The sequence below is a fragment of the Nyctereutes procyonoides genome, unplaced genomic scaffold (genome assembly GCF_905146905.1).
Source record: "Nyctereutes procyonoides isolate TBG_1078 unplaced genomic scaffold, NYPRO_anot_genome, whole genome shotgun sequence".
NCBI lineage: Eukaryota > Metazoa > Chordata > Mammalia > Carnivora > Canidae > Nyctereutes > Nyctereutes procyonoides.
Genome location: NW_026575036.1, coordinates 17,794,562 through 18,082,919, shown reverse-complemented (window position 1 = coordinate 18,082,919; position 288,358 = coordinate 17,794,562). Strand labels below are relative to the sequence as shown.

The window sequence follows — 288,358 nt, the reverse complement described above, 5'->3', positions numbered from 1 at the left end:
TGGAGCCCATCATTTGGTTTGAGATTCTCTATCTGTCCCCCTTCCCCCGCTGTGTCTCAATGTGTTTGTGTGTGCATGTGTGTGTGCACTCTCTCAAATAAATTAATTAATTTAAAATTTTTTGAAATGCCCTCTACCTCAGAAAAGTGGTCACAAAACTTGGAAATATATATATTTTTTTGAGTTGACAAGATATATTTTAGTCAATATCATTATTTGCACTATCAGCCTGTTCTAGGTTAGAATTTTCCATGTACACCATCCTTCCTTCCCCAGTTTTCCAAGTGTAATGGATTCATTCAGTAATTTAACTGTATCTAAAACTTCTCATGACATACATGATGCTTTAATTCTGTTTGTCCACATTGAAGCTAAAATAAATATTTCTGTTCTTCTGTGCCACCAAAACTCAGACCTTGCTGTTGAGAGTCACAATAGAAGTGATTAATAAAGGTTACCTTAAACTGTCATGATCACAGCTAAAGTCCAAATGTTAGTCACTGATATTTACTAATCTGCTCTACTGGGCCTTGGGAGGCTTAAGTCTGGCCTCAAAAACTCTCCCACTTAACAAATTATATTATTAAGCAAAAGGTAATATGACAATTCTCAAACTTTTTGCTTCATCTTTCAGAATTAGAGATCAAAAAGCTGGTTCTAGCTTTTTAAAAAAGGAAACATACACACACACACAAATACATATAGAATAAGAATTTTAAATAATCTTTTTTGTATAACAGTTTAATGACTGGAATGTTTGTTTCTCAATGTGATCCTTCCAATATGTGAGTTCAACAGAATTCATAAAGCAATGGAACAGTATGCTTGGCTGCTATGTCAGTAAGGCCTATTGAATCAACGAAAACTTCTTTTAGGTGGGAAGATATCCTTTCTATTCTGGCTTTCATGATCCTGAGCTCTGCTTACTAAATATTTATTCTTTTAGTTAAAAAATATTTCTTGATATCTGTGTGTCAAGCATTATATTAAGTTCTATTTTTGTAGTATTTGTCAAATAAATTAGGTCAATAAAAAAGAGAATACAACTTTGCAATTTTTACTTTGCTTTTAATGTTAAGGGACTGTAATAAACAGATAAAGGAATGCCATATTCCTATTTTTTCTATCTCCTTATTTACCTTATAAGTCTAGACTGTTATTCCTTGCACACAAGAATGGAATCCATTAATTAATGTAAATCCAATAATACAAAGTAGAACAAAAGATGAAAAAAGTAGAATATCCCAATAGAATAAAAGATTTAAAAAGTAGTCATTTCAGCAAATGGCAAAGGAATAGCTGCTTTACACGTCAAGGCCTCCATTCTGGTTTTCAGTATTTCATATTTAAGACCTCAAACCAAATATCACTTTTTTTAAAAAAATATTTTATTTATTTATTTGAGAGAGAGAGAGAACACAAGTTGTGGCAGGGGAGGTGGGGCGAGGAGAGGGAGAAGCAGACTCCTTGCTGAACAGGGAGCTCAACATCAGGCTTGATCTCAGGACTCTGAGATCATGACCTAAGCTGAAGGCAGACACTTAATTCACTGAGCCACCTGGGCACCCCCCAAATATCACTTTTAAGTAAAAATTAAAGAATAGCTTCTCATCAGTTGTTTTCTAGCTTTCCTAAAAAGAGAATATACATAAGTGGGCATTAGATAACACATGTGGAAGAACTGTCTGACATCACCAGATGATTGTGCCATAGTTTTCCCATCTTTGTTTATATATACAGTATAATTTGAAGGAAAGAGGAAGCCTGTATCAATTGAGGTTCTTAGATACAAACAACAAAAAACTCATTCTAATTAATTTAAAGAGCGAGAAACAGATTAACAGATACTAGAAAGACCACAGAATTTCTATGATAGTCAGAGAGTCAAATTTGTAGCCAATGCAGCCAGAAACCAAGCCCGAATCACATTATAGAACCCCTTCAACAAAGATCTCATTGCTCTCCTGGACACAGACCTCCCAGCTCACATCACTGATCTTGAACTCTACACATCAAAGACTCTACCACTTTTCCCTTGAAAACCATATCTTCACCAACATCTCTGCAACATCTTCACCAAAAAATGTATTTGATATGGTGTCTGCATCTCACATTGCTCTCTTCCACCTGGAAGTCTCACCTGGGTGCATGTGAACAGCAGACCTGAGTTTACTTAACTATGGCTTAGATGTTTACACTGGGGGAGGATGTCAAAAGATGATGAATATCAAGTATGAGAAATATGTCATATGTATCTCTTCATGGCCTGTCATAGATCTGCTCATTCTTTTGTGTTAAAGATTCTTCTGGCCAGTATCAGGTCCTCTTTCAAATGCAAATACCCACTGAAGTGGCAACAGTTAGTCATGTAAGACATAGTGTATTTTTTTCCAGATTCCTTTGCTCCAATAAGAAGTTCTGGACTAACCTAAAAAGTATTATGCTTAGTGAAATAGACAGATAAATATAAATGCCATATGATTTCACTTATATGTAGAATCCAAAAAAAATTAATGAATAAACAGACAAAAAGAGAAACAAACCATAAATATAGAGAACAAGCTGATGGTTGCTAAGGGGATGGGCAAAATGGGTGAAGGAGAGTGGCAGATATAGGCTTCCAGTTATGGAATAAGTCATGAGGATAAAAGTCTCAGCATAGGGAATGCAGTCTATGGCGTTGTAGTGCAATTGCATTGTGACAGATGGTGGCTACATTATGATAAGCATAGCAAAACATATACACTCGTCAAATCACTATGCTGTACACCTGAAACTAATGTAACATTGTATGTTGACAATATGTCAACATAAAAAGTAAAAAAAAAAGTTGAAAATTAAAAAAAAATAAGTTCTGGACTATATTGAAGCAGAGAACATCTAAGAAAAGTTGCAGACCCAAGAATTGGTGCAGAATCAATAAGTAGGATAAATTTTGACTTACCTAATTGTTTAGAATCATGGATTCTAGAAGGTCAAAGAAAGCACTAAAATCTCTTCACCATATTATTTGGAAATGTATCAATATATGTGAATATTCAGTTGTTATAAAATGTTCCTCTAGTGACTTATACAGATTAATACCACTTTTACACCAAAGAACAAGTAATTGGTTTCTGGTTTAGGTACAGATCTAAAGAAGATCTATAAGATTTTTTTTAAGATTTTATTTACTTACTGATGAGAAACAGAGACAGAGAGAGAAAGAGAGGCGCAGAGACATAGGCAGAGGGAGAAGCAGGATCCACGGAAGGAGCCTGATGTGAGATTCGATCCCAGGTCTCCAGGATCATACCCCAGGAAGAAGGCAGGTGCCAAACCGCTGAGCCACCCAGGGATCCCAGATCTGTAAGATCTTGAAGAACTCCTTAAGTTACACTAATTATGTTGTTACAAACTTTAAAAGTAACTATAAAAATTCTATTCACTACAATTATAGAAGCAGAATCTTCATTTATTTCAGGAAACTGCTGAATGGAGCTCTGAGCCCAGAATTGCTGAGGATTGCCACAAAATAAATTGGATTGTTTGATGCTCTCATCTCCCTTTAAGCATGCTTAAATCTTAGATATTTCCCTTTTATCCACCTAAATATCCAGTACTTATTTGCAGATATCAACACCACAATCAAAAAATACATTTTAGGAGATCTAGTCTATGTACTTACACTATGACAGTAATTTTTAAGCTGTTTCAACCAAATCCTTATAGAAAGAATATTTACCTCATGTCCCAATAAGTACTTATATGACTGAAATTAAAGTACCATGAAACAATACCTTTCCTTACTAGGAGGAGTTAACTCAGACATTTTCTATTCTTTCCCATTTCATTTATTTTATATTCAAGCCAAGATCCAGCATATTGATTTCACAGATATAGCTTTAAAAGCATTGGCTTCCTATGGTGTAAATGTGTAGCAAAATTACTAGAAGAAGACATAGGGCATAAGCTCCTTGAGATGCATTTTGGCAGTAATTTTTTTTCAATTTGACATCAAAAACAAAAGCAACAAAAGCAAAAATAGACAAGTGGGACTCTATCAAACTAAAAAGCTTCTGCACAGCATTGGAAATAACAAAATGAAAAGCAACCTACCAAATGGAAGAAAATGTTTACAAACTATGTCTCATAAGGAATTAATATTCAAAATACATAAAGAAATCATACAATTAGAAGCAAGCTGATTTTAAAAATGGGCAGATGATCTAACTAGACATTTTCCCAAAGAAGACTTACAGATAGCCAACAGGTACGTGAAATGATGCTAAACATCATTAATTATGAGGGAAATGCAAATCAAAACTACAATGAGATCATCTCATAACTACTTGACTGGCAATAGAAAAAGACAAGAAATACAGCCTGGTGACTAGAGTTAATAATGCTACTTTGCATATGTGAAAGCTGCTAAGAGAGTAGATGTTAAAATTTCTCATCATTAGAAAAAAATATGTAACTATATATGGTAGCAGAGGTTAACTAACTTATTATGGTTATCATTTCACAAAATAAAATCATTATGTTGTATACTTGAAAGCAATATAATTTTATATGTAAATTATACCTTAATATAAAAACAACATTTAATAAAAAAAATAAAATAAAATAATTTTTTTAGAAGACAAGACATAACCATCAGTGAGGGTGTATTAGTGAGAGTGTGGAGAAAAAGAAATCCTTGTGCATTATTCGTTGTAAATGGGGATAGCCTACATGGAAAGAATCCAATATGGTGGTTCCTCAAAAATGAAAAATAATACACATTTTCAAAAATTACATATTAGACCAGATGGACCTTAATAGATATATGCAGAACATTTTACCCCCAAATTGCAGAAAACACATTATTTTCAAGTACACATGGAACATTTCTCTAGGATAGATCACATCTTAGGCCACAAAACTAGAAATCAAGTAGAAGAAGAAAAATGGGAAAAACACAAATACACAAAAACTAAAAATTTTACTAAACCACAGTGGATCAATGAAGAAACCAAAGAAGTGATCAAAAAACACTTTGAAATACTTGTAAATGGAATGACAACTTTCCAAGACTATGAGATGCAGCAAAAGCAATTCTAAGAGGGAATTTCATAGTGATAAAGGCCTATCTCAAAAAACAAGAAACGTCCCAAATAAACAACCTAACTTTATATCTAAATAAATTAAAAGAAGAACAAACATAGCCCAAAGTTACTAGTCTGTGGGGTCAGTGACACAGAACCTTCCATAGCAAATGGACTGTCTTAGGTAGGGTTTAGATTTCAGAACAAATAGTACATTTGCTGACATTTGAAATGTGATTAATTGACTATTGAAGGAGTCCTACAAGGTAAAAGGAATTTGAGAAAAAAAAGAAGTCACAAATCCTTAATGAGCAACTGAAATAGTGCTCAGTAGCTGAGGAACTGTCAATAAACCAGAGCTCATTGCAGGTATTGGAGTGGAGAAGGTGTGAGCTGCCTCTATGATTGCATTTAGAAGATCATGTTGGGGTGCTTGGGTGCCTCAGTTGGTTAACCATCTGTCTTCAGCTCAGGTCGTGATCTCAGGGTCCTGGGATGGAGTCTCCTCACACCCAGCTCCCTGCTCAACAGAGAGTCTGTTTCTCCCTCTCCCTCTGCCACTAACCCCCCACCCCCTGCCACCTGCTCATGCTTGTTCTCTCTCTCTTAAAGAAATAAACAAAATCTTAAAAAAAAAAAAGAAAAAGAAAGAAAGAAGGAAAGAAAAAGAAAGAAAGAAAAGAAGAGAAGAGGAGAGGAGAGGAGAGGAGAGGAGAGGAGAGGGAAGAGAAGAGAAGAGAAGAGAAGAGAAGAGAAGAGAAGAGAAGAGAAGAGAAAGAAGAGAAGAGAAGAGAAGAGAAGAGAAGAGAAGAGAAGAGAAGAGAAGAGAAAGAAAGAAAGAAAGAAAGAAAGAAAGAAAGAAAGAAAGAAAGAAAGAAAAGCTCATATCTATTCTAGCACCAGCTGGTCTTACACCTCCTTCCTACTCTTCCAATTCCTTTCCTTGCTGAGTTCCAGTGTGTTCCTTTTCAATGTTCAGGCCCAGATAATCTTAATGGATGGTGTCAGCTTTGTTTGTAAACTGGAAGCTGATCATTGTCCCAAATAAATATCCCATAATGTATTGGGGCATACCAATGAGTATCTCATTACTTTCATATATAAGATCAGCATCTCCTTTAAGCTTTGTAATTTCCTATAATCTTGGCCTATAACAGAAAAGAGATATTTTCTTTTGAGGCAGAGATGAAGAAAGGGAACTGAGTTAGGGAAAGGGCAAGGAAACATGAATCACAGAAGAGAATATTGGCCTTAATGTATAGCATTAACAGCATTATCGTTGTATGGGAGGGATTTGGAGCACATTCATTCATTTCTTATTTATTCATTCACTTACTGATTCAGTATTTATTAAATACCCATAACGAATCAGGCAATTAGTCACTGGGAAGTCAAAGTTAAATACTTCATAGTCATTGCCTATAAGGAGCTCACAGTCTAAAAGATGTACATGAATATTTTTAGTAATATCTAAACTTAGAAGTGGGAAGAAATGGAATAATAGATTAATGGATTTCAGTGTAAAGCTCAAGTTGTGATTGAAGAAGTAGCATAACTGGCCAGAGAAGAGGCTGCATGTTGTAACATGTTGTCATGCCTGTTGGGTGCCTTGGACCCTGGAGAACATAGGATTGTATCCTGGCATTACTTTTGGGTTATGCTTATCACATGTGCTTAGAGATTTAGCACTTAATGGCACATCATTGACAGGTCACTGAACCAAGTGCTGCTAAGTAAGAATAACTTTGCCTTGACTTCATGAAGTTTATATCGAAATCCGTTGGTCATTGGAGCACCCAAAGAAGAGGAGAAAAAGAGATCTATTTAATGTTTAGCTAATGAGTGAGAAGTAAAGTTGATACAAGAGCTTTTAAGACAAGTTATCAGAATGAATTTGGCTCAGTTGAGTTTATTCCAAAAGGCACTTATGAAGGCCAAGAAGAAAAGCTGCATAAAAAGCAGAGTTAAGAGGCAACTATCTTATGTAAGCAGCTAATTTATCTTAAGTTTCTTGGTAGTTCCTCTGGAGAAGTTGTACCATCTTGTTTGAAAACAGAGTATACAGGATGCCTGGGTGGCTCAACGGTTGGGCGTCTGCCTTCAATTCAGGGCGTGATCCCGGAGTCCCTGGATCAAGTCCCACATCAGGCTCCCTGCATGGAGCCTGCTTCTCCCTCTGCCCATGTCTCTACCTCTCCCTCTCTGTGTCTCTCCTGAATAAATAAATAAAATCTTAAAAAAAAAAAGTATGCAATGGTTAGTCAGTGTCGGAAAGGATGACAATGACAAATCAAAGGAAAATGTAATGGTTAAAATTACATTGCAAAATTACGATAAGAAACAGATTATCCAGGGGAGGTCATGCTAGCAAAACCTAGATATTGGGAAAAGCAACAACAAACAAACCGAAACCTGGCATCTGTGAAGTTTGTGACTAAGTACAAAAACAAAATGAAGTTTTAGGAATTTCAATTAAATTCTTTGCTTTTCTTTGATGATGATCCCACACTTAGTTTAATGATAATCCAGATATCGCCAGCTATCTCGAAGTGTGTTGTGAAATTTTGTAAGCAAAATAAACTTACTAAGATAAATAATTAGGTAGAGGAAAATATACTTGACTAGAACTCATGTGATCTGAATTCTATTTTAGTTTGCCAATAACTAGTGTGAATTTGAGAAAAAGAATTCTTTCTGACTCTCAATTTCTTCACTTCTAAGTTATAGAATTTGACTGGTTTATGCAGTACCATCTAATTGTCTTTTTGCACACCTTGGGCCCCATATTTGTATGGGGCTGGGTGGGAAGTGGTGTTAGTGATTTGGAAATCAGAGTTTTGTAACTCTCCAAAACTGGGGACTCATTATTACATGCTAAAGAACCTCACACTTTCTTTGGGAAGAATGAGAATGAAAAATTATCTTGCAGCTGGGAGGATCCACAGAGCACACAACTAAGCATAAGCAAAAGGAAAATTAATACTTAACTGAAGGCTTGAGTCTGATAGTGAAGACAGGGTATGGGCCAAAGAAACCCATAATGGGAGTGTTTCCTGCTTATCTTATTATTTATTGAGAATCTCTTTTTAAATTTAATTTTATTATTTAATTATTTCATTTTTCCTTTCACACTAATATTTGGCTCAAGAAAGTGCCATAATATTCCTTTTCTGGGATTTTGCAATCTCTAAAGTCCTGTTGCTGATTGCTTTAATTTAGTCTTGGCAGAAGCAGGTAACATACCCCTGCTTTTACATGATTTACAGCTGAACAAAGCCTTTTGTTTTCTCCTGCTTAGTTCTTCATAGGAAAGAACAATTGTTTTTTTGTGTTTTGTTTTTAATTTGAAGAAATCATTCTGGGCTACGGTCAACACCCATCCCAGGCATGTAGAGTCAAGTGTTTTGGCCAGTCAAAAGGTGACTTTTGGGTCGGGTATTAACCATGGAGAAACATTCAGATATTTTGCCTATTGGATTTTAAAAGATTTATTTGTGAAATACTTAACTACAGGACATTGTGACCTTAAAAAGTGTGCAAATGTTTAGGTTGCCATCACTTCAAGTGGTTGCTCCCAACACAACCAAGGTGTGGCATTTGTACCACACAGGTCCTATCTTGCTGATTATTTATGGTAATTACACAGGAGGTGAATGAATACACAGTGCAAGCTGGAAAAATAAAGAGAGATTGTGATTTGAGGGGAGGGGAAGAGAGAAGTGGAGATAGGAAGGGACAGTGAATAAAAAGGGTGTGGTGTATATTCTGGTTCTGAAGCCTTACTATCTGTCAACCATGCAGTAGATATAAAGTTCTCCATAGCATTAAAACTGCTAGAAATCCCATTTAAGCTTTTGTTCCTAACTGTTGCTTTTGAAATATATCCTCTTAAATATACATGAGAATAGTAAAATAACTATTTTCCAATTTAAAGCAAAATAAATGAATTTGCCATCTCTCTTATCTGAATTTTTATGTGCTTATCAGAAACACTGTTGTTTGCATAAAACCATTAGTTGATATTTCCAAAATTTTTATTTATTATTCTTCTGCTATGCTGCTGAGTAGTTCTTTCCATATGCATCTGAAAAATCTAAAACATACATTTCCAAACAGTTTCTTGTTAGAGGATTTCAGAACTTTTCATTTATAATATTTTGATTAAAAAAAACCCTGGAGAATATTTCATATTCTGGGTTCTTCTTATGATTCATACTGGTATCCACACTTTAGCTTTAGTATACATTACATATTTAGTGTGTATGTTAATATATATACTGAATAAATAATATATAATTAAAATATATTATTGTAATATATAAAGTAATTACATTTAAAATATATAAACTATTATATAACTATATAAAAATAATACTAAATATGTACTAAATATATTACATATTTAGTCTATATTTGTTAAACTGTCAAAGCTTCAGTTTTCTCAGCAGTAAAATAGGATTTGAATACTTCCTAAAGATTACAGAAAGGATGAAATGTGATAATTAGACAAACAACTAGCACAAACTCTGACAGTGGTAGTTAATGAATGAATGTACATGATTAGCCTGACACAGTTACATCTTCATGACATTTATTATTAGATAGATATCAGATGGTCCAAAGGATAATTTATAGATACGAATCCAGAGATCTTGAGAGTTGTTCAAAATTCTCCATCTATTCACATAACATTTCCTGTGGTCAAGAAAGGCTTCTCTGTATGTGTGGGTTGTCAGATAAGTAGGATGAGTTTGAGCTAGGCAGCTTAGAGAAGGAGGTCAAGAATAAACAAGGGTTGGGGGCGCCTGAGTGGCTCAGCTGGTTAAGCGTCTGCCTTTGGCTCAGGTCATGATCCTGGAGTGCTGAGATCCTGGGATCAGCCCCTGTGTGGAGCTCTCTTCTCAGCCAGGAACCTGCTTCTCCTTCTCCTTTTGCCACCCACTCCCCCAGGCCTCAACACTCAGGAGCACATGCGTTCTCGCTCTCCTACCTCTCTCTCTCTCAAATATATAAAATCGTAAAAAAAGCAAAAATAAAAATAAAGAAGGGAATAGGGATTGGGTCAAGGAGAGGAAATGAAGCTATGCAAAGATTTGCAGAGGCTCCTAAACTTGGTTACATATTGGAATCATCTATGGAGCTTTAAGAACATAAATCCTAGGGTGGCCCGGTGGCGCAGTGGTTTAGTGCTGCCTGCAGCCTGGGGCGTGATCCTGGAGACCCTGGATCGAGTCCCACATCAGGCTCTCTGTATGGTGCCTGCTTCTCCCTCTGCCTGTGTCTCTGCCTCTCTCTCTCTGTCTCTATGAATAAATAAATAAAATCTTAAAAAAAAAAAAAAAGAACATAAATCCTAGCCCTGGGTCTCACCCCCAGGAGTTCTGATTTCATTTGTCTGGGGCAACCAGGCTGGTAGTATTTTTTTTTAAAAGCTCTCCAGATTATTTTAATGTGCAGTCAAGGTTCAGAACCACTGCTCTAGAGGCAAGAAATCAGGGAGCTGCAAGAAAATAGAAATGGAAATAAAGAGGATAGAGAGGCTAAGATGGAAGAAGTGGGCAATTCATAAAATGCCTAATCCACTTGGAATACTATCCTCTGCTGAGCTATGCTAAGGACTTCAGGCTCTATACTGAAGAGAGACTAGTTTGCAAGGAAAGGTTTTGCTCTCACTGGCTGCAGGGTCAAGAACTGACTCTAGTAAGACTAGAGGCAGGAGAGAAGTCTGATGAGTTAGAGTTTCCAGTTGTGCAGGCTACAGAAGATGGTAGCCTACATCAGAGCAGTGGCAATGGATTGGAGAGGCCTTAACAGAAGTTGGTGACTGGTTGGAAAGCAGGGTGAGATGCTATTGACTAAGGTAAGCCAGAACAAGTGGAAGTCTGTGAGAGGAAAGTAGATTCAGTATTGGAAATGCTGATTTGACATGTCCAAAGGATGTCTAGATGGGAGATGTTGGTAAGCAGTTGGACATATAGTTCTGGAAGGGTGGGGGCAAGTGTTTTGGATACTGAAAGCAAGGATCTGGTACTCAGGTCGCACACAGACTTCATTGTCCTCCTTTCTTTCTTTTTTTTTTTTTTAAAGATTTATTTTTATTTATTTATGATAGACATAGAGAGAGAGAGAGAGAGGAGAGAGACAGAGAGGCAGAGACACAGGCAGAGGAAGAAGCAGGCTCTATGCCGGGAGCCGGACGTGGGACTTGATCCTAGGACTCTAGGATCACGCCCTGGGCCAAAGGCAGGCGCAAAACCGCTGAGCCACCCAAGGATCCCCCCGCCTTTTTTTTTTTTTTTTCTTTCTCATTGTCCTCCTTTCATTGCAGCTCCATGGGGCTGGCCCCACTAGACCTGAACTTCAGGGCCTGTCACATAAATGATCTTTTAATTTAGCATAAAATGTCAGTAAAACACTAATGTAAAGGGGGAAAAGAGAGGAGGACAACTTATTACAGAGAGCTACTTTGTCACAACTCTTCCTGTGGAGATGGTAAGACACTATGTAAGCACCTGAAAGGCAAAATCAAATAGGAAATGGGCTCTACATCCACCTCAGCTGTTGATTCTCACAGCCATGTTTTTTCCTATCTGACCCTGGCCTCTTGGTTCAAACCTAATAGGACCAAATGTGACACCAGACTCCACAGTATCTGATACTCTCTGGAGAATGTAAACACATTCCAGAGAGATGTATTAATCACAGAGCTCTAGAAGGAAAGTCAAAGGATTCTTGCTACGGAATTGCTTTGTTTCCTCCATTCCTGCTGATGATTGTTTGACTTTTCCTTGGATTCTATAAAACAGGTTTTATTGATAGTCCCAGCATTATGTTCCATAATTTCTTGTAAATAAATTGGAAATATTTTAAATGTTAATTAACATAATGCAGCCATTACAAAATTGGGAGGCCCTCTAACTTATCCTTTAATACTGTCTTGTGGGACGCCTGGGTGGCTCAGTGGTTGAGCATCTGCATTCGGCTCAGGTCATGATCCCGGGGTGCTGGAATCGAGTCCCGCATCCGGCTTCTCACAGGAGCCTGCTTCTCCCTCTGCCTGTGTCTCTGCCTCTCTCTGTGTCTCTCATGAATAAATAAATAAAATATTTAAAAAATACTATCTTGTAAGATTATTCATTATATGAAAAAAAAACCACTGGGAGACAACATAGATATTATCATCCCACGTGAAGAAAAAAAACATCTGTGCAGGTATGCATAAAATCTGAAATCTGAGCCATAGCCAAATTTTAATAGTAGTTACTTCTTTTGGATTTGAAATTGTACAGAAAGTACAATAGCTTTTTACTTTTTTATTTTTTATTTTTTTATTTATTATTTATGATAGTCAGAGAGAGAGAGAGAGAGAGAGAGAGAGAGGCAGAGACACAGGCAGAGGGAGAAGCAGACTCCATGCACCGGGAGCCCGACGTGGGATTCGATCCCAAGTCTCCAGGATCGTGCCCTGGGCCAAAGGCAGGCGCTAAACCGCTACGCCACCCAGGGATCCCACTTTTTACTTTTTTAATTAAAAAAAAAACTTTTCTTTTTTGTTAACCTAGCTTGAGTTGGTTCTTCTAACATGTAACCAAAAGAGTCTTCAGACAGCTGTGGAAGTCGTGAAGATACAAAACTTCAAGAAGCTTAATATTCATCAGCTCTATGGTGAGATTTGGAGAGGAGCAGGGCATTAAGTTGGAAGGACATTAATAATTAGAAAGGATATTAATTAGGAAGGATAGTCAGGCTCCAGATCATGGCAGGTCTGATATATATCCAAGTTCACTACCTTATAAACAACAACCTCAGGTTCTATGAATAATTGAGTGTGAACCACCCTTCTTGCTGTACAAGTATCTGTAGATAAAGTCTCTAAACCTTTCCAATTTATAATAGCATGAGAGATTGTTTTGAATATTTGAAGCATTTTCAGTTGAAATGTTGGAACCGATTCTGGATTTTAGTGGTAGTAGGAAAATGTTTGTGCTAACTTGTCCTTAATAAATGCTTCAGTATCAACTTCTAAATCTACAAGCACCTCCATCAATCTTTTATTTGACATGACAGCTAGAAAAGAATGACAGCAAATGCAGCAAAGATATTTAAAATATCTGGCCACTTAAAGAATAAAAATATGCCATCTAGTTTATGCACACCTGAGGGAATAAAAAAGTGATATTATTTTTGTTTAAGTATGTTTACCATAATCTACTGCCAACATTTTTCAAGTAACAATTTCTCCTTATCACTAAAAGGTAACACTGTAGCTTGTACACTAAGAAATCTGTACACTCACGTCTAGATTTCATGAATCTATGAATAATCACTCAATTGTAGCATTTTAAGTATGATTTGATATTTGCAAAGATGTAGGCACATTCAATGAACTGTGACAGTGATTTTTAGCCTATTTTTATTGCAAAATACAACATGTTGAGGAGAATTTATAGAAAAAATGCAGATGTTACCACTGCACAGGTTAGGAAATAGAACAGTGCTGGCAGCCTGGAAGCCTGCCCATGTATGCCTTCAAGGCGTATTCTCCTTCCTTAACCTTTGACATAACCATTATTATGATTTTATGATAATAACTCCCTTAATTTTTGTTGTAGCTTTTCACCAACTATGCATCCCTTTTCCTGAACTTTATATAAATAGATGTATACTAATAGTTTCCTTCTGTATCTCATTACAAGGCTTACCCAAACTTATATAAATCTGTAATTTGTTCCTTTTCATTAAGGAGTGGTATTCCAGTATAAGAACATACTACTTTTTTGTTATTGTTATTCTATTTTTGATGGACAAAAAAAGTGTAAAGCCTCTTTAAGACCTAAGGTAGATATAATTTGGTGTGAACTTAATAATTATATCAAAAAATTTATTTGAAATTATATTTTTATAAAATAAGTATCTCTAGGGAAACATTGCTCAGTAGAGCTTTCTGGATAATGGAAATGGCTCAAAAATCACTATCTTTTTCTTTTAGTTTTCCCTTTTAAAATTTATTACCCTGAAAAAAATAAAATAAAATAAAATAAAATAAAATAATAAAATAAAATAAAATAAAATAAAATAAAATTTGTTATTCTGGGCAGCCCCAGTGGCTCAGGAGTTTAGTGCTGCCTTCAGCCCAGGTCATGATCCTGGAGACCCAGGATCGAGTCCCACATCAGGCTCCCTGCATGGAACCTGCTTCTCCCTCTGCCTGTGTCTCTGCCTCTCTCTGTGTGTCTCTCATGACTAAATAAATAAAATCTTTTTTAAAAAAATAAAAAAATTGTTATTCTATGAGATATTTTATAAAGTTTTCCTGCCTTTGGAAAGAAACTCCTTTCATCACTTTCCACACATTAAAATGAAAGGCAGGAAGAATCTCTCACAAAATAATTCATTTGAGGATACTGTTAGGCCTGATGCTTTTCACAGGAATTCTTGAAACAGCAAAGCATTTACACCTCATGTGAGAGCAATAACTGCTGAGCACACTCCCTGCATGCTTTGTCTCTGTTTGGCTGTCATTACAGCTGTACAACAGGTGCACAGACTTTCTTCCTTTTTAAAAATAATTGCCAATAGCCTTCCCACCCCCATCCATTCAGTAGGTGGTCCCGAGCCTTAAACAAAACTAAGCAGCAAGGAAATGATCTTGTCATTGAATTCTGCCCATTAGGAATGGTCACTTTCCAGAATTAATTCAGCAAAAACAATTACCATTTTCTATCATTGCAGAGTTGAAGCACATGATCTGCTGCTTGGCAAAAGGAAGTGAACAAATACTTAAAACTTAGAAAGTAATTGTGTGATGTACTACCAAGAGCATTAATCAAACACTTGAGTAAACTTAGCAGCAATAGCTTAGCAACATATTTATGGATATGTCTCCTTAGGCAAGGAAAACAAAAGCAAAAATAAACTATTGGGACCACACCAAAATAGAAAGCCAGCAAAGGAAATTATCCACAAAACAAAAAGGTAACCAACTGAGGCAGAAAATATTGCAAATGATATATTTGATAGAGACTAAATCCAAAAATATATAAAGAACTTTTACAACTCAACACCAAAAAAATCAAACAATCTGATTTAAAAATGGGCAGAGGACCTAAATAGACTTTTTTTTCTGAAGAAGACATACAGATGGCTAAAAAACATGAAAAGATGCTTAGCCAAAAAAAAAAGATGCTTAGCATAACTAATCATCAGGAAAACAAAAATCAAAACCATAATGAGATATCATCTTACACAGTCAGAATGGCTATTATAAAATAGATAAGAAATAATGAATATTGGCAAGAATATGGGAAAAAAGGAACCTGGTGCACTATTGGTGGGAATATAAATTGGTGCAATCACTGTGGAAAACAGTTTGATTCCTCAAAAAGTTAAAAACAGAAATGCCATTATCATCCAGTAATTCCACTACTGCGTATTTACCCAAAGAAAAGGAAAACACTAATTCAAAAAGATAATTGCACCCATATGTTTATTACAGCATTATTTACAAAGCAAAGATATGGAAGCAACCCAAGTGTCCACTGATAAGTGAGTGGATAACAAAGATGTGGTATATATACATATTCCATATATATAATGGAATATTACCCATAAGAAATGAGATATTGCCATTTGCCTCAACATGGATGGACCTAGAGGGTATTATGGTAAGTAAAATAAATCAAAGACAAAAGCCATATGATTTCACTTTTTTGTGCTATCTGAAATACAAAATAAATGAAGAACAGACTCTTAAATAAGGAGAACAAACTAATGATAGGAGGTGGGTGGGGGGATGAGCAGAATAGGTGAAGGGGATTAGGAGGTACTGGCTTCCAGTTATAAAATAAATAAGTTGCAAAGTAAAGCATAGGGAATATAGTCAATACTATAATGTTAGGCAGTGTGTCCATGGTCCTGTGGATCTCTCTTGCTTCAACAGTGTTTGGACTGAACAGACCCAGGGACATCCCTTCTATCACCCTCCAACTACCCTCCAACTTTTTTCCCAACCTTTTCCCCAGGCAAACTTCAGAGCTATGTTCTTGGCCACTCTGCCTCTGGGACCAGCCAGCACTCTGTTTTGAGGGTAGTTCCTTATTACTGATTAAGTTCCTATTACTGAATAAGTTCCTTATTACTGATTAAGTTCCTATTACTGAATAAGTTCCTTATTACTGATTACTCATGAGCTCCCCTATTCATCAGAATTATTCCCCTGAGGTGGAAGACACCATCGACCTTCTGGTCAACATGCATCTGCTGACCTCCTACACCTACCTTTCTTTGGGCTTCTATTTCTACCAGACTATGTGGCTCTCGAGGTAGTGGGGGCATTTTTTTCCAGGAGTTGGCTGAAGAGTTGGCTCAAGGCTAGCCGAATGTCTCTTGAAAATGTAAAACCAGCGCTGCAGCTGTGCCATCTTCCAAGATGTGCAGAAGTCTCCCAAGATGAGTGGGGTAAAACCCTGGATGCCATGGAAGCAACCATGGTCCTGGAAAAGAACCTGAATCAGGCCCTTTTGGATATGCATGGCCTGGGTTCTATCCCACAGACCTCTACCTCTGAGATTTCTTGGAAAGCCACTTCCCAAATGAGGAGGTGAAACTCATCAAGTAGATGGGCTACCACCTGACCTCTGCAGGTTGGCTGGTCTCCAGGTGGGGCTGGATGAGCATCTCTTCCCAAGGCTAACCCTCAAGCACCACTAGGAGCCTCTAAAGCCCCACAGCTTTTGAGGGGACCCTCTGGCATCCCCTTGGTGCCAGGGCTTGTACCTAAGCCACTCTCCGCAGCCACTAGGCAGCTTTTTAACCACCCCGGAGACTTCTCCTAAGCCATGGAGCAAATGGAAATGATAAAGCTTTTTGCAGCAAAAAATATTGTAATATTATAATATTATATGGTAACTGCACTTATTATGGTGAGCATTATGTATAGAATTGTTGAATCACTATTACACCTGAAACTAATATAGCATTGTATGTCAGCCATACTTCAATAATTTTTAAAAAGCGAGCAATAGAATATGTTTGCCTACCTAAAAATGTTAAATTCTATATTAATATAAGATGCAAATATCATAATAAGTTAGTCTATTTTTGTTATGTAAGAAGGAATTTTAAAATCAATTTATAAAAACACTAAATAATAAATGATAACAAATCCCAAATTAGTTAATCTATTTAGTAAACAAATACATCCTTTCAAATGATCACTTCTCTACTTAAATTAATAAAAATCTTGAGTAATGCTTGGCTTGAAACAGGTGGCCAGGCCAAAAGTTGTACAAAAAAAAAGTATGGTACATGTACCAAAGGAATGGAAGTTAGAGTGTTGGGTGTACAAAGCAATTAATATAATAAAATTTGGGAGTAATATAAAATTTAGATCAATTACTTTATTTATTAGTCCCAACTTAGATAGAAAATGTGACTGGGAAAAACGGAGTTACTGGCTAATATGTGATTTTCAAAACTTTGTGCCTCTACTAATGTGAGTAGCTAAAATATTTCCTATAACTTTAAAATTATGTCTCATCAGAAGGAATTTCATAAGATTGATAGCATAAATGGAAATTTAAATTCAAACTCCAAGTTCTTTTGACATGAAGATACAAAGTATGAAACAAGTAAAAAAAAAAATCACAGCATATAAAAGTAAGCATTTTTAATTCATAGGAAAAAAAATGAATGTTTTATATTTAGGTATCTAGTGAATCTTACAACCTGTGCTTCAATTCTACTGAGATAATTTGGAAGTCATTCTCAATGAGCTGGCCAATTCCACTTGTAGAGGATGAATAGAACCATCTCAGCTCTGATTAACTGAGCACAGCAATTTCCAAAACAGGAAACAATCTGCCCGGGACATATCAACAAAGCAATTTCCTTTTCTGAATGCATGTAGTTGTATTGAATTGGGAAACATTTCTGAACATGGTTTACTAGTTAGAAAACCATGCTCTTGGGTAATGTTTTCACAGTTTGCCAGCATAGATGAGAACAAAGCATGAGCTGTAAAGAATTCTATTTCAACTTAATGTTTTCTCTCACCCTCAATATTTATGAATAATCAAGAATACTGTTTATGGTACAACTTATCTTGAATTTCATCACAAAGAATAAATAGCCACAAGAATTCTGCAGGTTTGTTATGAAATACAAACTAATATTATGAACTGAAATTAATATATCGGAATAGGTGATTCAAAACCTCCAAATTGCTAAGCATAAACTCTGTGATTTTTCAGTTACATTCCTCTTTTTATTCCAAAATTGTAGATACACACTAGAATGTTCGAAAGATTCTGTTAAGCAAAGGGGCTCATCAGGCTGAAGATCTGAGGTAGTAAATAATGATGGTTCAGCCGTACAACCTATGGTTTATTTTTCTATTTATGTCTTCCGTTTTTAAAATAACATACTTAATAAATTAGCTCTTACAGAGATGGAACATATTTTTAATTATTGAAGAGTGCAAATTCAAAATGTCATAAAATGGTATGTTTACCCTCTTTATAAGCAGTCTATACATTAGGATTAAATTTTCCAATAATTCAAAATTTACCTCAGCAGTATCTTTTATGTATACACCCTCAAGACACATTCCAGGTAACAGTTATATATTTATTATATATGTTATACTTGATAATTTTGAGAAACTTTTCTTTATTCAAATGTCTATCACTCTGATTAATAGCATTCAACTTCTAAAACACTTAAGTTAATAATTTCAGAGATCGATTTATAAGGTTAATTCATTCTGGGCTTTGGCACAAAACTGATTATTAAAGCAAAGCATGAAAATATTTTTTAATAAAAGGATATATTTTCTCTTTCAGCCTCCATGGGGAAACAAAAAAATAAAACACTGTGTACTGAAGAATATGGAAGTATTTTCATTTATGTGCCAAGGAGCAATATATTAGCATTTGGGCCACATTGCTTATTACACTAATGACCTGGAAAAATAGACTAACTTATCTAATAAGACTAAGTTGGATAAATATTGGCCAGTTATTTGTAAGCAAGAAGCCCACACCAAAAATATTCAATGGTTAAGCAATATAGACAAAGCACTATTGCTATAAAAAAGCTGGGAGTAAGCACAATTGTGAATTAGGTTGACTTGCTCTTCTTAAGTAATGTGCCAGGCTTTCCCTTTCTGCAGTTAAGATCAATGGGGAATTGTCTGTGAGTGTGCGGATGCATCATATCACAGTACAGGAAGGTGCTCTTGTCTCTGGGCAGATTCTCACTAAGGTATTGTTGAAACTCCACAGAAGAGAAAATGAGTCAATGGAAGTGTTCTTTCAGTATCACAAAGAGCTGGTAATCTAGCTTATTGGCTTCCACATCCAGATTTGTCATTGATTTGCTCTATGATAAAACACTTAACCCTTGGCTCAGCAGTCTAAAATAAAAGAAGCTTTGCTGGGAGAACAGCAGCAGGTTTAATTAATCTTCTTAAGGAGCTCTAAATCCCTGGCTCTGTGGCTATGAGAAAAGTACATAATTAAGGGTTCTGGTCTTCTTTTTTTTTTTTTTTAAGATTTTATTTATTTATTCATTCATGAGAGAGAGAGAGGCGGCGACAGAAGCAGACCCCATACAGGGAGCCTGACGCTGGCACTAAACCCTGAGCCACCCAGGGATCCCAGGTTCTGATTGTCTAGATAAGGAAAGCACTAAGCTGGAAAATCTTATACTGAGCACATGCCAGAAATGTGGTAACTAGGGGTTACAAACAAAAATTGAAAAGGAAGATAAACTAGTCTAGGAAGTTATACTGAGAAATTATTACCACCTAGTGATCAGCATTAGCTTTGGTCATTTGAAATCCGAGGATCTGGAAGTACATGAAGAATTAGAAGGTGAAAGTGACTTGTTTGAAGGGTAGTAATGTAAGTAGTATCATTTATTCAGATCCTATGTTTTAGGCTATCTCTCGAGGCAGTTTATATATATTACTCTATCCAGTCATCACACCACCATTGAAAGCTAGGAATTACTGGGATGCCTGAGCAGTTCAGTGCTTGAGCGGCTGCCTTTGGCTCAGGGTGTGGTCCTGAGGTCCTGGGATCAAGTCCCTTGGGCTCCCTGCATGGAGCCTGCTTCTCCCTATGTCTCTGCCTCTCTCTCTCAGTCTGTGTCTCTAGATTTTTTTCCTAAGTGAAGAATCCTAGAGAATATCAGAAGAAAGGGCCCAGTTTCCCCACAGCAGGAAAAGACATGCGACCCTTACAAATTCCATGTCATGACAGTGACATGAAAAATATTGGACTCTATATGAACAATTTTGAGAAAAAAACATAGTAACTCATTTAATAGCTAATGCTGCACAAACTGTTTAAGAAGAATGAAATTATATTTGCCCTGGAAAAGGATGAAGTTGTTAGTTTACTGCACAATAAAACAGTTACCTGGGATGTTTTAGAAGTGTGTAGGATATTTGTTAATGTCCATATGTTTTACATCTAAGTTTTACTTTAAAATGTAGGTCTTGGGATCCCTGGGTGGCGCAGCGGTTTAGCGCTTGCCTTTGGCCCAGGGCGCGATCCTGGAGACCCGGGATCGAATCCCACGTCGGGCTCCCGGTGCATGGAGCCTGCTTCTCCCTCTGCCTGTGTCTCTGCCTCTCTCTCTCATTCTATGTAACTATCATAAATAAATAAATAAATAAAAAAGTTTTAAAAAATAAAATGTAGGTCTTGGGGAGCCTCACTGACTCGGTTGGTAGAGCATGTGACTTTTGATCTCAGGGTTGTGATTTTGAGCCTCACATGTAGGCTGTAGAGATTTCTTAAAAAAAAAAAAAAATCTGAGGCACCTGGGTGACTCAGTCAGTTAAGCATCTACCTTTAGCTCCGATCATGATCCCAGGGCCCTGGGATCAAGCCCTGTGTTGGGCTCTCTGCCCCATGGGGAGTCTGCTTCTCCTTCCCGTTCTGCTTGCAGCTCATCCTGCTTGTTCTCTCTCTCTGTCAAATAAATGAATAATTTTTTTTTTAACAAACCTTAAGAAAAAATAGGATATGGGTCTTAAGATATATTACCAAAATGAGTAACTGACATTTCACTGTGTGGCTCTAACTTAACTTAGTTTTACTATATTGAAAAATTTAAATGTAGTAGATTTTTACCAAGTGACAAATCTTCTGGAAGAGAGAAATTCTAAATATTTTGTTCATATATTTTACAAAACTAAATAGATACTATATCATTGAGAACATAAATACGAAATTGAAGAACTTTCTGGCATGAGAACAATTGCTTGGAAAATATATCCTTAATCATACTACCAAAGGAACAGAGGAGTGCTCATAAAATGAAATTACTTATTTTTACATTAAATAACTAGGAACAGGAGCATTGTGGTGGCTCAGTTAATAAGCATCAGACTTGTGATTTTGGCTCAGGTCATGATCTCAGGGTCATGAGATCATGCCCCATCCATTCAGTGGGGAGGCTGCTTGAGATTCAATTGCTGCCCATCCCCCTACTCAAGTGCATATGCTCTCTCTCAGAAATAAATAAATCTTTAAAAATAATAATAATAATAACTAGGAATCAGTGTGAGATAGTGAAAAAGAGACCTAGGTTTTAATTCTAGTTCTTCCACCAATTATATCTTCGTAAGTTTTAAAAATAAGTGGGTTGGATTTGGTGATCTCAAATGTTCTGTACAGATTGCTCTATATGTCTAAATTTCCTAAGAGCTGTATGAGTAACTTACAAAATATTTTCTCAAGCACGGGAGATCATAACCACTTGAGTCACTGAAATGTTCACTGGACAAGCTCCTCATGGAGGTACCATATAAGAAGATCCTTCCTTGGCTTGGTATATACAGAATGATGTAATGTTTTAATAGGCCTCACCTTGTCTGGTGGAATTACTTTATCAGTTGACTTCTGGGCTGACAGTACTGAGAGAAATACTCAAAGTGGCCTGTACGTGAGATTTAAAATCCTTCTATTATGCTGCATGAGAAATTTAGAAAAACCAACATTCCAATGTATTCCAAATGAAAAATATCACTATCTATCCCCACTTCTCTGGTGCTTACTATGGCAAGGTGTGTGCTGTGTAAAACATGCAGTCACACAGATAAAGGTTTATTTAGCAAGAAATTCCCAATCAGTGAGGAGGAAGCCCTACTGATCTTATGATTTTTATTATCATCATGTATTTACACAGTGAGTTCCTTTAAGGAAGGTTTCTTGAAACTTCTTCCAAGTAATATGGAAAGGTTGGCATTTAGCCATGGTTGAAGAATCACCAAAGTCTTCTATGTGGGTGGGGGGAATTGCCTTGCTACAGAGACAACGGGAATATTCCCTCAATGTAATAATAGGGGGAAATAAATTAAATAAACTTCGTGTTTCTCTGGCATTTTCTCCTCTATTTCTGGTCATCTCTTTCTTTACCTCTGTTGCTTTTATTTTTTATCTTTATTTTTTATGTAAGCTCTGTGCCAATGTGAGGCTTAAATTCACAACCCCAGATCAAGAGTTGCATGCTTTACCAACTGAGCCAGCCAAGTGCTCCACCTGTGTTGTTTTTAAAACCAAGAAATATATGAAAGGAGAATCAGACCACAAACATTCAATTATCCTTATTAGTTTTCACTCAAATTTCACTTTTCTCACTTTAAAGTTATAAGCCAATCCTCCTCCTCCTTTGAAATTTGAGCATTTGATTTTTAGTTTAGAACTACAGATGAGACTGGGGCACCTGGGTGGCTCAGTTGGTTAAGTGTCAGACCCCTGAAATCCCTGGTTTCACCTCAAGTCATGATCTCAGGGTCATGAGATGGAGCCTCAGACAGCCTGCACTCAGCAGAGAGTCTGCTTGAGATTCTCTTTCCCTCTCCCTCTGCCCCTCCCCTCCTTGTTCTCTCTCTCCCTCAAATACATAAATGAATCTTTTTTTTATTTTATTTATTTATTCATGAGAGACACAGGGAGAGAGAGAGGCAGAGGCACAGGCAGAGGGAGAGAGAGAAGCAGGCTCCATGCAGGGAGCCCGATGAAGGACTCGATCCGGGACTCCAGGATCACGCCTTGGGCCGAAGGTGGCGCTAAACTGCTGAGCCACCTGGGCTGCCCTATATAAATAAATCTTTAAAAAAAAAAAAAGAAATATAAATCAGGCAATCACTATTTATGATTCATAGGATGAGAGTATTGTATATTGCTTCTTACCTACTCCACCTCCAGTCAGGAAAAGTAAAAGAGTATTTTTTTTTACATTTCTCTCTGTAGATCATAAGTATGGCTCAGTTCATCAAACATGTATCAAACACTATGCTAGACACTGGGAGCACAAAGCTTAAAAAAGAATGATCCTTGCTGTCATAGAGCTTATAGTTAAATAGAAATATAACTATGGTAGTAGTAATAGTAAGGACAATGCCTAACATTTATTGAATGATTCCTGTGGTGCCAAGCAGCACTAGACTAAGTTTTAGATAAGTCATCTCATTTAATTACCATTTAATTAATTTAATTTTATTATTTTATAGAAGAGTAAATTGAACATCCAGGGAAGTTTAGTAATTTGTCCATTCTTGCAATGAATGACAAAGCTTTGAAACTGGTCTGTCAACTCTAGAACCTCATATTCTTAATCAGAACTTTAAAGTCTTCAAAGAGTATATCTAAAAAGAAAGGCAAGAGAGGTGATGACATCTCACAGAAGTATCTTGCAGTAATCTATGACTCTGGAGATGTCCTATTAATGCCATAGAAGAGGCAATACAAGTAAGATAGAGGTGGTCAATGAATTCTAGGCCTTCATACAGAATCAGACCAAGGGCAGCCCCAGTGGTGCAGCGGTTTGGCGCCGCTTGCAGCCTGGGGTGTGATCCTGGGGTCCCAGGATCGAGTCCCACATCAGGCTCCCTGCATGGAGCCTGCTTCTCCCTCTGCCTGTGTCTCTGCCTCTTTCTCTCTGTGTCTATGAATAAATAAATAAAATCTTTTAAAAAAAAAGAATCAGACCAAGCTTTGATAAAAAAATAAAATATGTAGGGGCACCTTGGTGGCTCAATGGTTGAGCATCTGCCTTTGGCTTAGGCCATGATCCTGGGGTCCGGGAATGAAGTCCCACATTAGGCTCCCTGCAGGGAGGCTCCTTCTCCCTCTCCCTATGTCTCTGGCTCTGTGTGTCTAACGTGCATAAATAAATAAAAATATTTAAAATAAAATAAAATATGCAGGAGGCCTGGGTGGCTCAGTGGTTGAGCACCTGCCTTTGGCTCAGGGCATGATCCCGGGGTCCTGGGATCAAGTCCCACATCCGGCTCCCTGCAGAGAGCCTGCTTCTCTCCCTCTGCCTATGTCTCTGCCCCTCTGTGTCTCTCATGAATGAATAAATAAAATATTTAAAAAATAAAATAAAATATTATTTCCTTTCATTTCATTCTATAATTCAGGTATTTACAGAGCCCTGAGTGGAATTCTGGGACAGGGAATGCTATCTCTCTCTCAAATAAATAAATAAAATATTTTTAAAAATTTCCTAGAGGTTAAAACTAAGAAAAGTAACTTCTATCTGCTGCAAGACTTTCAAGGTATATCCAGACTCTATTCAGAAAAATGTACTTTGTAGAAAGTTTGACAGTGAAAAACGGTATTTTTTGAGATGAGACACTAATAGGCCTGATAATTCAAGCAAGGATATTGAGAATTAAGGACCAAAAACAAAAACAGAAAAAAAGATTTATGGAAAAGTATTTTATTATTGTTCCCAACAGAGTATATACATGTTTCCTTTTTATCATAATCCCAAGTTCGTGAATGTTTTATAAAGACTAGTTAAGAAAATTGAATTTTAACTGTGCAAGTTCATTTGAGTAGTATTTAATGTTTAGTCTGAACACAATTTTCTTTCGTTTTTAAAGATTTTTAAAAATTTATTTGAGAGAGAGAACACACATAAGTGTGCATGCAAGCTAGGGGAGGGCAGAGGGAAAGGGAAAAGTAGATTCCCTGCTGAGCAGGGAGCCCAATAGATGGCTCCACCTGGGGCTCCACATTGGGCTCGATTCCAGGACACCATGATCATGACCTGAGTCAAAATTTGATGCTGGGGAGCTCCACATTGGGCTCGATTCCAGGACACCATGATCATGACCTGAGTCAAAATTTGATGGCTCAGCGGTTTAGTGCTGCCTTTGGCCCAGGGCCCGATTCTGGAGTCCCGGATCGAGTCCGGGTTGGGCTGCCTGCATGGAGCCTGCTTCTCCCTCTGCCTCTCTCTCTCTCTCTCTCTCTCTGTGTGTGTGTGTGTGTGTGTGTGTCTCTCAGGAATAAATAAATAAAATCTTAAAAAAAAAAATCTGATGCTCTATCGAGTGAGCCACCCAGGAGCCCCTGCTTTTTTTTTTTTTTATTACATCCATAAACATGACTAACAGATGAACTCTGGAATGTACAAAAAGAACAGATTTTTAAAATCAATGAATAATGAGGTATAGTTAAGAGGCTGAATTTTCTTAAATGACCCAATTAGAACATAAACATTCCAATACATTATTCTTTTTCACATGATCTCTGGATAGCATCAAGCTCAGTTACTTGATGTATTGAGGCTACTGCTACAAATAATTGTAGAAATGCTCATTTTGGGAATAGCCATCCAATTCTAAATTGCATTTTTAAAAATTGACTATTTGTGAAACTTCACCCCTTTTGAAGTGTTTTTTTTTTTTTTTTAATATTTATTTATTCGTGAGAGACACACACAAAGAGGCAGAGACATAGGCAGAAGGAGAAGCAGACTCCCTACAGGGAGCCTGATGTGGGACTTGATCCTCGGACCAGGATCACAGCCTCAGCACAAAGCAGAGAGTCTCAACCACTGAGCTACCCAGGCGTCCCTAAGTTGGTTTAATTTTTTATTTTATTTTATTTATTTATTCGAGAGAGAAAAAGAGAGAGGCAGAGACACAGGCAGAGGGAGAAGCAAGCTCCATGCCTGACATGGGACTCGATCCTGGGATTCCAGGATCAGGCGGCCCTGGGGTGAAGGCATTGCCAAACCGCTGAGCCACCTGGGCTGCCCAAGTTGGTTTAATTTTTGAAGTAAAGCTAAACTCATTGAGCCACATCTTATCAACAGGGATTGATAAAATCAATCAATATAAACTATGTCTCTAAAGTAATAAGACTAATTCTGATAGAAGTCTTACTGAAAGTGGAGGAGTGATGATAGAATAGGCATGTTGCACAATCATTTGCTTGGTTAATACTAAGTGGGTGATCACCTAGATTACTAACTGATGGTGGAAGAGATTTGAGTAACTTGTTCGTGGTGAACTCAGCAGAACAAATAGTAGAATCCATAGTTGAGCTTTTATTTGAGGACATGCTCACCTAGGTGGAGCAATCACTGCTTGTCTGAACTGGACTAACCAAAATGGTAAGTTTTAAGATGGCACAAAGAGCAAAGAGAAGAATAGGGGATTATAGTGGCCAAGGGAAATGTTTTGTGTATTTTTAGATTAAATGAATAATGCAAGATTTCATTTTTACTGAGAAGTTTGAGACCAAAAGCTTTTGTTAAAATCAAAGTAGATAATTCACTCAATTGTATTGAATGATAAAGAGAAAGAGGATGACACTTATTCTTCCTTTACACCTTTGTTATTACATTCAGATTCACACAATAAGTCATTAAAACAGTTGTTCACAAGCATCATTCAAATACTCCTCCACTGTCTTCCCTTTTGAAAGGGCATTTCTACTCGAACTATTGCTTGTAATATCCTTTTACAAAAAGAACTTTTCAGAAACATATATAGATACATTTGCAGTCATTAACTTAAAATACATGTTTGAAACACATTTGGGATAATAATACCTTATATTGGCATAGCACTTTGAAGTTTTCAAATTATTTCCCTATTTCTGTGGCATAGAAGCAGGAAAGATGTATCAGTTAAGGGTCTCCAAAAAAACAGGCTAGTAGGGGATAGATTGGATAGATAGATAGATGATAGATAGATAGATAGATAGATAGATAGATAGATAGATAGATATAGGTAGATTTATGTTAAAAATTGGCATACATGGGCATTCCCTGGTGGCTTAGCAGTTTAGCGCAGCCTTCAGCCCAGGGCATGATCCTGGAGACCCAGGATAGAGTCCCCACATCGGGCTCCTTGCATGGAGCCTGCTTCTCCCTCTGCCTGTGTCTCTGCCCCTCTCTCTCTCTCTCTCTGTGTGACTATCATAAATAAATAAAAATTTAAATAAATAAATTAAAAATCTTAAAAAAATTGGCATACACAATTATGGAGGATGGCAGGACACCTGGGTGGCTCAGAGGTTGAGCGTCTCCCTTTGGCTCAGGGCATGATCCTGGTCCTGGGATCGAGTCCCGCATCGGGCTCCCTGTGAGGAGCCTACTTCTCCCTTTGTTTATGTCTTTGCCTCTCTCTGTGTGCCTCCTGAATAAATAAATAAAATATTTTTTAAAAAAATTATGGGGGATGGCAACCTTAAAATCTGTAGGGCAAGCTGGCCCTTTCATTCTTTTTTTATGACTGAATAATGGAATATATATATACCACCTCTTCTTTATCCATTTATTTATTAATGGACAGTTGGGCTGCTTCTTTATCTTGGCTATTGTCAATAACGCTGCTAAAAGCATGGGGTCCAGACATTCTTTCAAATTAGTATTTTTATATTCTTTGAGCAAACAACCAGTAGTGCAATTGCTGTATCATAGAGTAGTTCTATTTTAAATTTTTTGAGGAATTTTCCAGAGTGTTTTCCAGAGTGGCTGCAGCGGTTTGTATTCCCACCAACAGTGCAAGAGGGTTCCTTTTTCTCCACATCTCACCAATGCTTGCTATGTCTTGTGTTGTTGATTTTAGCCATTCTGACATGTGTGAAGTGATATCTCCTGTAGTTTTGATTTGCATTTCCCCGATGAAGAGTGGTGTCGAGTGTCTATGTGTTCGTTGGCCATCTGTATGTCGTCTTTGGAAAAATGTCTATTCACGTCTTCTGACCATTTTTTAATTTGGAGTATTTGCTTTTAGGGTGTTGAGTTGTGTAAGTTCTTTATATATTTTGGATATTAACCCATTATTGAAAAGCATTTGAAAATATCTTCTCCCATTCAGTAGGTTGTCTTTTATTTTTGTTGATTATTTCCTTCACTGTGCAAAAGCTTTTTATTTTGATATAGTACCAAAAGTTTATTTTTGCTTTTATTTCCCTTGCCTTAGGAAACATATAAAGAAAAATGTTGCTGTAGCCAATTTCAGAGATTACTGCCTGTGCTCTCCTCTAGGATTTTTATGGTTTCAGGTCTTACAGTAAGATCTTTACCTATTTTAAATTTAATTTTTGTGTATGGTGTGAGGAAGTGGTCCAGTTCTATTCTTTTGCATGTAGCTGTGCTTCTTTTCCCAGCACCATTTGTGGAAGAATGTGTCTTTTTCCTATTACATACTCTTACCTCTTTTGATAAAGATAAATTGACAATATAATTGTGGGTTTGTTTCTGGGCTTTCTATCCTATTCCATTGGTGTATGTGTCTATTTGTGTGCCATCAAGTATAATCTTCTTTATGTAAAGTAAACTGCTTATAAATGTTAATCACATCTACAAAATACACTCTTGGGTTTTTTCTCGTTTGTCATGTGAAGAAACCACAGCTCAAGTAAAGTTAAGCAACCAAAGTAGGTCTCTAACCTAAGAATTGACAGATGCCAGATTAGAATTCATATTTTGCTCCCCAGGTTAGGGTTCCACCAATTCCACTCTATCACTTCTCTTTTGAATGTTTTCAATAGGGCTCATAGCTCTTCGTATTTAACAGGGAAATAATTTCCTCAATCGCAATGACTTAAAAAAATGTTTCATGATTACTTAGCTAGCATAAACATTTTCTTGATTGGAAAGATCATTTTCTTGGCTGTGTCATTTACTTTTATTTAGTCATTTCACTTGAGCTATGTGATTCCAAAAAATCCAGTAGAATCTACAGTTTTACTTGTCACATGGAGAATTAACTTGATGATGATAGCGTCCAGGTATATTACCAGGCAAGCTATCCCATGGAACAGAAAGGTTTATTGACAAAATAAAGAAGTTCAAATTATAGTTTATTAAATCATTTCAAGATATCAGTATAAAACCATAAAAAAGGATCCCTGGGTGGCGCAGCGGTTTAGTGCCTGCCTTTGGCCCAGGGCGCGATCCTGGAGACCCGGGATCGAATCCCACGTCGGGCTCCCGGTGCATGGAGCCTGCTTCTCCCTCTACCTATGTCTCTGCCTCTCTCTCTCTCTCTCTCTCTCTGTGACTATCATAAATAAAAAATTAAAAAAAAATAAAACCATAAAAAAAGAGATTGATTAGGTTAACACATGTAGAAAAGGTTACGAGTGAGAATACCATAATATCTGAATCCCTTATGCAAAGCTCATATGTCCTGTGTCTCTCTGTGGTATTAGGTCTCCTGGCTTACAATGTGATTATAAGAACCATAGTTACAATTTGAACAAGGTGCTCACAGATGGGCAATGATACACATTTGTCTATTAAAAAACTCAGACCAGGGATCCCTGGGTGGCGCAGCGGTTTGGCGCCTGCCTTTGGCCCAGGGCGCGAACCTGGAGACCTGGGATTGAGTCCCACGTCGGGCTCCCGGTGCATGGAGCCTGCTTCTCCCTCTGCCTATGTCTTTGCCTCTCTCTCTCTCTCTCTCTGTATGACCATCATAAATAAATAAATAAACAAAAAAAATAAATAAAAAAGAAAAGGGAAATGTACTTCTTAAAAAAAAATAAAACAATAAAAAAATAAAAATAAAAAAACTCAGACAAATTTGCTTGTGGAGCCACTATGGGGTTTTTTTGTGTTTTTTTTTTAGATTGAGAAGAGAACACTTGAGACCTGAATGGAATTATAATGTGTGTTATTATTTTCCAGGGATCATCATGATAAGGAATTGGTCTTTATGCTTCTGTCTTTAAATATCATTTTTTCTCCATCACAATTTCTATTAATTTTATCTATCTTTGGTGTATGTTAAAGATTAGTAATTTATTCTTGATATTTCATATATGTTGTAAGTTTACCTATGTTTTACATGCTACTTGTTTACTCATGTATACTTATATCCTGTGGACTTAAATCATATATTATAAATTGATAGCTTACTTATTATCTATGCTTTATACTTTTATGAGTTTTACTGCCATTTCTTTACATGCCTTTTTTCCAAATATTGAATATTCTCAAATAGTTTGCATATTACAATATTGGAAGAAATAATCACAAATTTTATAAACCTCCAAACCATTAATCTTTTATTTTTAAGATTTTATTTATTCTTGAGACACAGAGATAGAGGCAGAGACATAGGCAGAGGGAGAAGCAGGCTTCTTGCAGGGAGCCCGATGTGGGAATCCATCCCTGGACCAGGATCATGCCCTGAGCAGAAGGCAGATGCTCAACCACTGAGCCACTCAGGCATCCCAATAATCTTTTTTATTAAGATTTTATTTATTTATTTATTCATGAGAGGCACAGAGAGAGAGAGAGAGGCAGTGACACAGGCAGAGAGAGAAGCAGGCTCCATGCAGGGAGCCGGATGTGGGACTTGATCCAGGGACTCCAGGATCATGCCCTGTGCCAAAGGCAGGCGATCAATCACAGAGCCACTCATGTGTCCCCCCCCCCTTTTTTTAAAGATCCAAAATCTTAATAATAATAGAGATCTTAGTAAAAAGTTGCTATGAGACTTTTTTTTTTAAGATTTCATTTATTTATTTGACAGGGAGATAGAGAGAGCCAGACAGCACAACCAGAGGGAACGGCAGATGAAGGAGAAGCAGGGAGCCCAATACAGGGCTGATGTGGGCCTCAGGGTCCTGGGATCATGACCTGAGCCAGAGGCAGATGCTTAACCAACTGAGCCACCCAGGCGCCCCTAGAGCTTTAATATTCTTAGAGCTTTAATATTCTTAGAGCGTTAATGTTCTTATAACAACAATAAAATGGTAATTATGTGAGGTAAAGGATGTGCTGACTAATCTTATTGTGGTAAATATTTTGAAATATATACAAGCATCAAATCATCACATTGTAAACCTTAAACTTACACAATGTCATATGTCAGTTATATCTCAGTGAAGCTATGAGAAAAAGAATAAATTATAAATTATAACTCCATTATATAATTTTGCCAATCCCAGGTCTCCAGGATCAGGCCCTGGGCTGAAGGCGGTGCTAAACCGCTGAGCCACCTAGGCTGCCCTCTGGTATCCATTCTGAAAATGTTTTTCACTATTTAGTTCTTAGTTGTATATTTTTATTCACAGTTTCCTTATAGTTTCATTTGTTTTTCTGCCATGAAATTTTTATAACTATGCCTTTAGTATACTTATTTAGTTTTAAAAGCAAACTTCTGAAAAATAATATCACGAACTTCCTATGCAACCCAAAATGTCATTATTAACAAAATTCAAACTATGCATTTTTGTAAGAATAATTGCAGGAGTTTGGGTAATGATCAAGAATGCAGACAATGGCTTACTTTAATTATTCTTGTCACAGCTGTTGCAGATATGGCTTGGAACAGAAAGCAAGAAAGAAAGTTAGCAGACTTCTGCTAACAGGTTAAATGAATTGAACCTCAAATTGTTGGCACTTCTGTTCATTTCTGAAAAGACTCTCTGTTTAATCTCCTGCCTGAACACATTGAAACTCTCCTTTTGTTGTAGATGACATGTATTCAGGTGTCACTCAGAGTTGGGAAACACCCCTTTTTACTGGTGCCTGGGAACTTTTAGGGCTTCTGGACTGAACAAAAGGGTTCTCTCTAAATACAAAGGCTCAAATGTCTGTTGTTACTTCTCAGCCCCTCAGGAAGCAACTGCTAATCATTCTACCAATGATTAAAACAGCAACAGCAACATGAACAAGAACAAACCACTGAACTTTGTTGGTAAAATGGCAAGAGTCATACAGAATTTGTTATGCTTAAAACCATATTGGCTTTAATTGGTAAAGGGATGTGATTTTAAGCTTTGTGTTAAAAAAAAAAATTATTTAGGGCAGCCTAGGTGGCTCAGTGGTTTAGTGCCGCCTTCAGCCCAGGGCCTGATCCTGGGGTCCTGGAATCGAGTCCCACATTGGGCTCCGTGCAATGGAGCTTGCTTCTCCCTCTGCCTGTGTCTCTGCCTCTCTCTGTGTCTCTCATGAATAAATAAATAAAATCTTTTTAAAAAATTATTTAGACTGTCTTGAAAATTGTGAAGTTGAATATGAATTTGAAAGTGTTATTCAATAATAATTTATTCACTAGACTTATGTACATGACACTATTCTAGGCAATAGTTCAGTTTTCAAAGAATTGTGTGCAGTGGTTTTTATAATTTAGTCAAAAATGTCAGATTCTCCAAAATTTGAAGAATAGGAAAAAGTCCTTAGAGAAAATTAAGAAAAAAGAGGAAAAATGATTTGCTAAAGTTCATAAGACAAAAGAGTAGTAGATTCAACTACAAAAGCATCTTAAGCCTCTGTACAACAAAAGGTCCATAAGGAAATCCAAAAGAAAATAACAATATAAGAAAAACATTACAACATATATAACTGAGAAAAAGCAAAAATTCTTACATACAAAGGGTTCTGGAAATTCAATAAAGACAAATAATTCACTAGAAAAATGGGGAAAGGTTATAAAGGAACAGTTTATATAAAAGGAAATACCATACGAAAGATGGTCAACCTCAAACATAAAGAAAGGGAAAATAAAATAGTTTTTACTTATCAGATGGATAAAGCTAAAAATTTTAGTCATAACTTGTGTATGGAAGACATTCTCAAACACTACTAGAGGACAACATATATATATATATATATATAAACAGCATCACTGAAGATAATTTGTTAGTATATCTCAAAATTTCAAATATAAACACTCTTTAACCCAACACTCACAATTAGAAATATACAGTGTGGGTAAATTAACACATGTATATAAGGATATAGTCTCAGAATGTTTGCTGGTACTATAATAGCAAAAAGCTGTAAAAATCTAAATGTCCATCAATGGAGGACCTCTTATTTACCTACATAAAATAAGATACCATGCTGCTATAAAGTAATATATAGTATAGATAGATAGATAGATAGATAGATAGATAGATAGATGTGTGTGTGTGTGTGTGAGAGAGAGAGAGAGAGAGAGACAGAGGGAGGTAGAAATGTGGAAAGATGTCCAAGAATTAATAAGAAAAAGCAAGTTGAGGAATCATGGGTATAATATGATTACATTTGTGTATAAAAAAAGGTGAGACAGGGGTGCCTGGGTGGGCATCTGCCTTGGACTCGGGTCATGATCCCGGGATCCTGGGATTGAACCCCACATTGAACTCCCTGCTCAGCAGAAGCCTGCTTCTACTTCTCTTTCTGCTGCTCCCCGTGCTGTGCTCTCTCTCTGGCTCTCCCTCTCTCAAATAAATAAATTAATTTTTTTTAAGATAGAGACAAAAGTATGAACAACAACAAAACATTGAATTATAGAATTTCCACAAAATTAAGAAAGTTTATATTTCAAAGGACGTCATAAAGAAAGTGAAAAGACAACCCATTGAATAGGAGAAAATATGTGCAAATCATATACACCACAAGGCACTTATACTGAGAATATATAAGGAGCTTTTCCAATTCAACAGTAAAAAGACAAATAACCCAATTAAAAATGGGCAAAAGATCTAAACAGACATTTTTCCAAAAAAGATACACAAATGGTTAATAAGTACATAAAACAATGTTCAGCATCATTAGTCATTAGGGAAATGCAAATCAAAATCATGATGAGATTTCTTTTTACCCCTATTAGAATGGCTAAAATAGAAGGCATACAAATATTAGTGAGGATGTGGAGAATTAGAACCCTCATACACTGTTGACTAGGTTGTAAAATCATGCAGTACTTGGAAAACAGTGTTTCCTCAAAATGTTAAACAGAGTTTGCCATATGCTCCAGCAATTCCACTCTTACATATTTACTCAAGAGAATTGAAAGCAGATGTTCACCCAAAATCTTGTACATGAATGTTCGTAGCAGCATTGTTCATAATGCAGGAAAAAGTGGAAACTTAAATGTCTATTAACTGATGAATGGATAAACAAAATATGGTATAGCCATGCAATGGAATACTACCTAGCTACAGAGAGATGGAACATGTGGCACCTGAGTGGTTCAGTCAGTTAAGTGTCTGCCTTTGGTGCCTGTCATGATCTCTGGGTTCCAGGATTGAGCCCTGCACTGGGCTCCCTGCTCAGCAGGGAGTCTGCTTTCCCTTCTCTGTCTGCCTCTGCCCCTGCCCCTCCCTCTGCTTGTGCTCTCTTTCTTGCTCTTAAATAAATAAATAAATGCATTTTTTAAAAAAGAAATATGTAACATGATGTACATGCTACACCAAGGATGACACTTATAAACATCATACTGAATAAAATAAGCCAGATATGAGTAGCCATATGTTGCATGATCCCACTTATATGAAATGTCTAGAACAGACAAATTCAGAGACACAGAAAGTAGTTTGGTGGTTGCCAGGGCAAGCAGGAAATGGGGAGTAACTAATAATATGAGGGTATGCTTTTGAGGTGATGAAATGTTCTCAAATTAGATAGCTATAGTGACTTTACAACCTTGTGAATTATACTAAAATCCACTGAATAGAAAGGCTGAACATTTAAAATATTTGAATCATATCTCAACAAAGTTATTATTTTTAAAAGGTAAAGGGATAGATATTTGTGTACAGTTGACCCTTGAACAATGCCACGTTTAGGGACACTGATCCCTGAGATTATATAATCTTTGTATAATTTTTGACTACCCCAAAACTTAACTACAAATAGGCCTACTGTTGACTGGAAACCATACTGATTACATAAATAGTTAATTAATGCATATCCTATTTGTTTTATATATATATTATATACTGTATTCTTACAATAAAGTAAGCTAAAGAAAAGAAAAAGTTAAGAAAATAATAAGTACATTTACAGTATGGTGCTGTATTTATTAGAAAAATCTTCAGGTAAGTGGATCTGCACAGTTTAAACCCATGTATTAAAGTGTCACTATAGGGCAGCCCAGGTGCCTCAGAGGTTTGGTGCAGTCTTCAGCCCAGGACTTGATCCTGGAGACCTGGGATCGAATGTCATGTTGGGCTCCCTGCATGGAGCCAGCTTCTCCCTCTGGCTGTGTCTCTGCCTCTCTCTCTGTGTCTCTCATGAATAAATAAAAATTAAAAAATCTTAAAAAAAATAGTGTCACTACATAATCTGAATTAGTATACTGAACTTGGTAAAATGCAAGTGGGAAACATCTTTACTTGTTCTCCCCACTGGGCTTCAAACAAGCTCTGCAAACTCTTCCTTTTTTGAACAATATCTCAGGCAGATCCCCTTAACTTTTCCCTGCCACTTTCATAAATGAACAAAAAGCCTCATTTGTAGTGAACAGAGACTACAATCTGATATCAAGAATTTAATTTATCCAGTTCAAAGCTTGTTCACTCTCCCTTCACTCTTCTAACTTGTTTTTCTACCCTTTTATCCCTTCTACTACCTCTAGCCTGCTTTCATGGTGCAGTTGTCCTCTAGCAGACATTCAGATGCTGGCTCTTCTCTCTTGGGCTGCTTTTGTGGGCTCTCTGGACACCTCTCTCCATCCTTACTTCCCAGACAGAGCCCCCACTTACACTATGCTCTCTCAGGCAGGCCCTGGTTTCTCAGATCTTACCTACCTACATACCCTTCCTTACCCTGGGTGTCTGAAGCAGTACAATCCTTTCAAGGATCAGCCTAACTACCTTCTCTGGAACACAAGTAGATCACAGAAAACCAATTTCTTTGAATCCTTCTCTTTCCCTCTAAGGTTGTATTCCCTTCCCTCCACTAAAACAGGTAATTGTGAATTTTGTGCTGTTTTGTTTTGTTTTACATTTATTCATAGTTTTTGCCATATATATTGCCGAATATACATATATTACTATATGATATGTCCCTTAGCTGGGCCTGCTTTAGAACTTAATGTGAATTGAGTTATACTCCAGATCCTAGAGACAAATTGCCTGGTTTCAAATCAGGCCCCTCCCCATTGTGTGATCTTGGGCAGTGACTTAATCTTTTTATACATCAGTTTCGTATCTGTAAACTGAAGATAATAATAGAAGTTACACCATTGGATTGTTTAAAGGATTAAGTAAGTGAATAATTGTAAGGTACCTGGTCTGACATTAGTAATTGTTTAAAAATGTTTATATATGTATTCTTCTATAGCTTCTATAATGTTTTATTTAACATGTTTTTTTTTTTTTTTTTTTTTTTTTTAAATTTTTATTTTATTTTATTTATTTTTTGATAGTCACAGAGAGAGAGAGAGAGAGGCAGAGACACAGGCAGAGGGAGAAGCAGGCTCCATGCACCGGGAGCCCGACGTGGGATTCGATCCCGGGTCTCCAGGATCGCGCCCTGGGCCAAAGGCAGGCGCCAAACCGCTGCGCCACCCAGGGATCCCTATTTAACATGTTTTTAACCTTTATGAATTATATCCAAGATTGTGGTTCATTTGTTAATTTCCCTATAACATTCTACTGTACCATGATTTTTTAAAAAGATTTTATTTATTTATTCATGAGAGACAGAGAGAGACAGAGACAGGTAGAGACAGAGAGAGGTAGAGACACAGAGGGAGAAGCAGGCTCCATGCAGGGAGCCCGGTGTGAGACACGATCCCGGGACTCCAGGATCATGCCCTGGGCCGAAGGCAGGCACTCAACTGCTGAGCCACCCAGGGATCCCCACTCTTGATGTTTTTTAAATTTTTATTTTATTTAAATTCTATTAATTGGGGCACCTGTGTATCCCTATAACCTATTTAACCCATTGCCCCACCAACCTCCCTTCTGGGAACCACGTTTGTTCTCTACGGTTAAGAGTCTGTTTCTTGGTTTGTCCCTCTTTCTCTCTTTCTCTCTTTTCCTCTTTGTTTGGTTTCTTAAATTTCACATATGATGAAATCATACAGTATCTGTCTTCCTCTGACTGACTTATTTCACTTAGCATTATACTCTCTAGCTCCATTCATTTTCTTGCAAATTGCAAGATTTCATTTTTTTTTACGGCTGGATAATATTTCAATATATATATATATATATATATATATATATATATATATATACCACCTCTTTATCCATTCATCAATAGATGTACACTTGGGCTGCTTCCATATCTCCACTATTGTCAATAATGCTGCTGTAAACATAGGGGTGCATGTATCCCTTTGAAGTAGCGTTTTTGTATTCTTTGGATAAATAACCAGGAGTACTATTGCTGGATCACAGAATACTTCTATTTTTAACTTTTTTGAGGAACATCCATACTTTTTTCCACAGTGGCTGAACCAGTTTGCATTTTCACCAACAGTGCAAGAAGGTTCCTTTTTCTCCACACCCTCACCAACACTTGTTTCTTGTGTTGTTGATTTTAGCAATTTTAAGAGGTGTGAGGTGATATCTTCTGGGGGTTGTGATTAGTATTTCCCTGATGGTAAGTGATGATGAACATCTTTTCATTTACCTCTTGGCCATCTGTATGTCTTCTCTGGAGAAACGTCTGTTCATGTATTCTGTCCATTTTTAATTGGAGTATTTGTTTTTCGAGTGTTGAGTTGTAGAAGTTCTGTATATATTTTGGATACTAACCCTTTATTGGATATTCAATTTGCACATATTTTCTCCCATTTTGTAGGTTGCCTTTTAATTTTGTTGATTGTTTCTTTGCTGTAAAGAAGCTTTTTATTTTGATGTAGTCCCAATAGTTTTTGCTTTTGTTTTCCTCACCTCAAGAGAAATATCTAGAAAAAAGTTGCCATGGCCAATGTCAAAGAGGTTACTGCCTGTGTTCTCTTCTAGGGTTTTTTTTTTTTTTTATAGTTTCAGGTCTTACATTTAGGTCCTTAATCCATTTCAAATCTATTTTTGTGTATTGTGTAAGAAAGGGGTCCAGTTGCATTTTCCCCAACACCACTTGCTGAAGAGACTGTCCTTTTCCCAGCAGATATTTTTTCTTGTTTGTCAAAGACTAATTGACCATATAATCATCAGTTTAATTCTGGGTTCTCTATTCTGTTCTGTGTCTATTTTTGTGTCAGTACAATACTGTTTTGATTACTACAGCTTTGTAACATAATTTGAAGTCTGGAATTGTGATACCTCCAGCTTTGCCTTTTTTCTTTTTTTTCAAGATTGTTTTGGGTACTTGGGGTCTATTGTGGTTCATAACAAAATTAAGAAATGTTTGTTCTAGTTCTATAAAAAATGCTGTTGGTATTTTGATAGGGATTTCATTAAATCTGTAGATTGCTTTGGGTAATAGAGACATTTGAACAATATTTGTTCTTCTAATCCATGAGCATGGAATGTCTTTGCATTTCTTTGTGTCATTTTCTATTTCTTTCACCAATGTTTTATAGTTTTCAGAGACAAGTCTTTCACCTCTTTGGTTAGGTTTATTCCTAGGTATCTTATGGTTTTTGGCACAATTGTAAATGGGATTATTTTCTTAATTTCTCTTTCTGCTGCTTCATTATTGGTGTAAAGAAATGCAACAGATTTCTGCTTGCTGATTTTGTATCCTATGATCATACCGCATTAGTCAGTTCTAGCAGTTTTTGGTGGAGTCTTTAGGGTTTTCTATCTATAACATCATGTCATCTGTAAATAGTGAAATTTTTACTTCTTTGCCAATTTGGATGTCTTTTATTTCTTTTTGTTGTCTGGCCCTTTATCTTTTTTGATTAGAGTTTTTCAGTTGTATTAATCATTAAAATTTTGTACCTAGATGGCTCAGCAAATGGAGTATGTTACTCTTGATCTTGGGATTGTGATTTTGAGCCCCACATTGGGTGTAGAGATTACTTAAAAATAAAGTCTTAGGGCAGCCCAGGTGGCTCAGCGGTTTGGCGCTGAGGTGTGATCCTGGAGCCTGGGGATCAAGTCCCACATTGGGCTCCCTGCATGGAGCCTGCTTCTCCCTCTCCCTCTGTCTTCTCTGCCTCTCTCTGTGTGTCTCTCATGAATGAATAAATTAAGTCTTAAAAAAAAATTAAAAAATAAAATCTTAAAAAAAAATCACACGAAATTTGTCTTTGTTGATACTGTTTTCTATTTTCATTTGTGGGCTTTTTACTATATTCTTCCTTTTACCTTAACTTTATTGTATCATTCTTTTTCTAATTTGTTAAATTAGAAATGCATATTAAATTGGTTTTGAAAAATTCATTTTTAAATTTTCTTATAAGCAATTTTTATATTATTCTTCTCTTTTAATGATACTCTTTCCAAATTTTCATTAGAAGTTTTTTTTTTTTTCAGGGTCACCTGGATGGCTCAGCGATTGAGCATCTGCTTTGGCTTCAGATGTGATCCCGGCATCCTGGGATCAAGTTCCACATCAGGCTCCTTGCATGAAGCCTGCTTCTCCCTCTGCCAGTGTCTCTGCCTCTCTCTGTGTCTCTCATGAATAAATAAATAAAATCTTTAAAAAAAAAAGATTTTTAAAAAATTTCTAAAAGTTTGGTATTACTTAAATTATAATTTTGTTATTTTTTTAAAAAAAATATTTATTTTTTCATGATAGACACAAAGAGAGGCAGAGAGATAGGCAAAGGGAGAAGCAGGGTCCCTGCAGGGAGCCCAATGTGGGGACTTGATCTCCCTGTGCTCTATTTGTGTTATTCTTTTGGATATGTTTTGCAGGTCTATCCATCTTTTTTCAGCTAGGTATAACTTACTATTTGATCTATCCACTGAGTTTTCAATTTTAATTGTAAATATATTTCTAGAATTTTTGTATTGTTCTATTTCAAATCTCATTACCCCGATTCAATAGTCTTTTTCCCTGTGTCTGATTTTTATTTGTTTCCTTCTTTAAAAAAAAAAAAGATTTTATTTATTTACTCATGAGAGACACACACACACAGAGGCAGAGACACAGGCAGAGGGAGAAGCAGGCTCCATGCAGGGAGCCCAATGTGGGACTTGATCCCAGGTCTCCAGGATCAGGCCCTGGACTGAAGGCAGGTGCTAAACCACTGAGCCACCCAGGGATCCCCTCTGTTTGTTATTTCTTGAAGTATATCAAACATAGTTATTTTGTATTCTGTTTCTGATAATTCTGTAACTATAATCATTGCATATCTGGTTCTCTTTAAATTGTTGGCTTGGAGAATTATGGACCATATAGGCTCGAAGCCTATGATTAGGATATTTGAGGTGAGATATATATATTTTTTTCTTCTATCCAGATCCAAAGACAAAACATGCACATATGATCACAATTTCACATTGCGTGCTGTGGTTCTTCCTAGTTTATTTAGTGAGAGTATCACTCTTTCCAGATTTTACTTTCAGGCAGAGGTTACTCTTACCTGATATTTCATTGTTCTCAGGCCCCAGATTTTGCCTCTTATTCCTGGTATAGATGAGTTACTAAAACTCAGGTCTATCCACACTAAACACAGATAGTCTTAGGGCAAAGACCACCTCTATTTTATGCCCACGGATTCAATTCAAACTTTATTGTTTCTGGCATCAGTTCAACAATGCATTTAAATTTTTTTCATTTTAAATGCAGGGTTTGTTTTTTTTTTAAGAAAAGACTTAAGTTTTTTGGAGGAGCTTTAGTTTCACAGCAAAATCAAGGTACAGATTTCCCATATACCTTTTACACGCACACCAGCCTTTTTTAGTATCAACATCCCACACCGGAATGGTGCATTTGTTACAATTGAGGAACCTACAGTGACACAATATAATTACCCATATTCCATAATATACATTAGTGTCCACTCTTGATATTGTACATTCTAAGAGTTTGGACAAATTCATAGTTACATGTATCTACAAATTTATAGTTACATGTATCTAAATAGTTAATACTATTTTCAGTGTCCTAAAAATACTCTGCTCTTCCTATTCGTCCCTAACTCTCCCCCAACTCCTAGACAGTCTGACCTTTTAAAAAAGTTTTTGGAAAAAGGTTTTATTTATTTATTCATGAGAGACACAGAGAGTGGCAGAGACATAGGCAGAGGGAGAAGCAGGCTCCCTGCAGGGAGCCCCTTGTGGGACTTGATCCTATGATGGCAGGGTCAAAATCCAAGCCAAAGGCAGACACTCAACTACTGAGCCACGGAGACATCACTACAAACTCTGATCTTTATTGCCTCCATAGTTTTGCCTTTTCCAGAATGTCATATAGTCATAAATGTCTACTATGTAGCCTTTTTAGTTTGGCTTCTTTTACTTAGTAACATTCATTTAAGTTTCATCCATGTCTTTTCATGGTTTGATACCTCATTTCTTTTTAGCACTCAATAATATTCCACTGTCTGAATTTACACTATTTATCCATTCACCTAAAGACATCTTTTTTTTTAATATTTTATTTATTTATTCATGATAGACACAGAGAGAGAGAGAGGCAGAGACAGAGGCAGAGGGAGAAACAGGGTCCATGCAGGGAGCCTGACGTGGGACTTGATCCAGGGTCTCCAGGATCACATCCTGGGCTGCAGGCGGCGCTAAACCGCTGTGCCACCGGGGCTGCCCTACTTAAAGACATCTTGGTGAGTTCCAAGTTTTGGCTATTATGAATATAGTTGCCATAAACATCTATATGCAGATTTTTGTGTGCACATAAGTTTTCAACTTCTTTAGGTAAATACCAAGCAGCACGATTGCTGGATCATATGGGTAAGGGTAGCTTCAGTTTTAAAAAAACTACCAGACTATCTTCCTAAGTCGCTATACCATTTTGGATTCCTACCAGCAATGAATGAGAGTTCCTGTTGCTCCACATCCTTGTCAGCATTTGGTGTTGTCAGTGTTCTGATTTTGAGCCATTCTAATAGATGTGTAGTGGTATCTCATTCTTATCATCAGCATTTTCCTGATGACATATGATGTAGATCATCCTTTCACATGCTTATTTGGCACTGTACACTGTACCTTCTTTGGTGAGCTTTCTGTTAAGGTCTTTGACTATTTTTTAATTGGGTTGTTTATTTTCTTATTGTTCTTATTCTAAGAGTTCTTTGTATATTTTGGATAACAGTCCTTTATCAGGTGTGTCTTTTTTTTTTTTTTTTAAATTTTTTATTTATTTATGATAGTCAGAGAGAGAGAGAGAGAGAGAGAGAGAGAGAGAGAGAGAAGCAGGCTGCATGCACCGGGAGCCCGATATGGGATTCGATCCCGGGTCTCCAGGATCGCGCCCTGGGCCAAAGGCAGGCGCCAAACCGCTGCGCCACCCAGGGATCCCTATCAGGTGTGTCTTTTGTAAATGTTTGTGCCTGATCTATGGCTTGTTTTCTCATTTTCTTTTTTTTTTTCCATTTAAAAAAATTATTTAAATTCAATCAATTAACATACAATGTATTATTGATTTCAGTAGAGGTCAGTTATTCATCAGTCTTATATAATGCCCAGTGCTCATTACATCACACACCCTCCTCATTGCACATCATCCAGTTACCCCCAACCCCTCACCCACTTCCCCTCCAGCCATCCTGCTATTTGTTTCCTTTGGTTGAGTCTCTTATGGTTTGTCTCCTTCTCTGATTTCTTCTTGTGTAGACTTTTAGACACATTTTGTTAAATAATATAACATTAAATGAAGTGATAATAATAGTATGTGATTTTCACATACAAAGTCCGTGGGAAATTTAAAGATCTTGGCAATAGTTCTGTTTATCAAACATGCCAAATAGTATTAAACAACACTGACAAAAAGGGGCACCACTGTCATACGCATATTTTTAACGGAATGACATTACAGTTTTAATTTTATTTTTAAGATTTTATTGATTTATTCATGAGAGACACACACAAAGAGGCACAGACACAGGCAGAGGGAGAATCAGGCTCCCTGAAAGGAGCCTCATGCAGGACTCGATTCCAGGACCCTAGGATAACAATCTGAGCTGAAGGTAGATGCTCAACCACTGAGCCACCCAGGTGCTCCAAAATCAGAATTTTTATTTATTTGTATTATATTTTTAAAGATTTTATGTACTCATTCATGAGAGACAGAGAGAGAGAGAGAGAGGCAGAAACATAGGCAGAGGGAGAAGCAGGCTCCATGCAGGGAACCCAATGTGGAACTTGATCCCGGGACTCCAGGATCATGCCCTGAGCCGAAGGCAGATGCTCAACTACTGAGCCACCCAGGCATCCCAATATTAGAGTTTTTAGAAGGATTTTGCTGTTTATTCAGTTGTTTGATAAATTATTATTATTACATTTAATTTATAAAATGGTCTCCCTTAAGACAATTTTACTTAGAGTCTATTTTAGATCTTTCTGCAGAATCTTACCAAATGCCCTTTTATCTATTTAAATTACTATATGATTTCTTTCCATTACTGTATTGATATAATGAACTATCCTGGCAGATATCCTGATATTAAACTATATTTGCATTACTCAAAATATCCTTATTTGTTCATACAGTGTTTTATATTGATATACTGATGAGTTTTACTTGGTCATTTACTTAGAGAATCTTACCTTCTATATTAATAGGTGAAATCTGCCTATAGGTTTATAGATCTTTACCAGTTTCTGTAGTAAGAGTCTGCTCAGTTTATGAAATGAATTCGAGGAGTTTCAGATTTAGTTAACATCACAAGTATCTGATCTTTCAAGAATTGGTAGACAGTTGTAAAACCATTTTGTCTTGGTGTTTAATTTTAAATTTTACATCTTTAATTACTTTTCCAACCTCTTCTAAGAAAATTTCAGTTTCTACTTCTTGAATCAGTTTGAATATCTTTCTTCTGGATTTTCAAATTCCACACCATTGAATTGGATATAATATGACTTTAATTCTTGTCATCTCTGGGGATCCCTGGGTGGCGCAGCGGTTTAGCGCCTGCCTTTGGCCCAGGGCGCGATCCTGGAGACCCGGGATCGAATCCCACGTCGGGCTCCCGGTGCATGGAGCCTGCTTCTCCCTCTTCCTGTGTCTCTGCCTCTCTCTCTCTCTCTCTGTGACTATCATAAATAAATAAAAATTAAACAAAAAAAAATTCTTGTCATCTCTGCTATAAATATTTCTCATTGTTCCTAATATTTTTATTTTTAATATATGCTTCACTCTTTTTTTGATAAACTCACAAGGGCTTTTAAAATTTTTCTTTAATTGAAAAAATATTTTTCTTTAATTTTAGTCACTTTTTCCCCAAAAGTTTTTGCCTTTAGTTTTTTATTTTTTTTACATTTGTTTTTATTTAACTTTGATTTGCCAACATGTAGTATAACACCGATGCTCATCCCATCAAGTGCTCTCCTCAGTGCCTGTTACCCAGTTACCCCATCCCCCCACCCACCTCCCCTTCCACAACCCTTTGTTTCCCAGAGTTAGGAGTCTCTTATGGTTTGTCTCCCTTCCAATTTTTCCCCACTCAGTTCCCCTCCTTTCCCTTATAATCCCTTTCACTGTTTCTTATATTTCATGAATGAGTGAAGTCATATGATGATTGTCCTTCTCTGATTGACTTACTTCACTTAGTATAATATCCTCCAATTCCATCCACATCAAAGCAAATGGTGGGTATTCATCATTTCTGATGATTAAGTAATATTCCATTGTATGTATGTATGTGTATATATATATATATATATATATATACATATATATTTATACATCTTGTTTATCCATTCATCTGTCAAAGGACATCGTGGCTCCTTCCACAGTTTGGCTATTGTGGACATTGCTGCTATGAACTCTGGGGTGCTAGTATTGGCTAGTATCTTGGTGAGAATTTTTGAATCCATGCTCATCAGGTATGTTGATCTATAATTCTCCTTTTTGGTGGAGTCGTTGTCTGGGTTTGGAATCAAGGTAATGCTGGCCTCATAAAACGAGTTTGGAAGTATTCCCTCCCTTTCTATCCTTCAAAACAGCTTTAGTAGAATAGGTATTATTTCTTCTTTAAATGTTTGATAGAATTCCCCTGGGAAGCCATCTGGCTGTGGACTTTTCTGTCTTGGGAGGTTTATGATGACTGCTTCAATTTCCTCCCTGGTTATTGGCTTGTTCAGGTTTTCTATTTCTTCCTGTTCCAGTTTTGGTGATTTGTGGTTTTCCAGAAATGCACCCATTTCTACCAGATTTCCTAATTTGTTGGCATATAGCTGCCCACAATATGCTTTTAAAATCGTTTGTATTTCCTTGGTATTGGTTGTGATCTCTTCTCTTTCATTCATGATTTTATTAATTTGAGTCTGTTCTCTTTTCTTTTTAATAAGGCTGGCTAGGGGTTCACTGAACCTCTAGTATACCATACTGCCAGAAGCAAAAATCCTCCTTACTGGATTTTTCTAGGTAACACTTGCCTCTCTTTACACCAATTGCAGTGGGCAGCAGTCAACTTCTCCCATTTCTGTCACCAAGCTCTACTCTTGTCTTGTAACACTTGTTCAGCAGGTTTTTGTAGCTCAGTAAGTATCTAGATAGGCAGGTGGGGAGGAAAGGGAAAAAGACTATTGCATATATATCCTTTTCCTAGTAGATACCCCTCTTCTCAATAAGTACACTTCTTGATGCACCTCTTATGTGTCTTGCTACAAGAGAAAAGTATACACTGTAATAATTCTCTTAAAATAAATCCTCACTTTCCAATTTCTCTAGCCTTTTCATATATAGGCTGGAAATAGGAGATGGCTGTAGAACTACCTAAACATTATCTACATAGCTCATCTCTTTTGACCACTTTTATTTTTCACCTGTGATTCTCAACTTTTGGGCCTTACCAGAAGCCAGAAGACCTTTAAGGGTAAAATGTATATGAAATTACACAGTAGTATGAGTATATCACACATTTCTGAAAGGCTAACTACAAAATGGATAATTGTGGCTATCTTTCTGGAAATAAGAATAATGAGTTGGTAAGGAAGGACTATTGTTTTCCATTATATCTTTTTACATTGTTTATCTTTTACTTTTTTATCACAAGCATCTTTCAAGTTTATTATTTAAACTGTCTTGAAAAATACTTGATTTGGGGGACAGGGTGCCTGGGTGGTTCAGTCAGTTAATGTCCAACTCTAGTTTCTGCTCAGGTCATGATCTTGTGGTTGTGAAATTGAGCCCTGTGTTGGGCTCTGTGCTCAGCACAGTCTGCTTCAGATTTTCTCTCCCTTGCCCTCTGGCTCTCTCTCTCTCCCAAATAAATAATAAATAAAATCTAAAAAAAAAAAAAAAAAAAAAAAGAAAGAAAAAGAAAAGAAATACTTGATTTTTAAAAATTAATATTTATAAAGAAATGATTCAATTTTATTGAGAATTGTGAGAAGTGAAAAGAGACTTTTTATGTATGTTTTGTTTATAAAAGTCCACTTATCAGTTATTGTCCATTTACTTATGTGTTAAGGACTGGGTAATGTACAGATAAATAAATCCCACAAAGGCAACCCATAATCTAGTAGGGGAAATAGAATTGTACATAAATAATTTAAGGGAGTCAACTAATGCATTGAAAATTGGAAAAATTTGGATCCCTGGGTGGCTCAGCAGTTTAGCACCTGCCTTTGCCCCAGGATGTGGTTCTGCAGTCCAGGGATCGAGTCCCCACTGGACTCCCTGCATGGAACCTACTTCTCCCTCTGCCTGTGTCTCTGCCTCTCTCTCTCTCTCTCTCTCTCTCTCTCTCTCTCTCTCTGTGTGTGTGTGTGTGTCTTTCTATTCTGTTCATAATTTTACTCAGTGATCTCCACATCAGTAATTTCATTCAGCTATATATTATTTCTCTTTGTGATATTAAATGACCTTTACTTTTGTTCTTTATAATTTCCCAGTAGTTCAGTGCTTCTTGTAGCTGATTTTATTGATTTCTTAGCCAAGATGTGACATAAATATTTGCTTTAAGGGACGCCTGGATGGCTCAGTGGTTGAGGGTCTGCCTTCACCTTAGGGTGTGATCCCAGAGTCCTGGGATAGAGTCCGCATCAGCCTCCCTACAGGGAGTCTGCTTCTCCCTCTGTCTATGTCTCTGCCTCTCTCTGTGTGTGTCTCTCATGAATAAATAAATAAAATCTTTTTTGTTTTTAAAAAAGGCAACTTTATGGAGGCGTCTGGGTGGCACAATTAGTTAAGCTTCTGACTCTTGGTTTCTGCTCAGGTTGTGATCTCAGAGTTAGGAGATTGAGCCTGCATTAGGCCCTGCACTCAGTGTGGAATCTGCTTGAGATTCTCACTTTCCCTCTGCCCCTTTTGCTCATATTCTCTCTCTCTTTCTCAAATAAATAAATCTTTTTTTTTTTTAAAGCAACTTTATGGAAAAGGCAAAAGTATGGAGACAGTTTAAAAAGATCAGTATTTGGGATCCCTGGGTGACTCAGTGGTTGAGTGCCTGCCTTTGGCCCAGGTTATGATGCTGGAGTCCCGGGATTGAGTTCCATGCCAGGCTCCCTGCACGGAGTCTGCTCCTCCCTCTGTCTGTGTCTCTGCCTCTCTCTTTGTGGCTCTCGTGAATGAATAAATAAAATCTAAAAAATATATATATATATATCAGTATTTGCCTGGGTTGGGAGAAGAAAGGAGGGATAAATAGGTGAAGAAGGGGATTTTTAGGCCCTGAATGATACTGTCATGTGGATCCAAGTCACTGTACATTTATCAGAACCAAGAATGTACAATACAAAGTGATCTCTAATGTGAACTCTGGACTTTAGTAATAATGTATCAATATTGGCTCATTGATTGTAACAAATATAACACACTAATGCAAGATATTAACAATAAGGGAAGCTGAGGAGGGTGCAGAAGGTATATGGAAACTCTATACTTTCCACTCAATTTTTCTGTAACATAAAACTGTTCAAAAATACAATCAATTAATTAAAAAAATAAAATGTAACTTTGATTTTAAGTTGCCCTTGAGGTATTGCTTACTGATTCACCTTTAGATACAAATGCTTAAATTTAATAATAGAAAGCATCAACGTTGCCTTTTTCTGTGCAAACCTAGATTTTTTTTTTTTTAGATTTTATTTTTAACCACAGAGGCTGCCAATCTCTTTTGAAAATGTGACAAAGTTTATAACAACTTTTGCAGTGTTATCTAGATGTAAATGGACAACTCGAGCACTACAATTTAGTTTTCATATATTCGGCCTCAAAAGTCCTATTCTCAGATTTGAATTTTGATTGCTAGTGCAACCATCACACTCAGGTTCATTTGTTCCAGTATGTAAAAATTCCATTCCAAAAGAGAGTACTTTGGAAGATGTCATTTTTACTTTTTCTCTCATAAAGCCTGTTTATTTTTTTAAAACCATTTTATTTATTTATTCATGAGAGACGCAGAGAGAGAGAAGCAGAGACATAGGCAGAGGGAAAAGTAGGCTCCCTATGGGGAGCCCAATGCAGGGCTTATCCCTGAACCCTCTGATCACGCCCTGAACCAAAGGCAGAAACTCAACCACTGAGCCACCCAGGCATCTCCATAAAGCCTGTTTAAAACACATTTCTTCTAAAAAAAAACCAAACCAAAACAAAACAAAACAAAAAAAAAAACAACTTTTCTGACACTACAATTTACCAGAATCACTACCTCACTTTCTGAATAGGGCTCACTCTTCACTTATTTCTGACTTTCCTTTGCAGCTAGAAATAATAGCACAAAACACTTATAGGAATGCTTGATTTATTGTGCTTCACAGATTTGTTTACAAGTTGAAACTCTGGGGCAATCCTGCCTCGAACAAGACAAATAGTGCCATTTTCCACAGCTTTTGCTCACTTCATGTCTTTGTCACATTTTGGTAATTCTAAATTACCAAACTTGTAATTTGGTAATTTGTAAACTTTTTTATTATTATAAAATTTATATTGTATATTATAGGTTGTAAACTTTTATATTATTATACTTGTTTTTTTATTATACTTATTATGGTGATCTATGATCAGTGATATCTGATGTTACTATTTTAATTGTTTTAGGATGCCAAAACCTGCACCCATATAAGACAGCAAACTTATTTTTTTTTAAAGATTTTATTTATTTATTCATGAGAGACGGAGAAGAGGCAGAGACACAGGCAGAGGAAGAAGCAGGCTCTCTGCAGGAGCCCGATGCAGGACTTGAACCCCAACCCTGGGATCAGGCCCTGAGTCAAAGGCAGATGCTTAACCACTAAGCCACCCAGGCATCCCGACAGCAAACTTAATAAATGTGTGTGTTCTGACTGTTCTATATTCCCTGAGACACAACAATTGAAATTAGGACAATTAATAAGTCCATATGGCTTTGCCATATTCAAGTGAAAGAAAGAGTCACACATCTCTCACTTGAAATCAACAGCTAGAAATGAATAAGCTCAGTGAAGAAAGCATGTTGAAAACCAAGACAGGCTGAAAGCCAGGCCTCTTGAACAATTAGCCACGCTGTGAATGCAAAGGAAAAGTTCTTTAAGAAAATTAAAAGTGCTACCCCAATGAACACGAGAATGATAAGAAGTGAAAAAGCCTTATTGCTGATATGGGAAAGTTTGAGTGGTCTGGATACAATATCAAACCAGCTACGGCATCTCCCTCAGTCAAAGCCTAATCCACAGCAAGGCTTTGACTTTTCAATTATATGAAGGCTGAGAGTTAAGAAGCTGCAGAAGAGGGGTGCCTGGGTTGCTGAATTGGTTAAGTGACCAATTCTGGATTTCAGCTCAGGACATGATCTCAGGGTCTTGGGATGGAGCCCTGTGTTGGGTTCTATGCAGAGTCTACATGTCCCTCTCTCTTTGTTCCTCCTCCTGCTCTCTCTCTAATACTTAATAATAATAATAATAATAATAATAAGCTGCAGAAGAAAAGTTGGAAGCTAGCAGAGGTTGGTTCAGGAACCTTAAGGAAAGAAGCCATGTCTTTAATATAAAAATGTGGGCACCTGGGTGGTTCAGTGGTTGAGCGTCTGTCTTTTACCTCAGGTCATGATCCCTGAGTCCTAGGATAGAGTACCACATCAGGCTCCTGCAGGGAGCCTGTTACTCCCTCTGCCTATGTCTCTGCCTCTCTCTGTGTCTCTCATGAATAAATAAACAAAATATTTTTTAAAAGATTTTATTTATTCATGAGAGACAGAGAGAGAGAGAGAGAGAGAGAGAGAGAGATTGACAGAGACACAGGCAGAGGGAAAAGCAGGCTCCATGCAGGGAGCCTGACGTGGGACTCGATCCCAGGACTCCAGGATCATGCCCTGGGCCGAAGGCAGACGCTAAACCGCTGAGCCATCCAGGGATCCCCTAAACAAAATCTTAAAAACAAAACAAAACAAAACAAAAAAACATACAAATGCAAGGTGAAGCAGCAAAGCAGCAAGTACTGATTGAGACAAGACCCTTCACCAGCAAAATGATTATGTATGACTCACTGAAAGCTCAGATGGTGGTTAGCATTTTCTAGCAATAAAGTGGGTTTTGTTTTTGTTTTTGTTTTTTTTTAAGAGCTTATATACTTTTAATTAATGGTTCATGGTATTTTATTTTGTTTTTACAGATCCTGAAAAACTGAATATTGATATATCATGATCACCATCTAATACTATTTTGATTTTAACAAAAATACAGGAAGATACAAAAATAGAGGGATGTGGATTCTTATTGTTTCTTCTTTAGTTTTGCTATACTGTACAAACTTCCAAAAATAATCTTATGTATGCATTTGGTCACAGGTGTGTTGATATCCTCTTCATTTCTTGGTAGAGTGACAGAAGTATTCCTGGCACTTTCATTCTTTTAGATAGTTCACACTATCAGGTTGTTCCTAATCCCACCAAACAGAAGTTGGCCATGAATATAGGACATATCGGTGGCTCAGTAGGTTAGGTGTCTAACTTTTGGCTCAGGTCATGATCTCAGGATCCTCTCTTTCTCTGTAATAAACAAATCTGAGCAGGTTACTTGCCTTCCCTATGATTCATTTTCTCATCAGTAACCCGAGTCTGGGAAAGTGGGCCATCTCTTCACAAATCCCCTAAAGTGTTTTAAAATTAAGGTATGTTCATTGTTTTTTACGCATAATGCTATTGCACATTTAACAGAGTACTGCATAGTGTAAACACGACTTTTATACGTTCTAGCAAACAAAAAAATTCACTTGCTACTGCAATATCTGCTTTATTGCAGTGGTCTGGAGCTGAATGCACAATAACTCCGAGGTATGTCTGTGTGCTAAGCATTTTACTTACATTAATCTTCAAGATAAGTAGATAGGTAGTATGATTTCTATTGTACTAAAACTGAAGGAAGCCAGGATTATAAGTCAGGTCTGGTCTGACATTATCAGCCTTTTGCTTTTAGGGACTTTACCATAATTTTGGTTTTGGCTTATACTGTTTTAATGTGAACCCCCTTATATGTTGCTGCACTATTTTATAAATTTAAATTCTTGTCTATGTGCATGTTGTAAAAGGAAATGGTAACTCTGAAGAAAAAGCATTGTGAATCTTTCTTCTCTCCAGTGAATTCTTAGTTCTGTAATTAGTCCTCAACAAATATTGATGACCAGCTCTAAAACCAATTTTTTTAAACTACAGAGCTCATCAAATTCAGAAAGACTACTAATTTTTCACTGAAATATTTATATTCAGTAAATGTAAAAACTCAAGCACCAGGAAGAGGTGCTTCCTTAAACTATAAAAATTTAGTAAAATGATGAGGCTATCTTACAGTGTTTTCTACTTGCAAAGTGTTTTTAATATTTTTTTATATTATCTCTTTTAATTCTCACAACATGCCTACATAGAAAGTTACATAGATACCTTAAAGATGAATATTTCGGGACTCAGAAAAATGAAGAGACTGGTTTATACTTAGTACTAATTAGTGGATTCAGACTCCAACCCAAGTGTTCTTAGATTCCAGACCCAGACTACTCAAGACTCAACAGTTTGTATATCTGTGTGCTCATTTAAAATTTTTCAGTACAGCCAAACTGCCATCCAGAGAGGTTGCTACCAATTTATAGGTAATATAGTGTTAATGGTCGAAAGTGATGATTTGGAAGTCACTAACTGTGGAACCTTGGTATAAATCACTAGACTATGCTGTCCCTCAGTTTAACTGTAAAACATGAATGACAATATAGCAGCTATTCGTGGGGTTATTGTGAGGATTAAGTGAGTTAACACATGTAAAGGACTGAGAAGAGTACTTGGTACATTGCAAAACGTATATAAGAGCACCAAACTGTTGTTGGCAATTGAGATTCTATCAGGATGTCATTATTATTGTTAACAACCTAATGGGTATAAAATGCTATTGACTCACTGTTTTTGAAATTATTCAATTTATTTCAACAAAAAAATCTAGTAATTGTTTTATTTTACATTTTCATAATTACCAGTAAGGTTGAGTATCTTCTTGTTTTTGCTTTTGTTTCTTTGTATTATCTGTTCTGTGAATGATCAGTTCATACACTTTGCTCATTTTTTAAAACCTGTTTTACGTTTTCATATTGATTTGTGTTTATAATACATTCTGTATACTAATCCTTTGTCATAGATACAGCAGTATTTTTCTTTAGTTGTTACTTATCTTTTAATTTTGATCAAGGTGTCTTTTTGGTTGCAGTTTTAAAATTTCATGTATGTAAGTTTGTTAAGTTTTTCCTTCATGGTTTTCATGTCATATATTTTTATATTTTCTTCAATATTTATACAGTTTTGGGTTATTTATTTATTGATTCATGAGAGACACAGAGAGAGAGAGAGAGAGAGAGAGAGAGAGAGAGAGAGAGAGAGAGGCAGAGACACAAGCAGAGGGAGAAGCAGGCTCCATGCAAGGAGCCCAACACGGGACTCGATCCCAGGTCTCCAGGACCACACCCTGGGCTGAAGATGGCGCTAAACCGCTGAGCCACCCGGGCTGCCCACAGTTTTGGTTTTTATGTGTGTTTTTAATACCCTAAGAATTCATTTTTGTGAATGGGGTGAGGGGCTGTCCCCCTCCCATCCCCTCAAATGGTTAGGCATCTCCACATGAATGATCTGGAATTTGATCATCTGTCTAGGCTTGAGCACTTGCATTCTCCATCCCTCCAAATCTAATCCCTTACTTCTGTAGTCACTTCTTTAAAAAATTAGGGTGGATAACCTGATCAACTCTTTCTTGGTTTACATATGGAAGTTGACCTTGATGATGGTTGTGGATATCTGAGTACCACTGAAAGGCAGCTTGGGATGGGAGGGTGATGATGAAGTAGGCAAGCAGGTCTTAAAGGTCATTGTCTTAGCTTTGCTGCCATAACAAAATATCATGGAGTAGGAGGTTTACACAACAGAAGTTAATTTCTCACAGTTCTGGAAGCTGCAAAGTCCGAGATCAAGGTGCTGGCAAATTTGAGTGCCTGATGAGAACTCTTTTGCTGGCTTGTAGTTGGCTGCCTTCTTGCTGTATGCTCATGTGGTTTCTTTGTGCACACTGGGGGAGAGAGAGCAAGCTCTCTGGTGTCTTCTTTATTTTTGTTTTTTTAAATAGGCTGCATGCCCAGCAAAGGAGCCCAATGTGGGGCTTGAACTCATGACCCTGAGATCAAGACCCAGTTGAGATCAAGAGTAAAATGCTTAACTGACTGAGCCACTCAGGCACCCCTGGTGTAGGACACTGATACCATCCTGAGAGGCCCACCCTCATGACATCATCTAAACCTAATTATATTCTGAAGTCCCCATCTCCAAATGCTATCATACGGGGGCTAGGACTTCAACATACGAATTTCGGGGTACGGTGGGATATAAACTTTCAATCCATAACCATCACTCTTACAGGGCAGTAGGTCACCTGTTGGTCATACCTTTCTAGCTCAGATAGCCTTCAGGGCTAGGTTGACTTCAAAGGAGGGAATGAATGACCTCTTTACACTTCAGAGCAACTTCATGCAGACTGCAGATGCTGCTATCATCTGCACCCTGAGTTTAGTCCATAAGAAAGTAGAAGCTGTGCTATTTCTGTGTGCCCACAGGAGTTGGCCCAGTGTAGACAGCATCACCTTAGTGGATTTGGGATTGCCACTTGGCTCCACTTTCTAGCAAGAATGGCATATTTCATAGTGCTCATTATGGTTGGGATATTAAGGAGCATCACCGCCATTATCATTCAAAGTTACCAACTGGATTCTTCTCTCAATGTCTATCTCCTCCAGCATCTGATTCATGCTGAGTATCACACTCTGGGGACACAGTAGGGGTCTCATGCACTGGTCTGGGCACTGCCATCCTAGACTTGCCTCCACCTCAGGCATGGAGTCCCACAGGGAGGTGAGGGGCCCTAGCCTGTAAAGATACTACATTTTAAAATTACTCCACCCACCAGTAAAAACAAAACAAACTAATTTGGTATTTAGATTCATTAAGAAATTAAAATAATTAGAAAATATTATTATTGATGTATGATGTTGCTAAATGAAAGCATCACATATGCATTAATAAGGAGTACAAGGGATCCCTGGGTGGCGCAGCGGTTTGGCGCCTGCCTTTGGCCCAGGGCGCGATCCTGGAGACCCGGGATCGAATCCCACATCGGGCTCCCGGTGCATGGAGCCTGCTTCTCCCTCTGCCTGTGTCTCTGCCTCTCTCTCTCTCATTCTATGTGACTATCATAAATAAATAAAAATTAAAAAAATTAAAAAAAATAAAAAAAAAATAAGGAGTACAAGGAGTATAAGAGCAACACAAAATAGTAACACATTATGGTTCACATGGTATCACTCTTTTTTGCGTAAACTCATAAAATTTTATTTATATTTAGATTTTGCCTCTAAATCTAAACTCTCAGGTCAGAATATGATAGGTATCTGGTGTGGTGAAACTTTCAAACTCTTTTTTGTATGTTGTGCTAAATTGTTTCCTAAATTTAAACATAGCAGGATCAAAATAAAACCCATGGGCATATATACATATCCAGCACATGCAGTAAAAGCTACCAGAGGGGAAGTGGGTTGGAGGATGGGTGAAATAGTTGATAGAGATTAAGAGGACACTTATAATGATGAGCACTGAATAATATATAGAATTGTTGAATCACTGTATTATACACCTGAAACTGATATAAGACTCAATTAACAATACTGGCATTAAAATTAAAAATTCTTGTCTCAATAAAAAATGAAGACATGGATTTGATAAAGAATGAAGTTCATGAATATGATTGAGGTGAAGGCGAATTTGTACAGAAGGTTTAAACTGGCATGAGGGTAAAGAAATACTGAAAAGGACACAAATTTCAGGTATGGAGATGGCAAATAGGGTATCTTAGAGCACAGTTATCAACTATTCTTTGATTTTAACTTGGAAACCACACTATTCTGTGGAATTCAAGTTGATAAAGTAGTAAAAAATGGATTGTTTTCGAAAATTTTTTTAGAAAAATGCATGTGTATATAGCTCAGGACACTATTAATATTTTGATCTTATACATTTGCTAAGCAGGTTTTTTGTTTTAACCAAACACTCAGATAAATATTTCCAAAATACACTTAACCAACTGAGCTACCCAGGTGCCTCATAACTTATTTTTAATAGAATATGTCCCATATGTAATTTTCTATGGTCTACAATATATGAGATAATAGTAACACAGTGACTTTTTGCCCTGTCAGGAATGTATGAGGAAAGACAAGCATTGCCTTTTTTCCCCTCATTCTTTTTCTCCTTCTCTTTCTTCCTTTTCTAATGGCTTATAACCCATAGGAAAAAAATAAATATCCATGAGTCCATGCCTATATAAATAAATAATGGAAAAACATAAATAAATGGGGGAAAGAGGACAGCTGCTCCTTCTAGTAGAACTCCAGGCAATAAAAATAGAAGGAAAGATGGAAACAGAAAATCACTATTAGGTAAAGTTCCTAGTAATTACTGTAGATAAGAATCATTGACAGATGCTAAAATTAGTGGATGTAAGTATAAGAAAAAAAATATGAGCATATTGTTAACATATCTTCCCGTATTTATTGATTACAAAGGCAAAAATATTTTTACAGTGAAGAAATCCAGCAGATGCCACCTTAACCACATGATCAAAGTCAACAATCACTGGTGCTGTAGACTGAATTGTTTCCCACAAATTCATATGTTGAACCCTAAGCCCCAATGTGATTATATTTGGAGACAGAATCTTTACTGAAATAATTAAGATTTTTAAAAATATTTTATTTATTTATTCATGGAAGACACAGAGAGAGAGGCAGAGACACAGGCAGAGAGAGAAGCAGGCTCCATGCAGGAACCTGACGTGGGCCTTGATCCCGGGTTTCCAGGATCACATCCTGGGCTGAAGGCGGCGCTAACCCACTGAGCCACGAGGGCTGCCATGAAATAAGATTAAATGAAGTTCTAAGAGTAGGGCCTTGATCTGATAGAATTAGTGTCATTAGTGTCATTTTTTTTTAAAGATTTTATTTATTTTATTCATGGGAGACACAGAGAGGCAGAGACATAGGCAGAGGGAGAAGGAGGCTCCCTGAGGGGAGCCCAATGCAGGACTCATTCCTCGTACCCCAGGATCAAGACCTGAGCCAAAGCAGATGCTCAACCACTGAGCCACCCAGGTACCTGGACTAGTGTCCTTATAAGAAGAGATACCAGAGAGTTTACTCTTTATACAGCACAAAAGCAGCTATCTGTAAGCTAGGAAGAATCCTTACTAGAAACTGATCCTGCCAGAATTTATCTAGGACTTCTAGCCTCAAAAACCATTAAAAAAAAAATCTGCTTTTAAGCTACCAAGTCTATGGTATTTTGTTATGGCAGCTGATGAATACATCTGGTGATAAGACATATTGGCATTATGTACCTCCTGATAGGGCATACTGTGAAGGCCACAACATCACTTCTCTTGGTATTATTAAAAGAAAAATGCATAAACTCAATCAAGTCTTGAGAAAATATCACATATAACCAAAATGAGGAACATTCTACAAAAGAGATGGCCAGTACTCTTCAAAGGTGTCAAGGTCTTGAAAAAGAAATAATCACAGATGGGCATCAAGGAGGGCATACGATGAGATGAGCACTGGGTATTATATGTTGGCAAATTGAATTTATATAAAATTTTTAAAAAATCACAGATTGAGGAAGACTAAGAGGACATGGCAGCTAAATCCCATGTGTATCCTGGATTGGACCCCCTGAAACAGAACGAGGATGTTAAGTGAACTAATGTTAATATTCTGGTTTGATAATTCTGGTATATTTATATGGGTTGTTATATTAGGGGAGCTAAGCATATGGGAACTCTTTACTTTTGCCACTTTTTGTAAGTCTAAAATGATTAAAAAAAAAAAAAAAAGATAGGGTAGCCTGGGTGGCTCAGTGTTTTAGCACCACTTTCAGCCCAGGGTGTGATCCTGGAGACCCAGGATTGAGTCCCACGTCAGGCTCCCTGCATGGAGCCTGCTTCTCTCTCTGCCTGTGTCTCTGGCTCTCTCTCTCTGTGTCTCTCATGAATAAATAAATATTTTTTTTTAAAAAGAAAGAATGGAGATAAGGTAACGAAAGTAGTTTAAATTTTTTAAAATTTTTATTTATTTATGAAAGTCACAGAGAGAGAGAGAGAGAGAGAGAGAGAGAGAGAGAGAGAGAGGGGCACAGAGACATAGGCAGAGGGAGAAGCAGGCTCCATGCACCGGGAGCCCGATGTGGGACTCGATCCTGGGTCTCCAGGATCGTGCCCTGGGCCAAAGGCAGGCGCCAAACCGCTGCGCCACCCAGGGATCCCCAACGAAAGTAGTTTAAATATGGTGTCATTTAGGCACTAAAACACTTGCTGACCTGATGTAATGACTTACAAGTGGAAATGGAATTTAGGTTGAACCCTTTTGTACCTTCATTAAGAACTTCTCAAAGGAGTAAAGTGTCCCCTTGCCATTCTACCAGCAATTCTTAGTTCCCTGGACACCTAGCTTTTCTTTTTCCTGTCCTACCACAACTATTCTTTATGACTACAATTAGTTGTGTTGATCTGATAGATCCATTGATTTTTCTTCTGTCCTCATTCCTTTTGGTTTCTCCAGGGCCTTCATGCTCATGTTCGACCCACCCTTTGATAAATTATACCTTTATTTTATTACATTGCTTTAACCCAAGTTCTGTTTCAACTGTTTTTCTTTCTTCTACCAAATGAACTATCCCTTCCTTCCACCCAACTTGCCTGTTTCACCTAATAATACTATTCTCTCAATTGCTGGATTTTGGGATATTTTTGACACTTCATAAATTCATAAACTCTGATTGGAAGGACTCTCCTAGACCTTTTAGATCATATTTCCCCTGTGTTCTATCCAGTTGATTTTTGCATCTTTTTGATGGTATTGTCATCAAGTGGTTTTCTGGCCTATGCTTGAACATTTTCAATGACAGGAAGTTTAATATCTTATCCCCTAACATTCTTCTCCTATAATGCTAAATCTTGTTCATTCTCCTTAAGACTGTTGTTCATTTATAAATCCTACTTCTTCATTTTCACCATGGTCTATTAAGGTCCCTAGTTTAGGCCTTTACCATGTTATAACTAAACTAGTATGATATGATTGCCTGACTGAGTCTCTCTAGTCCGTTTCACAGATCCAAGCCAGACTCAATCCTTTTAAAAATGTTATTTTATGGGGCATCTGGGTGGTTTAGAGGGTTAAATATCTGCCTTTGGCTCAGGTCATGATCCCAGGGTCCTGGGATTACATCCTGTATTGGGCTCCCTGTTCAGTGGGGAGCTGCTTCTCCCTCTTTCTCTGCAGCTCCCCCCGCAGAGAGACAGCTGCTCTCTCTGTCAAATGAATAAATAAAATCTTTTAAAAAATGTTATTGTACTTTACAAATTTTTAAATATTGCCTTTGTCTTATCACTTTTTTACTCACAAAGTTTAAGTGGTTCCTATATTTTATTATTTTTTAATCTAAAACCAGTTGCTTTCAAGATTCTATACATCTTATTTATCATTCTTGTTGAAACACACCTTCTTTCTGGTGTATACATAAGCAAGTGTGAGGTGCTACTATTTTGTTGCTAATTTACTGCCCACCGACAGCTTAGTGTGTCCATATCTGTTTTTTTACATTTTTATTTCTTTAAGATTTTATTTATTTACTCATAAGACACACACACACACACACACACTCACACACTCACAGAGGCAGAGACAGGTAGAGGGAGAAGCAGGCTTCCTGTGGGGAGCCTGGTGTGGGGCAGGAGGGACCCACTTGATCCCAGGAACCCAGGATCATGACCTGAGCTGAAGGCAGACTCTCAACTGCTGAGCCACCCAGGCATTCCTGTATCTCTGTTTTTATCTTTATTATCAGGTCAGAAGTAGAAAGACAACCTTTAAATAGTGATTTTGAGATTATTTGAATTAAAAAGTGAGTTTAGGAACTATTCTATCAGAAATAGTTCCTAATAACTATTTTCCTATTTCCCTTTTGACTTCTGCAAAAATTGGAGGAACAGCTTGGGGTTATAAAACAATACAAATGTAACCAATTCCTGTCTGAGGGGCCTTTCTTGGTGAAGTCTACTGTGAAATCACTGTTCTTAGATCAGATCAAGGAAATGAGAGCCAAGTTATATACTAATTTAGGTAAAGCATCTTACAAAAATAAACTGTATGTTTTAACTTAAAAAGCACTGATTCTACCAAATGGATATCTATATAAAGAAAATTGAGAGATCTAGACGAAAAGGCTTTGCGTTCTCTTCTTTTATGTGGCTATTGTGTTGTTGTTTTGAGGGGAGATAAATCTAAGCACATGTGCATTGCAGAAGTTGATGAAATATTTATCATATGATTATGGATTATAATTAACTAACTTCATATTTTATTATAGGTTTTCCAAAACAGAATAAGAATGAAAAACCTAGAGTTACATTAATCTTTTGGTTTCAGGGTATCCAGAGTCATGAGAATTTGAAAAATATCCATGTGGAGGTAACAAGAAAAGAAAATGGTGAGAGGAGAAAATATGAAGGCAGGAAATTCAGTTAACAGATATGAAAAAAGAGCGGTGGTATTGATGAATAAATAAAAGAGGAGGGATAGTAAATGAAGTGTTCTCAATTTAAAATAACCAATACAATTATATTTCAGTGATTTGGTTCTATAATATTCCAAAATAAAAAGACACAAAGAATGAACGACTATCCCAAAATGCTTATCAAGTTCAGTCCTGCACAGTTATAAAAAAACCACGCTCCTCTTAACAAACTTGGCACAAGACTTTGGCTCAAGACCAGCATGACTTAATAGCTGTAATTTGCATTTGAATGCAATTAACTGGGCCAGTACTTTGGGGTAATCAAGCTGTGTGCAATACGCACAAGCTGCAAACTCAACAAAAGTCCAAAGCACTGGAGAGAAATCTTTAATCTGTGAATTCTCCTTAGATTTAGAATCCAGGTTCAAGTCCTTAAATTCAATTTTAGATTTCAAAACTATGATTTTAAGTGTGAACACTGGAATTTAACTTTTATCTTATTATTCATTCTTAACAAAGAGAAGTTTAGATACTTTCCACTATTTTTCCTTAGAAGAATAATTTCGCTTTATTTGTAAGTTATAGATGTTATGTTAAAAATTTCAAGCAATAGGACGCCTGGGTGGCTCAGCAGTTAAGCATTTGCCTTCAGTTCAGGGCGTTATCCGGGAGTCCCCGGATCGAGTCTCAGGGCTGGAGCCTTCTTCTCCCTCTGCATATGTCTCTGTCTCTCTCTCTCCCTCTGTCTCTCATGAATAAATAAATAATCTTTAAAAAAAAAAAAAGAATTTCAAGTAATATAAAAAGATACAAAAGGAAATGAAAAAAATCCTCAAACCCTTACTTTCTACCCAGAAATGAATCACACCAATATTAAAAAAAATAAGTGAGAAAAATGTGAAGAAAATGTGTAGTTAAAAAATAATTTTTTAAAAAGATTTTATTTATTTATTTCAGAAAGAGAGAGAGAAAGCACAAGCAGGGGGAGCAGCAGAGGGAGAAGGAGAAGCAGACTCCCCGCTGAGTAGAGAGTCAGACATGAGGCTTGATCCCAGGACCCTGAGATTATGATCTAAACTGAAGTCAGATGCCGAACCAACTGAGCCACCCAGGCACTCCCCAAATTTGATTTTTCTAGTCATGTTATGAGTTACTAAAAATTAAATTTACAAGGTGTTAACAAACTGGTTATATTATAAGGTAAACTACCACTATAAGTATTTAAGCTCACCTTATGTTACTTTGCAGTATATAGTCTTCATATGCAAATACTTTTAACGTAGGCTGAGATTTTTCTAATCCTGAAGAATAAAACGTATAGTGAAATTAACAGCGAAGAACAAGGAACCCAGAACAAGGAGTGGAGATACCTAGATTTTAATTGAGATCTACCAACTGGGCAGTATCTGTGTGTATTGGGACAGGGTGTGTGCTTGGGCATAGGTAAGTGGGAGCTAGTGGTGACCAATTCTCCTCTTAGGAACTGTTCTGTAAAATGAAAGGGGTAGACTAGAATTGTAAAATATCCAAAATTATAGGAGCCTAGCTTACATTTGCTGGTTTACAGAATCTCAGGTGTTCTGTTTTCCTTCTTGATAGTTTGAATGCCACCTTTAATAGACACTATGGTCTGGAAATAGTCTCTCTGAGAACTATAACTGGTAGGCAGCAGACCATCTGCAATGAAAATTTATTCTATGCTAAATTAAAGCATAGCATGTCCTTCTTCTGGGAATCACTTATTTATCCAACTAATAAGTGCTGTCTGCACTCTTAAATTTTCCACAAATTCTGCCCTTTAGTAATTTACAGTTTAGATAAGGAGTTAAAAAGTGATCATTACAATACTATCAAAGACATTAATAAAATGTGATGAAGATCTGAAAGAAGAAAAAAATCATAAATCTGGTCCAGAGGCAGAGTAAAATCAAGAATAGGTTGAAGAGAGGGTGATTTTTGAGTGAGGCCTGAAATAAAGGTCAGATTTTGACAGATGGATGTTATTGGCAAGGCTTCTGTTTCCTCAACGTTACATAGAAGTAATAATTGTACTCTCCTGGAGATGGGAGAATTATGTGAAATAATGCTTGTTTGTCACTTCACGCATTACACTGTCATGATAGAAGAGTTCTATAAATGCTTTCCATTGTTATTAATGAGGAAAATGTATACAACCAAAAGAAGCACTGACAGAAAATGATATTTCTGATTGCAGTACTAAGGATTAGTTTCTTTTCTTTTTTTTTTTTTTAGATTTTATTTATTTATTCATGATAGGCACAGAGAGAGGCAGAGAAACAGGCAGAGGGAGAAGCAGGCTCCCCGTGGGGAGCCCGATGCAACACTCCATCCCAGGATCCCAGGACCATAACCTCAGCCAAAGACAGATGCTCAACCACTGAGCCACCCAGGCGTCCCAAGGGTTAGTTTTTTAGAGACTTTTTTTCAAAAAAATTTCTGAGGAGATGGCTGTCTAGGCATGCTCTTCCAAAGCCGGTTGTTTGCACATAAAGTTGTAATCAGAACTTTTTCTTTTAATCTTTTCTGCTAGCAGCAAAAAGGAAGAGGCAAATAACTTTTAATGACTGATTAGAATGTGGAAACCAGAAAAACCTTGAGTAGATGGCCTCAGGGGCAAAAACTGGTGAGATTGTTGCCCTAATGCATGTTGTAGCTTCTTTTTGGCTGTTTAGGGTGTGCTAGACTTGATCTTTCTTCCAAGTGTACCTTAGACAGGTGCAGCGGTAGCATCTGTATCTGCTTCTTAAAACACTTAAAAAAAAAGATGTATTTATTTATTCATGAAAGACACAGACTGAGAGAGGCAGAGACGTAGGCAGAGGGAGAAGCAGGCTCCATGCAGCGAGTCCTATGTGGGACTCCATCCCTGGATTTCAGGATCACCCCCTGGGCCGAAGGCAGGCTTTCAACTGCTGAGCCACCCAGGCGTCCCTTAAAACACTTTGTATTCTGAAAATATTTACAATAAAAGTAGCTAGTTTTATGGGGTCTTTATTATGAGTAAGTGCTGCAATTAACAAATGATAAGCAGGGGATCCCTGGGTGGCGCAGCGGTTTGGCGCCTGCCTTTGGCCCAGGGCACGATCCTGGAGACCCGGGATCGGGTCCCACGTCGGGCTCCCGGTGCATGGAGCCTGCTTCTCCCTCTGCCTCTCTCTCTCTCTGACTATCATAAATAAATAAATAAAAATTAAAAAAAAAACAAAAACAAATGATAAGCAAAGCTCTTTCAGTCTCTAAAACAAATCTATAAATTGAAAAAATACATTACTTACATAAGAAGCTGAGACTTAGAAAGTTCCCATATCTTGCCCAAAATCACTTAGTCATTCAGCTTATCTTTAATGATCTATATTATATGTCAGACACTGTTGTAGGAGCTACACATACATTAGTGAATAAAACAGAAAAGATTTCTGCTATCTTGAAGCTCATATTCAAATGGAGGGAGGCAGGCAATAATCAAAAAAATATTAACAAGAAAACATCACCTAGTGAAAAGGGCTATGAATAAATAAAATAGTGCGGTGATAGTGAATAACGGGGTTCATAGTACTGGCTTCACGGTGAATGGTAATGCAGTCACACAGGGCCCCACTCTTAGTTTAATGCTCTACTATCACTGTCTTGAAATGCTTAATAATTTTATCTTTGGATTTGTGTTTTGTGAGGGAGGTCTGATACAATACTAGTCTACATGGGTAAGTAGAGGACATAGGGCAATATCCATGTCCTCCATTCCTTGTCACACCATTCTCATATAGCTTTTGGGATGCCCTGTGAACATAGACTTCTGGTGGACCCACAATGTGTGGGAGTTCAGTGAGAGTCAAATCCAGTGGGAGTATGAGGTAAATGTGTTGTGTGTGACTAAGCAGAGATGCTGACACCTGCAGAGGCTATTCTTCTCTCAAATCAAAACTTGCATCAAATAAAAAAAAGAAAGCAATGGCATTCTAAGAAATATACTGACCAAAGAACCCTATCTTACCTTTTCTTAGTCATCACTTCCCTGTAGCTAACTACTAATGATGATGTAAAAGGAAAGTAAAAGAGAGGGAAAGGTAGTTCCTCTTCCTTTCAGTTCTTCCTTACTCATCTGTAAGCCAAAGGTAGAAAGTGTTAGTAGAATACAGGTATATCAAAAAGTGAAATTAAAAAAAAAATTGAGTTAGTTTTATGCAATGTTTTCATAGTTAAGAATGAAATTCATATGTGCATATGTACTATACCATAGGAATTGTATAGTTTTGATAATTTCACATGAGTTAATTGCTCTCCTATTCATACTTAAAACTGGCATTACCCAATTTAAAGATGGATGGTTGGGATGCCTGGGTGGCTCAACAGTTGAGCATCTGCCTTCCGCTCAGGGCCTGATCCTGGAGTCCCAGGATCAAGTCCCACATTGGGCTCCCTGCATGGAGCCTACTTCTCCCTCTGCCTAGGTCTCTGCCTCTCTCCCTCTCTCTGTGTCTCTCACGAATAAATAAATAAAATCTTTAAATAGCAAAAAAACCCACCATGACAAGTTGAGTAAGAGAGTTTAGGATCTGAAAAGGCTTATATTTTAGCAACTTTAACAGGATTTTTACTTTATGTATTCATTTATTTTAGAGATTTTATTAAAGATAAAATAAATTCTTCTAGACTGTAGGACACTTCACACTGTGGCTTCTCCTGATTCTAACTTTATCTCTGAACTCACAACCCTGAGATCAAGAGTCTCATGCTCTACTGACTGAGCCTGCTAGGCACTCCTAACCTTATCTTTTGCCACTCCAAGTCTTAACCACTACTTTGTGGTGATACTGGCCTTTATTCTATTTCTTCAACACATTAAAAGTTCTTTCCTGCCTTAGGGACTTTGCACTAGCTATTTCCTCTCCCTGGAAGGTTCTTTCCCCAGGTTTTCCCATGGTGGGCTCCTTTTGGGCTTTTAGGTATCAAATTAAATTCCTCTCCTCTCCTCAGAGATACCATTCCCAATCATTCAGTCTGAGGTAGCACACACCCCACCCCCTAAGGGCCAGCTACATGATTTGCATGTTCTATGCAAAATAAAAATGCAGGGTATCTTCTTAGAAAAGCAATATTAAAAAAAAAGAAAGAAAGAAAGAAAGAAGAAAAGCCATTTAAAAATCCTGTAAGGGGCACCTGGGTGGCTCTGTAGTTGAGCTTCTCTGCCTTTGGCTCAGATTGTGATCCCAGGGTCCTGGGATTGAGTCCCTCATTAGTCCCCCTGTGGGGAGCCTGCTTCTCCCTCTGCTTATGTCTCTGCCTCTCTCTGTGTGTCTCTCATGAATAAATAAAATAAATAAAGGAGCCCACCATGGGAAAACCTGGGGAAAGAACAGTCAATAGAGCACGAGACTCTTGATCTCAGGGTTGTGAGTTCAGAGATAAGGTTAGAATCAGGAGAAGCCAGAGTGTGAAGTGTCCTAAAGTCTAGGAGAATTTATTTCTATTAGGAAGGTTTCAGTCAGGGGAATGATGTAAATGACTTAGATTTTCAAAGATCACTCTTTCTGAAGTGTGGAGGCAAGAGTGGATTCAAGGAGACCATCCTGAGTGGTCTATTCCTGAAGAATTCTTCACCCTTCCAGATAGAATTCATCATACTCTTGTTACAATTTCTATTATTGCACTTACGGATTTCCAAATTTGTCATCTTGAACTATACTGTAAGCTCCTTGTAGACACTGACAATCTTAATTCTCTTTATTTATTTTTAAGATTTTATTTATTTATTCATGAGAGACACATAGGGAGAGAGAGAGAGGCAGAGACACAGGCAGAGGGAGAAGCAGGCTCCACGCAAGAAGCCTGATGTGGGACCGGATCCCGGGACTCCAGGATCATGCCCTGGACTGAAGGCAGGCGCCAAACTGCTGAGCCACCCAGGGATCCCCCTTAATTCTCTTTATATCACTAGTGCCCATTATTGCTGGCACACAGAAGTCATTTATTAAATATTTGTTGAATGAACAATTGGAGTGGGATTTGAACTACTCTTGCAGTAAAAAACTCTTCCCTTGGAGTTTTCTTCAACTTAAGATAATTAATTGGGTGAGCTATAAGGAAACAGGTTATAGTAGCTATAAAAGGATCTGAACTAAATAGAAAATAGAGAATTAATTTACAAATTTTGAAACTTGGTAGAAAATTACTTACTCGGTCATCAAAGGAAATTTGAATTTTTATACTACTTTTCCTGAAACCATGTACAAAGCCACAGCTATTATTGGTGCTAATGTTTTGGCCAGAACTTCCAGCCTGATGGCTTGGAACTGAAGCTGGGTTGATAATACATTTTGATTGATTTGTATGCTACATAAATGTGGTGCTGAGTTAGTTGATGGTGCTAGGAACTAAGGAGTTTTCACGTAAAGGTCTGATTTTTCTCTTTCTCTTAAGAAATAACAAATATACAAACCAAAAGCTTGGCACCGTTAGGTCTGCATTCCAGCCAGCCTCAAAGCTGAGGATGGCCATTGCCTTTGTTAGGGGGTTTCTTGTTCTCTATTTTATCTTTTCTCAGTTGGCTGGCTCAGACTCACTAATGTTACCTCTCTGGGTGTTGCCTGGTAGCATTTGTGTTTTTGACATCTCACTCTGAGACATATGTAGTACTGGTGCTATTTTACATAAGATTTTTAATTTTTAATTAATTAATTAATTATTATTTATTTTTATTTTTTAAAATTTTTTTATTATTTTTTTATGATAGTCACACAGAGAGAGCAAGAGGCAGAGACACAGGCAGAGGGAGAAGCAGGCTCCATGCACCGGGAGCCCGACGTGGGATTCGATCCCGGATCTCCAGGATCGCGCCCTGGGCCAAAGGCAGGTGCTAAACCGCTGTGCCACCCAGGGATCCCAGATTTTTAATTTTTTAAAAACAATTTTAAAAGATTTAATTTATTTATTTATTCATGAGAGACACACAGAGAGAGGCAGAGACATAGACAGAGGGAGAAGTGGGCTCCCTGCGGGGAACCTGATGAGGGGCCCCAGCATCATGCTGAAGGCAGATGCTCAACCACTGAGCCCCCCACGTGTCCCACATAAGATTTTTTATTTTCATTTATTTTTTTTTAAAGATTTTTTTTAAAGAAGATCTTACATTATATATATTTCTCTAGTTTTCTTGGTAGATTTGCTTGGCTTTACTTGCCTTCCTTGCAGCTTTTATCAATTCAGAAGGCAGAAGGCCAATCTAGAGCCACCCAGATAGGGCTGCCCGGGCTGGAGGAAGCGGTGCCCTGCTTTGTTAATAGATAAATACTGAGGGGAGGATAGGCTCTCTAGAGGGCAGCCAGAGGAGAGCTTCGCCTCCAATCGGGTCGACAGAAGAAAACTCACCGTCTCTGCTCTCTACCTCCTGTCCACATGTCTGTTAAGACTCAGGGGTATGGGGTTTAGGGACAAAATAACTTTAAAACTAATATATATCACACAGGCCTTTCATTTAGGATCACTGGACATTTTTTGTTTGTCCCAGAGTGTGCGGCCTCCTTCCCCCCACGCTGCCGGATCCCTGCTGACTGGAATGCTTAGGTGTGCAAATTTAGGATGTCCTAAATTAGGGGCTGTGTCTTTATTTGGACGGTGCCACTTCATCTATTCTACTGTTTTGTACGAACCCACATGTTTATTCAGAGAGATGTACGGGCCAGGCCACAATAGATACTCTGTGGCGAAGCCAATAAAGGCTGTTGCCACAGAGCTAGCTAAAGGCATGTGGAAGCACAATAGTCACAGGCAGCAGCCACAATGGTTCAATGTGGATAGAATCCCGGGATTGGGAGGCGCTTTTTGAAGGCCAGGAAGGGGGAAAAAAAAAAAATCAGTTTGTGAGGATTTACTACAGACAGAGCAGGTCTTGGTGGATGTTCAGTTCTGGGAACACTTGGCAGTACCAGGGTGCGGTTCCTTTGGCCGTTTAACAGAAACGCATTCAGGAGTCCCGGAGTAAATCGTTCCCATGTTCTCCGCGGGCTGGTAAACAGGCGACGGACTGCGGGACAGACGGCCCAGCTGCCCTGACAGCGGCCGAACCAGGGAGCCGCTTTAGCACGGCGGACGGGCGGACGGACGGACGGACTGACTGACTGAGGCCCGGGCGGGCGGGGGGCTGAGGGGGGACGACGGGGGAGGGGGCGGGCTGGGGCAAGGGGGTCAAAGTCCAAGCTGGAGAGAGGACAATAAGCCCAAGGGTGGGAACAAAGCCGGACGGAGAGTGGCAGCCTGACTGACTGACCCAGGCTCGGGTTTGAGAGCAGGGCGGCGGGCGAGCACCCGGAGAACCTGGAAGGGCGCACGGGCCCCCCCGCCCCCGCCCCCCTGCCCCCGCCGCGCCTCCCTGCCCAGCAGCGCCAGGCAGTGCCCGCCGAGCGCAGGGCGGGGCGCGGCCCGGGGGAGGGCGAGCTGGGCCGGGCCGTGGGCCGCCGCTGACGCAGTGCGGGCCGGCAGCCCCGAGCGCCCGGGCGGCCGCCGAGCGAGGGCCCCGCCGCCCAGGCCGCGTCCCCGCCGGAGGGGGCAGGGCGCACTTACCGGCCGTCAGGACGCCGCGGGCGGCCTGCGGGCTCCGCGCCGCCGCCGCCGCCGCGCCGCCGCCGCCGCCGCCGCCGCCGCCGCCGCCGCCGCCGCCGCGCTCGCCAGTCAAGCGCGCGTCGTCCCCGCCCCCAGGACCTGGCGGGGGGGGGTGAGCGGGGGAGAAGGGGCGGGCGTCCGCCGGCCGTGAATCACCTCCTCCTCCTCCTGCCTCAGCGCCGCCGCCACCTTTCCATTCAGTCGCCCAACATGGCTGGAGCGCGGCGGAGGTGAGCCTGCCGCCCCCTGTCGCTGGTCGGCTGCGCCCGAGCGCCGCGCCTCCGGCCGAGCCTCCTCTCCGCGGTGCAGCGGACGCCGGCCGCCGGCATGTGGGGCGCCCCGGACGAGAGCTCGGTGCGGGTGGCTGTCAGGTGAGGACGGACGCGGCGGCGGGGCGGGCGGCGGCGGCGGCGGCGGCGGCGGGCGGGCTGAGGGCGCGGAGAGGACGCCCCGGGTCGCCGGCGGCCGCTGCGGGGCTTGCGGAGCCCTGAGGGGGCGGGCGGCTGGCAGCTGGCAGCTGGCTACGCTGAGGCTGCGGATCGGCCGCCGGCCGGCGCTCCCGGGGCCACCCTGCCGCCCTCGGGCGCGCGGCGTCTGCAGGTAGCGGGCGGCTGCGCGACGCCGGGTCCCCGCGGCGCCCGGACTCCTCCCGGGGGGACGCCGTCGGCGCCCGCCCCCGCCTGCCCTCGCGCCCGAGGAACAATCGCCTCAGGTGGGGCGGTCCTGGGCGACGGCCTGGCCGCTGTGCCCGTCGCCCGGAGGAGCTGCCTGCTTGCCGCGCTGTGGTGGTTTTTTTTTTTTTTCTCCCCATTATTATCATCATTATTATTATTGTTTAGAGAGCGGGCGTCTGCCCTGTGTGTACAAGCACCTGAGGCCTTGTGAGGCAGGAGACCAAGCATCTGACGGACGGCGCTTCCAGATGCAGGGCTCCAGATGCCTGTGCAAACGGAGGTCTCCTTCAGCATCCCGCAGACGCACGCAGCACAGGCGCAGGGGTGGCCGTGGGAGACAGACACGCGGCGGCCCTGGGCGCAGGAATGCGGAGTCTCGTTCAGAATTCTGTCCCCTGGTGATAGGTCTGCAGAAGGAAGGGGCTCTTTCAGCAAGTGGGAGGGTTAAGGGGGTGGCGGGGTGACTGGGTTAGGCAGGGCGCCTACGGCGTAACGTTAGACGGGGCCTGCGTGTGAGCTTTGTAAAGGCCGCATGCATCAAAATTGCATTTTGGTCAACGCCAGGTACACGAGAATTGAATGCCTCTTGGACACTTTTGATACATAGCAAGAAGCCGAGGTCTGACAGTTGCTTATGGAAAATGGCAGCATCATCGCTGAAATATTAATGAAGCATTCATGGTGGAATAGGTGTGTCGCTTTCACAGCTCCGTGGTGGCCCACGGTGGATCCGCTTCTTTAAGGATTATGAAGACAGTGTCCTTGGAGAAATTTGAAATGATTGAGAGAAAAAAAAAAAAAGAAATCCTCCGTTCATGTAGCCTTTCTGGAAAGGTCTTTTAAAAACCCTTTCATGTCAGCGGTGTTTTAGTGGCAAGTCTTGATTAGGCATAGGAATGGCAGTTTTTATATGCATTACAGACTAAAGATAATACAAGTTTTATGTTCCTTATATGCTAAGGAATGACATAAATTTTATTTTTTTAAAGTTTGTTTATTTAAGCGATGTCCACACCCAAGCCTTGGGCTCGAACTCATGACTGCCAAGTTCAAGAGTCATGCTTTTCCGACTGAGCCAGCCAGGTCCTCCAGAATGACTTGGATTTTAAAGATTTTTTTTTTTTTTCTTTTATGGATCAGGAAATGATCACCTGTGGAGGTGACAGTTTTATGACTGTTTAGAATAATCTGTTATAAAGCCTTTGAAGTTTGATTTTGACATTTTTGGTTATTCCGAGGCTACTTATCCAATTGTTGGATTAGTTTGTTTCTCCTAAAAAAACTACTACCTCTCTTTTGGCTTTTTAATACTCGCTAATGACTGGGCCGTGGCAGAAATCCAGTAAGAGGCAGTTTTGTTAGCAGATCTGGTCAAAGAAGGTGAAGAGGAGCATAAAACAGTAATGATAGCCAAAAATTAGGCTATGAGAGAAATCATTTTTGGAGATTTAAGATTTTTATCTGTGAATTCTCTAGAATATCATAGGGCAGCTTATTTGCTATGCCATTAAATATGATGATTCTTGGACTGAAGGTGAGCAGAGTCATGGATGGCCCTAAAGTGATGTTGACAGATAAATAATTTATATTTGATTTATAAATAAAATATATTCATGAATGATTTGTGTTTATTATGTTTGTGCTTTTTAAGTGGCAAGTGTGGGTCTGTGTTTGGGAAAGGTCTATAGAAACGTTAACAGAACTTGGTAAACTGCATTGTAAAGGTCCTTTTGTCTTTCTTTCATTAAATACACTGAATAGATCCACTCTCTAAACTTATTTTACGTAGGGTGATAATAGCTTATGTTTTTCTAGCACTTTGGTATTCATAAAGTGCTCGGAGACATCTTTTCATTTACAACAAATATTTGTTGAACATGTATCCTCATCTCTGATTATTCTGATTCTGAGTTAAAACACCAGTCATTGTTGGACAGATGTCATGTGCTAGGGTCAGTGCTGTCAAGATGTTTTGTATCATGTAAAATTTCATTTATTCTCCATAACAATCTTTGATTTAGGTTCTGTTATTATGACCATTTTACAGATGAGACATCGAAAGATTAAGTGACCTATTTAAACTACTAGCTAGCTAGTGATAGAACCAGTGTTCCAACCTGGACATATTCTTAGCCATTGAACCTACATAGGTGAAAGGCAAGAACATACGTCACAAAGCTTTATTTAGCTGAAGGTCACTTACCTTTTCCTGGTTCTGTATTAGCTTAGTTACAAACGAGTGGCTTTGACAAGTTATGTATACCTTGTTATTGCTAGAAAAGATAAAATTTAGGAAGGGAGGATCTGAACTTGGTTAAAATATTTTCTCTAATTCTCTTTAATCTTTACAGTGTCTTCCAATTCTATACTTGTTTGTGACAGATTTCATCAGCAGGATAAGTAAATCAACACATTGACACAAATAAACAGAGGCATTTGACTTGTTTTTCTTCTTCAATGAATAATGTAATAACAGGTATAGGGGATTGACTCTACTGTGAAATGCAGAAAGTGTCCTAGAAGTTCTTGTGTTTTGTTAGATGTAGAGACTCTTAAGGCTGGTGACTCTATTTTAAGATTTCTCAAAATAAGTGTGTGGGTCATATAAAACTTTGGGGTTAAGAAGTTCAAAAGAAATTTCTTATTTAGGGAGAATTTTTTTTTTAAAAGATTTTATTTGTTTGACAGAGAGGGTGCATGCACAAACAGGGGGAACAGCAGAGGGAGAGGGAGAGGGGAGAAGAAGCTCCCTGCTGAGCAGGGAGTCTGATGTGGGACTTGATCCCAGGATCCTGGGATCATGATCTGAACTGAAGGCAGACGCCCAACCAACTGAACCACCAGGTGCCGTGGAGAATATTTTTTATTCAATTTCTGAAAATTTTTTTTTGGCAGGGTATATCTGAGGTATTTTGCAGGGTATCTTTCATTGAAGTGGATATGAATTCAGATAACAGCTCTACTATTCAACTCATGTGGCTGTTGAGCATTTGAATTCTGATTAATGCTACTGAGGAACTAAATTTATCATTTACTTAATTTTAATTAATTTAATTGTAAAAAACTGGTCCTTTAGTTTTTGGATAACTTTTTTTTTAAAGATGTTATTTATTTATCTACTCATGAGAGACACACACAGAGAGAGGCAGAGACACAGACAGAGGGAGAAGCAGGCTCTATGCAGGGAGCCCGATGCGGGACTCGATCCCATGACTCCAGGATCACGTCCTGAGCTGAAGGCAGACGCTCAATCACTAAGCCACTCAGGCGTCCCTGGATAATGTTTTTTTAAAGACTTATTCAGGGTAGCTCGGGTGGCTCAGTTGTTTAGTGCCACCTTCAGCCCAAGGCCTCTCTGTGTCTCTCATAAATAAATGAATAAAATCTTAAAAAAAATAAAAGATTTATTCGTTTACTAGAGAAAGAGAGAGGTGGGGAGGTAGAAGAAGAGGGAGAGAGAAAATCTCCAGCAGTCTTCCTACTGAGTGAGGAGCTGGATGAAGGGCTTGATCCCACCATCCTAGCCAAAATCAAGAACCTGATGCCTAACTGTCTGAGCCATCCAGGTGCCCTGTTTTGGGTAACTTTTAAATATTCTTTTTTTTTTTAAGATTTATTTATTTATTTATTCATGATAGACACAGGGAGAGAGATAGAGGCAGAGACACAGGCAGAGGGAGAAGCAGGCTCCATGCCTGGAGCCCGACGCGGGACTTGATCCAGGGACTCCAGGATCGCGCATTGGGCCAAAGGCAGGCGCTAAACTGCTGAGCCACCCAGGGATCCCCTAAATATTCTTTTTTTTAAAAAAAGATTTTATTTATTTATTTATTTATTCATGAGAGACACAGAGAGAGGCAGAGACATAGGCAGAGGGAGAAGCAGTCTCCATGCAGGGATCCCGATGTGGGACTTGATCCTGGACCAAAGGCAGATAGATGCTCAACTGCTGAGCCACCCAAGCATCCCACTTTTGAATATTCTTGAAACAAGTTCATTAATTGGACCTACTTTTTCAACTGTGTAGTTTATATAGTCTAAATACTGATAGAGTATTTCTGATAAAAATTTAGTGTCATAATTGACATGTTGTAAGTGCAATGTATACATTGGATTTCAAAGATTTTTTTTTTTTTTTTTTTAATTTACGATAGTCATAGAGAGAGAGAGGCAGAGACACAGGCAGAGGGAGAAGCAGGCCCCATGCACCGGGAGCCTGACGTGGGATTCGATCCCGGGTCTCCAGGATCGCGCCCTGGGCCAAAGGCAGGCGCCAAACTGCTGCGCCACCCAGGGATCCCGGATTTCAAAGATTTAGTAAGAAAAATGAATGCAAATATATTAAGTGTTTGTATTGATTACACATTAAAGTGATTATTTTGATACATTGAGTTAAATAAAATATTATTAAAATTAATTTCACCTATTTTCCTTTTTTAAAATGTGGCTACTAGAAAATTTAAAATCAAATATAATGTTGCTCACATTAAGTTTCTATTGGCTGATACTGCTCTATAATTTAAAAAATGTGAAAGTAGTATAGGATAAAATTACAGTATCAGCAACATAAGTCAATACATAGAAATAAATCATAGCCACCCCATCATAGACCCACACTCTTCTTTTTTTTTTTTTTTTAAAGATTTTATGTATTTATTCATGAGGGACAGAGAGAGAGAGAGAGAGAGAGGCAGAGACATAGGCAGAGGGAGAAGCAGGCTCCATGCAGGGAGCCCGATGGGGGACCGATCCCAGTACTCCAGAACCACGTCCTGGGCCAAAGGCAGGCGCCAAACCGCCGAACCACCCAGGTGTACCCGACCCACACTCTTATATCAAGGAAATGCCAGCAAGGATCCCTGGGTGGCTCGGCGGTTTAGTGCTGCCTTCAGCCCAGGGTGTGATCCTGGAGTCCCGGATCGAGTCCCACATCGGGCTCCTTGTATGGAGCCTGCTTCTCCCTCTGCCTGTGTCTCTGCTTCTCTCTTTCTCTTTCTGTGTCTCTCATGAATAAATAAATAAAATCTTAAAAAAAGAAAAAGAAAATGCCAGAATACTAGGTATCTTTTCTTAGAGTAGTTATACATACACACACATAAGACTGGATTCAACCCCCCCCACGTCTCAGGGTACACAGGTGTAAGAAAGATAGTGATTATGCACTCAATATGGTAGTTGAATTCTCAGAAAATGTGGTAAGTTAAACGGATGGCTTTAGGTAGATGTCATCAACAAAAATGAGCAATGAAGTATTATATATATTCTGTTCTCAATATCTAAGTGTACTGAATTGAACTATTCAGTTAACTCAAAATGATAAGATCAATGAAACATTTTGATTCTAATGTAAAATATTATGAGATGATGTGCTTTTCCCCCTTCCCTGTCTATGAATGCTAACAGCAAATTTGAAACTATTCCTTTTCAAGAACTTTAGCTGTTAGAGTATGTCAAGAACTGGACAAAAATGGAGATACAGAGAGGGCCACTGTGTTTTCATGTCATTGTCTGTGTGGTTGAGTTAAAACCTCTTTGCTTCGCTTTGACAGAGAGCTGTACATATCCTTGACAATCAGTTTGGATTAGTGCCTAATGTAGTCTAATTGGGTTTCAATTTGTTGTTTTTTTACCTTACTAAAGCAGTTTTAAAAAGTGGCTTTGCTGAGCAGGCTTATGACTGGTTGGACAATCAAAAGCTCATTTTAGGTTTGTCACTGGCACTAATTTCCAGTGTGACCACTCTGGACATTTCTTTTCCCTCGTGCTGAGGTGGCAATATCAAGGTATTACGAGTTGTAAGAACTTTGCATATGCAGTCTATTAAATATGTGATTTTGTTAAAACTGTTGGCTCTGTATCTATAGGAAGGAAGTAGTGTAACATTTTAAGCTTGACTTTCCCAACAATGTTTACTTTGGGTACTCTTGTTACTGAACAGGAAACATTTAGTCATTTGTGGTTGCTTTTTCCCATTTTGGTTGTAATACACATGTACAATATTTTATTTGATCTACATTAAAACTCAATGAGGTAGACTGGACAGATCCCTGTTTTACAGATGAAAAAAACCAGTCACAAATGTATTAGATAACCTGTTTAGGTTTTTCAGCTACTAAGTACCAGAACTAGAATTCAAACTTAGGGTTATCCTACCAATCTCTGTGTATTTTGTTTTTGTTTTTTATTTATTTGTTTTGATTGAGGTATAGTTGAAATATAACATTATATTAGTTTTAGGTATTCAACATAATGCTTTGGTATTTGTATGCATTGCAAATGATCAGTACTGTAAGTCTAGTTAACATTTATTTCTGTTCTTAAACATATTTCCAAATGTTTTCAAAACATTTTGTGTCCTAATTTCAATGTATTAAGGATCTTTCAAGCTGAAATGCTTACACATGTGAGGTAAATTATTTGAAACCATTTAATGTTTAGAAAATATAGAAGTAGCTAAGTGAGGCTTTTAGAAATATTTATTTTATGGAAATAGATGGTTTCCTGGTGATTGGTCATTTATTTTTTCCTTTTTCTTCAACAAATATCTATTAAGTGTATACTATGTTCTGGACACTTTTTTTTTTCTTAAAGATTTTATTTGAGAGAGAGAGATCGTACACGTTGGGGGTGGGGCAGAAGGAGAGAGAGAGAAGGAGAAGCAGACTCCTTGCTGAGTGTGGGGCTTGATGAAGAGCGCAGTCCCAAAGACCCTGAGGTCACAACCTAAGCTGAAGTCAGACGCTGAACTGACTGAACTACCCAGGCACCCCTTAAAGATTTTATTTTCAAGTGATCTCTACACCCAAAGTAGGCCTCAAACTTAAAACCCTGAGTGAGATCAAGGGTTGTGTGCTCTACTGACTGAGCCAACTAGGCACCCCGTGCTGGACACTTTTCAACTGCTGAGGATACGTAGCACGTATGACCTACATGGTCCCTGCTTTTACATCCCTAGCAGTATGAGTCTCTTTAAATGCACAAAATATATTGGAACTAACACAAAATGTAATCAATGGCATGAACTAGAAATGAATGATAATAGTTGAAGTTTAGTTTTTATTTCTCCTTTTTAAAGGTTTTAATATTAATTAATTTATTTATGCAGGTTTTATTTATTCATGAGATATATGGAGAGAGAGGCAGAGACATAGGCAGAGGGAGAAGCAGGCTCCATGCAGGGAGCCTGATGTGGGACTCAATCCTGGGACTCCGGGATCACGCCCTGAGCCAAAGGCAGACACTCAACCCCTGAGCCACCTGGGCATCCCTCTCCTTTATTTTTTTAATAGCAGTTTTTAGGTACTATATTCATTAGGAACAGCGATTTAAAAAATGAAAAATGTGCCCTGACTCCAAAGGTATTTCATATAAAAAGTAAACTCCAGAGCTTATGCGTTAGAGGGTTATTATTTATATCATGTCCTACTTGATAAAATATACATGCCCCACTTGTATGTCTTTGAAGTTGGATTAGGAAATAAGGGAAATGAAAGAAGAGCTAGTAGATGATATGAGTTGAAAGTCCATGAAATTATTTTATTTACAAAATAGGAGTTGATATATTTTTCTCAAGTTTGGTTTATTGCATTTATGAAGTGTGGTAGACCTGTTTATTATTTGGAACTCCATGAAAGTTCAAGTTTCATGCCCAATTATTACTACCCTTTGAGCTCTTACCATCTTACCTGCTAATTGGTTAATATTTTGATGCATAATTATGGGGTAGAGAATGATGCACTAGAAATTCCAGTTTTGTGAAGCTATAAAAGCAGAAATTATCTTGGCAGTTAATTCCATAATCTGTCCAATCTTTCAATTCTCATCAATTTATCTTCAAAGACATGAACTTGGAATATGCATCATTATGGATGTTTTTCCCCAAGATATGTTACAACCCACTCGTGCAACTCTGACTTAGAAATGATTGTTTTTCTGCCAAAGTTAGACATGACCTTCATTTCAGCTTCAGATTAGGAAGGAAAACCACAAAAATGAAAATGGATGCCAGATAATAGGAAGTATTTGTATACAGTGTATCCACAGGATAATTTTATTCAAAATAAAACAGATATGTTAGTTAATTTCAATGCTTCTCTCTGAGAAGCGGATTTGTGAATTCTGTCTTTCAGCCTGGTTTCCCAGTGGATTAACTATCTAATCTTCTCAGAGTGTTAAAATAGTTTTCTTGTGGCTCAGGCTTTATTTGAAGCAAATGACAGCCAAGCCAAAGAGACAATTTTCATGACAACCTACAATTATTATGAGATATTTCTGTTTTAAGAATTATATATGAAGTTCCTTTGTCTTTTGTTTTTTGAAAGTATCAGACATTTGTATCCTGAAGATGATTTTTAGTACCTCTCTAATTTTTGATAGATTTTAAAATGGAAAGAACCTGGCGATACCAGCTGGTTGAGGGCCCTTCTTTATGACAGTTTGGACAGTAGAGGCCCAGAGAAGTTGAGGTAATTGCTTGAGTTCCCACAGATGGCAATTCAAGTCTTCTGTTGATATGTATTGTAGATTTTTTTAGGTCTTCATGTTTTTCTGGCAGACATCTTAGAAACAGAATAAATTTACATTTTAAAAAACTACAGTTTTAATCCCATAAATACTCCTTATGAAAGTTAACTTGACATTTGGGTGAGTTCCCCCAGTCTTAGTACCCATTATTTTTGCCTTATGGTGGCCTCAATTCTAAAACTAGGACAGTGATTGATTCTCAGAGGCAGAGAGAGAGGGACCCCTGGAATAGAAATTACAGGTCTATATTTTGGGGTTCCTCATATAGTCTAACTGAAGAAATGTCAGAACTGGGCAATAAAAACATTATGGACTGTTTTCAATATTCGCAGTAGCTCAGTAATGTTTTAATGACAACCACTGAAGTATAAATGTGTGTATAGTTTAATTTGGAAACAACGTTCAGGAGGATTTTCTGAATGCTAGGCATGCAGCCTTCTCCCCCTTCCCTCCCCTAGGTTCTTAAAACTCCCCCCCCCCTTTTACTCCAACATACTTAAGGATTATAGCACATTCCGGTAATAATGGCTGACTTGCTATGAGCGAGATGGCTGAAGGGTGACGTAGGGTAGGGGTAGGGTGCAGTCATGTGGGGAGTGAGATGTATTTATTAGGATCTGGAATTGGTGGTAGAAGTAGAAAGCTGAGGGGTTTAAAAAGACCCTTTTTTTTTGAGTAATACTTCACTTGTTAGGTGGTTCTTAAGCTTTTAAATAATAGCTTTTCCTTTCTTTATTTTAGAAGGAGATAAAGAGTACAACACATTTTGACCATAATGGAGCCTGTCATCCATCTAAATGTCAAAGTCTCACCTCTGCTTGAAGCCTTTCTAAATTGCTCCCATGCATAGAAATTTCTGCGTTTTAGGGCCATAGATCTTCCTTATACGAGTCCTCTCTCTCCCTCTAAAATTGCAATGAGAGAGAGAGATATAGAATGTGATTTTCACTGTTCAACTTGAAATGTTCCCCAAACTCAGAGAATATTTTATGCTTTTTAAAAGAAGATGTTGGGGGGATCCCTGGGTGGCGCAGCGGTTTGGCGCCTGCCTTTGGCCCAGGGCGCGATCCTGGAGACCCGGGATCGAATCCCATGTCGGGCTCCCGGTGCGTGGAGCCTGCTTCTCCCTCTGCCTGTGTCTCTGCCCCTCTCTCTCTCTCTCTCTCTCTCTCTCTCTCTCTGTGACTATCATAAATAAGTGAAAATAAAAAAAAAAAATAAAAGAAGATCTTGGGGTGCCTGGGTGGCCCAGTTGGTTAAACATCCGACTCTTGGTTTGGCTCCAGTCATAATCTCAGGGCTGGTGCTGAGCGCAGACACAGGCAGGTGTGTGCACAAACTCTCTCTCAAGTAAGTAAGTAAATAAATAAACAAATAATTTTAAAAAATAAAAGAAGGTGCTAACATATTGATAGCATTATTATAATAGAACATTTGAAGGACATTGTGGTTTTGGTATTGAAATAAGCAGATATCTGCCTGTCTAGATTGGAATGAAGGTCTTTTGGGATTTAACCCTAAGGCCAGTCTCTTTGGGTGACTGTTCACCCCTATTAGCATCTTTAGTAGGAGCAAGGAACTAAGAAAATTGTTGAGACTTGGTTGTGCCCCACCATGAGCCCAAGGAAGAGCTAAATCAAGGACAACTCTTTGGATCTCTTAGTATGTAGTAAAATGTTATTTTAAAATTGAATTTGACATTATTTTCAACTTTGGGGAGCCGTGTTTGTCACTTAGGTATGATGATATTGTGGTTCTCTGACTATGATGAAGGACATATTTTTTTGGATTACATATTCATATATTTTTTTAAAGATTTATTTATTCATTCAGAGAGAGAGGCAGAGAGAGAGAGGCAGAGACACATGCAGAGGGAGAAGCAGGCTCCATGCAGGAAGCCCGACGTGGGACTCCATCCCAGGTCTCCAGGATCACACCCCGGGCTGCACGCAGCACTAAACTGCTGCACCACTGGGGCTGCCCCATATTCATATTTTCTGACAACAGTTACGTAGTCATTTTGGAATTGTTCTAAATGAGAGCCTTTTTCCATCAGCAAGCAAGAATATGAAACTTTGGAGAAAGTGAAGCTGTAGTTAATTATTATGATGTGGTATGTTGATCACATGGCATAATGAGACATAGGCCATCTCTACCCTCACTTGTATCTTTTCTAATCATATTTACTTTTTAGATCAAAATTCATTCATATATTATATCAATATTACATGTCCACTGTGTATTGGAATCACATGAGTTGGAGGCAGTGTGATATAATAGAACGGACATGGGATGGTTAGAGAATTGTTTTGGTCTGGACTCTTACCAGTGATAAACTTGGCTTTATGATTCCTGTGATATTTTCATTTCCACTGATAAGCACAGACTCTACAAATGACCATTTCCTGTAACTGAAGGTGGAGTGTAATACTGGCCACCCACAATATATGGTTAAATGTTATGACATTGAGGATACTTTTTAGAAAAAGATATATTGATTTATAATTTTAAATTTTCAGCTATATCAGCAGCAAGATAATAATCTATTAGGATAATACAGATATTCATTCAATACATTGATTTAAGACACTGATGGTTAACCAAACACCGGTCCATAACCATTCCATGTTCCTTGAAAATTAGTGCATTTCTAGTGCTTATTTTGTTTTTGTACCTCAGTTCAACACAAAACACTTGTTTCAGTAGCCTTTTGGACACCTAGTCTGCATCTGTCCTGCCCTGAAATGGAAGTTGTCAACTGCTGATTAAACATGAGATCACAGATTTAATTCCTGGTTAGTTGGCCATTTAAGGTTCCTTAATCCACATGTGACATCTGTGACCTTGTCAAGTCTCAGTTTAGGCAATACAATATGATACTTTTGAATTTTAGTTTGCCTACTTGGCCTTAGATTGGCAACAAATTCCATCTGTCCTTGATTATATTCTTATCTGTTTTGTTACATAAGTGTAATTGGACCTTCTGTTACCTTTGTACAGATGTACTTCTTGTCTCTCAGTATAGGGTTTCTTTAGTTATCTTTAGTTCCTGATTTTGTATTAATTGGTATAGCCAATCATAATTTTATTTATCTTGTGTATGTGTTCTATGACTGTAGCTTTCAACATGGAGTAACTCAAAGACTTCTGATGATTTCATACTTTTAAATTTGTGCATATTTTGACATCAATTGTGTTGCCTCATTTTATATTTCAGTAGTAGGACTCTACCTCATTCTATTTAAAAATAAGCATAAAGAGGGACACCCGGGTGGTTTAGTGGTTGAGCCTTTGGCTTAGGGTGTGATCCTGGAGTCCTGGGATAGAGTCCCACATTGGGCTCCCTGCATGGAGTCGCCTTCTCCCTCTGCCTATGTGTCTGCCTCTCTCTCTCTGTGTCTTTCATGAATAAATAAATAAAGTCTTAAAAAAAAAAAGGCATAAAGAAATTCTGTGTTACTGAGTGCTGTGGTAAATACTGTTTTTCAGAAGCAGCAAGTGAATATTAGTGAGGATGAGTCCGTACAAATCGATTAGCACTGAATGAAAATTATCTCTAACCATGTTCCAGAATTCTTATCCCTTTTTTTGACCATTATGAATGAAAATATTTTTATATTCAATGTCTGTAACAGATCAATAAATATTGTTATTTTCAAAGTCTACAGGGGTATAATAAGGGAAAATAACACCTGGCTTATATGTTTGTTATAAAAATTAAATATGAATGTATATTGGGCTGCCTGGGTGGCTCAGTTGGTTAAGCATCTACCTTCAGCTCAGGTCATGCATGATTCCAGTGTCCTGGGATTGAGCTCCGGATGGCATCAGGCTTCCTGCTCAGTGGGGAGCCTGCTTCTCCCTCCCTCTGCCTGCCATTCCCCCTGTTTGTGTTCTCTCTCTCTCTCTCCCAAATAAATAAATAAAATCTTAAAAAATGTATATAAAACCCTTATACTATTGGCACTTAGTAAATGTTTTGTAAAGAGTAGATACTGCTGTCATTTTTATTATCATTATTTTCTTTGCTAAGCACAATGATAGCTTAGCATCTTAATTTTGATGAAGCAGCCCACAGAGTGTGTGTTGGGCTAGGCCAAATCAATGGTGTACTCTGTAATCACTCAGTATGGGACTGGCACATCTAGGTGAATTGGCCAGTGCTATTTTTCACAGCAGCTTCACTGACGTTGAGATGGGATGAGAAGAATCTGTGAGGGGATCAAAGGAAATCAAGTAGCCATTATAGTTCCCAACATCCCTGCACTCTCAGTTAAAAGCATCATAGTTTTATGGCAACAGTGCCCTGTCTTATCCTAGTATCTATCAAGGGACTTCTAAAAACTAGTTGATCATGCTTCACATTCCTTATTAATCTTGTCTTTTTCCCTCTACCCCAAACCTGCCTTCATTGTATTTTTCTTTGCATTATGCTTAATGAAAAGTGTATTTTCTTTTGCATTACGCTTAATGAAAAGAGACTCTATGCTCTTTTATGTCACAAGGATTTGAGTTCAAAATTTTAGGATGGCCCCTTAAGCTTTATGAATCTTGGTTTTCTCCTCTGTAAAATGAAGTTAATACCCATCTTATAGGGTTGTTAAGATTATATGAATGTTGTAAATGTCTTGCATTTAGAATTGTTTGGGAGATGTTAGATTCATTTTTCTTTTTTAGTTTTCCCTTTCTCCTTCCTTTTTCTCTTCATACCACCACTTTTTATTCTCTTTCTCTCCATCTATTCTATCTCTATCTCTGTAAATCTCTGTTTTTCTTCTCCTGGGTAAAACTTATAGTAACCACAATTTCTTTTCTAATCCCCTCAAGACAGGAATACTTTCCTTGGTGAGCTCTTGTTTGTAAAACTCCACCTTTTGGGGCACCTGAGTTAAGAGTCTGACTCTTGATTTTGGCTCAGGTCGTGATCTCAGGATCCTGGGATTGAACCCCACATCAAGCTGCTCATCAGTCTCTGCACTCAGTGGGGAGTCTGAGATTCTCTCTTTCCCTCTGTCCCATCCCCAGCCCCCACTCTTTCTTGTGATCTCTCTCTCAGATAAACAAATCTTTAAAAAATGAAAACCAAAAAAATCCCCTCCACCTTCATCTTGATTTCTCTATGAAATAAAGATACTAAGAGTACTAATCTCCTAGGATTGTTATGGGATTTAATTGGCATATTTATAAAGTATTCAGAATAATGTTTGGCATACAGCAGGCCTCAATAAATGTTAGTTGTATTCATTAACTTGCAAAATTTATTTCTTGAACAGAGAAATATAGGGAGAGGTTGGTAACTTTCAGTGATAGGATGAATAAGGTCTGGGGATCTAATGCATTATATGGTGTCTATAGTTGATAACACTATGTTGTGTAATTGAAATTTGCTAAGAGAGTAGAACTTGAAAGTTCTCGTCAAGAAAAGAAAGGACAAATATGTGTGGTGATGAGTGTGTCAATTAACTTGATGGAATCCTTTGAAAGGGTACACATATATCAAATCATCATAATGTACACTTTACATATCTTATGACTTTGTCAATTGTATGCAGTAAGGATGAATAAAAAGGAAGATAATAGTGCATTTATATTAGATGATACTGACCTTGATATTACCAGTTAAGTTATCAGCACTGTATTTATATGATAGAATGAATGTCTTTTTTTTTTTTTTAAGATTTTATTTATTTTTTCATGAGAGAGAGAGAGAGGCAGAGACACAGGCAGAGGGAGAAGCAGGCCCCACGCAGGGAGCCCGACATGGGACTCGATCCCCAGTCTCCAGGATCAGGCCCTGGGCTGAAGGCCGTGCTAAACCGTTGAGCCACCCGGGCTGCCTGAGAATGAATGTCTTTATTTTATGAATACATTGAGTTGTGAAAGTCAAGGTTGAGATAATTATGCTTTCTTGCTAGGTTGAATAACTTTTAAAAAATCTTTGTTCTCTGATGGTGCGTATACTATTGGAATGACATTTCTTTCCTGTTTATCTTTAAGGACATAGGGATACTTATTGATTTCCAACTGCTAACCTGGCAAGGTGAGCTGACTGACTTATTAGTCCTTAAGCCTCTTAAATGTATTTCTTGGTATATCATTAACCCAAACAGAATTCTGCTTATACTAACAGAGTATTTACTAAGACCCCAAAAGTGATTGAACACACACAACACACACACACAGTCATATATATGTGTGTGTGTATATATATATATATATATATGTTCTTATATATATATGTAAGCTCTAAGAGAACATCTCCTTATTTCCATGTGTAACATAAGTAATTAAAAGACTGATTGAAGTGACAGGGTTCCTTTGCTAAATTAAAAAAAAAATTGTCATTTTCAGAATTCATTTTATGAGATGTCATTTTGCACATTTTTTAGTTTAATTATCATAGTTAAATAAGGAAAATACATTTATAACTCTTTTTTAAGACCTTACTTAATATTAGTTTTTTCTTGTTTATACAGTATTAGCTGTTGAAACCTTTGTAGTTCTGTTTGCATTGAAAAACACATTTCTGGGTGATAACAGTATCAATAGAGTCTGAAACTTAAACAATCCTGAAAGCAAACTTCACTTTTTAAAACAAACCTGTTTAGAAAACAAGTTTGATTGAACTAGTAAAATAAATACCTTTTTGTGTCTTTTACATGTTGGTTTACTGTGAAGTGGAACAGTGTGGTGACAGATGAAGTTAGAAAATATGTGGTAGAAAGTTAAGTGAGGTATTGAAGATGACTAAGACAGCCCTAGTTGCTGTCTTTGACAAGCAGAATCTTCCAAATATTAGCTATTAAAAAAATCACAGAGGTAGAAATAGAATAATATAACTGAGGATGAATAGCCTTCAAATCATTAGATTCCCTCATACTGCAAAAATAGCTACGTATATATTTGAGCTAATTTCTGTATGTTCTGTGGAGAAGCATGCTGTCTATTTACCTGAAAAAAGAATGCAGTAACAGGAATTTCTGTTTCCAAAAGCAGTTGTCTTTTGTGCTTTTTTCCCCCGTATTTACCAAGTATGTTTATTTGCACATTACATAATTTCCCTTTTATAATTGAATCTTTTAAAATGAACTTTGGTGATGAAAGTAATCCTTTTGGACTTTGACTTCAGCTCTTTTCTATTCCACTGACTCACTTTGAGGTGGCAGTGGTGTAAAAGTAACTCTGTGGAAAACTAACGTGACACCTCTCTATGAATCAGTCCCTCTACGTGTAAAGTGAATTATACTTCTGCTGAGTACATTACAGCTTCTTTAAAGTGCCACTAAAATTATAAAACAAAAGTAATTCCTCTAAGCTTGTTGTAAATACAGGAGAAGTTAGTCAAGTATTTTTTGATATCTAAAATGGAGGAATGAAAATGAATTTGTGAAAATAGTAAGTAGCTCCCATTGCTAATCATTCCAATTCAGTTTGGCTCAGATAAGTTCAATATATTTCAGTTAGTTCAGTCTCAATTATTAGTTATTGAATCCCTCTAAAGTCAAGTGCAATGCAAACACTTTGTTAGGCACTGGGAGGTCCAAGATGAATCAGGATACAGGTTTTGCCCTTGAGTAATTAAGTCCAGTTGGGAGAGTCTCAGATCTGATGGCTTTCTGAAACATACCAAAAATGAAGTATGAACATACTATGTGCAAGTTATTGGAGTAGTCTACCTCCATAGCCACTGTAATCACAATAGCTCACTTTCTAAGACTGAAAAATGACTCCTTATTTTCCAAAATAGTAATATAAGCTCTTTTTCATAATTTAAGTCCCATGACATTTAATCTTTCCAATTTCCTTTTTTTTTTTAAAGGTTTTATTTATTTATTCATGAGAGACACACAGAGAGAGAGGCAGAGACACAGGCAGAGGGAGAAGCAGCCTCCATGCAGGGAGCCTGATGTGAACTCGATTCCAGGAACATGGATGGGATCACTCCCTGGGCCAAGGGCAGACACTCAGCCGCTGAGCCACCCAGGCTTCCCTTTTTCCAATTTCTTAATCTTTAACATAGCCCTATTGGTTTATCCACTTTTTTTTCCTTTTCCTCTATACTTATTCTCTCTAATCTTTCCTAACTTTCATACTCATTCCACTAAAAAAAAAAAAAAATCCCTCTCATAGATATCATCCTATTTTCATCAGATACTAATTGCAAAGATTTATTGACAACTTCTTCTCCACACATCTAAGGACATGGGTGTGCATACCTGCCTGCATGTTCATACATATACACATATCTTTTCCCATACAGTTAGTTAATAAACTCATTTATTCAGAGAGACCAGGTTGGTTAATAAACTCATTTATTCAGAGAGACCAGGTTGGTCTAAGTGAGGCAGGAGGTTTCTATGGAAAGTGCCCTAAAATATTACATTTCTGAGAATATAGTTTGGATAAGATTTTAAATCCCTTAGTTAACTGACTGTCTTTTCCTTGTGTATCCACTTCATTGATCCTGATGTCCTGTGGGTAATAGATTGTGTTTTTTTCTTAGGAGACTGATGATCTGTTTTATTTTATGTTTTATTTTTTTTATTTTTTGTTTTATGTTTTATGTTTTATTTTATGTACAAAGATCCAAAATCCAAGGCACTTTCAACATTAAGTATTGGTAGAATTTTAGACTTCTAGGTGTCCTTGACTGCTCCATTTGTTAGTCTTACTTCTGTTAGTACCTTTCACAGTGGCTAGCTCTTGTTATAAGGAAGTGGCAGACAAAATTACCTCAGAGAATGGGCTGTGACATTAAGAGATTTAATTGAATCTGACTCTTTTCCTAGTTTTTAACATTGAGTGAATTGTTTAAGCTGGCTGTGTCTCAATTTCTTTATCTGTAAAAGATATTGATAATATATACCTCATAGAATTCTTCTTTCCTAAGGGTGCCTTTATTGACTAATGCTACCATATTCATATATGTAAGTATAATTTATAGTGTATGATAGATTGCTTTGTAAATAGTTGTGTTAGGTGTCTTGGGCTTATGTTGGTTTTTCCTTCCTCCTCAAATGGATTTTGAATTATTTGAGAGCAAAGATAGACTTTATCTCTTTTTTTGGTCCTCTATGAAGTGCTTAGTACATCAGTAGGCATGTCAGATGTGATTCTCAACACCAAAGGAGAAAGCATAGTATATTCTTAATTATTCTTATGGAAACTTTAGTCATCCTGTCAAAAAATATTTGATTGCCATTGATGTTGCAGGAAGGATGTTCTGAGTGTGGAAGATATATATAGGTCTTCCTTGAGTTACGATGGAGTTACCTCTTTTTTGGGGGGGGATTACCTCTTGATAAACCAGTTGTAAGTTGAAATATCATTAAGTTGAAAATGCATTTAATACATGTAACTTACCAAACATCATAGCTTAGCCCAGTCTACCTTAAACATGCTCAGAAGATTTACATTAGCCTGTAGTTGGGCAAAAATCATCTAACATAAAGCTTATTTTGTAATAAAGTGCTGAATATCTAATATGACTTATTGAAAGTAAAAAACAATGATTATAATAAATGTATTGTTTACCTTTGTTGTCATGTGGCCGACTGGGAAGTGTAGCTCACTACAGCTGCTCAGCATCATGGGAGAATTACCGTGCTATATAATACTAACCTGGGAAAAAGATCAAAATTCAAAGTACAGTTTCTACTGAATACGTATTGCTTTTGTAAGCATTGAAAAGTTGAAAAATTGTGTCATCAAACCATGGTAAGTTGGGGACCCTTTGTAGATATAAGCAAGATAAGAGTTTCCACTTTGAAGGTGGTAACATTGGGTGAGGATAAAGAAAATAAAATTAAAAAAGTAATTTTAGATATTGATGAGTACTCTGCAGAATGTGGAACAGTATGCATGAGAATAATTGGCATTGACTGGGAGGAGACATTAGAGTTGAGACCTGAATACTGAGAAAATTGAGCTCTGAGAAGATCTGAGAGAGAATTCTAAGCAAAAGCAAGTGCAAAAACTTCAAAAAATAAGGTGGCATGTTAGTGGAATGGTAAGAAGAGCAGTATAGCCAGGTATAGCAAATAAATAGAATGGAGATCATGCCTGAGAAGTAGGCAGGAGCTAGATCATTTAGGGCCTTGTAATCTAGAATGGAAATTTTGGAGTTCCATTTTAGTGGGAAGGCTTTGGAGAACTTTAAGTGGAGGTATGACATGATCTGACTTATATTGTAGAAAGATAAGTGGTTGCCATGTAGAGGTTGAACTATGTTACGACAGTTAGTGGAAGTGGGAGACCAGTAAGAAAGTTGTTAATGTGTTCCAGAAAAGAGATGGAGGTGGTTACTCCAGTAGTAGCCACAGTAGTAGTAGGAGGAGGAGAGAGGGTGAACAGTAGATTTGGGGTATGTTTTGGAGATAGAGCTGTGAGAACTTGTGGATAAAGGGTGTAATGAAAAGAGAATTGAGTAGATTCTCAGGTTTGAAACTTTGAGGAAAAATGAGTTTTTCTGGAAGAAGATCAATAGTTTTATTTTGGCTCTGTTGTAATTGCTATACATTGGACGTTCTAATAAAGATGTCAAGTTGGCTGTTAAATATATGAGTTTGGATCACAGAGTGGATGTCTGCGTTGAAGATAAATTTTTGAGAGGCAACAGCATTTAGATAGTTGAAGCATGGCACTGGATCTGATCCCTCATGAAGAGAAAAAATTTACAGAAGACTTGTGGGGAGAAAGCCATGGGACACTTTAAAATATGGAGGTAATAAGAGAAAAAGATCTAGCTAGGGAGATTGTAGAAGAGCAATCACTGAGGCTAGAAAAAACAGCGAGAGTAAGTTGTCCTAGAAGTTGGTCATCTGTTTCAAATGTTGCTCACAAAGTCAAGTAAGAGGTGAGCAAAAATCGACTATTTGCTTTGGTAAGAGATAAGTTATTGGTGACTTGTAGGACGTGTTTTAGGAGTGCTTGGTTGGAACAGATTAAGGAAAGAATGTGAGATTTGGAAGCAGACACAGTGAAATCAGTATTGCTTTTGGAAGATGTTGCTGTGAAGGGGAGCACAGAAATGAGGCAGAGAAAGACAAGATTAAGGGAGGATTGTTTTAATGTGTGATAATGAGCAATGCTTATGCCTGATGGGACTCATCCAGGACAGGGAGAAATTGATGGTGAAAGAAAGAGAGGAGAGATATTTGTAGGAGTGAAGCCCTTGAGAAAGAGACTTGGAGTGAGATTGAAAGGAGAAAGTAGAAAGAGTGGCTTTAGGTAGAATCAGGGACACTTTTATCTGAGTTGTCCTTTAGCAAGAGAAAAAACAGAATTTGTGGGTGTAGATGCGTGTAGTTTGAATCTGGGAATATGAAGATAAAGGAGTTCTCTTCTGCCTGGATTTTTCTTTTTCTTTTCACAAAAAATGAGAATGTTTTTAAGGAGGTCAAAAAACTGTGAGATACTGGTGTTTGGTATATCACGTAAGGGATTTGAAGTTACCAAGAATGCTAGTAGAAGTAGTGGTGAAGGGGATCCTGTAGACTGTAAGTGAGATCAATGGATGGGGCAGTGTGACAGGACAGCAGTAAAGGATGTTAAGGAGTGGTAAGGTTCTCATGATGACATGTGCTTCAAAAATAATGGAATCTTTGGAAGAATGAGGAGAGACACGTTGTAAACTGTTCTAGGGAGCAAGAAAACTCATCTGCAGGCAATGACTTACATGTGGTGTATAAGGAAAAAATAGCCTTACTTGAGGGCATTTCAGTAAAAGCCGTATCTTCAGGGATGGACAGGTGAGGTTTTAGGATGAGGGCGTAGATGAATTTTCAAGTCAAAATAAATGAACTATTAAACACCCAGTATGTGGCAAAAGCAAATGTTCTAACTTCTGAACACATATTAACACATATAATACTCATGATAATCCTATAGTATAGGCACTGTTATTTAGTTATACTTTATGAATAAGGAAAGTTAAGCAAATTGCTTATTAGTTTAGGGTCACACAGCTCTAAGTGACCAGGCTGGATTTGAATTCTTGCAACTTGGTTCTAGCTGGTGTTCCAGATTAATAACTTGCCTCTACTGCTGCTGCTGGACCATGATTTCCAACACATATTTGAGGTGTTTAGGAAGGAAGTGAGAGATACTGTAGAGCAAAATTAGAAGCTACACAGAGTATTGAATATATTTTTTAAAAAAGATTTTATTTATTTATTCATGAAAGACACACACACAGAGAGAGAGAGAGAGAGAGAGAGAGAGAGAGGCAGAGACATAAGCAGAGGGAGAAGCAGATTCCATGCAGGAAGCCCAGTGTGGGACCTGATCCCAGGAGTCCGGGATCACACCATGAGCCAAAGGCAGATGCTCAACCCCTGAGCCACCCAAGCCTGCCATCATTTGATTGTTAAGGCAACTCCTTTTGGCTACAAAATTTGGAACAAAACTAATGACACTAAAAAAATGATAGTTGATTTTGATTGTAATAGTAAAAATTTTCATATTTTTTTTCACAAGGGTACTTGCAAAATTTTGAGCAGTATATTTTTTCTGATGATAAAAGTATTCATTTTTGAAAATTTGTAAGAATTTCACCAAGAGAAATAAAAACATTTTTTCTATTATATTTTAATATAATCTCATTCTTTATATAATAAAAAATTGAATCCTATTGCGTATATAGTTTTCCATCATTTTTTTTCACTTTACATTTCTCATTTCATGAATGTTTTCCTAGGTCATTAACTCTTCTCTTAAATCTGATGTGTAAAAACAGAGTATAACTGGTTTGTTGAGTGGGCTGAATTTGTTAGTGCACAGCTAGGAAACTTGCTTTATGCTTCAGTCAAAATTTGTTTAATTTCTCTTTCCAACTTCTTGGGTAGGTCCCATTACTTTCAGGTTATTTTCATCTGTAGGAGTGGTCTCATTTTCAGAAATTAAAGTACTGCACAGTCTAAACCCAAAATACTCAATTCTCTGTTCTCTTTTCATCTAGTTCAGTCCTGACCACAGACCTTAATAACTTATATTGGGAAAGTGGAACTTCCCTTTGGTCACCTTATTCTGCCTCACTTTGCCCTTGCATTTCTCCTTCTATGCTCACTGTGCCTCTTCTGGGTCTTTTTTTTTTTTTTAATACATTTTAAAAATTCAAATTCAATTTGCAAAATTTCTTTTTACTTAGTGTTCTGTGTACTTCTTTGCCTGATGCATTTTGTAGTGCTCTCTTGGCTTTTGCTAGCTGGCTGTAATGACCTCAAGTTCTTTGTAGAGCCTCCTGAGGGCCAATCTTCTTGCCATGTCTGTAATGGGAGCTGCACTCCCTGCATAACCTTTTGGTAATGCTCTAGTTCTTTTCCCTCCTTACTCTCATATCTCATATATCTATAGCCTGTGACAGTGAATGTCTGTTTATCCTGGTGGTAGTCAACATTCCTTGACAAAATTCCTATGAAATAGCTGACTTTCTGGCCACTGTCTTTTTTGTCTACTTGGGCAATGAGAAGAATCATGTATCTGTGACTTGTCAATAGCAAAAGTGCCACTTGCTCAGTTACTGTCTCTCAACTTTTTTTTTTTTTTTACTTTCTATCTTCATACTTTTCCAAGTGTAAATATATATACCTGGAATCCAGAGGACATGCATCAGATTTTCCCAGAGACTCTCTCACTTCTCCTCTCTGGGTGGACACCCTGATATGGGACTGTACTCTATAACATAGACATTTTGAGATAGGATAGTCTGCATTCTGCAGAAATGAAATGCCACAATTGCCTTCTTATAACTCTTTAGTCTTAATAAATAAAGAAAACCTTGGACAACCCCCTTACTTGACATGATAGAGGAGAGACATTTTACTTCCCTGTACTTTGGAGAGGAAATGAGAAACAGTGTTCTCTACTTTGAATTCTTTTTAAAGTATTTCAATCATGAATCTTTAGCCTTATCATATATAGCCTAACGATAAGGACTGATAGTTGAAGGACCAGTTTGACCACCTCTTGGTAAATGATGTGGGGATGTATCTAGAGACTTTTCTTGAGGTTTGTAGTTGAAATTATGAGATAACAAGAAAAGTCACATTTCTTATCTTGTTATAACTGCTAGTATTTTATTATATCAATTAATAGTTCAAGCAACTTCATAGCAAATATTGCTGGTCAGTATGGTTCCTTCACAGAGGAGTTACAGTCAGTCTTCAAGGGAGTGCCAGAAAAGAGGAACTGTTTATCCTGTAGGAACTGAAATTTGAAGACCTGAGGCTCTGCCCTGCTTTCACTAGTAACTAGATAAGTTATGTCAGGCAAATCACATATTTTCTCTTGGCCTTATCTTTAAAATGAGAGCTCTAAACTAAAGGATCTCTAAGATTCCTTCTGGCTCTAAAATTAATGAATCAGTTTCTAAGGTGTTCTTATTGTTAGAACTACACCACTCTGGAAACTTGTCAACAGATTACCCATGGAAGTGAAACTTTTGAATAGAGACAATACCATATCCCATTCTATCCCATCCCATCCCATCCCACTCATTTATTTTTTTTTGCCAGATCATTCATTTAACTAATACTACTCTATGTACTTGCATAAATCCAGTCATTGCACCAATTTCACATACAAGGTAGATAATATACCCTTTTCATTAAAGTGGGGAAAACAATCACAGTTTCAGAAACTGCAGTTAAGCGAATACAAATAAAATTATAGTTGTAGATTCTAAATATAGTTCCTGATACATAGTAGTTGCTCAACAAATATTAAGGGCAGTTAAACCAGTTGAATATATCCTGAGGGCTCCACTAATTATGTCATATTATTGCTAAATTTTTGATGATTTGTGGGTACTCTTAGTGCTTTATTAGTATAACTTAATTGTGTAACATCATTATCATACATTTAGTGACTTACTCTTATTGCAAAACTAGGTCTTTTACATATTAATGGATACTCACTGATTCTACTATAGATGCTTGAATATTCAGTTACTCATTGAAGAACATTCTGTATTACATGGTTTTTGTTCATAATTTCTGTTGCTTTTGTAGTTTTCTAGTATTTCCCAAACATGCAATGTTTATATGTTTAGGTGAAGAATCATAGGAAAATATAAGGAAGGATCAATAGACAATGAATTCATAGAAAACTCCAGGAAAAAAAGAAAATAACTCCAGGAAAATATATTGTTTCATATATGAAGTATCAAAGTTAAAAGGAGAAACATTTGCATTTTTAGAGGAAACCGATCAACAATGTTTTTCATCACACAACATGTCACTTCATGTATGTGGATTATTACTACTGAATTACTAAGCAGGTAGGCTTCCAAAGTTATGAAGCCTCTTTGTCCAGATATAGATAGATGAGATCTTACAAAACCGATGTCTTGTGGTTGTTGTTCTGTCTATGGCTACCCTTTGTTCATTTAAATGATAAAATAAGATGTTGTTCAGAAGAGAGGCTAAATTGGATTCCCGCTTGTATGACTGAGATGGTTAGATTCCTTGTCATTTCATATTCATATTTAGATATGTTGTTGTTACTATCGTTTTTATCTACCCCGTTTTTTTCTCATTTCCTTTGCCATTGCCTTAGTTCAGGTTTTAAGTTATTTAATGCCTGGATGATTACAATTGTGTTTTAATTGATGATATAGACCAGTATCACCATTCCAGAAAACAAATCTTCCTTCCAAGATGTTCTGACCATCAAATCTAGGATGCTTAAAGACTGTTTTGTTGGCTGTGACCTTTACAGAACTCAGCAGGTTAACAAGGAAGCAATGTCTTTTACTTGCCCACTACATTTGCAATGTAATACAAAGGAATTTCATAGCTTTTTTCTGCCTTACAAGTTAAAAAATAGCTAGCTGGTACGTTTTTTATTCTTTGCTTCAAAATATAAATGGAAAAAAAAAACCCACAAAATATAAATGGAGGAAATTTTAGTAAGATCTGTAAAGCTGTGATTGCCAGTATTAACAAGCATAATCATGACTCAGCAAAATTGTATCCACTTGAAAAAATTTTTTTTTCCACTTGAAAATTTTATGCCATCTTTACATGGGTTTAGTATTTTTTAAATTATCTTTTTATTAGTTTCAGAGGTAGAATGTAGTGATTTATCAATTGCATATAACACCCAGTGCTCATTACATCAAGTGCCTTCCTTAATGCCCATCACCTAGTTACCCCATCTCAGCAACCCTCCCCTCCAGCAATCCTGTTTGTTTCCTAGAATTCAGTGGTTCCGTCTAAATTTTCACCTTATTTTGTTTTTCCTTCCCTTCACCTATGTTCATCTGTTTTGTTTCTTAAATTCTACATATGAGTGAAATCATATGGTATTTGTCTTTCTCTGGCTAACTTATTTCACTTAGCATAATACCTTCTAGTTCCTTTTTCTTTTCTTTCCTTTTTTTTTCTTAGTAGACCATGCAGGTCTGGAACTCACAATCTAGAGATCAAGACCTGAGCTGAGATTAAGAGTTGGATGCTTAACCTACTGAGCCATCCCAGGCGCCCCTACATGGTTTTAGTATTGTTAAATACTATATTCATGTTTAACTTTTTTTCACGATTTATTGCTTTCACAATTTTTCATCACTTTTCCTCTTAACAGTATATCTTCTGGTACTTTGGTTTTTAAAATTCTTTCCTTTTCATTTATCCTTGCTTGTTGTCAAATCCTTGTCTTTCTCATTAATGTCTCATTTTGCACTTTTCTCCTCCCCCTGCCCCTAGCAATTCACATTACCTTTACTCTAGTTTTGGTCTTTACTCTTTAATTTACTTTGCTGTAATCTCTTCACTAATCATGGTAATAAGTAACATTTGTATGGTTCCTTGCAGATTAGAGAGTGAATCCTTATGTTTTCTTACTTGAGCCTTCTGGTCAGCCTGTTGTTATTCCTATTTTAAAGATGACAAGACATTGTCTAAAAGTATCAGAGAATAATAAGTAAAACAGGAGGGACTAGAACCATGTCTTCTGATTTCCAGTCACATGCTCTTTTTATTATGCTACTGCCTTATCTTATATCCCTTTCAAATCTATTTCATCACTATCAGATTGTTCTTTCCTAAGCCATTGCTTTGCACACATCTGTATAGGTCTCTTTGTCTTCTTGTCCCTATATATCTTATCTTTTGAAGTTTGGCTACTTAACACTTTCAGGTTTATCATTTTCCTGGATGCTAGGACAGATCCTATTCTTTTTTTTATTTTTTATTTTTTCAGATCCTATTCTTAAATATTGGGCCATTCGGAAGCTCCAGTGGCTAGCATTCAGTTTTATCTTGTCTTTTTTTATGTTTTCATTTCTCATACTCAATATAGGCATAAACTTTTTTTTTTTTTTCTGAATGAATTAAACCCTTTATTACTAGAACTTCCATAGCTTGATTCCAGGAATTAAACTTTTGGCCCTGGTGTATATCACTCTTTCAATAATTTGTACTCTGTCCTTTTGCTCCATGTGTCTTAGTTACTGCCTTTGTTTACTGCTGAGATCATCATTGAACTTTCCCTTGAACTAACATCAACAACAGAAACAACGCTTGTATTCACAGATGTTTAGCATAGACCCTTGAATATAGTAAGCAGTCTTTATTTTATTCATAGTCAGATCACCAGTATCTAGAACAGTGATTAGTTCAGAAGAGACCTTCAATAAGTATTTGTTGATTGACTCTATTCTTTTTTAAGATTTTATTTATTTATTTGAGAGAAAGAGAGAGAGAGAGAGAGTACGAGTAGGGTGGGTGGGCAAAGGGAGAGGGAGAAGCAGACTCTCCTGCTGAGCAAGAAGCACAACTTGGGGCTCATTCCCAGGACTCTGGGATCATGACTTGCACCCAACGCAGATGCTTAACTGACTGAACCACGCAGGTGCCCCTCTATTTTTTTTGTTTGTTTTTTTGCCCCTCTATTTTTTGTAATAAATAGATCTTTGTGATTGAATCTCTGATACCTGTCAGCATATTTTCCCTGATGCTGAGTGTATCTGTTTAGATTTCTATCTGCTGCTTGACCTCATTCCCCTAACGTTCTTTGCCTACTGCTAGGCCTACTTAAGCCCACCTGCCTTTTTCATGGATTTCTTCCTATTTCACGGTGCTGCTGTCACTTCCTGATTGTCAATACCCTGTGGATCTATTTGGTCTCTAGGTTCTATGTTCAACTGGATCAGACACTTACCTAGCCTGTGTAGAATTCTTTAATAGATATTAAAAAGCTTTCTAATTAAAAAAAAATATTTTTTTATGTTTCCAGTACGTAATTGTCGACCAAATGTCAGCTGGATCTTTTAACAATAAAGTATTAGAGATAGTGATGTAATAGCAGTTAATAGTCTCACAGTGATCATTTTTGGTCTGCTTTCTGCACAACTGTACTTTTGTAATTGAATAAACTGTGGGGGAAGAGAGAATAAAAAGGACAATTTGGTGAAGCATAATCTTTATATTAGTCTCCCTAGCAACAGGAAGAATAACTATACTTAAATTTTTAAGTGAAACATTTTAAGTGTATAGATTATTTAGAATGTTCCTGTTAAGATGTAAGGGAAAAAGAAAATGTCAAGTCAAATATCCATGCTTTTTAAAAAAGGAGGTTGAGCTATCCAAACTAGGTTCTAAAAGCAATCCCAAGGTTTTATTTAAGATGGTACAAAATGTTAATATTCTACATTTTAGTCTTTGTGTTATACACACACACACACACATCGATACATATACACTAACATATATATATATGTTAATATATGTTAGTTTTCTGTTAAGGTTCTTATAGAGTAGAGGTTTAATTAAAACCTTTGTGAAATCAAAACATATAGTATGTTTATGCCTGTTTTGTGGGTGTTGGTCTAATACTTTTTTTAGCTTCAACAAATAGGTTTGGGCAGCCCAGGTGGCTCAGTGGTTTAGCACCACCTTCCGCCCAGGGTGTGATCCTGGAGACCCAGGATCGAGTCCCATGTCAGGCTCCCTTCATGGAGCCTGCTTCTCCCTCTGCCTGTGTCTCTCATGAATAAATAAATAAGATTAAAAACCAGAACCCCCCCCCCAAAAAAAAACAAAAAAAACCCCAAAAACCCAAATAGGTTTATTGTGTTTGTTTCATGGCATTTTGTTGATATTTTTCATCAGGATTGTCAAATATTACATCTTCCTATAGGAAATCCTTTTAGGAGATATTTATTTATTTATTAAAGATTTAATTTATTTATTCATGAGAGATACAGAGAGAGTGAGGCAGAGACACAGGCAGAGGGAGAAGCAGGATCCATGCAGGAAGCCCTATGTGGGACTCCATCCTGAGACTCCAGGATCACGCCCTGAGCTGAAGGCAGGCGCTTAACAGCTGAGCCACCCAGGCATGGCTCATGAGATATTTGTATTTTAATAGCTTTAATTCCATGTATTACATTTAATGGTCTTTTTATCATTATGGAAAAAAAAGGGACATGGCTTGAATATATTTTTATATCCTATGTTATGTATATGATTTTGTTCATTTCTATTTCATGATTAGTTTTTTTAAAAAAGCTTAAAATTCTTAAAAAGATTTTATTTATTTATTTGAGATAAAGCAAGAGAGAGAACACACAAGCAGGGTGGGGGCAGAGGGAGAAATGGTCTCCTTGCTGAGCAGGGAGCCTGATGTGGGGCTCAGTCCCAGGACTCAGAGATCATGACCTGACCCCAAGGCAGACAATTAACTGATTGAGCCACACAGTGCTCCTCACGATTGGTTTTGAAGTAATTTGAATTAGTATTCTTTGTAGGACTTCAAGTTTTTATCTGTCAGAATTGATTTTATTCTCTAAGGATAAGAAGTGGTAGTAGGCATCTATCTGGACCATACTTTCTTCTTGTCCCTGAGGAGCCTCTTTTAGCATTCTGTGTGGTCAAAAGGACCCAAAGATTAGATGGTGATGTTTTATTTATGTGAATAGTATTGAGCAGGTAAGAGCAAGAGGGAAGAATTGACTGTTTTCTTTCTTTGTTTTTTTTTTTTTTTTTTAAGATTTTAATCCTTTATTCATGAGAGACACACACAGAGAGAGACACAGAAATAGGCAGAGGGAGAAAGTAGGTTCCTTGCAGAGAGTCCGATGCGGGACTCTATCCCCAGAACCCAGGATCATGACCTGAGCCAAAGGCAGATGCTCAATCGCTGAGCCATCCAGGTGTCCCTGACTGTTTTCAAATGGGAGTAAGAAACTGGACTTGCAGTTTATCCATTTAAACGAGAAACGTAGATTTTTAGATACTATATGGTCTATAGTATCTATACTATACTATATGGATAATAACATTTTGTTTGTTCTTTTTGGCACTTCCCAGGTGCCATATTAATTTTCAAAAGTTTAGATGGGTCAAGATTGATGTTTGGGTGGAAATATTAGGCATTCTTAAAAGATTTGCCATATTAATGGTCTCGAAACAAAGGAATACATTTTATAAATCCTTTCAAATTCAAATTTCAAAATTATTATATAGGTCCTCCAAAATGACTGAAGGTGAATTCTTGTTTATTTTAAATGAGGTATTAATTTCCTCATTTTGTAAATTTATGGGCATTTTCGGCACTCTGGTCAATTATATGACACTAAATCTACGAATAGTTGTAAGGTAGCATTTTATTTTATTTTATTTTTTAAATATTTTATTTTTAAGTAATCTTTATGCCTAATGTGGAGCTTAAATACACAACCCCATGATCAAGAGTTGCATGCTCTACCAACTGAGCTACCCAGGCACCCCTAAGGTAGCATTTTTTTTTTTTGAAGGATTTATTTATTTATCTGAGAGAGAGAGAGGACACAAGAACATGGAGCGGGAGGAGCAGCAGAGGAAAAGGGAGAATCCCAAACAGACTCCCCGCTAAGTGCAGAGCCTAAGTGGGGCTCAGTCTCCAGAGACTGAGATCAAGACCGGAACTGAAATCGAGACAGACATGTAACCAACTGAGCCACCCAGGAGTATTTGTTAAGTGGTATCTGAGTTACTGCTCTAATATGGCAGATGCACTAGTTATAATAGATATATCTTTGATTAATTTTCAACAAGTTTTTTTTTTTCATCCAATTGATGGTTGAATAAGTTTTCTCTTTCTTTTCATCATGATTTTCTTTTTCATCATGGGTTATTATTCTTAGTGACTAGTCAAACAGTGAAATATCTTCCGCAGAATTTTTAGACAATAGGCAGGAGACACATAAACCTTGATTTTTATGAGCATTTTCTGTTGCATTATGCTTAGATTTTAGCTGTATTTACCAACATACCATTAATCATTTTCCTTCCTGAAATATTTTTTCCCTGACCTTAAGTTTATTTTTTAATTTTTATTCATTCATTCATTCATTCATTCATTCATTCATGAGAGACACAGAGAAAGAGAGAGAGAGAGAGAGAGAGAGAGAGAGAGAGAGAGGCAGAAACACAGGCAGAGGGAGAAGCAGGCTCCATGCAGGGAGCCTGACATGAGACGCGATCTCGGGTCTCCAGGATCACGCCCTGGGTTGAAGGTGGTGCTAAACCACTGAGCCAGCTGGGCTGCCCCCTGATCTTAAATTTATTGTGTGCTTTTTGGATATTAAAAATATAGCAGGATGCATATATTTTTAGATTAGTTTGAATATTTATTGAATTGCTTCTATGTACAACTGTTGTAGTGGACTAAAAAGAATCACTGTAAAATAAAGCATTTCAGACTTCAGTATGCATTCTAGTAATTTGAGGATCATGTTAAAATATAGATTTTAATTTACTGAGTTTGAAGTGGGGCCTGAAACTCTACACTTCTATGAGCTCCCCTGTTGCTGGTCATGTTGCCGGACTGTGGTATAAATGAAATAGTTGACATTCTTATTGAAGAATTAGTATTTACACACTTGAAATATTTAAACAATATTTCAAGATAAGATGTGATTGGGAGCTAAAATAGACATGGACAATATATGGTCTAAAAGTGGGGGGGAAGTTGAGATCTTTAGGGATTCCTTCATGGCAAAGGCAAGGTTTAAGCTTCACCTTGAAAGGAGGCGGGAATTGGTGGCAGCAATGTCAAAGACAAAGATAAGTTTATATGAGGGTAATGGCATTTCAGAGTAGGGAGAAACATTCTGTCTTTTACTGTCCCCCCAGATGTCTAAGGCATGAGAATTTTGTGGGGAGAGTGGACAGCTCTTTAATTTGTTTAATTTTCCAATAATTAGGTTTTTAAAGTTATTTGCATTATTTATTCCTAGTTTAATTCCACTGTGGTCGGAGAATATATTTAGTATGACTTTAATTTTCTGAAATTTGTAGAGACTTGGTCTTTGGCTTAGCATATATAGTCTGTTTCACTAAATGTTCATGTGCATTTAAGGAAAATGCATTTTGCAATGGTTGCATTTAGTTTTAGTTTTTTTTATAAATATCAACTAAGTCAAGATAGCTTGTGGTAATGCTTAAATCTTCCATATCTCTACTGATTTTTGAAAAAAATCTGTTAGTTACTAAGAGATGTGAGTTAATATTCTCCAATTCTGATAATGAATTTCTTGGTTTTCCTTTTGTTAATGTTATATCAATTTTTGCTTTTTATAGACATTAAGATTGTTATATTTTCTTGTTTTATTGATCCTTGTATTAGTTTTCTAATACAAAATATTAGAACAATACTTTCTGAGGTATTGCCATAGCAAATTGCCACAAACTTAGTAGCTGAAAACAACACAAATTTATCAACTTACTCTTCTAAAGGCTAAAGTCCAAAATGGGCTTCACTAGGCCAAAAACAAGGTACTCTAAAGGCTCTAGGGGAGAATCCCTTTTCTTGCCTTTTCTAGGTTCTGTTATTATGGTTCTTGTATTTCTGGGTTCATGGCCCTTTCTCTGTCTTCAGAGCCAGCAGAGTAGCATCTTTAATCTCTGTTTACATCTTCACATTGTCTTTTCTCTCATAAGGATTCTTGCCATTAGATCATAATGCAGGATACTTGATACCTGATAATGCTGGATAATCAATTCCGGATAATCTGCTGTCTCAAGATCCTTAATTTAGTCACATCTGCAAAGTTCCTTTTGCCATATAAGGTCACATTTTCACAGGTTCCAGGGATTCCAGGGATTAGAAGGACATGGACATTTTGGGATTGGCATTATTCTATCACAATCCTGTAATCATTATGAAATATCCTTTGAGCTTTAGTAATATTTCTTGCCATAAACTGTACTTTATACTTTATTTGCTTAGGGTTCATTGAGTTACTTAAATCTCTAAGTTTCTGTCTTCCAAAAGTTTTGGAAATTTCTTGGCCAGTATGTTTTCCAGTATTCTGTCTCATTTTCTTGCTCTGCTCCTTCTGGGGCTCCAATTATATGTATGTTATATGTTGAGAATGTCCAACATCTCCCTTATGTTCTGTTCTTTTTTCATTCTTTTTTTCTTTCTGTGCTGCAGATTGAATATTTTCTATTGATCTGTTTTGATTTAGTCAAATATGTCTTCTTTGTATAAGCTGTTAAGAAACTTATTCAATTAGTTCTTGATTTCATACGTTATATTTTTTTAGTGCCAGAGTATCCAGTTTTCTTTATAAATTTTTTAAAGATTTTATTTGTTTGAGAGAGAGAGAGCACAAGTGGAGGGGAGAGGCAGAAGGAGAGGGAGAAGCAGGCTCCCTGCTGAGCAAGGATCAGGGTCCTGGGATCATGACTTGAGCTGAAGGCAGATGCTTAACTGACTGAGTCACAATGCCCCAATCCATTTTTCTAGATTCAAATTCTCTTTTTTCATCCATTTTGTGCATCTTCTCTTTTTTAAAATACAGATATGACAATTATCCTAAAATAATCATTAGCTAACTATAACTTTTTGATCTGTGGATTTGTCTTTATTATCTGTTTTATTCTCTTGATTATTAGTCACATTCATATGTCTTGACATTACTGATTTAATGCCATATATAATAGGTAAAAGACCAGTAGAAGAAGATGTTCATTTTTTGGAATGCAGCATCAGCTAGGAAAGATTGAGAATCACTGTGAAAACTATAGTAGAGACCACCTTGTTGCTTGTGAAGGAATTGAGTGGGGAATGCTTATTAAAATAATTGGTAGAATAGAGCTAAATTATGGAGTTTTCTCTAGAACTTGCTGAGAGATTGAGTAAGCTGTGTGACCTAGAGTAAGTTACTTAACTTCTTGATGTCTCAATTTTCTCTTTAAAATGAGATAATTATATTATCTATCCCACAGAATTATTGTGAGGATTAAATGAGTATGTCTGAGAGCATAGTAAGTGCTCAATATGTGTTGACTATTATTTGAGGACTGAGAATAGACTATTAGATTTGGTTACACGGTAGTCATTTGTGCATTTGTCAAATGAGTTTTTAGGGATTGATGATAACAAACACCTGGATGGAGGAGGTTCAGGTGAGAATAAGGAGTTAGAGACAGCAAGGATAGGACTCTGTTTCGAGATTGCTATAAAGGGGATTTAAAAAATGTAGCCCAAGGGGGACATGAGCTTAAGTGATAGACTTAAGACATGATCATAATTATAATTATAGTAATTTTCACAGCAACTCTATAAAATACCTACTATTTTTACCCCCATTGTAAAAAACGAGGAATCTGAGGCATAAAAGAAGAATGCAATTATCAAATGTTTGTGTCCTTAGAATAATCTAATATGGAAAGAAGAATTCAGGTTTCAGTTACCTGTGGTCAGCTGTCATCCAGAAGCAGATGATCTTTCTGACGTATTGTCAGAAGGTCAGTAGTAGCCTAACATTATGTCACAATGCCTACATTATTCACTGCACTTCATCATATCATGTTGGCATTTTATCATCTCACATCACAAGAAGGGTGAGACAATAAGGTGTTTTGAGAGACACTACATTCGTCTATCTTTATTAAAATCTGTTATTTTTGTTTTAAGATTTTATTTTAGGTAATCTCCACACCTAATGTGCGGCTCGAACTCACAACCCCAAGATTAAGAGTTTCATGCTCTGCCAACTGAACGAGCCAGGCACCTCTAAAGTATATTGTTATAATTGTTCTATTTCATTATTATCCATGTAAATCACTTACTGTGCTTAATTGATAAATTAAACTTTATTATAGGTATGTATGTACAGGAAAAAACATTGTACACATAGGGTTCAGTACTATTCATGGTTTCAGGTACCCACTGGGCATCTCAGAACTCATCCCTATGGAGAAGGGAATCTCCTGTAGGTGAGAAGTGATGAAATGCAACCTAAAAGTGGAGAGATTGACCTTTGATAGGAACAGGAATGTACATTCATTTTAACAGTATTGCAAGCAAAGTATGAATAGACTTGGGAATGGAAGGGTACTTACGTTTTATTGACATAGCTTGTATTTTCTAATTGAGATAAGAAACAAAAGGATTCGCCGAGGGTGAGGCTGGAAATGGAGCAAAGCAGTGAAATTGTTATTTTGGAGAGTGGTTGATTGAACTAATAAGGGATATGGATCAGCTTTTTGGTAGTGCTTTAGGGCTCATTTGAAGATTGTGATCATAAATTTAAAGTGTGAATTGTGGAGGCAAGAGAGAAAAACTGAGGTAGGGAATTCAACATCTCTGAGAAGGAATATAAGGTGAATTAACATGGTGAAGCCAGAAAGGAATAAAGCAACCTTTTCCCTTGAAAAGCTCAAAGTTTACCTTCTTAGTTAAGTGATACACACCTTAAAGCATATACAGTAATATATGCTTTGCTTAAGCAAATGCTAAGTTTCAGATGGATCACTTAGAAAACAGGCCTTGTTCTTCAAAGAAGGGAGCAAGTACTTGGGGACAACATGGGTGGTTTTACTCGGAGGTGAGCATTGACTGGGCATTAAGTGTGTATAGATGCCAAAAGGATAATCATTTAGCATCTCTTGGGTTCAGTACAGAGTCTTTGAATTCCTTGCTGTGGGTTCTACTTCCTGTGTAGTTGACTGGATAGAGATATGGATTCGTTCACTTTCTTCTAATGATACCACAGCTTTACAGTCATCCTTAAATAAAGTATAGTCACATTGTAATGACCTTGAACTATCTTCATTTTCGTTTTATGTACCAAATACATTGCTTGGAAATTTGTTAAAACTTAGTAATATTAATTTGTAGGCTTTTTTGAGGGTGGAGCTGCTATTAGGGAGTGAAGTAATAGTGTTATTATTATATTTTTTACATACTATTTTCTGTAACTCCACATTTTCTGTTAGAATTTACAGAAAGTGTTTTTGAGTATTAAGTTTTCTTTGACTTGGACATGAAGAGTGGCCAGGGAGGACCTAGGTAAATATGCTTTACATATGAACTAAAGGGGAAACTTTTTGTAGACAAAATAAAGTGTTAATTAATGACATATTTGATATAATGACGGGTTTGCAACTGTCCTGTTACTATTTTGTCCACCACTGAGTAAATTTATTGTTTTTCTGATTGCATATTTTTTTCTTAGGACCTAGTTAAGAATGACCAACTCCGTGTTTTCAGTCATTTCAGTGAACAGGGAGCCTTCTGTTTCAAACAGAGAAACGTCTGTTAGTAAGAAACATGCGACAATAATGTGGGGCTTTTCTTAGTAGTTTGTTTTGGAACTTTATATACACTTTTATTAAGCAGCTGCAAGGAAAAGTGTGTGTAGGTTTCTGTTTCTTAAATGTTAATGTAAGGAACATTTAAAGAACTGTGTGAAGCTTTTCAACAGTGCTTTATTTGACTATTACCATTTAAATTTTTTCTGTATTTCAGTTTTATTAGATGGCAACCATTTAACATAATATCCTCCATTTTTTTACACAAATAAATATATATATTTTTACATAGACATCATTAAAATTGTTGCGCTTACTTTGGTAAGGAAGTTTTTTGGACAACTGTATATTTTTCTAATCTTTTACTTTTTAAAAATAGTATTTAATATTAAAGACAATTTAAAAAGTAAATTCCTAACTACAATTTTATCACATAAATAGCTTAAATTGTCCATTATATGTTTTAATGGCATCCACTACATATTTTTTTTTTTTAATTAAGAAAAAAGACCTCATGAGGATTTAATTTACATAGGCAGAATTTGTTTAGCACTGCATTTGAAATTTGTGTCTTCTCAGTAGGGAATGTATGATATTGTGAATAGTTAGGTATTGTTGAAATAGGATGTAGGTATTGCTTAATTTTATATTTAATTTGCCAAGAAGAACTCTTAAAATTCCATCTTTATACTAGATTTACAGAAAATTCTGTTTAGGAACATGTAAGAAGTCTTAGTTATTATTGAAATTATAGAAAAAATACTGTATACTATTGACCTCATAATTTTATATTGTTACCTATATCATGAAACATGATGGTGATATTACATTGCAAGGAGTAGATAGGATTTATGCTAAATTCTGCTATCTCAAGGGAAAGGAGAATTTTTATATTAATGACCCCAAATGCTTATTGCATATTTCCCAACTGCTTTTGGATATGTTTTTTAGTTATGAAAAAAAGTAACAACTCAGATTTTTAGCACAACACAGGTTAGTGAAACTAATACCTAGAATGCGTTATCCTTTCTTAATTAAAAAAATTTTACTTAAAATTTTTTTTAAAAGATTTTATTTATTTATTTGGGAGAGAATGAAAGGGAGAGACTGAGAGAGTGAGAGCGCGAGTAGAGTAGGGGGAGTGGCAGAGGCAAAGGAAGGGGCATACTTCCTGCTGAGCAGGGAGTGTGCTACGGGGCTCCATCTCAGGACCTTGGAATCATAACCTGAGCCAAAGGCAGATGTTTAACCAACTGAACCACCGAGGTGTCCCTAAAAAAGTATTTTTAAAGGAGACAGAAATACAGTAATTATTCTTTGTGATGTTTTATTTTCTAAGACACCGTTTTTAAAAAATCTTATTTGCTAGTAAGGTCAGGATAAGGTAATCTTTCACTATAGTTAAGTGGCTCTTACATTTTAATGTAAGAATCTCCTGGGTGCTTGATAAATTTGTGTATTCCCAACCTTAGCCCTCTAGAAATTCAGATCTACAAGTCAGCATGTTTAACAAGCTCCTAGATGATTAGGATGTATCTGGTCCTTTCAGAAATTTTGGCCAGCTGTCCATTCTTCAACATTACTCAATTGCCATTAATGTTAATTCAACATTACCTTTTTTTTTTTTTTAAAGATTTTATCTATTTATTAGAGAGAGAGTGAACAAGACAGAGAGAACGTGAACTGGGATGGGGGGTGCAGAAGGACAGGAAAAGCAGACCCCTCGCTGAGCAGGGAGCCTGACATGGGGCTCCATCCCTGGACCTGAGCTGAAGGCAGACGCTTAACTGACTGAGCCAGCCAGGCACCTGACATTAATTTGTTTTTATTAAATCTTCGACGCTAGTCTTAAAAGAGACTATGCTGGTAGGCTGAGATTGTTTTAAAAACTTAACCTGAAAGTATTTTAGCTATTTAATAGCTTTGGAAGTTAAAATAATACTGTTTAGGTTATAGCATTGTACATTTGTATAGATTTCTACGATTTAATAAGCAATCTTATATCTTTTGCCATTTTATCTTCATAACAACCCTGTGAAGTAGGTAAAACAGGTATAATTATCTTCATTTTATGTATTGGGAAACAGGCTAATGAAAGTTAGGTGACCTGTCCTAGGTCATGTAGCTAATCAGTGAGCTTGACTAGAATGTAAGTCAGCTCTTAGACCAGTGCTCTTTTCAGAATCACACCATATAATCCATCTAAAATTGAAAATTTTAAAAGAGGTATGTGCGTCTACTCTTATTAAATATACATATACATCATCAGACATTGTTAAGGTTTTCCAATTAGAAAAGCTAGCATACTGCTTAAATTTTAGCATATTTTTAGACAGTAGATATATATATATTTTTTTTTTGACAGTAGATATATTTTATCTTACAAACTCTACACTGAGTGGGTAGGGGCATGGATTGCGTGTTATATATATCTTTGTGTTCTAATTGCCTCACTCAGTTGCACAGAGTACCTAGGTGTTTAAGTGTTTGATGAATGAATGAATGAATGAATGGATAAGTGAATGACCTTTAGGCCTTTGTGTCAAGAGGGAATGTTTGAAGGTTTTTGTTGTGTTTTCTTGTCTTAAAATGGGAAAGATTCATTATTGGGCTTTTGATTTTTAAATGACAATGGCACACATTCTTGAATCATGAGCATGTATGTAGTGCCAGTTTTCATGAGCAGCTGTCAGATAGTGCCTCATGAATAAGCATAACAACCATGAGATAGTAGTATACATATTTTTGGTGAAGTATTATTGTGGGGTATTTTATAGTTTTTAGGTCATATGTGCACTTTTTTCCAGTAATATATATTACCAGGGCAGAACTACATTTTCAATTGAGGTAAAAGGATTTCCTTTTATTTTAGAAATATGTCAAAACCTTTGGAGACTAAAAACAGTTTCTAAATCTAATGAACCTTTAAACTACCATTATAACCTTTCCTTGCCTTTCTTTATGGAAAGAAAGTGACCCATTTCTTTTCTTCTCAAGTAGTTTTGATAGTCCAGCAAGATTTCTAGCATTCCGACATAGGTCTAATAGAGATCCTTTTGGGTTACATAAAATAAAATACCTTTAATGTCTTTTCCTAAGTGTGCAAAATCTCCTAAAAGGTATAGTCACCTTTTTTTCTAGAATCAGATTGTTCCTTATGCCAATTATTCAGAATGTCTAAATAAAGTTTTTGTGGGCTACTAGTTTTGTTTGATTTTGTTTTATCTATATATCTATATATATAATTTTCTGTTTATAGAGTAATAGTAGGAATGAATGAGTCAAATATACTTAGTCTGTTTCTCTGCATATTTGCATAGTTGCATATTTACAACTCATAACTAGTTTGGCAAAAAAGTATATTGAATCAGTAGTTCAAAAGACATCTTGGTAAAAGTCTGGCTTTCATTTATTTGTATAGTTCTCCTTTTATGTTACATATAATGTAAATGTTCATTTGTTATTAATTCTGAAACCTCATTTCCAGGAGTGAGTGTCTACAAAATACCTTTCCTTGAAAAATATTTAAGAATTTAGGAATAGAAAAGACTTTAAACATTCCTCAAGAAGACATGCTTTTGATTAATATTCTGGGCACTGGTTTGAATTCAGTATTTGGTGCTTTGCCAAATGTTCCTCCCATGCACTTTCAAGTTCTTTGAGTTGTTTCAGCAAGTATTTGTAGAATCATGGGAACGTGGCTTTGTATTGTTGCTAACATTATATTGTGAACGCCCTTTAATCCATGGCATACTACACTTTCATCTAAAGCATTTTTTTTCAGTATAAGAAATGTTCAGAAGTTGGTTGTTATAAATAGGGTAAAAGAGGGTAATTGAGCAAAGAATTTCTTTTGAAAATTTTGTTTGTTTAGCACTCTACTTACTATTATTTTTGTTTCTTTTGACCCTGAAATAAGCTCATTTTCCTATATCATTCTCTATAATTTTTTTTGAAGGATGGGTTTTTTTTTTTTTTTAAGATTTTATTTATTTATTTATTTGAAAAGAGAGAGAGAGAGCACAATCAGTGGGGAGGAGTGAGAAGGAGAAACAGGCTCCCCACCGAGCAGGAAGCCCAATGTGGGACTTGATCCTGGAACCCCAGGATCATGACGTAAGCCGAAGGCAGGTGCCTAACCGACTGAGCCAGCCAGGTGCCCATTCTCTGATCTTTTAGTTCTGAAAATTATAGCATTCTACTCTTGCAACTATTCCTTACCAACTATTCACGCTATACTTTCTGACCTTTTTCTGATTTCCTTTTGACAGTAGTTCGCTTTGGGTTCCATGTTTTTTATTCCCTTTTGCTGAACTAATCATTTTATATTATATTTTAAACTAACAGCTGAATTCTTCGAAATGCAAGCCCAATGTGGCTAAACTCTGGTCTTATTCATCTTTGTTTCTCTAGTACCAAACAATGTTATATCAGTTTCAGGTGTAGTGATTCAACTTCTCTATACATTATGCTATGCTCACTACAAGCGTAGCTGCCATCTGTTACCATACAATGCTGTTACAGTACCATTGCCTATATTTCCTATGTTATATCTTTAATTTCTATGACTTATTCATTCTATAACTGGAAGCCTGTTTCTGTCACTCCCCTCATCCGCTTTGCCCATCACCCCACCTCTTCCCCTCTGGCAACAATCAGTTCTCTGTATTTATAGGTCTGTTTCTGCTTTTTGTTTATTTATGTGTTTGTTTTGTTTTTTAAATTTCACATACAAGTGAAATCATATGGTATTTGTCTTTCTAGTCTGACTTATTTCACTTGGCTTAATAACTTTCTAGGTCCATCCATGTTGTTGCAAATGTTTTTGATTCTGATTTTTTTAAGAAGATTTTATTTATGTATTTGAGAGTAAGACAGAGATAGCAAGAGAGAACACGAGCAGGAAGGAGAGGGAGAAGCAGGCTCCTTACTGAGGAGGGAGCCCAATATGGTCCTCCATCCTAGGACTCAGGCTGAAGGCAGACACTTAATTGACTGAGCCACCAGGCTCCCCTGATCCTGATTTCTGATGCATCATCAGAATTATATATCTTTGGTACTAAATTTCTGTCTTGTTTTCCTTTAGGGATAAGATGGTATTCAGGGCGTCACTCCAAATTATCCTTTCTCTATTCTGTACCTACTGATAGTACTTGACACTATTAGCAAACCACTGTTACAAGAAAGTAGCAGCAGTTGAAGACCCTCTCCTTCTAACATTTGAAGGATGCTCCTCCATCACTTCAAGTGGGGGCTGGACATCTAACTAGTGGGTAAAGAAAGTTGTGAACAGTGGAGAACAGCTATAAAGTCCTGGGGCTGTGGGTTTTTGCTGTAACCAGGAAAAGCACTTTGTTTTATCACATTAAATCTGTTTTGTTTCTATGTTAGTGTTGTCACTTATTAGGAAGAGAACTTTATGTCATTATTGTACACAAGAAGCACAAATGGTAAATGCAATAAATACAGAAGAGATAAATGATGCTCTTCATCCCTGTTCTTTGCTTTTTTTTTTTGTTCTTTGCTTTTGATTCCAGTAAGATTTAGAAAAATTAATATGGGTGGAGTCACATGAGCATATATTTAAGTTCTCTTAACTTCCATTAAATACTTTTTACCTTTAGTTGTCAGAAATATGAAATCTACCTTTCAGAAGGGCCAATTAATTATAGGTGATTGTTAAGGAAAACAGTATGAGTTTCCTTGCTTTTCACAAACCAGTCATTTTAACCTAATTTTGTCCTACTAAAAAATTTGACTTTTTATTGCTGAAGTTATTGCAGTTTTTATGAAGAGTATTTCCACATCACAGATGGAATCCTTGCTGGTCATATAATTTGAGATATTACTTTATCTCCGAGTTTCTGTACCTTAGTATTAAATCAGAGGCACCCAGCTCAGGCTCTTTATAGGACCTGTCTTCTTTTCCTAGCCCGGATTAATTTTCCTATTTGTTGGCTCCAGTGATGCCTCCAAGTTTGCTATTTCTGTATCTTGTCTCATTCCCCTTTTGTCCAGAGCAGGTGACAATTAAATCATAATATGACTTCTAAGTGCCCCTAGAGCCCTCCTATGGAGGCTTTGCTCTTTATCAGACGTAGAATTAGGACAGAGTCTGGCTGCCTTTGCAATCAAAGGATTCAGCATTCCTTATTTTCCTCTCCTGCTTTGTGTGTTGCCTTAGGCTGTTCCTGATACAGGACCCTAAATTCAAGCCTTTTTAATGGTGAATATGCACATGTAATTAATCCTCTTGACAACCAATGGAGGTATAGATATCCTTATCCTTATTTTAGAGACAAGGAAACTGAGGTACAGGGAGATTCAATTACTTGCCTAGGTGCACTGAACTGTCGAGTGGCAGAATCAAAATTCAAGTTTGATCATTTAATCTGACACCAGGGTCCATGTTCTTCACTACCTCACTATGCTGACACTGTCTGTGCACAAGGCTCATGTCTTCTTTGGTGCACACATTTTAACTCTGTCTATATTTTCTGTGGCTTTTCCTTACCTCCTTAATAGATGATTTAGTGCAGGCCAATATCTGATAATTCAAGACTAATTACCTTTTTCGAGAGCAGTCTCCATGATTGTAGGGTTTTCTCCTCCCCTGACTTTCAAGTGCTTATCTTTGTTGGCTCCATGTAATTGAGGTGCCTCATCTGAGGCTCATGAAGCCAAGATTCCCACCAATTTTTTGTTCTAAGGAACATAGATTATATCCAGAAAATGTATAATTCTGTTCATTTCTTACAACTTTTGTTATTATACATGTGTTATAGAATCTTATGAAAGGATAAGAAATTAAAAAGGGAGATTAAAAAGTCTCCATATTCCAGCCCAGAGAAAACTACTTTTTGGTAAGTATTTTAGGCAAACATAATATGTGCCATATACATAATTTCCATTTTCATATTTTTTACTCAGGTACTTAAGTAAATACAGTGTTTTAGACTGTTTTTTTAAAAAGAAAGTTATTTCCATTTATGTAGACACTTTGTTAAATGGATTTGATAGTTTATTTGATGGTGTCATGACTAAGACTATATTTTCATATTTTAGTCTTTATGACATGTGTCTTTCCAATCCATAATTACTAGTCCCTCAGGACAATAATCTTTTCCTTTGTCATATTTCACTTCTCATCCATCAGCTAATTCTTTTGGCTCTACCCCTAAAATATACTATATTCAAATAATTTCTCGTACCTCCACTGTTGCCACTCTGTTCCATGTCCCTGCCATCTCTTGCTTAAATTATCATAGTACTTTTTAAATTTACCTACCTGCTCCCAACCCTTTACAGTGCTCTATATAGTGAAGCTTTATATATATCACTTTTGTGCTTGAAACCCTACTAAATCTTCCTGTCTTACTGAGGGTAAAAGCCAAAATCTCTTATGATAGCTTACAAGGTTCTACATGATGTAGTCTCTACATATTTAGTGAACTCCTACTCTCTCCTTTCTCTCTCTCTCTTTTTAAAAATATTTTATTTGAGAGGGAGAGCATGAGCAGGGGGAGGGGCCAGGGAAGCGGCAGCCGAAAGGGGAAGGAGAAGCAAACTCCCCACTGAGCAGGGAGCCCAATGCGGGTCTCAATGTGGGGCTCAATCCTAGGATGATCCTAGGGATTCTGACCTGGGCCGAAGGCAGACGCTTAACCAACTGAGCCACCCAGGTGCCCCAACTTTCTCCTTTTTCTCTCTTACTCTGTCCCAACCCCATTGGGTTCCAGACTGTTCTTCCAGCCTGCCAGGAGCACTCAGCTTGAGGGTCTTTGTTTTGGGAAAATGATAGTCTCCCAAGTGCAACACCATGCCACCAATCGCAGAAGTAATGGAATAGAAAGGCTCACAGGGCCAATAAGATGCTCAAACACATGGTTTCTTAGATCAATTTTATTTATTTATTTATTTATTTATTTATTTATTTATTTAGAGAGACAGGGAAAGAAAGAGAGAGAGACAAGGGGGTGGGGGGAGGGGCAGAGGGAGATGGAAAGAGAATCTTAAGCAGGTTCCACACCCAGTGCAGAATCTGTTGTGGGGCTTGATCTCACAACCGTGAGATCATGATCTGAGCCGAAATCAAGAGTCGGATGCTTAACTGACTGAACCACCTAGGCATCACCGATTATTAAATTAAAACATACTATGAGAAGGAGAGGGAAAAATGGGGTGACGTTAATAGACTTAGGATAGGGCACAAGTGAGTAAGGACTCCATTCCCTGAATCTTGGGGTACACAGGTTTCATGTTTGTCTCTGTCTGCCTTAACAGGAGAGAGGACCAGAATTGAGGTGAGTGAGAGGCTCAATCAGATAGAAAATGCTCTGGTAATACCAGTGAGACATACTTGCTCTATCAGAGACACTGGGGCAAGCACGCTTGGACTTAGCTGTAGCTTTCCACTTATCTTGGTGAGCAACCATGGCTTTTATTTGTGTTTCTTGGGGACAGACCATGTAAGAAAATTGAATTAAGACCTAATGTAGAATGCCTCATATGTCTCAGGTTTATTTACTGTTCATGAATATTTAAATATTCATGATATTTAAATATCAGGTATCTCATTATATTTAGAGCCTCTTGAATATTAGGGCCTGTTGCATGTTTAGTGCCTCATAAATTTAGGTGTCTTAGTCCTTATATTCCTATCTCTGTTTCGGGACACATGCTTTACTTATTAACTACCTCCATTTATATGTTTAACATGTCTTATGAATTTTGCTTTTGTCTCACAAGCTACTTACTATTCTTTTTTTTTAAGATTTTGTTTATTTATTCATGAGAGACACAGAGAGAGAGGCAGAGACATAGGCAGAGGGAGAATCATGCTCCATGCAGGGAGCCCGATGTGGGACTCGATCCCGGGTCTCCAGGATCAGGCCCTGGGCCGAAGGCCGCACTAAATCAGAGCCACCTGGGCTACCTGCTACTTACTATTCTATGCTTAATACATCTTAACACATTTTATTCAACTTCTTTTTGTAAAAAATATTTATTTATTTATTTAGAAAGAGTATGAATGAGTGGGGATGGGGAAGATGGAGAGAGAATCTCAAACAGACTTCATTCACACTGAACATGGAGCTCAATGTGGGGCTCAATCCCATGACCCAGAGATTATGAGATTATACAGACAAGAATCGAATGCTTAACTGACTGCACCACCCAGGCACTCTCATTTATTCAACTTTTGTAGCAAATTAAATATTCTCAAAAGCAAATGCATATTATAGGACCTCTATGCTTGCTGTTCCCTCTTTTTTGTCTGTAACACTGTTCCTCCAGATATCTGCATGACTTCTTCTCTTTCTTCAAGCCTTTGCTTAAATAGTATCTCAAAAATCGTCTCACTGATAGACCTTCTCTGAGTACCCTATATAAAATAGCAGCCTGCTTGCTCCCTCAACCCTGACCCTCTGTTCCCTTTTCTGCTTTAATTTTCTCTATTGCCTTTACCACCATTGCACATTTTATACTGACTTCTTCCTCGCTAGAATCTAAGCTACTTGAATCTAGGTACTTCATCTGTTTTATTCACTGCTTTTTCTCTAGTGCTTGGTAATCTAGCAGTTTTTCAGTGAGTATTTGTTGAATAAACAAATGAATGGGGAGCCAAATGAATCCTTGGGGAGTCACTTAAAATATTGGTTCTCTTTCTTTTCATTAAAAAATAGTGTAGGCATAAGGAAAGGTTTTACAAAGGCCATGAAGCTACTAGCCTGGTTGTAAAGGAACACTTTATAATATGAATTAAGAATATATATTAAATACCCTTTCTTAAAGTTTACTTGACAGCAGAAGAATGATTAACTTTAGTCACCATTTTGAAACTGGTCCATGATAAATCAAAGAATAATTTTTATAGTAATTACTATGTATTTTGACAGATATTTATGGAACTTAATGCTCTTTCCAAAACAAGGATAAGGAATGGATATGGGGATTAAAGGTTTCCTATATATGAAAAAAGATTCATTCAAGAAGTAGGAAAGGGTAATTGATGAAACAATTTTGCATAAAATGAATCATAGGATCAATAAATGCTGTACGAGTTTAGAGAAGGAAAAGGTCAATGTGGGCTAGAGTGCTGTGGAGATCTCTGTCTGGTTTTGGGTGGATGGATTGGATTTGTAGAAAGGGGAAGTGTATATTTGATGGGGGTAAGGAAAAAAGATACTGAAGTCTTGATTAACATTAATTTAAGGAGTTTGGCTTTTATCTTATTAATCCTGTTAATGGTGAATCATTGGAGATTTTGAAATAAGGGAGTAACATGATCAGATAAATGTTACAGAAATTCAGTAATGGGTGTTGTATGGAGAATGCATATGGGGGAGAGGTGGTGGCTCCTGTAAGAATAGAATTAAAGAAAATAGAGAAGACTAGTTATTCAAGGGAGTTGATGGCTTTCTGAACTCAAAGGAGAGTCAAGTGGGATTTTTTTGGTTACTCTTTGTTAATATTGTTTATGCAATTTGTTATTTTCTTTTGGCCACTAATAACCTTCATACATGTCTCTGGTGTTGCATGTACCACACAGTGTTGCAATTATTTATTTTCATGCCTCTATCCTCTACTAGTTTATAATCATTTTGTGCCTCAGGCATCTAGCTATTGCTCAGAAAATACATGAGTTTAATGAATTTTTTTAAAGATTTTATTTATTTATTCATGAGAGATACAGAGAGAGGCAGAGGCATAAGCAGAGGGAGGAGAAGCAGGATCCGTGCAGGATCCCAATGCGGGACTCCATCCCAGAACTCCAGGATCATGTCCTGAGCTGAAGGCAGATGCTCAATTGCCGAGCCACCCAGGTGTCCCAAATTTAATGAACTCTTAAGCTGTTTGGTTAGAATAGGATGCATTTAAGCTGGTTTCCATCTTAAATTTAGCTCTCAGAATGTTTGAAGATTCCAATTTTAAATTGGATAGTCAATGGCTATTCACATAAAAACATTAAAGTTTGGGTGATTGGCACAAAATAAAAAAAATTACATCTTGATAATATCTATAAAGACATTTCAACTCAACTCTGTCAAATATGTCTTTTTGCTTTCTTTCTCGTATAGTTAATATGTGTATGATTCCACTTCTTTTATCTTGGTTGTGATAATGAGATGAAAACCTTTATAGACAAAGTGCTAAAATGAGCAAAACATAGGATTTGATGTTTAAATATAATGGAAAAAAGGTAAGCATCCTGCATAGAGGAAGTAATTTTTTAGTATTTTGTCTTGGAATTCTTAGTCTATCAAAAATGTTTCTTTGATGGCTCTTATATCATGAATAACCCTTGGGTAAATGCTTCTGATTTCAGAGCAGAGATTAGAGTCATTGTCTATAAGAAGTCTGAAAGGATAGACTACATGTTTATAAGTACAAAATACGTATGTATTTATTTAGACTCTTTAAGTAGCTTCTAATGGTCTCATTTAGTCTCACTATAACTTGAGTAGATAGGCAGACTAGATACTGTTTGTTTCTGTTTGACAGATGAGGACACATGGTATTGTCTCCCATCAGCAATCTATTTTTTCTTATTTTTTAAATATCTTTGTGCATGATGTCTTTTAAAGAACTACTCTGTGAACTATCATTTGATACTAAAGATGGCCATTTTAAGCTGAGATTCAATGACCTTTTCTTTTTATGATAGTTTTAGAAATGTAGAGTATAAGTTTCTCAGAATACTCCGAAGTACTTATTTCAAATAGTGTGTACAGTGTCATTGGCACCATAAATAATAAGAATCTGTCAGTTACTTTGAGTTTACAGCTAAAATCTCACTTAGAAGAATCCTTTTTAGTTGTTAATTTGACTTGTGGTTACATAAAAGCCCTTTGGGATACAATTTAAAAGCCTGGCTAAGAGTATTGTGTTAGATTTGTATGGGTGGCTGTGGTTGAGGCAAAATTTACTTGTCATACTCCCAAACTGAGGCATTTGTTCCTCACTTCATCTAACATGTGTTAATTCTGTAAGTTCAGTATTCAGCTACTTATATCTTTGTGGACAGTCCTTGCCATTAGACTATTTTTGCCACAATTCAAGTTGCTGTGGCCATGTGTGAATGGCTAGGCTCCATATGGGCCAGTAAATCCCATTGTTTGGGAGAACTGATAAAGATACAAATTCCGGGGCTCCACTCTAAGGATCTGCAATGAGGCTCAGGAACAGAAGTTTCACTCATTTAGCAAATATTTGAGTACCTAGTGTGTGCCTGGAATTGTTCTGGGTGACAGGGATATGTCAGTATTTTTTCGTTTTTTTTTTCTTTTTAAGACCAAAGTACTTACCTGATTGAGCCACCCAGGTGCTCTCACAGTGTTTACTTTCTTGAAGCCTTCTTGCCACTGTTTGCATATGCATATGAGTGTGGGGATCAATGATGGGAAAAAATAAGTTAATTACATGGTATATTAGAGGGTGTTAAGTATAATGGAAAAAAATAGAGTTGGTTAAATGGATTAGCAGTGTCTGGAGTGGTGTGTGTGGTTAGGGATGGGAGATGGAGGTGGGAGTGCAATTTTACCAGTTCTCAATGTCCTTCTGACATGTGTTAGACCACACTTGGCAGAACATTGTTGTAGACATTATAATTTAAAATGGTAATTTAAGGGATGCCTTTGTGGCTCAGGTAGTTAAGCGTCTGCCTTTGGATCAGGTTATGATCCCAGGTCAAGCTTGGCGTGGGTTCCCTGCTCAGTGGGGAGCCTGCTTCTCCTTCTCCTTCTGCCCTCCTTCCTCCCCTCCGCTCGTGCTCTCTCTCTCTTTTTAAAGATTTTATTTATTTATTCATGAGAGATGGAGAGAAAGGCAGAGACATAGGCAGAGGGAGAGGCAGGCTTCCCATGGGGAGCCCGATGCCGGACTCTATCCCAGGACCCCGGGATCATGACCTGAGCTGAAGGCAGACGCTCAACCGCTGAGCCACCCAGGTGTCCCTGCTGTCTGTCTCTCTCAAATAAAATCTCAAAAAAAAAAAATGTAATTTATATGATATGAATTGTGGTTTTTTAAATTAAAAAATAATATTAATATTAAGCACAAATTGTGAATTATAAAGAACTAAAGCATAAGTTTTTAAGTTATAGACCATAAAATTCACATAAGTTTTTAAGCTATAGACCATAAAATTCACTTAATAAACTTTAGTAAATTGTGCACTTGTGCAACCATTACCATAATCCAGTTTTAAAACACTTCCATTACCCCAATTTGTGCTTATTTGCAGTCATTCCTTCCTCCTACTTCTACTCTCAGGCAATTGCTGATCTGTTTTCTGTCATTTTGCCTTTTCCAGGAATTTTTTTTAATGATTTTATTGATTGGTTGATCGATTGGAAAGAGAGTTTGAGCCAGGATAAGTAGAGGAAGAGGGGGGACCTGGGTGGCTCAGTGGTGGAGCATCTGCCTTAGGCTCAAGTCATGGTCCTGAGGTCCTGGGATCGAGTCCCACATCGGGCTCCCTGCATGGAGCCTGCTTCTCCCTCTGCCTATGTATATCTCTGCCTCTTTCTGCGTCTCTCATGAATAAGTAAATACAATCTTAAAAAAAAAATCACACTCAAACAGGGTTACTAACACTATGGGAGGTATGGTGTGGTGGTTAGGTATATATTCTGGATGTTAGACCCTTATCTGATATATAATTTCTCCCATTCTACAGATTATCTTTTTATCTTCTTGATAAAGTCCTTTGAGGTACAAAATTTTAAAATTTTGATCAAGTCCAATCTATTGATTTCTTCTTTTGTTACTTGTTCTATATCTAGGAATCCATTGCTTAATCTGAAGTCATGAAGATTTACTGCTATGTGTTTATTATCCATTCATATATCTTCTCAAAGTATACGTTTTTAGAAAGGGAAAAAAATGTGTGATTGGACAATATAGAGAATAATTCCTACATTTCTTTTTTTTTTTTTTTAAAGATTTTATTTATTTACTTGACAGAGAAAGGGAGAGAGCACAAGCAGGGGGAGTGGCAGGCAGAAGGAGAGGGAGAAACAGGCTCCCCACTGAACAAAGAGCCCAGTGCTGAGCTCTATGTGGGGTTTGATCCCAGGACCCTGGGATCATGACCTGAGACAAAGGCAGATGCTTAACTGACTGAGCCACCCAGGCACCCCTAATTCCTACTTTTCAATTTTGGTGACACTAATCTAGGATCCCTTTCTCCTTGGCATTACACCTTCCATAATCCTGGGTGTGGACTGAAAATTTTTCTCAGGATTCCCCTCAAATTTATTTCTTGCAGTTGACCAACTCTTAGGATGATTTCAGTAGTCAAAATAGATTGGAGTTAAATACTTGGGCAGCATGGTCTCAGTTTATCAGCTCTAATGACTTTATCTCTTTTGAAGAAGTGAGTAACTTCCTTTTAGGCTGGTTTATCTACATGAGGAGATATCTGAAAATGTCCTCTGTTTTCTCTGTGCCAGACTCTCCTGCTTTTTTTTTTTTTTTTTTGACTCTCCTGCTTATATTTGCTATTGGAATAGAATGGTTATTTATGTAGAATGAGGTTACTTAATTTTTTTCTTTGATATTCTGTTTTTCTATCATTGGAAGTTTATTCGATACGGTGGAAAAATTATCATATCATATTCTATCATATCATATTGAATCATATTACCCCCACACCCAATGGTAGGCAGAATAATAGCTTCCCCAAATGTCCAACTTCTAATCCTCAGAAACTGTGAATAAGTTGCATAACCTGGCAAAGGATAATTGAGGCAGCAGATGTAATATTAAGGTTGCTAATCAGCTGATCTTAAAATAGGGAGGTGAACCTGTATTTTCTGAGTGGGCCCCATGTAATCACAACGATCCTTACATGGGGAAGAGAGAGGCAGAAAAGGAGGTCAGAGTGGTGTGATATGAAAACAGCTGTTGGTGACTTTTGAAGATGGAGGAAGAGGACCTGAGTCAATATGGGTGGCCTTCACAAACTAAAAAGGGCAAGGAAATTGAATCTCCCTTAGAGCCTCCAGAAAGGAATGCAGCTCTGCCAGTGCCTAAATTTTAGCCCAGTGAGACACATTTTGGATTTCTGACCTACAAACTATAAGATTATAAAATTGTGTTGCTTTTTGCCACAGAGTTTGTGGTTATTTTCTACATTAACAATAAGATGATGCATTAATTATCTCCAGGATGATGACTTTGCAGCTATATGGCAAATATGTATCAGCTTTTCAAGAGTCTAATTTATATATTTTTTAAAGATTTTATTTATTTATTAATAAAAGACACAGAGAGAGGGGCAGAGACACAGGCAGAGGGAGAAGCAGGCACCATGCAGGGAGCCTGATGCGGGACTGATCCCAGGACTCCAGGATCCCGCCCTGGGCTGAAGGCAGGTGCTAAACTGCTGAGCCATCCAGGGATTCCCTAATTTAAAATTTTTAAGTTGTTTTAAGATTATTTTATATTTTTATCATATCAACCTTTGCTTATTGTGTTTATTAATTGGAAACAAAAATGTCCTTATTATCTTACTCATACTTAACTTGGAGGCCCTCAGTGACATTCTAAATGTAATGAGCAGGGGTGCTTAGGTGGCTCAGTCAGTTAAGCATCTGCTGTCAGCTTGGGTCATGATCCCAAGGTCCTGGGATGGAGCCTTCCATCGGGCTCTCTGTTCAGTGGGGAGCCTCTTTCTCCCTCTTCCTCTGCCTGCCACTCTGTCTAATTGTGCTCTCTCTCACTCTGTCAAGTAAAGGAATAAAAATCTTTTTTATTTTTATTTTTATTTATTTATGATAGTCACACAGAGAGACAGAGAGAGAGGGAGGCAGAGACACAGGCAGTGGGAGAAGCAGGCTCCATGCACTGGGAGCCCGATGTGGGATTCGATCCCGGGTCTCCAGGATCGCACCCTGGGCCAAAGGCAGGCACCAAACCGCTGCGCCACCCAGGGATCCCAGGAATAAAAATCTTAAAAAAAAAAAAAAAATGTAATGAGCAGAAATCCCCCAAACAAGGAGAAAATTACAAAAAGTAACTTGTACTTGAACAAGGATAAGTTTCTTGTTTCGAGATCTTGGGCAAGTCTCTCAGTCTTTCCTGGCTTGAATTTTCTTCTCTGTAAAATGAAGGAGTTAGAATCAACACTCTTTCAGGTCCTCTCAGATTCTGTAATACAATAATTTAGTGAACATTTGTATGTACGTGTATATCTATACAGTTGCTCTATCCTTTTGACTTTTTAATTCATGATTTGAAGGGAAGTATTGTCTCCCCCATAGGAATGTAAAAATTTTGTTTGGTAGGGTGAGTTATTGAATTATTCATTTATTTAATTGTTTTTATTGAGCTTTGTGCTGAAGATAAAAGATGAAGACCTTTTCTGCTCTTGGGGATCTTGTGGCATCATGGAGAAAAGTTGTAGCTAGACAATTAGCTCTGCTTACAGTGCTATGGAAACACTGAGAAAGGGGTCTTAACCCTTAGGAGGTCCGGACTGGCCTCCTAGAGGAAATGCTGGTCAAGAAGGGAGTGAGTAGGATGGATGCCTGAGGATGGACATTTCAAGCAGAAGACAGAATGTCTTCTAAAGCAGTGGAGCCTGAAGTGTTGGAGAGTGAAAATAAATAGGTCTGGGATGCTATTACTTTTAAAAATTGAAGTATAGTTGACATACAATATTATATTAGTTTCATGTGTACTACATGTGATTTGACACCTCTATACATTATGCAGTGCTCACCATAAGTGTAATTACTGTCTGTCACCATATGACTATTACAGTATTGTTGACTATATTGCCTATGCTGTATTTTTCATCCCCATGGGTTACTTATTTCATAACTGAATGTTTGTACCTCTTAATCCCCTTTATCTATTTTGCCTATCCCCCACACCCATCCCTCAGTGGTGCTATTAAGATATTTTTTTTATTAAGATATTTTAAATAGGAAAATTCAACATTTCGCACTGAGGATTTTAAGAGGTATGTGGAAGACAGTTTGAAGTATGTAAAAGGCAGGCCAGGGAGATGGGTAGACTGGAGGTAGTGAGAACAGTGAGAAGATTGTTTCTGTTGTCATGGTGAGAAATGACATTCACCAAACAAAACCAAAAATGGAGATGTTGGTTTCAAAGGCTTTACACAGACAAAATGAACAAATATTCATAATGGATTAGATAAGAAGTGGGTATATGAAAGAAGGAATCTAGGATGACTCTGGGATTTCTCATTAAGAGTAGAGACTGGTGTCAGAAGAGCAGAGGTGTGGTGAAGACAATATGAATGGTGTGGGTTATGTTGAGTTTGAGGTGCCTGTAGGACATCTGGGTAATTTGATGAGCCTAGAACTCAGGAGAGAGATTGAGGTGGAGGTAAAGATTTAGGATATATAAATACATGTAAAGTCATTGTAAATATCAGAGGAAATGACATCAGAAAGTACCATACAAATCAATGTACCTAATAAATTACCTGATGAATAAGCAGTAGACCAGGGTCTCCTGATTTCAACACATGAGCTCTTCTAGTCAGTGAAGTATATTCCCATGACAAAATCTGTTTGACTGTAAAATATATACAGAAAAAACACAAGTAGCAAATATGTGAGTCAAATCTTGTTTATGTCTAATTGTAAATAGGTTTACTATATAGTCGACTGCTTGGATAGGATTCTTGCAATTTCTTTAAAGATTTGGTTAAAAAAATAAAGTTACAATTTAGCTGAAATTCAGCAGGTTTTTTGCTTCAAAAAGGCAAATAGACAAAGACTGTAACTTTTTTTTTTTTAAGACTGTGACATTTGACATGGAGATGACATCTGTATCACAGGCTGTGCCACATTCCCAGAAAAATTGGCTTAGAAAAAATGCTCTTTGGCTGCCCCTGAGCTTTGATTAGCATCTGAATAGTGAAATGAAAAAGATGAAATGAAGCATTCGAATGAGGAGGCAAGGAGTACTAACAGACTTCCTGCAGATTGGTTACACACTGTAGATGCTCCAGGACTGGAATACACTGGAACTGATCTGGCTGACAACTACGGTGAATACAAGCTGTGATGCTAGTACTGCTGTGCTGGGCTCAGTGGTACACAGGTTAAAACCTCAGCCACTTCTGTATTTCCTTGTTCTTTATTGATAAAGTTGGATGGTATATTGGGAGCAATAAATGAGATTATATGAAATAACATGAAAACTTGGTACAGTGCCAGGCACATTGTAAATAAATGCTCAACCTGTGTTAGTTACCTTTCTCATTATTCCACTGAAAGCACAGTAATAGTTAAAATCCTGTGTGTCTTCTCTCATTCCTTTGGGGAAAGTTGTCAAAAAAATGCCACCATTAGTTTAATGCTGCCTATCTTAGCCTGTGTTTCCTAGACAACAGACCCTGAGGCAAAGTCTAGGAGTTAATGCTCCACCAGGAGTAAAATCCCAGGATAGCTAATGTGAGGAGAAAAAAAAATGAAGCATGGTGGAAAAAAATGGAATAACAGATACAAAATGCACATTATTCAGCCGGAAATACGGTCACATCACAGGTTGGTTTGTCTCTGGATAAGCCATATGGAAACAGTCATTTCAGAACAGTCTGTTGGAGAGAGGAAAAGAGAATAATTTATTTGTTTCTTCTTTTGTCTTTTTCATTGGTCAGCATTTGTCCCCTGCCCTACTGGGTTTCTGTTCTTCAGCCCTTTGGGCGGCTGCTGGGAAGCCAGATATGTGAAAAGAGTTATGTGAACTATGAAACATTAAAGACATTACATTACTATTTTAACTATTTTTCTTCTTGGACATTCAGGAGACATCAATATGTATATAAGTATTTACTGGGTAAATATTAAGTAACTAAATATTGAGTAAATAGATTAATATCAATCTGTATGGTGGATTTTTCATGTCAAGATTTTTTTAAATTGAAGAAAAAAATGAAGTCTCAATTCTAACAAACTTTAAAACACATATGTAGTAATACAAAACTTACATATTAAGAAATGCCATCCTAATGAATTAGTTTAAAAATTCCCAAATGTTTTAATTCAATGCATTCGTACTGCGTTTATGAATTTCCATTAGAGAATGCATTTCATTTCAGTGAGGTTTCAGGATGTTTAGAGTTTTCCTAATTTTTAAAAAATAAGTGGTAATTTAGCATTGTGTTTTAACTACTATTATTATCTTGTAGCAAATGCAAAACAGAGAATTACCATGGTGAGTCACAATCTGAATTAGCAGTTTAGTTGGAATGGAATTTTAAAGCTATTCTCTGTGTCTGTACACCTATCTATACATTAAATTGAGAAATTCTTGGTCAGGGTTTTATAAGCTTGTGTAAGTTAGGATATAGGCTTGACTGCTATAACAAGAGCCCAAACATCAGTTATTTAAATAAGATAGGAGTTATTATGCTAGTTCAGGGTTAATAAGGATTCTGCACAGTGTTGTAGACCCAGGCTTCTAGCTTTTCTTTGATGTCTGGAGGATATTGATCTCATGCCTATGGATGGAAACCACCATGTCTATATCCCAGGAAGAAGCAGAAGAGGGAGGACATACTCCTTTCTTTTAACCATGATAGCACTTCCAGAAGTTTTTTTTTTTTGTTGTTGTTGTTGCATTTTTTATTTTTATTTTATTTATTTATTTATTTTTTTTTATAATTTTTTTTTTTATTTATGATAGTCACACAGAGAGAGAGAGAGAGGCAGAGACACAGGCAGAGGGAGAAGCAGGCTCCATGCACCGGGAGCCTGACGTGGGATTCGATCCCGGGTCTCCAGGATCGCGCCCTGGGCCAAAGGCAGGCGCCAAACCGCTGCGCCACCCAGGGATCCCTGTTGCATTTTTTAAAGATTATTTATTTATTCATGAGAGACACACACAGAGAGAGGTAGAGACATAGACAGAGAGAGAAGCAGGCTCCATGCAGGGAGCCTGATGTGGGACTTGATCCCAGGACCCCAGGATCACGACCTGAGCCAAAGGCAGACGCTTAACCACTGAGCCACTCAGGCATCCTTTTTTTGCATTTTTTAGTCAGAACTGAGTCATATCACCATATGTAGTAGCAAAGGAAACTAGGAAATAGGATGACATATACACCAGCTAAAATTCATATTGCTGTGGAAAAAAGGAAAACACGGAATTTTGGAAGATTAGCCAACAGTTTCTGCCACATGCACTCTCTCTCTCCACCATCCGTGAAAAATGCCCACTTTATCTCCAGGTGTCATCCATCTCATAGTTTATTATACCTGGGTGATGTGAAGTCAGTCCTTTCTCTTACGCTCTTATCATTTCTTGTGCTTGGTGCATCTGCTCTGAAGCTAGTTTATCTACCATCTGCCCACTGCCCAAATGTACATCTGATATACAATGGTGAAGTCGAGGCAAGGTAACACACCCAAAAGATAGTGGTAGAGGCAAAGCAGGATAAGCCACTGCATTTGGAAAAGAGGAAGATTGGAAACCCAATAGTCACTCAGCAACAGTCAGATCCTGTGTGTGGGAATCATGAAGATTTTATCCTGGTAATAGAAAAAGTTCTTTGTTAGCTCTTCTGGCAAGCTTGTCCCCCTGCCCTTGGGGAGGAAATAACTTATTCTCCAAGGTTTCTGGCTTTGTCCTTTGGGAGATTCTTCGTCTGTTTTTCTCCATGGCCAGATCTAAAGTGGGCATTGAAAAGTATATCCTTTACTTGGGGATGGATAGCTTTCCAAGCTGGCTTCCTGTCGATGGAGGTAAAGGAGCCCAAGGGGTTCTCTTTGTGTTGAGCAATTATAGGCTTTTATAGTCCAGGTGTTTATGCGTGTGTAATACGTATCTTCAAAAATGTATTGGATTTTCTGCCTATTTGAACTGATTAGTTCCAAGTGTAAGCAACCATAGCCGAACATTAATCAAGACATAATTGTGTACATTTTTTTTCCTACCTAAGAACACTGGATTTTAATTGTTGGCCTTTGTGCTATATAAATCCTGCAGTTTTAAATCAAGGACAGTTACCTTGAGGCTTAGTAAGAAGGTAGTTTGTTTAATATCTTCTTGATTGCTATGCTAGCTCCAATTTTCTGGAGTCCCAGGTTTATATTTGCTTAGGCTGTATCTTCTAAAACTCATGTTTTACCTGTTTTTGTTTGGAATATTAAAAAATTTGGTTTTTAAACCCTCGGAAGCCCCACTTTACCAGACACTCAGTCAATATAGATTTCAGGCTACAGGTGGTGTGAACTTTCTTCTAGAGAGCTAAATTGCCTTCCATATCTGCTTCATACTGTGATACAGTGTTGTTTAGGCTGAGCTTATATTTCTTGAAGGATTTTGTTGAAACCAGTAAGAAATAGCCAGTACTTACTAACATTCTTACTTTTTCCAATCAGTTCACTCAAGCTAGAGACTTGGTTAGTATGTTTTTAAAAATTTATTTATTGTTTTAGAGAGAGTGGGAGAAGGGGCAGAGGGAGGAGAATCTCAAGTAGGCTCCCTGCTGAGTACAGAGCCCTGATGCAGAGGCTTGATCCTATGACCCTGAGATCATGACTTGAGCTGAACCAAGTCAGACACTCAACTGACTGAACCATCCAGGTGCCTCTTGGCTAGTACTTTTAAGGTACTAACTTTAAAGCAGCAGTTTGACTGAATGTTTTGCTGTGACATAGCGAGAGTTAGCTGCTTTTCTTGTTGCTGTTTCCTTACCATCTGCTTGCTGTTCAGCCTTCAGGTCAGTACTACATACTACAGGTTCTGCTAGAGCGACCATCAAATTCTACATTAGTTAGGACATGGGTTCAGATGCTCTAACAAAGATGCTGAATTATAAGCAGTTAATCAAAATAGAGGTTACTTCCCATCTACATTACAACTTGGGTATAAGCAGCTCAAAGCGAAGTTCTACTGTGTTGGGAATCCAGGATTCTTCTATTTTGTTGTTCTATCATCCTCTCAGTGTTGCCCTTATCCACATGATCTAAGAGGGTGCACCACCACCACTTCTGCATTCTAGTCAGTGAAGAGAGAAGAAAAAACGGGAAGGCCCATCTCCCATTGAAGACTCTGATGTAGGGAAGCCCGGGTAGCTCAGTGGTTGAGTGTCTGCCTTCAGCTCAGGGAGTGATCCCGGGGTCTGGGATTGAGTTCCGCATCGGGCTTCCTGCGAGGAGACTGCTTCTCCCTCTGCCTGTGTCTGCCTCTCTCTCTGTGTCTCTCATGAATAAATAAATAAAATCTTAAAAAAAAAAAATGAGACTCTGTTGTAAATTAATCAGAATTTACCGTCACATCTAGCTGCAAGGTTGCTTAAAATGTGCAGAGTAGCCAGATAAAAATTTCATTAACAGTAGAACAGTTCACTACTCAGGAAAAATGGGAGATAGATTTTGGACTGCTGTTAGCAATTTATGCCACAAAACATAGACTATACATTTGGATCTTAAAGAACAAGAAGAACAAAACCCAAACCAAACAAAAACCAAAAACCTCTATCACTGTATCCAAAATTAAGTTGAAAGGTGCCTGGGTGGCTCAGTGATTGAGCATCTTCCTCCGGCTTGGGTCATGATCCCTGGGTCCTGGGATCAAGTCCCATGTCAGGCTCCCCAAAGGGAGCTTGCTTCTCCCTCTGATATGTCTCTGCTCTCTCTGTGTCTCTCATGAGTAAAATAAATAATTTTTTAAAAAAATTAATAGTTGGGTAGGTAATTATTAAGTATAGTAGCCTAGCCATCAGTACCTGACTGCATGACGTATAGATTTAACTGCCTTTATAACAATTTAGTCTACATTTTGCCTTCCAGAGGCCACAATGGGTATGCTCATTTGAGACTGTGTGCTTAATAATTTATTTCTTCACCTGGGAGTTTTCTTTTTTTTTTTTCCCCTCATTAATACTTACTGAGGTATGAAGCACAACGGAGATCTAAAATAGCATTGTGTCAAAGCAATTCCACCAAGATTCCTCTCACTTCAGAGAGATAAAATGTGTCTTATACTTTTAGATGGGAGATTTCTTTGAGAGAGTGCTCGAGTTTTATGTACAAAATTAGTATAAAATATTTTACTCCATTTCATGCGCATGTTCTAGAAATATGCTTGTTTTTAATATAAAAATGTTTAAATTACTTATTAAACTTATTAAGTTTACCAAAGATAAAGTTGGCACTTTAGGAAGATTGTACAGTATTTTTCCTGTGTCTTTAATATTGATGCATACCTCTGGGGTGTGCATGCAATAGTTGAGGACATGGGTAGTTGGATTATAAAACTCACACTAAATACATTATTTACATTCACTAGCAACCAGTGATGAAATTAAAAAATACGGCTACTGGTACCAGTCATTTTCATGGCTACCTCCTTTCTTGTGCCATCTCCCCTTCCCTATATTCCTAGTGGTTGTCTCCTCCTCAGCCCTCTGCTTTCACATAACTGAATCCTCATTCTTCAAGTCTCTAATCAAACGTCACATTTTCTGAGCAGGAACTTTCTTGACTATGGCAGAGAAACTCTAAGGTGACACCCAGCGATCCTTGCCTCCTGATGTTCATGTCTTTCTATTGTCCCTTCTGCTTTAGTTCAGGCACTGCCTGTGACTTGCTTCTTCTAAGCAGTAGAATTTGGCAAGAGTGATGGGATATCACTCCCATGACTACATTTGGTTACATGAGACTCGGTTTTAGCAGACTGAAGCAAGAAATTCCCTGGGTGGTTTTGAAGCCATAAGGTGTAATGTTGTGAGAAGACCACATGGCTAGCACCTAAGGGTAGAATGTGGGAGCTGAGAGCTGGTCATCTGCTGGCAAGAAAATAAGAATGTCAGTTCGATAGCTGTAAGCAACTGAATTCTGCCAACGACTGGAATGAGCTTGGGAGAGGACCCTGAATTCCAGCTGACAATGCTGCTCTGCAGATGGTCTGATTTCATCTTGGTGAGACTTTGAGCAGAGGCCCTAGCTTGGACTTCTGACAGAAACTGTGAGATAATATATATGTATCATCCTAGGCCCCTAAATTTATAGTAATTTGTTACACAGGTATAGAAAATGAAATCTAAATATTCAGAGTCCTGTGTCACTTGAGGAAAAAAAAAATCCACATTCCTCATCCTACCTCCTGTCCTGATGGGCATGACTATCAGTGTTTGGGGCAGACTTGTCTAAGGATAGTGGAGTGGGGAATGCGGCTCAGAATCAAATTTATAATCTTTGACTTCTGTTAAGCTGAGAGCTCTCTGAGACCATCCCATGAACCACTGATTGTGCTACTGTAGTGTGAAGCTACTAGGCTTTGCAATGTCTAGAAATCTAAGGTATTAGGAATGGTACTTTATAGAATTTTGTTATATCTCTACAGTAATATGAGATGGCTCTTTGGAAAGAATCATTATTAGGATGTGTGTTAAGTAAGAAACACTCTGTTAGTAGAAAAGCACATATTTCTTTGGTTGATAAATTTTACATTTCTTTCCTTTTTCATCAAAATCTGACCTACACAAGAGACCCCTTATGATGAAGTTTTGGAATATAGGTGAGGTCCGGAGCTGACGACCAAGAAAGAATTCTTGAGACGTCTTTGGTGCAAAATGGTGGTTTTATTAAAGCACGGGGACAGGATCCATGGGCAGGAAGAGCTGCTGCCCTGGGCCTGTGAGGGGTGGCTGATTATATACCTGGGAGTTGGGAGGAGTTTGAGGATAGCTATACTCTCTAAGGAAGTTTGGAAGCAAGGTTTCTAGGACTTTGAGGGGGCTAGCTATTGTTGGGAAAAGGTCACTTATTACCCTCTAATAAAACGTGAGTCATGGGATAACTTCAGATCTATATCGGTAGGCCATGTGGTTGCGGGATGATTGCCAACACATATCTTGGGGGTTTAGAGATAAAAGGAAATTTCTAAAGGAATTTTTATATGTTAAAGTAGACTTACAGGCTCCTGGGAGGTTGGGCTAAGATTGCCTTTGCCCTTAGCAAAGTATGAACATCCGGGCAGTTGAGTCTGTAGAGGAATGTTCCTTTGCCTGTTTCAAGGACTTGTCAATGTGCTGCCCCAAGCTCGTGCCTTGTCCTCAGCTAGCCCTGTGTTCCCCTGTCACTTATATATGGTATTCCCCCTCCCTGTCATGGCTATCCTTTCTTCCCTTTTCTAATTTGGAGTGATGTCTTCTACCCATTACTGTAAGGCTTTGAAACTCAAGAGTCCTTCCTGCATCAGCATCATTTGTAGCTTATTAAAAACACAGTCTCCATCTTCCACCCACAATCTATATTTTTAATAAGTTCCCCATTTAATTCATGTATAAAAGTTTGAGAAGTTATGCTGTAAGCCTCTTATAGTATTTAATAGTATATCATGTTGAATTACAGTTATTTTTGTATTTGCCTCATTTCTTGCAGTAACTGATAAAATTCTAGGTGTCAGAAACCAAGTTTCTTTATTCATCTTTATTTCTCTGGGAGTGCCTTACACGTATCTTATATACAGAGGCATAGAAAATAATTTATACAATAAATTATGCTAAATTGAATCAACTCTAGGAGGCTTTCTGTTTTCTGGAAACTTTTAATTCTTACAGTAAGCTTCAAATAATGGTGTTATTTAGGACACCATTTTGTTGATAAAATGGGAGTCTTCCTACCTAATCTACTTAGAGATATTAGAGCTTTGCAGAAAGGGGAAAGCAAATGGTTTAGAGAGCTCATTGTGGTTCAAAAATCTCTAATGACATTTTTATTCAATTCCTAACATTCAGATTGTTTTTCCAGAATGCACAAATGTGGCTCCTGGCTCCTTAGTATCCAAGCTAATGGATGAGATTTAGCTATTTTCTCTGACCTTCAGTTCAGGAAGAGGATTAAGTGCATTCTGTGCATTTATCAGATACTTTGTTCTCTAATGTATCTCTATTATATTCATGGGCTAAAATGTCTGAGAGAAAGCAAATACCTGTTCTTGCCCACTTGCCAAGATCTTTTTACTTCCCTCTGATCTTCTATGCCCTCTCAATTTTTCCCCATAAAAAAAATAAAGGTAATAGACAAACTGGTGAAAAATGTATGGGAAATGCTATTTGCATGCTTCATTGCTGATACTTCATAAAAAAATATAAAAGTCTGAATGATATTCAACTGGCTTTCTAAGAGACAATCTGTAAAAGTGAAGCAGATGCATAGAATTTAACTATTAGATAATTTCATTGATAGGTAATTTCATCTCACTGGCTAATGTATGGTGTCTAGAAAAGTATAGTTTGCTAACTATTTTTAGGGGATGCTAAAATTACCTTACTTTTAAATGTTGTTTATTTTATTTTAATTTATAAATTTTTAGAGATTTAAAATTAAAAAAAATAAATTTAATTAATTAATTTTACTTAAAAAAAGAGAAGTCTGTTTATATCCTGAGTCCCAGTGAGACTCTTTCGTGGTCAGTCCTCATAGCACATAGCAAAGCAGGATAGTTGAAGATATTAGAGTTGTTTCATAGAGTGAATATGGTATTTTAGTCAGCTTAAGCTGCTATAAGTAGATACTGTAGACTGGGTGGCTTAAAGCGCTCCACCCTGATGATTTCATTTAAACCTAGTTCCCTCCCAGAGGCCTTACTTCCAAATACCATCATATTAGGGGCTAGGGCTTTGACATATGAATTTTGGGAGGGTAACATTACAGTTCATAGATACAGTATGAAAATAATTTTAAATTCTAAGGCTGCTGAATCTGGTAAAAATTCCCCATTGGAATGAAATATTTTTTATTAAATACAAGGTGATTGGAAGTTAAGAGACGTTGGTAGACATGCCTTCTCAAACATGATTCATGTTTAAATAAAAAAACAAAGAAGAAATAACAAAAAAGCATAGAGAAGAAAAAGCATAGAGAATATAAAATCCTTATTGTAACTATTGTCTTATAATACAATTAATTCTTAATTGAAGGTCCAGAGAATATTATACTTGGAAGGAAACCATATTTCTATTGACTTATTTTTCCTTATACTTATTAGCATTTATTTTAAGGCTTATAGGAAATATAAGATACTGTCAAACATTTGATTCATGCGTTCTGAAATTAAAAAAAAAATAAACTTAAAGAAATATAGTTGGAGATTTCTAACTTAGAAAGGGGATGAGTTCATTTTTTCCCCCAAAAGGCAGATAGAATAATGGTGTCATGAATGAGTCTTACTTGGCTTATTTATTATCATCATGGTTATATGCCAGATGTCACTCACCTATTCTGAGTTTAACATTAGCATAAACAGGAGTCTTAATGATTATCATCTTAAAGCAATAGAATTTAGCTTAGGAAAGGGTATGATGTGTCCTTCTGTACTAGTGTTCTATTGCTATATAACAAATTATTACAGATTTAATAATGTTTTATTATATCTTAGTTTTCATGGAGCTTAGCTGGATTCTCTGCTCAGATCTCACAGAACTGTAATGATGGTATCAGGACTGTGGTCCTCATCTAGGGCTCATATCTTCTTTTAAAACCTCATTCAGGTTGCAGCAGAATTCAGTTCTTTCTTGTTAACTGAGTTCCCATTTTCTTGCTACTTGTTATCCTGCTCACCTCCTAAATCATCCTTCTCCATAGGCATTTGATGATGTGATTATTTACCTTCTTCCTGTTTTCCAGTAGGAGGCTGTCTCTTAGATGTTTCACTTTTTTTTAAAGGTTCACCATCTTGATTAGGTCAGGCTCACCCAGGAGGATTTTCTTTGATTAACTCCATATTAACTGGTTAGTAACTGAATTGCAAGTGATATCCCTTCATATTCATAGTTTGCATTACACTTACGAGGCAAGAATTATATATGGTTGTAGATCATTGGGGTTCACATTAAAATCCTATCTAGGACACTTTTCTCATGAAAAAATATATATTCTTGGCTTTGACCTGTCACTGGATTTATTGGGAGATGATAGAATTATGGCTTATTTTAATGTTGGTTATGGAAAGGATTTTTTCTTGATAGTAAAAATTGGTACCAACCACTTATGTTTGTTAGTTTAAAATCAGAATCCTTTTTTTAAAAAGTAAATTCTATGCCCAACATGGGGCTCAAACTCATGACCCTGAGATCAAGAGTTGCATACTCTACCAACTAAGCCAGCCAGGCACACCTAGAACCAGAATCTTAATTATTCATGCTTAATAAAATATTTCTATTTCTTTTTTTTTAAATTTTTATTTATTTATGATAGTCACACAGAGAGAGAGAGGCAGAGACACAGGCAGAGGGAGAAGCAGGCTCCATGCACCGGGAGCCCGATGTGGGATTCGATCCTGGGTCTCCAGGATTGCGCCCTGGGTCAAAGGCAGGTGCCAAACCACTGTGCCACCCAGGGATCCCAAATATTTCTATTTCTAAGAAGAAGAGCTGAAGTGACAAGTCTTTTTCCTTTCCACAGAATGATTGTAAACACAAGTAGTATACACTTTGGATTGAGAGTGTACTACTGTCATTATAGTCATAATATTAGTTTTTCTTATGATGAAATAGTTTCATAAACATACAGTATTAACAAACATAGAAGGAGATCCCTCCCCTTTCCCAGAAATACATACTGGTTTCATTCAGAAAGAACTTTCTAGGAAGATTCTTGAAAATTCTATATATAATTGGGGTAAAATGTAATGAGAGAAATAGAAACTTACTGATCTCAGAATGAGAGTTGAAATATTTGGTTATCACAACAACTCTGATTCTGAGATTGCTTTTTTGCTTTTTCTCATCACTCTTACCCTCTTGAGTCATCTGCCACCGTTTTCTTCAGATTTTATTTTTTATTTTATTTTATTTTATTTTATATTTTATTTTTCAGATTTTAAAAACAAAACTGAAGTATTAATTAAATCTTTTAAATTGTAAGATTAAATTGAAAGAACTGATTCTATAAGATAATTCAAAGATAATGCTTTTTAAACTTTGTGTTATTTATTATTTATTTAAAATCTATTACATAAAAAAAATAAAATCTATTACATATATCTCAAACCCCAATTTTTCCTAGGAAAGAGACTGGGTCAGTGACTTGCTTGTGAAAGGGTGGAGAATTGTAGGGACCTTGCAGCTGTATATTCTAAGTCAAGATTGCTCTTGATGACTGGGAGTGAAGGGGATGGTTTCACAGTGGTAGTACTAAAAAGGGCTTGATGCCATTTTCAGAGATTATTCCTGATTCAGTTGGGATCTTGGCAGGAAACCGATGATACATTCAGACAAAATAATGAGGGAAAGTGTGGTGTAAGATGGGCTACATTAAGGAAATTCTAAGGGATAAGGCAGTACTCTGATGTGAGCCACAATTAAGGGACACCTACTGATGTAGATGTCCTGATAGGTGTTGTGACCTTTGGTAAAGAGACATGGTCCACCAGCAGGACTTGGCAGGGAAGGAATCAGGAGAATGAATACCTTGACCTCATTCCTACTGTACAATGTCCTCTTGGCACCTTCCACTGCTAAGCCCCACTTTAAGTCTAAGGGAAGGGAGCCCATTGTTTTATGTAGCTCATTAAGTTCAGTGTCCTAGGGCACAGGGTATGGTGAATATAAGTGAAGAACCCATCTGGAGGAGGAAACAAAAAGACATTTGGCCGAGATCCGATATAGCTTTTGTGTGTCTTTTGGTGGCATCTTTCATCATGCAGAGACTGGGGTGTTCATTTTAGAATTAATGTTTTGGTGGGGATGCCCACTTAGGTGGTGTCATAACATTCATAAAACATTCCTAAATTCTAGCAACTTTTATTATTACCCTAGTGCTTCTTCTCAAAGAACTGTGTTACAACCAGGAACAAATATCCTTTATGTATCTTTGCCTTTGCTTGCCTGAACTGACCTTTTCTGTCTCCTTTGCCTGGAAAATTCTAATCACCTTGCAAAATCTAGGTCAAATATAATTTCCTGCTGAAGCTTTTCCTGTAACTATACCATTCTCCTCTGACTAATCTTTATTCCACTTCTCCTTTGTACATAATATTCCATTGAGCACATACTTAATTTTCTTCTAGCTCTTTGTTTTTTTCTCTCTCCCATGGCTACCATCATCAAGTTTTTTTTTTTTAATTAAAAGATTTTATTCATTCATGAGAGGCACACACAGAGAGAGAGGCAGAGACACAGGCAGAGGGAGAAGCAGGCTCCATGCAAGGAGCAATATGGGACTCGATCCCGGACTCCAGGATCACGCCCTGGGCCAAAGACAGGTGCCAAACCACTGAGCCACCCAGGAATCCCTAAGTTTTTTTTTGTTTTTTAAAGTCCTTGCTTTACACACTGTTTAACATTTAGTAGGGATTTGTTGACTCGATGAAGTTTTCTGATGGTCTTGGGTTATAGGCATGCCACGACATACAGCTACCAGCAACAACAGAAATTTGATGAGCACTTTGGACAGTAGGTGGATGGGTCAAGTCATCACTTAACATACCCCTTTTCTTTATTCCCTGAGTTTTTTTCAGTAGAAGTTCTTCTATTTCTGGGAAGGCTAAAGAAGAGAGCCCAGAGTTTCTAAAGCTATTAATTTATAGTTATGTGGAGGATTGAATTTTTCTCTAAATCCAGAATTTGGCAATTTTCTTTTATTTATCAGCCTATGTGCACTATTCAATGCAGTTCTCTGAACATCTGACTGGTACTTATCAGAGAAAGTGACATATGATGTTTCCCCCTATGAAAGGTAGTAGTTTCCTCATTTAAGAGAGTATTTCTTTCAGTGTGCTATATCCATAGTTAAATCATGAGGGGTGAAAAGGTGTAAGATATTGGAATGAAAGTCAGAGGAAGTCCGTCTCCCATCATTCTTTTATTCCTACTTTCTTTCCCTAATTAGTCAGTGGGGAACTGTACCTGAGGGAAATAAATCTTTGTTTTTCTAAGTGGCATTGCAAACCAGAGACTGAGTAGATTACTCTAGGAATCACAGACCCAGAGATTAATGCGTATTTTTTGGTGTTTCTGAGTGAGAATAAACTTGAGTCAGGTGGACCACACAGAGATGAAGCCGTAGGATATGTAGCTAATTATACAGATTAGGATGGGATTTCTGAATAATTTTTTAAAGTGTTTCATCATCAGTGGATTCAAAAGTGAACTTCTCTCCATCTCTTCTTCCCTTCATAGAAGTGTGTACTTCCTGGTCCTGGGTACACACTGCTGTGTTTTATTGTTCTTAAGCTTTTTACAGAATTAATCTCTTTAATGGAATTACTGAGGTGTGTTTCTTTCTTGAATGTCTTGGAGAAATACCTTTCTTCCCATCAATTATCACTGTAATTAAAGATCCATTTCAGGAAAAGGAATTTCTTTTTATGGTCCTATGTTACTTATTATTTATGCCATGGCTGATCTCTTAGGAAAATAATTCAGCAAGACCACAAATGGCCTAGAAGTTTCCTATGATGTGTCAGAAACTATTCTAGAACGAAAGATAGAGGGTTAAAAGTAGGTTAGTTCCTTCCTTAATGTGTGCCTACTAACTGGAATGAACCAGGGAAGGATCAAAAAAGGGATAAAAAACCAGTGGTTCATTTGTGGTGGCAATGTAATAGCTGTCCTAATTTTTAAGAAATGGAAGGGAGGAAATTAGTAGGATATAATTAACAGTAAAATATCAAATTGAGCATTAGTAAATAGCATCCAATATAATGATCATCTAAAACACTGACATGAGAAAAAATGGGAAAATATCTGAACAGAGGATAGATTTATTGGTGTCATATAAGAAGAGCAAAGGTGTTAACAAGGTGCCAAGTGGGCTAGTTACAGATAGCTGTAAGTAAAAGAGCTACACAGATTGGGAATCAGGTCAGATTATTGAGTAAGCTGAAGAACTAACACAGTCGCGTGAGGATGAGATCAGAATAACTCAAGCAAAAAAAAAAAAAAAAAAAGAGACAGTTTACAAAGACATTTAGGTAATGGAAAAATTCGTCACATTTTTGAAACTGTAGGTTAAGGACAACAATGCATTCTAATAGAATAAGAGATTAACAATGGCCAAGTGCAGAAAGGAGGACATTTGTGTGTTATTTCCCTTCTGATTATATTTTAAAAATAAAAATATCTTGACCAACTAGGAAAAGAAAGGCCTATTTCTTGTGATGCCTTGTGATGGACAGAGGGATAAGGAGAAGTGAGTGTATAAGAGAAACTCTAGAAGGTACTACAAAACAACGTGTGTTTAAAAATACAGGTTTGGATGGAACTGGAGGGTATTATGTTAAGTGAAATAAGTCAGTCAGAGAAAGATAAATACCATATGATTTCACTCATATGTGGAATTTAAGAAACAGAAGAGGTGAACACAGGGAAAGGGAAGGAAAGATAAAATAAGATAAAAACAGAGAGGGAGGGAAACCATAATGAGACTCTTAACTATAGGGGACAAACTGAGGGTTGTTGGAGGGGAGGTGAGGGAATGGTTTAAATGGGTGATGCGTATTAAGGAGGGAACTTGTTGGAATGAGTACTGGGTGTTACATATGAGTGATGAATCATTAATTTCTTTTTTTTAAATTTAAATTCAATTAGTCAATATATAGTACATATTATACCCCTGAAACTAATACCACACTGTATGTTAACTACGTTGAGTTTAAATAAAATGTTGAAAGAAGAAAAATAAAAATATAGATTTGATTGCTTGCATGTTTGGACTTAGGTTAACAGGTAATGTTAGTGCTACTCTTAAAATTTATGTAAAAACAACAACAACAACAACTGGTGACTGCATAGTCCTAGAAGGATATAAATTATAATGGTATGTGCCTATTTACTTAAATCAGCATCCCTTCAGTCTCAACAAATCATTGATTAGTTATTTGTCAACATTCTTGTCACTAGCATTTAACCAAATTTAATTCAGAATAAGGGCAACTGTATCATAATGATTTATTTCCCCTTTTTAAAAGAACCATTTACTCAGGAACTTGGTTTTCTTCCTCTCTGAATGAAATTTCTTTATTGGCTATATGGAGACAGTAAAAATGATGATAATACTGAAAGTGAAAAAAATTCCCCTTTTGGTTGCTGTTGTACTCTGTGTTAGTATGAATAGTGGGATAAAGAGGCTTGGCTATTTATTGTCTATAAAAGGTTAACTTTAGGGTCGTGACTTTTCACTGGAAATGGAGGTGTAACATTCAGCTTCCTTGTCTTTGCATAGCAATATATATTTGTATATTTGTCTGTCTATGTACACATATATATGTAGGTAGTGTTTACTGTTGTATTATACTTCTATTCCTTACATAATAGGTTTACATTTAGTTGTTCTAAAGACTTAAGGCATCCAAAAGGTGTTTTGAAAAATGTGGCAATAGTTAGGGAAGCCTAAGAATAAATCATGCATATCATATTGGAAGGCTCAACGTGAGTTAAGATGGTAAACATGCCTTATAAAGGAACTGACTTGGAGAATTTTCAAGTGGTGCTGCAGCAATAGTAAAAATACTTTATACCTACATTGGCTTTCATGCTACATATTATCTGTTCAACATTCTGGAAGGTGGATAATACAGTCATAATATTACCATTTTCAGATAAGGAAACTGAGGCTAAGAGAATGACTTGCCAAAGGTCGTAATTAGTATGTGTTAAGACCTGTGAAGAGTTTGAGATTTTACACTCTTTCCTAGTTAACAAACTAGTCTGTCACTGTTTCATGTATAATTGCAAAAGCCACAAGATTCCTGAGTTAGAGACAAAGCATTGGAAGCTTCATGATGATTTGAACTCCTTCCTAATTCTCCCCTCCTCCAACCCATGGAGGCAATGCAGGTAAACCTATTATATGGATGCTGTGTAAGCAGTGGGGCATTGAGAAATAACAAACTTGGGGATTCACTGGTTTTATAGTAAGCAGAAGCAAGCTAGCTCTTTGTTAGGTAGAAGACATTATCCCTAAAGGTTGCTTGCAGCAATTTGAGAAATGACCCTTAAAAAGAGCAGTTAGGGTCTTAACATATTTGGCATACCCAGCAAGAATATGCAGAGATGCTCAGGTCTCATAGTGGACTGCTTCCTCCAATAGTATGTGGCAGAGTTAAACTTTAAACTCCATTTTTTTTTTTTTTAGTCGGATGACTAAAACTTGAGCTGAACAGGTAGCAACTATAAGCCCCACATTCCCACCCCATATATTTATCTTCTTATTTTTTGCTCCTATCCAGGACATTTTAAAACTAGTCCTCTTGGCTAGTTTGCTATACTCTATTACTAAAGCTGGTTATTACTGGTCTCAGTCTCAGAATCACCCCTAGCTATTATACACTAGCTATTGCCACAAGGAGCTGTGGTTATGTTTTTATAAATGAAATAACTTGTTCCTATGGTATAGTTACATTTGCTATAAAAACTGAAGTGAATGATAGAAACCATAAAGAAATAAAGGGGGAAAAAAGAAATAAGGAACAAGTGGCGTAACTAATTGTGGGTATAGGAAAAAAAAAGATTGCTTATTGATACTTATTTTTAAACCAGGATTTTGCTCTTTTTAAGGAATAACTAAAATAGCATTTGAAGTCAGAAAGGACCTTATGAGTATTAAATCCAGGCTCCCCATCTTACAGATTAGAAAATTGAGGCATTGGGTAATTGCATAATTGTTCAAGATCAGGTTTCTAGTAACAGAGTAGAGTGATGGAGCAACGTTAGATTATTGTGATAATCACATGCCCAGTATTGGAATGATCCCCCCATTTAACAAAAGTGATTTATAACAGGTTTCAGACAGTAAATGTTGAATTACTTTGTTTTATGATTGAATAAGATCTATTCTCTGTCCTCAAATAATTCATTTGCTAGTAGAGCAATAGGAATTCAATTTGAGGGGCTCCTGAGTCTCTCCGTCAATTAAACATCTGCTTTCAGCTCAAGTCATGATCTCAGGGTGCTGGGATGGAGCCCCATGTTGGGCTCCCTGCTCAGCGGGGAGTCTTTTTCTCCGTCTATATCTGCCCCTCCCCTACTCCTGCTCTGTTTCTCTCAGATGAAAAAATAAAATCTTTTTTAAAAAAGAATTCAACTTGATAGCTACTATTTAAAATCATGTACAGATTGCATAGGTTAATTCAAGCTTGGGTGGTCAGGGAAAGCTTTAGAAAGGTTCAGATATTTGAGTTAGATCTTAAAAAGTTCCAAAGAGGTTTTTATGCAGAGAGGTGGAGGTTTGGCATTCCAAGCAGAGGGAAAACAATGTACATTGGCATGGTGAATGAAAGTATATAAGATGGCCAAGAAATAATCAGTGGTTTGGGATAGTTGGATGTAACTAGATTTGAAAATGGAATGAGAGGTAGAATATAGATTAGGAAAATGTTAGGTACCATGGTAAATAATTAGGATATTTTGGGGAGGAAACATTGACATTTTAAGGCAAATTGGCATATGAGGTATAAAAAAAGAGATTGGTTTTGTTGGACCCTGGCTCACGGGTGCCAACGTGTCCCGGTGGACGCCCCAGAGACCCAGACCCCAGACAGGCAGATGCAATTAGCAAGAGGGTTTATTGAACGTTTGCGCAAACGGGCTCTCCGCCTCCGAGGAGGAAAAGAGCCCCGATTAGCAATTACAGGGATCTTTTAAAGGCAAAAGGAAAGAAATCGCCTAAAGACAAAAGAACCGCGGGAGTCGCATAGCATCCAGGTTGATTTCACAGAGGGTCAACATGAACCTATTCAGGGACATTCCAATCAGGGTGTGTGGGGGGGAAATGGTTTTCTTATTGTGAACAGAATGCTTTTAGTTGCTAAAATTTCAGGAAGGCGCCTGGATGGGCTGCCTTTGGATTAGGGCTGGCCCTACTTAGAAGGGGGAAGGTTTCTTCACTTTAGTAATCAGAATCAGTAAAAAAAAAAAAAAAGTGATGTTACAAAAGCTAACTGCAGATAAAGAATTAAGAAATATGGTTTATGAAGGGTAGCAGAATATATCTCCCCCAAATATGCCATTTTGACATAGAGATTATTTTAAATGGAAGGCAATTCTTCTTCTTTTTCCTCTTCTTCTTCTTCCTCTTCTTCTTCTTCTTCTTCTTCTTCTTCTTCTTCTTCTTCTTCTTTTCTTCTTTCTTCTTTTTTTTAAAGCAGATACAAGGAAAGATCTCTGCCTCTTCCTATTTGTCTAAAAGCAAGACATAAACTTGCAAAGGTGTTTCCTCTCCCCTCTCTGGACCACCTGGGACAGAAGCCAGCCACGAGAATGGAAGTGGGGGAACCTACCCTTATCTTCCATTAGTTTCCCCATGTTTACCTTCCCACTGTTTGCTGTCCTAGGAACTCAGTCCTTTTTCCTTTTGTTAATATGCTATATAAGTCCAAAGTTCTAACTACCTTTTGAATTATTATTCATCATGAGTATTCCCATGTGTATGCATGTTGTACATGTGAATAAATTTCTGTTCGTTTTTCCTTTGTTAGTCTGTCTTTCATCAGTCCAATTTACAGGGCTGAAGCCAGTAGAACCTAAGAGGATGGAAGGAAAAATTTTTTGTCTCCCCTACAAATTGTAAGTAGGGTCAAATGCTGAAGAGAGGTCAGGTAGGATGAAGACCAAAAAGGGTCCACTTTATTTGGAAATGAAAAGTACTGCTTTGGTCCCTCATTCTGAGCAGTTTCAACAGAGGGTAAGAGCAGAAGCTAGGAAACTGTATGTCAAGGGAAAGATTTAGATGTGAGAAAATGGAGATGACATTTGTCATGTGTTTTTATATTAAAACTGAATAATGAGCAGCTTGTATCATATTCTAAGTCTTTCAGCTTTACAGACTAGAGGCAACAGGGATGCTTGGGTGGCTCAGTGGTTGAGCCTCTGCCTTTGGTGTAGGGTGTGATCCCAGGGTCCTGGGACTTGAGTCCCACATTGGGCTCCCTGCATGGAGTCTGCTCCTTCCTCTGCCTGGGTCTCTGCCTCTCTCTCTGTGTCTCTCATGAATAAATAAGTAAAATATTTTAAAAAAGTTATTTATTCATGAGAGACACACACACACACACAGAGAGAGAGAGAGAGAGAGAGAGAGAGAGAGGCAGAGACACAGGCAGAGGGAGAAGCAGACTCCATGCAAGCAGCCTGACGCGGGACTCAAATCCTGGGAAAACACATGGTTTTCCTGGGTTTTTGTTGTTGTTGTTGTTGTTTTTAAGATTTTATTTATTTGGGATCCCTGGGTGGCTCAGCGGTTTAGCGCCTGCCTTCAGGCGCCTATGCAAATGGTGGAATTGCATATCATCCATTCATGCTTCAAACACAATCCTGCTTGCCATTAACAAGGATAATAAGCAGGTGAATAGAGGTTGGGAGATTAAGTTCTGAATGACATTGGCATTCTACAATTGGCTGTCATATCTGCAATTCAAATAGCATCTACTTTTTCTTTGTCATGTTAAAGTGAAATTAGAAGTATCTTAATAGCCAAATAAGTTAGCCTATGGTTATAATAATTTACTTAAAATTAATGAGGCATGGATTTCAAACAGCAGCCCAGTGCTCATTTTCATTTAGACAACTTGTGTTTATTTTTATCTGTTTTATTACATGGGATTTGTTAAGCTTCATAGTGCAGGTATAAAGAAGGGAGAGAGCAGAATCCTGGGGGCATGCGGTAGAGAGAAAAGCCTGGATTCAGATAGAACTTTATGTTAGAAGCAAAGAGTTAGCAAGAGCTTTCTAAAGAAGTGAAATCTAACCAGAGACTAAAAACATGAGATGTTCAGGCTGGAAAAGGAGTTAGGAATTGAGAGGGTAGGGAAGATTGTTCTGAGAAAGAGAGCACTATATTTGAAGATATAGAAGCCAGAGAGAGCATAGCTTGTTAGTGAAACTGGTTAAAAATAAGCCATCACCACTGCCACCATCAACAACCAATATCCTTTACATTAAAGATGAAGCATGGCAAAAGGATAGACTACAGAGGGATTTAGTGATGAACTGAAGGATTTTAAGCAAGGTAGTGACCTGATCAACTTTATATTTTACAAATATCACTGATATTGCAGTGTATGGAACCGATTAGTGGAGGTGAGAATTGACACAGGGAGGGTAGTGAGGAGATTTGGAATAATCCAAGTAAGAGATAATGTTGATGTTGATTGGGAAGAAATTGGTGGGCTCTTGAGCTATTTCAGAGATAATAAGGACTTGGAGATCAATTAAGTAGATGGACTAGGGAAGAGGGAGTAATTGAAGTTGACTGTCCTGTTTCTAGCTTGGCAGCAGTCAGGATGAGGATTCTCCCAAGAAGGATGGAGGTATTTTTACAGTTTCCACCTCATAGTTGGATGAAGTGAGATAGGAAAAAAGGAATTTAGAAAGAAGAGAATATTAATTTTGAGAAAGACCTTTCATAAAAAATGTAGAACCAGAAAGCCAAAGCTGCTATTACCATTAGCTGTTTCCATAGTCCATGATTGTGGCTTCTTATAAGAAGCCCTTTGTTTTATTTGTTGTGATATCATTTTATTTTTATATAGTATATAAATATTATTTTCCTTTCCCCCTTTTTAATAATATAGTATCCTGTGGCCAAATGGTGTTAGATCTAAGAGGAACTTTGGAAATTACAGTTTCTATCCACAGGTGAGGAAATTGGAGCTCCGATGGAAGATACCTGATAACTGGAGTGACGGAAGTAGTTAAAACCAGGTCTCGTAATGGCCACTCTTACTCTTTCCACAGTACCTACACAGCTTTATATTGATTATTGTGTTCCATTAAGACAAATAAGTACAATTGAAGACTTGATTAAAAAAAATTTCATTATCATAGAGGAGAGAAAAAATTGCATAAATATATTTTTTGGGATAGTATAGAATTCTATTTTAGATAACCACGGTTGCAGAAATTCAGTTGCTTCTCAGTATTATCTTTCCTATCCTTTCATTGACCTTCCATCATGATAAACCTAAAAGGGTTAAAATTCAGGCAATCTGGACTTCGGTTTGGTTTTATCTCTAATAAATTGATGAACTCATTCCACTTCTGTTGGTTTCATTAAAAAAAAAAACAACTCAAATCTCAAAAATAAGAATTTGGGACCATTGTTTTTTATTTTTTTTTATTTTTTTTAAATTTTTATTTATTTATGATAGTCACAGAGAGAGAGAGAGAGAGGCAGAGACACAGGCAGAGGGAGAAGCAGGCTCCATGCACTGGGAGCCCGACGTGGGATTCGATCCCAGGTCTCCAGGATCGCGCCCTGGGCCAAAGGCAGGCGCCAAACCGCTGCGCCACCCAGGGATCCCTGACCATTGTTTTTTAAATCCTTTCTTTGGTCTGTCTTCATCATTTTGTTTTCTATCACTGGTTGTCTTTACTTTCTTCCTTAAATTGCATCTCCTTCTTCGTGGCAAATAGGAACCTTTTAGGTTTTAGAAAACCTAGGTACAGTAAGTCACTTATATATATGTCCAGAAGAGTCCTTTTTTTTTTTAAGATTTTTTTTTTTAAATTTGAGAGAGAGAGAGTGTGCACCTGTGCACAAGGGCAAGATGGTGGGTAGAGAGAAAGAACCTCCAGTAGACTCCCCATGAAGCGTAGAGCAGGCTAGGCCAAATGCAGAGTCCTACCTAAAGTGGGGTTTGGCTCAAAGCCAGGCTAGACATGGGGCTTCGTCGCAGGATACCAAGATCATGACCTGAGCCGAAATCAAGAGTCAGAGGCTTAAACCAACTGAGCCACCCAAGTGCCCCAGGATAGTCCTTTTTTTAGATTAAATAGAATAGGACCAGATTTTGGTTTGTTCTGTTAGCAAAATACCACTACATTTGCTTTCCTTCTTTAAAAATAGACTCCAAAATCAGGAAGAGAAGCAGCAGAAGGTGCTAAAATCTGGAGTAGATGGGTTTTGGGTGTAGAATGAGTATAATGCTGTGGTCTTCCAAGTAGAGAGAGGATACCCTAGGAGAAATGCCTGTTGATTCACTGGGTTTTGGAGAGAAAATGCTGGAACTTCTCTTTGTATTTAGTTTTAATTTCTCTCTTTACAAAATTCTGCTTTTGTGTATATCATAATATGTGACATCAATAAAATACATGCGTATCATTTATAATGAATACACATACATATGTATTGTGGGAGTGTGCTTTGAAGATGTTAAGCTGACAGAACAATATGGTTAAATACGTTTGGAAACAACTGGTATAGAATTTGCAAAATGGCAAGTCAAGGGCATCAAGATAAATATTATGTCCTTAATTTCTTTTGGTAATGTCTTTCCTGGAAATAAAGAGAAGAAACTTAAAAATAACAACAACAAACAGAATTTTGGCAGCAGAATTTATTTAACTGTGTCTTTACCTGTTACAGCGTTGCCGAAAAGTATCCAGTCACAAATATATTTATTTTTAGGATTAATTTTATTCTTGCTCATGATTTTTTGGGATTGTCAAGTAACTCATACTGAAATTGACTCAGTATAATTTAATTTATTTAAACTTATCAACTGAAGAAGCCATAGTAGATTATATTAGTGTTTTAAAAAGATTTGGCTAGGAATTTTTAAGTCCTATTTTTTTCAGTTTTTTTCCTATTCATTTTATTTTATTTTTTCCTAATTATTTCTCGCAGAATAAGACCACAGCTTGCCAAAGAGAAGATTGAAGGATGCCATATTTGTACATCTGTCACACCAGGAGAGCCTCAGGTTTTCCTAGGGAAAGATAAAGCTTTTACTTTTGATTATGTGTTTGATATTGACTCTCAGCAAGAGCATATCTACACTCAATGTATAGAAAAACTAATTGAAGGTTGTTTTGAAGGATACAATGCTACCGTTTTTGCCTATGGACAAGTAAGTACCAAATTATTTTCAGAGAAGCTGTAACTTTTCAGAAGTGTCAATTTAGTTGCACTTTTATTTTTGTCTTGAAGTTATTAACATCAAGCATGCATTTTTCTCTGTTCTGTTCTTTTATTCAGACTGGAGCTGGCAAAACATACACAATGGGAACAGGATTTGATGTTAACATCATTGAGGAAGAACAGGGTATTATCTCTCGTGCTGTGAAACACCTTTTCAAGAGTATTGAAGAAAAAAAACACACTGCAATTAAAAATGGGCACCCTCCTCCAGACTTTAAAGTGAATGCCCAATTCTTAGAGGTACTAGTCTAATTGTCTCAGTAGTTTCCTTTATATCTTATCCTTAAGATCATAACCCTTATGATTTCATATTTTTTAAAGATTTTTTATTTATTCATAAAAGATACAGAGAGAGAGAGAAGCAGAGACACGGGTAGAGGGAGAAGGAGGCTCCATGCAGGGTGCCTGATGTGGGACTTGATCCTGGGACTCCAGGATCACGCCCTGGGCCAAAGGCAGGTGCTAACTGCTGAGCCACGCAGGGATCCCCCCTTTATGATTTTATACTCCCAGTTTTCTAGTATAGTATTTGGCACTTAGTGCTTAATAAACAACATTTGAGTAAACTAATTTTAGGAAATAGGTTGTAGTAACAATAGATAATAAATAATAAGTATTCCTTCTTGTTGGTATTAAAAATTAAAAACACTTGCCAGTATCCATATAGTAAAACAATTAATATTGTTTATTTTAGATTCTATCTTATACTGTTTTAAGGTAGGCAGGCTCACAAAGCTCTGGGAATTCAGCAGCTAAGAAGGAAGGAAGATATGAGGAATAACAGGATTGAGGTTTAGCAGTAATTGAACTGCAAAGGATGCTATTGTTACAAGGATAGTGTATGTTTTATGCAATGCCCAATATTTGTTTATCTCTTGCAAATGAGTAATAGATCATTTTAGCTGGTCTTCAACTCAGTCATGATTAAGTCATTTACTGTTCTTACTCTTATAAAGAAATCTGGCATTTATTTGTTTTTGTAGTAATAATTATATTATTCATTCCTTATATTTTATTTTGAAGAAATCCGTTATTTTGAAGATGTTTTAAGATATGTTTGAAAGATAATGTGCAATATATGTTAATAGCCCTGAGGCAATTTCTGCTAAAATTAAGCTTATAATATTTCTTTTTGACAGCTATATAATGAAGAGGTCCTTGACTTATTTGATACCACTCGTGATATTGATGCAAAAAATAAAAAATCAAATATAAGAATTCATGAAGATTCAACTGGAGGAATTTATACTGTGGGCGTCACAACACGTACTGTGAATACAGAATCAGAGGTGACATTTACATTAAAATAGAGCGTATTTGGCTTTCTTTAATAATCAGCTTTACTGATGGTTTGCTTAAGATCAAGAATGAAATTTTATCCTTATATGTAATATGGAGTTAAAATCTTGTCTTCTTTCCCTATATTTAAAAAAAAATTATTTATTTACTTATTCATGAGAGACACAGAGAGAGGCAGAGACGCAGGCAGAGGGAGAAGCAGGCTCCACTCTGGGAGCCTGACGTGGGACTCGATCCTGGGTCATCAGGATCATGCCCTGGGCCGAAGGCAGTGCCAAACCGCTGAGCCACCTGGGCTGTCACCTATATTTTTTTATATCAGGATTTCATTGTTTACAATGGCAGGGTTATGATAAAGTCTATACATTTGTCATAGCATCAAAAAGCAATGTAGGTATAGTTTTCTTTCACAGCTAGAGAAAGAGAGATCATTGAAGATGAAAGATCTACAAGTACACAAGATGAAGATGAAAAAGTATAATCCTTTTGTACCTTTTGCTGTTGCATATGTAGGACTATATCTTGGTTCCTAAAAGGAAACTGTTAAGAAAGGTTACAGAAAAATGTTTCAAGAGAAGATACAGAAGGGCTCCAGTAATTCAAGTTGTTGCTCTGTTTGTTCCCAAGTGTTCTACTGTAACAGTTTTGGAATGGGAGCTGCAAATGTCAGCAAATGACAAACAACGGAATCTTAGTGTTTTCTCCTATTAAAAAGATAATATGCTATTACATTTTTCAGCTTAGAAAGTGCCTGAAACTAAAATAATATGAAAATATTTTACCCCTTATGGTAGGTTTTGGCCATTAGCTTAGATTTCTGATTGTATGGTATCTTGTTTAAATATTGTTCAAGTGAAATCTTTCTTTTCCTTTTCCAGATGATGCAGTGTTTGAAGCTGGGTGCTTTATCTCGGACCACTGCTAGTACCCAGATGAATGTTCAGAGTTCTCGTTCACATGCCATTTTTACCATTCATTTGTGTCAAACCAGAATGTGTCCCCAAACAGATGCTGTGAGTTTTTAGTTCTAATTTCTCAGTCTTGCAGGCTTCATTTTTCTAAAAATCCACATAAATATCAGGAGAGTATATTTAAAATTTAAATTACCAAATTTAGTTTGGCTAATCATTCCTTTTCCTAATGAGATACCTCTGATTGTATTAAAACTGAAGATGGCCAAGTATGTAAAATTTTGAAATAAAAAAAAAAAATCGAATGTGTCTACAGCAACCAGAAAGCAAGCTGTAGCTTATGGTGATGTATATAGTCATCTGACACCCTTTGCTTTTGACGACTGTGCGTTTCAGGTTTCTCTTCAACACAAGCAAAACCTCATTTGATTACAGCTGGTTCTGGTTCTCCAACTTCTTTCTACCTTTGCCTAAGCTTCTAAATGCCAGTAGATTTTTTTTTACATTTACAATTATTTGGCTACTTGCCTATTTTTGATTATTATATGTATAAAATATATATTTATATTTAATTTATATAATGAGGGCAGGGAAAGGTTGGAAGATATTTAGTGTCACATTAATAAAATATATATTTTCTAATAAAATATTTTTGATTATTTTTCTCAATTGCAGGAAAATGCAACTGATAATAAAGTGATTTCTGAATCATCACAGCTGAATGAATTTGAAACCTTGACTGCAAAGTTCCATTTTGTTGATCTGGCAGGATCAGAAAGACTGAAACGTACTGGAGCCACAGGAGAGAGGGCCAAAGAAGGCATTTCCATCAACTGTGGACTTGTAAGACTAAGACTACAGCTTTGTGCTAAGAATATATTAGAACTTTTCTTGTATCCTTTTCTTTTTTGTAATACGTACATATTACCCTTCATGTGCTGAGTTGAGAAAAGAAAGTTACAGTAAATTTATAAACTTAGGAGTAATGCACACTATAGGCTTTTTTCCTTTAAAACATTGCAAAGTTTTACATATGTATAAGTTTGGTTGGATTAAATTTATGATATATGCAGAAAATAATACATATAGTAGAAATATTTAAAATATTCTTCCCACCTTTAAAAGTAAAATGTCAAAACCAACATTTTATATTAATATTAAATATTTCATAGCATGACTTTCTTTTTTTTAAAGATTATTTATATATTTATTCATGAGAGACCCACAGAGAGAGAGATGCAGAGACACAGGCAGAGGGAGAAGCAGGCTCCATGCAGGGAGCCGGACATGGGACTCGATTCCAGGTCTCCAGGATCATGCCCTGGGCTGAAGGCATTGCTAAACTGCTGAGCCACCTGGGCTCCCCATAGCATGACTTTCAAAGTAGATATTTTTTGCTAATATTTTATGACAATCATTTTATTTTGGGAATTATAATCATTTGTTTTAAGTAATGATTCTTTTAAAATGGGAACTTTCATAGATTATATTAGGAAGTAATTTTAACACTGTGACACCTAGTGGTGTATTTATTTATTTATTTAGTGGTGTTTTTAATTGCAAAATACCTTATGTTTGCTAGTATAATGCTTTCGTTATATGGAAGAAAAAGTTTTAGGGCAAATCTTTGTATAATTAATCTCTTATTACTTCATTATAAAACTGGACATTTGTTCTTGCATTAAATAATGGCATCCCTAAATTTCTGTGATGCAGATTGCATCAGGGCCTGTGTTTTCTCCCTCCCTTCCTAGAGCTGGGGACTCCACAAATGGTCCTACTTTACTATTGTCCAATATTTGCTCCTAGATGATTGTAACCCTTCAGTGCAGAAATTAACAACCGAGGCTGGAGTAGAGAAAGCTAGACCTCCCAGCTTCAACACCCATCTTGATGCTTACACTGTGGTTGAATGTTGTGTTAAAGAGAGTGACCTGGATCCTAGACTTTCTGTATTGATCTGAATATCTTAGGAGATAAAGTCATGGTGGAATTTCCATTTGTGCTGTCAGGAAAAAACAAAAGCCATTGGTCTATTTTCTTGTTTAGACCACTGAAACATGTTCAGATACATCTGAAAAAGTTTCACTGTAGCCAGTGGTTAAAACTGAAGCTTCTCTGCAGAAGGTCAACTAAGATACAGTGTGATGGTGATGTCAGTGTCTGGAGGATCCGTTGACCCCATATTATTCTTTATAAGCTTTTTTATTTAAAAGTGTTATAATTACTAAAATTTTATCACTTTCTTCTCTCTCTCTCTCTTTCTTTTAGTTGGCACTTGGCAATGTCATAAGTGCTTTGGGAGATAAGAGCAAGAGGGCCACTCATGTCCCCTATAGAGATTCTAAGCTGACAAGGCTGCTACAGGATTCCCTTGGGGGTAATAGGTATGCATAAGTGATTATCCTTCATATTCCTGAATTTCAGTTACTCCTTAATTTTAAGGTAAATTTGTAAAGTGATTTATAAGAACTGTTTTTGTTATAAAGCAAATTAATAGAAGAGGAACCGATAAGTTTTAAGTACCTAAAATAGGTGAGTCCATGTGATTATTGTATGTGATTATTTCATAAAATCCTTAATGACATCCCCTGATGTAGGTGTTATTGTTCCTATTTTACAGGTAAGGAAATTGAAATCCAGAGAGGTTAAATAGTTTATTCAAAGTAATTTAGCTTATAAATATATTTCATAGCATGTACTTTTCCTACCATATCATAATTTCTACTTTAAGCATATAGCAGATGCCTAATAAAATTTTGTTGATAACAAATGTCTTCTAAGTAATTGCAAAGTAATTAAATATTGATACTTTTTAGTATCCTTAAAATCCTAAGTATTTTACATGTGGAAAAACTTGTTTTTAATGTCAATTGAATGAAACATGGGATGTTTGCTGTTTATTAACTTTCCAGTATCACTGATATTCCTCTTCTTTCCATACTTTGCATCATTCTGATATATTTCATCGGCTAAACTCATTCTTTTGGTAGTGCATTCCTTTTTATAAACATCAACATGTTGGATTTATAAGTGGACACATTTTTGGCATTTAAAGTCAATCGTATTAAATAAAATATTTTTAAAAATAATAAAAATGAAAGTTAAAAAAATAAAGTCAATCATGGTGTAATGCAACAAGTTACAGACAGCCACAGTGAATCTATTTTACAGTGCTTTCAATGGCCTCACACATTTATTGTAAAAAAATGATCTGGTAATTACACTTACAAACTTCCTTTTTGAACAACTTATTCGAAGAATTTTGATAATATAGAATCTATTTAGATTTAGGAGTAAAGTTTGTTTTACAGAATTCAACAGTATTATTTTTATATTTCCTCCTAAAATAAAATATATTTTATATTAAGACAATGTTTGCATTGTGTTAACTCTTCTCTCTTCAAGCACATTCTGTGTATAGGTACAATATTGCTTGTGTTGTTGTATATTTCTTCCCCTATATATCTTCATGCTGACCTTCGGTATCAGTCTAGGTCTTACTACAATTAGACACCAATTTTTGTTTGTTAAGTCAAATTTAAAATTTTTTGAAATTGAACTTTTGGTTCAAAAGCATTATACTTTGTTTAAGCCTTGGAGAACAGAGTATCATTGTTTTGTAACGTTTGTACAAATTACTCTTAAAAGAAAAACCAGATCAAAGATATTTTTGGAAATAAACTGTATCTACTAATGCATAACTTGTGACTTTTGTTTTTTTTTTTAACTAAACTGGTTTCATTAATTTATAATGCTTAATAGAGCCTTACAACAAATTTATAGTAAAAATTCTAAAAAAGACAGAAAAATGTAAAGCACAGGTAAAAATCAATTATATTTTTAATACCTACAAATAACTACTGTTGATGGCATCTGGGTGGCTCAGTCAATTAAGCATCTTTTGGTTAAGCTTTCTGGTCAGGTCACTATCCCAGCTGGGATCAAGCCCCATATTTGGCTTCCTGCTCAGTGGGGAGCCTGCTTCTCCCTCTCCCTCTGCCTGCCGCTCCCCCTGCTTGTCAAATAAGTAAGTAAAATCTTTTAAAACAAGTAACTAATGTTAACATTGTGATGTATTTCCTCCTAACATATGATATAACATGATAATTAATATTTAAGATACATAACATAATGGCCTATTTAAGTGTTCCAGTTTCCTTTAAAACAGAATTGTGGTTTTATGTAAACTTTAAAAATAAACAGCTCTAATATTTCCTTTGGATTTTTCATAAATACAACCATTTTTGAAATTTGTATCTTTGGGATTTTATTTAATATGTGATCTTTTCCCTATACAATAGATCTTAGCTCCTCTCATTACTGACTTTCACCATTCTCCTTAAGCACTTGATTCCAGTGCTTCTCAAAATAGTTGTGAAGGCTGAGTTCTACCCCACTCCCTAATTTGTGGTGGGATAATATGGTGCATGACTGCACTCAGCTTGCCTGTTTGTGACTTACCATCTAAGTTTGAAAACACTTGAACTGCTCTATACGCCATTCAGTGAGATGAGGTCATTGATTATAGCAAGTTCAAATATTGTAAGTCTAAAATGCTTACTCTCAATTTCTGAATTTATTGTGAATGTGTAACAAATAATTATCAGACTGGCACTGACCTGGGGACCACATTTTGAGTAGTCCTGTTCTTTAATGAGTGTTCATAACCTTCACTCTCACTTGATTACCTTATTTTCTTCATTAAAAAAGGGAGCTAGAGATACATGAATTTTTTTTTAAGATTTTATTAATTTATTTGAGAGAAGACAGCACAAGGAGGAGCAGGGGCAGAGGCAGAGGGCCAAGAGACTCCCCAAGGCAGGGCTTGATCCCAGGACCTTGAGATCATGACCTGAGACAAAGTACTGACTGAACCACCCAGGCTCCTCTGCATGAATTATTTTAACTTTCTGATCTCTAATAAGTAAATATTATGTATATGTGACACACATCACAATTACTAATGACTTGCTAGATTCCAGTATTATGTTACACAAAGTATACTGACAAAACTTGATCTTTATCCCTTAGGAGTTAAGAGTTTAAGAGTTGAGATTTATCAAATTTCAATATAATAATGATGATAAAATCAACAAAAAAGAGATACACAAAGGATATGAGGAAAAGAAAGAGTAGGCAAACTGATGGTTGAATTCTTGACTAGATGATACCTGTGTTGTATCTTGAATAATAATAAAACTAAATACAGATGAACAAGCATTGCTAAGGGAAAAAGATGGGACCCCTTTTTAAAAGTGTTACATTGAGTGCTGTGTTGAGATTACTGGGGGAATGTGGCAGAGGAAGCAGACTAGAAGGCTACAGATGAGAATTAATAGGTATGAATTTTCTACCAGGGTGGGTAAATTAGCTCTTCATTTGCAGTTCCTATACATTTTCCAGTCAGTGTTTAAGTGCTGATTACAATCTTCATGCCTGTTTCATTGACAGGCAGAATAGCTGGGGCATACTAAGCATTTCACTATCCTATTCTTCGGTTGGCAAAGCAATTCATCATGACCATAAAGTACTATTTTCCATTTTTTTCTGTGTAATCTGGCCAAAAGCTCAGGAGCTTTGACCACTCCGTCACAAATGAAGTTTTATATTGGAAAAACATGTGGATTTACTAAATATTCTTCTTGTTCAGATGATACAATTTTGTGTAAATTTCTTTGCCAACATTAAAAAAAATCAGGATATGAATAATTCAGTAAAAAGAAAAAAATGTAAAATCCTGAAATATTAAGTAGGTAATGAAAGAAATGATTTTTGAATACAGTTTGTCATTATTATGGATTAAATTTTGGAATTATTTGTTTGCATTGCTTCAGAAAAATTTTGTAAAGAGGTGAGAAATATATGCACTTGTACTTTCTCAAAGTTTTATGGGTAAAATAAGTGTAGTATAATTTCATTTTCTCCAGTTTTACCTAAGTAAAAAATCATTTCCCTTAAGATATAATTAAAGTATAGGGGACATTTAAATTTGCTTTTATTTTAAAATAGTAGTATCAATCTTTTGGTATCTTGAAGATAAGATACTGTTCAAAAGGCAGGATATTAAAAATGCTTATTTCAGTGTTTTACTTCTTTTTTCTGTAAAACTAATTATTCTTTTTAACTTTCAGCCAAACAATCATGATAGCATGTGTTAGCCCTTCAGACAGAGATTTTATGGAAACCTTAAATACCCTGAAATATGCCAATCGAGCTAGAAATATCAAGAACAAAGTGATGGTCAATCAGGACAGAGCTAGTCAGCAAATCAATGCACTTCGTAGTGAGATCACACGGCTTCAGATGGAGCTCATGGAATATAAAACAGTGAGTGAATGGGTTTGACTTTGCATTTTGTGGTACATCTTCTGAAGACAGTGATGCCTTTTTGTGATGGCTTATCCATACATGTCTCCAGAGTCTCTTGTCTGTCAAACTAATGGCTTCCTTCCTTTGGAAACAGAATTCTCTAGTTTTCCTTGTGAATAACCTTTAATATTGTTCAGTCTATCAACCCAACCAACCTCTTGTTTCAAAAGCTTCCTTAGTCACTTTCTTTAGTGACAAGTGCACCACAGAGGGATATAGTAGAGGGGAAAAAAGATCTCATTTGCCTCGAGGCTACTAAAACCAAAGGGCTCTTTGTTGTAGATGTGTAGTCTTTTTAGATAAAATTCTTGTATATTTAGACTCCTCAACAAACAGGGAAATATTTTCCTTTTCTAGGGTAAAAGAATAATCGACGAGGAGGGTGTGGAAAGTATCAATGACATGTTTCATGAGAATGCTATGCTACAGACTGAAAATAATAACCTACGTGTAAGAATTAAAGCCATGCAAGAGACAGTTGATGCATTGAGGGCCAGAATCACGCAGCTTGTTAGTGATCAGGCCAACCAGGTTCTTGCCAGAGCAGGTATGTATGTTAGGTGGGATGAGTGAGGGATTAACTCCTGGAAAGCAGGGAACATTCTTTGTGTACGTTAATTACCTGGAATATTTAAAGTAGAAATACCAATCTGTGTACATACAGTCTGTGATTTTAAGTTAAATACTTAAATGTGTAAATAATACATTCTTGAAGAAACAAAATGTGCTCTTTGTTTTAGTATTATTATTGTCTGTGTATGTAATTAAGAGTAGGAAATCTGTATGAATTGTGTTTTAAAGCATTATTGTTTTATTTCCGTAACTTTTTTCACTGATTCTGTTTTGTGGAAATTTTAATTAAAAAATTCCTTATTTTTATCTTGCAGGTGAAGGGAATGAGGAGATCAGTAATATGATTCACAGTTATATCAAAGAAATCGAAGATCTCAGGTATAGTTCATGTTTTTTAATATGTGATGTAAGTGTTTTGGGTTTTGTAGTATAGTAATATTGCTATTTGTTGAGTCTATTATTTAGTAAAACTGTTCATGATATTTCAGTCCTTTGGTGAGGTTAACTTTAGAGGAATAGGGATTTGCCTTTCTCATAATTTCACATTCCAAACTGCTTTTCTCTCTTCTCTTCCCATATTATCTTCCTATATTTTCCTCCTACTCTAGTTACTGTACCTCTTATTGGGAGCTCACCTAACCTGATGTACAGGACTGGCATAACTGATATCTATGAGGTTACTTTTGGGCCTTCCCTTCCTGTGCCTCTTTCTTCACCATTTGGGAGTGGTCAACAGTCTCCCCCTCCTAGGCTGCTACTCTTTATCTCTTTTATTTCTTTGGCACTGGTCAATTTTTAAGGCTAATTTTAAGTTTCTTGTACTTTATTTCTTGGTTCTTGTACTTTATTTCTTCTCTTCTAGGGCTATGTCTAAGCCTGATCTTGCTGTAAGACAAATGGCTTGACTAGTGTCATTATTTCCTACAAAACAATCATTTCATTTATAGTAGCTAAACACAACATTTAATATTTTCTTTTTCAAGTTCTTGATATAAGACCATTCTTTAAGCCATTTAGAAAACAGAGATGACTCTTAGACCCTGAGTTCAATCAGTGATCGAATCTTTCTTGGTATAAAACTTAATGGCTTGTTCTACTTGTTCAGAATTTCTTTGATGGTTTTTTTTTTTTTAAAGATTTTATTTATTTATTCATGAGAGAGAGAGAGAGAGAGAGAGAGAGAGAGAGAGAAGCAGAGATATAGGCAGAGGGAGAAGCAGGCTCCATGCAGAAAAGCCCAATGTGGGACTCGATCCAGGTCTCCAGGATCAGGCCCTGGGCTGAAGGCAGCGCTAAACCACTGAGCCACCCCGGCTGCCCCCCTCTGATGTTTTTTTTTAATTAGGTATCTCCCACTCCTGATGGTAATCTCTTAGCATCCCAAGACTGTAATTTACAATAAAAAAATAATGTACATATGGAATAAGCATAAATGAACTTTGAATTTAAATTGGATTACCTGGATTGAAATTAAATTTTCTATTTCTTAATAAGTGTGTGACCTTGGACAAGTTCCCTAACATCTCTGAGCTTTAGTTTGTTTATCTGTAAGAATGAGGTAACACCTGCTAGTCTCAAGGAGTTATTATAGAGCTCAAAAGGAAGAACAAGATGTCACAGCCTAACGTGGTATTATTTAGGTCCAAGTTCTCCTATCATTTTTGTCTCTGCTAAATCCTACTCCAATCCATACTTCTGTCAGAACTTAGATCTTCAGAAGGCATTTATTCGTAGCCCATTTATGGTGATGCATTGCCACTTAGAAATGTTTATACTTTAAGTTTTATTCTAGTTGTAATAGCACTAGTTTCCTTTTATTTTTTATTTTTTAAAAAGATTTTATTTATTTATTCATGAGAGACACAGAGAGAGAGAGTCAGAGACACAGGCAGCGGGAGAAACAGGCTCCATGCAAGTAGCCTGATGTGGGACTCTATCCCGAGTCTCCAGGATCAGGCCCTGGGCTGAAGGTGGCGCTAAACCTCTGAGCCACCCGGGCTGCCCACTAGTTTCCTTTTAATAAATTTGCATGCCCCATTATTTTTTGAGCAACAGTAATGGACGCTATATAATTAATTAATTCTTGGTTTTTTTGAGCAGTAGTTAAAATTTTTGTAGACATTTTTGAAAAAATAGGAAAGTATAAAATTAAAGTCATTCATATTGTTACCATTACTAGAACTGATGTTAACATTTGGGTATATCTCTTCAATGTTTTTTGAATGCATACTTTAGCAAAATTGACATAAGGGTATATCTGTAGCTTCACTATCTTTGAAATGTGACAAGATATGAGCATTTTTTTGATATGAGCATTTAAAAATGTTATTAAATATTTTTCTGACATGATTTTTACACCATTCCATGTGGTACTATCTTGTGGTTATAATTGGTTTATTTAACTGATTGCCTACTGCTTGATAATTATATCATTTCCAATTTTTTGATAAGAATAGTTATTATTCATTAAATACATTATCAATCTGGTGAATTTTAAACTCATTATATCATTGATCCTCAAAACAATTGTAGGGAAATGTCTGTTTTCATCTCATTTTACTGAGGAAAGAGTAGAGGCTTTAAGGCTAATTGCCCAAGATCAAGTGAGTGACAGAGCTAAGACGTAAGCCCTCAGTCTGCTCTTTCCTAAGGAAGTTTGTATACTTCCCCTCATGACTTACTGCTTGGTCTTCTATTAAATGAAATGCAGGCAGCAGGGCTGGTTGGTGAGTGGGAAGAGAAAGAGAGACTTGTTAGGAAAAAAACCCAAAAAGCAACTTAGGCTAATGTATCTTAGGCTTTATGGAGTTGATCCCTAAAGGTTTCAGCTTTTATTAGCACCAGCATTGAAAAAGCATTGTATATACCCCTATGAAATACAAGCTTAAATCAGGTAATAAAAAAGAACTTGTCTGATTATTATATAAGGGAACCAATACAAAACAGGTCATTATTAATAGCTAACTTATTATATTTTTGTTTAGTCTTAACATTCATTATTATGTACCCAGGCTATATTGAAAATACAGAAAAATGTGAATTTTGACTTTGAGTTTTTATAGTTGTGTTTTTATACTTAGTTTATGCTCTTGATTAGCAAAATGACAGCATTATATTCAGAGTTTGCTTTCTTATTTTTTATTTTTAAATATTTTATTTATTCATTAGAGACACACAGAGAAAGGCAGAGACATAGGCAGAGGGAGAAGCAGGTTCCCTGTAGGGAGCCTGATGTGGGATTCATTCCCAGAACTCTGGGATCACTCTCTGAGTGAAGGCAGACGCTCAACTGTTGAGCCACTCAGGCATCCCTATTTTTATTTTTTAAAAGGATTTATTTATTTGAAAGAGAGAGAGTGAGTGAGAGAGCACAAGGAAGGGGAGAGGCAGAGTGAGAGGAAGAAGCAGGCTCTCTACTCAGGGCTCCATCCCAGGACCCCAGGATCATGACCTGAGCAGAAAGCAGACATTTAACTGACTGAGCCACTCAGGCACCCCCAGAAGTTTCTTTAAAATAATTTTGAAATTGGGGCACCTGCGTTGGATTAGTGCTTGAGTGCCCTGTCTCAATCACCCTTCTGCCAAACTGACCTTGGAAATCTAGTTTATTGAAGTAGTTAATTGTGTTCTTGATGGTTAAAATCAAGTAGAAATAAAAGACTAGCCTAGTGGACTCTGAATCCCTTTTTGTTTCAAGAGTTCCCTCTTTTAGAATCTTGTCATTCCATGTTTTTTGCATATTACTGACAGTGCATACATTATTCTCCTGTCATTATTAGGGCTGCTTGAGCAAACAAAAGAATTTTTTCAATTATCAAACTCAGGTTTCCTTGGAGATACCATCTTTTCCCACGCCATGTTTAGGAGCCAGATGTCTTTCAGCCAGCTAGGGGCAAGTTTGACTATTCTTACAAAGATTTGGAAATGCTATTATATCATGATGAATGGAGAACTGAAAGAAAGGGGACCATGGTGCTTGTAGATTTTAAATTTAAATGATGGGTTTACAAAGCAAGATCACTAGTGCCTACTGGCCAGAGTGCAACTAATCTGATTACCATTGGTACTTTTGAGCACTAAAAATGTGATTTCAAATTTACAATTATTTAATCAGGGAATTAAAAAAATCCTAAACGTTAATGTTTGTGAGCACGTTTATTTAAAAAACAACAACCACTATACTTTGTAGCAACATTGGAATACATTTTGAATGACTTTTTAGTGTACAACACAATATATTTAAAATGTTCCCTATTTATTCCTAAAGTAGTCAGATTTGTAGAGAGAGAAAGTATAATGGTGGTTGCTAGGGGCTGGGAGGAGAGGGAAATGAGGAGTTAATGTTTAATGGGTACAGAGTTCCAGCTGGGGAAGATAAGAAAATTCTGGAGATGGAAGGTGGCCAAGATTCACAACAGTGTGGATGTACTTTGTGCTGCAGAGCTATACATTTAAAAATGCTTAGGGTGGTACATTGTATGCTATGAATTTTTTACTACAATAAAAAATGTTTCCTGTTTAAATATATTTTTATTCACTAGGGCGAAATTATTAGAAAGTGAAGCAGTGAATGAGAACCTTCGAAAAAACTTGACAAGAGCCACAGCAAGATCACCATATTTCGGTGGATCATCAGCTTTCTCTCCTACTATACTATCCTCAGACAAAGAGACCATTGAAATTATAGATCTAGCTAAGAAAGATTTAGAGAAGCTGAAAAGGAAAGAAAAGAAGAAGAAAAAAAGGTAGTGTTATAAAATCACTATATGAATCCCTGTTTTTCTTACTTTTCAGTATATCCTAATTTGTAGTTACAGTGAGTATACATAGCCTCAGAGTATATTAATAAGAGAAATGTCATTTAAATTAGCTGAAAATTATAATGATAAACTTTTCATGGTTTACCTATACTTGTATGTAAGAAAAATAAGTTTAATTATAATAATATAGTAGTAGATTTGATTTTAGACTATGACAAGGTGAAATTACTTTTAGAGATTATTTTATTGTTTTTCAAATAGCTGCTTTTGCATTCCATTCATCTTTTCTGCAAAGCTTGCTCTACCATTACAACTCACTGTTTTCATTTCTTTCCCATTTTCTAATGCAATTAAGTAGTCTCATGGATATAATCTGATTCCTGTCTAGATTAGTTTAACTAAAGGCTAAATGAATCCATCAGACTGTCATTTAATATCATTTGGTCTCTTCAGTATTTTCTGCAGGGCTTCTAATTTGATTATGTCAAAGTTATTTATGTTACTTTAGGCCTTTTGAATCAACAAGGAGTTACTCAGCTTTTCACCATTGTTCTAGGCTTTCTTTTCTTTGCATCCTGATGATGATATCTTTCTCTGAAATCAACTGGGTGCAAAGAAGAGGAAAATTAAAATTTGACCACTTGTAAGGTATGAGTGGTTAAATATTCACAAATTCTTTACATGTCTACATGTTGATTCTGTGGTGCAGTCATATTACTTACTAAATATATTTTGAACATGCCAGTCAAATTCACTTTAAGCATTTTTGGCTAGATATTCAAAAAGGGCACAGCTATCAAATAGTTTGTTACAAGAGACTTGCTTTGTAGAATTATTTTTGACATTTAGTCTACCTGCTGCTTTGCTCAGTTTATTTAGAAATTTATTTAGGCAACCAGGCATTTCTTCCTTGAATAATCCAGTTGACTAAAGTAATTGGAGATTTAAAATTTTTAGGTTAATTCTGCTGTGTGTCCTTGAATTAAAAAGGAATAATTAGAATAATTAAAACGAGGAGTTACACATTTATGGTTAGGAGGCATTGCAACTGAAATTGTATTCTTAAGATACTAGTGTCTTAATAGGTGTTTTTCATGGATGACCGATTATAGCAGCAGTAAGATATATAATGATTAGCTTTTATGTAGGGTAGTTAAAACTAAAACAATGATCACAGAATTCTATGTGACCCAACATACTGCTTGAATGAAAATGAGACTTTCGCACAAGGCTATTTTTGTAAAATTCAGTTCTGTATTTGGTCAAAATATCAAATAGTATGACTTGTTTTTAAAGATCTTGGTTTTGTTCATGAACACAAAGTATAAGGAAGGATATATTTCTCAAGGTCATGAACTGAATCTGCTGTTTAGTTTTGAGTTAAATTTAGAGATATTACCATAATCACTCATTTGGTATGAATAATGAAAAATAGAGATCCCAGTAGAAACCTAGGTTGTTTTGGACATTTTTTTTAAAGATTTTATTTATTTATTCATGAGTGGCACAGAGAGAGAGAGAGAGAGAGAGAGAGAGAGAGAGGCAGAGACACGGGCAGAGGGAGAAGCAAGCTCTATGCAGGGAGCCTGACGTGGGACTTGATCTCTAGGATCAGGCCCTGGGCTGAAGGCAGGTGCTAAACCGCTGAGCCACCTGGGCTGCCCTGTTTTGGACATTTTTATAGTGATCATAGGCACCCTAAACTAATACCTCTAATGAAGATTATTTTTGTGACAATGCAGGGAGGTAAGCATTTTGATTAGTAAATAGTACTAAAGGAAAAATATTTTATTATTAAGATTTGTCCTTGGTGCTTTTAAGGTAAAAAAATTAAATAGCTGTTTTTTCTTTCTTTTTTTTTTTTAAGATTTTATTTATTCATGAGACACACACACACACACACACACACACACACAGAGGCAGAGACACAGGCAGAGAGAGAAGCGGGCTCCATGCAAGGAGCTCTATGTGGGACTCAATTCTGGGACTCCAGGATCTCGCCTTGGGCCAAAGAAAGGTGCTAAACCACTGAGCCACCCAGGCATCCCAATGGCTGTTATTTCAAAGTGAAAAATGGACTATTTCAGTGATTATGATAGATAGAATAATTGTTATGATAAAAATAATAGCAGATGTTAATAAGAAGACCTTACCAAACAACTGTATTTCCACATAAGAACCTGAGTGAAAAAAAAAAAGTAATTTTTTAAACAAAAAGTGATATGAAATTAAAAAAAAAATTGGTGAGGAAAAAACCAAACTAGATGAGATAAATTTACAGTTATTACCTTATTCATCTTGAAAAAAGTAAATGATAACTTAAAATAAAAAAAATAATACTTCCTAAAAATGAATAATCATATGTAATACTTTAAAAAATGCTTCATAAAGCATGTTCACATACATGCCATATTATGTCCTCGTAGAACTGAAACCTATATAATATAATGTGAACCTAGAAAAAAATTTTCTTCTGTACCATAAACTGCTTGAAAGCCTTATGAGTTTATATTATTCCATATATAAATTATAGAATTTAATACAATTTTTCTTAACACAGTCTATTCAAACCTTGATTTAAACACGAATACTAATACTGTTTTATTCAGCTTGATTAAAGCATTTCATTATTAGCTTTTTACTGTAGATCCTTATAACTTTTAGGCTAATATAATGTAAATTCCTATTTTAAAAATGTAGGTAAACTGTCATTTTAGCTAAAGGGTTTGCTACAGTTGAAACAAATAATAAACGCAGAGTTCTAGAAATATTTAGAAGACTTGCAATTTGTTTCATCTTCCATAGGAACTCTTTGGAGGCCGTAGCTCTTGTTTAGTATATGGATTCTGGTTGAGTTCTTTTATATCCCTCATATTTATTTATTTTATTCATCAGAGAGGGCATGGTAAAATTGAGATTCTCCTTCAACCTTACATACACAGTAAGTTCATTTAAAAATTCTTTGGAAAAAAAAATAAAAATTCTTCGGAAAAAATTTTCTTTGGAATTTCGGACTGATTTTTCTCTAGAAAATGTTATAAATGCATATTGTCCAGCTTTCTCAACTGACTTTATATAAAACTATTTTTACCCATTTTGTAGTATGGTAAGAGCAATTCAGAAGGGAAGGGGGAAAGGAAAAAAGGGAAAAGAAACTTTCTTTTCTTTCATGGATTTACAACCTTCAGGGAAAAAGTGTGAGTGTCTGCCTTAGCCATCCTTTTTATTCCATCTTCTGACCACCTGTGTCCTTATGCTGCCTGTCTTGGTCCATTCCTCCTCTTGTGGTCAGTTCTCATGTAATTCTACTCTACTCCAAAGTATTCCTGATTTCAAAAATTATCTACTTCCTTCTCTCCTCTCCTGAAATTCAAATTGGGGGGCAAAACTATCTGTGGCTAACGAAATCCACTCTCTATATATCCACGTTATAACTTATAACCAATAAGCCTTTCTAAGGATGTTTGTAATTTTTAAAGAGGAAGTGTTAATTCAAATACTGAGATTTTGGATAGCAACCTCATGAAGAAAAAAAGAACTACATTATGTAATGAAGATTTTTACCTTCTTGTAGCTGAGAGTTGCCAAGATCTATCTGGGGCTTTAGTTTTGGGTTCAGATTTCCTAAGCTGTCCTTATTCTCATAGCTGCTTTCTTTCCTCCCCACTAAAGCCACAAATTGTTTAGGAGCTCCACTTCTTTTAACTTACTTTGTTTTGTATTTGTTAATTTTTGGTTGTAGTGGCCACAGGACCTCTGACAAAGTAATTGTTGATAGGAAGAGTAGCAACCAGGTCATTTTTATGTCAGAAACTGCTTTTATGTTCAAGGAAGGCATCATAAGTCCTGTTTTACATGGAAATTTCACCTTTTTCTGCATCAAAGTCTTTATCAAAGCTACAAAAATTAGCTAATATGTGATAGGTTTAAGATTTATTTTCTGTTGAGCTGTAAAATCATAGTTGTAGATAAGAAAATAAGAGAGTGTAACAAAGTAAAGTGAAAAAAAAAATTGAAGAGACTATTACCTCTTTTTCAGTAACAAAAATGTTAAAATTGTTGACAAGATTTGTCATTCCTTCTCCTCTTTATAGGAGAAACATTCTTTCTCCATGTAATGGAACTAAATGGAATAAAAACTCAACTTTAAATTATGGAGAAGTATCAGATTATTAGTTCATTTTTCTGCCCCCCCCCCCACTGTCTTTTTAAACTACTTGTTGCCATGTTGTTTAAAGGAATAATTGAGAAGGCATCTAATGTTTATCTACTTATTAGCTCATATCATTCATACATTTTAATAGAGCTCTCTTGTATAAGATAAATAAAAATTCTGCATATTGGGCATAGAAAATTTGGGCTCTTTGCCAGGGAGGAACCATATCCTTTGAGCCACTGAGGCTCATTTTCATTAGTATAAGACTAGATTAGGTGTTGATCCCCATGTTTTTGGATATCTAGCTTTAAATGACTTACATTATATATATAAAAAAAACTTTACTAATTCATCAGACTGCATTATAGTTGTGTTTAGTGGTGTCAGGTTGAATCTTTGGAACCCCTAGATTTCTTAGGTGATGGCTTTATTTTCCTTTTCCTAGCCATTATATGGGACCTTTTGATCCCTGGTGAATATCACTCTAGAATTTTTTCCCAGAAAGATTGCTAGTCTCTTTTTATAGTAGCAGTTGATTATGAAAAATAACCACAGGCCAACAAGTAAAAATCACCTGCAAGCACATGAAAAGAACTGGCTTGAAATAATTTATACATAAGACTCAATCTCTTCATTTAAAAATATTGATGATTCTGAAAAATATTTTTGGAATTCTGGTTGGAAGTATGCTATATCAAGGTTGCTATATTCTTCATCAGAGCCTAGCACATCTATCTTTTTGTTTATATGACAAATATTGGTATTCAGGTACATTCCATTAAGTAAAGATCCCCAATTCTGTGTGTTGAAAATTGTTTAAATTATATCTCAAAATCTTTAAGCACATATTTTTAGTTTTTCTTTTATTTTTCTGATTGAAACAATCTTACTAATGGAAGGTACTACATTTCCCATTTTATTGCCACTTTTGCCTTAATCCTTTTAATTGTTTCTAATTACTAGTACAGTGATATTATGAGATTTTATTTTCAATTAATAAAATTACAGTTTTTCACTGATATCATAACAACCATACTCATTTGACTGTAATACCATTTCATGTATAATTTTGAAATAGATTTTTTTTAGATTTAGTGATGTTCACATGTAGTATATTAAAAATAGAAAACAAGTTTTAAAAGTAGTATTCTAGTATGTAGTATTAATGGTATTTTCATATTATAGTATAAAGGCATTACTTTTTGAAGTTCTTTAAATGATGCCATATAAAGGTCAATTGGGGAAGGCTTAAAAGGAAGAGGATATCATTGAAAGGCTTTTTTGGGGAAGCTAAGAAAATGGATCCATTGCAGATTTTAAAAAGCAGTGGTATCCACACACTCTTACTACTGATCAAGTTATATAAACTGAGACTCTACATTTTACTGCTAAATAATTTCAACTGATAGTCTAATACTCTTCTTAGATATAATACTGCTTGTTTTTCTACTTTTTATTCATACAAAATGTATTGCCTTTTTACTGTGTATTGTCCTTTGATGATATCTTTTAAAATTTATTTTAAAGTCTTCAAGCTCATGTATCATTTTTACCTTCTTATCACTTTCGCTTTTTACTGTCTGGTTTGTCCTTCATTGGCTTGGCCTTCCAATACTGTGCCTCGTGATTTTGAAGGCTACAGAAACTTGAGGAAAGCAATCGAGAAGAAAGAAGGTTGGAATATTTCCCAGGTTTTTATTAAAATGTCATTTAAATAGTTGCCATTCACAAGGAAATGTGTTATAGAATTATAGATTGTTTCAGACTAGATTAGCTTGGTGCTCCTAAAATTAATGGTGATTTTATAAAATTACAAATACACCAAATATATTTCTGGAAACTATTTTTTTTTCAGAATAAAACCCTCACTAGTTACGTGGATCAATATTCAGGCAATTTCATGTGATTTCAGATAAACTATCACAATTATGTGATGACTTACCTTTTTGAGGCTAAGCATGACCAAAAACCCACCAATGGCTTTCAGAATATATCTTTCAAAAATTTGTGAGCAGACTGAGAATTTTTAATTGGGTAGGAATTGAGACTTTGTTGCAGCGCATGCTAAGTCATAGGTGGGTTTTTCCCCTTCCTTATTTGGTGTAATATTTGTAATAATATATATTATAATATTATATTATATTTGTATATACAAATATTTGTAATAGTTTTGCAAAACAACATTAAATGACAACAAAGCAACAGGGACTGTGGTCTTAGTACAGATAAGATTTACAAGGCATTTTTAAAGTTGAATTAGAAAAATAAGTGTTGCTTTTAAACTGTATTTGAAGTGAGCATCAGAAACAGGATATTTTCTTTTTTTCACTTGAAATTTAAGCAAAATTTAGAAGCACATATCTGTACTCTCTATGTAATAATTTGCATTTTAGTCACTCAGAATTATAGTTGTTTACACCAGGATCAATTAATATTTTACTTCATATCAGAACTTCTCTTCATATTTTTTCTAAATAAACCTCCAGAATATATAATCAAAATGATTAAGAAACAATATTTAAATATTTTAGAAGCACCGCTCCAGAAATTTCATCTCTTACTTAAAATAAGCCATTTGAGACCTTTTACTATGCAATAGTAGTTACAGCAATATCTTATTTCAAATACGAAAGTTTAAAAATTATATTTTCTTAAAATTATTTAATAATTTATATTCCACATATCATGATATTCTACAGTATCAATAATTTTATTCTATAATTCTATAACTTATTTAAAGTATTTTATAATGAGAATGTAATTCTAATTGTCTATAAGTTGCACTAGAATTCACCTAATTAGTATATATTTAGGACATTATATTTATCATTAGAATTAAATTATGGCATTAAAAATGTGAGATTTCTTCTATTTCAGAAGGTCAAAATAAAATGCATAGTTAAAGTAGCATATGGAAACACCTTCCACCTTAAATTAAAATTTTCAAGTCTTTTAAGTGTCTTTAGTGTGTAAAATTTGTTTCCAGTTTTTATATCATCCCTTAAGGAATAGCAAAAGCAGAGCAGTTTCGTGTTCTAGGATGAGGCATTTCAAACTAGAATATATATATATATATACACACACAAATCACCTGAGTAGTTTAGTAAAATGAAGATTCGTATTCAATAAAACTGAAGTGGAACTGAGATTTTGCTTATCTAACTAGCTTCTGGGTGATGTTGATGCTTCCTGGTCTATGGACTGCACTTTCAGCATAAGATTCTAGAATACTGGCCTGGAGTCAAGACACATGGTTTTAGCCCCTTGAGTGGATTGACTTCCCTGGCCAGAGTTTCTTTTTTAGTTTGTCAACAAAACTGTTGACATTGGTTCAGATGTCAAAGGGGTTAAGCCCCATGATCACTGGTGTTCCTTCCAACTGCAAAATTCTGATTCTCTGTAACCTGCAAACTTAAATATCTTTCATTGTTGCTTAGTTATTTTAGATATCAATTTGTCTCACTTTATTGAGGAAAACTTGAATTAAGGTACAATAATTATAAAGTATCAACTTGTATTTTAAAAGTTTAAGTCTTATATGATTTATAAAGGTAAATTAATAATGTAAAGTTACAACTGCTGATCTTTCTGCCATCAGAATTGACGTGAACAGCTTATATATGAGTTAACTTTATATATGAATGATATATATAAACATTTGCTGGATACAGGTGACGTGGAGAAGGTAGGAGGGTTAGAATAAAGTGGTTATTTAGCTGTAAACCAGAGTAAAAAAGAATTTGGATGGAGCTTAAATAATGATACAACCAATAATAACAAATTTGTGTGCTGCAACAATTTACAGGTGAGGAAGGAAGACTGTGTAGGGGAGAGACTGGGGAATGCTGATGGGAAATATCTTTCCAAACAGATTCACCATCCTAGTCTTAACCTTAGTCCTAAACCTCAAGTATATCTGAGTACATGGTACTGCACTTTGAATGGGATAATGGGTGAAGGGGAGTTTCCAGAGTTTTGGTTGGAACTGAATGATGGAAAATCAATAGCCCTAGTATAATACAAGTGATTTAAGAGAAGCATTCAGTATAATCAACATTTTTCTCTAACAGAATGATTTAACAGTGTTCATGGAACCCTGTTATAATTTACTTGGGTTTTTTTCCAGTTAAGATTGTTTTATTGATATTGCTACTGGTTGTTCCTTCTCACTCTAGAGACATGCTGTATTCCATGCATCTTTATGCATCTTTCAGCCTCCATCTTTCAGCCTGGAGACATTAGACTCCAACATAATTAGTGCATAAGACACATAGAGGTGACAAACAGGTGCTCATGCACAGTCATAGAGATTGATATATTTAATAAACACTTACTGCACATTTATTATGTACATCCCCTGGGTACTAGGGACATAATGCTGAGTCAAACGATCATGAACCCTGCCCTCAAAAGGCTTAGAGGTTACTAAGGAAGACAGAAATTAAAGAAATAATCATATAAATAAATCTAAATTAAGAACTCTGAAAAGTACTTAAAAGGAAAAGTGTTTTCCTTGTTCTGAGTACAAAAGCAACTGTGAGAATTGAAACTTAGGGTTACTATTTAATAATAAAAAGCTTAAATAAGATTAAATTTTTGGCTTTAGAAGCTAGAAACAAGTCCAGGTATTAGGGCAGTTTTTAGTGTAGCAGTATATCTGAAAGAAATGATAAGTGTTATAAAGTTATTTTGATAAAGATTTTAAGCTCTTTCTAGGGGAATTTTATTTAGAGAATATTGCCTTTTCGAGTATTTTTTTTATTCTTGATGATTTCAAAATGTTACAGTAGCACAAGAAGAAATCTTTCACATATAGATTTATTTAAAGTTCACTTAATATTATTTAGCTTGATTAAATGTATGAGTCAAGTGAACAGATGTGCGACTTCTGTACATAATTGATCAAGGATGCTAAGACCTAAGAGTGTAGTGAATTAAATCTGAAAAACTTTGCTCACTGTAGTGTGCACTGTTTTTTGTCAGGGCCACCAGGGGTTAATTAGTTTAGTTATAACCATTACCTGACATCAGTATGTAGTTAGAGCTGTTAGTACCAGATGACCCAAGAGGAGGCTTCTGTTTGTATGGCCAGTCTTGTGGCAGATCCTGGAATTTCCTATTCAGTCAAAGGTGAGGCTGAGAACTTCAGATAGTTTTGAAGTGCAAAGATCCATTTCTCTGAGAACATTTTAAGAAGAGTCCTGTGCCATAGGTATAGCCTAGGACAAAAGCCTATGCTGTTAACCAGAGGAGACCTAACCACTCGAATGGATGCAGCCAGGGTAGACAAACTTACTACAAATAAATCTGTGAGCAGATTTATTCTGGATCTTTAAATTTACTCTTAAATGTATTAGGACATCAAGAAATATTTAGCTTCTGTTTCTTTATATTTAGATGGGAAAAGTCCTATGTTTAGATGAGAAAAGAAAAATAATTTGTTTTGATTTCCTTTTAATTTTAATCACCTATGTTCTAGTTAATTAGTTGTTACTGTGACTAATTCTTAGCTGTCCCATCAGATCTCATGCCCTATGGTATAATCTATTCCTCAGTGTTTCTAGAAAATAAGCTTTTCTCCAGTGATTTAAATCACCATTATTTGAATGGCAATTTCTGTTTTCCCCTGAAGCCTCAGACATAACTTTGCTCAGTCAAATGATAAACCCTTCTAGTTTTCACAAACAAATGATGATTTTTAAAATCTGGGAGATAAAAGTGAACAATTTTCATCTCTATTTTAATATTGTACCCTTTTGTTCCTTTTTTTTTAAAGTGTGGCCAGTAAAGAGGATAATACAGACACTGACCAAGAGAAGAAAGAAGAAAAGGGTATTACAGAAAGAGAAAACAATGAATTAGAAGTGGTAAGTTGAAAGAATGAACTTGTATATTTCAATGCCTGCATTTAGCTTGTTTATGGTAACTATACTATGTTGAAAAGAGAAATGGTTATTATGCATCCATTTTAAACTATTTTCTTGAGGACTTCTTCAGAAACATGAGCTATAAAATACTGGCAACTCTCTATCTCATCCAACAAGAAAGCATTGGTGGGGGGGTAGGGAGGAAGTAGAATATTAGGAGAGATAAAGTACTATTTTATTTAAGAAAAAGTTATATAATAACCCTAAAATTGTGGAATGGTTTTTGAACTGATGAAAAGTGAAATTTGTGTACTTCTGTATTTTATACTCTAGCAATCTCTCTTAATGAGGTAATCTGTTTGTTTTGCTCATATTGTACTATTAATAGTCACAAATCACATTTTAGGAAGAAAGTCAAGAAGTGAGTGATCATGAGGAAGAAGAGGAGGAGGAAGAGGAAGAAGAAGATGACATTGAAGGGGGTGAAAGCTCTGATGAATCAGATTCAGAATCAGATGAAAAAGGTACTTGCTATTTAGTACAAGGACAAAAATTCAATTGGGGGATTTATTTAAAATATGGCAGAAAACATTCTCTATTTCATTCTTGATGAAGGCAGCTTTTATAGCTGCTGACCTGTGCATCCCCTCCCAGCCTCATGTTTTTGCTCTTACTGGATGTAGTCATTGTGTGATTTCAATTCTTACTAAGCACAAGTAGTATCTGTTGTCACTGATCAACAGTGACACCTCTTTATCTTGTTCACTTCATTTTAGTTTTTGGTTTACCCAGGACATTTTCCTTATAGCTGCTAAGTGAATACCTGGATATAGATGATGGTTTTCATGATCTTACTTGAAAGCTAGAATTTTGATATTGTGGCCTATTGCAGTATGTTTATTTTTTTCCTTTATAAATAGCCAATTATCAAGCAGACTTAGCAAACATTACCTGTGAAATTGCAATCAAGCAGAAGCTGATTGATGAACTAGAAAACAGCCAGAAAAGACTGCAGACACTGAAAAAGCAGTATGAAGAGAAGCTAATGATGCTGCAACATAAAATTCGGGACACTCAGCTTGAGAGAGACCAGGTGCTCCAGAACTTAGGTAAGAATTACATTTAATTCTAATTAAAGTTCCAACTAAATTGCCAGAATGGATTTTTATCATTTCTGCCTTTAGGAAAAAGAAATTACATTAGAAGCCACATTAAATGTGAGTTTGTCTCATTATGTTAAATATTCCTTATTTTTTCATTCTGGGTACCTACCAAGCCTATTTAATTATTTCATCCAAAATTGTGGCTAATTTTGTTTTACTGTCTTGATTTATGCTGAGAACATTTTTTTTGGGGGGGGGCATTTTTAAAACAAAAAAAAAAAACTTAAATAATTGTTGAACAAGCTGAGAGTAGATAATAAAAGAGAATGTAATCAAGGAGAGAGTGATTCAGATACCCTGGCCTCCTGAGGTTTCTTTTGGGGAGGTAGTTTTTCTCTGAGCTCGTGAGTTGTAAATCTGTGAAATGAAGATCTGTATCTCACAGAAATAAATACAGATATCCTTTGATCATTTAGGTTCAGTGGAATCTTACTCAGAAGAAAAGGCAAAAAAAGTTAGGTCTGAATATGAAAAGAAACTCCAAGCCATGAATAAAGAACTGCAAAGACTTCAGACAGCTCAAAAAGAGCATGCAAGGTTGCTCAAAAACCAGTCTCAATATGAAAAGCAATTGAAGAAATTGCAACAGGATGTGATGGAAATGAAAAAAACAAAGGTATGGATTATATTTTCCATTAAAGTCCGATGTTGAGGATATTTGTGTCATTTGGGACAAATTAATGTAGTTCTTTCCATATTCAATAAAAGTCCAATTCCATAAAATGTTCTTTCCATATTCACTATGCATTCTTAAAATGATGTACTTCCTTTTGGCAATTAGAAATTGTTTCCTGTACTCATGCATTATCAAAGCGTTTCTTCAGAGTAGCTGAAAATTATGTGGTCAAAAACAGGGCCTCTTTGACTGATGGATATAGCTCTCCTCCTGAAACACATAAAATGTTTTGAACATGCAAGAAATTATTCGTAGTTGCATAACGAATACTATATCCACTATCTATTTTAGGTATTAAAAATTATAGTGTACACAAAACCTCCTATATATCCCCTTCTGATCATATTCCCCTTTTCCCAAGAGGTAGCAACTGTCTTGAATTTAGTGTTTATCATTCCCATGCATAGAAAGATACAAACTGTCTTCTCTTGACAAAAGAGAGCATGTGAATCCTGATCTCTTCTGTGTTTTTGTTGTGGGATTAATTATCCTTTTTTTTTCTAAAGATTTTATTTATTTATTCATGACAGACAGAGAGAGAGAGACAGAGAGAGAGGCAGAGACACAGGCAGACGGAGAAGCAGGCTCCATGCAGGGAGCCTGACATGGGACTCGATCCCAGGTCTCCAGGATCACACCCCAAGCTGAAGGTGGCGCTAAACCGCTGAGCTGCCTGGGATTAATATTAACATTTGGCACAGTCAATGTTGTTTCCTTAAAGTAGCAGATGTGAAAATGATTTAGGAAGTTTTAGATTACAATGTTGTATCTTTTACTGATGACAGCAATAGCTAAAATTATTAGGTGCTTACTATATACCAGCCATTATTATAAGCACTCTACGGGTATTACTCAATAAATTCTCATAATAATCCAATGCCATAGAGCTGTTATATCTATTTTATATATGAGAAATGAAAACCTAGAGAGGTTAAGTAATTTATTCAAGGTCACACAGCTACTGGTAATAATTTAAATACCAAAAATTCATTCAAGTTCTAGAATAACTGAACACTGAGTATAAAAAGCATAGAACACTAAGCAGTTTGAGAGAAACATATTAGAAAAGTATAGAAATAGAAATGTATTAATCCCACAAAATAAGAACTGACCATTTAAAATGTGCAGCAATACTCCATCATTTCTGTGTTAAATTCTAACTGCTTACTTCCATACATGTGATTAATTTAAGGAACGTTGTGATAGGAAAACTCCAACAGATGTATTACTTGATTTTTTAGGTTCGACTAATGAAACAAATGAAAGAAGAACAAGAAAAAGCCAGATTGACAGAGTCTAGGAGAAACAGAGAGATTGCTCAATTGAAAAAAGATCAACGTAAAAGAGATGTGAGTAGGACTTTACCTTTCAGTTATATACAAATATTTTACATTGAACAAGTTTGTTTAGTAAATGGAAGAAAATTTTCTCATAACTATTAAGTGTAGCTTAAGGACAATATGTAAGCATTAATTTTAAATGTGGCATTTATTATAATATATGGATTATATTGTCAACAGACAAGCTTATGAAAAACACTATATATTATTATAAATTTTATGAGAGGCTTATTTCCTAGATGATGAGATGCTAGAAAACGACAAAGAATAATTGATTATCTCTAGGGAGATCAGGGAACTACTTACAGTATTGTAAGATAGCAATTTTATTTATTTTATTTTATTTTATTTTATTTTATTTTATTTTATTTTATTTTATTTTATTTTTATTTTTATTTATTTTTTTTAAGATAGCAATTTTAGAATGGTTCCTGACAGTTTCACCACTAAAGATTCTTAGCAATGTTCCTGGAATAATAACTCACTTTCACTAGAGAAGGCTTACCAAGAGGTATAAAAGTTTTCATATTCTTTCACTTAAGAATTCTACTTCTTCCATGAACTCAGACTAAGAAAATAATGTAAAATCAGAAAAATTGTTTTGTGTTAAAATCTTTAAGGTTATTTATAATAGTGAAAAGTATAAAAACAACCAAGACAGTAAAGGGGAATGATTAAATAAATTATAGTCCATTTCATTTAACAGGTTTTTATTCATCCATTGAAGATTATTAGGATTTGGAAACTGCATGGTAAAATGAAAAATGACTGTGATTTAGCATTGTGTAAAGTAGCATTTTTAAAATTTTATTTATTTAAGAGAGAGAGAGCATGAGTAAGGGGGTGGGGCAGAGGGAAAGGGAGAAGCAGACTCCCTGCTGAGCAGGGAGCCCTAGTTGGAGCTCCATCTCAGGACCCTGGCATCATGACCTGAGCCGAAGGCACTTAACACATCAGACACTTAACTGACTGAGTCACCCAGGTACCCCATGAAGTAGCATTTCATATATGCACACTTGATTAAAATGAGGGAAAAAATTTTAAGAATATATACCAACATCCTAACCATAATTGTGTTAGGGTTTTAGGTTATAGTCGATTTATTTTTTCTTCTTTCCAAATTTTTGGCAGTATGGTTATTTCATTATGATCTTGTTTTTCCTCAGAAGAAGAGGCCAAAATAGTCTTTTCCCCACTGTTGATTAGGTTTTAGCCTCAGTTCTTTTTTCTTGTTCAACTTGTTCTAAATCCTCCTTGTAGAAAATGTGAGCAAACATCATATTTTAGAAAGTAGACATCTACTTTGGGAAGTAAAGAGAAAATTTAAGGAGATAGATGCTAGTAATGAGAAAAGTAGATATTTTCATGAGATGACTGCTGTATTAAGGCTATCTTTTTTTCCTATTTACAAAAATTGGCAAATATTCACAAACCATAAAATTCATTCTTTTAAACTGTACAATTCAAGCCTTTAGTGTATTCACAGAATTGTGCAACAATCACTACTATCTTATTCCAGAATATTTTTTATCACTTCAAAAGGAAACTCCATACCCATTAGCAGTCACTCCCTATTCTTCCCCTTCCCTGGCCCCTGGCAGCCACCCTAGTATCCTTTCTGTCTCCATGGATTTGCCCATGGTGGATGTCCCATAGGAATGGAATATACAATATATAGCCTTTTTTGTCTGGCTTTTTAAATTTAGCATGATGTTTTCAAGGTTTATCTATGTTATTGCATGTACTAGTAGTTTATTCCTTTTCATGACTGTATGGATAGAGCACATTTTGTTTATCGTTTCCTTAATTGACGGATATTTGGATTATTTCCATTTTTTGGCTATTTATTTATGTATTTATGTAGAAGTTTTATTTGAATTTCAGGCAGTTAAACTACAGTGTAATATTAGTTTCAGGTGTACAATATAGTGATTCAACACTTCCTTTTTTTTTTTTTTTAAGATTTTATTTATTTATTCATGAGAGACACACACAGAGAGAGAGAGAGAGAGAGAGAGAGAGAGAGGCAGAGGCAGAGACACAGGCAGAGGGAGAAGCAGGCTCCATGCAGGGAGTCCGATGTGGGACTTGATCCCAGGTCTCCAGGATCACACTTTGGGCCAAAGACGGCACTAAACTGCTGAGCCACAGGGCTGCCCAACACTTCCATTTGCACCTGACACTTGGTGCTCATCATAAGTGCCCTCCTTAATCCCCATCACCTATTTCACCCATCCCCTCACCCGCCTTGCCTCTGGTAACACACTTTGTCCTCTGTCATTAAGAGTCTGTTTCCTGGTTTGTGTGTCTTTCTCTTTTTTACTCTTTGCTCATTTATTTTGTTTCTTAAACTCTACATATTACTCAGCCTTAAGAAAGAATGAAATCTTGCCATTTGCCATGATATGATGGAGCTAGAGAGTATTAAGCTAAGTCAAATAAGTCAGAGAAAGACAAATATCATATTTATTTTGTTTTTAATTCAAACTTTTGGGTGTAGGAATGATTGTCTTACAGTGTACACTACTTATTTCTTTATAACTAATTCATTTGAGATATTATAGAGGCCAATATTGAAAAACTCACTCCTGGGATGGAACTTTTTAATCTTATTCCACAACATAGGATCATATATGATATATTATTCTATTATAAAGATGTAAGGCTGGCTAATTACATTCAAAGATAACATTCAGACTCCTTGGCGCTTTTACTTACTGCTTTGTGTACATATTTCTAACTTGTTTCTTGTCATATTCATCTTTGAACCCTTTGTATATTCGTATTACACCATACAACGAATATAAATGAACTTGACATTTGACTTAGAATAAGAAAACTTAATGTAGTAGTAACAAGTTTCAAACTGCGTATTAATTTTAATTTTTGGTAGTTTATTCATTTAAAAAGATTTGTTGACTTTGCCTCTATGTCCGTCATTGTTGTAGGCAATGAATTATGACAGTGATAAGATGGTCTCTTTCTACCAGAATTCTGATCTGATGACATAGGAATATACATAAACATGAGATGAATGATCTATTTAAATTAGTGATACAAAATATAAAGGGTTATTTGGTATATCTCAGAATTTAAGTCTCAGAAGAGATATTTTTGATTAAGCCCAATTCCTAAGCTTTGCCCAAGATCACAGAGTTAAATAAATGACAGAAGTAGAACTAGGATCTCTGTTCTTTTTCAGTCCAAAATTCTTTCTCAATTATAGTCTTATGTAAAATGGCTTAAAGGAATTTATAATTAATTTTCCTTATCATATAAAGTACCTAGAAGCAAATTGGTAGGCAATACTGACTGTTTTATTGTTCATTTACTTTACCCAACATAATATTTTTGAAGTTATTATAAAGTGTTAATACAATTAATAGATGTTTTCCCTATATTTACAACAGTTAATAATTACTGTATATATTGTAAAGTGACTTTCTTGAAAATATTCTAAGCTGTGTTTCTTCCTGTTCATGCCTCAGCTAGCAAAACAAAATGTCTACCAAAAATAAAATGATATATTTATAAAGCATTTAGAAAAGCACTTGTGTATAGTAAGCATTATATAGCATTTGTTTTGATTTTTTTTTTTTAAGAATTTATTTATTTATTCATGATAGACACAGAGAGAGAGGCAGAGACATAGGCAGAGGGAGAAGCAGGTTCCCTGTGGGGAACCTGTTTTAGGACTCAATCCCAGGACTCCGGGATCACGACCTGAGCCAAAGGCAGATGCTCAACCACTGAGCCACCCAGGGATCCCTATATAGCATTTCTTAAATAAAAGTATGTCACAGAGATAACTTCATTTTTTAGAAAATGTATCAGTATGCATTTTTGTTTATTGGAATAAAATATCCTCATCTGTAGTAATGGATGCAAAGTTGTTGTTAGCTCAGATTCTGCTAAGAACTATTAGTTCCCAATGGGATGGTGGAATATGTTAATGCAGGAGTAGAAAGCATTGTATCTTTTAGTTTACTGTTTCAACTTACTCATTGTTGTTTTATAGCATCAACTTAGACTTCTGGAGGCCCAAAAAAGAAACCAAGAAGTGGTTCTTCGTCGCAAAACTGAAGAGGCAAGTTAATGATTTGGAGGAAATGTCTGGCTTTGAGGTAAATGATCTGTTTCTGTAAACTAAGAGAATGAGTCAGTTTCTCTTGCTCTTTCAGGTTACAGCTCTTCGTAGGCAAGTGAGGCCCATGTCAGATAGAGTGGCTGGGAAAGTCACTCGAAAGCTGAGCTCATCTGATACCCCTGTTCAGGACATGGGTTCCACTGCAGCTGCTGTAGAAGCAGATGTATCAAGGGCAGGAGCCCAGCAGAAAATGAGAATTCCTGTGGCAAGAGTCCAGGCCTTACCAACGCCCACAACAAATGGAACCAGGTCAGTACAATTCTTCTATTCCTTCTGACATAATCTTTGTGGCACTATTACTAAACGTTGGACTTCAACGAAAAACAGCTCGTTATTTGGCAGTGTATAATCAAATAAGCATATGAGTAATTATGCTGGTCTGTTTTTACTGCTTTTATATGATTATAGAAAAAAATATCAGAGGAAAGGATTGACTGGCCGAGTATTTACTTCTAAGACAGCTCGCATGAAGTGGCAGCTTCTTGAGCGCAGAGTCACAGACATCATCATGCAGAAAATGACTATTTCCAATATGGAGGCGGATATGAATAGACTCCTCAAGGTGTGGAAAATAGAATGTAGATATGCTCTTCCTCTCTGGCTTTTAATTTTAGTTTTCTGAATTTGAACTCTGGGTGAATTAATACTTAACAATTTTTTTCCTTTTTTTTGTGAGTTTTGATTACATTGTGTGTCATTGAATAGATAAAACATCATTTCATTTTTTTGTTGTGCTTTGTTTTAATTGTGGTAGGAACAGACAGTGTGGGATTGACCCTCTTAACACATTTTTAAGTGTACAGCACAGTGTTGTTAACTGTAGGCACAGTGTTGTACAGCAGACTTCTAGAATGTGTTCATCTTGTGTAGCTGAAACTTCATACCCATTGAACAGCAGCCCCTCATTGTCCCTCCCCCCAGTCCCTGGCAACCACCACTTTACTTAGTACATCTATGAATTTGACTATTTTAGATACCTCACATAAATGGAATCTTGCAATATTTGTACTTCTGTGACTCACTTATTTCACTTAGCATAAAGTTCTTAAGGTTCTGGATGAATAATATTTCTTAAAATCCAATCTGTTTGGGGATCCCTGGGTGACGCAGCGGTTTGGCGCCTGCCTTTGGCCCAGGGCGCGATCCTGGAGACCCGGGATCGAATCCCACATCGGGCTCCCGGTGCATGGAGCCTGCTTCTCCCTCTGCCTGTGTCTCTGCCTCTCTCTCTCTGTGACTATCGTAAATAAATAAATAAATAAATAAATAAATAAATAAATAAATAAATAAATCCAACTGTTTTCTCAATAGCAACGGGAAGAACTCACAAAAAGACGAGAGAAACTTTCAAAAAGACGAGAAAAGATAGTCAAGGAGAGTGAAGAAGGAGATAAAAATGTGATTAACATCAATGAGGAGATGGAATCATTAACTGCTAATATAGATTACATCAATGACAGTATTTCTGATTGTCAAGCCAACATCATGCAGATGGAAGAAGCAAAGGTTTGTATGTGTAAAAAAATAGTTAATGGCTTAAGGAAGATATTTTCATATTTATCATTAAAAGCACTTTGAATTTTTAGGTCAGTTGAATTTTTGGATCAATTATATCAATTTTTATTGGTTTAATCGGATTCTTAGGTTTTACATGGATATCACTCCCTGCCTGCTCTCCAGATCACTTGATTTGCGATATTATTTAAAATAAAAAATGTCTAAAAATGTATACAATTTATTAACCCACCGTGAATTCTTAACTGCTCAAGTATGTATTTTCTTTTCAAAGAGCCCAGATGTTTCCTGGAGTAGAGATCTTATTTTACATTTTCAAGAAACAATATGTTTAGTTAATAAAACTAACCCAGTGCTACCAAATAAATAATGAAATAATAGGCTTTTGCTTCTGAACCCATTTGGCTCAAAGTAATGTTCATCATATGTTGTTTTGATGTAGGAAGAAGGAGAAACATTGGATGTTACTGCAGTCATTAATGCTTGCACACTTACAGAAGCCCGATACCTGCTAGATCACTTCTTGTCAATGGGTATCAATAAGGTATGATTAAACTATACTGTTATTGAAAACCTATTTTGATTAGTTCATTTTGTTTATCTTTCTCCAGTGACCCTTTCTTTTGTAATAAGTAAGACTTTTTTATAAATTGAAATGCATTCTTTTATCTTTCTTTAGAGTTAATAAGCATTATTTAGCTCAATTCTGTTAGTTTGTCATCCATTGTACTTGTGTATTAGAACAGATAAACAACTTAAGAAATAATGCATCTTTTGCTTTAACAAAGGAAAATGAAAAGAAAAACCTCTTGGGGTTAGACAAATTTGATATCATAGCTTTGGTTTAATATTGATTCTTTAAAACTCAAAAAGAATTGGAAAGGAAAAAATACAGTATCACTTCTCTCCTCTTTGTAAATGCATTAACCTGTCAACTATATAAAACTTACACCTAAATGTTAAAGGTGGTAATGATTTCTGACTCACCTTTTTTTTTTTTTTACCACTTTGGGACTGTGCTAGACCCTTTATTTCATGTTCTCCCACTTACTCTTTACAATGTGCTAGGAAGTAGGTGTTATTCATATCGTTTTGCATACAAGGAAACTGAATCAAGAAGATAAAGGTAATATGCTCAAAGTCACCAGACTAGTAAGTGGAGGAGCTTCAATTAATCAAGGTCTTATCTGATGCTAAATTCCATATGTCATATACATTTGCGTTTTGATACAGATCTTTATGTAATAGAATCTGTTTTGTATGATCTAAGACAATTGTTATTGTTATTATTATTAGTATTATGTTTTGGTGTCATTACAGGGTCTTCTGTTTTGGTGTCATTACAGGGTCTTCAGGCTGCTCAGAAAGAGGCTCAAATTAAAGTACTGGAAGGTCGGCTTAAACAAACTGAAATAACCAGTGCTACACAAAACCAGCTTCTATTCCATATGTTGAAAGAGAAAGCAGAATTAAATCCTGAGCTAGATGCTTTACTAGGCCATGCTTTACAAGGTAATTTGGACTAAATCTCAGTTAAATGAATTGCATGGTAGCTTTGCTCTTTGAGAATGCTATACTATATCTCTTTCCCCTATTGCTTGACTGAATAGATGCTGTATTTACTTATGTAATAATTATTCTTTCTTTAATTTGCATGTATAAATTTGGGGGATGTAATTATTGTCATTCCAACAAATGATTAGCAACTTAAAAAGGCTTATTTAACCTTATTAAGCAATTAGTTTTTGTGGATCAACTAAGTTTCTGAATTGGTTATTTAAAATATTAACCAAGTTTCATTACTTTACTCTGCATATCTAACTGCCTTGAAAAATAATAAATGTTTTCTATGGCATCTATTCTATGTATCTTATAAATGGTACATAATCTTGTTTTATGTGGGAGTTCTTAACATTGGATCTGTTTTGATTGGAGTATTGCTTTTTGTTTCCTTTTTGCTGTTATTTACACAGATCTAGATAGCGTACCTTTAGGTAAGTATGTTTAGCTTTCTGTGTACCCTACAGCTGCATGAATTACTAATTGTTCATGTACACTAATTGTGGTACATTTTATGTTTAAAGTTTTTATTGGCAGCCAACTGGTTTTTGCATGATCTTTTTTGAAATATATCCATGACCACAAACATACTAAGTCTTTTGTCCTTCCTATTTAAAAACTATTAGATATTTAAAGAAGTAGGCTTTAGTTAATTTTCTCTTTTATTTTTTGACCTCCAGCTGTGGCTCCAGTTTCATAAGCCCTTCTTTCTCTTTCTTGTAGGAAAAAAATGGAGTATACATTTCTTTTTAGTTTTTAAATATATCTGTTAACTTGCATCTATTGTTTTAACCTCATAATTAACTTTCCTTAGCATATATCTTGGGTATATATTTGCCTTCAGTATATATTTGCTAGATTCTTGGCTATTCTTAATTTTTATAAAATTCAAAACATATATTTTAACTTTATAAATTAAATAAAATTCTTCAGATATTTTATATGAATAGACTGGAACAGTATTTATAATTATAATATTTTTAGATTAGAATGGGCTTTAGAGATCACCAAGTATTGAAATTTTCAACCTTTTTCTCTTGCCACTGTAACATTTACATGAATTATACCCACCCATTAATAATATCTCTGCTCCTCTTAGTGATTATACACATGAAGGACCAGGAGTATCAGGGCAATTTTATTACTTGAGATTTTTCTAAATTATTATTTTGGAGCGGTTTTTATTTAATTAAAATTATTTCAAAATCTTATCTGATTCTAAGTACACAGCTGCCAAAAGTTTTTTAAATGCTGATGAGTGGGGGATCCCTGCGTGGCTCAGTGGTTTAGCGCCTGCCTTCAGCCCAGGGCATGATCCTGGAGTCCCGGGATTGAGTCCCATGTCAGGCTCCCTAGTGGAGCCTGCTTCTCCCTCTGCTTGTGTCTCTACCTTTCTCTCTCTCTCTCTCTCTCTCTCTCTCTCTCTCTCTTATGAATGAATAAATAAAATCTTAAAAAAAAATGCTTTTAAGTAAAGGAAAGGACTATAACTGAAAGAGTAAATGTACTTACCTGTATGTGTCATTAGAATAAATATAATCTATACATCTGAATTAGTTTTAAATAAGATGTTACACAAATAAAATAAATGAGCTATTTGATTTTTTTGGATGTTTATACCACATGCTAATCTCAACATAGTATTTCCTTGAGATCAATTGTATAGTATATGTGTGGAAAGGCCACTACTTTTAATCTACTCATGCTATAACAAGTACAGGTAGAAAAAGTAGGATTGGTTATATCCTGACCAAGACTGCCCAAGTTCCTGGAGTATAACTAGAATTTTTTTAACATTCCATGTGTTTTCAGGCATGTTTCTTCTCTTCTGCTTCTCTCTCCTCCCTCTCCTGCTCCTTGTTTTTTTTTTTTTTCTTTGTGGCCCAACCTATAGTAATAAGTGAATTCTTATTTAAGTCTACTGTCTCTTTTAACTTGGTAGAAAGTACAAATGTCCTTCTTGATATCCTTTTGTGCAAAAGATATTAAACTGCTAATTTGATGGGTAGTGCTACTTTTTCACAACCTTCAAACAACTTTCATTTATCTACGGCTGAAAAAGGGTCAGAAGCAGAGTGGAAACCCATTCAGCTGAGCTAGCCTGTGTCTCTATGGCTGAAATATGCACTAGAGATGGGGGCCATAATCTAGCCCAGAGGTGCTTGGAGGAAAAACATGGAAGGAGAAACAAAATGGAAGTTAGATCTGCAGAAGCTAGAGAACTGTACTTAACTCCTATTTTACCTCAAGCGTTGGGATGAGTGCTAGGACTCAAATAAGACCTAACATCTTTCCCTCATTGACTTGATGCCTTGCTGAGGGTGAGAGACTGTGAACAGAGTATGATACATTCTGTGAGGGCAGTGATTGAAATGTATACAGGGAGTTATAGGAACACTGAGTGATGCCACCCAACAAGAATGGAGGGTTGATAAAAGCTTTTTGGAGGAGGTGACATTTGAGCTGGAACACAAAAGAAGAAAAAGAGTTAGCTAGGCAAAAGACAAGGTGGAAAGGGAACAGAAGAGTCACTCCAGGCAATGACCAAATTAAAACACAGAGACTTAGCCACAATGTTGTGTGCATGGTTGGTGCCCTCAGCAACAAGCACATGGCATAGAACGATGGAACATAAGGCTAGAAGGTGGGCCTTGCTAACGTGTGTGCTTTTTGTAACCCTTGAAGATAATCTTTATTATCCTCTTCTTTTTCCCTATGTTAGGGTCCCTAAGATCATACCTATCTTTGGAGACTTGCTATGGGGCTCAGCATATGATTGTATTCATAGCAAGAGTTCATGAGAGCAGTGTAGGAAGAATGCACAGCTGGATCACAAGGGTAAAAAAACCCCACAGATGTAGTCTGGAGGAATCCATGTCCGGTTTTCCTTATGCTCTCTCCCTTCTGTGGGAGATAGAATGATCCTTTCCCTCTGGAAGGAAAATGCAGCAGCATGTGTATAACGTTTATGCCCAGGCAAGTTCATTAGACACTTAGAACCTGAGGAAGCTTAGACCCCTTTTCCTGGGGACTGGTCACGTAGGTGCCATCTACATAGTATGTACCAGGATTCAAGACTCCAGAAGGAAAGCAGAAGCTTAGCATAGACCATGTTATTCTATGGTCTAGGCACAACCATTCTAGGTACAGTACCTTCATAAGTTAACTAATGACAGGGAACGCTCTGAGAATCAAATTTCCAGATGCCAGACAAAGTCCCACTTTGCAAGCAGGCCTTTTTAAGGATAGTGGTCTTTGGGCTTCTATGTTAACTCTTTTGTATACACTTTATTTTAATGATTAAAAAAAATAACTTAAAGACTTAAAAATACCTGGTTAACTTCCAGTGAAGTAAGACTGTACAACTTTACACTAAATAAAAATGGACTTTAAGGTATTCAGGAGTTGCAAGTCTCTGCCTTTAGCTTTAATTCTGTGATAAAAAAGGAAGCTGGTAGTGGGCTAGATGTGTATTCTCAGAGTTAACAGTATAGTAGTGACTGTGGTGCTCAAACTAAGCTCAATCCTGGAGAGGAGTCTGATTTGATGACTTTCTGGGTGGGGGCTTCTATCCTTTTGCCAGGTTGGTTATGTCAAACCATAATTCCTAATTATGTATACATGTATTAGCAGGAGTTTTTACTAAGCACTTACATGACGTTTAACATACTAACTGGTTTCATACTAACTGGTCTCTACAAGAAAAATACTAGCCATTCTTAGCCCATTTTTATATATGTGAAAATAAAGACTAGTTTCTCATTTCTCTATAATCTCATGTTCAGTATTGTCAAGTCACCTTAGCCCTCAGTTATCCTGTCCTCGAACAAGTCGTCGAGCCTCCCTCTAGTGGTGGGCTTTGAGATACACATTGCCTTCAAGACCATCGTTTTCTTCACTTCAGAAAATAAATTCCCTTGTGTGGGTCCTAGGTAGGCTCCCTTTGCTGCGAAGAAAGAGAGCATCAGAGAAAGGAATTAGTTGTTTGCGATCCACATGTATAAAATAAAAAGTTAAAAGGGAATGAATCATAAATATTTTTCATTAATAGATGTCATTTATACTGTCTTTACTTTTGTGGATTCGTTTTATAATAACATGTGTATGTTTTAAAAACCTGCCCTATGTTAGGGGCTCACTGACATTTTAAATAATTTACTTTTGGTGGCTGTTTGATTTACAGACTTCCTACTAGTTTACTTGTTTGTTTTTCCTCCTCTTTTTTTACTCCTCTGTTACAGTTATTCTGAAATAGTGGTAATTTACTTGTATTTATTTATAAAACCGTTGCATGCAAATCTATTGTTTTTGTCTTTTATGTACCTGTGAGTGAGCTGCATGCTGATGTGTAACTTCTAAATACCTTTACACATGCACACACTCTTACTCTTTACTTAGAAACAAAAACAAAAAAGGAAGATACCTAAGTAAGTTGGCATACTGATTAAAATACAGCAAGTATGTTTATACTTACATAGTTTTTTAATTTGGCTTAGTACATCAAAGGGAGCTCATGCAGCATCTACTTTAGTCTTGTACTTTACTCTGTTTTTTCATATATTTGAATGACACGGGATAAATACATTCTCTGAAAAATAGATAAAATTATCCATACTCTGATAGATACATGATCTCATTTCCATCCTGTGAATGTTGTTCTTCTGTGTTTTATGATCTGAACTTGTGATTTTCTTACTTTGAATACTTTTTCTCATTTTAGGACACATAATCAGAGGGGTTTCTTAGAAATATTTTTCTACATTTCTATTTGGATTCAGTTACTAAAACCAAACTGCCCATATTGAGATGTTGGGCTGATGATATTAATTATGACATAGGGATTGCAGTCTTTCAAATTTTGACATGTGGGTAATACTTCGCTTTCGGACACTTTTTTTTTTTTTTAGAAAATGTAGAGGATAGTACTGATGAAGAAGCACCTTTAAACAGCCCAGGATCAGAAGGAAGGTAAGAGAGCCTTTAGAAACTTAATAGATTTTACTTGTTTCTGTAATATTTTAATTACTTTTATCTTGCTCCTTCAAAAAATTACCATCAACTAATTTGAATTTTATGGCTAAGTGAATAACATGAGAAACAACATTATGGAAGCCAAACTAAGTCATACTTAACCACCACAAATTTTTTTTTCCACCACAAATTTTAAAATAAAAATACCAAGATATTTAAGGAAAAAAATGAATTATTTTTTAATTAGTTCATTTTGTTTTTAAATGTTGTCTTTTCTTCCCCATAAATATATAAGGTCTTTTCTATAGTTATAAACATAGAAGACATACAGTTTTCTATAATAACTTCCCTTTTAATCTGTGATTAATTACTTATTTGTGTATAGCACGCTATCTTCAGATCTTATGAAACTTTGTGGTGAAGTGAAACCTAAAAGCAAGGTAAGGAGAATTGAAAAGAGCAGGTAAGCACCCTTTCCCACTGTTTTTGTTATCACTATTAAACACAGATTTCAGGGCCACCTGGGTGGCTCAGTTGGTTAAGCATCCAACTCAATTTTGGCTCAGGTCATGATCTCAGAGTTGTGAGATTGAGCCTCCTGTCTGGCTCAATAAACAAATAAACAAACGCCTCAGACCCTTAGTAAGTTAATAAACTGGCATGCTTTAACAGAGCTCCCATGTGTAAGAAATTTAGTTCTATAATTATCATATTCTCCTTTGAAAAAAAAATTATATTGAAACATTTCTGCTTTGTGGAGCTTGTGTTTTACTGCATTATTGTACTTTTTCCCTGGAAAAGATATAATTGTGGAGATCAATTATTTTTTTTTTTCAAATTTTTCCTAAAAGTTTTATCACCCATTAAGGAAGTTATATGCTAATTTATTAAAGTCACCTAAATTTCCTAACAATAAAAGATATTGTAGATCCTATAGTGGCATACAGCATGAATTTGCAAAATTTGTAAATTGGTAGGAAACTTTTGAAATTGTAACATTCTAGTATGTTCTTAAGTGTTTCATATTTATTTTGTTAAATTAGTATCCTGAGGAGGTTTGAATAATAAGCCAACTCTTAATCATCATGATATATTAAAAATTAGTGAGGCTATAATGCATATTTGTTAGAAAAACATTGGTGACACATGCTGTTAAATGCGTAAGATACACATGGTCTGTTTCAGATTGAATAGCATTTGATAATAGATGAATTAACTAACCATCTTAAGATGTTTAAAAACCTAGTAGTGCTTAGTAAATATTTGTTAAGTGAATGGAAAGAATCAGAACCGGAAAGAATAACCTTGTACATATGGATTCGGACAAATTGAAGGCCCATAGTGAATAGGTACTGTAAATGAGTAATTTGGCTGTAGAATAATGAGGAGGGGTCATTGTGATTACCTGGACAGGACATGCTTCATCTAAACAAATAATCACCACTTAGCTCTTGCTCATATTTGCCACAAGGAGTTATAGGCCTGAGATTATTAGGTCTTCCGTTTGTTTTCAAAGAAGCTGTAAATAAAGATTTTTATGTAGGATTTCTTGATCTTTAAAACACTGGTCAAGCCAATCAAAAAACATATCCAGACTGTATGTATGATCCTTGAACTACTGGCTTGGCAACATGTGGTTGGTATTTTATTATTCTAAGTGGCTAAACAGAAGTTACCCAAACTCAAAGAAAACATCCTAGTATGGTTTGGATCCAATCTTAAGTCCAGGAGGGAATCTATTATGGTCCTGAAAGTCTTTCAGGCCCTATGAGAGTCTACTTATTCATACCCTGCTGGGATGCCAGAGAGAGGTGTGAAGTGTGGCCCTAAAGGTCATCTCTTTAAGCAACTGATATGATTAGGAATTCCTAAGGAAATGATTCCTCTCTGCCTTGAACTAGTGGCAGTGACAAGAACTGATGATATAAAAAACTGGTTGGAGGGCTTACTTTTCTCAGAAATTTTCTGAGTTGCTACTTTTGATCTGCAAAGATACCTGGAAGGATCTCATATCATGTATTTTTTATCACTGAAAGAGTAAAATTGACTCTACGTTAAATAGGTATGTACCAGCATTATGCTAAGTACAGGGGATATAAAGTTGAATAAAACAAGTGTGTTAGTTAGCTCTTTAGAGGCTTATCATCTGGTAAACACTGTGATTATCCTTTAATATCTTAGTGATAATAACAACTGAGCAACAACAGCGTAGTCAGTTTTTAAGAGTAAGGAAAGGAATGTATATAGTGAGTTTAGATTCTAGGAAAATAACCTTCCCCTACCTTACTGTGCCATCAAGAGCTGGTGCAGGCTGGTGTTGAATTATCTCGCAGGCATGTTAAAAACACAGCTAAGGCATCAGGAAAACAAAGTCACAACTAAGAAGCAGATTTAAAAAGTGATATCAAAATGAAATTTTGCTATCAAAATAAAATTGAAAACTAAAAATGATATTAAATAAAGCATTTAAACATAAGAAAAATCAGAATTTAGTTGAGCTTACCTGCAGTTAACTTTTGGTTTCATTTCTTTCTTCTTTCTTTTTTACAAAAATTCTTTGTTGAGGGAGCTGGCCACGAGTGGCAGGGTAGCACAGTCATATTGGTGACAAGTTGCTTGTCTTTGAATCTGACTTTGCCACTTGCTAGTTGTGAGACTTTGGGTAAATTACTTTGTGCCTTAGTTTCCTCATTTGTGAATTTTGATAATGGTAGAATATGCTAATATAATAAAGTGTTTGAACAATGTCTGGCATACAGTAAATACAATATAAATGTTGGCTATTACTATGGCATTTAAAGGTCTTATCTGGCTATAGCTTTGGCTTGTCACTATCTTACATGCTATGTTTGACACACTTGCTAGGAAATGACATGCTAAATGTTTTTACCTATTTCAAACTAATATTAAATCTCTTTTCCCTAATCCTCTCTGCAAAAGTTTGCTCCTGATTGCTTTTCCTTCCATTCTCTGACTAGGCCCGAAGGAGAACCACCACTCAAATGGAATTGCTGTATGCAGATAGCAGTGAACTAGCTTCAGACACTAGTACAGGAGATGCCTCCTTGCCTGGCCCTCTTACACCTGTTGCAGAAGGGCAAGAGATTGGAATGAATACAGAGACAAGTGGTACTTCTGCTAGGGAAAAAGAGCTCCCTCCCCCATCTGGCTTCCCTTCTAAGATAGGCAGCATGTAAGTCTGGCCCAGCTACACTAACTTCCTTTCTTTTGGCTTTTCTTTTTTGTTTACTTCCTTTTTTTATTTTTTATATGCATGTTGCTAATTTCTTATTTCTATTTTTAAAAATTATGTAAATAAGATCCCTGGTTTTCAAAGGAATTTGTTAGGTATTTTCTCCCCTAATTTTTTTGACATTTGAAGTCATTTAAGATGAGATATTCTTTGTTCAATTGTATTGCTTGTTTTTTAAGTTTTAGGATCAATCTTAAGGGTTGTAATTTTCATAAAGGCTGAGTTAAAAATTACAGACAAAATTTATTTTGAAACACCTAAAATCAGGTAGTTATATCTATAAAACCATTATATAAAACAGAAGATTTAAAGTCTCAAATTTGCTCTAAATTAACGTACGTCCTAGTTCTAAGAGTCTGGTACGGATAGCAAACCTTTGCCAATAACCCTATAAAGAAAATGAAATATCAATTACAAACTTAATCATTTTAAGCTTTCCTTATTTTTTGCCTTAAAGCACATTGCATTGCATGTCTGGGAATAGAGTATGCACAAGATATTTTTATTGAATTATCAAAGATTTGAAGGAGGAAATATTCTCCCATTTATGATACTCTCCCATTTATGATAATATGAACAAAAAACGTTCTGTTCAAAACAAAACTTATTTAGAATTTTCACTACTGTCTTGAGGACAAAGATTTCTCTACCAAGCTAGTATGTGTGTGTATGCTATGTGTGTTTGTGTATTTTGATAGTTATGTTAAAATCAGATCAGTCATTCACTAGTAAAGATTTTTAATGACATTTTTTCAAAGTAACCCTTGCATATGATCTAGCAAATGATTTATGGAATGAATACTTTACTGCACTGAGGACTATTGCCCCAAAAAAATGGCACATATTATATGACTCTACAAATAATAAAATATAACAAACTTTCCCCCTTTTGAGTATCTTTTTCCCATAACTTCCTTCTTTTAAAAAAAAAATTTTAAAACCTCCTTCATTTTATGAAGATATTTCTGTCATCTTCCATTCACTAAGCCCATCTGCTATCTTTAGATCCAAATTTAATTTTAATGATGGCAACTTTCTTGCATGTGCTTGATGTAGCCTATGCAATTAACTAAATTAACTATTGGATTTGCTGATAGATTGCTAACCAGTATAGCTAATGGCTTCAGTGCTTTTTTTGATAAGATGACTGTTGAAGAAATGCTTTTGGTGAAGGTAGTGATATAAACAGAACAGACTTTAGTAACAGATTTAAATAGAGACTTTTGGAACTTCAAGACTAAATCTATGGCCTGGAAACCAGATTCAGGTAATACCTTCTTTTTGCCCTCCTCTATTTTCATTCTTAAAGTGTATCCTTTTTGACAGGTTGTAGAGTATATGTTTTGGACTCTGTTACTTCACATGATCTATTTTCAGGTTTTAATAAATTCAAATGTTTGTGTCATTCTATAAAAATTTAAGTTGGACATGTTTGGTGTGGTAACTTAAGAAGTCATTACTGCAGACTTACTGCATGATGTAAAATAATTTACATCAGGTGGCCCCTATGATAAATAAATGAATAAATAGATGATAAATAGATGAAGGATTTTTAAAATGTGATTTCTTTTGATTAGAAAAGTCAGACACATAAAGTTTAAATATTTAGTTTTCACTTTCAAATAGGAATCTTGTAAACCCACTCTGGTAATCTTGCCTTCTAATTCCTTTTTTTATGAATATAACTAGCCAATGATAGGAAAAAGTTCATCTTTGAATCAAAATTCATCACTACTATACACAAAAATAATAGTTTTAAATTGTTTTTTTAATTGTTAATTACATAGTGACTATTTGACATTTAAAGGTTACAATAAGAATGTTTTTGTTACTAAAATTTACATAGTTATTAATATCTAAATACTAGTTAGGTTAAATTATTGTGTGTTATTTGTGTGTCTGTGTGATTACCTATAGTACTATTTTTGACTATGTCTGCATATTCGTTAAATCTTATTGTTTCTAACAATTCTTATATTTTTGTTCTTGTAAGACTGTAAAAATGAGTTTTTTCAACTGAAACAGTTCTAATCAACCTAATCACTTATGTTTAAAATAAACTTAATTTGAACTATTTGGCAGTGTAGCCTTGATATTTACATTCAAAGATAATAGGTTTGCTTATATTTAATAATATTGCCAATTTATAAGTTAAATATATAGATGTCAACTTCCATCAACTAATTACTCAGATAATATATCCCATCCTATTTTTGTATTTTGTTCCCAGTAATACTTTCTCAAGTTCCAGTTATTAATCTGTTAAAAATTTTAGGTTGAGTACCTGCCAAACAATGTATATATTTAAAATTTGATGATTAAGGAGTCTTTTTCTATTTTAGTTCCAGACAGTCATCTCTGTCAGAAAAAAAAATGCCAGAGCCTTCCCCTATAATCAGGAGAAAAGCATATGAAAAAGCAGAAAAATCAAAGGCCAAAGAACAGAAACAGTAAGTTACCCATACTTTTTTATCAACTAGATTGCATAAAATATCTGCTGTACATAAATGCTAAAGGATAACAGTGAAGTTGTTTTCCATATGTAGGCTGGCTCTTTGGTTATGATATTTTTGACTAATAGACAATCAAGTTAGCTGTTGGCTTGGCTAAATGTTTCTTGGTGACACACTCACCTGGAAAAATATTTGAACACTTGCCCCTAATCATGTTCTCTTATTTATTTTTCTATTATTTGTGCATATCATTGTAAAAATTCATATACACTTGAGATGAAGTGTGTCTGTATTTCAGGTGGTCTTCTAGAAAAACTTGAAATTGATTTGACTGTTAAAACTGACATTGACTTTACCTCTTTAGAGTAGCTGACAAAAAACAAGTGTTAGTCATAGGGTGTATTAGATGTGCCATTTTCTTGCTGTTCTTTTATACTTAAATTGTTTTTCTGCTGAAATCTTTTTAAAACTATTTGTGTGTTTTGTGAGGGTTATTTACGTAACAGTACATAGTATAATCTGATGATCCACTTAACTGGACATTTTAAAATTGCAACATTGCAACATGGAGAAAGTTGAACGAATGGGTGAGAGCCACTGTCCCCTCTCTACCCTGTGGCACACCCACTCCCCCCTCATGTCACCTGAGGTGCTGCATGTGGCAGATGGATCTCTGACACTGCCTTGAGGGAGAGAGAGTATCAGTGCCGGTCTACATTTAAATATTAGTAAAGCTTATTTTTTTTTAACATAAAAATAAGCAAAAAGAAGTTTCATTATGTTTTCTGTGCCCAAGTGGACAATCTTATACCATCCTCTCCCCCATGACAACACACTTTACTTTGACCACTGGTTTGGCTGACTTGAGTGTCATGGAAATTATCCTTCTAATCATCCTTGCTTCCTGTATTTAAAGATATAATTTGCCTGTTTTTACTGGATTGAATGTCTCAAGGATAATTGGGAGGTGGGGAATGGAGCAAATAAGTAATAACATAGAGTGAATCCTTGAAAAAACAAATCGCTCTTAAATACTGTGCCTCTCTTTCTCCATCTGTCAAGCGAGTAACTTGGTTTTAACTCTAAAATTGTGTAATTTTAAATTTGACTTGCTTTATTTGTAATGGCTTTAGATTTCAGCAGATAGAACTTTTTCTTTAGTGCCATCTTGTGGGCAATGTGACAAAATCCAGTGGAAATTTTTTTTTTTTTTTAAACTAGGATGGAAGGAATTCATTAATGAAAAGCTTTTTTAAAAAAGCATGTTTCTTATAACATTTCTAACAAATCATAACCAATTAAAGCCACCTATTTAATGTTCTTTTTTTCTTGTAGCTCAGATTCTGGAACCTCAGAGGCTAGTCTTTCACCTCCTTCCTCCCCACCAAGCCGACCCCGTAATGAACTGAATGTTTTTAACCGTCTTACTGTTTCTCAGGGAAACACATCAGTTCAGCAGGATAAGTAAGTCTTTATGGAAAAGAGCCCCTCTACTTATTACAGTTTTCTGAACCTTTTAATACAGCCTGTAGAAAACATTTAGCCATCTCTTTGTGTGGGAGATGAAAGCTGATGTGTTTGCCATATTTGATGTGTTTTTCCAATGGGAAATGAACCATCTAGAAAAGATTAGAGAAAATTATTTTCCTGCTGAACATTATTCCCTGTTGTAGATTTGCATTGCTCTACTTTCAGCACTTGTCTTGCCTTTTCTAAGTAAATTAGAATTTAAATATCTTTGAGACCACTTGAAATTTAAATTTCTTGGGATTCTTCAGCCTCTCTGAGCCCACAAAAGCCTCTAATCCAGATAGACTGAGTTGAAAAGAGGCAAATTATTTTACCTTCCATGCATATTATACCTTGCAGAGACCATTGTTACCATTTGGTTGTTTGACACAAATCCATCACAAAACTTCAGTGATAAAATAAAATAATAAAAGACAGTTCCTTTATGGGTAGTGGGGATTAGGACTGAGGGTGGTTTGTAGAGGAAGAAAAGTTGGAGGGGTGTGAAAAGTATAATTTGCACTAAATTTGAAATGAAAAAGTGTTCCCATATTGAGCCAGAATCTCTCTTGCAAGAATTTGATACTAACAATGCTGCCATAAGATATTGATTAACTCTGACTTGTCTGCTTTGATTTTGAATGGTAACACTGTTGATGTATGTACTTCATATCTAGTCTCCCACCACTATTATTTGTTTTCTATGCTATAATCTCCCTGTGTATATCAACAATTTCTGAGATTTTTAGGATTGCTGTTTAAGATTTGTCTGTCAGGTTTAGATCATGCTAGATGGCTCTGTAGACTTAGAGAAGCACACATTTTGAAATAATTTTTAATCTGCTTAATTTATAGATAAAGTTATTGATTAGATTTTAATATAGTTTAATCAGTACATGACATGTCCATATCTAGGTAGATAAATTTTGTGTGTTATTGAAAAAATCTCTGCCTCCCATTTAGTTGAGAAGAATAGAACATTAGCAATGTCTTTGGGAAGTCTATTTTCACTAGTGATATGAAGAGTTAGTAAATTTTGTCTGCCTTATATTCAAAGGCATAATAAAATTTTCTGTCAGTCTTTTGATAATCTTGACAATCTAGTCATAGTTTTATATTTTCTACTGACATATTTTATAAGCTACCAGTAATTTGTTGTCATCTTTGTAAGCTAAAACTCAGAATAACTGACTACACTTTCAGAGACTCACCTACCTTTTGAATCATTTTCTTTTGGACTGTTTTTTGAGACTAGCATATCTCAGCTAGAAAAAGATCCCACACATTTTTTCTGGTTATATTCCACGTCAGCATTCACTCTGTCCTCCTTCTCCCAAGCCTATTGCACAGAGTAGATTTTTCATAATAACCAGACTTATTTCCAGTCTTGGAGGTTTCAGGGTAGAACTGATGGGAGTGGCTCACCTATTTTTAAAGTCCTGTATTACTGAGGGATTCCCTTGTTAGGAGAACTTCATATTTTTGAGATAAGTTAAAATCAAAGGTTATTGCATTTTAGGTACTGTGCATGCAAACCTAAAATGTATCTGTGCAAACTTCACATTAGAATCTAAATCCAAGTAATTATCAAGATGGATAAAATTCACTAGTAGCTGTTTAAATAAGAAACATTTTCTAGTACTAATCAAATTAAATAGACAGAATCTTGAAGTGACGTATTTTACTTACTTGATATTGTTCCGCTGCAGGGCTTAAATTTTAGAAATGAGGATTGATAGGTTTTCTGTGGATGAGTAAAAGAAAGTTTTTATCCTCAAAGTCTTAGGAGAAAACATAAGAATCAAATATTTTACCAGATGTTACTGTACATTGAATTTGCAGATATCCAGTACAGATAGAAAAGCAAGGCATTCACTATAAAGGAAATGTTTGCTATATTTCTATAATTCATACTGTTGGTTTTCAGTTCAGTCTCAGTGTCTTTACCTGTTGACTTCAGTGTTCTTTCTCCTCATAATTCTAACTCTTTCACTGTAGGTCTGATGAAAGTGATTCCTCTCTGTCGGAGGTACACAGGTACTTTCTTTCTATCTTTCCTACATTCTGGCATTTCACTGATGTTCTAAAATACCTTCCTAGAAACTATAGGCATATCTTACTTTTGGATGCATAACTTGTTGTACCATATAAACACACTAATATTTTTAAACATATTAATTTTAATATGTTTTGTCATACCTTTTAGACAAAGTAGCAGCAAACTTGTTTGTTTTCTGTCTATAACCTAAATCTTTTATTTCAAAGAAATTAAATTCTATGAATATTGATTTTGTTGTTCCTTAGCAATTATATGTTTTCAATCCTTCAACGTGTGAGAGGTAAATAAGGTATTTTTGTTGTTGTTGTTGGTTTGGAGATTATAAATAAAAAGTTTTGGAAGGTTTTGTGAACCTGAAAAAAAGATATGCTGGGGGGGGAAAGACTATGGTACCAAAAATATGAGAAGAAATTGAAATTAAAGGAGTTTTTCTAAAATAATAAATATTTTTTTGCTGATAAATGCTGTTTTAAAAATAACAGTGTTGAATTTTTCCATGTTAAATTGGACTTTTTGGACTCTTAATTTCTCTCTATCATTTCCTCTTTCCACTTATCATTTTGTCTCCTCTCTTTTTTGCACTTGTTTCCACTGTATATGGCCATTTTGCTGATCATCAGTAGATCCTCCAGAAGGTAGGCAGAGGAAACTAATCTCATTTACAGTATTACAAGACTTTACTGATTTGCGTGGAACAAAAATAAGCATTTTTTTCCTTCAGACCAATTTGATATACAACTTTGCAATATTTAACTTAAACTATTTTCAAGTTGATTTCTATAGTCAGAATGTGAATAGGTTAATTCTGATATTGAAAGAAATGTCATGGATGTATATTTTCAGTTTCTCTGTTTTTAAAAAATTATCTTGGTGTAAGATAATCCCTATGAAATATTAGTGCTAATATTGTGAGTACTAGAGAGCACTTTTCAGTATCTTAGTAAAATACTATATTTAATGTCAATATTATTTTTCTTCAGAAGTCTGAAATAAATGATATTAAAACATATAAAAATGTAAAAGAGGCATCCTATAGTGGCAGTGCCATACATAAGTCACTGGAGGCAAGTATTCACTTTTGTAATATTACAGCCTTTGACATGACAGACTGTTATGTCTTAGACTGTTAACATGAATTTTTTCTTTATAACCAGCTTATTGGAATATACATACATATTTTCTGTTTGAGAAGTAACAGTAGCCGTTGATTGTGCATTAGATCACCCTTTTGAACATTTGAAGCTATAGTTCTAATTCTATGGCTTCAGTTCATAGATGTGACCTCACATAAATAAGATTTTAAAATGGAGATTCAGACTTATAGGGGAGGTTTTGCTTCCATTTCAATTTTGATTAGCTAACTTCTTTTTTTTTTAATTTTTATTTATTTATGATAGAGAGAGAGAGAGAGAGAGAGAGAGAGAGAGAGAGAGAGAGGCAGAGACACAGGCAGAGGGAGAAGCAGTCTCCATGCACCGGGAGCCCGATGTGGGATTCGATCCCAGGTCTCCAGGATCGCGCCCTGGGCCAAAGGCAGGCACCAAACCGCTGCGCCACCCAGGGATCCCGATTGGCTAACTTCTTAGATTACAAATAAATTACTGAACATTAATTTCAAGAATCTCACTTTGACACATGTATACAAATAATACTTTAGACTGTAATTACATATCCAGTGATAACAATTCCTGGTGTTATTTCTAGTGATGATGAACAACCTTCACTTTTTGAAATCATTATGAATAGAGCCTAAAAATAAAGTTTGTTTGTTTTTAGTCCTGAGCTTAAATTTACCTCCTAGCATTTCTATTCATCAGCCCTCTTGAGCTCTACCAGAATTAACCTTCAGGTATTAATTAATTGAATTAATCCACACACCTCTTTTGGTGTGTATATGACAGTTGTTTAAATATTCAGCCTTTAACCTGCTTTTGTATCCTCTCTTCAGTGAGTATATTCTTAACAGCTCAGTAGGTTTAGTTTCATCATCTCCTTATGTAATGTAGTCTACAGGTCCTTCATTCTGCTTCCACTGCTTTGAGAAGTCTCCAGTTTTTCAGTGTTCTTAAAATCTAGCATCTAGAACTCAATCTCCTTCCGACCTCCTCCTGTAATAGTAGCTCTATTACATTCTTTCTCCTGAAATATTTACTTCTCTTGAACTAGTTATTGAAAGTGTTGGTCGAGGAACCATAAATTGTTGATTCATTAATCTTGTATTCAATTAAAAAAATCTCTTTAGCTATCTATGTATTTTTTCATTTCAATTTACTTAAACTAAGCCCAGAAAATAATTTGGTCATTTCTCCTACCCTCCCCACCCTCTACCTCTGGCAATTACCAGTCTATTCTCTATATCTATGAGCTTTTATTTTTTAATACACATTTTTTTAGATTGCATATATAAAGGAAATCATGGCATTTATCTTTCTCTGTTTTATTTCACTTAGCATAATGACCTCTTTGGATTTTTATTTGTTTATTTATTTTTAAAGATTTTATTTATTTATTCATGAGAGACACACACAGAGGCAGAGACACAGGCAGAGGGAGAACCAGGCTCCATGCAGGGAGCCTGACAGGGACTCAATCCCGGGTCTCCAGGATCATGCCCCGGGCCAAAGGCGACGCTAAACCGCTGGGCCACCGGGGCTGCCCCTTCTTTGGCTTTTTAAATCTAGGCTGCTATTAAATCTTTTCCTACTTGGAGCATTCTGTTCTAACTTCTACCTAAATTTTATCTTTAAATTGTATCTGATGATTATTTTAATGTTTAAATAAATTTTGTCATTTTCCTAGACAATACAATACAGTTTCCAGCTCTTTAATATATCAGTTTAATAAATATACCATCTCTCTTCAGTGCTAGGGAAACATTGACTTCCAAATTGATAAGAATATTGACTCCTTAGGTGTGCCTCCTCAGCCACTGATGGAACTACCTAACTACAATAGTTCTGTACTTACCTACCATATCTACAAGGATACCATTTGAAAGGCTCATTGTATGGACCTTTTTGAAGTCAGCATGTATTGTGAATATGACATCCCCCTAATTTGCTATCAACCCTACAAAGAACTGCCCCTGTGACATTAGTCTTATCTTTTACTGATGAGCATTTATTTTTAAGTGTTTATAATAATTTGTAAATATTTTCCTTTGTGATACTCAATAGGAAGTTTTGCCCATCTGTACTTTCTGAAATCCACTATTTCCCCTCTGCTTTTTGGAAATTTGGGTCTACATGTTTTGCTCCCTTAATCAATTTTAGTGTACCAACGATTTTTGCCTATACAATCATGTATCCTTTTAAAACCCTGTGATATAATGACTTAAAAACAAATACTTGAATTCATTGTATTAGTCTCTGTTGTCATTTCTAACTTATCTTGGGCTTGCATTTCTTCTTAATCATTTCTGCCCATTGCATCTCGAAGACTGTTCTCTTTCACTAAAGAGATGAAAGGGTACTTGGGTGGCTCAGTTGGTTAAGTGTCCAATTCTTGATTTTTGGCTCAGGTCATGATCTCATGGTTGTGAGATTGAGCCCTGCATTGGGCTCCATGCTGGGTGTGGAGCCTGCTTAAGATTCTTCCTCTCCCTCTCCCTGTGCCCCCCACCAAAGAAGATGAAAACAGTTTTATTTTATCTCTGTTATTTGTTTTAATATTATTGCCATCTGTCTTATTCAATGGATACATGTCAACATAATAATTTTTCTTCCTGCTCTGAGCAGACACATTAATTTATATATTTATCATATAATTCACTCTCATCTTTAGTCTTCTCGACACAACTATTTCAATTCAGATTCTGTCTTAAACTCCTTTAGAAGATAGGGACAATATTTTGATAAACTTTATGTTTCCATAGTATGTAGTCTAATGGCATAAAGCAGAAACACTGGAAATAATTAAACTTATAAGAAAGCTCCCTAAAAAGTCTGTACTTTTAAAGTCTCATTCTTTTTTTTTTTTTTTAAATCTTCTTTGAGACTGTTAGAGTTTTTTTCTTTAATTGTTTTTTATAGTTTTGGGCCATTTTCCCTTTAGAATTTCTGCATAGGTGGTCATTCCTGTCTTTTTCAAATTCATTTGAAATTTATTTTTTTTAGTATTTTAGGTTATACATGTTATATTTCCTCCAGAATATTTTTTTAAAGATTTTAAAATTTATCTATTCATAAGAGACACAGAGAGAAAGAGAGGCAGAGACACAGGCAGAGGGAGAAGCAGACTCAATGCAGGGAGCCTGACGTGGAACTCGATCCCAGGTCTCCAGGATCACGCCCTAGGCCAAAGGCAGCGCCAAACTGCTGAGCCACATGGGCTGCCCCAGAATATTCTTTTTGACATAGAGTCACATTCCAGCCTGACAGAGTTACATCCTCCAGTTATCCATCATTTATCCTTTCTTATGTGTTGCAATTCACTATACTTAAACAGCTCCCAATATTGCTTCATTAAACTTTGAAGAGAAGAACTTGTTAGTAAGAAGGTCCGTATACCATAGGTTTTGCTCTTGGTAGAATGCAGCTGCTGGCTGATGCCTTATTAGTTGATGCACTCCATCACCACTATCACTATTTCACACTTTGTCTCTATGTCCTTTTCCTTTAAAAAGAGGCAAAGGAGCAGTCTGAATTTTCTTGTTAATTACTTAGAAAGACTTCTTAAAGTCAGGAGAAAATGAAATTAGTCCTATGATATAGCTACTGAAGTGAATCTTGTTTCTCCCCCATCTCAGGGGCATAATCAACCCATTTCCTGCCTCAAAAGGAATCAGAACTTCTCCACTGCAGTGTATTCACATAGCTGAAGGACACACAAAAGCTGTGCTCTGTGTCGATTCTACTGATGATCTCCTCTTCACTGGATCAAAAGGTGCCAGTAGTTGTTTCATGTGGATAGTTAACAGATTTTTTATATAAAAAAAATGATTACATTTTAACAGGCTTTAAAACAAAGTGCTTAAGACATACACAAGAACCTGAGAGATAATCTGGTTCAACCCCTGAGTTATAAAATCATCACATAGCTGGGAAGAAAGTCACACCTCTACTGATGTCATGTGAATAGTATGTGGAGAGAATACATTTCCCTTCAGTAATTGAGCACTTAATGCATGCAAGGCCCTGAGCTTATAATGCAGGTTATATAAAAATGGGTAAAGGGTCATTACAATGTACATTGTAGTAAAGAGAATCAGATGGGTAGCAACCACCTTTCTTGAGCACTTAACTATATGTCAGAGACTATGTTAAACACTATATAAATTACATCTCAGTTAATTCTCATGGTAACTCTGATGAGATACATGTTGCATCTTAACTTTACAGGTGAATAAACTGAGGATTCAAAAAATGAAATAATTTTCCCAGGTGTACATAGTAGTAAGTGGAAGAACCAGCATTGGAAACCCATGTCTACTTATCTCCAAACCTGCACTCTTAACCCCTTTGATACAATTGCAGGCAACTAGAAATCAAGTATAAATGCTTTATATGTTTAAGGACTAAGAGTTTGGGGGTTTCAGAAAAGGGAGAGGTTATGCTAACCTGTGAGAAATAAGAAAGGCTTTGACATAAGTATTTAGGATAAAACTTACAGGATAGTTTGGATATTGACAGGAAACAATTGACAACCAAGATTATAGAAAAATAGAAGCAGAGACATAGAGGTAAAAATGGAGTATGTTTGAAACTAAATCCAATTGGATTGAAATGTAGAATATAGTTGACCCTTGAACAACATGGGAATTAGGAGTTCTGACCCCTGCAAAGTCGAAAATCTGCATATAATTTTTGACTCCCCCAAAGTAAACTACTAATAGCTTTCTGTGGACCAAAGCCTTACCAATAATATGAATAGTTGATTAACACATATTTTGTATGTTAATATGTATTATATACTGTATTACAATAAAGTAAGCTAGAGAAAAGAAAATGTTACTGAGAAGATACATTTATAATACATTTAATACAGTACTACTGTACTATATTAAAAAATTTACATGTAAGTGGACCCATTCAAACCCATTGTTCGGGTGTCAACTGTAACGTAAAAGAAGTGATGGGGAGTAGGACTAGAAAGGTCTAAAGGAAGCATGTACAGGAATCTGGGGAGCTAATAAAAGTTTTTTAGCATTTAGGGACATTACAAGTTTAGTCAGCAAGCAATTTATTGCTCATTGTATATAAGAAAGTATAACAGTCTAACTAAAACTTAGGAATTGTGAATGGCAAGCCATTCTCTAATTAAAGAATCTACAGTGTGAAAATGTAATTTTCTAATTCAAATTAAATTTATCTCCAGAATAATTATATATTTGGCATGTCAGGAAAACAAAATAATTAGTTTATAATTATATTTTGTGGTCAAAAATAAAATCCATCGATCATTGACACCTGGAAAAGTCTGTGTGTTTATGAGTATGGAGTACTGTGAGGAAGTAGGAGTGATCAAAACAGAATATTTTGAAGAAGCTGATATGAGAATGCCATTTTAAATTCAGGGGCAATTTAAAGCAAGACTCTTGTGATATGACTATTTCAATATTTTATATAATTATATTTTTTAAATACCACATAATACATACACCAGACATCCCTGGCTTTCATCCAGTCCTTTTTATGTACTTTGCCCTTGAACCTGATGCAGAGGGTCAAGGATAGAGGTAGGATGTCTGTTGCAGGTTATGGAATAATTACTTTTTTAAATTTCATTCTCATAGAAAAATTGCTTAAATGATTTTTATTCTTAAGAGAACCTAATCTAATTCATATTGACAGTATTTTCCTTTTCTTGTTTTTTGTAGATCGTACTTGTAAAGTATGGAATCTGGTGACTGGGCAAGAGATAATGTCATTGGGGGGTCATCCCAACAATGTTGTATCTGTTAAATACTGTAATTATACAAGTTTGGTCTTCACTGTGTCCACATCTTATATTAAGGTGTGGGATATCAGAGATTCAGCAAAGTGCATTCGAACGCTGACGTAAGTAATGTAAAGACAAATAGCATAAGGGGCAAATAGTTCCTATGTACTACATATATGAAAAGATAGGACTATGAATGTATTTTAATTTATTTATACCTGTCTGCTTCCAAAAAGATACTAAAGTAAGAATGTAGATAATATAAGGGGGGAAATCTATTGAGAAAATGTAATATAAAAACCTGGTATTAAACAGGAAGGAATGAATCATATTTGATCTGTGATTAAGTATACATTTCATATTTTCTCCCTCCTAAATACTAAGGTACCACATGTTCATAATATTTCTTACTTGATGTAGTTAATTACTCACTTCAAATGAATACCACTTCTTGGAAAAATGGCTAAAATCACCATAGTAGATAGTTAAGAAGTACTTGTAACCTTTAATTTGCAGGTATTCAATAATTGAGAGGTTTTTGTTCGTTTTAGGACATAAACTGCTTTGGTGTGAGCACAAATTTCATAACTGTAGGTTAGGTTGGACAATTGGAGGATGAGTTTGTTTTCTGTGTCATCGTATCTCTTTATAGAGCAAATAATGATTATTTTTTGCTATAAGATCAACAAACTGTTTTACATAATTAAAATTGAGGTGAACTCTTGTTTTAAATAAGCAGAGGGAACATAGGAAAGGTTAAATTTTATAATTTGTAGAGTAGGAACTATTAACACAAGTGCTAATTTGTATTTTGAGAACTGCTAATTATTTACTGTACTGAGTACAAATCTCTTGAGGGAAATTTTATAGAAAAAGGTGCACTGTATCTTAGAAGTCTGCCAGCCCAGCTGACTCACTAAAGTCAAATTTAAAAAGATTGATTATAACTTGGTATTTTAGAAGTTAGCTGAGAAAATGTTTCATTTATTTATTTATCACTTAGAATTTATCTGAGGAAATAGAAATAAGTTATGTTTAAGTCTTTGGCACATGGTAAATACTCCATGTATGATTGGGTTTGAAGAATCTTCATGTTTTTTTTTTTTTTTTTTTTTTTTTTTGAATCTTCATGTTTTTAATTCAAAAGGCAATTCTATGGACAAAAGGAATATTGGAAGGCCTGGCCCTCGGGGGCCTTCTGGAAACTAGGAAAATGAATTACCTTTGTGGCACTGTATCATTTGTTGGGTCTTTTTTTTTTTTTTTTTTTTTTAAATCTTTGACATCTAATCTTTCTTAAATGATATCCTGGTCATCCCTAACTCAGGGCCTGGAGTTCCTAGCATTATACTAGACTTACAAATTCAGAATTTTCAGCCATATCATCTTGTTTTAGTCATTCATTTATCGACTTACTCATCAAATATGTTTATAAATGCCAACTATGTGTATGAGGTTCTGTGCTAGGGATGGTTCACATGGTGACCAGAGGACACAGAACTTGTTTTTGTCTACAGCCAGTTTCCTAGGAATTTAAGGAACCCTAAGGTGAATTCTTGTCCAGAAATGTGACTTTTTTTCCTTTGTTTTGTCTCTGTTAAGATCTTCGGGTCAAGTTACTCTTGGAGATGCCTGTTCTGCAAGTACCAGCCGGACAGTAGCTATTCCTTCTGGAGAAAACCAGATAAATCAAATTGCTCTAAACCCAACTGGCACTTTCCTCTATGCAGCTTCTGGAAATGCTGTCAGAATGTGGGATCTTAAAAGGTAGAATTTTAAAGAAAATATATTTCTTGTATATGTATGGCAAATAGAATTTTTCAGATATTAGTAACATATTGGTGTATATGAGATCTAATTTTTATAACTCCAGAAGTTAATATAAAATCATAGGCTTTTCTATTTGGCCCTGTGCCCCTTAATGTCTTTTCTGTCCTCATGAGCAAACTCAAAATTTTCCTTTCTTTTACTCTCCATTGATAGAAAAAAGGATATGAAGGAAAATAGCCCCTCTTAATATTTGTCTACAGTTTGTGTTGTTTGCTAGGAAGAGATCAAGATTCTCGTTCTAGTTTCACCAGGACCTTTGAAAGAGGTGGTTTTTGTTTGTTTGTTTGTTTTTTGGGCAGCCTCACTTAAACATCCTATATTTTAAACTTTTTAGTTTATAAATTAATATAATAACTTTGGGAATAAACTCTTATAGGGTTTTTGTGAATATAAAATATATAGAAAAGATGACATATCAAGAAGATAAAATGGGTAAAAAATGGTAAATTGAAATCTAAAGCAGTATACCTTTGATTTGATTTTTATTTGCCATGAAATACGAGCTTTTGCCCTTCAGTTGAGTGTTTATTTTAGCTTCTTTTCTAGTTCTTAAAATTTTGGCAGCAAAGGAATATTCATTTATTGGTTAAGTATTTTTTTAACATTGATTCTGGCCGGTACTGCACCAAGACTGTGGTAGGTGCTTGGAATAAAGACTAAGACAAGGTGGTGTCTACCTTCTTAGCACTCATGCTGTTAATGGAGGATAGTGGCCACTAAACAGGCGATTACAGGATATTGATGAAGGGATATTTTAAAAACTTAAAATAACTATTTATAACTTGTAACATTTTAACACATGATAAGTATAATAAACATAATTTATAGATATATTGATGAGAGAAAGAGAGAGAGAAGAAACACAGTCCTGAGTACTGTTTTAGAAATAGAATGTAGAAAATTGAACACACTGCTTGTTTAAGAAAATTAGAAAAGAGGTAAGTACTTGGTTTATTCTTAAAGATATTAAAACTTGACTCATAGAGCACCATGGAGGAAGGTACTCAAAGTCATGATATGAGGCAGAAAAGATACCAGATTTGATTGATTGATTGATTGATTGATTTAAAAGATTTTTATTTATTCATGAGAGACACACACACACAGATTGAAAGAGAGAGAGAGAGGGAAGGAGAGAGAGAGAGGCAGAGACACAGGCAGAGGGAGAAGCAGGTTTCCCACAAGGAGCCTGATATGGGACTCAATCCTGGATCCCAGGATCACACCCTAAGCCAAAGGCAGACTACTGAGCCACTCAGGTGTCCCAGATACCAGCTTTTAAAAATCTTTATACTTTCTATTTTTGCTGAAAAGTTAGGTCCTTTGAAACCTGCTTGATTTCAGGAACATGATTAAATGTAGATTTATCATAACAAAGTAAGAGAATAGTTTTCAAGAAACTAATATTCCATGTTAAATATATCTCTGTATTCCAGCAGCTCAATTGAGGTAGGACTGTGAGACAAAGGTTCATTGTTACCCCCTGACAGCTAATATCACACATTTTTCTACCAGCTACCTATATATCAATATATATTTTTTCAATCTTTATAATAGCCGAGAAAATGGACCATCTACTTTCTGACACACATATACACATATATGTGTGCATAGGTATATGTGTGTATAAATGTGTATATGATGGGTATGTATATATCTGAGAATATATGTGTTATAAAGTAGTAATCTTTTTCCATATTATTATTGATTGTGTGTTATATAAGCAATAGCAGTTGTTTTAATCAAATTCAAAATTGGACCTTGGTCATATATTTATAACATGTTTGAACATGTAACAGATTTAGGTTTACCTGGACTTAGGTTGGATTTAAAATTAGTATCTAACAAGTTTTGTTGCCTTTTTGTTTACTGTTGAAATGACATTAGTCACTTTGGAATAACCTATTTGACACTTCAGTCATAGAATAGGTTATTTTGGCTATTTTTTGATTCTGAATTTGAAGAGAGTTGCCTAGAGGTGGAGCTAAAATAAAAAAAGAAAATTAATGAACAGTTTCATCAAAGAATGTAGATTATTTATGTGCTTAGCCCCAGCACATTAAGAAATATTTTCAAACAAAATTATTCTTCTTTCTTTTTAAAGGTTTCAGTCTACAGGAAAGTTAACAGGACACCTAGGCCCTGTTATGTGCCTTACTGTGGATCAGATTTCTAATGGGCAAGATCTAATTGTCACTGGCTCCAAGGATCATTACATCAAAGTGTGTATGATAGAATTGTTGAATTATATTCTCCTATTTGATGATATTAAAGTATTCAGATGCACCTCCAACCCTTTTCTCTTAATCAGTTTTCTTTTTTTCACTTCTGACCTTACCTTTTCTTCTTGATCTTGTCCTCACTCATAATTTCTGATTGTGTTGTCTTATTATTCAATCATGTATTCTCATTTTTCATAGACAATAATTTGGGAGGGATTTTAAAGATGTTTGGCTCAGTCATCCAGCTCTAATGCATAAGTATTACTGTCCCCATCTTTTGTACTGAGTCTATTATGATCTTATGAAATTAGCAGGTAAGGAAAGATGTATAGTTTCGTTCTCGAAATGTTAAATTTGAGATACTAAGTAATAGAAGTCTTCTTCATGTCAGTGAGTAGGCCATTTGAAAGGCAAGTCTAGAGCTCATGCTAAAGTTATGACTAGACATGAAGGTTTGGGAGCCATTCAAATAGAGTCAGATGTTCAAGGAGTTGGAGTAGTTGACATGGCTAAAGGAGAGAGAGGATGACAGGATTCCTGTAAGAAGCAATTAGTAAAAAGAGAATACAGAAAGATAGGAAAAGAATAAATTTTGTTTTGAATCTGAGATTAAGAGATGAAAAATGGGTTGGTAACATGAAAACAGAATGATTAAAGGAAAAAGATTTTGTGTGTGGTAGATTTGAGCATGTCTGCTTAAAAAGCAGGCCCTGTGGAAAGGGAAAGTGTGAAGAAGGAAGTGGTAGTAATTGATGAAGTGGTAGGAACAGTTAGAAACACATCAGTGATGTGAACCTTGGGAAACAGTAAGCACACTTTAGCATCTGAAAAGAATGGAAGAGTAAGAGAATGTTTGAAGATAAAAGGAAACTTTTGAAATGTAGGGAAAAGTCCAAAAAAGCTTATTTTTGATCATGCTAGTAGCCTTTTCAGGAAATCACAAGGTCAACAGCTAAGAGAGATGAAGGCAACCTAGGAGAGCAGAGGTTTTGAATAGCAATTTTGGGAAGTTTGACATGGCCTACCACAATTGCAGAGCTATCTAATAGTGGCTAAATAACAGTCATATCATTTTTCTGACTTTCAAGTGGATTGATATGTAGTCTTTTTACTATTGAACATATTATTTGTACACTCCTACATGAAAATATGGGTTGCCTTTTTTAAAAGCCTACAGACACATAAGCATGTGACATGTAAGCAAAAGTTGCATGAAAATAGTGTTCATCTTGGGTCATTTATACCAGGTTAATTGAGTTAATTTTGTAAAATATTGTAACAAAACAAGTCATATCTGGTTAATATATACGCGTATGTGTTTCTGTGTGAACATGTATAGGTGTTATTTGTAAGTTAAATAGGATGTCGGCTTTCTCTGTTTCTTTTTTAGATGTTTGATGTAACTGAAGGGGCTCTGGGAACTGTAAGTCCCACCCACAATTTTGAGCCCCCTCATTATGACGGCATCGAAGCACTAACCATACAAGGGGATAACTTATTTAGTGGGTCCAGAGATAATGGAATCAAGAAATGGGACTTAGCTCAAAAAGACCTTCTACAGGTAATGCAAAACCTTTCATGAGGTGGAATGGATACTTCAGAGCCACTAATAGTCTACAGAAGAACTTCAAAGAGTCTCTTAAAGAGTGTTTCATCTTCATCCACCAGAGTTACTAATTATAAGAAGGGCAACATTCAATATTTAATAATACCTTCTAGATAAGAATAGATGAAAACAAAATGAACGGGTAGCATGAATGTCAATAGAACAAACTTGGCAACAGATGAGTATATTGCATTCAGAGTCTTTTATACATATACATTCATGGTTGTGACTTTTGTATTATTCATATAAATATATTTATACTCAAATACAGTCATATAGTTTGAGCTTATAATTATTGTTTAGTCATTATGAAATATATGTTAGCTCTAGCCTTCTACAAGAAGCCTTAGGCCTCCATGTTCTCTACCAAAGGTTGAAGGCAGTGATTTTATGAAGCATTCTTTATAGTTTATATACCAGGCTATAGTTTTCAAACTTGTTGAATTAAATACATTTTGGAGAGAGGTGAAGATACTTAACTGCCATGAAGAGAATGTGATGTGAAACATTCTGTACACTTTCTGGGTCTTTTAGGTTCTGTAAGATTTTTAACATTGTAACTCTTTAATATTGATTACAGTGATAAAAATTGAGGCAAATTGGGAAGCATATTGCAGATTTATTTCTTTAAATCACTAAGGATGATTGCATAGAAAATGATTTTTATAGTTCAGGCCATTCAGCGTTCCAAATGTTGTTTTGTCAACAAAAATGTTCATAACTTACTTTGGTGTGGAAATGTCATTTTGGAAGGCTCCTCTTAAGCTACTGATTTCTCTTTCTTTCTTTCAGCAAGTTCCAAATGCACATAAGGATTGGGTCTGTGCTCTAGGAGTGGTGCCAGGGCACCCAGTTTTGCTCAGTGGCTGCAGAGGGGGTATTTTGAAGCTTTGGAACATGGATACGTTTGTGCCAATCGGAGAGATGAAGGGTCATGAGAGTCCTATTAATGCCATATGTGTTAATTCCACCCATATTTTTACTGCAGCCGAGTAAGTTTTTCCTGTGTGATTTTTCTCTGTATTGGTTGCTTGTGTTCAGAGTTAATAAACATACTATAAGTTGTAAATGTCTGGAAATGTAGAACATATGAAACTCTTATTACAGTGAATCTAATCTCTAAGATCTCTTATTTATATTTTCTGATGCGCACTTTGGGCACTGAGTTTAATCCCCAGAATAAATGAGAGAATAGTGTTACTTCTGTATTAGCACTCTGCTTGTACTAGGAAGCTGGCTGCCAGGTCCTTCCCTGGTGATTTGAAGTTAAAAAATGATAATTTATAGGTGACTAATTTCTAAAGATTTTTTTTTCCAGAAAGACCACAAACTTGTCATTCTTCACATTTAGAATAAATCATTTAGAAAATCTCCTTGTTCCTCTTCTATCTCTCTTTAAAGTGCATTTGACAGTTGGTCAATGTAGGCTTAGGGACACTGACCTCTACATAGTTGAATATTCAGTTATAACTTTGATTCCCCAAAAAATAAGCTACTAATAGCTTACTGTTGACTGGAAGCCTTACCAATGTATAGTCAATGAACACATATTTTGTAGTTATATTTTGTATTCTCACAATAAGGAAGCTAGAGGAAAGAAAATGTTATTAAGAAAATCATAAGAAGAGAAAATACATTTGCAGTGTGATGCTGTGTTTATAAAAAAAAAATCCACAGGAACGTGAACTCTCATAGCTCAATCCTATGTTGTTCAAGCATCAGCTGTATAAGTACATAATAATAGTATCTGTTTTCTCCCTCTTAGGGAGGCTGGATTGATGGATTCATTTGCTTATTTTTCCATTTATGATGAATCTCCAATATGTCAGGCCTGTTCCAGATTCTTGGAAATAGCAGTGAACAAAACAGATCATATCCCCAGTTTCATTCTAAGGAGAAGAAAATAAAATAAAATAAATAAGTAAAATATGTTACATTGTGATAGATGCTGTGGAGAAAAATAAAACAGGGAAGGGAGTATTGTGGGGAGGAGGTTACACAATAGGGTGGCTGGTAAAGGCCTCACTAAGGAAGTGACATTTAAGATGCTTGAAGGAAGGGGAGAGATGTTGTGATCTTAAATATAACATAATATGTATATAAGTACTTTGACAAGGAAAGCATATATATATATAAATTATCCAGGACATAACAAGTTTCCAAGAGCATATATCCTGATTTCAGGCATTGGTCTCTTCAGATAAAATGTAATGTCTCATAAATATCTACCCTGAAAATCTTACTTTGTCATTTTCGCACTTAATTTAATTAGAGCACCTTCTTGATTCATCTGTCCTAAATGCACAATTACTCTGACTTTATTTTGAAACCTCTGCTGTATTTCTGTAGCATCTCTTATTATTTGTGCTATTTTCATTGAATCCCTCTTTTCACTTAGATTTACATTCTCATATCTCTAATGTATTTTAAAGTGACTTATTTTGTGTTTTTTCTAAGGTGCTTACCTTTGGTGCTTCATTGATGTTATTTCCAAGATGTATTATTTTCTTAAGACTCACCACTTTTCTTTATGCTCTTGGAAACTTGCTATGTCCTGGATAATTTACTGGAAATAACTTAATACCCCTCAAAGCTGTGGGACACTCAATATAAGACTCTCGAAGTATTGTATGTCACTGAGGTCTGGTGGGTGAAGCATGATGTTACTGTAACACCTTCCACGATATAGTCTTATTTTTGAAGAACTGAACTTTTTCTCAGTTTACCCATGGTGTACCATATGCAAATGTATTTACTATGTAACTTAAAAATCAGAAAAAAGGTCAATAAAAGCAGAAGGCCTGTTTTCAAATTAGTTCCACTTATTTATTTGTCAATTAACACACACTTATATAGTACTTAGTATTTGCCAGGCATTGTTCTAAGTGCTTTCTAGGCCTTAATTCTTTTATCTTCATAAGACCTCTAGAAGGTATACATTCTAATAATTATAAAAATAATCTCTGTTTTATAAGTGGGAAAAACAAGGCACTTTATAACTTAGTCTTTGTATAGTAATTCTTTCATAGCTAATATTTCTGGCTCTTTTGCAATTTACTTATTTATTTATAAATCCAGATCTGTAGCATTAATTGATTTTTTTTTCCTTATGATTATCGGTCTCATTTTTCTTGCCCTCTCGCTTTTTAGGATTTATTTATTTTTTTGAGAGAGAAAGAGAGAGAGAGAGAGAGAGAGAGAATGAGTGTGTGAGTGAGGGATTTGTGGAGGGGCAGAGAGAGTCCTAAGCAGACTCCATGTGGAGTCTGACATAGGGCTCAGTCTCACGACCTCAGCTGAAATCAAGATTTGGATGCTTAACCAACTCAGGCGCCCCTCATTTTTCCTACTTTTTTATGTCAAATAATATTTTACTGGATGTTGAACGTGATATTGCTGTGTTTTGAGTATCTGGATTTTGTTGTATTTTTTTAAGGAATTTTATTTTTATTGGAGAGGGAGAGGCAGAGGGTGAAGGAGAAAGAGAATCTTAAGCAGACTCCATGTCCAGGGTCAAGCTGGACACGACTGTGAGATCATGACTTGAACTGAAATTAATAGTCGGATGCTTAATCACCTGAGCCACCCAGGTGCCCCTGGATTTTGTTTTATTCTTTTAAAGAGTGTTGGACCTTAGTCAGGCAGTTAAGTTGCTTGTGGTTAGGCTTTATCTTTTTGAGACTGGTTTTTAATTATTGGATTCCTACTGAATGCCTTGGGTGTTTGATAATATCTACTTACTGGTCAGAACTTAAATGGTTCATAGCCCTCTGTGGGCTCTGGGAATTATTCAACTTGCAGCTCACTAGTAGTTGGTTTGTTTTGTTTTGTTTTTTGTTTTGTTTGCTGGCCTTAAAATCTTACTTTACTCATGGGTAACTTAGCATTCAGTCAGAGACATTAGGGGCCTATATGTGGATTTATGGAATTCTTTCCCCATAGCTCCATAGTTCTTTCTGTATAGCTCTCTTCTCTGCTTGATCCTGAAAATTCCCACTATCTCACGTTTTTATTTCTATCTCTTCAACTCAGTGGTTCTGTGGTTCTTTTCTGCTTGAGTTCCTCTCCCTGTGCTGTAGTCTAGGAAGTACTTCCAGGGCAAGAGCCAGGGCTGTCCTGGAATTCACTTCTCTCCTTTTTCTCAGGGACTACAGCCTTGTACTCCCCATGGTCTAGTGTCTGAAAATAGTTGTTTTATATATTTTGTCAGGTTTTCACTTTGTTTACATCAAAAAACCTAACCTGGTGCAAGTTACTCTGTCATGACTAGTAGTAGAAGTTTGATCATTTCAAACTTAATATGTCTTAAACTGAACTCCTGACCTTCCCAGGAAACCTGCTCATCCCACAGCCTTCTCCACATTAGTTGATGTCATCACTGTCTTCTCCATTGCTCAGGCCAGAAACTTTCACTCTTTTTACACTCCATATCCAGTCCATGAGCAAATCCTGTTGGTGTTCTACCTTTAAATTATATCTGGAATTTGATCACTTTTCACCATGTCTTCTGCTAATTCACTGATTCTAGCCTACCATTAGCTCTTGGATCTACTACAGTAGCCTCCTAGTAAACAAGGTACCTTATCCACATGTAGTCTATTCTCTACACAGAAGTCAGAGTAATCCATTTAAAACACAAGTCAGATCATTTTCCTTCTCTACTCAAACTCTTGGAGTGGTCTCCTATTTTACCTACAATAGAGACTGTACTTGATGTTGACCCTTTGATCATCTGTTATCTCTCTCACTTTACCTTCTAGTACCTTCCCGCTTGCTCCTTCTTTTACAATCCTCAATAACCTCTTTGCTGGTCCTTGAACACACCAACCTTGTTTCAGCCATAGGACATTTGCCCTGGCTGTTCCCTTTGCCCAGAATGCTTTGCCTTCAGAGATCCCAACTTTCTTTCAATGTTTTTCTTTCTCACCAAGGGTAACCTTGCCATTTTATTTAAAATTGTAACCCATTCTATCACCTAGCACCCAATCCCCTTTACCATGCTCTCTTTTCTTTTTCTATAACATGTATTACTTTCTGATAAACTTCATGATTTAATTATTTAATATGGTTTATTGTCTATCTCCTCTTGTTAGAATGTATGATCTACAATGGAAGAGAGTTTTGCTGTTTGTCTGTTTTTAAGTTGTCCCAAGCATCTGAATAGTGCCTGGAACATAGCAAGTACTCAATAAGCATTTGTTGAGTGGGTGGTTGAATGAGTGAATGGGTAGATGAATGGGTAGATGAATAGATGAATAGGTAGATGAATGAACATAATCACCTTGCTGTTATCAGTGTACGTATGCTATGTGGGTTGGTGAGAAGATTATTTTCCCCCAGTTTTATGGAGATTAATTGACATACAGCATTGTATAAGTTTAAAGTATACAGCATAATGATTTGACTTTTATATATTGTGAAATGATTACTACAGTAAGTTTAGTTAACATCTATCATCTCATATAGATACAAAAAATAGAAAAAGAGGTTTTTTGTTTGCTTGTGATATGAACTCTTAGGGGAGAACAAAGATTACTGATTATAACTAGAAAGCCTAGGTCCTAAGCTCACTTCTGCCCTTTACTATGTTACATTGGACATATAACTAAACACTCTTTCTCCTTGAAATGGACTGCATGATCTCTGAAGTGCCTCTTCACTATGAAATTCTGTGGAAACTCTTTCTTTTGGCTTTGAGTTTATTAGATAATTGGAGAAAAGTACCACTCCCTTAAAGCTATGAGAGACACAGTAAGAAATATGATGGTTTAATGACCACTCCCCAGTACCTCCATGCTGGGTGAACAAGAACAAGTTTTCTCGGAAGAACTTTGAATTTCTATGTTTCGTAATAGTGGAGGATCAGTCTACTTCTCAGTAGCCTCCTGCCTTTACTGTGGGCTAATGCTGATTTCATCTGAGCATATCTCTTCCTGACTGTGGCCAGATTCAACAACCCCCTGGAATCCTTGCCCTGATCTCTCTTCTCAGAAGCCTTACTATTACCTTACTCTGTGCCTGAAGATCTCTGACCAATGTTGTATCATGTGTGTGTTTTTTTTTTTAAGATTTTATTTATTTATTCATGAGAGACACAGAGAGAGAGACAGGCAGAGAGACAGGCAGAGGGAGAAGCAGGCTCCATGCAGGGAGCCCGACATGGGACTCGATCCCCAATTCCAGGATCAGGCCCTGGGCTGAAGGCAGCGCTAAACCGCTGAGCTGCCCTCAGCGGGCTGCCCTCATGTGTTGTTTTTTAAAAATAATGAGTGCAGATTCAGTGTAGTGATTAGGAGGTGGGGCCGTGGAACCAGACTGCCTAGTTTGAAATCTTGGTTCTATCACATACTTTGTGATATTGAGCAAATTACTTAACCTCTCTGGCTCTCAATTTGCTCATCAGTAAAAAGGGGATAATAGCATTATCTATCTTTATGATAAATTAAAGATAAGTGAATGTATTTATATTTGAAGGGCACATAGTAACAATACCTGCCATACAGTAAGCTCTTGACAATATGAACTATTTTTAATATCATTATAATGGGTATCTGCTTGATATGCTTATGGGACAATGTATATTTTTGCTCATGTCTATTGAAGTCCTCTTCAGAAAATGTTTTCACAATAAATAATCCTAAGAACTATTTATCTTTTGCCTCTTTTCACATGTTCATTTTTAATTTGTTTTGTAGTGATCGAACTGTGAGAATTTGGAAGGCTCGCAATTTGCAAGATGGCCAGATCTCTGACATAGGAGATCTGGGGGAGGATATTGCCAGTAATTAAACGTGAATGAAGATAGTCATGAACTGAATACTGTGATAATACTCTGTATGTTCGTTATGAGTTGTTGCCCTGTATTTATTAGGCAAAACCTTATGAATGGGATTAACTGGAAAATATATCTGAATCCAACTGCTGAATATAAATGATATTCTAATAAAATTGTATACTAGCCTGTGTGCTTAATTCTGCCAATACATATATATCCTTTAATTGGTATACTGCTTGATTCACACTTATTTTGTGGCTGGATTTTTGTGCCTAGCTAAAAAACACCTTAAAATTAAAAGTATTTGAATTATATGTCTCCTTTTGTGACAGAAAACACCTGGGATACAACGTATTGGTTACTCATCATATAATCTGTTCAGATGATTTGTATATTTAAACACGTTGGAGATGTTAGTCAGTTTGTGGTCCCTTTGTCTGGTATTTGTATGAGTCTATAGAAAGTTCCCAAATTTCAAAGCCCTTTTCATAAAATGCGAAAAAAAATAAGGAGAATATTATTGATGATTTTTCATAGGATGGAATTGACCTTCATCTTCTAACAAAGAACGTTAAACAGTTTGTGTTAAATATTGATGTTTACTTGTATTGACCAAAGTTTTGCAGCTGTGCTATATTCTGTGCTCAGGACTAAAATGCTGTTAAATTGTTTTATTAGTGCTGTGCATACATTCTGTGATGGGAAACGTTTTTGAGGTCCTAACAGAAATCTATTTTGATCTATTTTCCTATGGAGTTATTTCTATTACCACCTTTTGATTTCATTTTTATTTAAAAGTAGTATTTCCTTCCCCTTTTATCTAATTTTTTTATATGCTGCTAAATATATTTTAAATACACTATGTTTGCAAACCTAGGTAGTTATGATGAGAACTATATCATCTGAAGTGGGAAAAGCTATGTAAATAAGTAGATTGTAAAGAGAGAATGTCCTACATTGTAACTGTATGAATTTTTAAATGCTGTAGATTGGATTTTGCAAAAGGATGTATAATTTATCTGTCTGCTCAGAATATTAATTTGTAAATTCTGCAAGTTTAATTTTTATGTAGATGGTATAACATTTGAAAATATTGTCTTGTGATTTTTTTCCCCCTGAGTATAATTGCTTGTAAATGAAAGCTTAGTGAGGGCTTCAATAAACGTGTTGCTCTGAATTGTTTTCATTCTCTTGTTCTTTTTCTAACTGTATGAAAATAGTGTTTGTAAAACTTTGTTTTGTCTGTGTGTGATATAAGGAATGGCATTTTTTTGTTGTTTCCAGTACTTCATAAGCATTCCTGTTTTTGCTCACTAGACATGAAATATTCTTGAAAAGTTTGAATTATAACGTAATCTTGATGAACCAAGGAAACTCACTATGTAAGGAATTAAAACTATATAACTTAGGCATTTGAACATAGATAATGAAACAAAAGTTATTCCCACAAATGTTAGGACAATAGTGACTGGTTATTGAAGAAGAAATAGAAGGGTGAAGACTGGCAGGTGTTGCAAGAGGTGAGTTGAGAGATGGGGTGTGGTGCTGCTTCTGGGGTCTTAGAAATGTTCTAGTTCTCGACCTGAGTCCTAAGTTAAACTGTACCTATATTTCTCTTATATATGTGTGCTATATTTCACAATGTAATATATATTTCTTTATTTTTTTATTTTATTTTTAAAGATTTTATTTATTTATTCATGAGAGACACACAGAGAAAGAGAGGCTAGACACAGGCAGAGGGAGAAGCAGGCTCTATGCAGGGAGCCCGACACGGGACTTGATCCTGGGTCTCCAGGATCAGGCCCTGGGCTGAAGGCGGCGCTAAACCACTGAGCCACCCGGGCTGCCCAATATATATTTCTTTAATTTTAAAGAAGGGATTTTCCTGTAAAGAGGAACTCAGCTGTTTTGTAATTTTGCCTCCTTTTCTGGAGGAAAATACTATGACAAGACCTGAGAGATGTTTCATTTTTAGGACCATTTTGAATTTCAATAGTCCTGGGGTATTTCTTTTTACAGGACTATTGCTCAACCATTCGTTAGACAATTTATTTGATATGTTTATTGAACATGCCTTAGGCCAGTTACTAGGGACAGAAAAATAACAATACTGAGTCAATGCTTGCCCTCTGAGTGGAGAGAGAAAATAAATCCAGCACTGACATTATAATTTGGTCAGTGTTCTGACAGGTAAGTGAGAAGCCCTGGGTGTCTTCACACCTATTGGAGGCATCTGACCCTGACTGGAGTCCAGTTACAGTTTTGTCATACTGTCCTGAACCCTGTGTTTGTTGGCACAGAGCATAAAGCCCAGGGTCTGTTTTACATTTTAAAATACTGGAGGCTCAGCTAAAGTTGATCTGATTAAGATAATTCAAATAAATATGTAAAAGAGGCAGTCCTCTTAAAGATGTACATTGTTAAAGGTGTTGGGGGAAGTCGGTGAGAGGGCGTGACCTCTAGTTGACCCGAGGGCTAGATCCGGGCAATCAGACACTGCTCACCTGCTTCCCGGTCCTTGGCGTGTATGTTCTGCGCATGTTCCCACAGCCAGGGCTGTTTTGCTGTTTCAAGGACATAGCCTTAAGGGAGTCCTGTGTTGTTGAGACTACCTACATGGTATTAGAGACCGAAACCAGGTAAGGCCTCTATGTAAACTTTTAAGGTTCTGGCAGGAGGGTTATGGAGATCTACTTATCTTGCGGTAAGTAAATCCTCTTGCTTATTAAACCTGCCACCTACCAATCTGGAGTGGCCTGCATCTTTTTGTCTCTGCCTCTCCTTACTGTCCTTGTGTGGGAGCTAGTTTGCCAACCAGCAAAAAAAAATACCGTTAATCTCTAAAGATCCCATCCAGAAAGGTTTACGGTAACTTTTTTTTTTTTTAAGTAGGCTCCACATTAGTGGAGCCCACGGCTCTGCTTGAACTCACTACCCTGAGATTGAGACCTGAGCTGAGATCAAGAGTCAGACGCGTAACTGACTGAGCCACCCAGGTTCCCCAGTAATAACTCTTAAAACAGTTAAAATAGTGCTTCTAAAATTTAGAAATGGATTAGTCCTCAGTATGTATTAAATATATGCCACGTCCCCCGAGAATAATGTCTTCTTTTCTTGGAAGATAATATTTCTTCTTTCAAATCCAAATCGTTGCTTTTTAGCTAAAGAGTGATAACAAGTGTTTTGCATATTAATTATGTCCACATTTATTTCCCAGCTGATATGGAGTCTTTTATAAAAACTTAAAGTCATCAACATGTAGCACGTCCTTCTGTGCTGTTGTTTGTAATTTTTTCCTAAGCAAAGACTCTGCCTTACTTCAAAGTCAGTTCAAATTCTCTTTTTAGGGATGCCTGGGTGGCTCAGTGGTTGGGGTCGGCCTTTGGCTCAGGGCGTGATCCCGAAGCCCCAGGATCGAGTCCCACATCGGGCTTCCTGCATGGAGCCTGCTTTTCCCTCTGCCTATGTCTCTGCCTCTCTCTCTCTCTCTCTCTCTCTCTCTCTCTCTCTCATCTCTCGTGAATAAATGAATGAAATCTTTAAAGAAAAAAAGACCCAAATTCTTTTAGCCACAGAATAGGTTGTATTATTGCTGTGTTGTTAGGGATCTGATTTGCCAACTACTGTGCAGACACTGATTATTAGAAATTGGTATTTGCAAATCATAGATATAAAATATACAGATTGCTCTGTATGAACATCGTGATACAGAAATAAGAGGCATCCTATTTTCTGACGATAATGAGATGCTGAACCAATTTTAAAATGTCACTGTTGCCATTAATCTCCCCTCTTTAATGAGGTGGATAATTGTAATACACAACATTTATTGAGCATTTACTTTCACCTTTGGGTGTTCCTGAAATGAGAATTTAAGAAGCCAGTGAGCATCAGAAGCATCTGATTTCAGAAGTATTTAATTGTGAAAAAACAGTGTGCATCCTAGAATTTGTGAAGTACAGGATGGGGGGGGGGGTTTGCCAGAGAAAAATAGTGACAAATATGCACTACATCATTTTTGGCAGATAATATGACTTCAACCCCTCTTAATATGTTTTTGTGTATGTTGGATTTGGGATAAGCAAAGACCACATTTCTCAGACTTCCTTTCAGCTTGAGTTCCACATTCCACCGAGCATATGCACCCAGGCTTGAGGTGCAGTGAGGAAGAATCTGTGCCTCTGCAGCAGAGCTGTAGACCCATGTTTGTCCAGTGGCAGCAGTGACACCACAGCATCTGGCCCTAGCCGTGGGTGTCGAGAGGCAGGGTAACAAGGCACCGTTTTTGTTGGTTCCAGCTGAGGTGGTTCCTGGAGTCTATAGCTGGGGCAGCAGATCCCTCGTTCGGGGCCTTATCTTCCTGATTGTGACAGAGACTGGAACTGGGTGGACTAGTTCCGGGGGGTGGGGGGTGGGATCTGGCACCTTCTCACGATTTTTAAGCACCCACGTCCCTTTATGAAATCCCCTTCTGCTTAGACCAATTATAGTGGTTTCTGTATTTGCTCCTGAGTTCTAAAAGATGCACTATCTCTTTTTCTCTGTGATCTGTGTTTTGAGCTATTTCCTCCATTTATTTTTTCTGGACAGTAATTCTGTTCTCAAGAGTGACCATACCCTTTTCTCATTAACCTAGGTAATTGTTTTTACTTTGAAAACAATACTTTTTGGTTGCCTAGAGAGGCTTTATGTTTTAATGGGATCTCGTCAAGTGCTATTGTTATTATTTGTTGTCCGCGCTTGTCCGGTGGTTCTACTTAGTGGGGAGCCCTCTTTAATTATTCTGCATTGTCTTCCTTCCTTCTTTTGCTTGGTTCGCCTAAGGTGTGGAGCGCTGTTAGTGTCCTTTGCCTACTCAGGGTTCTGTTGACCCCGGGGGGTCCGGACAGCTGGTGGGGAGGTCAGCACTCTGCTCTGGCAAACCTGCAGTTCACAGCAAATTGTCTGCCCTCTCTGGTGCCCTGGCAAACTGCCCTCCTCTCCCTGTCCCTCAGTCTGTAGGGTTTAGCTTTCTCGGCTGTCTGCAGCTGTCCCGGCTCAGCCAGGCCTGGAGGATTTAGCGTGCCTCCCAGGGCCGCAGGCATTCACAGATGTTGCTCTTCCTCCGGGGAATCCGCAGGCTTCCTAATGTCACTGACAACCTAGTTAGACAGACAGGCTCTTTAGGCTCTCAGGCCTGCCTGGTGTTACTTGAGGACGGAAACGGTGGGTATCCGAGTGACCGTTTTGTGCGTCCTCACCTGTTGTAAACATTTAACACCATCACTGAGAAATGTCCAACAAGTAAACATTGAGACCTGGATTCACCTGCAGGAATCAGGAACCTGGCTAGTGTTTACTATCCTCAGATTAGACTATTAGTGTTTATATTTAGTAATCTCTGCTGGAGGCAGGCAACTAGAGTGTCTTCACCGGCCTCAGGGAAGATAGTAAGTGGCTGAGGATGTTATAATTTTCAGTTTCTTTGGCCACTAACTGAAGGATCCTGAAATACCTACCTTCTCGAATCCGATGAGTGCCTTATCCCATCCTGTTCCTGTCTTCTTTCCCCTTGGCCTTCTTCTCTTACTTCTTCCCTCGCCTTCGCTTATCTCTGTGGGGTGTGTGTTCGTGTGTGTAAGAGCTGTGTTGGCTGTTGACAGGAATCCCCACAATAAAAAATCACTCGTTGGGAATGATCCTGATATATGGTATGGGAAAGCTGGGAGGTCTTAACCTTTTGAAACAGCTCAGCATCAACCAAGGAAAGCAGGAGGACGCTGTAGTATACGTGCCACAGATTTCTAAGTTCTAGTACCAGTCACTCCCCTCTTAGTCATAAAAACTTGAGGCTTTCAGCTGAGCACAGGGCTGCCCAGCCAGAGATTACACTTCCCACCTGGTCTTGCAGTTACCCATGACAGTGTGCTGTGATTTAAGGGGAAGTGGTGTACTGGTCTAACTTTTTAAAAAAATAGAAATGCTTGGCCTTCATTTTGTCTTTTCCCTTTCCACCAACTGGGATGTGGAAGTGGTGGTGATGAGCCAACCCTGATTGTGAGATGAAGATAACGTCCTGGCTGAGTGATGGTAGAACAATTTGATAGAGTGAACCGCGCATCCTTGATGGCCATGTGGCACAGAGCTTTGCTCCTGTCTTGGGTGAACCTTTAGGTCAGGGGTTGGCAAATTGTTTTTTAGTAAAGAAATAATATTTCAGGCTTTATAGGCCACATATTGTCCCTGTCACACACTGTCTTTTTTTTTTTTTAACAACCATTTAAACTTGTAAGAAACTTTCCTAACTTGAGAACCAGTGCAAAACAGGCCAGGCACTGAATTTGGCTCAAAGATTGTAATTTGCCAATCTCTGCTTAAGATGGTTACATAGGGAAACGATAATTTTTTTTTTTGAGCCACTGAATTTTAAGGTCTTTTCTTAAAGCAGTCTCTCTGTATGGCATAATATCCATGTAGTTAATGATTTAACAAAATATGCTCTAGAAAAGATTTTCTGCAGAGATGGGTTGCTACCAGGGCTCTCATGGATGGTTGTCCATGTTGTGCACTGCACAACCCAAAAAGAGAACATTCGCTTTTAGACATTATAAATTTATATATTTGTTACAAACTTAGGGTAGATGGCCTTTTGTTCTTAAGGATATAAGAATACTATGATAATTTTCAGCATATGGAAGTAAAAAGTGTATTTAGGAAGAACTTTTTTCTAATTTGAGAAAGGTTATCTGTGGCCTAGTAATAGCCTGGGTGGTCAACTGTTTGATCTCCATTACCTAAGGTTAACATATTCCTTATTAAGATCAATTTAAAAATAATGATTTTCTGGGGGCAACCGTGTGGCTCAGTCAGCTAAGTGTCTGGCTCTTGATTTTGGCTCAGGTCATGATCTCAGGGTCATGAGACCTAGCCCCATATTGGGCTCCATGCTGAGTGTGGAGCTTACTTAAGATTCTCTCTCTCCTTCTTCCGCTGCCTCTCTCCTCCTACTCTTTCTCTTTCTCTAAAAAAGAAAAAAAATTAATTTCTTCCCTTAAAAATATTGATTGCTCAGAAAACTCTGGCTTCATGTAATTTTTCATTAAAAATTCCAAATTTTAAGTGCCACAGTGTTTTCTGTCACATATGCCTTTTTAAAAATAAAAAAAATGATAAAAAATAGTCAACTTATTTAATGAAAAGATTCGGACAGATTATGTATTAATATATTCTCTAAGACTAATAACTTATTTTATGAATAATTGAAATTTCTCTGAAGGATTTTGCTATTATAGAGGTTTTCTTATGTTGTCCTGGTTCTAGCGGGGTAGCCTGGCAGCATTGGGCACAGCACTGTCATGGTGCTTGGTTTCTGTCATTTCCATCCACTAAGATGTCTAAGTCTACAAATGTGCACTTGGAGAGTGTGTGTTTGCTATACTTATTTGCCTCCTCCACCCATAACTGATGGCAAAAAGTAAAACGAAAGCAGAATGTAAACATATAAAGCATCCTAATCCTGAATCTAGTGGGTATTCACCATTCTTTTGGATTTCTTGGTCCCTTGAACAATTTTCTGTGTTAGGGTATTCTCCTCTTATGAATTACTTCTCACTTTAGATACTGGTTACTCATTTTCCTTAACCTCCCTCTGTGGCCAGGGTGGTATGTGACTTAGACTTGGCCCATTAGAGCCACTGGCAACAGACTTTGAATTGGAAGCTAGTGACCCGAAAGAGTTGGGACCTCACTGAATCCCTGTGATGGGGGTGGTGGGAGCAAATGCCATTTTCTATGGAAGCAGGGGAAGAAGTTTGAGTGTCAGTATTGATGACATAAGCCATGGGGTTTGTGCTAACTAGGGAAAGAAGCAACCAATTGTGGTATGATTCTGGACATTGTTCCTGGTTGCATAGCCTCCAAACCTTTTCTGACTCCTCTGGAAATTGTATACATTACCTAATAACCTCCACTATATTCCTTTTCTGTTTGAACTAGCAAAGTTGATTGCGATGATTTGCAGCTAAGAACCCCCACTTATAAAGTAGATCATAGCCCAAAACAAATGATGATCTCTTAGAAACTGAGTTTCTACTTCCTGGAATTGACATAGATGTCAATAATAGAGAACAAATAACTATAGACCATTTGCCTTTTCCTGCCAAATTCACTTTAAACATCTCCCTGATTAAGGTAGCTTTATCTATTTTGTATTCCAATGAGAGACTCACAGAAAAATCTCCGAAAGAGATCCGAGATGGGATCTCTGGGTGGCGCAGCAGTTTGGCGCCTGCCTTTGGCCCAGGGCGTGATCCTGGAGACCCAGGATCGAATCCCACATCGGGCTCCCGGTGCATGGAGCCTGCTTCTCCCTCTGCCTGTGTCTCTGCCTCTCTCTCTCTCTCTCTCTCTCTCTCTGTGACTATCATAAATAAATAAAAATTTAAAAAAAATTAAAAAAAAGAGATCCGAGATTCCAGGTCCTTCAATAATAAATGTTTTTAGGCTTCATGGATTATTAATATGTTTTGACTGTTTTCTTTAAGTGAAGCATGTCAAGATCACTATGTCCTTCCTTAGATGACTAGCTGCTCAGATTGAGAATAAATACATTTACAATCTCTTGCCTCAGTGCCTTTATTTAGTATTGTTACTTGTTTGCAGTAGTTAAGATTCAGTTTTCCATAAATAGGTCAGGAAAATTTTGTCCTTTTGTATCCCACATAAGCCAAAAGCTGCAACTGGATTTCTCCTTGAGCATGTCATTTCTGCCTTACGAAAAGGGGGAGACACTCTCTGTGTCTGGTCCATGTAGGGACTGACAATAGGGTAGGGTAAGAAATAGCCAACTGCCCCCAACACTGTGTGAACAATAACATCATGACAGGTCATTTGATAATTAAAGATTCCTACTTTCAGGTAGAAAAAAACGTATAATATCCAGAAATTGTTGTGCATTGCATTTGATAAGGAATAATGGGCACTTGAAAATGATTTGTCTAGTTTCTCTTAGTGTCCTGAAGAGTATGTCTTCTTAAATTAAAAAAAAAAATTAAGTACAACCTAACTTAGAGAGAAGAGGTTATCTCAAACTGGGCAGACTTTAAGACATGAACACACATATTTTTTTCAAACTAAGGAGTTCATTTTACCCTGCATAGTCCATGTGATTCAAGGAAGCCTCATGACTTGTTCTGATTAGTCTGAGCTGATGCTGCTTTAGCATGCGCCAATCAGAATCACCTGGAAGCTTGTTAGGGCTCAGATTGCCAGATCACATCCCCAGAGTTTCTGATGCAAAAGAATCTGCATTGGGCAGCCTGGGTGGCTCAGTGGTTTAGCACCTGCCTTCGGCCCAGGGTGTGATCCTGGAGTCCCAGGATCGAGTCCCACGTCAGGCTCCCTGCATGGAGCCTGCTTCTCCCTCTGCCTGTGTCTGTCTCTTTCTCTGTCTCTCAAGAATAAATAAATAAAATCTAAAAAAAAAAAAAAAAAGAATTTGCATTTCTAACAAGCTCACCTAAGATACTGATGTTGAGGATAAAAGCCCACACTTTGAGAAGCATTGGTCTAAGTTGATTCTATTTTTTGTAGTGGCTCAGGAGCCTAGGTTAGACCAATCAAAACCTAGCGTTCTTCTAGCAATGGTTATTGATCTAAGTAAGGACTCATGACCTAGTTCCTGGGTCTGTGAGGGGAAGGATTAATATGACACGCCTGCAGAAGCTCACTGCACACTCCTGCTGGTGCGATTTAGCAAGCGTGTAACTTCACCTGCTGCTAGAAGCCATCTCTGACCCTGGGCAATCCAGCTTTGGTAGATGACAGTGTTATGAACGTCAGAGCATGCTGACATCAGGCCCGCCAAAACCTGGGACTCTGCATTGTGTGAGATGATAAATATTCTTATTGACAAATGTGTCTGAGCAGGGGTTTCTTTTCCAGCTTTTGAAAACACCCTAATTGAAAGAGCATTACCCGGGAGAGGTATCTCCATACATGCAGTTAATTAAGAGGCAGTTTGAAGGAATTTGAGGAGTGGGTCAAGTAGAAACTCCTTCCTTGTGTGCCATATCTGCTCTTGCACCCAATCCCTCATACCTCAACTTTCCTCCATCTCTGCTGATACTACACACCATCATCTCTCTGACCTAGGTTTATGTGGTACCCTGCTCTTTGGTTTCTTCTCCACTCTGACCAGCCCTCCAAATTGCTCTCCAGAGTCATGTTTTCCAAATAAAATTTTACTTTAGTCAAATTCTGCTTAGGATTGTTAAGAGTTCCATGATTCTCTGGACAAAGACCAAGGGATTTGGGGCTCTCTTGTGACTAGGCTTCCATGAACATTGATCTTTGTTCAACCATGCACCAAACCTTTCCTTAAGGGTGTCCTCCATTTGCTCAATTAATTCCAGTTCATCCACCAAATTTTATTTCATCCTTGAATTAATTAGGAAGTCATGATTCCTAAATGCAGAACAAATACCTTTACAACAGGAGCTGTACCCCTTTCCTCACATAACTTATGTGAGTTTGTAATTACTTACTGTGTTTATTTGACTTGTGTGCCTTCCCTTCTTAACTTCCAACTTTTTGAAAGAAAGATCTCTCTGATCTTGTTCACCCTGTATCTTCCAGATATAATCCAGTGCCTGCCACATACCTAGAGATCAATAAATATTTGTTGAATGAAATAATGAGCTCATTTTGGGAGCAAGAGTATGAGTTTTCTTTTGGATGTTAGAGACTGAGATACCGGCAGGAAACCCAAAGTCGTGTCCAGCAGGTAGTTTTCTAAGAGGGCAGATTTAAAATCTCAAAAAATGAGGGAAAAGGTTGATAATATTCAATTGAATATTTGAAATTGGGCTTCATAGCTTTGCTCACAAATGACCAGTTAGCCATGTTAGCCTAATCAGCCAATGAGATTTTTTTTTATTGAAGTAATGAAAACATGAAGATTAATTGAATGTTTTGCAAAGAAATATGCTGATAAAGTCAGGTATTTCATACTTCCTAAGTGTAAAGGGGAGGTTTAAAAACTGCACTTCTGTCATTGAAATGTTTAAAAACATGAGAAGGAAAAAATATTTCCAAAGAATTGCATAAATGGTTTCAAAATGTGCTAAGCCAAACAGTAAAGAAAAAAAAAAAACCTTATCCTCTATACTAGAAGTTATTAGTGCAATGATGGGAAGAACTTCAAATGAATTAATTTCTTCTATTCCATTAAGTTTAGTTGGTTTTGATAAGCATTAAGGATATGATGAAGATGTCAAAAATTAAGACAATGATTGCCACAGGATGAAAGGATCCTGAGAAGGTTGTTTTCCTGTTTGCTCATGAAATATTCATAAGAAATTAAAAAGTCAGAAAGGAAATGTTATTGTAACATTACTGACAATGGATATAAAAAGAATTGTCAACATGTGAAATCTTTAAAAGTTATTTTATGAAAAAAATGTTTTCTTTGTCAAACTCATAGCTTGCACAACACAAGGACCATGAAGCAAGACTGGCAATGGGATGAGGGCATGTACATTAAGAAAAATGGTGCTAGATGCATTGTCAATAGTTAATCATCAAGGATTTTAGTGAAATTTCCACAAATCAGTGAATATCATTTTAACAATGCTATTAATGGACTTTACAGTGACTGTGAAGAAGCAATAATATTTTCACAGATGACTTGTGTGCTATTGATTAGTACCAAAATAGTTTCTTATGTTATAAAATGGAATGGCTAATGATGAAATAGTACAGACAACATAACTGTTATATGCAAGTCCCATCATATGATGAAGTATATATTCAGTCTGAAATTCTTTAAAAGTTTTGGAGATCAGGGGCATCTAGGTGGCTCAGTAGGTTAAGCATCTGCCTCTAACTCAGGTCGGTCCTGGTATCAAGCCTCACATGGGGCTCCCTGCTCAGCGAGGACTCTGCTTCTTCCTCTCCCTTGTACCACCCTACTTGTGCTCATGTGCTCTCTCTCTCTCAAATAAATGAATAGAATTAAAAACAGTTTTAGAGATCATATCCTTGCTAAGCAATGGGAATAGAAGATGGATTGGAGGGGAAAAAGGTGATATGGAGAAGTTATATGGTAGATTTCTAAGGACTGAAAGATTAAAAATACACAAGTAAATTTTTTAAAAAATCAATATATAATTTTAACAACACAGATTCATGTAATTCTGCCTAAAAATGTACATACTTACAAATGTCAATTCTATTAAATATTTTTTATTGGAGTATAATTGACATACAATATTATATTAGTTTCAAGTGTACAACATAGTGATTTCTCCTTTCATATCTTATGAAATGATCATGTCTAGTTACCATCTGTCACCATATATAGTTATTATAGTATTATCGACTATATTCCCTATACCATAGGTTACATCCTCATGACTTCTTTATTTTATAACTGGAAATTTGGACCTCTTGATCCCCTTCACCTATTTCACCCATCCCTCTACCTCCCTCCCCTCTTGGAGCCACCGATTTATTCTCTGTATTTAAGTCTGTTTCTGTTTTGTTTTGTTTTTTATATTCCACATATAAGTGAAATCTTACTGTATTTGTCTTTATTTTTTTAATATATTTTTAAAAGATTTTATTTATTTATTCATAAGAGACACACAGAGAGAGGACAGAGACATAGGCATAGAGAGAAGCAGGCTCCCAGCAGTGAGCCTGATGTGGGACTTGATCCCAGGACCCCGGGATCACACCCTGAGCTGAAGGCAGACGCTCAACCACAGAGCCACTCAGGCATCCCTGTCTTTCTTTACCTGACTTATTCCACTTATCATAATACCCTCTAGGTCTCTCCATGTTGTCACAAATGGTAAGATATCAGTCTTTTTATTTTTTTTTTAAGATTTTATTTATTTATTAATGAGAGACCCAGAGAGAGAGAGAGGCAGAGACACAGGCAGAGGGAGAAGGAGGCTCCATGCAAGGAGCCCCACGTGGGACTCGATCCCAGGACTCCAGGCCGAAGTTTTAGCAGGCGCTAAACTGCTGAGCCACCCAGGGATCCCCAGTATCAGTCTTTTTAATGGCTGAGTAATAGTCAACTCTGTGTGTGTGTGTGTGTGTGTGTGTGTGTGTGTGTGTCCCACATCTTCTTTATCCATTCATTTATCAGTGGACACAAGTTGCTTTCATATCTTGGCTATTGTAAATAACATTGCAATGAACAGAGGACGAACATATATCTTTTCAGATTAGTGTTTTTGTTGTGTTTGCTTCATCTATTCTGCCCAGAATGGGAGTTGTTCGATTGTATGGTAGTACCATTTTGAATATTTTGAGGAACCTCCTTACTACTTTCCATAATGGTAGCACCATTTCACACCCTTACCAAGAGTACATTGCATTCCTTTTTCTCCACATTCTTGCCAATGTTTGTTATTTTGTTTCTGTTTTTGGTTTTAGTGGCCACATATATGCATTTTTTTTGAAGTTCTACAAAATTACACAGTGAAAACGATAGGACTTAAGGGTGAGACAGACTATTCTAAACCTATGGGGTTTTGTAACAAAGCAATAACTGAAACAATTATAATCCTAGTAACCAACAGAAGCCCGAAGACCTCTTTTTAGCATTGCTTCCAGCATTCCCCTTCATCAAACACTTGCAGCATTATATTCTGGGGCTCTTGACTCCTCTTTTGAGAGGTGTGAACTTTAGGGATTTTGCTTTTAATAGAGAGCAATTTCATCAAAATTAAAAAACTGATTTACAATGTAGCTTTCTCATAAAGTTTTTAAAATAGCATGGAAAATGTCCTGGTAACATATTTTATGTCTCCAGTGGAAGCATAGCCAGTGAAAAGGGCCCCAATTCTTGAAGCCAGTGAATCAGCCACTATTTACAAACCAAAGGAAGGCCCTGTTGAAGAGTGTGCAGTTTTTATCTTAAGTCTTCATGGATTGCTAAAGTCTGTCTTTCATTGTGGGAAATCAATTGTAAAATATATGTGTGGACCAATGCCACTTCCTTGTTACACTGTCACTGTTCTCCATGGTCCACCTGATACGAGATAATGCACATTTAAGGAGTATAAACTGTAGCAGAACAGGTTGCAGTTGGTATTTTCAATTGATTTTATTACTTTCCTCATAATTGCACTACTTTACTGAAAGTCTTCAACTACAGTATGTAGTTATTAATGCTATAAAAAAATAATTGGACTTTCTTCCAAAGTGGTTACAAAGTCTAAATTGGATGCAAAATCTTATGTAATGATAATCATAATGTGCTTTGACCTCAAAATTATTAAACCTTCCTTCCAATATTGGCCAGTATTTTGAATACTGGTTTTAATGAGTTTATTATACTATTGGGTTTTAAAATTTTTACTGTTTTAAATTTTAATTCCAGTACAGTTAACATACAGTTCTATATTAAATTCAGGTGTAAAATATAGTGATTGAACAATTCTATACATTCCTCAGTGCTCATCAGGGAAGTGTACTCTTAATCCCCATCACCTATTTTACCCATCCTCCCCACTTCCCCTCTGGTAACAATGAGTTCTCCTTTGTTAAGAGACTGTTTCTTGGTTTGTCTTTCTCTATTTCTCTTTTTTCCTTTGTTTATTTGTTTCTTAAATTCCACATATGAGTTAAATCATATGGTGTTTTGTCTTTCTCTGAAAGCCTATTTCACTTATATGCTATTGGGCTTTTTTTTTAAGATTTTATTTATTTGTTGCCGAGAGACACAGAGAGAAACAGACATAGAGGAGAAGCAGGCTCCTCACAGGAGCCTGATGTGGGACTCGATCCCTGGGCCAGGATCATGCTCTGAGCCAAAGGTAGATGCTCAACCGCTGAGCTACCCAGGTATCCCATACTATTGGGCTTTTAAAGTTCATATTGATATTCAAATCTAATCATCTTATTTAATATGATCCAAATGAGAGTGATAGATTTCTAAAGTAGTGTCTTTAATGTTTAGTTCATACTATACAGGAACACTAAAAATCCTTAGTGAACACTTTTAATAAAAGTTATATAGGTTTGCAGTCTTTCCTTTCCAGCCTTTAATATGATTTCTTTCTTTCTTTCTTTTTTTTTTTTTTTGCAGTTTAAGGAAGAACTCATTTAAATTTTCAAATATATCTGAAAAATACATGTCCTATCATGAGATTATAATGTCAATTTTTGTTTTTAACTGATTGAAAAGATTAAAAATAGTATCAAAATAGTGAGAAAGTTATTTTTAAATAGTATTCTTTGGAGAGCCCTCTTACTCCTATGTTCAAAAGTTCTCTTAGCTATTGGGGTAGTTCAACAGAAATTAGAGTTGGGGTTTTCAAACAGTGGGTTCTAACACTTAGTGGGTTCTAAAGTCATTTCAGTGGCTTGAAAACAGTTTATTTTTTAAAAAGAAACTGGATAACATAATAGTAGAAATTATCAGAGGGCATCTTTCTTTAATAAAGGTAATTAAAAAATAAAGTATTATGTATGTGTATGCCTGGGTAGAGGTGATATATGAAAGGTATTTCTTATAGCAGGTCCTGATCAGAAATTTTGTTGAACTCTGGCTAGAGGATACAGTAGATAGAACCACGGATAGCAATCAGATTACCTGGGAGAAGCAGACACCTAATCGGAGAACTTAGTGACGATAGATCTAGGGAAATGAGGATTCTCAGATGTCTGGCTTAGAGACTTAGCCACCCAAGGCTGAGATCATGACCTCCATATCTGTGGGAATTGAGTTAAGACCACCTGCTTTTTTGTTTGTTTGTTCGTTTTTTTTTAAGACCACCTGCTTTTATGAGATTTCCCACCATAATTCCCACTATAATACAATAAGATATTAATGCAAAGTCAGGTGATATCTATGCCACTGGGTAGTAATGAAAATAACTCTCATTAAACCACACTTTAAAAATAGTTTGTTAATTTACAGTCTCATCTTCTCTAACAAGGAACCTATTCAGTATCTGAAGCAATGAAACTTTGATTTATGAAGTCATCAAAATATTAAAATGTCAGTATGCAAGGAAATTACCAGTGACATAATTTGATTAACATTATCCAGAAAATGTACTTGACATTCACCTGTGAAATTTGATACCCTTGAGAGTTATCTAGCATGGAAATATATATTCCTATCAATTTTCTTTTAATCAAAATGAAACACTCCTTGGGAAAATCTACCAATTATATTTATTTCATAGTTTTTCTGTTTTTAAAGACAGTGAAGAATGCTGCTGTTTTGTTGCTGAATAAAGATTGTGACCCAAAATGAGTAGAGTGATAAAATGGCATCTCTGTATATAGGAAAAACTTTATTATTAATTTTGGGCTTGTATATTATCTTATTCATATTAACATTTGAGAATACCAAGTATTCACCTATTAAATCTTGCCCCTAGGATGATTGTTGTATCTGTAGGAAAACATGGCAAGAGATCCTTCCTCAGAGCCAGTTATTTTACTTGAAGCATCTTACTCTGGTAGTCCTGCTACTTATACTCAATAATAACCTTAACTGTGTGTGTAAACATGCCTCAGGAGAACTCTGTGATGCTGATGGGAAACTGAGGCCAGTTATACAGATTTGATCTCTGTATGTTAAGTCCTGCTGGAATGGGGTCAGGTGAGGAAGTAGATAAAGTATGAGAGAGGTCTGGTTTGACTCATTCATCTTCTGGAGATTCTTCTAAGCCAATGCTGTCTGATAGAAATATGAGGTGGGCCACATGTGTAATTAAACATTTTTCTAGTAGCCACGTTAAAAAGGTAAGAAGAAATAGGTTATATTAAGTTTAATAATGTACTTCATTTAGCATACTGTATCCGAAAATATTATTTTGGTGTGTAGTCATCATGTAAATTAAGGAGGTATATTGCATTTCTTTTTTATGCTATTTTAAAAATCTGGCAAATATTTATACTACTCAGTTCAGATTTGAAATCTTCATTGGAAATATCTGCATTTAGATTTCATAAAACTTACAGTTGAAAAAGAAAATTCACATATCCAAGTGGTTCCAAACATACTTAAAGGTTTTCCATTTAATTCAGAATCTGTTTTTCAGTTTATTTTATATTTATTTAATTTTTAAAGAGATTTTATTTATTTGTTCAAGAGGCAGAGACATATGCAGAGGAAGAAGCAGGCTCCCACGGGGAACCTGATTTGGGACTTGATACCAGGACCCTGGGATCATGACCTGAGCCTAGGGCAGACGCTCAACCTCTGAGCCACCCAGGCGTGCCCTGTTTTGCAGTTTAAATTTAAATTAACTAAAATAAAAAATTCAGTTCCTCAGTTGCACTTGCCATATTTCAAGTGCTCAACATATCCAAGTAGTGGCCCTGGTATGGAGACAGCACAATTAAAAGTAGTGGTGATCTTGAATTAACCCCTCCAGGAGTAGATTCCTCACTTATCAGCCCAGAAATGGGAATGTGTATTTTATGAATTTTTTTTCACAAACTAACCTAAAAAGATGAGAGATGAAGTTTCCTACTTTTTCTGAATGAGGCAGGCAATGGAATTATAGGGAATTCAGTCTCACCTGGGCCACTGGGACAATTAGTCAATGGATCAGTACCACCGTAAGGAGACTATCAGGCCCCTACCTCAGAGGTGGTTGTGCAGAGTGACAAAGTGTGTGTTCAATACATTTGTTTTGTCTTTTAATTAAATGGGTGGCTTTGTATTTCCAAGTCAATTAATTTGGCATGTAAATTTTCTTCTTCCCTATTTCCATTTTTTCTTCTTTGTAACTGAAATCTAGATCTAATTGTATCATAGAAAGTGGAAATTATATGATTTGCTGAAAAAGTTATTTTAGGAATAGAGAGATCAGAGAACTAATCCCATTCGTGGATGAAGAAAAACAGCTGCATTTTCTGCCTGTGTATATTTTTTCCCCCAGAGAGAGAATGCTAGTAAACTTTTCTTGATCTACTTTTCAATTATTGCAATATACCTCACTGCCAAAGGCTAATTACCTAAAGGATGAAAAACTGAATTTACCTATTTAGTAACGAGCACATATGTATGCAATGGTATGTCAGTATAAATGCATAATGTTCCCATGTATTTAGGAAACTGAGAGGGCAAAGTTGATCATCATTATTATTTGTAGCAGAATAGTATAATTATTTGATGTCGAATGCTCAAAGATATTTTGATTCTTAACAGTTCCTTTTTAGAGTAATAGTAATTTTATGAATACAATTAGTTTACCCATCTGAGGGTTGTGTGATAGTTACAATTAAACAGTAAAGTGTAAGTATAATTGTGATACAATCAAATGATATCCTGATGATTTATTAATGATTAAATTTACTTGCTTGAACTGAATCAAGCTTTTACAGAACCTGAGGGCTTTTGCATGTCATGCAGGGGAAACAAGAATTTTATCGTGCCTAGTGAAACAGCCAAAAAAGGTTGTATGCCAAGGAGTGACAGGATCTAACTGGTGTCTAGAAATGTCACTCTGAAAGTAGAGGAGATGGATGAGAAGTATATCTGTTCCCGTAATGCACCACATCCACTCCAGCAGTCCAGGCAGAAGGTGATGGATATGTAGAAATAACAGTGGTGGCAATTAGGGAAGAGCAAAAGGGAATCCATTTTCACAGTGTCAATTATGTAAGAAATACAAAAAAAAATTTGTTCTCAAAAGTGTAAAGTTTACTAAGAGATTTCACTCACTCTGGAAAAGTTTGATTCTCCGTTCTGTGAAATCCCAATTCAGTAAGTATGGGTGGTGCCTGGTAGTCTGTATTAAGCAATAATAACAACGAACTCTCCAGATGGTCTTGAGGGGCAGCCAGGATTGACATCCACAGGCCTAAAAAAAAAAAAAAAAAAAAAAAAAAAAAAAAAAAAAATCTTGAAGTTCTGAGTCATGTCAGAGTTGTTGGAGGAGGCTTCTTCTGTGAAAGTGATTCTTTTACTCTTTTCACTATGTCCACAGGGCAGAGGGGAATGAAGCCCTGAGGCTCTCAGGAAGGAACTAAGCATGATACATACAAGTTGGCTAAATTTGTGGAGAAACCAGCTTTTTATAGATTCATAAAGTAGAGCTCCCATAAAAATTCTAATAGTGTGCTAATTTTAGTTTATTAAAACAAACTTTTGCTTTGTCCTAAAGTGATCACTGGTGTTTTGTCTAAGCCTATGTTAACTGAGAAATTTCAGTCTTTGAGGATTATTATCCTGAAAACCATCTGATGAGGAATTCTAGGTGCCTGAGGCTGTTTGAGCCAGGGCTTGAGAGATTAGGGAGCGGAAAATGAAGTAAGATAATAACACAGTCACCAGATCCCATGACCTTTTACCTTGCAGGTTTCTAGGAAGTTAGCTTTTTGCTCGATAAGCTTGCAGAATGTTCTTGTCCTGTGAGAATTTTGATCTTTACAGCATCATTCTCAGGAATAGTTTTTAGTATTTCCACCAGGGGGCAGTGATGTCCTCTATAATGTTGGTGACTGGATAAGAAAATTTATCATTCACTTTTTGGACTTCAAGTAGGTGTGTAGGAAGGACTGATTAATTCTGACTGCCCATGGTCATTAGGATGGATTTGAAGCCAAATTCCAGCAGAAGACAGAGCAGGGAGGTTAAATAGCATCTGCAGAACTATAGAGTCTTTTAAACCAGAGTGACTACTTGATTAAATCAGTTGCCACACTTGGTTAAATTGAGCAGCTATCTTAAGACTCTGAAAATTCATAATTCTAGAAGTTCCTGTCTAGTAGCCTTAGGACTCAGATATGGCAAGAATTATGAGTCCCATGAAACCACAAGGAACAAGTGTTTTACAACCGAGGATAGGGCAAGTTTGCTTCTGAAGAACTCATACCCTTAATGAATTCAGGGTCTGTCTCCCACTAATCCTACCCTAGCTTGTAGGAGAAATTCAGCTGCTGGAAGAATGAAACTGTGTTTCCACTGGGGTAAGGTTCATGGGCATAGTCTCTAGCAAGACTGAGGAGTAATCATCATGTTATGGTAGAAAGAACAATGGCCTCAGAATCAGGGGAAGGTATTTGAATCCTGGTGAGGCCCCTTTAATGTTAGAGGACTATCACTTACTATAAGAGATATGGATTAGGATCCTACAATCTGTAATTTTTTTTCCTGGCTCTGCCACTAACTATGTAATTGTGACTAAGTCATTTAGCCCCTCTGGTCTTCACAGTCCATATCCATAAAATGAATCTGTTGGCCCAAGTAAGCTTTTAGAATCATCACAACTATAAAATCTTAAGTTATATGAAAAGACAAATCCATTCTCACTGTAGGATTTAGCTACCATCTGGACAGCTCAGGAGTAGCTCTGTAAAAGGTTTTTCAGCATGGATGTGAAGGAGGGATCCTTTCCCAACTTTATGGGACAGCACAGATGTTGAATTTTAGTCATAGAAGATGGAGACTGCTTGCTGTGTTCAATGGGCAAAGAGCTGGGAGAAATGGATAATATAAATTTTCATCCAGAAGGCATTAGTACATTTATTTCCACCCCATTACTTTACAAATGAAGAAGAGGAGTCATACCAAGAGTCTTCAAGATTCATTCATGCAGACGCTGTTCTGCATGAATGTGGAGATACAGAAGCAAACAAAGCAGACAGAGTTCCTGCTCTCTGAAGCTTAAATTTGAGGTGGAGAGAGCTATGTGTACAGAGCTGTGGATAGTGAAAAATCGGAGGGCAAATAGAAGAAGGGGAAAGGGTGTGCAAGAGTTTCATTTCATCTAGGTTTTCTGGAAAGGCCTGTCAACACGAAGACATTTGAACAGAGCCCTCAGGAAGACACTGGGGAAAGATTGTTTTAAATACAGAGAACAGGGAGTACAAAGACTTGGAGGCAACCCAAGAATCATGGGCAGAGCCAGGATTTGCTCATCCACTGATGCATTCATTCACTCATTCAGCAAGCATTCAGTGCCTGCTCTGTGCTGTGCACTGTTTCCGCTCTAGGATTAGAATCTCGAATTAAAATAGTAAAACCTTTTTGTTCAGCCATTTCAAGTGTACCTTCCTGGTGTAGTGTACTTTTGTTCAGCACCCACTCTTTGCCGGGCACCTTGTAGGCATCTTATTGAAATTAATCTTCAAAACAATTCTTTGAGACTGTCTTATAAAGAATAAAAGTAGGTATGCTGAGCAATGAAGAAAGATGAAATCTAATGCCATCTATTTTGGTACTTACTCAATTAGGTGGAAAGACTCCCCCCTTTGTCTTGTGAATAACTGCTAGAAGTTATCAGAGCGACTCCATTGATATTACTCAGCTCATTCATGTGAATGTTTATTGAGCTTCTACCTTTGCCCAGTATGATGTTAGAGAGATGGATTCAATATGAAGTCATACCGAGATTTGCAGTAGAGTTGATAAATCTTCTAAATGTCAGGGTGAACTAAGAATGAGCACGGTGGCAAGAGGACTTGAACAAGATCTGTGTCTTCTAGGGAAGGCAGGAAAAGCTTTATAAATCAAGGAAGGCTTGGGCAGGAAATTGAAGGTGTTGGGCCAAGGGTTCATGGACACACACTCGTAGCACCACATGAAGCAGGTGTCTCAAACGGTTTATTGTGCTAAAACTGAAAGCAGAGAATTAGTAAAGCACACACAATCTCCTGCTCTCTCTCACTGACCCCCGGTTTAGTCCAATTCTGGCTGCATGCGTGGTGGCCAATGTTCCAGCTGAAAGCTGTTCCAGCCATGTGATTCTATAAATATGTAGGGTCAGAGGAACAGGGGACATGCCTGTGACTATGTAACAACAGGTAAGAAAATGATACTGTTAGAAAGGAAGCCTAGCAGCTGGTATCATCCAGATTTTTTGTATGTTAACTCAGTCCTGCTGAGCCAGCTTTCTATTAATCTATCCGAAGGGAAGGAAGTGAGTCTGCAGGCCCATCAAGATCTGTCTGTTTTTGGATGGATAAGTGGGAGTGTGAGGGGGCTCGAAGGCATTCCTGATAAAGGCAAAGGTGTACATAAATGGAAAGAAACCAGAGGTCATGGTGTGTTTAGAGAACTGCAGATACATTGTCATGATTAGACAGTGTGAGGCTGGTGAGAGATGAGCCTCAGAAGGTGAGGGGCATCTGGAAGGGGGGGATTCCGGAAAGGTCACCCACAGAAGCATATCCAGATGGCTTTATATGCCACATTAAGGAATTTGATGTTTACCCTTTAGGCCCGAAGAGCCAGTCATGCAGCCTATGTGAGTGATGTGAGTTGTGCTGGCCTGGGGTCCAGGACATCCCCTCCCCACAGGAAGTAGGTGGCATTCAGCTCCAGGTGGTTGCTGAATATGGAAATCTGTATCCAGTGTTACCAGAGCTTTGGATTTTCCAAGCTGAGCCATAAAGTTAAATTTGTATACAAAATGTTTTCATTTTAATGTTGGAAAAAAATTCAAATTTACTTCACCAATAAGTGAGCCAATCATCTGGATTGGTCTCTGGGTTCTGATTCCTATGCGTAGTGAAAGGGGCCACATGAAATCTTAATAGAATTTGCCGGTCAGTTTTCCTTTTTAAAAGGATTATTCTGGAAACAATAACAGAATAAATCAAGGGACGTTAGGATGGAGTCAAGAAGAGTAATTATGAGGCTTTTGAAATGAAAATTGAGGAGCTGAACTAAAGCAAAGGTAGCAGGAATGAAACCAAGGGACATTTAAAGGAATTGGTAAGATTTGGTGGCCAGTAGGTATAGGTACTAAGGAAAAAGAAGTTTAGGATGACTTTCAGATTTCTGATTTGGATGGCTAAGTATGTGATTTTTACATCCATTGACATGAGGGGCTAACACTGGTTGATAATGCAATATCAGGAATTCTTCCTCCATATATTGAGTTTGAGGTATCTGTGGTTCATCTAAATGAAAACCTCATGGCCAGTTTGGTGAATTCTGAAGCTAAGGAAAGAAATCAGATTGGGATTACACATCAGAGAGTCATCTACTAATGGCTCATATGCATTCTTTCAACAAATATAAATATTTTCCTTCAATATGTCCTGCCTTGTGCTAGGTGCTGGGGTTAACAACACACTGGTCTGTGTGCTCATGAAAGGTTAGTGGTAAAGCAGAGATAGTAAACAAAAAGGTGTACAAATACAGTAAATGCAAATTACGGTAAGTGCTATAGTGGAAATGTGGTTCATATGAAGATCAAAGATGATATGGGAAAGAAATAGAAGTCACATTGGTCATCCAACCCAGTAGCTGAGAGGGAATCAAGGTGAAAGGAGAAATAGATGGTCCTCTGTTCAAAGTAACTCAGTCCTTGGTGCTGGAAGAGAAGGGGCTGAGAATAATCTGGGCATCGCCCTTGCATACTAGATTGGTAAAAAGAGAAAAACTTTAAACACTGGAGTGACCCAGAGCTCACTCTTGGGGTATTTCTTTTCTCTGTCTTTACTCACTTTGTGATCATCCAGTCTCATAGCTTGAAATATGTCTTAAGAACAAATTTGTATCTCTAGTTCAGACTTCCTCCTTGAATTTCAGACTCATGGCACTGCCCCTCTACCTATCACCCAACTGCCATGCACACATGGATGTCTGATAGGCATCTCCTGTTGACCATGACCAAAAGCAAGCTTCTGGCATTCTATAATCCTCTCTCACTTAACCCTACCGGCCTGAGTCTTCCCCATCCCAGCAAATGACAACTCCATTCTTCCAGTTGCTGTGGCCAAAGATCAGTTAAGTCTTGCCAGCTAAAAAATACATCCAGAGTCTAATTACTTCTTATCACCTCACTGCTACCCCCTTGATCAAGACATTTTTCATCTGGAATATTGCAATGGCCTCCTAGCTTTAATCCATGAACTCCTTCATTCTATTTCAGTAGAGAAGCCAGAGTTATCCTGTTAAAATACGAGCCGTGTCACCTCACTTCTTTGCTAAAACCCCTCAATGGGTTCTCACCTCAGTTGGGGAAGAAGTCAAGCTCTTCTGTGATCTGTCCCAGTTACTTCTCTTTAGTCAGTTTCTACCTCTCTCTTCCATAATGATTTGGCACCAATCACCCTGGTCTTCCTGAAGTTCTTCTAATATACCCTGCAGATTCCTGCTTTGGGGCCTTTGAAATTACGATTCTCTCTTCCTGTATTGATACTCCCCCAGAAATCCACATAGTTTCCTCCCTTACTTCCTTTAGGTTTTTAATCAATATCTAATACCAACTTTAATCAATATCCAATATCAATTTTTCTGGCTACTTTGTCTAAAATTATAACCCAAACTACTGTAACTCCTTATCTCACCTTCCCTGCTTTCTTTTTCTTAGCAGTTATTTTCCAGTATTTAAATATTTTACTTTGTCTCCCTTTATTATATCAACGACTGTTTCATTTACTGTTGTATCCACAGAGCCTATAAGAGTGCCTGGCATGTACGTGATCTTCAATAATGGTCTTTCAAAAGAATGAACATAGAGTTAGGGGGCCAGCATGAGAAACCATTTCAAGAAAAATTCATTTTCAAGGGAAGAGTGGCTAATAATCTCAAGTGAATAGAAATATCAAATAAGATAAGGACTGAATGTAGATTTAAGGTTTGTCCAACAAGAGGCCACTAGGAACCTTAATGAGAGTGGAGAGGGTAAATGTTATTTGACTACCACAATGAACTAACCAGAAAGAGTGTGAGGAAGTAGAGGCAAGGCATGCAGACCTTGCCTGTAAATCAAGCTGGGGAATTAGGACAATAACTGGAAGTTGTTGACTAGAACAAGACATGAGAGACTTGAGGTCTTAATGTTTCTTGAATGTGTAAGATGTGGTTTCTTAGTTTTGAGGGTGCTGCATTTTTAAAAAAGATTTATTTGAGAGAGAGCGAGAGAGCATGAGTAGGGGTAGGGGCAGAGGGACAAGCAGACTTCCTGCTGAGTACAGAGCCTGATGAGGGGCTCGATCCCAGGACCCTGAGGTCATGACCTGAGCCTAAGTCTGACGCCTAACTGATTGAACCACCCAGGTGCCTTGAGTGTGCTGGTTTTTATCACTGCCCAATTTCTACAACTTTTTACTATAGTAAGGTGAGGTGGGGTGAATCCCCGGGTGATTTTGGGGTCCATCTCACTCCTATTTCTTGTTGAGTATTTCAGAAATACATTCATGTGTCCCAGACATTTTGAGGCTCGTGTTCGGTTTAGTATTTTAGTCCTTGAGTGTCCTTCAATTTTGTCAGCATGTAAGTATCATCTTCTGAATAATGTTGTTAGGCCATCAAATTCCTTCTCACGCTCCTGTGGTGTTTCCCTTGGTCAGGGCTCAAGTGGATTGCCTCTAGAGATCTTTGTTATGTTAAAATGAAGGACTTGACTTGGACTGAGGAAAAGCTGAAATTTTTAAAAATATAAAATCCATTACCCTTTGACAGTTGCTTTTCAAGAAGTTGTGCCAGGCTATACTCCTATACTCTCCCCCTGCCCCATACTGGTCATTAAAAGTCATTTTCTTTTTTTTTTAATGTTATTTATTCATTCATGAGAGACAGACAGAGGCAGAGACACAGGCTGAGGGAGAAGCAGGCATCCCATGGGGAGCCCAATATGAGACTCAATCCCAGGACCTTGGACTCATGACCTGAGCCAAAGGCAGACACTCAACCACTGAGCCACCCAGGTGCCTCTAAAAGTCATTTTCTGAACCTTGCTATATATCAAGATGCATGCTACAATATCATCAGACTGCTTTTGCGGTCTATGATATTTTCATTGCAGAGTTTAATTGGCTTTTATCTTTTTGTTTATTCTTTTATTTTTTATATGTTTCTAAGATCCCATCTGGGTGTGCTCTGCTGTACTGCTTCATAATATGCTCTAGATAAAGAAATCCATTACTTCCCTCAAAGGAAATTAAAGAAGCTGTCCTCCAAGGAATAGAGGGAAACCCAAGTAGGAATTCAATCTCTGACTAAAAATTAGCATGTATTTTTTTTTCCAGAGAAAGAAAGAAGAAAATAAAGGTAGAAAACTAGACCTCAGAATTGTAGTTTCATGCTGCTGTATGAAATGAAACCCAAATGGGAGAAGAAAGACTGTCAATAATCCTATGGAGCAGATGGATTTCCTTCTTTCAAGTCAGAGAAAAGAACCTGTACCTTTATTCCCAAAATATCTTGAAGTTTAAGTAAGGAAGGTTTATTTTCACCATCATCATTTTCATTTCAGACTGATATTTCTAACAATCACTAGGAATCAGCAGGAAACTCTTAAAGAAATTAGCATTAAATGCAGAAACTTTGTCATCCACTCCATAGGAAACACAGATAATATTTAAAAAGTGTATTTACCTTTGGTTTGCTCATTTATTTCAATTTATTTCCATTTTCTTTTCTCCTTTCTACTGATTAAAAAAGAATTTTTTTTTCTTTTTTATAAAGATTTTATTTACTTGAGAGAGAGAACACAAGTAGGGGGTCAGAAGCAGAAGGAGAAGCAGACTCCCTGCTGAGCTGGGAGCCTGACTTGGCTCAATTCCAGGACCCTGAGATCATGACATGAGCTGAAGGCAGATGCTTAACTGACTAAACCACCCAGGTGCCCCTTGACTGATTTAAAAATTCTGAAATAATGAAAAACAATAAACTCTTGCTTTGCCCAGGCTATTCTCTAAACATACACCTTAGAGGCAAACTTTTTTGGATAATTTCTGTTTTTATCTTTTGGTGATTACTTCAAAAAACTAGAAAATATGATTACATCTCTTTTTACTTTATCAATAGATATTTATCGATTTAGATGAAAGTATGAATTTGATAACAATGAACAGGTCTCCACTGTGAAAGCTGAGGCTTTTGCTCTTTGTTCCCACTTATCTTTTTCTTCCTGCCTAGTGTCTGATGGTTGTATTTCTCTTAGTGCTTAATTCCTTAACTTTGTAATTTAATTTTTAAATTTTTATTTATTATTATTTATTTATCATGAGAGATACAGAGAGAGAGGCAGAGACACAGGCAGAGGGAGAAGCAAGCTCCTAGCAAGGAGACTGATGCAGGACTCAAACCCAGGACCTGGGGATCACGCCCTGAGCCAAAGGCAGACTCTCAACCACTGAGCCACCCAGGTGTCCTTTAACTTTGTACCTTTAAATAGAAACCTGAATTCCTGTTTCCTGTTTTATTTACCTTCCTTAGGGTATCTTGATATCCCACTAGGTAAGAAGAAAATGTTCTTTTCCTTTTGCCTATCTTCCTTCCATTTTTATGGTCTACTTTGTATTATGTAAGATTTTGCTTTTATATTGTTAAGATACTTATTTTTTTAAAAGATTTTATTTATTTATTCATGAGAGACACAGAGAGAGGCAGAAATATAGGGACTATAGTCCCGATGTGGGACTCGATCCCAGGACTCCAGGAGGCAGACACTTAACCACTGAGCCACCCAAATGTCCTTGTTAAGATTCTTAAAATTTACTTCTTGTTCAGAAACCATACCCAAGTCTTCCATGTTTTCTCTTTCTGTTAAATCTTATGCTGGGCAATGATGCAGAAAATACTATTTTATAACAACATAAATAAAATTCAATTAGTGACTAGAGATTGCTAAGAATTACATTTCTTCTCTTCTATTACAAAGATGTGGTCCCAAGTGTTCAAAATAATGCATTTTAACTTTGTTTTGTATTTGGATCTTGGCATTTTGTAGTGCCTCCCCCCATTTTCTGTGGGGTTCTAAATGTTCTTTTCCCCTTGCATTTGCCTTTGTCATATGCTTAATTGTATGCAGCCCCTCAGTTATGTTTTATGCCCACTCTGCTTTTCCCTAGAGTTCTCCCTCTCGGAGTCCTCTCACTTCCTCCTCAAAATAGACTGGAGGCTTGCTAGGTGTCTTGTCATCTTGGGACCTTCTCTCTCTAGCCTTCCTATCTGTTTCCAATTCTCTTGTATCCTATATCTTTTCATTTATTGCTTTCCTATCTTTGTTGGCTAGAGTTAATCCTAAAGTAACTTTTTAAGAAAAGGTAGATCAAAAGTACATTTTCTGAGTCTATTCTAACCATGGCTATCAAGTGCTACATGGACAAGTGCATGACTCTTGACACATTGACTTGGTAGAGAAGTTTTAGTTGAAAATATTTTTTTCCTCAGAATTTTATAAGTATTGCCTTGCTTTCTTCCTCTTTTATTGCTGATAAGAAATATAATGTCTTTTTAGTTTCTGTCACTGGAGACAACTTTAAAATGTATTTATACTCTTCCATTTCTAATCAGAGCCTATTTTAAAGTAAACATGTCTGTCTTTTTCAGCTCTACAATATTCCTGGTATTTATTTATTTATTAAGATTTGTTTATTAGAGAGAGAGAGAGAGAGAGAGAGAGAGAGAGAGAGAGAGAGAATGAGAATGCATGCACCTGAGCTGGGGGAAGGAGAGGGAGAGAATTTCAAGCAGACTCTCCCTGACCACTGAGCCCAACATGGGGCTCCCTCCCACAACGCTGAGATCATGGCCTGAGCTGATATCAAGAGTCTGACAGTTAACCAACTGAGCCACCCACTTCTTGCCCAAATCCTATATCTATTTTCGTCATATTACCTGTCACTTTGTCTTATTACTATGTGTCTTAGAAAATTTCTTGGACTCTATTATCCAGTCTTTGTTTTTGATTTTTTACTTGTTATTTTGCGTGACTATAGTGTCCAGGAATCATAATCAGCTCGATGTTAAGGAGAATACTATGATTAGAGACCACATTCTCATCCCTCTCCCTTCACAAACTGCACTGTTTAGGGACATTCCTTCTCGTTTTCAGACTGGGAAATATTAGGGTTCCTGGTTCTATGAGAGGGATGGGTAGGTAGTGGGGTAGGAAATTACATTTATCCATTAATAAATGTAAAAACTCCCTGGAAGCATTCATACCATATACCATGTCATCTCCCCATTGAAAAATGACTTTCCTAAGGCCCAATGAACAAAATGAGCATTATTTAACCATGATTTTTAAGCATGCTAACTATGTTTTCTGATTATGGCTTGTATTTGCTAAGTATTAAACTTTCTTTTAAAGGCATTATAATATATTTTAAGAAGGCGTTTATATTTACCCACATGCTTATAATTTCCAATTTCCTTCATTCTTTTATGTAGATTCAGATTTCCTTACATTATCACCTTCTATCTTCCTTCTATCTGAAGAACTTCTTTTGGCATGTTGTAGTATGTGTCTGTTGACGACAAATTCCCTAGTTTCTGTTGTCAGAAATAAGAGTTCATTTCACCTTTATTTTTGGGAAGTATTCTTGCTGAATAGAGAATTTTAGGTCAATGTGTTCTCCCTCCCCCATTCCCTTCATCACTTTAAGGATGGCTTCTCCAGGGTACTCTGGGTTGTGTGGTATCTGGCCAGATGTGTGCTATCATATTTACATCTGTATTCCTCTTTTTAAGATTTTATTTATTTATTCATGAGAGACACAGAAAAAGAGAGAGAGAGAGGCAGAGACACAGGCAGAGGGAGAAGCAGGCATGGAGGGAGCCTGATGTGGGACTTGATCCCGGGACTCCAGGATCACACCCTGGGCCAAAGGCAGGCACTAAGCCACTGAGTCACCCAGGGATCCCTCCATCTGTATTTTTAGTCCTTTTTGTTCTCTAGCAATTACTGAGGTTTCTTTTTATCACTATTTTCAACAACTTATTATAATGTAATAAATATGGTTTTTAAAAAATATGTTTTGCTTGGGTTTCCTTGAGTTTTTGCAATGTGGGCTCATAATTTTCATCAGATTTGGAGAAATTCCAGCAGATTTTCTTCAGATATTTTTCTGCCTCTCTGCTCCTGGGGCTCCAATTACACATATGTTAGACTGCTGTGTTGCCTGATAGTTCATTGATCCTCTTCCCTCTCCTCTTAGGGTTTTCTCTCTGGGATTTATTTTGGATCATTTCTATTGACATGGCTTAAAGTTCACTGATCTTTTTACCAGCACTTCCTAATGTGCTGTTAATTCTGTCCCGTGTATTTTTCACCTCAGATACTTTTTTCCCATATCCAGAAATGATCTTTGGGCTTATTTTATAGCTTTCATTTCTCTTCTTACCATGCTTATGTTTTCTTTTGTCTTTTTGAATACACAGATCATATAATACCTCTTTTAATATCCTTCTCTGCTAATTTAATAATTACTATAATTTCTGGATATATTCCTATTGATTGATCCCCCCATTTATGGACCATATTTTCTTACTTTATAATCATTTTTAAATTGAAAGGTAGACATTGTGGGTTTCAAAGTATTGATTGCTATATTTTGTTGTATTCTATTAAATATAGTGTTGGTTTTTTTATGTATCATTCCCTCCCCCACCTCACCCCCACCAGGGAGGTGGGAATTTAAGTTAATTAGAATCAGTTACATCCTTTCAAGACTTTTAAGCTTTGTTAAGGTAAGTCCAGGTATGTCTTTAGTCTAGGGCTAATTTAGCATCATTATGAAAGCTCTATGGTTTTTAGTATTATACCCACTGTCTAGTCCTGTACAGGCTCCTACTGTCTAGTCCTGTACAGTTCTCCTACTACTTTTTAGTGATTTTTTCCCTGATTTCAGGTAGTTTCTTCTTATGCAAACACAGATCAGATGAAGACTTGGGCAGGAGGGCCTCTACAGATCTCTAAGTCTCCTTCCCTGTATTCCCTCCTCTCTGTTTCATTGCCCACAAATTCTAGCTGCCCTGAGCAATCTGAACTCTGATCTCTGTCTCTTCAATTCAGCAAGATTTACTGGGCTCTGCTTGAGTTTTTTTCCTTGGTTCCACGGCCTGTGAACTGACCTTAGGAGGCCTACATTGATGCAATTGTAGGGCTTACCTTGCAGCTTTCCTTTTTCTCAAGGATCACTGCCCTGTGTTTCCTGTTTTTACATGTATGAAAACTGTTTTTCATATATTCTATGTGAATCTTGATTATTTTAGAGGGGAGCGTATGTTTGATCTGTCCTTTCATCATGGCCAGAGCATAGGATCTCCCCTTCATTTTTTTAGATTTTATTTATTTATTAATGAGAGACACAGAGAGAGGCAGGGACATAGGCAGAGGGAGAAACAGGCTTTGCGTAAGGAGCCTGATGCAGGACTCAATCCTAGGATCCCAGGATCATGACCTGAGCCAGAGGCAGACGCTCAACCACTGAGCCACCCAGGTGCCCTTTATCCCCTCCTTCTTAAAGTTAATGTGAACAATAGAGATTGTGTTTTACCCCCAATTTTTATTTCAAGCCACACCTGCTAACCACCCAGTTAGAAATCGATGCTGGTCTTTACCTAAACTTCCAGAAAGTCCTTGATACTTTGACACAATTGAGGGATAGAAAAGTTGTCTCAAACAAGCTAAGTGTTACCCTGAGCCAGAAAGATTCAAAGCTGCCTGGAAGACTGCTGTGTGACAATCACATGTTCCATTTTGTTTTTCTGTCAGTTCAAATAAGAGATGGTGGATACCAGTAGATTTCTCTCTCGGAAATGTACTGGTGAGCATCCTTATCTAGGTGCCTGTCAAGAAACATGCGCAGTTAGAGACTGGGTTGTGAACGCTGGCCAGTTGGCCCAGGCTCCTTTCCAGCAGAAGGGCCAGCCCTGCAAGATTGCCAATGCATTGTTTTCAGAATTTGTATAAATAGATATCTCCTTATAACATTTTTGGCTTCAGTCTATGTAATACTCACATAATTTTGTTTTATTTTGTATTTTTCTTTCTGTTGTGGTCATTCAAACCAAAAAGGGGAAAAAAGCTGTTTTTGTCCTCCACACTTTCATTTTTATATCTGAATCACTTGATCAATATTCAAGAGTTGAAGAGAAAGTTACAACTACGCTATTTTTCTTCCATCAGTTGTAAGTTCCTCTGCCTGATATCCAGATATACTTATCATTTTGTACAATGAGGTGCTTCAGGGCAAGCCAGAAATAAATACAAATCCTACTGGAAAAATCTAGATTCCAAAATATACAGATACATAAAATTAATACAAACAATAAGTACTATCTGATCTATTACTCTGGTATTCATTTAAGGAATCTTATGGAGGAATAAATATTTTTTCTTATGTGATATATAGACATATGATTGACACTTGATTCATTTTGGGGACTTTGATTCAACTCCAGAGCCCAGCGAAGGCTCCAAATAGTATCCCTACCTGCCCCTGGCACATTAAGCGACATTGCATCTACTGGTTCATGTGGCCCAATTGGCAGGGCACCTTGCATACTATTCTGGACCTGTTGCACAGCCTTTTCTTGTTCAGGCCCTGTTTAAAACTGACAGCTTTACAGGTCACTTGGTAACCACATCTTGTCTGGAAATAACCAATTTATAATTGCAATGCAAAAAAATAGTTCAAGGACAGATTCTGATTTAAAAGTGTGTATAATCAAGGGTCTTGGTAATTTTCATAAATACAGTACTTCTTAACAGCAAGCTTTAATTGTCATAGTACTCATTGACTAAACACCTCTTGATTTCTTGTTCTAAAGTTAAATATAGTTCTCATTTCACTGAAGAGCAAGTTGAAAGTCTTGTCATATCAATGAATTCAAAATATACCTTTCTGATTTGTTTTAGATTTATATTCTAATGGTCAGTGATTTGAAATTCCATTTAAAATTTCCTTCAATTGTAGCCACTTGCTGCAAATAAGAGGTGGGGTTTTTTTCAATTCTTTTTTGTTAATTGAAAAATAATTGGCATACAATATTGTATTAATTCCAGGTGTACAACATCGTGATTTAATATATACATTACAAAATGGTCACAGCAGTAAGTCCAGTTAGTATCTGTCACCATGCAAAGTTGTTACAACATTATTAGCTATATTCTCTATGCTGTACATTATATCCCTGTGCCTTATTTGTCTTATAAATGGAAGATTGTACCTCTTAATCCTCTTCATCTATTTCACACATGCTGCAACCCCTTCCCCTCTGGGGACTACCAGTCTGTTCTCGGTATCTGTGAGTCTGTTTCTGTTTTGTTTTGTTTATTTGTTTTGTTTTTTATGTCATGCTTAAGTGAAGTCATCCAGTATTTATCTTTCTCTGTCTGACTTATTTTATTTTTCATAATACTCTCTAAGTTCATCCATGTTTTCACAGATGGCAAGATTTTTTTTTATGGCTGAGTAATATTCCATTGTGTGTGTATCTATTCAGATTCTCTGCCTGTTTTTTAACTGGATTATTTGTTATTTTGAATTAACTTATAGGAGTTCTTTATATATTTTGGATGTTAATCTCTTATCAGAGATATCATTTTATATTATTTTTTCTCATTCAGTAGGTTGCCTTTTTGTTCTATTGATGGTTTCTTGTCCTGTGCAAAAGCTTTTTAGTTTGATGTAGTCTCATTTGTTTATTTTTGTCATTGTTGTCCTTGCCTGATGAGACAGATCCAAAAAAAATATTGCTAAGAAAAATGTTAAAGAGCTTACTGCCTATGTTTTCTTCTGGGAGTTCTATGGTTTCAGGTCTTATATTAAAATCTTTAATCCATTTTGAGTTTATTTTTGTACATAGTGTAAGAAAGTGGTCCAGTTACTTTCTTTTACATATAGTTGGCCAATTTCCCCAACACTATTTGTTGAAAAGGCTTTCTCCCATCGTATATTCTTGCCTCCTTTGTCATAGATTAATTGGCCATATAAATGTGGGTTTATTTCTTGACTCTCTAGTCTGTTCCATTGATCTATGTGTTTTTGTGCCAGACAATGTGTTTTTAAATGGCTTATTCCATCAACTGAGAATTGGAAGTAATCACTGAAGAAAATGTTGTGCATTTAAATTATTCTTTCTTTCTTTAAAATATCTACATTATTATGTTCTTGATTTGGCCATTGGCTATATTATATGTCTGGAGAAACATATTATCAGAACAACAGAGCCATTAAAATATGCATTTTATTTTTCAATTAGGTTAAATTAGTGAAACGTTTTAAATTAGCTCTGTATATGCAGATGGTTTGGGTTCTGGCAATTTTTCTTTCTGAAATCTTAGTTAAAATGAGTGTGTTAATATTTTCATTGATATCTGAGAAACTTAAGTGGATATTTTACCCTGTAAATACCCTAACCTCCAATGGTTATCAGAATAATAATATCACTAATATAAAAATGGCTAGATAAAGATTCATTCTATAGTGTCTTTATAATGTATTATCCATTCATTTGATAATATCATTGGATATATATTGATCCATTATCATTTGCTCATTCTTTTTTATCCATCTGTGCCTCATTTATTGCCTGCCTACTTTGCTATTAACCTGGGCTAAAGAAAATCTGTTATTTAAGAGAACTGACATCATTTCCCAAATTCAGTTGCTTCCAGGCTGGTCAGATAAGATACAAGATATGTAGTTAAGTTTGAATTTCAGATAAACAACAAATAATATTTTAGTATAAAAATTTCCCAAGTACATAGGACATACTTATGCTAAAAATTATTTGTTGTTTATCTGAAATTTAAATTTAACTCAATATTCTGTATTTTTATGGTTAATTCTGGCAACCCCAGTTGGTTTAATTATTTATATTATCAGCCACTTTTAGGGAATGATAGCATCTGGGAAGTGAGATAGCACAGTGATTGGAGTTTGGATCATGCTAGCTTTAGATTCCAGTAATGTCTTGGAGTTTTGAGTTATGGTAACTTGAGGGAAATTATTTTTTCATATAAAAATGAGATTATTTTTTCATATAAATTATTTTTTTCATATAAAAATTTCATAAAAATATTTTTTCATATAAAAATTTCAAAAATAATATTTTTTTCATATAAAAATTTCATATAAAAATATAGGGTTTCTGTAATGGTAAAATGATATAATTTATATAAGAAGCTCATCACAGTGAATTCAATAACTGGTGATTCTGTAATGGTTGATTTAGGGTCATGATTTGAATCTACTGAAACACATACACATGTATGTACATTTGAAAAAAGCAAATCTAAGCAATCCTTTATAATTGCATTTTGTTTTCCTTTTGTTTTACTGCCTGGTTTTTCACTTGGCAATCTTTTTTTTTTTTTTTCCCATTCTCATTCCCCTACAGTTTACCCCTAAGCTGTATCTTAAGTTCCAGCTTAATAATTTCAGTCCAATATTTTTGACTCCTTATTAGATACCTTTCAGGATTTTTTAAAGTGGGTTTTTAAAAAAGTTTTAAAGTTTTTAATTCTAATTAGTTAACATACAGTGCAATATTGGCTTCAGGGGCAGAATGTAGTGAGTGATTCATCACTTACATATAATACCCAGTGCTCGTCAGAACAAGTTCCTTCCTTAATGCTCATCACCCAGTTACCCCTCCTCCAGCAACTCTCAGTTTGTTTTCTATAGTTAAGTGTCTTTTGTGGTTTGCTTCCCTTTTTTCTTTTCCCCCTTTCCTTATGTTCATTTTTTTTTTGTTTCTTAAATTCCACACCTGAAACTAATGATCTACTATATGTTGGCTAATTGAATTTTAATTAAAAAAAGATAGAAAGCTTTTGTACAGTGAAAGAACCAATAACACTAAAAGGCAACTTGTGGAACAGGAGAAGATATTTACAAATGACATGTCTTTCAGGATTTTTTAAACAAGGATTTTAGACACATCTAGTTACCATAATTCCCTCAAAGAATCTATCCCTTATTAAATTTATAGCCTGTTCCTTTTTTTAAAATAAATTTATTTTTTATTGGTGTTCAATTTACCAACATACAGTATAACACCCAGTGCTCATCCTGTCAAGTGACCCCCTCAGTGCCCATCACCCATTCACCCCCACCCCCCGCCCTCCTCCCCTTCCACCACCCCTAGTTCGTTTCCCAGAGTTAGGAGTCTTTATGTTCTGTCTCCCTTTCTGATATTTCCCACACATTTCTTCTCCCTTCCTTATATTCCCTTTCACTATTATTTATATTCCCCAAATGAATGAGAACATATAATGTTTGTCCTTCTCCAGTTGACTTACTTCACTCAGCATAATACCCTCCAGTTCCATCCATGTTGAAGCAAATGGTGGGTATTTGTCGTTTCTAATGGCTGAGTAATATTCCATTTATAGCAGCAATGTCCACAATAGCCAAACTGTGGAAGGAGCCTCAGTGTCCATTGAAAGATGAATGGATAAAGAAGATGTGGTTTATGTAGCCTGTTCCTTTTTTAAAAAAATATTTTATTTATTTATTTGACAGAGAGAGAGTACAAGCAGGGGGAAAGGCAGAGGGAGAGGGAGAAGCAGACTCCCCACTGAGCAGGGAGCCTGATGCAGGGCTCAATCCCAGGACCCCAGGATCACAACCTGAGCCAAAGGCAGATGGACTGAACTACCCAGGTGCCCTTATTTCTTGCTATTTCTACTTATACATCTTATACTCCAATAAAGCTAATCAATCCACACTATATGACCTATCCTTCCAGAATTGTTTCATCTCTATAAACCACCTTAACTCCTACTTTTCCATTAAGCATTTTCCCACCTGCTCAGATGGAAGTTCTCTCTCCCCACATTGAACTCCCACATACTTTGCATACGTCTTCATTATGGCTCATCATTTTGTTATTACATCTATCGAAATTTTTGTGTCCCTGCTCAGTCTATAAGCTCTCTCTGGGACAGAATCTGTGTTTATTTAATCCTTTTATCCACAGAGAAGCTGACAGAGTGTCTTGTATATTAGATATTTAACATATGTTTTTAATAAACATGTAACTGTTAACAGATATTCATTTAAGGGATGCTAAATAACAACAGACACATAACTGAGATGCAGGTATGGGAACTCCATTTCAAGGTTAAAACACCACAATGATAGAAAAGCATGACCATGGATATCATCTGTCACATGTTCTCTTCCCTCCATGCCCTAGGGTTGAGATAGGAAAGCTGGCAATACCTTTAATTTAGGCCATTTGTTGCATTGAGATATCTTGGAGGGGAGAGAAAATTTGGAACTTTATTCATCTCTGGACTTAACAGAAATGGAGGAACTAATAATGTAGGGAAGGGGTGCTCAGGAGAAAACCTGAAGTGCCTGGCACCTATGACATAGTTAAGTGTCACCCCACTATTTTTTCAATTGAATCTCCGTCTCCTTTATTCTTTTTTTTTTTTTGAAAGAGAACTATTTATTACTTTTATGTCCAGAAAATTCAACAATGTCCACTCAGCCCAGTTTGGTGGCCAGTTCTTTAGCCTTTGCTTTTTTACCTTGGCGATACAAGCCACCGACTTTGGACACGGGATGTTGCCTCCCCAGTGGCAGCGGATCTTATCATATCTGTCATTGTAATTGGTCCTGATGGATTTTACTAGCTTAGCCCAAGCTCCCTTGCCTTCGGAGTTAACCTGTGTGAAGGTGACAGTGGTATAGGTCTTTCTGTGGACCAGACACTCCAGCCTGGCCTTCCCCTTGATAATGCAGTAGGAAAACCACATCTTATGACACAGGGCGGGCAGAAAGACAACCAGCTCAATGGGATCCACATCATGTGTGATCCTTACCAGCTGAGCCTTCTTGTTTTCCACCAAGGTGGTGACAGTGTTAACCCCAGCTCAAAGGACAAGTGGCCTTTTAGTGGGGACATCCCCTTTGCCCGCAGGTTTCTTCTCAGCCTGGGCCAACAATCTCTGCTTCTTCTCTTGCTTTGTCTCTGGTCTGTGCTTGTAGGCCAGCTTAAGCAGTTGAGTAGTTCTTTAGTGGTCTAAGGCCTGGGTGAACTGGTTAATTACAGGAGGCACTTTTAGATGTTTATAAGGGAATAGCTCTTTGCCACTGCAGCCGGATATAGCATGGCCATTTGACAAACTGGGCGAGGTCCCTTTTGGGCTGGATGTCCTGCCCAATGCCAAAATTCTTGGGTCTCTTCCAGAACAGGGGATTGACCACCTTCTTGGCCTCCTGCTTCTTCACAACAGCAGGGGCCAGGGCCACCTTCTTCCCTTTCACCTTTTTTCCTTTTGGCATCTTGGCTTGCTGGAGGAGAGAGTTCCACCTCCTTAATTCTTTCAAATTCCTCAGGACCAGTTCTTTCTGTAGATGAGGTGAGTACAATAGCAAAAGACCCTCACCTGCTTTCCCCAGTGATGCAGGCTTCCTTCTATAACAGCCATCTTCTTATTTTGCTTGGCTATTACAGATAGCTGGAAAGCTATTATACTTTATACTCTGCAACTCACTGAGGGACATGTTTGCATCATCAGCTTTATGAATCTTGCTTTCCCCACTGCTGAACTTAGAAAATCATTCTTCATAGAGAAAAGAGAAATATCCTCCCCAACAGGAATTAGCAGCTGTTGACTTAGATTTTACTTGATATTTGTGTCCTTTGGTCTCCATGGCAGCCAACACTTTGATGTAGAACCTATAGTTAACAGAAAACCCTTCATTTATAGCAGAAACATTTTTTATTGGGAAAACTAGAATTTTTCAAGAGCAATTCAATATTTCAATGGAAGTGTGGGTTTATAATACAGCTATAAAACTATTCTGCCACAGGGCAGTTATAAATTATAAGCTATATAGTATTATTATTAAATTTCTTTCTCAATTGTTCTAAAGTTCAAGACAATTCCCTTTATAGAACAACCTAGAATTAGAGAACGGGAAAAAAACACTCTTGCGTCCCATTTGATAACTTGATGTTTGAATTGGGTTTCTAGTATACACTGGAGATAGAAGTCTCTGTGTTGCTCGATTGTATGTGTTAGAACCTTAGAGTCATAGAGAATTAGGGTTGGCGAACTCCCTTTAAATGCCATCTCGTTCAGCCATCTAGCATTACAGATCTAAACACCAGACCCCAGAAACACTAAGAGACTTGGTCCAATTAGTGAACTGTTGAAACAAGTCTAGGATTGAAGCTGCCTAACTTCCAGTATGGAAAGGACTTCCACTTTGGCCTCAGCTGCCATATGACCTTTGGAGAACATCCTCGTTGGGTGCATGTGTGTTATTTTAGCCACCAGGTACTGCCAACTTTTTTGATACTCACTCATCACAATGATGGATGGAAGAATTGGACTTCTGATACATTGAAGATAGCTCTGTTTTCATGAAACTGGTTGCATCTTATGTTTCCAACAAATGTATAAAGAAAGATTAGAATCAGGAACACGTACTGAGTGCTTGCTGTGAAGAATAAGGTTCAAAGGCTACATATGGTTCTTGCTCTCAAAAAGTGAATTCTAACATGATTTAGAATTAAAGCTTCAGGGAGAGGATGTATAATGTGCTTTGATAGTATGGAGGAAGGAAAGAAGGACTAACTGTGAAGAGAGGGTCAAGAAAACTTCAGGATGGTGGATTTATTGGACCTGGGAGGCCCTCAAGTTTGAAAATGATTTCAAAAGGGTTAACGGAGCTCATTTCAGTTTAGGGAATTATTCCATTAAGCAGAAAGTTGCTTTTTTTTTTTTTTTTTGAGAAAAGGGCAATAAGGTTAGTATGACAAGTTGGGGGAGGAATTATAAAACTTGTTTTATAAAACACACACCCATACACACAATACATACATTCCCTATATTAGTTCACAAATATGAGAGGTGATGATGTAGTTGAACTTCCGTACTGGCTGCTAAGAAGTGGTTATTCAATTTTGGGGAGTTTTCTGAGCCAGTTGTGAAACATAGTCATTATCAAAAAGTATGTAAACTTATAATTAAGTGATTTATATTAAGAACAGTGTAGTATATACTCAAGATGTATCAATTCTTAATGATTTTACTATGTCTTGCAAGTATTCATACTTGTGTGGCTACACACACAGACCATCACACTTCTGAAGTTATTTGCATCTGTTATGTCTATATGGTAGAAACACTGTGTGATGGTATGCTACAGTGCACCTCTTCCCAACTCCATTTTCAGGGGTACCATGTTGGTAGCTTAAAATCCACCATGGAAACTGGCAAAGCTAAAATCAGAGTTTGAGTTATTGTTTTGTTGATCTAGACTTAAGAATGTGAGGGACAAAATGTTACTGATGCAGATTAAATGTGAAAGTGTGTTGTGGTGTTGTGTCTGTATCCACTATTGTGTTGTGAATAGCACAAAAATTGAGGAAATATTCTCCCAGTTTTTGAAAACTACAGTTCAATTCCACAAAGAAGCAAATATAGGCTATGGAATCAGGATTTTAACAAAAGTCAACCACAAAAAAATTCTCTGATAATCAAATGGCCATATAGAATTAACAAACAAATTGTACCAACTATTTGCAAATTGTGTTATATCCTTTCTATCAGTAGAATTTAAAGTAACCTCTGTATGGAGACTTACATATGCATTGTTGTTTTGGAGAGCTAGTTAAACATTTACTCACAAAAAAAGTGACTTAGAAGAGTTATGCCCTTTTCCCTTTAAATGAAACCTTTCAGTCTTTGTAGGGGTCAATCAAATGTATCAAATACTTGCAGATATTTCTCTCAAGATATAGTTTTAAGTCATTTACTAATAGGTATACAATATTTGGACTAACTTCTTAAAGACCTAGAAAATTTTCACTTATTTTATGAAATAAAATATGAAATCAGATTGTTTTAGTAAGATTCTTGCTAGTATTTAGAAATGGATTTTTTCTTTGTGATTTGTGGATAACTCTTCCATCAAGGAAATAGAGTCTCACAAATGACAACAGCATACTATCTCAGCATTTTGTAGTTACACAGGCAAATTTTGGGAAGAGATTTTTGGAGGCATTTGCTGATTTTGGTAAGAAAGTATAATTTCTTAAACATTGTCTTATCTTTCATGAAATTGCCAGTAGGACTGATTAGGCTGATAAGACCACTGAACACCAATTTTTAGAGAAAAGATGTTTTTAAGGAAAAATTTAAATATATACAAAGCGAAGCAGGCTAGCATAATGATTCCACTGCCTTCTCATCATCCAGCCTCAGCAATTCCAAAACTCATGAATAATATTGTCGTTTCTCTACCATACCCTCTATATCAGAATAGAAGTATAGAATACCATGGGTTTCTTCTAGCATCTTATCAGAGCATAATGGAGCATTGTCCAAAGCCAGTGATATTTGATAAAGATAAAAGGGACCCTAAAAAGCTTTCTGACATATCTCCAAGTTTTTAAACAAGCCAATGTAAAATTATATAGCTTAGCAACTTGTTTTAGACAGATCTTTGGATTTCAGAATCAAGCCTAGTGTTTGAGAGAAATAAAGAATAAAACTAACTCTAATTTCATAGTTGCTCCCTCTACAAGAGTCAAAGTCATGCCCATTTTCTCCTTCATAAATCTTACTTTGTCACCTTTGAGGCAGAAATTAAATACTGGCATATATCATTTTCTTGAGCTTTGCTTTATTGTGATTCACAGATATTATGGTTTTTACAAATTGAAGGTTTGTGGCAACTCTGGTTAAGCAGGCCTATAAGCATAATTTTTGCAAGAGCATTTGCTTGCTTCATGTCTCTGTGTCTCATTTCGGTAATTCTGGAAATATTCCAAACTTTTTTACTATTGTTATATTTGTCATGATGATCTATGATAAGTGATCTTTGATGTTACTATTATCATATTTTATGTTTTGGGGTACCACAAACCACACCCATACACAGCAGCAATTTCAAATAGGCCAATTAATAACCCTAACAATAAGTGAAAGGAAGTCTTCCTCTTTAAATCAAAAGCTAGAAATGATTAAGCTTAGCCGGGAAGGCATGTTGAAAGCTGAGAGAGGTCAAAAGCCAGGCCTCTTGCACCAGTTAGCCAAGTTGTAAATGCAAAGGAAAAGTTCTTGAAAGAAATTAAAAGTGCTACTCCAGTGAACTAATGAATGATAAGAAAGCAAAACAGCCATATTCCTCATAAGGAGTGACCTGGATAGAAGATCAAACCAGCTACAACACTCCCTTAAGCCAAAGCCTCATCGAGAACGAGGCCCTGACTCTTCAGTTCTATGAAGGCTGAGAGAGGTGAGGAAGGTGAGAGAAGTTTAAAGCTAACAGATGTTGGTTCATGCAGTTTAAAGAAAATAGCTGTCTCCATAACATAAAAGTGCAACATGAAGCTGTAAATTATCCAGTAGATCTAGTTAAGATAATTAAGGTAGGGCAGCCCTGGTGGCCCAGCAGTTTAGCATCGCTTTCAGCCTGGGGTGTGATCCTGGATACCCGGGATTGAGTCCCACATCAGTCTCCCTGCATGGAGCCTGTTTCTCCCTCTGCCTCTTTCTCTCTCTCTCTCTCTCTCTCTGTCATGAATAAATAAATAAAATCTTAAAAAAAAGATAATTAATGTAGGTGGCTACATTAAACAACACATTTCTAATGTAGACAAATCAGCCTTTTATTGGAAGAAGATGCCACATAGGACTTTTATAGGTTGAGAGGAGAAATCCATGACCAGTATTGAAGCTTCAAAGGACAAGCTGACTCTCTTATTAGGAGTTTAATGCATCTGCTGACCCGAAGTTGAAGCCAATGCTCATGGACTATTCCAAAAATCCTAAGATTTCCAAGCCTGGGTGGCTTGGTCAGTTAAGCATCCAACTCTTGATTTTGGCTCAGGTCATGATCTGAGGGTCATGAGATCAAGCCTCATGTTGGGCTCCATGCTGGGTGTGAAGTCTGCTTAAGATTCTTTCTCTCCCTCTCCCTTTGCCTCTTCCCCCACTTTCACTCTCTAAACAAACAAACAAACAAACAAACAAACAAACAAACTCTTTTAAAAGAGTCCTAGGACCCCTAAAAATTATGTTAAATCTTTTCTACCTGTGCTCTCTCATGGAAGAAAGTCTGGATAACAGAGCATCTGTTTACCACATGGTTTACTGAATATTTTAAGCCCATCATTGAAACCTGCTCAGAAAAAAGATTCTTTCAAAATATTACTGCTTATTGATAATGCACCTGGTTACCCAAGAACTCTGATGAAGGTGTACAATGAGGTTAATGTCGTTTTCATTGCCGCTAACACAACACCCATTCTGCAGCCCATGGATCAGAGTAATTTTTGCTTTCAAGAATTATTATTTAAAAATGTCTTTCATAAGGTGATAACTGCCATAGGTAGTGATTCCTCTGCTGGATCTGGGCAAAGAATATTGAAAATCTTTCAGAAAGGATTCACCATTGTCAATGACATAAAGAACATTCATGGATTCATGGAAATTGGTCAAAATATCAACATGAATAGAAGTTTGAAAGAAGTTGATTCCAAGCCTCATGGAGGAGGAAGGAAGTGGAGGAGGTAACTGCAAGTATGAAAAGAGCCAGAGAACCAGCACTCGAAGTGGGGCCTTGAAGTTGTGACCTAATTGCTACAGTCTCATGATAAAGCTTTTATAGACGGGGAGTTGCTTCTTATGGATAGGCAAAGAAAGTTGTTTTTTGAGATGGAATGTATTCCTGGTGAAGATGCTGTGAAGATTGTGGAAATGACAACAAAGGATTTAGAATATTACACCAACTTCATTGATAAAACAGTGTCAGGGTTTGAGAGGATTGACTTCTTTTCTGAAAGAAGTTCTAATGGGGATAGAATGCCATCAAACAGTATTACATGTTGGGCAGCACGGGTGGCCAAGCGGTTTAGCACTACCTTCAGCCCAGAGCGTGATCCTGGAGCCCTGGGATCGACTCCCACATCGGGCTCCCTGCATGGAGCTTGCTTTGCCCTCTGCCTGTGTCTCTGCCTCTCTCTCCCTCTTTCTGTGTGTGTCTCTCATGAATAAATAAATAAAATCTTAAAAAGAAATGTTACATGCTACGGAGAAATTGTTACTGAAAGGAAAAGTCGATCAATCTATAAAACTTCCTTGTTTTCTTACTTTAAGAAATTGCTCCGGCCACCTCAACCTTCAGCAACTACCACCCTGATTGATAAGCAGCCACAAACACTTAGGCAGGCTCCTGCACAAGCAAAAGATTACAATTCACTGAAAATTCAGATGATGTTGGCAGTTTTTAGCAATAAAGTATTTGTAAATTAAGATATGCACATTTTTAAGACATAATTCTATTGCACACTTAATAGACTATGGTTAGTGTAAACATAAGTTTTATATGCACTGGGAAAGTAAAACATTAATGTGACCCATTTTATTGTTATATTCACTTTATGGTGCTGGTATGGAACTGAACCCATAATACTTCTGAGATTTGCCTGTATTGACAAACTGAGCTAAATTGGTAATAGAATACTGTCATCACTTATGCCCTTTGTTTTATGATTCATATTGATGGCTAGTGGCTCTATGGCTTATTTTAAAGAACTGTCAAGAAGTGGTAAGTGCAGGTTTTGAAAATCTGAGAGAAGTCATAAGAAACTCAATAATCAGAGGAAAAAACTAAGTAAATCCTAACATCTATCTATATTTTTTTTTAATTTTTTTAATTTATTTATTTATGATAGTCACAGAGAGAGAGAGAGAGAGGCAGAGACATAGGCAGAGGGATAAGCAGGCTCCATGCACCGGGAGCCCGATATGGGATTCGATCCCGGGTCTCCAGGATCGCGCCCTGAGCCAAAGGCAGGCGCCAAACCGCTGCGCCACCCAGGGATCCCATCTATCTATATTTTTAAAAAGTTGTGAAAAAACCCAAGGGGGAAATAATAAATGTTTTGATTGGGTTGAGGGTAAGTGTTAGTGTAGGAAGCAAGTAGAATTACATACACTCAAACACAGTGAGAACTTACCTGTTTGAAGAAGGTTTCTCTAACTCCACATCCTTGGGGCTAGGCTGGAATTCATGCTTTCTGTGTATATTTCCAAGACACATCTCTCTGCTTGAATTTAAACAAGACTGTGGGGATGCCTGGGTGGCTCAGTGGTTTAGTGCCTGCCTCTGGCCCAGGGTGTGATCCTGGAGTCCTGGGATCGAGTCCCACATTGGAGTCCCTGCATGGAGCCTGCTTCTCCCTCTGCCTGTGTCTCTGCCTCTCTCTCTCTCTCTCTCTCTCTCTCTCAATCTCTCTCTCTCTGTGTGTGTGTGTCTCTCATGAATAAATAAATAAAATCTTAAAAAAAAACAAACAAGACAGTGATCTCTGAAAGTGAAGGCACCTTTTCTTATTCATCTAGGTATGTGCCAAAAATGTTAGAGGACGGAAAGATGAGTGAGTAGTGTAGGGCGATTTATTCACTGTGCTAAGAAGTGATTATCAGTTATTTTCCCCACATAGCTTGACTCATTCATTGTAGTTCTGTTTTCTAGGATGTAATACTGCTTCTTAGCAGCAAATACCTCCTGGAAATGGATGAAATTCTCTCACATACACACTAGAGCCATGGCTTCTCTTGAGTGAGAGGACTGGATTTTGGAAAGCAATAAAGGCTATGGAAGTAACAATTCAGTACTTGCATCCAGCAGGCAAACATCCTCGTCCCCATAACTTTGGATTTTCCTTTTCTCTTAAGTGATCCTGTAAATCAATGGTTCTCAAAGTGTGTTTCTTCAACCAGTAGTATTATTATCATCTGAGAGCTTGTTAGAAAAGCAAATTCCCAGGCCCCTTCCCAGACCTACCAAATCAGAAGTTCTGGGAGGGGCCTAGCAATCAGTCTTTTAATAAGCCGAGTGTTTCTGAGGGATGCATGCTATAGTCTAGAGCCACTACTTCTTCTAAATGTTCTAAAATGGCCACCATGTTCAAATAAGTTTGAGTAATGCTACTAATCTATACCCTATTGAAAAACTGCAGAGTTCATTAGCAAATTAAAGACTAAGCATTCTGTAGTAGGAAGGATGATAAACCCAGTATTTTTATTTCCTAACATTATTTGGCTCCAGAAACCTCAAAAGAGTTGATGATACCTAGCCATCCTGGAGTGAGGTATAGCTATGTGACTGGGGTCATCCAGGGAAATGTTAGTGGAAGTGGTATGTACCACTCACAGGCCTGGTCCCCTATGCCTTCTACAGAAGATCTTTCCTGTGTTTTTCCCTTTGGCCAATGTCCTGAGTAGTTTTGGAAGCCACATGTTGAAGATTGCATTATCTCTGTAAGTCTGGGTCTTCAAATGACTCTGGAGATCCCAACTCATCACCCCTTTGGAATTGCCTTGGATTGTCTGAGTGAGAAATGCACCTCTCTTATGTTTGAGCTATAAGTGTGAAAATTTCTATCCATAATAGTACTTGCCTAGTGAAACTAACTGTTGTGTTTCATTGCCCCTAGTTCTAACTTGATAAAAGATAATGAACTCTTAGAGGGAAGGAAGACTCTTAGTGTGTCTGAGGATTCTTTCCTTATCCATAAGTAATGGATCTTATTTTAACCAACTACATACAGACTTATAGACTTATTCTCTCCTATCTAGAGTGTTAGCTTTTATGCTTAATTACTCTATCATGAATGCCCCTTTCTAGAACTCAAAACTTCCTGACTTCTCTCCCTGAATGAACTATTCAGCAAATTTCTTCACTGGCATGTACTTATTTGCCTGGTAAGTTAACAGACTCAACTTGGGTATGTTTATTTTATGTCAGTTTGTTTATTTATAGTTCTGGTGATCTTTGTTTTATTCTTTGATGAGGCCATCATACAATTTTGGGTTGATTTGTTACAAATGGTAATACAGAGACCTGTTATCATCTCATCAAGGCTTACAAAAGAAATGCTACTCTGGCTATTGCAACCTTTACATATGTGATTAGGGTGGCAGATAGAAAACTAGGTTTGAGTTCTTGGTTCATTTTTATTAATGACCTTGAGTAAGTTGCTTAATGTTTCTGAACCTTGGTTTTCTTTTTTAAAAAAAGAGATACTACTACTTCAATGGCTTATGATGAAGATTAAAAGAGTACCACATGTAAAGAGCCAAACACAGTAACTAGTGCTAGAAAGTGCTCAAAATGCTAGTTCTCTCACTACTCATCTCTTTGATGATCTGTTTAAAAGATTTTTTGAACCAAGGCTGGTCTTATCAAACTTGACTGGTCTAGGTGTATACTTTAGGACTGGTGTGTCTCAAGATCAATTTTTTGAGATTCACATTATCAGTTCTGGCACTTCATGCATTTATTGGATGATTTTTTAAGTCCTCTTGTAAAAATGATGAATTCTGTATCATTTACTCTCGTACATGAATTTGATGGACATGAATGTTTGTTATTTAAAGCAAGCTATGGATTTTATTAGGTGTAGAATTTTTAAGCAATTAATCACCAGTGGTTTTGTATTTAGTAGAGAGCTTTGTAGCAGAACTCTACTTTTTAAATTCCACTTTTAACAAGAGCAAATATGACATACATAGTTGTTTATTCATCCAGCAGCATTACTGTTTTCTTCCTTGGGAAGAGAACTCCATTTTGTTTGAGTGGTAGTATGCCAATGTCATACCTCTTGCCAGTGGCTGAGGGAGGAGGGCATGTGACCATGTTTTAGTCTATAATCTGTCAGAGGAAGCTTACTAAGTACTTCTGAGAAAGATTTTTTCCCCCCAAGAAAGGTATAATCTGTGCAAGGAAATCCCTTTTGCCTTTGCCTTATCCTTCCTACCTCGGATGCTGTGATTTGAGGACATTTTATCTTCACCTTCAATGAATATTTTGTCATTACAGCACAACAGCCAGTAAGATTAAAAATGACAGAATAGAAAAATAGAAAGAACCAATGTTTCTTTAAGCCATGGAATTGCCTTCAGAACCATTAACCTCCAGATTTCTCAAACAATAAAGGTGCTTGTAGTTCTAGCCATCTTTGGTCAATTTTCTCTTTCGTGATGCAAAAATAAAACAAGCTTACTGCCTACAGCATGAATGATAGAAATGTATTTATAAAAGGTGCCGGGAATTTAATGTCAGGAGGCATTTTGCTTAAGTGTATTTGTATTTAATCAGCCATGGTAAAATTTTTAGAAATTCCACTAAGGTTTTCCACTGGTCTGTCCTTCACTCAGGCCATAAAATAACACTTTCCATTTTCTACTAAGAGCTAGTACTCAATTAGATGCTTTCAGTTTTTGGAATTGATACTGGGTCTTATTTGGATGGATATTTAAATGATAATAAACCCTCAAGTTATCTTATATAGGTGTTGCAGACATTTGATAGCTCTTCCATTTTATATGTGCATGAGAGAGATTTTAATATGCATGTGTTCTTCTCTTGAGTAGCAATACTGAGTGATATAATTGCCTTGTAAAAATGTAAAAGGAAAGCAAATTTATATGGTAATTTTACCTTTTCCTCATCTATAATTTTTATTAATTAGAACACAGAAATTTAAAATTATTTAAAAGTTTGCATTTCATTTTGAAAAGGAGACTTTTTCAGTAAAATATCTGAAAGTAGCTACGTATTTAAAATGTTACAATTTGCTTCCCCTTAAAAATAACATGAGACTTCTTGCTAAAATAACCAAGGGAAAAAGAGAGAAGACACAAATTATAATATCATAAATGAAAGAGACCCATTATTACCGATCCTATTGACATTAAAGGGATGATAAAGAAATGTTGTGAACAACTCTAGGCTCACAGGCTTGATAACTTAGGTGAAATGGATCAAATCCTTAAAAATAGCCAAAGACTAGGAGAAATAGCAACCACTGTAATATACCCATCTCTTCAGAAGCACACAGTAATTCACTATTTGTCCCTGCTTTAATATTTAGTGCTTAACCAACAAGGTTGCTATGGTCACACATTTGTGTTAATGTAACATTTGAATCTGTGAAGTGAATAGAACAGGCCTTATGTAATTTATTTCCTTTGTAGGTTTTCCTACCTGTGCTTGACAGAGTTTTGTATGCTTAAGCATGTGGCATTGTGTAAACATATAAAGTGAATATAATTTCACATCCCATTTCACTGGTCTTCAGGGTAACCCTTTGGGAGAAAAGCTTTACCATTACTGTATAGTCAAACGTCAGTAGATTCCTGGACACCAGAAATGTTGGGATTGGTATTCAGCATCATCATCACTTAGGAACTTTTTAGACACAGATTTTTGGTCCCATAATAGACCTACTGAATCATAAGCTCTGGGGATGAACTGAGCAATCTCAGTTTTAACAAGTTCTCCAGGAAATTCTGAGACATCCTCAGGTTGAGAATCACCATATTGGAATAAGCTATGGCTTATCCATGTACACGTTTTGGGAGTTTGTTGAAAATAAAGGTTTAGAGCATCGGAGCAAGCCTTTTGTGGGAGATTTTGGAGTGACCAGTACATAGGTGTTGGTCACTTCAGCCATAGATATCAGTGAGACTGTTTGGAGATAGTATCTGGGATGAGAAGAGCAGGGTACCAAGAGCAGGTATTAAGAACCATCCTAGTACAAAAACAGTTAAGAGAGGATAAAAGTGAAGTTATTTCTACACCAGGTCTGGAACAGCGATGCCGTCATTTCTATCTAGTTTCCTTTGGGGGGTCTAGCCTCCCTAATCTTTCCTTATTTAATTTTGCTTAGTTAACATGTAGTGCAGTATTGATTTCTGGAGTAGAATTCAGTGATTCGTCACTTACATACAACTCCCAGTGCTCATCACAGGAGCCCATTTTTAATCTCCATTACCCATCTAGCCCATCCCCCTCTCACTTCCCTCCATCCACCCTCAGTGTGTTCTCTTTTGTTAAAAGTCTCCTATGGTTTGTTTCCTTCTCTCCCTTTTTTCCTCCCTTCTCCTATGTTCATCTGTTTTCCTTCTTAAATCCCATATATGAGTGAGATCACATGGTATTTGCCTTTCTCTGCCTGACTTATTTCACTTAGCATAATACACTCTAGTTCTATCCACATCATTGCAAATGGCTGAGTAATATTCCATTATATATACCTATACATCAGATCTTTATCCATTCATCAGCTAGTGGACATTTGGGCTCTTTCCATAGTTTGGCAATTGTTAATAATGCTGTTATAAATGTCAGGGTGCCTGTACCCCTTTGAATCTGTATTTTTGTATCCTTTGGGTAAATACCTAGTAGTCCAATCGCTGGGTCATAGGGTAGCTCTATCTTTAACTTTTTGAGGAACCTCCATATTGTTCTCCAGTGTGGCTGCACCAGTTTGCATTCCCACCAATAGTGTAAGAAGGTTCCCTTTTCTCTGTATCTTCACCAACACCTGTGGTTTCTTGTGTTGTTAATTTTAGCCATTCTAACAAGCGTAAGGTAGTATCTCATCGTGGTTTTGATTTGTATTTCCCTGATGATGCATGATGTTAAGCTTTTCATGTGTCTGTTAGCCATCCAGATTCCTTATTTTAGCCTCCACAGTCTTATTGCAGCCTTACCTCTTAGACCCTAGAATCTAGGAAACTACAAATAAAGCAGTAGTGAAATGAACATATTTGTATGGAAAGTTTTTTCCATCCTGGAAAATTAGATAAAATAAATATATTATGATTGGTACAAGAAGAAAGAAAACTGTTCTGGATTTTTATTTCCTTGGTTTTACCCACATGATGAACCATTTGTTTTATTGTTTTGGATATACTTCTCAAGTCTAATTTTGTTGGTTTGTTTTGTTTCTATGGTAATGTTTCAAAGCCTCCTGAAGCTGAACTATTCTTCATTACTTTTCCAAAACTGTCAAGCCAATAAATAGACTCAGTAGAGGACAACCATGAAGAAATGTTAGTAATCATGCCTTAATCATTCTCCACTGACTTTTCTTGTGTTCACTCTCTAGCCATTTAATACACTCATTATACTTGAGTTTCTTATATACTGAGACTATATTTTAGTCATGTTATATTGAAGAACATTTACTTAAAGGATAAATTTATGTTTTTATAAATATGTATACAATATAAACATTCTGGGTTATTTCAAGTAAATTCACTGAGCATGTTCTATTGCTATTTATCCCAGTCTTTTTCAAAATTTGATTTTCATAGGAATCAAATAGTGATCATATTAAAATTCAGATTCTTCATTTTCTTTTTTTTATTTGTAATGAGAGTCAAAAGTTTTTATTCAGAAACAAAAAACCACATCTAGTTATAATGCTCCCTTCCTTAACATGTAAACATGATCAAGTATTCATCATCTTTTTTTTATTTTATAAATTTTATTGGTGTTCAATTTACCAACATACAGAATAACACCCAGTGCTCATCCCGTCAAGTGTACCCCTCAGTGCCCATCACCCATTCACCCCCACCCCCCGCCCTCCTCCCCCTCCACCACCCCTAGTTCATTTCCCAGAGTTAGAAGTCTTTATGTTCTGTCTCCCTTTCTGATATTTCCCACACATTTCTTCTCCCTTCCCTTATATTCCCTTTCACTATTATTCATATTCCCCAAATGAATGAGAACATACACTGTTTGTCCTTCTCCGGTTACTGTGGCCAAGTTCAAAAAGGGTGTTGCCTGAGTTCTCCTCTGGGATTTTGATGGAATCTTGTCTCACATTTAGATCTTTCATCTATTTTGAGTTTATCTTTGTGTATGGTGCAAGAGAGTGGTCCAGTTTCATTCTTCTGCATGTGGATGTCCAATTTTCCCAGCACCATTTATTGAAGAGAGTGTCTTTCTTCCAGTGGATCGTCTTTCCTCCTTTATCGTATATTAGTTGACCATAAAGTTCAGGGTCCACTTCTGGGTTCTCTGTTCTGTTCCATTGATCTATATGTCTGTTTTTGTGCCAGTACCACACTGTCTTGATGAACACAGCTTTGTAGTACAACCTGAAATCTGGCATTGTGATGCCCCCAGATATGGTTTTCTTTTTTAAAATTCCCCTGGCTGTTTGGGGTCTTTTCTGATTCCACACAAATCTTAAAATAATTTGTTCTAAGTCTCTGAAGAAAGTCCATGGTATTTTGATAGGGATTGCATTATACGTGTAAATTGCCCTGGGTAACATTGACATTTTCACAATATTAATTCTGCCAATCCATGAGCATGGAATATTTTTCCATCTCTTTGTGTCTTCCTCGATTTCTTTCAGAAGTGTTCTATAGTTTTTAGGGTATATTTTGAGAACCATTTGAATGGTAAATGGTTCTCCAACCTTTTATTTTCAGGTTGTAGGTGTCCTTCTGTCTAAAATGAGTCTCTTGTAGACAGCAAATAGATGGGTCCTGCTTTTTAATCCAGTCTGAAACCCTGCGCCTTTTGATGGGGTCATAGATTCTTCATTTTCAACAAACTTCTAGGCAATCCTATGTTGAGTCCATGGACCACACTTTGAATAGCAAGGCTTCAGATAAGATACATTAAATTGAGACACATGGGGCAGCTCAGGTGGCTCAGTGGTTTAGCGTCGCCTTCAGCCCAGAGCCTGATCCTGGAGACCTAGGATCGAGTCCCACATCAGGCTCCCTGCATGGAGCCTGCTTCTCCCTCTGCCTGTCTCTCTCTCTCTCTCTCTGTATGTGTGTCTGTCATGAATAAATAAATAAAATCTTAAAAAAATTGAGACACATCAATTCAGTAGAATATTTTACATCCATTAAAAGAGTGAGGTCAAAAATGGGGAAATCCACAAGATATGCTGTTTAAATGAAAAAAGCAAAGCGATTAACTGTATATGACATGACTCCATTTGCATGTTTTCAAGGAAATGTATTTATACAAAGAGAATTTCTGAAAGATTATATAAGGAACTTCCTTTTTAACCCTTTTTAAAATCCCAATCTTGAGGTACCTGTCTCCTGAGATTGGTATGAATTTTCCCATCCATATTTTTATAGGTTCATTGCACAGGGAACCTTAAAATATATGTTGGTTTTTCTTTAAAATTTTACATAAATGGGGTCACATATTTATTTTTGCATTGTTTCTCATGTGAACTATAACTCTTTTAATAAAAACTAAGGAACAAAATCTAAAATTAACAAAATAGAACTACCAAAATCATGTGATATAACTATACTGTAGGAAGTGCACTGGATCAGAAATCAGAGAGTTAGAACTTACTGTCAGCACTTGTGACATTGGGTTAATTACTAGGCCTATCTGGACCACAGGTTTCTTTTTATCTTTTTTAAAAGATTTTATTTATTTATTCATGAGAGACACACAGAGAGAGGCAGAGACATAGGTGGGGTGGGGTGGGGTGGGGGGAAGCAGGCTCCCTGCAGGGAGCCTGATGTGGGACTTGATCCCAGGACCCCGGATCACACCCTGAGCCAAAGGCAGATGCGCAACTGCTGAGCCACCCAGGCATCCCTAGACCACAAGTTTCTAATATGTAATTAATCTAGAAGCTTCCAGATCATTCCAGAACATTGAACAGCTCCGTTTGGAATATTCTAATATATACTTTTCTGTTCTCATGTTACAATTGACTAAGATCTCAAACTGTCATTCAGATTCCAGGAAGCCAGTTGAGTACTGATTTGGCTTCAAGGATTGTAGATTTTGGCTGAAGATTTGACCTCTAAGTTGATCCTAGTCAGGTGACAGTCAGAGAGGATAGCCAGCAGAGGATACAAGTGTGAGTGACAAATCCATGATGAAAGTGTTGGGAGACTCTGTCTTCCAGTCCATGTTCTTTTGTTTAATACTCATGGATGGAGCGGGTTTTTTGTTGTTTTGTTTTTCAGATTGAGCTGTGACAGATTTCAGTCGTGGCAGTGAGTACTTTTCTTATGACTGGCTTTATCACTATTACTGTCACATTTGTAAGTGTTTTCCTGGCTTATATATGTGGAGGGTGTGAGACATAGGGATGCAGTCATCCATTCAGGGGGGCCTCCTGCCTGTTTTGGCTGGGGAGGTGAGAAGAGTGATTAGAGGGTCTGCAGTGGCTTCTCCTCTGTTGTCAGCATTTATTTGAAAGCTGCGAAAATCTGAGAATGTTCAAATCCAAGATTGTGAGATCAATAAAGGAGTTAAGTGAATGTTCTGGAGGGCAGTTTGAGATTCTGAAAAGGATTGATGGCATTTATTACTTTCTGAGATGCTGATCTTAGAGTAAATGTTGTTTAAAATATTAGCTGTGGAAGAGAGAGTATTTTATAATGTCTTTGTCAGAAAGAACCAGAAAGAGTTAGCCTCCCATTCAAAATGGAAAAGTGAGACTGACAAGATGGAAAATATATATTTTTTGAGTAAAAGATTTATTAATAACACTCATTTTCTGGATACAGTATATTTACAAAATGTGACTGACCTCTTTGAAATATAAATGTTAATTTAATGATGCCAGATACTTTTTCTTGTGGTTTTGATTTAAAGGGAATAAAAGCAATTGTTTATTTATTACTATGAAACAAATTGTCCCCAAACCTAGCTTCTTAAAAAAGAAACAACAACAACAACAACAACCTCGAACATTTGTTATCTCATGCAGTTTCTGAGAATCAGGAATCTGGGAGAAGCTTACCTGGGTGGTCTGATTCTGCATCTCTCATGAGGTTACACTCAAGACCTTGGCCAGGACTGCAGTCACCTGGGTCTTGATGGAGATAGGCAGCTATACTTCCTTCCAGGATGGCTCCTTCACATGCCTATTGGGTAGAAGACATGAGTTCCTTGATGGTTATTGGTAAGAACTCCAGTTCCTTACCACGTGGATCTATCATATGGTTAGAAAGTTCTTATGACATGGCAACAGGCTTCTAAAAGCAAGTACTCCAGAGGAGAGAGAAAGCAAGGGGGGCATTTCAATGCCTTTTACAGGTTAGTCTTGCAAGTCACAGGCTGTCATTTCTGCCATACTCTATTCATAGAAGCCAGTCACTAAGTAAAGCCAATGCTCAAGGGCAGGTGAATTTAGCTCCTCGTTTTGAAGGGAGGAATTTCAAAGAACATGTGGACATATTTTTAAAGTACCACAATGGCATATTACTCAGCCATAAAAAAGAAGGAAATCTTGCCATTGGCAGCAACATGAATGGAGCTAGAGAGTATTATGCTAAATGAAGTTAAGTCAGTCAGAGAAAGACAAATACCATATGATTTCATTCATATGAATTTAAGGAACAAAATAAAGAAAGAGACAAACAAAAAGACAGACTTTTAAATACAGAGAACAAGTTGACGGTTACTGGAGGGGAGATGCGTGGGGGGAATGAGTAAAATACATGATGGGGATTAAGGAGGGCACTTGTTGTGATGAGTACTGGATGTTGTACAGAAGTGTTGAATCACTATATTGTACACTTGAAACTCATATTACCCTGTATGTTAACTAAATGGAATTCAAATAAAAACTTAAAAAAATAAAGTACCATAATAGTCAAATTAATTGAAGAGGTCTCAGTATTATAAAATAAATTATAAGATTGCAAGAAAGCACAATTTTATTAAGCTGTCCTTTAATTTATTAACTTATAGAAAATTACTGATAATAACTAATATTGGTTTAGGACTCCATGTAGTAGGTACAGTGGTTGGCCTTTCACATCATCTATTTTATCCTTAGCACAATTCTGGGAGGTAGAGCCTCCTCTTTTTTTTTTTTTTAATTTTTAAAAAAGATTTTATTTATTTGAGAGAGAGAGAGCATGAGTGGGGGACAGAGGCAGAGGGAGAGGGAGAAGGAGACTCCCCACTGTGCAGGGAGCCCGATGCAATGCGGGCTCCATCCCAGGACTCTGGGATCATGACCTGAGCTGAAGATAGACACTTAACTGACTGAGCCACCCAGGCACCCCAGGTAGAGCCTCCTATTAACACGTTTCAAAATTAAAATGCCATAAATTGTAACCTGCATCCTTATTTAATGTATCATTAATAAAGAAACAAAAATGCCAATTAAACCATATCACAGTTCCTCATTTATTTGAATTGTACTTTATCGGAAGTACAGATTCTAGGCTTATTAGGCTCCCCCCACCTCTAGGTCATTTATCATTCTTGTGCACACATAGAAATTGGAAAACATAAGTGAAACAAACTGGTGTTCCTAAAATGTTTTCATATTCAGAGTCTAATCCTTCTGAAACACTGACATTGTTGCTTCCTATCAGAGGACCAGCCTTGCATTGATTCTGGGCCCCATGCATGCAGGTCACTGGTGTAATTCAGCCTTGAATTTAGAGCCATTGCATCAACCAACCACAGTATTTTAAGTAAGTGTACGATCTTAAGTTATATTTCCCATGTCCTATTCAGATACATATTTAGTATTCTCAGGCTCTGAATCATAGTTTTTTTCTTTTGGGTCTTAGATCCTATGTAATTAGCCGATTGTGCCTTATTGGATAAAAGATTTTATTTTTTTAAACAAGTTTTCATTTAATCTATTCTGATTCATTCTATGGGCTATCATCAAATTGTTCCCTAAAATCATATTTATAAATGCATAGGAAATTTTCATTTTCATACTATATGCTTGTTATTTATCTAATCTGGGGCTTTTTCTTCCTTATCAAATCCATTTGCTTTGCTCCAAATAACTATATTAGGTAGCTTCACCTTCTACTTTTGCTAATTTTTCTTTAAGAAAGAAAAGTTCCAGTTGCTTTATTTGTATTTAATTTAGTCTCCTTATGGTGGGCATTCCCCAATACATCCTCAGCTAAGGAATTCTATTTTTAAACAATAGGATAGAGCAGGGAATTAACACTTCCTGACATTACATTCAGGATGACTCTTAGATGGCCAACTTTGTTTGATCATACCATTCGGCCTGCTCAGCTTCTTATTCCTCTAAATTTTGCTAATTTTACAACTAATCAAATTCAGACAGTTAGTGTAAGATATAAAAAGTCGTGGTCATCAAATAGAGAAATAAAAATTTTCTTGCAAATAAAGAGAGGTTTCTCCTTGTAGAATTATTTTCACCATTTAGTTTGAGCAATTACAGCTCTTTACATTTCCCAAGTAATTACAGCCATTTGCATGTGCGGTGATTCAGTTCCCACTGACTTGTGATGAAATGGAAAGCAAAAATGAGAAGAACAAAACTAAAATTCTAAAAATGGTAAGCCATCATGTTGCTCTCAGGCTTTTGGAGGCCCAAGAATGCTCATGTCTTCCCACCAGATGATATTGGGTAATATAGGAAATGAATAGGCAATAGGATATGAAACCTATACTGTGTCTTCCCAAAGCAAATCATGATGGCAAGTACAGAGCACTGGAAATGAGGGCCAGTAGAAGTGGAAAGTTGGCTTCCCTCTCTAAAGCAATGTGCTTACAGCCCCTGGGAGTGCATGGAGATTTACCGGGTACCTACAGCACCCTTCTAATAAGCAGCTTCCAGAAGGAAAGTGGAGAGTGGCATAAAGGAAAAAACATAGGCTTTGGAGACAGACAAGCGTGGGTTAAGTTCATACTCACTCATTTCCCAGGTGTTTGAGGTAGAACAGGCTTCTCAAAATTTAAAGTGTAGACACATCACCTGGGGACTTGGTTAAAATGCAGATTCTGAATCAGAAGGTCTGTTGGTTGGCCTCAACATTCCACATTTCTAATAAGCCCTACAAATGGCCATGCTGCTGATCGACCAACCACTTCTTGAGAAGCCAGGGGCTAGCTAGAGCGAGCTGCTTTATTTCCAAGGTTCAGGTACCTCCTCTGAAATTTAGAGAAATAGTACCTGATTACACACTTGCGGCTTTGATTATAAATAGTATGTCTAAAGAGGATACAGCACAGTGCTTGGTGCATCATAGGGGTTCAATAAATGGTACTGATGCCCCATTTAATCAGCTTCAAATGTTTTGCGGACTTAAGCCAGTGAGCAATTATACCAGTGACATTTCTATTAGGTGTGATAATAACAAGATTTAGCTAGGGAAGCTTGTATTTTCATATACATCATTGGATCCATCTAAGAATGAGTGACTGTTTAGCTATCTGAAGATTTTTGGCTGGCTTTCCTTTTTTTTTCTTTCCCTTTTTTTCTTGTCTAAGAGAGTACAACAAAGAGAGAAAAAAGTATGAATCAAACAGAAGAGAGAATTTTTAACTCAATATCATCTTGGGCACTTTTTAAAAGGAAAAAATAAAAGTGGCTAACATTTTAGATATGTTCTTCAAATGACTCGGTGTACAATGCATTAGAGGAATTTACAGTCAGTCAGACAGTGGTGCTGACATCCTGAGAAGTAGACACAATGAAGCAACAGAAGGCTTTCCAGATTCTCAAGCCTATTACTCCCTGTTAACAAAAATTCTTTGTATCTCTTGCGCACAGTCTAAGATTTTATCACTTTGTGAAATTTTCTTTGGTAACAGTTTCTGATTTTATGAAGTGAGGCTTTTGACATAATTATGAGTTCTATTCTGGTTAAAGTACAGGAGTCTTGCAATTACCCACTGCATTCCATGGTAATTATCTACACTTGTGCCTTTTACCCCTGTGCAGAGAGCCGGCCGGCCTTATTACGATAAGGTTTAAGTGCTTAAAATGTTTTCTAGGGAGGAAGCAGCTATGATGAGGCCTGCTCCTGCTCTCTGCGGGGGGAAGAAGATTAATACGAAATGTCCAGATCACTCTGTCATTGTTTGCCCTTTTTGCACATACCCTGCAAGTGGCTTTAACTTGAGTCGGAGATATTGTGAGCTGGTGAAAATTTAACGAAAAAAAAAAAAAGGACGTGTGTGGTAAAGTGGTAAGACAATGTTTCACACACACTCTTACCAAAAATGTAAGAGTTATTTTTCCTTGAGTGAGTAGTTTTTGAGAACTGAATAGGTTAAACTTTGACTTTTTTTTTTCAGAAACAACTCTTAAAAATCTAACTAGTTAGAACAACTCATTTTCTTTGCAGATAATCTCGAAGTGGAGTCAATAAAGTTTGTAATTAATATGACTCAGCACCCCTTTCCTAAGTAGTTCAAAGCTATTTTGTATACATGGGAAGACTAACTTCAAAACTTGTTTGGGTTGCAACTAGAGAAATTCCATTTTCTCAATTTTGAATTGCAGAAGGAGAAAAAATTTACTCTGGTACCACATTCAGACTAGATTTAGGTGCATTTGTGCCCTGGATCCTTCTGGTTATCTAACTTTTTTGTCAATGAAGGATGTTGGTACAACTAAAGATGAGGGGTTTCTTTTGTTTCTGTTTTTTTTTTTTTTTTTAGAATACATTAGCTCTCTTGATCCCATAAGATGGTCAAGAAGTTAAATAAACTAACCAAAAAATATTAAATAAGCATCTTCTATGCTACAGGCATTGTGTTGGTATTGGGGTAAAGTGTGCAAGCTAAGATCATGACCTGAGCCAATATCAAAAGTTGGACACTTATCTGAGCGAGCCACCCAGGCACCCCCGTAATTTAGAATTTTGACGCTCTTCCTCAAGCATCAGAATGACAAATCAGTCTCATAGATTCTCAGAATCAGCACTGTTTAGATGGCTGTGGAGTTGGCCATGGGTCCTGTTGAATTTTGATCAGTGGAAGGGTCAAAATAGCCATGGAAACATCAGAAGAAAAACATTTGTAATTATGTAAGGTGACGGATGTTAACTAGCCTTATCATTGGTGGTCATCTTGTAATATACACCTGTATCAGATCATTATGTTGTATACCTGAACTGATATAATGTTATATGTCAATTATACCTCAGTAAAAAGTATAGCCCTGGCAAGACATGTCTGTGCTTGACTGTTCCACTTTTCTACTGCAGGATATTTGGATTTGTACTTGTCTGGTTCTAGCACATTCTCTTCCCTGGTGTGTTCCCTCCTACTTCACATTTCAGATTTTATCCCCATCCACGAAAGACTTTGCCAGTATTTTATTTCTGGATTAATAGGTATTATTACCTATGAGCAAAATCCACAGCGGGACATAATTTGCCATTGAATTTAAAGAACCCCATGTTCGACCTGATAAGTATCTTTAATTTTGAGTGTTTACTATTGTAATAAGTTTGAGAAGTGGAGAGGGGAGAGGGAGAGAGGGAACATTCTGACTCCCACTTTCAAGTACTGATTAAATAGCAAATATGTGCTGCATGTTAGAGCAAATAGTGTTAAAGTTATAATGTATGTGAAGAAGGCATTTTCCTCCGTGCTGTGGAAGCACCTCTGGAAGGGCAGAGATGAGTGTCTGCCTTCCACTTGGAGCATACTAAAGCTTAACACCCCATTTTATGCTCCCAAGTCGTCTGTTGCTTATCCTCCTCTGTGCACCTGTTTTGCTTTATCCAGTAATGATGGACTCTGCCTATCGCCGTCTAGGGTCCCATCATTTTGATAAAGCATCTCTTCAGTCTATTCATTCCAAGGCAGAATGAGTCTCTTACTTGGGATTCTACTCCACAGAAGTCCCAGGACACCACGTAAACCCAGCTGAGGATTTATTTGTTCTTCTAAGTCTCTTTTCTCTCCACAACAGGTCTTGACCCTTTCCTGGCTAAATGTGATCAGCAGCTTTGCCTTGAGATGTGAGTAGCCAGGCTCTAGGTTGTCAGGCAAACTGGGGGACAGAGCCAGAGCCCTGAAGGCGGCTAGACCTGACCTAGTGCCAGTTGGACAGAGGAGTCCAGGCAAAGATTTTCAACTCCATCTTTTGCGCACCCTACCAGGCATCCTACTAAATACTTTATGTACAATTGTACCATCAAATCTTCTTGTTTATGAGAAAGATTCTCTTATAAACTCCACCTTGATCATGAGCAACATAAAGATCGTGAAGCATAAGGTCCTGTAAGTTCTTGGTGGCAGAGCCAGGTTTCAAATCTAAGTTTGACCCCAGAGTCCATCATACCTCCTCTGATTTGATATGTGTCAAATTAATACCTAGACACCGAGGTTGGGTAAAGGAAACAGGATGATGGCTGGAGCTTATTTTGCAAAATCCAGCAGGTGAGAGTAGATGCCTTTATACAATGAAAGTCATATTTACCTTCTATTTGGCACAAAAATTTATTTTCCCCTTACAAATTGTGAGCTTCTTTCAAATATTACCTTTTCATTCAAATATTTTGGGAAAAAGCCAGGCAGACATGTGCCTCCTAATCACATAGCGCTTGGTACATTTGGGTTAGGGCTCGTATAGCTTGAGGCACAGGAATGATACAATTTTCAAAAAATAATGACATTCATCTCTAGATGTAAATAATGTTAAAAAGAGTTTTCCTAATAATTGTTTTTGTGATTGATTTGAGGAGCCAATTTATAGAAGATTGCGTTTGTGATAATCAGTCACATCTTGAGCATTTCTGTGACTTAGCTTATTAAGTTTACTTCAAGCACTAAACCAAGTACAGATATCTTCACAGGTGATGAGTAAAGTATGCCGTCATCAGGTGGCTCTGTAGCACAATGCATAGCTCATTGGACTTCTAAAGTATACCGTCATCAATAAATACAGTTGCAAAATGTTGGGACTTATTCCTTACTAGGTCTGATGTAGACAGAAATAATTTTGGTCACATTCACCATCATGTCACAGTTGGGGTGGATGCATTGAGTTTCATGACAATGCCCTTCACATATATACTTCATTCTTATATGACAGCCTCTGCTGTAAAGGCTCATTAGAAGGAAATGAATGAAATAAAAGTCATTGATTATTTATTATTTTTCTCTGGTTATGATCTATATATATATATATATGCCCATAATAGCTCAGCAATTCTTTTGGACCATTGCAAATGTCCTCTAATACTCAAGGATTCCCTGGAGGTTTTTTCCCTCTACCAAGCCATGGAGGAACCTGTATATTGCTCTTATCTGTTTTGTAAACTGGAATTTCATAGTAACATTTTACTTATGAAAAAAAGAAATCTATAGTAGGAAAACTGAAACCCACTGATATAGACCATACTCTATATGTACCTTGGATCAGTATTTCATATAAAACACATTTTTTAAAAAAGATTTTATTTATTTGAGAGAGAGAGAGAGAGGAGAACAAGCAAGAAAGGAGTGGTGGAGGGAGAGGGAAAAGCAGACTCCCTGTTGAAAAGGGAGTCTGATGAGGGATTGGATCTCAGGACCTTGGGATCATCACTTGAGCCAAAGGCCATGCTTAATCAACTGAGACACCCAGGCACCCTTCATATGGGACACATTTTAAAAAAAACATTTGCCATAGACAGATGACAGTAGTCATTTTCCATTTACCTAAAAGTTTCATTTTGTCATACAAAAGAGAGTATTATCCCAATAATTAATACTATGAATTAATATGAAAGAAGTGTCTGTTCTTTATGAGTATACATACCAAGAAGGACAAACTGAATAAAAATTTTTTGCTGTAATATATGCTTTTAAAACAGAAATCAGCATTAAAAAATATTTTTATCTATTTGTTTGAGAGAGAACGGGGGGAGAAGCAGAGGGAAGAGGGACAAGCTGACTCCATGCTGAATGAGAGCCCCATGTGAGGTTGATCCCATGTCCCTAGGATGATGATCTGAACCAAAATCAAGAGTTGAGCATCTAACCAACCAAGAGACCTGGGTGCCCCAAGAGTCAGCATTTTTAATGTAAAGGACCAGGTAGTAAATATTTCATCTTTGTGGCTCATATAGTCTTTGTCACAACTATTCACTTCTGCTGTATTTGTATGAGCAGGAAGTATCTATTAGACAATAGTAAGCAAGTGGGAATGGCCAGAGTCAGTCTGCAGGCTGCAAGTTGCCAGCCTCTGTTCTAAAGAGTCAATGCTAATGGACTATACATTGGGTAGAATAGAAACAAGAATAGAATAGTGATGATATATATATATTTTTAAATGCTAGAAGACCAATTTTAATGATTACACCTAGAATTTTAGAGAATGGTTCACAGTTAATGTTTGGTTATCTTGTGATTTTAGGTCATACAATTTTAAGATTTTAAAGATATTTTTCATGTCTGTATAATACTTTGCATCCTAATTTACACACTTGAAAATTTTTGAAATGGGTATTCACTTTCACTTCATCCTTAGCTATCACTGATAAATATTTGTTTGCACTGACATTATGCCCAGCGTTTGCTTGGAAGGTAAGGAGCTTTTTATATTTTTCTAGTCACAGATAAAACTATTTTCTAGAGTGTAGTCCTTATAATCTAGCTCAACTATATTTTGATTATTTTAGTTTCTTTATTTATGATGGTGGACAGAGAAGTGGTAATTTGTTGCTTTTAGATAGATGTCCAAGTTTCTTATTTTTTCTATGTTAAATTTACAAGGTCAAAGGAAAATGATTTTCCTCTCCAATATTTTACTCTATTTACTGTATTATACGTATTGCCTGTGATGTTAAGTATTTTCAACAACTAGCTGCAACATTTCAAAAGCATATTAAAATGACCTTACTAGAGGATTTAAAAGCTTATCTATGATTATAGAAGCTAAAATCTTGCTTTTTTTAGTAAATGTCAGAGTTACTGGGAAAAAGTATACCAAGGAGCAAAATTATCAGTGACCTCTTCAGTTATTAAAAGGCATTCAGTAGTGCTTGGAATATTAAACAATATTTGTGCTTTAAAAGTTTAAAAATTATTCTATGTCCTCCTCTATGATTCTATGCCCCTCCCCCAATATTGTGGAAACAATCTTGAGGTTACACATCCTCAGATGCTGCTAACTGGGGAGCTGGGGACTACACACAGCTGAAGATGGACTTTGGTTTGCACAATCTTTCATACATTTGTTATGACTTAAAAAGTCAGACGATGTGAAAATCAGGTGGTCTAAAAAAATAGGTTAATCTGGTACAGATGGCTTATATTTCTGCATGACTGCATGGCTGCAACGTGATGTAGCTGAGAAGTTTCCATTCCTTTCAGGCAGTGTCTGTTTTCACAGGTCCTATTGTTCATAGAGCTTGCCTTCACTCCAACATCTGTCCCTCCCAATCCAGCAAGCCTTCTGCATGACCCTGGAGGCATCTATGTTGTCAGCCTCTCATCTGGGTCCGGAGCAGATGACCTAGTAGGTGAGCATCAGCTGCTGTGTTCCCCAGTCTCAGCAATGTGGAGGCATCTATGTGTGGTGTCACCCTCTTGGAATGCTTACTACGTGGTAGCACCATGTTAGAATCCTTATACCAACCCTGTAGGATGAGTACTGTCATTGCTCCCATTTTACAGAGGCAAAGTGAGGTATCTGGAGGTATAACAACTTGCCCTAGGTCCCTGGGAAGTACGTGGGGGTGGCCAGTCTAGGTCTGAAGCCACAGTCTTAATAGTCTTAGCAATGGTGGAAAGGAGTTTCTGTTTTTCAATCATTTCTTTCCAGGGGCCCACCTTCTCAAGTTCTAACTACCTCAAATGATGCAATTTTACTTTCTGTTAGCACTGATACCATATGAAATGTTGTTGATAGAATTCATTTTTATACTAATCAAATTAATGTATACACATAGCTTAAAAATAAAATTTCCAGTCCTTGCTAGTTGTCTAGGATATTTACATTTCTATTTTCTTTTTAAAGATTTTATTTATTTGACTGAGAGAGAGAGAGAGAGAGAGAGAGAGAGAGAGAGAGAGCGCACAAGTAGAGCAGCAGGCAGAGGGAGAGGAAGAAGCAGACTCCATGCTGAGCAGGGAGGCCGATGAGGGGCTCGATCTCAGGACCTTGGGATCATGACTTGAGTTAACGGCTTAACTGACTGAACCACCCGAGTGCCCAGGATATTTACATTTCCAAATCATTTGCATCCTTTCTGGTAATTGAGGATTTAACCTCATACTGGCTCTCACCCTCATTTTCTTCTTCAGTTTCCTGAATTAATTATATTTTTAATTACTATATTACCTTTTTATGATAGTAAACATTGCTCATGGATAACTTAGCACTCTACTGTGACCACACTTTTGTTTTCTTACTGTATTCTTTCCCCTCTCCCTGTGGTAATTGTGCCTATTATTCATTCAATTAGTTTTCTATGCACTTGTTTTTTTTTTTTTAAGATTTTATTTATTTATTCATGAGAGATGCAGAGAGAGAGAGAGAGGCAGAGACACAGGCAGAGGGAGAAGCAGGCTCCATGCAGGGATCCTGATGCAGAACTTGATCCCAGGACCCCGGGATCATGCCCTGAGCCAAAGGCAGATGCTCAACCGCTGAGCCACACAGGCATCCTGTTTTTTGTTTTTTTGTTTTTTTTTTTTTAATGCTCCGCCTAACCTTTTACACATTTGTGAACTTTTTTTTCAAATGCATAAACACACCAAATAACCTATCATGTCCCAGCCCCATATCTGGAGGCCTCTCTCCTGGAGCCCTGTGTCTGCTCTGATGTAGATGTGTTGCTCTGCCGACTGGCACAGAATTGGCAAACTCAGTACCGCCCTCCACAGCCTTCTGTTTGGCATCTTTGACCTGCATCCCGTGTCCTCCCCTTTTGTGTTTCATTTCCTCATCTTGCCGAAGCACATCTCTTTGTAGCTTCCTAGAAAAGTTTGCGTGGGAATACATTTTGTGAGCTCTGGGTTGTTTGAAAACATCATTATCGTATCCTCATACTTTTAATTTAGATAGAGTTGTATGTTGGAAAATGTTTCCTTAGAATTTTGCAGTCATTTTCTGTATTGTCTTTGATTGTTCAATGTTGGTGTTAGACATCTGCTGCCTTTATAATTCCTATTTCTTGGCATATGAATCTCCTCTCATTACCTGCTTTGTGGACCTTTCCTTCAACCTTGTTCTGAAACTTCAGAGTGTGTTTGTATGGGTCCTTTTTAGTCAAAGAGTTGGGCATTTAATGGGCTTTTCCATATGAGGATTTAGACCTTTTAGCCCTGGAAAATTATTCTTGTTTCTTTTTTTCTTGTTTCTCATTTTTGATAACTTTTTCTCTTTTATTCCTATTCTGGAGTTCTTATTTGGTTGTTGCCCTCTTGGTATAATTTTCTCATTTTCCTTACTCTTCTCTATTTGTGATTTTCTTTTTTTTTTTAAAGGATTTTCCTTTTTTTAAAAATTTTTATTTATTTATGATAGTCACACAAGGAGAGAGAGAGAGAGAGAGAGAGAGAGAGAGAGGCAGAGACATAGGCAGAGGGAGAAGCAGGCTCCATGCACCGGGAACCTGACGTGGGATTCGATCCCGGGTCTCCAGGATTGCGCCCTGGGCCAAAGGCAGGCGCCAAACCGCTGTGCCACCCAGGGTTCCCTATTTGTGATTTTCTTGATCTTATATTTTAATCTTTCTATTGAAGTGTGTTTTGTTTATCATACTTTACATTCCTCTCTCTTGCCTGTTTCTTTTTCATTCATCCCTTGTTTTTAGCTTGCCACCTCATTGCTATTCTAAGTGCTGCCTGGAGTTCCTGGGCATAGAGATAAACTTCTGATCTCATCTGAGGGCTATGGGGATCAGATGCTGATGGAGGAGGCTTTCCCTAGCCAGGTGCATTAGCAGCAGAGTAATATGTGGTGTAGAGACTTAGATATTTTCATTGTCATATGGACGGAACCACAAATATTGGTTGTGGTGCCATAATAGTAAGTTATAGTAATTCAGATGGAACTGATTTGGGGTATACCAATTAGAATTCATTGTTATACAATCATGACTTTTGTCTAGAACCATTTATCTAGAACCACTTATCTAGAGTTATATGTGTGGAGAACTTCAGAAACTCATTTTTTAAAAAATCAGCAGGAAAGAGAAATAGAGCATGAAACATGATCATGGAAATGGACTGCCATACCTATCACTAAATTTTTTTAAACAGTTTTACATGTTACTTTGTTTCATTTATTTGGCTTTGATTTGTCTGGAGATGGAATGGTTATAAACTTTAACTAATATTCTGAATAGTCAGAACAAAAAATATATGCATCTAGGAATAGATATGTCAACTGTAGTTTTTGGGGTGAAAATGATTTTATTTACTTGAAAGATTTACCACATGGAAATAAATGTATGCATTTCACATAAAACACAAAAAGCTACAACTCCTTGAATTATTTCAATATTACTCTATTAATATGCTGTTTCCGGTTTCACAATAAAAGTGTAAGAATTCTATTTTTAGTTCCAACTCAGCATTGAAAAGCCTGCCTTTAGATGCCACCACCCACATCAATGCTCTCCAAGAACTTGCTAATTGCATCTGAATTATGTTGCCATTTGGAGTCCTTAAATATGAATAAAAAGTTTCTTTAGATATATACTTTTTTTCAAAATGAAGAAGTATGATTCCAAGACTTTTCATAACGTAGGGGTAAGAATAGCACTACTTTAAAAAATCTGATTAATGAAATTAAAACTATGAAAATTGCTTATGGGAAGACCTAAAAATTGGATCCGTCTTCAAAAGACAAAAAAGTCTTTATCAAGTATGTTCACTTGCTACGGTTGCCCTAACAAAGTACCACAGAGTGGGTGATTAAGAATAAAAATTTATTTTCTCACTGTTCTGCAGGCTGGAAGTCTGGGATCAATGTGTCTACAGAGATGGTTTCTTCTGAAGCCCTTCTTGTCTTGCAGATGGCTGTCTCCTCCCTGTGTCTTTATACTGTTTTTCCTTTATATGTGCCAGCGTCTTCCTCTTGTGAGGACACCAATCATATTAGATTAGAACTCACCCTGAGACTTCATTTTAACTTAATTATCTCTTTAAACTATTTCCAAATAAGTTTATGTTCTGAAGAACTGGGGGCTAGGACTTGAGAATATGAATATTGGGGCCTGGAGCACAGTGCATTCAGCCCACAATGCCAGATTACAAGTGGAGCTACTAACCTTCGGTTTCTTCTATTTCTCAACTTTTTTTCCTCAAAAGGTAAAAAGGTATTTGGATTGAATGTGTGAGTCAAAACAGTAAGTCGTGTGCACTGTCTGATTTAGATACAAGGTTGGTAAGCCGGCTTACCCAGATGTGGAGTGACACCATTTACTCAACACACTCAATGGTGAATGAGAAGGGCAGTAATCATGTACTCCTGCTATGTGCTAAGTGCAGTACTTCCATATATATATTTATTATCTCTCTGAATATTCACGGCAATTCCATGGTGAACATTTCACAGATGAATGAACCAGAAGTCAGAGATGCTAAATAATATCCCCAAATTTGCACCACTATTAAATGGTGAAGCTTGAATTTGAATCTCTGAGATATCTGGTTTGTGATTCCACAAACCAATTCTTTCCATTATTTTATATTGGATATTATATAAATCTTATTTTATAAGATTTGACCATTCTCTGTATGGACAAATTTCAATCACATGAATCAACTTGGCACTGACTCTGATTTTAACAAAAGCAAAATGTAAAGGAGAAAGTAACAAAACAATGAAAATGTATCATATTTGCATTCATAAATAACTGTACACTACAGAGCAGTTTTCAGGGGTTGAAAATCTTCAATAATACTGTGATCATGATGACATTAAATTATAACTCATAAGAGGAAGTAATTAAGAAGTATAATTAAATGCTTAAACTAGGCTTTAAAAAACTTTTCCATAAAATTTGTGCAATAATTTATATTCTCAACCCTTGCCGCATAGTGTATAGTTATTTTTTAATAGGCTTAATTTATTTCATTGGTTTTAAGTTTACAGGAAAAATGAGTGGGAAATGCAGAGAGTTCCATATCTCTCTACCCAATGTCCAATTTCCTCATCATTATTTTAATGCTTTGATGGGGGAATTTTCATTTTTTCATCAATTTGTTCTCTAAAACTAAGAGTTTTTTAAAAAAGATTTTATCAAGTTTTTAATTTTAAACCAATATAGTTAACATAATGTTATATTAGATTCAGATGTACAATATAGTGATTCAACTATTCTATACAGTATTCAGGGTTCATCATGAAAAGTGTACTCTTAATCCCCATCACCTATTTCATCCATCCCCCTATCCACTTCCCATCTGGTAACCATCAATTTGTTCTCTAAAACTAAGAGTTTGTTTCTTGGTTTGTCTCTCTCTCTCTCTCTTTTCCTTTGCTCATTTATTTCTTAAATTCCACATATGAGTGACGTCATGTGGTATTTGTCTTTCTCTGACTGACTTATTTCTCCTAGCATTATGCCCTTTAGCTCCATCCATATTGTTGCAAATGGCAAGATTTCATTTTTTATAGCTGAATAATAATTTTATTTTATACAATTTTATTTTATTTTTAAATATTTTTATTTTAAATATCCAGCACTGTAATTACTAGATAGTAGGGTAGTTCCATTTTTAGCTTTTTGAGGAGTCTTCATACTCTTTTCTACAGTAGCTGTACCAGTTTGTACTCTCACCAACATTACACAAGTGTTTCTATTTTTTCACATCCTCTCCAATACTTGTTTCTTGTGTTTTTGATTTTAGCCATCTGACAGATGTAAGGTGATAACTCATGGTAGTTTTGATTTTAATTTCCTTAATGATGAGTGATGTTGAGCATCTTTTCATGTGTCTGCTGGGCATCTGGATGTCTTCTTTGGAAAAACTTCTATTCATGTCTTCTGTCCAATTTTTAATTGGATTATTTGTGTTTTGGTGTTGAGTTGTTTAAGTTCTTCTTATATTTTATATACTAATCCTTTATTGAATATGTCATTTGCAAATATCTTCCCCCATTCAGTAGGTTGCCTTTTAGTTTTGTTGATTATTTCCTTTGCTGTGACTATTTTGATAATCAAATAGTTTGATTTTGCTTTCATTTCCCTTGCTGGTATAGTTATTTTTGTACTACTTTCTTTCATGACCTCATTCTTGTGTAGTAGTGATGTTTCTAACTGGTTATATATTTGAAACACATGATCAAGTGGAAGAATTTTTTTATCTTGAGAATTTTAAGTTTTCCATAAAATTTTATGGAAAATGTGGCATCTTTACTACAAATGTATGAAGGATCCATTCTCCCCATGCCCTGGTGCTTCTATGAACACTGTATAAAAGACCTAGCATTTATTTCGAATAGTATTACATCAATTAGGAGAAATAAATATCTACTCATTACCTTAGCATTAGCTTCACTGTGGAGGAAATGCATGTGTCAAACACTGGACTTCCATATGTAACCTTTTTCACACATTTCATAACCATTTATAGAAGTTTTAGATATCAATTTTTTTATTTCTGGAAGACAAATTGCACTATGTTTTTTTTAAAAGTATACTAGAAAAATCTACTGGCATTCTCCATTATATGTGTGGAAATAAATTTATGAAATTCTAGCAATTTATTATGAAAAGCAATATTCTTCTGATTTTTTTTAAAGAAATGCTCTTAGCCTGTGGAGGTCACAGGAGAACCATGATTATCTTGAAATGCATTGATTTTTTTTTTTTTAGAAAGTGAAGTGAAACAATTGGTCACAATAAATTAGGACATGGGATGGAGAAAAGATGCAACATATTATTTCCTTTGTCAGCAATTAGTAAGAATCATAAAAAGTTTGTAGAATTTAGCATGATGAAAAGAAAAGAGTTTTTTTTAAAGATATTTATTTATTTATTTATTTATTTATTTATTTATTTATGAGAGACACACAGAGAGAGAGAGAGACAGAGACAGGCAGAGGGAGAAGCAGGCTCCATGCAGGGAGCCTGACGTGGGACTTGATCCTGAATATCCAGGATCAGGCCCTGGGCTGAAGGCAGTGCTAAACTGCTGAGCCACCGGGCTGCTCAAGAAAGGAATTTTGGATGGAGAGAGTAAAATCTACAATAGAGACTTAGTTATCTGTTTTGAAGTATGGGAGTAAAATTTAAACTGCCAACAGTAAAAGAACCCTGTTCTTTCTTTGAGGAAGTCCTGTGATTAAAACCAAAAAATAAGCAGACAATAAAAGCACATAACATTTATTTACAAAAGATATGGTGGTAGATAATTTAGGAAGTATTGCTAATATATTGTATTTTGATATTTTACCAAAGATATAATAATAAAACTAATTTGTGCAACTACAACCATGACATGATACTAGCATTAAAGTTAAATGCATGTAAGAATTATAAAAATAAATATGTTCCTCAAATGATCTTATAGCATAATTGTGGTAATTAGATTATTTCAGTAATAATGGAGTTTTCATTATATTCAATACTGGAGAAAGGCATCTATACTTACACTAATAAAAGTGAAATTGTTATGTGATACAGCTTGATATTGACATAAACAAATATGAAGATTTGAGCTGATATTTACAGGTTAAATGCAAAGCTTACTTAGGGATATTGCACCAGATTCATTCCATGGCATTTTATGCCTTTTTCAAGAATCAAAATGTGGAATGGGTTTCATGTCAAGTAAAACAATTCCTTTGAAATTATAAAATATTATCACCATATTTTCTCAATGAGGGAATAATTATGCACACATATATACACACTGTACTTATAAAGAAATATAAAGAGTTGAAATCTAAAGTATTTTAAATTAGACTGGAAAAAAACATGTTTAGCTTTTTGTTATTTTTATCAGAAGCTGCAGAAAATGACAAATATAATAAAATTATTAAGGAAGGATGTTTCCTAAGTTTGCATGTGTATCCAAATTTTGTGTAACTCCTAAAAGGAAAATTAACCTGTAAATCCATTTTCATCAAAGTATATGACAGCAGCAGACAAACCATATTATATTTAATAATTCTAAACAGACATTTCCCCAACCTACTAAATGTTGAGTTTGTGTACTGATAGTTTATAGTATGGGCCAGCAAGTAGTTATTTTTCTTCTTGGCTGAAGTAGAGCTAATTGTGATGTCACTGACCAGTTACTCCAGACTTTGTGGTCTAACCCTATCAGGGAAGGAAAAACAGGCTATAGAAATTATCAGCCTCCTTGAAATAATCTGACGTATTTCTGGGAATCCTTGGCATATGGGTTGTCCACTGTGATTCAACAGTTTTATGGATCTTACTTAAATGAAAGTACTTTCTAAAAAAAAAAAAAAAGAAAGTAATTTCTAGTCTTGTAGAGATGCAAAAGATTGTTAGTAATACCATTGTTGCCATTGAATATTTTTTTCAATTACCCACTCTTGTGTCAATAATTAAAATATATAGAGAAAAATATTCAACAATTGTATGCCCCAAAAGAAAAAATTGAGGAAAAAAATGACACAATAAATTCACTTCAGCCAATGAAGTCTTCCATTATATATTTCAAAAAGTCCTTCCTTATAATAGGAACAAGAGAGATTGCTATTATTTCTTATTCAATACCAGATATTAGATACTCTTTGATACTTTATTCTGCCATTTTTGTGGCCCTAGAAATAAAAGAGCTTATTCATATCAGAGAAAGAATTCTATTGATTTCATTCTAGCCCATCTGGCTTTCTATAAAATAGATCTGGATGGTCTCGATTAATCTGTATAGACATTTGAAGATGGTACACAGGCAATTAGAAGACATTTGTGCAAGTGACTAATATACTTCACAATGAATGAGCACTTACTGAATAATTATACTATGAAAAACAGTATGGTAAGTGGTGTATAGGATAAAATAGAAGTATAAGATAGTCTAAACTCAATGAAATGGAGAAATAAAAATAGCGTGAAGAATTGGAAACCAATATAGAAAAGTATAGCTAAATTATAAATCCTTATTATAGACAGCAAATAGTGTAGAGATTCTCAGAAGAGAGAGATCATTATGGGCTGAAAAGGGGAATGTTTAGAAGGAAAGCAGACTAGAACTGGATCTGAAGGCTATTTAGAATTCAGTTAGGTAGAGAAAAAAATAGGCAATTTAATTATCCAACTTTGCTTTAACCAGATGTAAATATACAAATTTATATATTGTCAGGGAATCCATAGCTATAACAATTTTAGTCATGTAGTAAATTACTTATTTATATGTTCAGTTATAAATTTTTTGGCAACATCATCATTCAGAAACTGCTTGTATTATATTCAAGTCTTTGTAAAGCTTCTCATTATTTGAGAAAAATGAAGAATTATCAAAGAAAAAATATAGTATTATGAAATAATCTCAACTGATACTCATTCTCAGACATTATCTGGTAAAATCGGTAAAAATAGAAGCCAAAATATTGGCATACTAACAATAATTATTCCTGCATATAGTGTCACATGTATGTTGTGAGTGTTTGTTTCTTGTCACTGAACATAGTAACCTTGTGGAAATTATGAATAAAAACGTACAGAACCAATTTCTTTATAATATCTTAATGTTATATGAGAGAGAAGTTTAGCTTGAGATGGAATTTTCAGTGATGGCAACATATACCAATTCCAAAATACCTTTCTTTCTAACAACTTATGTGGAAATTAAAATAATATTCTGGGCAACTGTGTTGGATGTCTCAAAAAGTTGATTTGGTAACCATTAAGGCATGATATAAAAAATGCATGTTTAAGTAAAATGGTTTGATAAAATGTCAAGGTGAAAAAAAGTAATACCAATTAATATTGTGTTAAATATTCCATATAAATTAATACATATTTTAGATAGATATTGGTTTATTTTATTTAATTCTAATGGGACAACATAACTTTTTTTAACTGGCTCTTCTAGTTGGAAACGCGGACAATCTTATATTCTATATTGTATTTTATTAGGGTTTAAGTGGCATTTGTGACCCTAGTAAATGTCACTAGACCACTTCTGGATGAAACCAAGGCCTATGAAACAATAAATTCTCATTTTTAATGCCAGTTTATTTAATTAATGATTACTTATTATTACCAAAAAATTTATTGCACCTAATGTAATTTCATCTTTTGTCCATTTGGCTTCAATTCTTGTTGAGTAGCATGAATATGCTTAAGAAGAGCTAGTTAAGATTATGTCTGCAAAGCATTTTATTAAAACCAGTGATTTCTCACATTCAAAACTAGATTTGCTTGAGTTATGGAATAGATAAAACATGCCCTTGGGGGAAAAGCAATAAGCATCAAAGAAGAGTTAAATTCTATACTTTTATGCTGCAATGATACGGCTTTATCTTTTAGAGTAGTCTAAATTTATTTTCACTTTATACTTAAGATGAATCCGGAGATGTCATGGCTAAATTTACTTTGTATACTTTTGATACTCACTTTTGAAGAGATTATGTTTCTATAATTATAATTTAATTCTTCCTATGATCAACATATCCAGATAGACTAAAAATATATTTAGGTTCTGAAGTAATCACAAAATAATTTTCAAGAAATAATATTTCATATTAAGGAATAAATACCTACAGACCATTGGATTATTTCATATCTTAAAGCAACAAGAAAGCCACCTCTGAAAATGTTTCAACTGTCTCACCTCGTCTTTTTTTATTTTTTAAGATTTTATTTATTTATTCATGAGAGACATAGAGAAAGGCAGAGACACAGGCAGAGGGAGAAGCAGGCTCCCTAAAGGGAGCCCAATGTGGGACTCAATCCCTAAACTGGGATCACGTCCTGAGCCAAAGGCAGATGCCAAACCACTAAGCCACCTAGTCTTTCCTGAACAAACTTTTAACAACCTTGGCTCAAATCCACTCAAACCATCTTACAAGCCTCTAAACAAAATTTAGGGGACAGTGTAAATGCAATCTGGGGTGGGGGGATTAATGATACAAAGAGTGTATGCAAATGGATACACACCTTTTTAGGATTAATTTTCCTCCATCCTACCACTGCCCCAAAATAGAAAATTTTTACAAGTCTGAACTGCTGACAGATCTATACAGATTTTGGTTAGTAAGTGTTAGGATTCCCTAAAGCTCTAAAAAATATTTTCATGGCTGAATTGCCATAGAATCCTTTTGCAATCCACTTTGTTTTGAAAAAGCTTATCAGTACTGACATCCTGGGACTGAGATCAGGCCTTTGGTGGGGGCAGCTTCATGTATCTGAGGTTAATGATGACTCTTGTCTTCATGAGCTAAGGCGATTTGAACTGTTTGTTGTTTATATTAGTCATGCTACCAGAGACAGGACCTATGCCCCAAAGAGTAAGCTGTTTTTAAAGGAACCAATCAGTAAATGCCTAACTATGGGCAATGCTGATTTAATACTCTCATCAAAACTTTTAGTAAAAATAATCAAACATATTTCATAGTATTTTTGCATTTACAGAGTTCTTACTGACTACATTATGCTGTCAAATCTGTATATTTTTCCCCGAGAAAAGTATTGGTACTTCTAGGGATTATAGTCAAAATATTTCACCAGAAATGCAGCAAGAGTAGAAGGCCACATGCCAGGCAGATGAAAAGATGAGGAGGAATGAGATGGTGGGTGTGTATCCAAAGTGAAGCAGTGGGAGATAAACTCATATGGAAGGGCCAGATGTGGAGGGGCTGGCCCGCCATGCCGCATGACTTGGATTTTAACCTGGCAACAATGAAGTCTTTTGAGAATATGAGTACATGATTGGGCTGGTCCTAGAAAAATTATTCAGGCATCACTATTAAGAATGATTTTAAAAGTCTGATAATGGAAGTGATTTTTGTTATCCA

General features: G+C 36.5%; 1 protein-coding gene, 1 long non-coding RNA gene and 2 pseudogenes across 11 annotated transcripts; 2 read left to right on the top strand and 2 right to left on the bottom strand.

Moving 5' to 3' along the window:
• Positions 1–16,049: 16,049 nt before the first annotated feature.
• Positions 16,050–16,778, top strand: LOC129505504 (ferritin light chain-like; annotated as a pseudogene).
• Positions 16,779–44,590: 27,812 nt separating this feature from the next.
• LOC129505471 (uncharacterized) lies at positions 44,591–64,399 on the bottom strand. Its single transcript, XR_008663544.1, has 3 exons — positions 64,160–64,399; positions 61,379–61,448; positions 44,591–45,636 (listed from the first exon to the last, which is right to left on the bottom strand). It is a non-coding gene; the product is annotated as an uncharacterized LOC129505471 (long non-coding RNA).
• A 4,509-nt stretch (positions 64,400–68,908) lies between these two features.
• KIF21A (kinesin family member 21A) lies at positions 68,909–214,411 on the top strand. 10 transcript variants are annotated; one of them, XM_055318476.1, is made up of 37 exons: positions 68,909–69,134; positions 145,045–145,267; positions 145,396–145,578; positions 146,478–146,627; positions 147,516–147,650; positions 148,224–148,391; positions 149,820–149,935; positions 153,683–153,878; positions 154,278–154,467; positions 154,808–154,871; positions 159,035–159,238; positions 169,186–169,276; positions 169,683–169,800; positions 170,197–170,385; positions 170,856–171,055; positions 172,357–172,464; positions 176,474–176,542; positions 176,637–176,851; positions 177,011–177,164; positions 177,914–178,108; positions 178,560–178,661; positions 179,464–179,629; positions 180,091–180,111; positions 184,585–184,645; positions 185,034–185,088; positions 187,627–187,841; positions 190,244–190,351; positions 191,690–191,818; positions 193,862–193,900; positions 194,543–194,557; positions 198,670–198,806; positions 200,740–200,920; positions 202,404–202,568; positions 204,736–204,853; positions 206,244–206,414; positions 207,252–207,451; positions 213,155–214,411. In XM_055318476.1, exons 1-37 carry the CDS (start codon positions 69,091–69,093, stop codon positions 213,246–213,248), a joined length of 4,989 nt encoding a protein of 1,662 aa, XP_055174451.1. In that variant the 5' UTR covers positions 68,909–69,090; the 3' UTR covers positions 213,249–214,411. The 10 variants fall into 10 exon arrangements, with proteins under 10 accessions (XP_055174451.1, XP_055174453.1, XP_055174457.1 ...); XM_055318478.1 differs by lacking the exon at positions 180,091–180,111; XM_055318482.1 differs by lacking the exon at positions 191,690–191,818.
• A 35,978-nt stretch (positions 214,412–250,389) lies between these two features.
• On the bottom strand, positions 250,390–251,196 carry LOC129505710 (60S ribosomal protein L7a-like; annotated as a pseudogene).
• Between the last annotated feature and the right edge of the window lie 37,162 nt (positions 251,197–288,358).

What these genes read in the sequence shown, in the direction of transcription:
- KIF21A (XM_055318476.1), top strand. Translation starts at nt 69,091, where the DNA reads ATGTGGGGCGCCCCGGACGAGAGCTCGGTGCGGGTGGCTGTCAG. An exon ending in TGGAAATGAAAAAAACAAAG is followed by an intron (nt 171,056 to 172,356) that starts GTATGGATTATA and finishes TTGATTTTTTAG; the next exon opens with GTTCGACTAATGAAACAAAT. An exon ending in AAGTGAAACCTAAAAGCAAG is followed by an intron (nt 185,089 to 187,626) that starts GTAAGGAGAATT and finishes TTCTCTGACTAG; the next exon opens with GCCCGAAGGAGAACCACCAC.